The 285620-nt window shown below is 39.7% G+C and overlaps 30 protein-coding genes and 1 long non-coding RNA gene across 35 annotated transcripts; 9 read left to right on the top strand and 22 right to left on the bottom strand.

Moving 5' to 3' along the window:
- Positions 1–5440: 5440 nt before the first annotated feature.
- On the bottom strand, positions 5441–7018 carry LOC102707964 (indole-2-monooxygenase-like). The gene has a single exon (XM_006654911.2). The coding sequence runs from the start codon at positions 7016–7018 to the stop codon at positions 5441–5443; it is 1578 nt and encodes a 525-aa protein (XP_006654974.2).
- Positions 7019–12693: 5675 nt separating this feature from the next.
- Positions 12694–14888, bottom strand: LOC107304251 (transcription factor APG-like). Its single transcript, XM_015837481.2, has 5 exons — positions 14745–14888; positions 13740–14649; positions 13554–13649; positions 12952–13461; positions 12694–12869 (listed from the first exon to the last, which is right to left on the bottom strand). Coding segments are annotated over exons 1-5 (1551 nt in total). The 5' UTR covers positions 14747–14888; the 3' UTR covers positions 12694–12836.
- A 17337-nt stretch (positions 14889–32225) lies between these two features.
- Positions 32226–33888, top strand: LOC102710784 (auxin-responsive protein IAA8-like). 2 transcript variants are annotated; one of them, XM_006653961.3, is made up of 4 exons: positions 32226–32644; positions 32852–33033; positions 33136–33259; positions 33608–33888. In XM_006653961.3, the coding sequence occupies exons 1-4, from the start codon at positions 32427–32429 to the stop codon at positions 33666–33668; spliced, it is 585 nt and encodes a 194-aa protein (XP_006654024.2). In that variant the 5' UTR covers positions 32226–32426; the 3' UTR covers positions 33669–33888. The 2 variants fall into 2 exon arrangements, with proteins under 2 accessions (XP_006654024.2, XP_015693150.1); XM_015837664.2 differs by having other exon boundaries at positions 33136–33264; positions 33608–33691.
- Positions 33889–34407: 519 nt separating this feature from the next.
- Positions 34408–39220, bottom strand: LOC102710493 (DNA-directed RNA polymerases I and III subunit rpac1). Its single transcript, XM_006653960.3, has 9 exons — positions 38970–39220; positions 38099–38284; positions 37857–37986; positions 37686–37766; positions 36485–36666; positions 36032–36127; positions 35846–35939; positions 34913–35026; positions 34408–34783 (listed from the first exon to the last, which is right to left on the bottom strand). The coding sequence occupies exons 1-9, from the start codon at positions 39105–39107 to the stop codon at positions 34680–34682; spliced, it is 1125 nt and encodes a 374-aa protein (XP_006654023.1). The 5' UTR covers positions 39108–39220; the 3' UTR covers positions 34408–34679.
- A 165-nt stretch (positions 39221–39385) lies between these two features.
- Positions 39386–43869, top strand: LOC102707678 (chromatin structure-remodeling complex protein BSH). Its single transcript, XM_015837663.2, has 11 exons — positions 39386–39522; positions 39646–39734; positions 39860–39954; positions 40246–40317; positions 40413–40460; positions 40686–40769; positions 42600–42638; positions 42773–42855; positions 42972–43034; positions 43236–43331; positions 43418–43869. The coding sequence occupies exons 1-11, from the start codon at positions 39470–39472 to the stop codon at positions 43425–43427; spliced, it is 732 nt and encodes a 243-aa protein (XP_015693149.1). The 5' UTR covers positions 39386–39469; the 3' UTR covers positions 43428–43869.
- A 3305-nt stretch (positions 43870–47174) lies between these two features.
- On the top strand, positions 47175–48621 carry LOC121054505. The gene is made up of 2 exons (XR_005811895.1): positions 47175–47678; positions 48261–48621. It is a non-coding gene; the product is annotated as an uncharacterized LOC121054505 (long non-coding RNA).
- A 908-nt stretch (positions 48622–49529) lies between these two features.
- LOC102707401 (chitinase 10-like) lies at positions 49530–50644 on the bottom strand. Its single transcript, XM_040524468.1, has one exon. The coding sequence runs from the start codon at positions 50598–50600 to the stop codon at positions 49734–49736; it is 867 nt and encodes a 288-aa protein (XP_040380402.1). The 5' UTR covers positions 50601–50644; the 3' UTR covers positions 49530–49733.
- A 3434-nt stretch (positions 50645–54078) lies between these two features.
- On the bottom strand, positions 54079–54950 carry LOC121054551. Its single transcript, XM_040524599.1, has one exon. It carries the CDS (start codon positions 54854–54856, stop codon positions 54506–54508), a length of 351 nt encoding a protein of 116 aa, XP_040380533.1. The 5' UTR covers positions 54857–54950; the 3' UTR covers positions 54079–54505.
- A 22018-nt stretch (positions 54951–76968) lies between these two features.
- LOC102706844 (WRKY transcription factor 6-like) lies at positions 76969–83400 on the top strand. Its single transcript, XM_040524235.1, is given in 7 exon segments — positions 76969–77220; positions 77374–77457; positions 77667–77807; positions 79613–79921; positions 80435–80548; positions 82295–82681; positions 82684–83400. Coding segments are annotated over 7 exon segments (1491 nt in total). The 5' UTR covers positions 76969–77043; the 3' UTR covers positions 82963–83400.
- Positions 83401–83546: 146 nt separating this feature from the next.
- LOC102710204 (aspartic proteinase) lies at positions 83547–87484 on the bottom strand. Its single transcript, XM_006653959.3, has 12 exons — positions 87370–87484; positions 86484–86838; positions 86345–86405; positions 86153–86247; positions 85938–86050; positions 85577–85850; positions 85235–85348; positions 85032–85096; positions 84801–84942; positions 84602–84721; positions 84030–84118; positions 83547–83927 (listed from the first exon to the last, which is right to left on the bottom strand). Exons 2-12 carry the CDS (start codon positions 86814–86816, stop codon positions 83843–83845), a joined length of 1491 nt encoding a protein of 496 aa, XP_006654022.1. The 5' UTR covers positions 86817–86838; positions 87370–87484; the 3' UTR covers positions 83547–83842.
- A 1248-nt stretch (positions 87485–88732) lies between these two features.
- Positions 88733–90652, bottom strand: LOC102709924 (diacylglycerol O-acyltransferase 3). The gene is made up of 2 exons (XM_006653958.3): positions 90319–90652; positions 88733–89899 (listed from the first exon to the last, which is right to left on the bottom strand). Exons 1-2 carry the CDS (start codon positions 90568–90570, stop codon positions 88988–88990), a joined length of 1164 nt encoding a protein of 387 aa, XP_006654021.1. The 5' UTR covers positions 90571–90652; the 3' UTR covers positions 88733–88987.
- Positions 90653–91402: 750 nt separating this feature from the next.
- LOC102706565 (ABC transporter B family member 21-like) lies at positions 91403–97931 on the bottom strand. 2 transcript variants are annotated; one of them, XM_040523861.1, is made up of 10 exons: positions 97148–97931; positions 96663–97060; positions 96335–96573; positions 95023–95548; positions 94592–94865; positions 93622–94484; positions 93211–93477; positions 92699–92962; positions 92296–92589; positions 91403–92091 (listed from the first exon to the last, which is right to left on the bottom strand). In XM_040523861.1, the coding sequence occupies exons 1-10, from the start codon at positions 97536–97538 to the stop codon at positions 91738–91740; spliced, it is 3870 nt and encodes a 1289-aa protein (XP_040379795.1). In that variant the 5' UTR covers positions 97539–97931; the 3' UTR covers positions 91403–91737. The 2 variants fall into 2 exon arrangements, with proteins under 2 accessions (XP_040379795.1, XP_040379796.1); XM_040523862.1 differs by having other exon boundaries at positions 96663–97065; positions 97148–97194.
- Positions 97932–110533: 12602 nt separating this feature from the next.
- On the bottom strand, positions 110534–116778 carry LOC102706286 (acyl transferase 4-like). Its single transcript, XM_040524327.1, has 2 exons — positions 116305–116778; positions 110534–111602 (listed from the first exon to the last, which is right to left on the bottom strand). The coding sequence occupies exons 1-2, from the start codon at positions 116728–116730 to the stop codon at positions 110736–110738; spliced, it is 1293 nt and encodes a 430-aa protein (XP_040380261.1). The 5' UTR covers positions 116731–116778; the 3' UTR covers positions 110534–110735.
- Positions 116779–135921: 19143 nt separating this feature from the next.
- Positions 135922–139883, top strand: LOC102706007 (CBL-interacting protein kinase 17). Its single transcript, XM_006654904.3, has 12 exons — positions 135922–136498; positions 137356–137427; positions 137556–137663; positions 137803–137883; positions 137967–138020; positions 138097–138222; positions 138311–138520; positions 138641–138745; positions 138997–139113; positions 139228–139290; positions 139383–139457; positions 139549–139883. The coding sequence occupies exons 1-12, from the start codon at positions 136244–136246 to the stop codon at positions 139666–139668; spliced, it is 1386 nt and encodes a 461-aa protein (XP_006654967.1). The 5' UTR covers positions 135922–136243; the 3' UTR covers positions 139669–139883.
- A 1185-nt stretch (positions 139884–141068) lies between these two features.
- Positions 141069–142682, bottom strand: LOC121054535 (Holliday junction resolvase MOC1, chloroplastic-like). Of its 2 annotated transcripts, none has more exons than XM_040524548.1 (2): positions 141761–142682; positions 141069–141669 (listed from the first exon to the last, which is right to left on the bottom strand). In XM_040524548.1, exons 1-2 carry the CDS (start codon positions 142626–142628, stop codon positions 141617–141619), a joined length of 921 nt encoding a protein of 306 aa, XP_040380482.1. In that variant the 5' UTR covers positions 142629–142682; the 3' UTR covers positions 141069–141616. The 2 variants fall into 2 exon arrangements, with proteins under 2 accessions (XP_040380482.1, XP_040380481.1); XM_040524547.1 differs by having other exon boundaries at positions 141071–141678.
- Positions 142683–150014: 7332 nt separating this feature from the next.
- Positions 150015–155094, top strand: LOC102709644 (nuclear envelope-associated protein 2-like). 2 transcript variants are annotated; one of them, XM_006653957.3, is made up of 6 exons: positions 150015–150256; positions 151364–151795; positions 151873–151980; positions 152425–152886; positions 152991–153092; positions 154441–155094. In XM_006653957.3, the coding sequence occupies exons 2-6, from the start codon at positions 151601–151603 to the stop codon at positions 154606–154608; spliced, it is 1035 nt and encodes a 344-aa protein (XP_006654020.1). In that variant the 5' UTR covers positions 150015–150256; positions 151364–151600; the 3' UTR covers positions 154609–155094. The 2 variants fall into 2 exon arrangements, with proteins under 2 accessions (XP_006654020.1, XP_015693136.1); XM_015837650.2 differs by lacking the exon at positions 150015–150256 and having other exon boundaries at positions 151092–151795.
- Positions 155095–155226: 132 nt separating this feature from the next.
- On the bottom strand, positions 155227–157812 carry LOC102709364 (pto-interacting protein 1-like). Its single transcript, XM_006653956.3, has 8 exons — positions 157629–157812; positions 157331–157442; positions 156986–157233; positions 156771–156897; positions 156369–156642; positions 156156–156288; positions 155996–156082; positions 155227–155524 (listed from the first exon to the last, which is right to left on the bottom strand). Exons 2-8 carry the CDS (start codon positions 157416–157418, stop codon positions 155393–155395), a joined length of 1089 nt encoding a protein of 362 aa, XP_006654019.1. The 5' UTR covers positions 157419–157442; positions 157629–157812; the 3' UTR covers positions 155227–155392.
- Positions 157813–161749: 3937 nt separating this feature from the next.
- LOC102709077 (S-adenosylmethionine synthase 1) lies at positions 161750–164779 on the bottom strand. Its single transcript, XM_006653955.3, has 2 exons — positions 164660–164779; positions 161750–163231 (listed from the first exon to the last, which is right to left on the bottom strand). The coding sequence occupies exon 2, from the start codon at positions 163219–163221 to the stop codon at positions 162031–162033; it is 1191 nt and encodes a 396-aa protein (XP_006654018.1). The 5' UTR covers positions 163222–163231; positions 164660–164779; the 3' UTR covers positions 161750–162030.
- An 8980-nt stretch (positions 164780–173759) lies between these two features.
- Positions 173760–175484, bottom strand: LOC102705721 (peroxidase 5-like). Its single transcript, XM_006654903.3, has 3 exons — positions 175170–175484; positions 174662–174986; positions 173760–174484 (listed from the first exon to the last, which is right to left on the bottom strand). Exons 1-3 carry the CDS (start codon positions 175389–175391, stop codon positions 174033–174035), a joined length of 999 nt encoding a protein of 332 aa, XP_006654966.1. The 5' UTR covers positions 175392–175484; the 3' UTR covers positions 173760–174032.
- Positions 175485–180694: 5210 nt separating this feature from the next.
- On the bottom strand, positions 180695–182140 carry LOC102705434 (peroxidase 5-like). The gene is made up of 2 exons (XM_006654902.2): positions 181840–182140; positions 180695–181764 (listed from the first exon to the last, which is right to left on the bottom strand). Exons 1-2 carry the CDS (start codon positions 182062–182064, stop codon positions 180976–180978), a joined length of 1014 nt encoding a protein of 337 aa, XP_006654965.1. The 5' UTR covers positions 182065–182140; the 3' UTR covers positions 180695–180975.
- Positions 182141–188525: 6385 nt separating this feature from the next.
- Positions 188526–189875, bottom strand: LOC102708798 (peroxidase 5-like). The gene is made up of 2 exons (XM_006653954.2): positions 189629–189875; positions 188526–189533 (listed from the first exon to the last, which is right to left on the bottom strand). The coding sequence occupies exons 1-2, from the start codon at positions 189872–189874 to the stop codon at positions 188775–188777; spliced, it is 1005 nt and encodes a 334-aa protein (XP_006654017.1). The 5' UTR covers position 189875; the 3' UTR covers positions 188526–188774.
- A 3019-nt stretch (positions 189876–192894) lies between these two features.
- On the bottom strand, positions 192895–194907 carry LOC102708521 (peroxidase 2-like). The gene is made up of 2 exons (XM_006653953.1): positions 194554–194907; positions 192895–193710 (listed from the first exon to the last, which is right to left on the bottom strand). Exons 1-2 carry the CDS (start codon positions 194800–194802, stop codon positions 192952–192954), a joined length of 1008 nt encoding a protein of 335 aa, XP_006654016.1. The 5' UTR covers positions 194803–194907; the 3' UTR covers positions 192895–192951.
- A 5873-nt stretch (positions 194908–200780) lies between these two features.
- On the bottom strand, positions 200781–201938 carry LOC102708242 (peroxidase 2-like). Its single transcript, XM_006653952.2, has 2 exons — positions 201729–201938; positions 200781–201611 (listed from the first exon to the last, which is right to left on the bottom strand). The coding sequence occupies exons 1-2, from the start codon at positions 201936–201938 to the stop codon at positions 200781–200783; spliced, it is 1041 nt and encodes a 346-aa protein (XP_006654015.2).
- Positions 201939–206952: 5014 nt separating this feature from the next.
- On the bottom strand, positions 206953–208991 carry LOC102705160 (peroxidase 2-like). Its single transcript, XM_006654901.2, has 2 exons — positions 208682–208991; positions 206953–208009 (listed from the first exon to the last, which is right to left on the bottom strand). The coding sequence occupies exons 1-2, from the start codon at positions 208907–208909 to the stop codon at positions 207185–207187; spliced, it is 1053 nt and encodes a 350-aa protein (XP_006654964.1). The 5' UTR covers positions 208910–208991; the 3' UTR covers positions 206953–207184.
- An 8565-nt stretch (positions 208992–217556) lies between these two features.
- On the bottom strand, positions 217557–222756 carry LOC102707960 (peroxidase 2-like). Its single transcript, XM_006653951.2, has 2 exons — positions 222327–222756; positions 217557–218811 (listed from the first exon to the last, which is right to left on the bottom strand). The coding sequence occupies exons 1-2, from the start codon at positions 222537–222539 to the stop codon at positions 218002–218004; spliced, it is 1023 nt and encodes a 340-aa protein (XP_006654014.1). The 5' UTR covers positions 222540–222756; the 3' UTR covers positions 217557–218001.
- An 8754-nt stretch (positions 222757–231510) lies between these two features.
- Positions 231511–237930, top strand: LOC102707675 (putative RNA polymerase II subunit B1 CTD phosphatase RPAP2 homolog). Its single transcript, XM_006653950.3, has 6 exons — positions 231511–232180; positions 234357–235244; positions 235325–235539; positions 235620–235883; positions 236442–236597; positions 236693–237930. Exons 1-6 carry the CDS (start codon positions 231550–231552, stop codon positions 236795–236797), a joined length of 2259 nt encoding a protein of 752 aa, XP_006654013.2. The 5' UTR covers positions 231511–231549; the 3' UTR covers positions 236798–237930.
- A 354-nt stretch (positions 237931–238284) lies between these two features.
- On the bottom strand, positions 238285–240945 carry LOC102707399 (probable protein phosphatase 2C 47). The gene is made up of 4 exons (XM_006653949.3): positions 240538–240945; positions 239578–239769; positions 239241–239476; positions 238285–239151 (listed from the first exon to the last, which is right to left on the bottom strand). Exons 1-4 carry the CDS (start codon positions 240718–240720, stop codon positions 238575–238577), a joined length of 1188 nt encoding a protein of 395 aa, XP_006654012.2. The 5' UTR covers positions 240721–240945; the 3' UTR covers positions 238285–238574.
- Positions 240946–255481: 14536 nt separating this feature from the next.
- Positions 255482–259321, top strand: LOC102706939 (shaggy-related protein kinase alpha). Its single transcript, XM_015837613.2, has 13 exons — positions 255482–255600; positions 256349–256531; positions 256682–256774; positions 257060–257119; positions 257233–257505; positions 257580–257654; positions 257764–257820; positions 257892–258032; positions 258126–258176; positions 258249–258344; positions 258428–258511; positions 258670–258772; positions 258857–259321. The coding sequence occupies exons 2-13, from the start codon at positions 256415–256417 to the stop codon at positions 258937–258939; spliced, it is 1233 nt and encodes a 410-aa protein (XP_015693099.1). The 5' UTR covers positions 255482–255600; positions 256349–256414; the 3' UTR covers positions 258940–259321.
- A 1967-nt stretch (positions 259322–261288) lies between these two features.
- LOC102706655 (probable inactive DNA (cytosine-5)-methyltransferase DRM3) lies at positions 261289–269998 on the bottom strand. The gene is made up of 11 exons (XM_006653946.3): positions 269558–269998; positions 268685–268728; positions 268480–268593; positions 266904–267000; positions 266725–266771; positions 266210–266326; positions 266038–266131; positions 265724–265821; positions 264941–265040; positions 263632–263708; positions 261289–263008 (listed from the first exon to the last, which is right to left on the bottom strand). The coding sequence occupies exons 2-11, from the start codon at positions 268685–268687 to the stop codon at positions 261758–261760; spliced, it is 1998 nt and encodes a 665-aa protein (XP_006654009.1). The 5' UTR covers positions 268688–268728; positions 269558–269998; the 3' UTR covers positions 261289–261757.
- Positions 269999–272877: 2879 nt separating this feature from the next.
- Positions 272878–274175, bottom strand: LOC102704889 (GDSL esterase/lipase At1g09390-like; the record flags this gene model as incomplete). Its single annotated transcript, XM_006654900.3, has 2 exons — positions 272878–273888; positions 273950–274175. Coding segments are annotated over 2 exons (1071 nt in total), but the record flags the coding sequence as incomplete, so codon positions are not given.
- Positions 274176–277266: 3091 nt separating this feature from the next.
- Positions 277267–280144, top strand: LOC102704614 (nitrogen regulatory protein P-II homolog). Its single transcript, XM_015836985.2, has 7 exons — positions 277267–277539; positions 277642–277687; positions 277802–277829; positions 277931–278018; positions 279102–279169; positions 279385–279454; positions 279836–280144. Exons 1-7 carry the CDS (start codon positions 277341–277343, stop codon positions 279946–279948), a joined length of 612 nt encoding a protein of 203 aa, XP_015692471.2. The 5' UTR covers positions 277267–277340; the 3' UTR covers positions 279949–280144.
- The last annotated feature ends 5476 nt before the right edge of the window (positions 280145–285620 follow it).

Here is a 285620-nt window from a genome sequence, read left to right as displayed (position 1 = left end):
TTTGAATGCACCAATGTTCATATATACTAACGAACTCAAGCTAGAACAATCAAAACATGTGTGTGTGGTTGCTTATTTAAATAATTAATTCACTACAAAATTATGCAAATTGCAATTCCAACACTGAATTTTGTACTGGTACTAACTACTAATTAAATGATTGATCTTCTTGCGCAGAAGATATGTGCTGGCGCACACACGCATGAAGGGGTCTAAGAACACTTCAATTAATTAATTTCCAGTTTCCTGCCGGCACAATAATCATCTCTCCATTATCCATCTAAACTTGGGCACTTTAATTGCGTGCATTGCACTGCCCTATCTGCTTGCACTTACTACTAAACATGACAAGACAGGCATTTGCAATCCCAATGGAGGATGATATATATGCATGCAAATTTTGATGACTAACAACAGTACTGTACTACTACTCAACCCAAAAAGAAAAGAAATTAAAAACATACATCTTTTTCTTTCTTGCAAGCTGCTAGCTAGCCCATAAAGAAAAAAAAACTAAAGTTAGGATGATGGAAGGCATGCAATACATGCAATGCAATGAAATGGTCCCTGATCATACTGCATATATAGTGCCCTTCAATGGATGGAATTGATCAAAGGCATTTGCATGCGTGTAGCCTCCAGACAAGGAAGAATTCCATGGTGTCCCTACTCTCTCTCTCTCTCCTCTCACAAATACACATTAACAACATGCTTGCACAGCTAGCTAAGCCAAGCTTTTAGCTAGCTAGCTGCATGTATATAAGCCCTTAAGAACCATCCATCCATCTATATATCCTGCAGTCCAGTCCAATCCAATCCAATCCAAAATCCAATCCATCCATTCTTTGCTGCTGTTGCTGCTGATGAGATTAGATGCTATAGTAGGGGTGGACAAAAACCTCGTGGCTCGTTAGCTCGTTCGACTCGTGACAAACTCGACTCGACTCGGCTCGGGTCGTTTCATTTTTCTAACGAGCCGAGCTGGCGTTTTAGCTCGTTAGAGATAACGAGCCAGCTTGAGCTGGCTCATGAGCTGCTCGCGAGCCTAACGAGCTAGACTAAAGACACATGATTCGTCGGCGTTCATTGTTTCTACCCCAAAATGCATGTGTTCAATACTTCATAGGTTCACTATGTGATTTATTGGTTCAAACTTTAATATTTAGATACAATTTCATATGATTTGCATGTTTAAAATAAAATTGTGTTTGTATAATCTATTGAAAAATTATTTGGATTAACTTTTCATACATGGCTCACGAGCCTAACGAGCCAGCTAGAGCTTTATAAAGAACTGAACCAGCTCGTTATCTTAACGAGCTAGACCGAGCCAAGCCGAGCCGAGCTGGCTCGTTATCCAGCCCTATGCTATAGGGTGCCTGCCCCTTGTTGTGCACATTGGTCCTGCTCATCAGTCATCACCACTACTGCTACTCATGCATCTCTATTCTTGCATTATATTGAGATCACCCTTAGCATGTTTGCTTTCCAGCTCAGCTACTCATTTGCTTTGTTGAAAACCCCATCCTTTCATGAGAATCTTCAACAGTGGCATAACAATACTAATGGCCAATTAGTCGCCGTCATCATCAACCAAAACCATGGATTAGCATCGGACAAGAAAGGCATGGTCAGGTCACCGAATCAAATAATTGATTCCATCCCCTCTCTCGCATATCACTAGCTCCGGCCATTGAATTGTGTAATTTTCACCACAAGATAATTACTTAAAAGGGAATTGTTTTTACTTTTGAGATTCGTTATGCAAGCTAGGATTGATCAGTTAAGCCCTATTTCTTTCACATCAGAAGACATTTATATATGTAGCCTTCACTGGGAAAAAAGTTACTTCCTTCGCTTCACATCGTAAGACGTTTTGATTATCCCTATGAATCTAGATAATGATAGAAAGTTTTACCTTATGAAACGGAGGTAGCAGTAGATTGTAGCAAGTATTAATTAAGTCGTAGTGCTATTTGCAGTCAATCCAATATATTTCTCTAACTTTGATACTAGATTGGATCACACACACACATAATAGTTCAACAACACGTGTGATTTAGAAATGGTCATGATTTTGAGAAATATAAAACTGTATGTTGATGAGGCCATAGAATTAGGAGCATTGAAAAATAATGCACCAGAGGCACTCAATTTGAGATGATATTAGCCACATGCATTATGAATCACACATTAGTATTAGCTAGCATTACTGGATAATTGCTGCCTCCATGGTCCGTCTCCTTCATCGGTTCGTTCTCACATCGATGTTCCACCTAGAGCTAGAAAGGCCCACGGCATTAATCACATGGCGCCAACCCCTAAAGCAATGGATATCACTTCAGAGATGCCCCTAATTATGCCCTATATATGATACCTGCAAAAGCCCAATATATATATCCACACAAATCAAAACCTACCCTTGAGAGGTGCATGCTGTGTCATCAAATCAACTGTACATGTGATCAAGTGATCGATTAATTTCACAAGAAATCAGACTTCAGAGAAAAACAAAAACAAAAACTACCTACCTGTGGCTGACAGAAATATGCATGGCCGGACTAATTGTTATCATGCAATTAGCTGAATCTGATGATCATGATTCTGAGTCCTGAAGACATGTTAGAGACAGGAATGCATGACAGTTGTCAGCAGGGTGAGCTAATTAAGCTGGGATTAGTTAGAGTGATACAGTGTGTAGCTAGGCAGGCATGAACACACACACACTCACATATATATGGACCCTGCAGGGGTTGCTTTGATAGCTGTCGACAAAGATAAGAGGGGATATGAAATGTCGGCAAGAGAGGAAAGAGACAAGTCTAGTCATTCCAGAATGAATCACCAATTATTAATCCTTCTAATGACACACACACACACACAAGAAAAAAAGAGAGCTAGCTAGTACGAGCAGCTAAAGCTTGAAGAAGATGCACTCCATCAGCTCAGCTGGCCCCTAAAGTGTGGCTACTTTATTTGCACAAATGCACACTCATTTCAGATCTTGGCACAGCACTTGCTAATTAAGTTGGTGTCGTCTCCAAACTCATTGCTGGATTGAACTGATAGTCACTAACATGTAACTTGATGTCTCTTAATTTCAGAATCAATTTGACCCTGCCTAGCTTAGCTAGTATATATGGAGATTGCTTTCAAGAAAAAAGAAGAGCACCAAGTCCCCCCAAAAAAGATAGAAAATTCACAGGCCTGGTTGTACCTTCAATATATAATTTGGATAAAAGTCTTCATAAAAAAGCTACAATTTTCATGATGAAACTGCAGATATCGTATGAATAACAAGGTCCAATACAGGCCCAAGTTTGTCCATAGAAACCACAGGCCTACTATTATATGCTCTTATTGGGGCAGAAGCCCAACAATTCAAAAGGCCTAAAACATCGCACATGCCGTGTAAATAAAGCCCAAAAAGGCCCATTAAGGCCCAAATTGAGATCCAGGGTGAAGGCCCAACTACGGTTCATGTCAGCCCACGATCACCGCTCGCACTTCCGGGGCAGCGGTTCGCTCGCCGCCGGTGATTGCGCTCCGCCCTACTCCGGTGAGCTGCTGCGCCTGTAACAAGTCTGCGTTCTTTTCTCGGACTTTTTCTTGCATGGTTCCCAAATTACTATCTGTATGTATTTTAAAATATTTTATATAAAACTTCATCGTCTCGCCTATTTGAAGAAGGTTTTTTAAACTTTTTAGTAATTAATTGTATTGTTTATATAATTAAATATTTATAAAAAATAAAAAAAGAGCAATTTTACCGTACTTTAGTAGATACCGAGAGATACTAAAATTTTAGTATAAAATTTGGTAGCTTCTAGTTCCTAAGGTACCAAGAGATACCAAATTTTACACTAAAATTTTAGTACCTTCTGATACATTCTCAAGGACCGTAAAATTGCTCAAATAAAAAACTTTCATAGTTCATCTTTCAGCATGAAAGTAAATATCCCTAGTTCATTCCACCTTCCTCGACTCCGGATCTCTCTGTCCCTGATCTTTTATCACAGCAGTTGACATGGAGGGGAAGAAGTGGAAAACTTCCTTTTCTTGAAGAAATAACTTGCCAGTGCTTCTGGAATGGAAATATTGCTTTCATAGGTCACATAGTGGGCGTTTTATATTTTCTACCTACTAATTGAGTGTTGGGGGTGTAGATTTTGCTATGTTTTGAAAAAAAATCTGCTTTTAATTTTAATAAAAATAAAAAAATTCACTGATAGCTGCTGATTTACCTGGATGGACCTAAAGTTTATGGTCTGAAACATCTTAGACCTTAGAGCATCTATAAGAAAATGGTCATCTCACTTTTCATACTTAAATTTGGCAATTTTGTATAAGAAAATATTCTCCAAGAGAGTGGCTATTTGACTTGCTATGTCATTTGAATGGCTAAAGTTGAGTCCTTAATAGTCAAACCTGGCAACTCATTTCTTCACTAGTAAAATTGCTATTCGTGGGTCCCACACGGGTGGGACCTCCTTGTCATACTTCCCTTGCCAAAATTTGGAGAGTAGGGATGGAGAGTCTCTTGGAGATGCTCAGAATTTGAGTTGCCAAAATTAAAATGAATAACTAAATTTCAATTTGAAGAGTCAAAATTTAGCCATTCTCTGGAAGGTATCCTTTCCAAACTCATAGGCCCACCTAGGCCTAAGTGCAACCAAATTACAGTGACCACAATCAACAATAGAGAATATAACATATAACAATATAACATCTATATGAATGGAGGGGCAAATGTACGACAAACTAAAACGAAAGAGTATGACAAAAAGGTACTACCTCCGTTTCATATTGTAAGACTTTTTAGTCTTGCCTGAATTCATTCATTGATGAATGTATATAATTTATATATGTGTCTATATTCATTAGCATCCATATGAATCTCGACAATACTAAAAAATCTTATATTGCCAAACGGAGGGAATAAAGATTAAAAAAACAAAATATAGTAATAAAAGTTCCATGTAATAGATGTAAGTGGGAATATCTAACATATAACGACACTAACAGTATGTGCTTGCAAGATTGATGTACAATTCTATTATGGTTGAAAACAAATAAAGATAAAATTTTGTAAGTACGATTAGAGGTGTAGGGAACATCTACCATTATTATTTACACTGATAGTACGTGCTTGCAAGATTGATGGTAAAAGGATGAGGGAACGGCAATATTTTCTTGATCTATCCAAATATGTGCGCAGTTTCTTGTGAACCTCGTGTGTACGCTAGGTAAGGAACAAATGTTAATAGTACTCTTTTGAGCTGAATTCATATGTTTATTACAAGTTACAATAAGAAGACCCACCAGATCAGTCCTTATAAAAGACATCGCTCGTATAAGTTGACAAAGACAATCACCATACAACATCAGGTTGTTCATTAACTGATAAGGCAATGTGTACTGGATGGATTGACTAATTGTCTCAAAGGAGACGTGGAACAAGGAGGAGCTTCTCCTTGCGGTGCACAGACACCCCAAAAGTCTCGGTCATGTCAATCCCTCCTTGATCTCCCGGTAACTCCCAATCGAAACGGTACACAAGGCTTGCTAGCATGATCTCAATGGCAGCGATTCCAAAGTTTATACCTGGACACATCCTCCGCCCACTTCCGAACATTAAGAAATTGAAATTGTTTCCATTGTAGTCAATTGTTGTGTTGTTGATGAATCGCTCTGGCATGAATTCCTCGGCATTCTCCCAGTAGCTAGGGTCCCTGGCGAGAGCCCATGCATTGATGATGATACGAGTGTCAGAGGGTATTGTGTAGCCATCAACCCTACAGTCAGCCATGGAAAAGTGGGGCACTAGAAGCGGCGCTGAAGGGTGTAGCCGAAGCGTCTCCTTGATCACTGCCTTCAAGTAGGGCATATTACCCAACTGCTTTTCTGTAACTATTTTCTGCCCCTTCGGTACCACACTCCTCACTTCGGCTTGTAGCTTGGCCATTACCCAAGGCTTCTGCATTAGCTTAGACATAGCATATTCTAGCTCTATGAATGATGTCTCTGTGCCAGCCTCAAACATGACCACTAAAAGTGCTTTGATATTATCTCTAGTAAGGTTGTATTCATGCTGAATAGAGAGCAAGACGTCGATGAAATCACTTTCCTCATCATTGTGGTTAACTAACGAGGAGGATCTTTGCTTGTTGGCATGGTCATCAATGAGCTTTTCAAGTACCTGGTCCCATCTCCGATTGACCTTATGGGCCTTGGCACAAAGTATCTTCCTAATGATTTCTATCCTCGCTAGGCTAGGAAAGTAATCTATGATGTTGAAACCACCAAGGAGTAATGAGTTGGCTTCAACCAACTCTTGAAATAGCTGATTCCGGCCTTCTTCTCGAAAGAACTTGCCTGACACCGCATGACACACCATGTCATTGGAGTAGCAACAGAGCAGCTTAGTCAGATCCACCTCCATATGCAAAGTTGCTGCCTCAGCAATCCTATCCATCACCAACCGCACCTCTTGTTGGCGTGCTTGGCCAAAGGATCGGACCTTCTTCATGGTCAAGAGATGTGTGGTGGCAATCTTCTTCACCTGCCGCCAGTATTCACCATAGGGGCAGAAGACGATGTCAGATGAGCCATAAAACAGGATGTCAGCTATGACGGAGTAAGGTCGAGACGCGAACACATGGTCATGTGTGCGTAGGATCGCCTGTGCCACACTAGATGAGGACACAACGATGGTTGGCACCGCACCAAGGCGGAGGAGCATGAGGTTAGGACCATGCTTGGCAGCAAGGTCACGAAGGGATATGTGCGGGAGGGAGCCGACGAGGTGCAGGTGGCCGATGACTGGAAGCCTACTCGGTGGCGAGGGGAGCTTGCTGAGTAGGTCTCCTTCCCTTCTTACATAGCAGCGGATAATTAGTTGGACAAGGAGAGAACACAGAAGGATGACGAGAAGGGGAGAATACGATGTCATGGTGCCGGCTAGCCGCCGCCATGGGTGCTCATGGCTGAGGCTGTAATGTAGCAACGTAACTAGCATTTGGGAACTGCCTTTTGAAGAAGATTGAGTTCACTAGCTAGCTAGGTTGATGAACTCATGAATGAACTGATATGATCGACCAGAGAAGGGCTTTCCTTGCTGCATTTATAATGCCATAAGTTGATCATGTTGTCTAGAGGAAGAAGACGAGCCGGATCGACGTCCTCGTCGGTTAAAGTATGGATTTGTGTGGAAGATGCGTACGATGTACACATCATCTTTTTTTCTCGTACTGCAGGGTGACACACTGAAACTGACACCAACATGGCATGTGCATGCTCTTTCTCCTGATCAACCAATATTAATTATTCAATCACCATTCAACATTTCAATTCATGGTGCAAATTAAAATGTAAGTATCAATTCTTGTAGTTGATTATTGACATATGCACTGTCTGCATGTCAGAGAGGACTGATTGTATAATTATATGCATGTGTTGCGTACTCAATAATGCTGCAAAGTAAGACTTTGATTTTATAGTCCGGCGTTTGTAAGAAGTTCAATAATAGATTCATCAGTCAACTAGCATTAGTAAATTAAGAACTTGTTGCCATTTGTTAAAACAAGCAAGCGTGAATGTGATGCCATTTGGTGTGATATATATAATACAACCTCATCTTATGTTTATAAACTAAAATTTTAAACTTAAATTTGGAGTTGAATTTGAGGTTTTTTTTCAGCCTTTGCCTTTAAATAAAACTTAAATTTAGAGTTGATTTTAAAGTTTCTTTATTATATATAGTTTATTTTTTAACCTTTGTCTTTAAATTACTAATAACACGTATATAAAAATTGTACCCATAAATTATTTTTTAGTTGTCAATAAATCGTTTCGCTCATGCTTAATATATAAGCCTAAAGATGAGGGTGGTGTACTATCATGCTATAAATACCATTCAAATTGTTAATTATGCGAGAAAGTACGTACGTATCAGGTGAAAACGACCCAAATTTTGGAAACTTGAAATTAAACTGGCCATAATTTGATCATCGCCGTTCATTCCAAGGGATATGAGATCAAAGCTTACCCGTCTCCGTCCCAGAACATTTTGTGTTTACCACATCTCCCAAAAATTACCCTTGAGTACTTGTTTTATCATGTCTAATTTGAGTTCCAAAATTCGGAACACCATTCTGTTTCTCAGGTCTTTGTTTATGCATCCCCAAAGCAAAGAAGACAGTGAACACGTCTTAATATAAAGCCAACTGAAACTTCAATTTAATTTTATCCTCCAACTGTACCAGTTGTGTGTCATTAACAACTGCAAGAAACATAAGAGGATCGAGTTAACATAAATTAGCCCATCTTCTAGAAGTGCAGAACACAATATATTTTCATACCTCTTCTCTGCAATAATAAGAGCCACTAGCCAGTCAAAATAATAATAATAAGAGCCACTGACATACTCCCTCTATATTTTTTTATATGACGCCGTTGACTTTTAGGTCCACGTTTGATCATTCGTCTTATTCATAAAAATATATAATTGTTAATTATTTTGTTATAATATGATTTATTATTATAGAAACTTTAATTAGGCATTATAATTTATATATTTGAATATAAATTTTGAATAAGACGAATGGCCAAACATGATTCTAAAAGTCAACGGTATCATACATAAAAATATAGAGGGAGTAATATATATTGTGCCTCAGACTAAGCGAGGGCTAATGTCAGTGTGCAGCATCATAGGGGATCTTATTTGTTTTCCAAGCTTTATCCCCTTCTCTTTGGTTGAATATTTCACTGGCTAATGTCAGATCTCACCATCCATCTCTTTGGCCCAGTTTGGAGAGTTTCTGATAGCTATATCTTCTCACAAAATCTCAAGAAATCAAAAGCTCTCCTAAACTGGAAGCCAGAAGCTGAGAAACCCGGCTTTTCTAAATTCTGAACAGTTGGCTTCTCACCAACTGCTTCTCAAAATCTTAAGCTCATCTAAACAAGTATTTTACTTGACGAGACTAGTTGCAAGCATGCAAGGTGATAGAGGGAAAGAGCAGAGTGACCAAAGATGAATATAGACTAGTGCATTTGTTTTAAGACGAGGACTACACAACAGTATACCGTTCCAAAATAGTATAGGCTTAGATATCTAGATATCAAATCTGATGTGCATGCATGTTAAATATGTTTGATACGTAGATATTGAGTCTGTTTGGGGAGCTTTAGATTCTGAGAAGCAGCTGCTTGGTAGCCAGTTTATGAGAATATGGAAAAGCTACTGAACCCAGCTTCTCCAGCTTCTGGACTCTTGGTTCATTTTCCAGAATCTGTAACTACAGATTCTCAGAAACTGTGAATCGTTTAGGACAGTTTCTAACAGAAGCAGCTTTTGGGAAAAGCTGCAGCGGGAAGAAGCTCCCTAAACAGGCCCATTATGCTATACCGCTCCTAACGGTATATTGTGTTGTAGTATTTCTGTAGTTTTAAATGTACGTATGACGTTGTTTCATTTTGAAACTATAAATGCCATTTTAAGTGGTTGATTGTAGGTACACACCATGCGTGACTGCTGTACCGTCAAACACACGTACAATAAAATGCAAATTATTCTATTCTATGGAACAATCGTCTTGTATACGTATATAATTTATGACTACATCACCAGATAAACGAAGCAATGAAATTGGTCATGGATAATAAAGATCTGAATATATAACCCATGTTGTTCCTGCATGATATTTAATCTATGGATGATAAAATAGGCATGCCAGATAAAAGCTAGGTGAGGTAATTAAGCACAAATATTGCACATATAAATTACCTATTTCCAGACCAAATAATGGGTCAATGAAAAATTGGTCCAGGGAACGAATCTATGCCCATGGGGTGATGGCCCAGAAAAAGGCCCACTGCAATGCGGCCCAATTATGCAAGAAGTTTATCAAAAGGTTGGCCCAAGTAGGTCCAGGGGTGGCCCAAATTTGATTACACTAAATCTTATGGCCTACTTATGTGGGCTTGATTAGGGAGCCCACTTAAGATGAGTTGGACCAAAATTGTTTTGCAGTCGCATCATCAAACGGGAGTGTATCTGTTTCACTCCTCCCTTCCAAAATATAATTATTTCTAGATTCTTTAGCATAGACTAAAAGATGTTTCAGTCACTTTACTAGTTATTTTTTGAATTTTGAATTGATTATATTCCTATCCTAAGCATACGATGTCTCTAAAATCATTGGTATAATAGAAATCATAAAAATCAGTACATGAATGCTTATATTCTGGTACAAAATTTAAATACTAAAAATGCTTATAATTGAAAACAAATTGATTAGCTGATAGCAAGCATTTTTTGGATAGCGGTACATGTCCCCCGTTTATTGCGCATATCACCTAGATAATCATAAATAATAAAAGAAAGTAACAAGATAAAATAATATGAGATATACCACTTCTCAAGCATATAAGTTCAAACATGACTTTACAAGTTTTAATAAAAAAAAATTTAATTGAATCTAGTATACACACATTCACAATTTTATTTGTTATTTTTTTTAACCTATCGAAGTTGAATTTATACTTATATGTTTACAGCGTGATATATCTCATACTAATTTATCTTTATATATTCTTTTTAAAAATTTAAATTAACTATTTAGATAAAAGCACGCAGACATCTATCAATGGGCTAAAAACGCTTTTGAGTAGCTGATACTACTACCGAATTGACGACTGAACGAACAGAAGAATCATGTCCCTAGTCCCAACAATGTTCAGGTTTCAGAAACAATCGCTTGACCTGATGAACCAATCCTGTCACAAAACCTTGCAGATTCTGCACCCCAGTACTGCAACATCAAGCACAAGAATCTTTTTTCCAATTTGTTAAAAAAAGAGAATCCTTTTCCTTTTTCTTCCCTACAATATCTTTGTTCGGCAAGCCTCTCCTTTCCAAACACACATTTGATGCACAGTCAATATTTTTCCCTCTGATGCAGAAGAAGATGCATCAGACAATGCAATGCTGCATGCATCCTGGTCTGATGGTACACGAAGAAAGAGATATGGCATAATTGATACTAGTCCGTAAAAAAAAAACTAGATTTAACGTTTGACCATCTGTTTTATTTAAAAATTTATAAAAAAGTTAAAAAAATAGTCACACATAAAGTACTAGTTATGTTTTATCATGTGATAACAATAAAAATATTAGTCTTAAAAAATTTTAAATAAGACGAATAATCAAAAATTCTATAAAAAAAACTTACAAATTATTTTGGGATCGGAGGTTGTACTTAAAAAAACCTGAATTATTGCAGACAAGATGCAACGCGTGAGTGAGTGACTGTCAGTCAGTGCAGCACAGAATTCAGATTGACAGCGGCAATCACTCATCACTCAGCTTTTGGAAAGGTAGTGAGTTCTTGGTTGCGACGGATCTAATCTGGTGTTTCGGACAGCAGACTTAGGGGCTGTTTAGTTTTTAAAAATTTTCACCCAAAAATATTACATCGAATCTTTGGATACCTAAATAAAGTATTAAATATAGATAAAATAAAAAACTAATTGCACAGTTATATGTGAAATCGTGAGACGAAGCTTTTGAGCTTAATTAGTACGTGATTAGCCATAAGTGCTACAGTAACCCATATGCGCTAATGGCGGACTAATTAGGTTCAAAAGATTCGTCTCGCGGTTTCCACACCAGCCATAAAATTCATTTTTTCATTCATGTCCGAAAACCCGTTCCGACATCCGGTCAAACGTCTAATTTGACATGCAAAAAATTTTTAGTCCCTTATCCCATCGAATGTTTAGACAATTATTATAAATAGTAAAAATAGATTATTAATAAAACTTATCTATAATCTTAATCTTAGACTAATTTACGATACGAATCTATTAAGCCTAATTAATCCATAATTAGCCTATATGATGCTACAGTAAACATGCTCTAATTATGGATTAATTAGGCTTAAAAAATCCGTCGCACGGATTACCACTCATTTATAAAATTAGTTTTTTATTAGTCTATGTTTAATACTTAAATTAGTTTTAAACATCCAATGTGACATGGGGCTAAAAAGTTTAGCACCATCTAAACAACTCCTAATAGTCCTAGGGTGATTGTATAATTTTTTAAGAAAAAAGTAAAACCACCTATTTACACTGAAAATAATTAATGAATAGAAATTTTATATGCACGTTATCAACTATCTAAAAAGACGGCTGAAAAATAAGTTTTAATAATAGAACTCTAAAATTAATTTTAAATTTAAATTTTAGGTTATAAATATAATCAGAAGTGAAATAATAGTACAGTAGCTTCTCTCCTCATGGGTGCGAGAAAATGGTCTGAATCTAAACTTCGCTGGATGGGAAAATACAAAATAATATATATATATATATATATATATATATATTTGTATTTTAGCGATATAAGACCGAAAATATTATTTTGTCAAAAAACCATAAAATTAATTTTAAATTTAATTTTGAAATATAAGCATAGTCAGAAGTGCAGATCGTCTCCAGCCAGCAGCAGCAGACACTGTGCAACGGCTTATCCTCTGACGCAGATAACTGTGCAGAATTACTTTTGTGTTCTCGGATTCAGAAAGAGACGAGACGACGAACGTTGTGCGAGTTGCAATGAACAGAACATGATTGATTCCGATTTCGAAACAAAAAAAGGAACTACCCTGCTCTCATCTCATGCGTATGTACAATTTGTTCTCAATTTTGCTACAATTTGTACCGCAAGAAGGGGAAAAAAAAATTTGTTCAGACCAAAGCCTGCCAAGGTCGGAGATGGCAGCAATGGCGATTGCGAAATGCAGAGAGGCTAGAGCTGCCTCTGATGGCCGTCACGTCTGCTTCGTTTGCTGCCTCTCTTGTCCCTGCAAGGATGGCGGCAATGGCGTCTTGGTCAGTGACATGGAGACCAAGAAAAGAATGGCGTATGAGTGAGTGAGTACCTACCTGTGGGACGACGGGGACGTCGCCGGTGTCTGTTCCTCCCGGCGGCGTCGGCTCGGCGGCGCCTGTGGCCGCGTAAGGGAATAGCGGCGGCGGCGGCGGCGAGGGCATGGGCAGGCCGAACATGGGCATGGGCATGTGCGGCGCGGCGGGGAACATCGGGCAAGGGAACTGCGTGGCGGCGGCGGCGGCGGCGGCGAGGCGGGGCATCGGGACCATGTCGAACGCGGCGGCGGGCATGCCGAAGCCGAAGCCCATGGTGGCGGCGGCGGCGCCGAGGCGGGGGAAATGCGCCATGGGGCCGGCCATCTGCATGTGGTGCTGCATTGCCGGCAGCATCATCGGCGGCACGCACAGCCCCGTCGTCCCCATGGACATCATCTGCACCTGCAGCTGCAGCGTCTTGAGGTACTCGATGGCCTCCTCCAGCATCGACGCCTTGTCTATCTTGTTGCAGTTCGGGATCAGCTCTTGCAGCGCCCGCATCTTCTCGTTGATCCTGTCTCTTCTCCTCTGCCACCATTTCATTCGAATTCAATGGCGATATCACAATGGGATTGCCGGATTGGGATGGCACGGCGCAGTGGTGGCGGTATGGTTCTTACCCGCTCTGACAGGTTGTGCACTTCGGCGGTGCGGCTGCGCTTCGAGCTCCTCGCCGCCGACTTCCCGTGGGCGCCGTCGTCGTCGTCGAGGTCGAGCTGCAGAGCGGGGGACGTATGTTTGCGTCAGGAATCGCGCGCAATAATGGTGGCGCCGGCGGTGGCGTGGTTGTTCACTTGTTTGCTTACCTCGTCTTGGCTGGCGGACCACTCGGCGGAGGCGGAGTGGTTGTCCCTCCTCTTGAGCTGGCTCCGGCCGCCGTTGCCGGAGCAGACGGACGAGGTCGTTGCCGTCGCAGCTGTCGGAGGCGCGTCGGGGGCCCTTGCTTCCGATGGCGGCAACCTCTGTTTCACCGTCGCGGTGGTGTCCCGCTGCCGGGTGGGTGGGACCAGAGGCGACGGCGCGGGCGGCGGCTGAGGAGGAGCGGCTGCCGCGGCGGCGCGTACAGACGACGGCTTGGGCGGCTGCAGCCACGCCATCCTCTGGTCGGAGAACAGCGGGGTGCTTCTTAGCCGGTTCGTGTTCGTCGCGGCCTGCAACACCGTCGATTCGACGGGGACGACGCTGGAGGTGCCCGCGGCGGACGCGGACGCGCTGTCGCCGCCGGACGGCCGCTGCAGGGGCCTCGAGAAGAAGGTGAAGTTCATGACGCCGCCATCCCCGCCGCTCGTGCGGGCCTGCTTCGCGACAGCCTCCGGCGCCGCCGCAGCCGCCGCCGCGGCAGGCGGGGTCGGCACGACCGCGCCATGCGACGACGAGCAGTGCTGCCTGCTCCCCGCCGCCGCGGCGGTGGCAGCGGCAGGTGTTGTGAGGCCATCAGAGAAGCCGGAGAGCAAGGCGGAGCAGTACTCAGGAGGCAGCGGCGCCGCGTCGGCGTCGGCGTCGGGGTAATGCAACCACGGCACGGCGTCCTCGTCGTCGCCGGCCGCATGGTCCTCCATCACCGGCAGGTCAGGATGATTCTTGAAGAGGCCGTGCCCGTGCGGCGGCGGCGTGGTGGCGGTGGCGCAGGCGAAGGGCGGGAACGGGTGCGGCGGCCTCCTGAGCGCAGGGCCGTTGTCCCAGAGCAGCTCCGCCAGCTCGTTCGCCGTCTCGCTCCTACACACACACACGCACAAGCACACGTCCGTCAGTGCCAGAGCGCACGGAGGCAGCAGCAAGAAGGAAGAAGACGAGGCCGGCCGGTCACTGACATCCGCGCATGCAGGGTCGCCGGCGGCGGGCAGAGGTTGGAAGCTGCGGCGATAGATGGATGGAGATGTGGAAGAGGAAGAGTAACTAGTTAAGGAAGAGCGACGCGGCAGCTAACGAGGTTGTTCTCCATTGATGGGTGGAGATGGGAGAGGAGGAGGATGGGCGGACGATGGAGCCAATATATAGACGAAGACGACGACGACGACGACTTCTTGTGGTAACCACTGTCAGACGCCGCCATTGTCATTGTGTGCTACCTTGAGACGACAACGTACACGTTTTGGTATAGAGTTAAGAGTTATGTATTCTTAACCAACCGTCATCTTGTACCCTTTCTGTTTCATATTACGAGATTTTTTAAATTTATTTAAATTTATTCATATATTAATATATATGTTTTGTATATGTGTCTAGATTTATTATCATATAAATAAATCTAGATAAAATCAGAAAATCTGTATAATGTGAAACAAAGATAATAGGATTTTGTTATCAACATCGGTGAGAAGAATTAGCACCGTGAAATCAATAACTATAGATGGTGGCTATACACAATCAGAAATAACATTCACATACTACATTTTTAGGATTTTATAATTATCTTACTATATTTCTCTGTATATACTATTGTACTATTAAATAATGTAATTAAACGTCGGTGACACGAAGTAGGACAATAGAGGAGATAAACAGTAAGGATTAAAATAAGAAACATGTAGCCAGTGACAATTAATTTTCCATTACGCTTTCATATAGTTTCCATGATACACATACCAACAAATTTTAGAAACTCACAAGACAAACCAAGAGCTACCTCTACAGCTACATGGGAGTAGGATACGTGCATAGGTAGATAAATCTACCATTACTATATCTTAGTAAAATTTTGTGATGTGAGATCGTACGTGTTCATATGTATTCTGAGTTGTATCATTGTATGAAAAAGATAGTATATCTACAAACTCATTAAATTTCTATGAAGAGCTCACTTTAACTTACGTGGGTATATTGTGTAAGTACCAGGATGTGAATAATGACAGTTTCACAGTTGACTCTACCACTTACACAACCGATGCTTCTTCTTCTCAATCGAATTATTGAACACGCAATTAATTAACAGCTTAGAAAGGAATGTCCTCGTCATGTTCAAGTAGTTTTGCCTGTAGAAATTAAATAATTAAGTCAAACGAACTAAAATCGAGGGAGAGGAGGTGTTATCTATCTTTAAAAGAAATTAATTTATTGTATCGTTTTTGAATAGTGTTATGGAGAGGGAGGAGCTCCCATGTGCCATTCGTTACTCCCTCCGTCCCAAAATAAATTAATTTTTCGGTTTTAGATATAATATTTAACTCTTCGTTTTATTATAAACAGTACTTTATGCGTGACTAATTTTTTAAAATTTTTTAAAAAAATTAAAATAAGACGGATCATCAAATGCTCGACAAATGGTGGGACGGTGGGAGTATGTCTTAACTGATCACCTCTGCAGGACAAGAACTGATCCGTCTGGTGGATGCAGGGCCCACAACTTGCATCCATCAATTCATTGTCTTTGTTTCTTGCTAGTACTACGTATGTGGCAATTACTACTATTCATTCCATCAAAAATACTTTATTTTTAACGTACCTCACGTATATCTATATAAATTAAGCTATATAAGATTATAATGTTCGTTTCACATTTTAGAACGGCAATGCGCGCATTTGATTTCTACCTTTTCAAATCCTAATGTTTTTTCACCACTTTAATTATCAAGCTTCAAACAATAATTACTTAAAAACAAAATATTTATGAAACAAATAACATGAGCTAAATATGAAATCTTTTTAGAATGAAGATAGCTAAATATGAAATTCCTATGAATACCTCTTCTCATACAAGTTTTAGAGAAAATTTAGCAAGAGGTAGAATCTCATTGAGAAAATCCTTTGAGTCTTTTATCTCTTCTTAAATTCCTGTGATCCAATCAAACGGTTATTTCTATATGTTTTTTATGTTTAGTGATACTCTTACATTTCTATCAGAATCCTATGTTTTTTCTAATCCTCCGTTTTTTATTCATATGATTCAAAGGAGCCCTTAATCTACTACCAAATAGCGCACTATCAAAGAATAATTCATGGATTTTAATGATTCTAATTAGATGTTGTTTATTAATTAATATCTTTTATAAAAGCATTGGTCAAAGTTAGAGAAGTTTAACATAGGACAAAACATAAAAACTTTATAAAGGAATTATTTTGGATCGATCTCCTATTGCTTGCTGAAGTTTCTTGGAAATTTAAATAATTTAAGCCTAAGTAGGGAGATCGATATAAATCTCAGTTGATCCATCGGTCACATGCAACACTCATGTATGTACTGTATATATGTATTTATTTATTTGCATATGTTGGCCTGTGGAGTGGCAAGAGTGTAGGGTAGGACACCTCAATTAAAGATCTTGATCCTTAATTATCGTATATACTGTGTTTCTTGGAACTGAATGGCATGCATGGAGAGATCTGTGAGTGGGTACACAGTAGGAACACAACAGAGACTAAGGAAGCTGCAAGTGCAGTGCCCTGCCCTGCAGAAAGCTAGCTAGCATGCAGCTGCTTCTTTTTTCCCGCGTCACATGTAATGTCTTATCTCCATATTAATTATACTAATACTCAATTAAGCGTCCCAAACCAGCTAATTAATTAATTAATAGAAGTGCCTTTAGATGTTTGATACGGTATGTAAGATGCTACTTTAACTAATGATATTTATAGAGGAACATGCATGTTGTTTTAAATAAAAAGGTTACATATTATATATGATGGTTTGTGGAACGATAATCTAGTCACATCATTCTTATGTGATGTTTTTCTGACTTGGTATTATTTTAAAGATAGCCATATTTTAGAATGAAGATAGTTACTAAGTTTATATACATGCACCGATCGATGTGGATTTGTGAACAAATTGATATTTTGTTTTTTGGTTGTGTCTCCAATCATTGGTACAGCCTGCGGCCTTGTCTTGCTAATTAATATATATTGGCGTCGTCTTTAATTAGTACTAACTGGTAGTCATGCACACAAGATCTTTTTAATATGGTTTCTTTAGTTTCTTGCAATGGTGAAGGCATGGTTCATGCATGCATGGGTAGCAATTAGCTGGATGCGCTAGTGTTATTTTCTTGAAGCCTCGAAGACATGTTTCTGTTATATATATATATATATATATATATATATATATATATATATATATATATATATATATATATATATATATATATATATATATATATATATATATATATATATATATATATATATCGGTGGCTTAATTATAAGTCAAAATCATGTGACTGAGATAATAAAAAACAATTGTAGGCTAAAATTTTGACGGTTTTATTATGATAATCCAAAAATAAGCAAACCGATGAAACCAACGATAAAGCCTATAAATTATTTAATTCCGAGATTTAAAATATGTCAGAGGTTAAACAAGCAGACTCATCTTTTCACTTATGTTTTCTTATAGACCAAAATTTGAATTTTCAATCTTATTTATATAAAATTTTTATTTAAAAATTATTTTTTATTTGTAAATATGTCTCTCTGGATCAGCAAGTTGGGGGATAGGGGATGCATGTGGTTGGCCGTCGTCTGTCACGGTGTGGTGCCTTTTTGTCAGCTATCTTTTGTTCCCCATTTGGAGATACTATGATCGACAGCGTGCGTCGGAGGGAACGTAGCTATATATGAATGTCTGGTGATGATCAAACGACAATAAGGTTGTTTTGTGCAAGAGATCGAGCAAGACGTTTCTAATTAATAATTGGTGAAGGATATATCCAGCTATTAGTTGGTACCGATCGAATCGATATATCGTTCACTTTTGCAGCCAGGGAGGTAAATTATTACATATAAATAGCATTATGATGATATGATATATGCGAGATGCAAGAACGAGCATATATAGTACGCTAGGGATGATGAGAAAAAAGGGAAGAGACAGAGAGATAGTATCATATGAGATTTATTATGGTCTAATAAAAATTATCTTAAGATACTGATACCTCATGGTATTAAATCTTTTATGATCGTAGATCTAACAATGTTCATTCTGCTCGATCAGCTATATACAATGATGAAAAACGATTTAATACCGCGATGTACCGGTATCTTGAGATACTTTTTTGGACCAGAACAAATCTCGTGTGTGTGTGTGTGTGTGTGTGTGTGTGTGTGTGTGTGTGTGTGTGTGTGTGTGTGTGTGTGTGTGTGTGTGTGTGTGTGTGTATATATATATATATATATATATATATATATATATATATATATATATATATATATATATATATATATATATATATGAATGAGATCGGGATGGACATGGAGGTAGCCAATCGGAAGCAGCTGGCGGCCGGGAGAGGTGCAAATCCAACGTGTACATATATACTCTCATCGATCGATATATCGATCCGGTTTGCTGCCATCCACACGTACGTTGGTTGGTACAGATAGGACACTAATTGGCGAATTCTTGGGAGAAGAAAAAAAGGCAAGGAGAGAGAGCAACGGGAGCTCGGCAGCCATTTAGCGATGTCAATGGAATTCATTCTCAGAGATCACCACCGCGTCCCTGTCTTCACAGTGATAAAAATTCCTCGATCACGTCCCCATCAACCTCCATGGGGGCTATAATTAACCCATCCCCGATTACCGCGGGAAAAAATTCCCCGTGGTTTCCCCGGCCCCTCGGTCGGCGGTCGGGCGCAGGTAACGGTGGCCAGGCATCGGAGAGGGATGGCGCGTGTCAGTGAGCGGAGGAGAGGTCGAAGCGCGAGGCGGACGACGAAGTGGGCGGCACCAGCGGGTGGCGGAGTGGCCGACACGCGTCGGGGGCGGTGGAGAGGCGGCACCGACACGCGGAGGTGGGCGGCGAAGAGGGTGGCACCGACGGGCGAAGGCAGGTAGCACCGGCGCGCGCTGGCAAGCGACAGAGAGGGTGGCGTGGCCAGCCCCGACATGCAGAGGCGGTCGATGGAGAGCGCGGTGCCGATGCATGGAGACAGGCGATGGAGAGGGGTGGCGAGCGGTGTTAGCTGGAGAGGTGGAGATAGATTTGACTAGGGCTTTACTTTATATAGCATTGTTATTGGGCTTTATTTTTTTTGCCAAATCATATATAAAATATATATTTGGTCTCTTTACAGGGTAAACGGGTCACCACGGGGAACGAGGGACCGTCCCCGTCCTGCCATCCCGACGGGGATAATCTTTGTACCATTTGATTCTCTATGAATGCTAGATATCAACCATCCCTGTCAGTTAATAGGTTAATTCATTACGGAAAATCGAGGATCGGGTCCTTGTTGCCATCTCTACTGCCATTGGAGCAGGCATGAAGAGACGCTGCTTGCAGCTACGCGTCTCCTCCTTCTCCAACCTCTCCTCTCGATCGCGAATATATATATCTATATGCATGCGCATATATATGGAGATCGATAGATCATATATCATATCTATCAGTCTCAGCTGATGGATGGTTTGATCGATTCATGGCTCCGCATGCACGCGCGGCGCATGCGACTTCACGTGCCATGGCGATCCGACTAGGAGAGAGAAAGAGAGAGACAGAGACAGAGAGAGGTTGGAGCAGACTATAGCTTGGCTTGGCTGGTAGAGGTCGCCATCGACGAGCTCGATCGACGGCAAGCAAGCTAGCTAGCTAGCAGCAGAGACTGTAGCTGTAAATGCGAGGAGGACGCAAACGAGTGATGTTGATGGCCGCCGGTGGCGCCTGCGTTGCGTACGTGTGGACGAAGGAGGCGTGCGATTGTTTCCAAGATATCATACGACGTATTTGCAACTAAAAAAATAAAAAATAGTTTGTAAATAATATGGGTCCATTTAGTGATGAAATGTTTAAAAATTTTAATTATATCAATCAAATCTTGAAGACGTGCACGCAATTTAAAAAGCTCATACACGTCCTCCCTCAACCTCCATATATTGAGCTTTTTTTCTATCTTTGAGAAGGTATCCTGAGATATTATTATTTTTTATATAAAATTTGGTATCTCTTAATATCTTAGATACTAAAAAAATATTAAATTTTATATAGAAAACAGTGTACTTCATGGGATCAAAAAATATTAAATTTTATATAGAAAACAGTGTACTTCATGGTATCTCGATCCTTAAGGATGGGAAAAAAGCTCTCGTGCATTACACGCGTGTTTGACATAAGAACAAGAGATCAAACATTTAATCAATAACAAGAGTAGAATAACATTTATATATAAGTATTCTTAGTGATCTAAAATAATATTAGAAAAATAAATTTTAGTGAAAAAACTCTAAGTACCGTAAGGCTTAAATTTTGGCTTATACCAGCAGAAACGAAAAGAGGGATTCGCAAGTGGCGGGAGCATGTACACGTGCGTGCGGTGCGTTGGGCGACGAGGATCGATGGCGACTAACGAATAATCTGTTCGATCGATCAGAGGCAGAACTCCTATAGGTAGAGGGATCAGTGGATGAGCTAGGCTGCAACGGAAGCGGAGCTGGAGGTGGGAGACGACGGTACGTGGCCGGCGCCACCGCCGCGAGATGCGTAGCTTTCTCTCTAGCTCCCCGTACGCATGATCCATCGACGGCGACGCCGGCCGGCGCTCCCTTCTTCAGGTCTTCTAACTTCCCTGCATGCCACGGCTGGTCGGTCGGCCCATTGATATATTTATATTTGATTTTTTTCTTCTGTCAAACACCCAATGTACGGGGAGCTGGAGAGAAGGACGTGTATAGTTTTTTGTGTCTTCAGATTATCATTCAACAACAATAACCAGATTAGATTGATAAAATTAAAATTTTCAAAGATTTGATCTCTAGACGGATACATTTTTATTTAAAGAAATCATCCAAATATACGGATATATATGACATTCCTACCATATATTTGATAAGAAATCTTAGTACAACGAAACAAATGATAATCATGTGAGCTTTTTAAATAAGACAAATAATCCAACACGTGCCAAAAAGTTTAGAGTTATCTATTAAAATACGGAGAGTTACATGTGACCAAATCTCGATCGGTTTTATCCATACCATCTCTTAATTAAATTCCCTTCAAATTCAAACCGTTTCTTTCATATGTCGCTTTCCAAAAGCTACCTTCCACGCTAGTTTAGTTCTATACTACTATTCCTGTGTGTTTTTAGCTACTCAGATAGAAAGACGTGGTACAGTACTTGTCACAGGAAAAGTTTAACCAAAGATAACCTTTCAAGAGCTTCATCCTGTTGCGTATTTTTCTTTGGAATTAATTGGCCACAGGAAGCTGTCCTATGAAAAATTTCTTATCTTCTTTCTACAAATCAAATTTGTTTCTATAATGCAATATTCCTATGAAATTATTCCTTTGGAATTAATTGGCCATAGGGAATACTCCAAAGGAAATTGAATACCCCAAAAACCATTTCCCAGTCCTCCATTTCATATGGGTCCTTAACGTTTCAATTCAGCTGATCACGGGCTGTTTTTTTTTTGATAAAATATAAAAGATCATCTGATTTTTTTTATGGCTATGTAATGGTATAAGTAGATACAAAGTTCAAAAATATACTCTAGAAAAATAAGATGATTAATTTCTATATAGAATTTGTTTTTTAAAAAATACATTAATTGTTTAGTAATTCGAGAAGCATATATATAAATGCCGAGGAAAAATATGAGAATAATTAAGATGTGTAAACTTGCACGCATGATTCCGGAATAGCTAAATGGTGCATTTTGTGTAAACATTTTCTATATAGAAGTTTATTATCTCAACTTTAAAAAATAGAATTTTCAGGTTTGTACCATTAAATAGTTATCAAAAAATCAGATCATTTTTCATCTTTTGCTATAAAAGAACCTAGCCAAAATATATGTTTTACTGCAGAATAGATAATTTTACTGTAATATAGTTTTCTTGTGATAATTACCTAAGAAATCAAGGCGGGACCGTGCATCTGTTTGGCAATAAGCTGTATACTACGTTGTGTTCTTTGGTGATGAATGTCGAAAGATTATCTGATTTTTTATAAATATTAAATGATGTAAACTATAAAATCTACGCAACGTACAAATACACATGTAAGAAAACGATCGATCGACAGCCCATGTGAAAAAATGTTGAGTTATGATCCAAATCTATAGTATAAGAGGCTAACTTTGATGCAGCGAAGTGGAGACCCGTCGCCAGGAGGCTTGGGTTGGATTTCAAGGTTTCGCCTTATATATACCTCTTGTAAATCGCCGTGCGGTGTTGTAATCTCATCTCGAAATGGTGAAGATATTTTGTTGGCTGGCGTCCGTGGTTTTTCTCTTCTACTTTGGAAGGGTTTTCCACGTTAAATCTCGTGTTTTTTGTGATTGATCTATTGTGTTCATCGTTTATTTGACTGTCGTTTTCTTAAAAAAAAAAGGCAGGCAGGCAGGATATGCAAATCTTTCATGTGACTCACTTTCTACCATATATGCATGACACAAACAAAAGATTCACATGCGCAACGGTTGGTTCCTGCATTTGTGGATGTAGGATCGAATAAGATCAAACAAACCTACCGGAGGGGGGTGAATGGTAGAGAAAAACAAAACCCAAAAATCTTTTACGGAATAAAGGATTAACTCTGTCGAAAAAATTGACGCAGGCTTGCTACCTTGATCGCATCGCTCCTGTGTCGCCGCTATCTTGATCGCGCCGCTCATGTGCCGCCAAACAAACCATCGAATCAAGCCACTCCTATGACGTCGATCGGATAGTCGGAATCCAAAAAAATCACCAGTAGATGAAAGCCGAAAACGTAGATTGAATGATCTTGACTTTATTGCATCAACTGGTATTTACAAAGTGCACCAACAGCACTCCTATCAAAATCGTCGATCTAGAATCAACAACTAAGTCTCACAAAAAGCACACCGGGGGCATACCCCTCGGTCTCTATTTATATCGAAAAGTCTATCACCAAATAGGAGTAGGACTCCTTATACTAATATGCCTCATCTCTTAGTTTTCCTAATCAAATCCAACATACCAAAATCAGACACAGCCGCAGAAGTCTAAACGTGCTACAGTAGTCCGACTGCTACAGTACCCGCCGCGCTACAGTAGTCCATCCCACACGGTGTTGCTCCACCATGTGCCAACTCGTATTCAATATTGTCACCTGGCATCCTCGATCGTCCGGACCTCAGCTCCTCCCCGAGCTTAGTCACGATCCCACCGCCATTGACCGATATTGACCTCAAGTCACCTGCACAACTAGAGACAAACCAACCGTTTCCGAGCACAGATATCGCAACCTGACTCACATTAGTTACACACACTCGCACCAACACCTTAATTGTTTCCAAACCAAATTCAATTTATAAACCAAATCGCAAACCAATTGTTCATCAGAAAATATTAATCATGCTTATTATCTTACGGTGGAGAGGAGTTAGCAGAAGATCGATGCAGCCGATGGATCGGTCGAGGAGGTAGATTTAGATTCGTCGGCGAGCAGCAGCAGAGAGAGAGAGGCCCAATCGTCAGGCAGCAGCTCATCACTACCATCGTCACACGGCCGGCGGGCCTTGCACGCATGCAATCACAAGCTCGTTTCTGATACGCATCTATCTATCTCTCCGGCAGCGCTCAGGCGGCGTGGCGCGACGACGGCCGGTCGTTGGCGGCGAGCCCACGTGGGTCGCCGGACCACCGACCGTCCGGCCGGTCGTCTTGTTCCGTCGACGGGAATGCACGCAACTGCTGCTTCTCGTCGCCATCCTCGTCGTCGGCCCACAACTGCTTGTCCGTCAGCTAGCTAAGCTACTATAGTGTAGTACTGCGTGCTAATAATAATCTGGATCTTGCCCATCTCTGATTGCAACCACGACATCCATCTGGTCCCTACTCGTCACCTGTCCTGTCCATCCATCCATCTGCTAGCTGGTCCATGCCTTGTACTCGTTCATGTTTCGCGTGCATGTTATTATTGTTATTGAGACTTGGTAATTAATCAACAGAAAAATATTAATTTAGCCCTAAATCTTGCAGATTTTGGGTCACCGGCTATGTTTTGCGATTTGTGCTCCGTGCTCTCTCGTTTACCTCCAGTGACCTTCTCCGGTGTCGGTGACACTTCAAATTAACTTTGTTAGAGAATTGAACCTACGTACGTACATATTAGGGCTGGGGTCGTTGGAACTTGGAACTTGGAACTTGGAAGGGGGCTTGTGGTGGGGAAGAGGGCGTTTCTCTAAGATTAATAGGGTGACCGTAGACAGAGGACATCACCAGTAGATCTACTGGGGGAGCTGCCAAAGAACGGGTCTAACTATTTTGCCTATAAAATTTAAGGGCCGGGTTTAAAACTGGTTGAAAATAAAATTATATAAAGTTTTGAGCTAAAAAATTTTAAGAATTAAATAGGGTTATGAAATAACCCACGGGACTTAGACCATTCCCACCCCTATCTATACGGAGAGTAGAGAGGAGAGGATAGCTAAGGATGGTAGCAGAGGCTGATCCAGTCCATTGAAGGAGGAAGGCTGATTGTTTTCATTCTCCTTCAGCCCCTCTACTCTTCTTATTTTTTCTTTTTATTTTATATCTCCCTCTTGTTTTCATAGGGATCCAACGAGCAGGGAGCTAAGTCCTCTAGGCATCCACGTTAGATCTGCCCCTGGATGGTAGCGACAATGAATTGATGGAGGAGGGAAATCGGTAGCACGGTGCATGCAAATTAGGGAGGATGGGGGTTAGGGTTAGGAGGGGTGCACGATCTCAAAGCAGATCCAACATTTTAAAATTCACATGATATAGGTGAAATTTTCTATCACATGTTGTATAGGCAGTTCATTGAATAGCAATAGTCAAAATTATGTTGTTACATTCTCCAAGATCAATGTCATTTCGGAATTGATGCAGAAATATCGTATTGGCAATAATTTCACGTGAAAGGAGAAAAAGAAAATCCTGCAACCTCTCTACACAAATGGGATAAAGAAATGGAGCAGCTCAAGTCTTGGAGATTTACAAGGCTGTGGGCCTGTGGCATGTGGAGCTTTTGTTTTCTTATTATTATCTAGGATTTTGGGCCATCCAGAAATGCTGGGCTGGGCCATTCAAGGAGAAAGAGCCATGGAACGGAATTAATGGCCCAGGACTGGTCACAGTTAAGGCCCAGATTTAACACTAACAAACCAAGCCTATGAAGTGACAATTTTGATAACCTTTAGGCCCAGGAACTATAGTATAGTTATACACTGTATTCGAGTTTCAGACATATTTTTGTCTCTCTTAATGTATCCTACTTCAGGGTTCAGATTAAGGCCACTTTAATTCAAAGGAAATTTATAGGAATTCTAGAGGATTTTATTTCTATAAGAATTTTTCCTACAAAGCCATTTGAATCAAAGAAATGAATCCTATGAAATTCCTATGGAATTTCTCTTCCTATACAAGTTTTGGAGGAAATTTAGCAAGATTTCCCATACAAGTTTTTGAGGAAATTTAGCAAGATGTAAAACCTCATGGAAAAAATACTTGTGTCTTATCTCTCCTCAAATTCCTGTGTTTTTCCTGTGGTCCAATCAAATGGTCATTTATATGTTTTTCTGTGTTTTGCAATCCTTTGTCAGAATCCTATGTTTTTTCTATTTCTCTATTTTTCATTCTAGTGATTCAAAGGGGCCTAACAACAGAACGTACAGAAGCCATGTATAGTGATTTTTCTGCTGCAAATTTACCAAGATTAGCCACTCGTAATTAATTAAGGAAATGCCAATCATGATCATGACATCGACTGATGAATATATGCATGAAATTAAGCATATATGCATGCAGGTGGCCAATCCCTTTGGCTGCCTCCCTTGTAGCTAGCTAGTCTTCTTCGTCACTCTAGATCTAATGTTGTATCCCCACCGGACAAGTGAAGAACATGGATAAATATATATAGACAATTGTAGCCAATTATTAACGACATCATCATTACCATCATGGCTTGAGCAGAGTCATCGTCTGATTAATAAATGTTAGCTCACTCCATATGCATTGGAGGTGTGATTGTTTGGCTGGAAAAAAAACCAAACAACATATTTATAAAGAAAAATAATTTATAAATAAAACTTTTATGTACGTGTTTCTGATGATTTAAAAGTAAAAGATGAAAAATAAACTATATAGGATAAAAAAATCCTTAAATCAACTCCTAATTTAATGTTAAAAATTTAATTTTAACTTATAAATATAAACATAAGGAAAAAGACGAGAGCAATCGATTCCATCTCGATCTTGATCATATTCTCAAATACTGTCGTCTTCAGTTCAGAGCTGGACCCTGAATGGGGATCGATCCATGGATCAGAAATTCACATCCCCTGCAGCTCTTGCAGACGACGACTATGGTTCACCAATGTAAAATATGCAATTAATGTTGATTAATTACATTGTCTTCGATCGTTCAAGACGACATGAAAAGAGAAGGATCGATATGATGCAGAGAGTGGCATATCTACATATATGCATGGCTTTGGGAGGGCACGCTTGCATTGCACATAAAGTGCTGGACACCATCGATGGCAATCAGTTTCTTGAATTCTCCTCTCGATCACCTCTCCTCTCAGCACATTGCCTCTGCAAAACATTGTCTTCCAGATGCTCTGCATTTCTTCAGGAGCAAGACAAGCAAGCATGCACTATAATTTCTACTCCCTTCATTATAAATTATTAAGATGGTATGAGATTGACGTACTAATTTAATTTTTTTAAGTTTAATCAAATTTACAGAAAAAATATATAGCATCATCTAATATAATATTCTCTTATAGTATTACACATGGAGATCATAAGTACAACTGTCTATGCAATATGTTGCAGATGGCAACACATCATAGACCACCTACGGTAAGTGTTTTACGTATGGTCGCCTTAACTTAACCGCCTATTGAATGTGTTATTTATATAGGCTGTTGGTTTGGAAGACAGTACTAGAGATTATTGCTTAAAACAACAACCTATATAAATGAGTGTATTTTCATAGAACTTGATACAACCGCATGTGGAAACACCTTTTCACAAGCAGTTCGTGCAATTAACTGCCCATGTCTTCATAATTTTTCATCTTCTTGTGACTCATTATCTTTCTATGTCACTTCAGTAATTGCGCACTGCTTCCAAAGTTGAGACGCTAGGCAGCCACCTCCCCAACTTTAAATATTGTGCCTTGTGCTCTCCACCTCCCATTTACTCGCCTCTCCATCCAACCATTTCTCTTTTCTTGTCCACTCTCACCGGCTATGGAGTATATGATAATTAACTATCATTGAAGGGTGCAACACCATATATCTTTTGACCAGCACTCCTCTATCCCCTGGTATTGTTGGGAATGTTCAGGACTCAAATAACAAGCGGTTCTTCAATGGACCACTACCATTGAGGGACTATGATAATGAGGATGAGAATGATCACGTACAAGATGCACGAGGACAAGTAATACAAGAATAACACGGTAGTTAGGAGTACCAACTTGGTATTAGATGCAATTATGTTACCTTCATCAAACTTAAAAAAATTAACTTATGACAAACGCCTTATAATATACAACAGTCTTATAATATAGAATATAGGGGATATCAATATAATACTTAAAGTGTTACAACTAGGTATGTTAAACAAAATTTATAAGAATTTGATCTAGTATTTGTCTCACGATCGTTAGGATCGATGTACGCACACTCATAACTGATTAGACAATATGAATATATGAGTTCTGTGGTAACAGTGCTATATATGCCTTGAAATGTGGACAAAGCGAAGCTTTTTCTGCAGTTTCTCACCAACTGCTTTTCTCTTTTCGTTTTCATCTTGATGAGTTTGTTAGACATTCCTTTCTTTCTTCTCTGTCCTGCACAGGATCAATTAAAAGACTCCCATCACTGGCACGCCTTTTGTGCTTTACTTGCATTGCCTTCATTATTGGAGCATCAAGCATAATTAATATAATCATGGAAGACATACCTCCTTTGTCACCGGCTCACCTCAGGTTCAGGAACTTGTCCTTCACAAAACACATGCTATTTCCGTCTCGTAACATTACTCTCTTGCTAATTCAAATTTGAAAGAGCAAGATATATAGTAATATTATGGAACGAAGGTAGTAGTAGCAAGCTAGATCTTTCACCTTCTTTACATGTTAGCTAGTCATAGGCTTTTGACAAATTGCATGTGTATGAAATACCATGTCATCAGATGGGCCTCTACTATATACGTTAATGACATGAATAAATAAATAAATATATATATATATATATATTCAATAATAGACTTCTCATAAATTTATACATGTATATGAGATATCGTGTCATTATCTTTGTTAATTCATTTTTGTCCATAATGGAAATCAATCCAGATTAATGAGTATAGAAATGGACGTAATCGTGATTAATTAATTGCATGTGCTGCGTGTTGGAGGACAGTGTGCAGTCCTCTGTACTATAGCAGCGGTTTGACATGAGATCGAAGTAATGGCGTGCTTGCAGTTGCAGTTGAGGCGTCGACGTCGATCGTCGCGGCGATGTAATTGATTATGATCCTCTTAATTCTTAACTTCCACTGTTCTTGCCACGGAAACGGGCAGATTCAATTCATTTATATATGGCTTAATATACTGATATATGTGTGATCATTATGTACGTTTCAGGATGGATGAATGGTTATAAAAGCTATGGGAGTACATTGATTATTTACTGACTCACTATAATTTCAGAGCTGTATAGCTAAGAGGTACGTACTGAAGTTTATCCATGGTGTCTAAGAAAAATAGCTGGTGTGTACTTGGACATCTTTTTCATGCAGCTCGCTATCCCAATTAATTAAGTTGACTTTTATCATTTGAAGTTCCTGTTGTAAATTTATCAGATAGTAGTCCTTCCATTCCACGAGATTGAATAATAGTCTGGCCGCTTTAACGCTAATAAATCTAAACACATATATAAAACATATACATTGATCATTAGATAATCTAGATAACATTAAAAAATCTTAAAATATAAAACAAAGTGAGTATTACATATTGGTATAATGTCGATCGATATACATGGTATGTTTATATATATATAGGGATAAATCTATATCGTTGGATCTAGATCTCCACGAAAAAAGAGAAAGGTTAGGGACAAGAAGAAGAGAAAAAAAAAAGTTGAGGGACCGGAGGAAGAAGAAGGCAAGGAGTCTCCCTCCCCACTCGTCTCGATCTATCACACAATATATATATACTTTTTGTTGAAAGAGAGAAAAAATATGTTTAAAGATGTTTCTATACCTTAGACATAAAGGGAGTAGCTATACCTGGTAGTAGAATAGAAATTTCATATATATATATATATATATATATATATATATATATATATGAGAAGCTCTTATCCAATGATTTATATAAACGGGTCGATCGATCTAACAATAATAAATATATAGATTATTACTCAGAGATCGATAATCTGGATTTTATCTAAGGATCGATTACTCTATTGTTGCATGTGTACGCACGTACGGATACGTAAGTTCTACTTGATTGTATGCGTTTTATGATTGATATGAGTTAAAGAGAGTTGATTTCAGGAATGGATTGGAAGGCTAGCTTGTACTACATGTGAAGAAGTTGGTGAAAAGGCATGCAATGCAGGAAGCAATGTGTGTGTGTGTTTGGTTGGTGTTGGCAGGTGCGTGCTGTGCAGTGTGTATATATCGCAGTGGATCACAGCAAACAGATATCACATGAGATCGATGGATGCTGGTTTTGATGGCGATTCCAAGCTAATAATGCAGTGCTGCTAGCTAGCTAGCTCTTACAGTGCGCACACACACACGAGATACGTACCAACGGTGCATGGCCACATTGCCGGCCTGCGTTCTCTCACAGGAGCTATGTCGTCTTTCTTAATTACTCGACAAGTTGATGGATTATATATGTAACTTGTGTTGGTGGAAAATATTGAAAAATGTTTTGCGTTCTGCCGATAACTGCTTTTATATATAAAAACGAACCATGGGCTTGTTGAAAAAGCTTCAAACCACTGCAACTTTTTCGAAAACCTCTAGCTCTTAAAATCATCCAAATTCTCTCTCTTTTTAATAATGAAATTCATTCTTCCGGTCTTTTACTTTAGGTACAACCAATTTTTACAGAATTTACAAGAGAAATAAATACGAATTACAATTTACAGCTTGAATAAAAATAAAAAAAACTACTGGTTTAGAGACCTTCATCAGAGTATACGAACATTCAAAACAAGGTTTTCACTGGAGAATCCATCTCCTGGCATGGTGATGGAAGAGGCATCATGACATTGCCTATATGAAGGTGTGTGGTGTCCTCTATCATTACCGATTTGGTCTTCATATGCTCATGACTATAATAAATGAGTTAGACAAGCGATAACTAGCGAACATGCATGCCAGTTGACAACTAGCACAACCAACTTGCTAGGGTTGGATCTAGAGACCTTAAGCCGCCAATCGCACCCTTGAGTAACTGCAACTAGTCTATCATCGACAAAGGAGTCCAACATTACTGCATCTCTACACGACTATCTCCCCATCGTGTAGCCCTATCTCCTACGTTGGCTCGACAACTCGCCTCGTCATCACGATTTTGTGCCCAACATCTACATTCCGCGCGTGGCCACATTAACCACAAAAGCCCATTGTTGCTGCATCCGTCAGACCATCTCCACCACACCGCCTGCCCAACCCACATCAACATCGCGCCATCGTCCATGTGCCACCTTGCTGTTGTGTCAAGATTTAGGTGTTGTAGCTCTCTGCCGCTGCCACACGCTATCCTTCATCCATCCCCACACCTCACCGCAGCCAATACTGTCGTGGGAAACTAGATCCCGCATCCATCTTCCTTAAGGATCTCCTGATCGGCGCTTCCCTCTAGCGGGGCAAGGAGGGCACCTCTTTTTCTATTCTTGTTGGAGCGATTCACTAAGCACTGAGCGCATCACCACTATCTAAATTAATCCAAAGTATGTCCCACTCCATAGTCTGACATAGAAGCCGGAAAATAACTAGAAACCAGAACTGAGAAATCAACCTTTCCTAGATTCTCATTAGCTACCTTCTCAGATCCTTAAGCTCCCTAAATAGATCCATAATATTTAGAAACCGCTTGATTACTCAACCAAGATCAAAATAATAGTGGGGGGAATCAAAACTCCTTGAAACTAGCTAGATTGCTGCCTATCACCCATCTTAATTTTTCTTCAAAACTGAAATTAATCTACATTTACAAGTTGATGAGCAGTAAGTAGCTCGATCAGTACTACTAGCTAGGCTACTTGCAACGTACAATATGGCGGTGGAACCTCCAAAAACACCGTACCCTCTCTCTCTCTCTCTAGATTTAACAAGTTGATGGTATATATACGTACGTAGGCGTAGCTGCAGGTAGGTGTATAGTATACGTAGCAATGGATCGATGAGCAGATCATAGCACAATAAAGAGGGGTCTCGTACCAGTTTAATTTGGGTTCTTCTCATTTCTCTTCCTTTTTCTTTCTCTCTTCTCTTCTCGATCTTCTTTTCTGTTTCTATAGCTAACGAGTTCTTGTGCCCCACTGATCGATCGATCCAGAGATTCGAGCATTGCTTGATTTATTTGTGTTTGATGGAGAGTGATGATGAAGAGTCTCCGGCTACTTCTTCTTCCATGGATAGTTGCAGTGGCGGCGAACAACAACGGTCTGATCCGCCGCAGTATTCCACGGCGTCCTCCGGCTGCTGTCGTCGGCCGGCTGCGACGACGAGGCAGCGAGGCGTCGTCAGCACGGAGCTTCACCTCGGCCTCACCTACGGCAACCCTTCCAGTTCTACTTCTACCCCGAGGCAAGGCTTCGTCGATCTCTCGATTTGGTATTGGTGTTCATCGCTTTTTGACAAAAAAATTGCACTTGCTACTCGTCAGATCGATCTTCTTGTTCAGTTCGTCTGGCAAAATTCGATCTTTTTTATTAGCCCAGTGCTAGCCGATCAGTTCTCAATCCGATACGGACTCATCTCGCCGGGAAAAATTAATCATCTGATTTGTATCAGGAGTTCGCTCACGACGGCGACGGCGGCGGGTGATCACCATGGCCGGCGGCGGCGGTCGCTGTTCGTGAAGGTGTACATGGAGGGCGTCCCCGTCGGCAGGAAGCTGGATCTGATGCTGCTGGACGGCTACGCCGGCCTCGCCGCCCAGCTCGCCGCCATGTTCACAGCATCCACCATCACCTGTACGTGCTAGCTAGCTAGTCCAGGCAGCATTAATTGTTCATCGATTTACTGAAATCGCTGGTGTTAATTCGATTTGCTGTTCATTTGATCGATCATGCAAGATCCACATGCCATGGATCTCCATCAACAATTCGCCGTCGGCGGGAGGACGAAGGAGGATCATCATGTCCTGACGTATGAAGACCAGGAGGGAGACTGGATGATGGCCGGAGACGTTCCCTGGGAGTATGGCAAGCTCACCAAATTTTCAATCCCCATTGTTTTGCAAAACGGCTTATAAAAAAATTAAAGTTTAAAATTTTAATTTTGGTGTTGATTTGGAGGGTTTTTTTTATCGAAGGTTACTATATCATTTGTGTTTATATTACTGAGGATGGGTATTTAAAAATTTTTAACCATAAGTTATTTTTTAATTACTAATAAGTTGTTTTACTTATAATAAGTATAAGCCAGAGAACGAGGATGTTAACCTGATAATCTGAGATGCATAGTTTCAGATCATTCTTGTTTATTGTCAAATTAATTACATCCTTGAACTAATTGTGGTTTCTCTTTAATCCTTTTTGTGGGCAGGTTGTTCCTGGCAAGTGTAAAGAGATTGAGAATTGCAAGAGCAGACAGCAAGTATCAATGATTATTATACGTTCAGGATTGTCAATTAATTCTTTGTGGTGTTCATGGATTTATTCTTTCTTCTTTTTTTTTTTAGTTTGCTCATTTTGGTGGAGCAAAATTGAGATGATTGTTTTCGGCAGGTGAAAAAAAATAGCGAAATTGAGCATAGCAGAGTATACCAAATATATGTACCCATTAATTATAGTAGAGAAATATACAAAAATACTAAGCATTTTCAAGATTTAAATCTCATACCAAAATATAAATATTTTTAACACTATTGAAGATATTTATCTCCACCGACCGTCTCATTACATGATTCCCATCCATTTCCAGGATATTAATTTGTTCTTCTCAACCTTAACTCCTGCTAAACAATCCAAACAACCTAAAAATACTTACAACCTAAAAATACTTACATTTTAGAAACAGAGGTAGTTCTTATTAAATGTAGAATAATTTATTTTATACACCTGCAGTTTTATTGTATGGAAGATAACTTTTTTTTTTTTCCTCCAGTTGCGTGTTTTCCACTCACGGTGAATGCCTCCATCAAGGAAGTCGCTAGAATCTCAAACATGCACACCTTGTGCAAAAGTAGCTAGAATTTTCATTGTATTTGAGTTTTCGAATGAAAATTGAAATGCATGTAGAGTTCGAGGGCCAGAAATGGGTTTGCTACTTCCTTAGAAAGAACTAGCAAGTATTAAATTTTTCTAAGTGGACACTAAATCCAATTAGTACTAAATGCAGAACTATTCGTGCAATAACTATAAAAAGAATACCAGGTATATAAGGCTCTATCGTGAGCCTTCAGCTTAAAAACATAAGCTAAAAATTTAAATTTTAAAACTAATTTTGTGTTACAGCAGCCTGATGTAGACAAGAGATTTCAAGAAACATACTCAAGTCACCTAGCAAGAGTATGTTACCATTACTAACTCAGATTTTTCATCTGAGAGAAAAATCTCCTCACAACACGTCCCCAGCAAAAAATATAACCATGAAAAACTAGAGTGATCACTGGAGCTCATGACAGTTCAGATATCACTCTCTCGCACTTCTCCTCCAGGATCCTTACGGCCTCTGTGAAAAGCGTCTCTGGCGGTAGAGCTCCAGTAGACTCGATCGTAACTAGCCAGGGGAAAACAATTGCCAAGATTACAGTGAGTTGAGCAGGATTAACTAGGCTGATACAGCTACAAATTCTGTAAACGGTGTAGTATGATGACAGATGATTTAGGTTGTTTGTCCACTACTTACAGATGAAGTGGTCTCTGACGCGCCGTAGGTGTACATGTTCCCCAGAAGGTCCCGTAACACATTGCCTACAAAGGGTGCATGCTCTTGGCTTAGCAACAAATGCTCTCTTTTCCCCTGCATATACAAAGAGAAGGGTCTTATGGACAGGTAGAAATCATAGCTTGAGTTATGACCTGGAAAGGTTGAGCCATAGGAATGTACACCAGTGATGGTTCAATTATTGACTTTATTTGCCTAGTGCTTTTGATCTTTTCGCCCTTAGTTCCTTCTAGTTTTATCGGAGTTTCATTCAAAAAAAAAAAGATCTGAGCACCTATAATTATCTAGATTTTCATCGGCAGATGTTTGTTTCCTTGGTTTATGGTTTGAACTCTGAATCAATTTAAACTCAAACAACTATCTTTCATATTCACTTCTACTAATTGGAAATGACCAAGGAAGGCCTAAGCCAACAAACCATCATCTTGCTTAAGAACATTGTCCGGAATCGGGGTCTACAAGGTGTTCACTATGTAAGAGCTTGTCACATATTGATTTTATCATATGCTCCCAACATGTATAACTTGAAACAATTTGAGCGTCCATCATACACATTAAAGCAACTATGAAGATGGAAAAGTTAGTAAAAATAAATGCCAATATGAAGTGGCAAGCGTCAAATGGTAAAGACTGGGAAGACATCACAAGGTTTATTATTGTGAAAATCTTCGCATCCTCTCCCAATCTTCCTATGAACACCTTTATTATATTCAGATTCATTAGCATCCATATGAATCTAGGTGGGCCAACACATCTTATAATGTGAAATGGAGATAATATAAAAGCAAGAGAAGCACACCCATTCAGCTAAGATTAGTAACCACTCACTTACTGTCCCAAGAGGCCAAGATTAGTAAAATAGGTACACCAACAATTAATGGAAAATGAAGTTACCATTTCCCAGGTCTTCAATGTCAAAAACATTGACTGGGCACTTTTTCACTAGCTCCTCTGCATCATCGCCTTTGAATTCTTCAGAAAGAACAACCTACATGACAATACAACACTAAGCCATGAAGACAAAAGCTATGCAGTAACTCCTGATTTTTCATATTAGAGTTTCAAGAGAAAGAACTTTACCTCAGGGAGCATTCTGTACCAGGCTGTAGCAACCGGAGACCACTTAGCATGAACTTTCCCTATTCCCTTAACAGCATGTACCTCGAGTTCAATAGCCTAAAATAGAACCGACGGTATTAGAAAGAACAATCGTTTGCAGAGAATCACCCCATGAAAAGTAAGAGGAACAATTTCACCATAGCAAGTTTCCATGAGAAAATATCTTAACAAAAGTTTCTACTAGCATGCACATGAACTCCGGCTTGATGAGAAAAAGAAAAAAGATTAATCATAGAAGTAATGGTAAAGCTACATATTGCAGTACTCCATGAATTGACTGGATTGAAGAAAAAAGATTAATCACTGAAGCACCTTAATCCAATATATATTAAGTCTAAAGTGACAAGAGATATAGCTATGAGGTACTCCTATCATAATAGTAGCACAGAGAAATAACCACAATAACAAAGTTACCTGGCCTGGCCCAAGCCTCGCAATAGTTATGTCCTTTAATTTCACACCAAGAGGCTTTTCTAAGATATCCTTCTGGCTTTGACTGAAGGAAGTGTACGTCTTTTTTTTGTCCCTAGATTGAGCAGGAGATGCCAAAGGTAGTTGACTACCTTCTGGCAACCACTCTAAATCACCAGACTTCACTGTGCAGTAAAAAACTATGTGAATGCTTCATACAGTAGAAAATATAAACCAACCTTCTAGGAAATACAGCAGGCATGTGCCGCTGATGATTATATACAAGTACAGCAAGAGAAAATAATTAATATATCATCAACATACATTTTTAGGCTTCAGCAAAGTAATTTCTTAGATGATTGATTAAGCATAAGAGGCGACAAGATAGACTATCAATGCTTTCTAAGCTGAGCAATGATAACAGAATGGGCATGAATTAGATGAAGTACCAATAACTAAGGATCCACTATTTGATTATGTGATATGTGTATGAACGATGAGTCGTACAGAGTATCAGCAAAGGAACTCCTTTTGTACACAATAATGTATGTGTTACACATACTTTTCTGCGGCGAGGATTTCTCCCTCACGATTTTCTTTCTAAATAATTCTGACCATGGAAAGTCTGAAGAATGTAGCATCAAAGTAGTTTGAAACAATTTAGTTGCAATTTTTATTAAGCAAAACTTTGGATGAAAAATAAGGTTGGTAGCTATACCAAGATCATTTATACTGCATATCAGATGATTAAGGACGATTTAAGAAACAGAATCCAGTTGTCTTGATCGGTAAGTTTCACAGCATATTGTGTGATGTTTCAAGTGGTTACCACATTACAAAATTAGATAGTCCATTTATAAGATATAGTTCTTTGAAGGTTACTAGCGGGATAAAATAAGGTTACTAAAAATTAATATATCTGATTGCAGCTCACACGTGCAGGGGTCTCCCATAAACTTGTAAACATGATGGTACTAGCTTATTCAGTAAAGATAGGCAAAATATGACATTTAATCTTGAAAAGCAATGAACAAAAATGGCTCAGAAAAATAAGCTGGAACAGAATATTTAGAAATAAACCATTCAGAAATAAACCACTTCTGCATGACTATGACACACAGGAGGGGCAAAAATCCACATGGAAAATTTAGTAAGATGATTGAAAACTGTAAAAGAGTCTTGGTTGCAGGTTAGTAAGATATACCTGTAAGCCGTGGGGAACCCTTTTTACATGAAACATGGAGTTTGTACACAATAGTGTTTCTTTCATTTGGGGCATCATTTTCTACAAAATGCAACAGAAGAATAAGAAAACGGTTATTCGTGTATAACAAAAACTTATGAATAGCAAATTAGAACAATTTAAGTTACTGACCTGAAATATATTCAAAAAGCCTTGGATCTGCATCAAGTGGAATAAGGCCAAGTCTATGTGCAAGAACTTCATCTGCTATAACTGAGCTGTTGTCAGCAATAAGGACTTTCTCAATTGCCATTGTAGGAACCTGAAAATTTAAAATAATGAAGTACATATATTGAAATGAAACCCCAAATACATGGCACATTTGATAACAGATAGCAGCTTCCAAGATTGTCATGATGACAATATGTGCATACCTCTGCTATGAGTATTCTTCGAAAAGCATTAGCTACCGACGCATCAATACCAATCATATCAAATTCCACATCATCTTCCGTAAGTCGTTTTATCTCGACTTTGAAGTCTTTGCAAAATTTATCCACTGACACGCTGTTATCAATTCCCATAGCAGAAAAAGCACCACCATATTGAAAACCTTCAGTCTTTAAACATATACACAACAGATTAGGCATATTGTACACACACTAAAACTGTAATAAAAAACAGCTATTTAAGAGCCTATTTGTTAAGGAGGAATTTAAACCCATAAGACTAGAAAATGTGAAGTAATATAAATGTACGGCCACATCAATCCATAGGAATTTTTACAAGAGGTTTGAGTAGATGGAAATTTTCCTAGAATTTTTTTCTTTCACTTTCCTGTACTTCATTCTACAAAGCGAATAACTTTCATATGAATTAATCCTTAAGGAATTCGAGTGCTTTGTTTTTCCTCCCAACCAAATAGACCCTTAAAACAGAACGATACAAAAAAACATAAACTTTAACTAGACTAGCAAAAGAGATTCAACGGAGCATGTTAAATCCTTCATCATCAGAAGAAGAAAAACAGCAAAACAAAACTGAAAAATGGAAATCGCTTCTTCCCAATATATATTCTGAGAACCAACCCATTAGATAGATGCAGTACTATTAAAGAGTAATGCTTTACCAGAAAAAACACAAACTATCAGAATATAAGAACGCACGATTTCTTCAAACGATAGAATAAATCAAGCAAGCAAGCAATTGTAACATCAGAAACATGCACACAGGCAGGCGTACAAACAATCACAAAAAAAAAAAAAAAAACTAAGCGGAAGCAGCAAGCGAAGAGAAACGGATTACGTTGACGGGGCCGTCGAACTTGCAGACGACGCGCGTGCGCTGGAGCTCGAGGTGCTCCGGAAGCTTCTTCTGCCTCCGCTCCTGCTCCTTGGGCTCGCTGCCCGTGCCCTTGCTCGACTTCGTCCCCTTCTTCGGCATCCTCTCCCTTTCCCCCCCTTCCTGCTCTCTCTCCCCTTCCACTCAAGAGCTCGAGGACACGCGCACGCGTCACCAAACAAGGAGAAGAAGGAGGAGGAGGAGGGGGAGGAAATCAGCCGGCGATGCGTCGACGGCGAGGAGGTGGCGCGGGCACGAGCTAGGGCAACGCGCGCGGCGGCGGGGGCGGCCGACGAATTGGCGCCCTGATGATGGAGGTCAATTTGGGCTTTTGCTGGGCCTTATACGAGGCACTTTGGGCCTTTTATGGGCCTTCTCGCTCTAGTAAACCTCTTCTCGAAAAAAAAAAAAGAAAGAAATCGGAGCAGCAACGTCGCCGGCGAAAGCGACCGGCGGCGAGGGAGATGAAGACGGTGAGCCTCGGCGCCGCCAGGCCCACGGCGGTGAAGTTCCGGATGTACGCCGTCGTACCCCACCCCCCTCCACTCCCCCAATCCCTCTCTCGAGATACGGAGGAGGATGTTTGCGTGCGTCTTCTCACCTTGCGCCGCCGCCGCGGCCGCCGTGCTGCTGCTTGCAGGCCGACGAGAGACAACCTGGTGCCGATACGCGTCGACGTCGAGGTGGACGGGCAGCGCTACAGGGACGCCTTCACCTGGAACCCGCGCGGTGAGTATCGCCTCCTCCTTCCTCCTCTCGCGTTGCTTGCTTTGCCGTGCTCTCTCTCACTCTCGTCTCGTCCTACTCCGACGACCCAAAATCTCTCTCCCTTCCTCCGCTGCGCCGCCTCGCAGACCCCGACTCGGAGATCATCAGCTTCGCCAAGAGGACGGCCAAGGACCTCAAGCTGCCCGCCAGCTTCGTCCCCCAGATGCTCCACTCCATCCAGGTACCGCCCCAATTCGGATCCCCATCCTTCTTCTTTCTACGGTATATCTCGCAATCTTTGAAGCTTTACTACTCCATCCATTCCATATTATAAGACATTCAAAACCTAATTCATTCGTGTATCATATTATAAGACATTCAAAACCTAATTCATTCGTGTATCAATGTATATGTTTTGTATATGTGTCTAGATTTATGAGCACACATACAAATCTAGATAGGGCCAGAAAATCTTATAATATAGAACAAAGTAATTATTTACTAGGACTCCTTTTTTGTGTGTTTCTAATAGGGGCAATTGGCCGAGTTCCGGTCCTATGAGGGAGAGGAGATGCAGATCAGGGAGAAGATTGTGCCCCTGAAGGTTTTGTTTGCTTTCTTTTGCTAACTGCAGATTGTGTTTGTACATTTTTTTTTGTTTCACTGTATGAATGTAGTGGTGATGAATTTAATTTGCAGATTGACCTCAGGATAAACAATACTGTGGTTAGAGATCAGTTTTTGTGGGTAAGTGCAAATATGTAGATTTCAGGATTCTCATGTAGAGGTGGATTTGCTTCCTTTATCAAATATTCAAATTGTTCGAGTGTGTTATTTGCTTGCCTTGACATCAATTCTTGTGGGTACATGTGCATTTGTAGATTTGAGGGTTCTCTACTGTTTTCTTCATCGAGTTGATTGGATGTGCTGTTTACTCAGTTTTATGTCTTCACATCCATTTTTGAATTCCAGGATATAGGCAACCTGGACAGTGATCCTGAGGAATTTGCAAGGACACTATGCGAAGATTTGAACATTACAGATCCTGAAGTTGGGGTATGCCTTGAAATCTGAAATTCCTGATGAGCTTAATACATTCCCATTTCTTTTCTGAAGTAGTTTACCGTTTAAAGCATCATGTCAAGAAGTAATTTATTCCTTCAAAAGAATCATCTCTGGGAAGGTTGGTTCCTTGTCATATGGTCCCTGTTTCTTTACCTGTTATAAAAATTGAAGGTGTTTCCGCTAAAACTTTGGTATGTCATATGACTTCTAATCAGAGTGTGCACACACACGCCACAATTTTATATCTCTACCCCTATTCTCTACTTCTCTACTATTTTGTTATTAAAACCAATAGTGTTTCTGCCCGAATTTTCTCCGTCACCAACGTTTCCGATTCTGTTCGGGCCTGTGAGCGTGACACAAAGATAAATGGCTTTCCTATTGTTGTTTCTACTAGATGGGTCCACGTAACATAATGCTCGGTAAGTTTTGATGAAGATCCAGCCAGCCCATTAACAACACAACCATTACTTTCTCTATGTCGTCCCGCTAGTCAATGAAATTGCAGAAATTTCATGCCGGAGCTAGGATTTGAATACATATTGGCCTACCCAGTGCATGGACAAACCTTTCTGTGCTCTTCCGGTCCAAGTCATATTTTCAATTTTGGTGCCTACATTGATTAGTTATAGCTAAACAGCGATAGTAGTGTCCTGCTACCGTTATGTCATTGCACCACTAAAATAGCACAGGGAACATGTTAGAGCTAGTGGATAAAGAAGGAAAAAAGTCCATTTTACTCCCCTGGACTATTTCTTAGAGCACTTACCCCTCTAAACTATTTTTTGGCTCATTTTTACGCTCCGAACTATTGAAAACGGTTCACTTTACTCTCTAACGCTACTTCTATTTTTTTATTCTCTCTATATTAATTCTCGCCGATATTTTAGGATTTTTCAAACTGTTTACGTAGGTTGGAAGCACCTTAGATTGATTTAAACCAATATTTTAAAGTTCATGCAAATAGTCATGAAAAAAATTGAAAATATTTTTAAACTTTGATAATGGTGTCATCTATGGCTCTAAAAAAGTTCAGCTTAAAATACGACTTGTATTAACAATAGCAACAAAGAGAAATGTTATGAAGTAGTGAAGTGAACTATTTTCAATAGTTTAGGGGTAAAATGAGCCAAAAATAGTTTAAGGGGTTAAGTGGTCCTGTCAATTAGTTTGGGGAGTAAAATAAGATTTTTTTTTCTTAAAGAAGTACCACTATTTTGAATATGCACACGTGAAGAATTGTTTTTCTTAAAGGGTGGAATATAAAAATTAAACCATAATCATCAAATTAAATATATTTATCGTAATTTTAGTTTTCCTGTTGCAACACACGGGCAATTTTTCTAGTACATGCTAAAGAAACCTAATCTGTAATTGAGTTTGAATGAGAGAACTGTCACATTTTGTTGAGCATGTGTGTGTGTGAGACCAGCTCCCCAGCTCCCCTGTTGGCCTATCCTCTTCCATTTTGAATCACTGGGGTTATGTTGTTGTCCTCTTAGTGATATTTTTCTGCAATATACATGCCATCTTGCCTGTGTCTTTATGCTACTCGGTCCAATTTTACCATTCTATTTTTGTAAGTATTGGGTAAAAATGTCTACTATCAACTTCATCAACTACCATTATATTCCATTGAATTTTAAAGTTCTGTTGAATTCACTATTATTCGCATTTTTTTCAGCGCTGACATAATTTTGAATAATTTGATGTGATTCTTTGCATAGTTTCTTACTGGTGCTGTTTTTCCTGTAAACACCTAATTTGTATTATTTTCTGCAACATTTTTGCACTGACAAAGTGTTGATGATTGACGTGCAGCCTGCAATAGCTGTCTCCATCCGCGAGCAGCTTTATGAGGTTAGCTATGCTTGCCCTTGTTATTTGAGTTTGCTAAAAACTGGTTTTAATTGCTTTACACGTACATGGTTACCCTTTTATTTGGTAAGATAGCTGTTTGACACAAACAAGAAAAATATCGCTTGTCTTTGCAGATTGCTAGTCAGAGTGTTTCTGCTATGAGGGAAGCTAAAGTTTCAAAGAAGGGAAGGCGAGCACCAGAGTTTGCTTCAAATAGGTTTGTGCAAGTAGTGTTATTTAAGTTTTAGGGCAACTTTACAAAAAATGAATATTCAAGGTACATCCTATGTCTTTTGGTATATATATCATATTGCTGTGACCATGTTTCTGCAGTAAAGCCATGAACAATTCGCTGGACCTATTCAAGTATTTTGGCAGCAAAGGAAGTGTTGTTCGGTAAGCTCTTATGCTAAAAAACCTTGATATGTTGTTAATTAACGGTGGTTTCTATGTTTGTCTGTGTAAGAGATCTGGTCGATCATTCCCCGTTCGTAAGCGAGAAAGCAGAGAATTTTTGCAGCTTAAAATATTTCAATTTTTTATGATTACTACATTTAGTCTTGAACTTGAGTTGATCTTATAATTCCTCTGTAACAGGAAAAGGAAGGAATGGTACCTGTACGAGCCAGTTGTAGAGGCCATAGCTAACGAGGAAGTTGGAGGAAATGATGCAACAGAGGAGATTAACTCGAGGTGAGAAATGATCATATGATCAGAGGACTCCATTTACTGTTCTAGATGCGAGTCCAAGTCTGCAACTGAAAAACAACTGTGCCTAGGAATGCATGACTTGAAAGCTGTAAGCACTACTACTACTACTGCATCCGATGATCCTGACACGTTGAAGAGGAAGAAGAGGCTAGGAGAGAAGGATGAGAGCCTTCATTCCTTCATCCACTGTAACTCCAATGCTGTCTGTAAAGCTTTCAGCTGGTTGTGATGTGAGCTGTGACTGGAGGAAGCCACTGTTTATGCAGGGAGAGGGAGGATTAGGTAGGTTTATTTTCTAGGTTTGCTCTGTAGGTGTGCAATTTGTTCTGCTCATCAAAAGAGAAATGGATTGTGACCTGGTTGTATGAAGCTTGCTCTTCACTTTGGATGCTAGTAGTCTTGACTCTTGACCATGAATTGGGCTTGTGATGTTGTTTGGAAGGTTTGCTTTGTGGGCCGTCAGTCAGTGTTTAGGCCTACTAATTAAGCCATTGGGCTTTAGCTGCCTCTCATTGATTCATTATGGGATTATTAATTGTTGAATACTCCTTTCGTCAACGTGAAAAAAAAAACCTGTCAATCAATTCGGATCAGTATGTGTTGTATGAAACGTGAAAAAAAACTGTCAATCAATTCGAAACGTGGCTATCGAATTGGTTGGAAGATTGTGCCGGTGATGACAGGGCATATGAGAAGAGAAGCTTCCTTGCCACTAGTATCGTGGCAGAAGCAGAAGCAGATCGTCGTGTGGCGGCGACGTGTTTGACGATGACACCACGTACGCTGCATATCCAGATGCCTCGTTTGGTCCTCAGGATGAAACAAACTTTGACCCACTGACTGAGGCGTTAATTAAATAGCTTTGGCAATTAGGGTGTTTATTTTTTGGAACTTATTTTTAAGTCTCTAGTCACATTAGATGGTTGAACACTAATTTAAAGTATTAAATATAGACTAATAAAAAAACTAATTTTATAAATAAGAGCTAATTTGCAAGACGAATTTTTTAAGCCTAATTAATCTATAATTAGCAAATGTTTACACATAGGCTAATCATGGATTAATTAGGTTCATTAGATTCGTCTCGCGAATTAGTACAAGATTACGGATGAATTTTATTTATAATTTATGTTTAATACTTCAAATTAATATCCAAACATCCGATGTGATATGAGACTAAAAAGTTTAGCCCCATCTAAATTCGGTCTTTTGTAAATGAAACATAAATGGTTCTATAATTATTTATATAATAATGAAAATAATAAATTTAACTATTACAGAGTTAAAGAACATATTCCTCCAGGAAAAAAATGTTCTTTTAGTTTGACTTATAAATCCAGCGTAGTATGATTTCAAGGGGGTAACGTATGGGCATACGTACAGATAAAAAATATTTTTGTAAATAAAACTTTTATATACATATTCTTAACGATCTAAAGCTAATGTTGTGAAAAAAAACCTCAAATCAAGTTGAAATTCTAATTTTGGCTTATAACCATAAAGTCAGTCTGTTTATGCTTTAAATAAAAAATATATTCCTCTAGGAAAAAGAAAAGTATGTTCCTTTAAGATCGAGGAGAATCAGCCCATTGCTTAGCTGGGGTCTCCAGCTAGCTGTGATGATATGAACGCGCAAGTGCTAAGAAAAAGACAGATATTGCCAATAATTTTCCACCCACCCATAAATCGATAGTTTCATCCTTTATATATAGAGAATAAAATAACGACGACGATGTTTGCGATGAAACGGTGTCTCAACGGCAGCTGGAGCTATGTACGTAGCGTAGCACACAAAACCAAAAAATGGATGCAATTAAGTGTGAGCGTGTTATTAGCGAAAACGTATTGTCCTGTGTATCCATAGTACTACTAGGTGCTTAGCAGCTAAGAAATTAACGAGAATTTAATTTAGGGGGAAAAAACAAAAATAGAAAGGTAGGAGGCGAGTAAGTAACGCGTCAGTACCGTGTGCATGATTCCGAAGCACATACGTTTGATTTGGCCGGTCGGTGAGTGAAATTAAGCAGTCAGTCACACGTGGCATCGTCATCCTTGCCATCTCCTCCTCCTCCTCCTCCAAGCTAGTATAAATAAGATCAAATCCAATTAGCCGCCTTAGCTAGGTACACTCAGTCAGTTGCAGTTCCAAGTTAGCTGCTGCTTCTTTGTTGCTGCTGTTGGGGGTGGGGAGATAGATGGCCGGAACGGCGAACTGCATCGACATCCTGATCGCCATCATCCTCCCTCCCCTCGGCGTCTTCCTCAAGTTCGGCTGCGGCCACGAGTTCTGGATCTGCCTCCTCCTCACCTTCCTCGGCTACATCCCCGGCATCATCTACGCCATCTACGCCATCACCAAGCAATAAGCTCAGCTGCATCAGTATACATGTACATCCCCATCTCATCAAATCAATTACTACTATTCAGTTTTCATACAACCTACTGCAATTAATATGCATTTCCATGGCAATATGATCCATGCATGTTACTGACAAGTTCCTTCAATTTCTGGATATATGTATCAGCAGGGACAACATACAAATCAAACCGCTTCATCGATCTTGCCGGCACCTTCGCTGATGAGCTGCCGCCGTGTGATAGATAGCTTGGAGATGATTGCTATGTGCGTGGAATTAATCATTTCTAGTTCTTGATTCGTGTGTGTGTGAGTGTGTGTGTTCATCTCGTAGCTTCCAGTGTCCCCCGGCCCCTCTCATCCTGTCCTCTTCTGATCGATGTTTCTGATAGCAACTCTTTGTTGTTCATCAGTTGCTTTCGTGTGTGAATAATTAAGCTGCGATGTATGTATGTTTCTTTGTATCTATGATTACCTGTTACTACTAGTGAAGTTGGATTATTGAGATTTGGGAGCTTGAGATCATCTTGTTGCTTGTATATACATCTTGTTCAAAAACCGAGGGCTTCTTCAGAATACAGAGGATTTTACATGATTCCATAGGAAACGGTTCAATTTCTTGAATTTTCCTTTAAAAACTGTCCAAACAAATTTTCTTTCGGAACCCATCAAAGTATCAAACAAAAGAGGCCATGAAATGATTATGTTTGCCTGCACTGCTGCGCAGTGCTATGTATGTAGTCATAGTGGCAGCTAATTAACTATCATTAATATCTCAAATCCCTTTAGTAAAGGAGCATCATCAACTTGGAGTATAAAGTTGCATTCACCCATCGATTTCCTTGTCCTTTATCCCAAAAAGAAGTGTTTTTTTTTCTTTTTGGAATTTGGGTCGCGTCACTGGAATAGCCAAATTATTGTAGGCTGGTTAGTTTTGTTCATCAAAGTGGCTTTAGGCAGAACCAAGTGGGCCCTCTCCCTTAGATGGGCTGGCATAATTACTTTTCGGAAATGGGCCAAAACTGTCTCCTCATCAGCTTGAAATGGACGGCCCAGCTTAGCTCACAATATGCCTCTATTGTCTGATTTAGCTGAAATTTCTTCGTTTTTTTTAGCCCGGAATAGGCTCCTGTACATTGTTGCTGAATTTGCACCTAATTTGAATTTGTGTTTTTGAAGAATGTGGCTGTCGAAACCGATTTAATATGAAGCAGTGTGTGTGTTTGTGAATCGAACAGTAAAGGACGTCGTAATGTGGATTATCATCTCACATTTTTTTTTCATGTTAGCCGTAGTATTTAGAGTCTTTTACCCGTATGTCATTAAAAAAGTTAATAGTTTTTTTTGTGTCACAAAAAATTTTATAGACACCTATGCACCATGATACAAACTTTCTTTTCACCTACGTGTCATTCCACCCACGAATAACCTCTTACATGTAGGACCCACCTAGGAAATTACTACCCTGCCCAGCAACTTCTCCGTCCTCTTTCCCGTGCGCCGCCTCCCCGTAAAACCTTAGCCGCCGCCGTCGCCGGACCGGTCAGATCCGGCGGACCCCCGCCTCGCCGGACCGCTGCCAAATCCTCCTCCCTCTCTCCCGTGCGCCACCCGGCGGGCCAGCGCGCTCGTGCGGCCAGTCGGCGGTCAGGCCGGCGCGCGCGTGCGGCCACCCGGCAGGCCGGCGCGCGCAGCCCAGGGCGGCCTCCTCTCCCGTGCGGACCGGGGCGCCCGTGCGCCAGCGCTCCTCCTCCCGTGGAGCCAGGGCGCTGGTGGTGGGATGGCCTCCCGTGCGGAACTACCGGAAGAACACGCTGGCGGCGAGCGTCTCCAAGGGCAAGGAGGAAGATAAGGGCACGGCTGAAGGGGGCCCTCTCTATGTCAAAGGTGAGCACGGATGGCGCCCCGTACCTCATGAAGGTCGACCTCAAGATGTATTCCTCTCGAGAAGATGTTCAGCTGCTTCATCACTGGTCAGTATCTGGATCAAATGTTCTTTTATGATCTTTCTTGTAAAATGCAACATTTAGTTGGTGGGAGTACACTTTAGCATGCCACTGACATTTTGAGAAACTTGCCGGCACGGATCCAATGCCTGAATTTTGCAAGTATTGCAGATTTAGTGGTGAACTCTGAAGGAAAACATATAAACCTTTACTGTCATGTTGCTGCTACTTCAGAAAAGATTCATTGTTCATGATCGCACCATCTAAGTACCAATCCGTTTGGCTAATTTGCTAAATTACTAATCAACCTTTCTTTTGGAAGTTGGAACTACTGGATTTAGACAAATGCTAAAAGTTATACGGGTTTAAACATGAAAACGTGTTGTGCAAATTAAATCGTACAATTTCTTTGAGCTGTTCTTTACATATTGCTTAATAGTTCTAACCGTTCACTGTGTTTGATAAGAACAACATTTTGGCTTGTATCACTCTCTCTTGCTTGTTAGCTTTTGATTTTGTGAGGTTGTTTTTTCACCCCGTTTTCACCCCCTTTGTTTTTTCACCCCGTTTTACTAATTTATATGACCATGTATGGGTGGCTCTCTACAGACCGTGCAGACACCAAGAGAAGCAAGCTGTTATAAAGAAGTGTACACTAAGGAGGGTTCCAGATGAAGTGGCTAATCTATCCAGTCCAGCTTCTAATACCAGAAGCAACAAGAAACTCCTGCTTGAAAATTATGTGGAGGAACTAATACTTTTGATGCAATTTAAGATATGTGTGGTTTGGTGTGATGAAAACTAGTGAAATACTACTTTTTTACGTGTGGACTTAGTGTGGTGAGCTACTATCATAAATGTTGGTGATCTTGTTATGTGTGGACTTAGTGTGCTGATATACTATTTTAAATGTTGCTCATACGAACTTGTTGCTACGGATGCAATGGTCATGCACCTACTTGAAGGTTGATGATATGACCTAAGTAATTTAGTACTAATGTTATTGATTTTATCTATTGTTTTCCATATTTTATTTATTTATTCTGATCTTTTCGAATATTTTGGATTTATTACGAATTTTCCTTTATATCTTACAATTTTCCGGAATTAAGAGCCAATTTTCCTGAATTTTCTTGAATTTCTAGACATTTTATAATTTAATTACGAATTTTCTAACTTATTTTCTGATTTAAAATTAATTCTGTCATTTTCTAATTTTTTTACTGATTTTCCATATTTATTTACTGTTAATTTGGGCATTTTTCTGATTCTTTTGAATTATCCTGATTTTTTGCGAATTTCTTGGATTTATTTACGAATTTTCCTTTATTATTTACAATTTTATGGATTTATGAACCAATTTTCCTGAATTTTCGTGAATTTCTGAACATTTTATAAATTGATTACGAATTTTCTTACTTATTTCTTAATTTCAAATTAATTCCGTCATTTTCCAAATTTTTTACTGATTTTTTATATTTATTTACTGTTCTAAATTTATTTTGACCATTCATTTACTAACAAAGACAAAATCGTCTTTTTACACCTTCATTTAACATTCTTCCATCCAAAATGGCATATAGGTAAACGAAAATTTGTGTCAGGGTATAGAGATGTCTCCGAAGTTTTTTATAGCACAGAGGTAACCATCAACTTTTTTTAATGGCATAGAGGTATTTAATCGGTCTCTTGAAGACCAGCCATAAGAAAAATTTGAAGGTATTTCGTGTAACTCCTACATATTGTGTTGGATAGCACAGTGATCCATGATAAGTCAACATTTGATATAAAAATCGTGTCCATCCTAGCTATATAAAAAGGTTGAGAGTGATCTAAAATAATTAAAATCTTCATGCGTGAAAATAAATCGTACGCTCTGTTTTGATACTGTGATTTCCTGATCAATCAAGCTTCAACACTCATCACATTGTTTCAATTCGCTGATTTGTCCATCCATCCAATTAGCAAACAAACAAAAAGTAATTGAGCAAATTTTGCATTATTATTGGAAGAGATATAATTGAGTAAACAAAATATTAAGAAATAAAACCAGTAGAATTAATTAGAGTAGTGTAGTAGTGATTAGGAGGAGTAGGGAAGCTGGTGGGCGCAGTCCAAGTTGTCGCCGGCGGCGACGGCGAGGATGCCGCAGTATCGCCGGAAGAAGCCGATCCGGTCCTTCACCCGCGGGTCGTCGGTGCGGTTGCACTCCAGGCCGCCGTTGATGATGTTGGTCGTCAGCCCGAACCCGGCCGTCCGGTTCGCCGCCGCGTCGGCCGGCGACGGCCGGTACCCGCCCGTCATCACGTCGTGGCACGACGGCTTGGGCGGCCGCGGCGTCATCCAGAACCACAGCGCCGTCTCGAACGCCACCACGGCGTCGGCGGCCACCACCTCCGGCGACCCCAGGCCGTCGAACCCCAGCGCCTCGCCGGCCGGCCCGTAGTTGAAGTTCCACGACAGCTGGATGGGGCCGCGGCCGTGGTAGGACCTGCCGGGCGCGCACGGCCACCGCGCGGCGACGGCGGCGGAGGTGTTGTCGCAGTAGCTGCTCGCCGGCTTGACCTCCTCCTTGAAGCAGAGGCCCCAGGAGTAGGGCCCGTCCGGCGCGGCGGCCCACCCGCCGGTCGTCTCGTGGGAGACCTGCGCCAGGAAGGCGGCCACCTCCCGCCTCCGGGTGCCGCGGCCGCCGGCGCCGCCGAAGCGCGGGAACCGCTCGGCGGCGCGGACGAAGGCGGAGTAGGCGTAGAAGTTCCTCGCCGGGCAGGCCGCGTCGTCCTTGTGGATGAAGAACGACGCGTTGTACATCTCCTCCGTCACGATCGACGCCACGTGGCTGCGTGCACGGCGGCCGGCGGCCGAGACGAACGTCGACGGCGACGACGCCGCGAGCCACAGGGCCATGAAACTGCACATCGCCGCGGCGAATGGGCGTCCTGCTCCCGCCATCGTCGACTGCTGTCGAGCAATGCGAAGGGAGATCAACGACGGGAGAGACGCTCTTTAAAACCTTCGTGTGGACATGATCTAATCGTTTCTTACATTCATATTATAAAAAATTAAAAATTTTAACGAGAAAGATTAATGTGTGATATACCGCTATACAAGCATTCGAGATTAAAATTAACTTCTCTAAGTTGCAAAAGAAATTCAAGTAGAGCTCTGACTAAATATAGTTTAATTTACTATTTCTTATAATTTATTGTAGTCGAATTTAGACATACATGTTTAAGTAAGTGCATCATATGTTAATATTTTTTGTAAAATTTTTAGATCTATTTAAATGATTTGAAAAATAAAAAGTTATTCACTTAGATGTGTTTGTTTTCAAGGATGTGATAGTTTGGGATAGAGCCAATCTATCCTTGACCACGTTTGGTTGGTGCAGGGTGGGATGGGTTAGACAAAAAGAGAAATATTCTTTTTAGATCCAGGTCCAACCTATCCCACCAAAACGGTGGAACGGATTCATCTCAGGATGATTATGACGCACGGAGGGTGTCCATTTTATTTATTAAATTTATTTAAAATATATTACATGTATAAATATACATCTAATTACTTTAGATTATTCATATATTAATCCTAGTATTTAATAATTTATTTTGGATATTAGAGGTAACCTCTGCCCTGTCTCATCTCTTCCATCAAATAAAAAACAGATCCAATCCATCACATCCTATCTCATCCCTCTCACCAAACAAAAAACAAACTCTAACCAATTCATCCAACCAAACATAAAAATAAAATCAATGGATTAAAATCTATTTCCACAGACTATGGAGATCTGTAGTTTTCTACAAGCAGATCATACGGAGTACAGAACGTGGCCGCATGTGCATGGCGGCGATTGAGTACATATAGATTAGTACAAATCTTCCACAGTTTGACTTTGATGATTTCATCTACCAATGCCTTGCTATTACTAATTTCTTGAGTTAAACTCACTCCGATAAAAAATACATACATGTTGTTCAACGTAAATGCATATATGCGGGTTAATTAGCGGTCGATCGATTGTTAAAATATGCATATCTCCAAATATATGGATATGATGTGTGTAGAATCATTGGAATTAATTTATGATGGTCTCTAGGTGTTTTTTTATTCAAACGTTACAAACTAATTGGGTTTTATTTATATCTCAGGTTCGAAAGTTATGTTGATGAGATGGATGTCAATGCATGGTCAGAATCTAGTGACAAAAATTATAACAATCAACTGATAAGTCAATAGCTAGAGAGAATAAAGAGAATTCTGGGTTTTTTCAGCTTTTACCTTTTACTTTGTTTTCTGAATTTAACTATGTAAATCCATATTCTTATAATATGAATAAGAATCTAAACTATTTTGAGAGGCTGAAGATCGTGCAATAAGATGGTTGCTAGAAGCTCTTCGAACAGGACCAACCAAAATTTTTTTTCTTATTGCAGGAAAGATAATATTACTTAGATAGTACTCGAGAATCAGGCTAGGTCAATGGCTCATGCAGGAGATCACTTGGACAGAGCATCTATCTATGTAGGTAGAAAATTAAAGCATGGATCTTGGAAAGATGCATCTGGCCCCGACCGTATATGGGTTGAGTCGCATATACTGATATACATGGACCACACCGGCCGCGGTGCGGAAAATGCAATAACAGATTAATATGTTATTGATTAATTAGTAGTTATAATAAATTTAAAAACAGAGTGTTGTGATTTTTAAATCAAACTTTTTTATATAGAGTTTTTATAAATAAAACGCACTGTTTAATAGGTTAGAAAGTATGTGCGCAGAGACGATCTGGGTTAATTAACGCCATCATCGGTTTCACTCTCACCTGAGCTCCGCTGACTCCATCAGTCCATCAATGTTAGCTGCATATAACTAGTATATATACTTTGAGTTTACTTGGCCAGCTTTTTTGGAAACCGGGGACTTTGATCTTTTCAATATTATTCTATGATCTTCTTTTTACTACTATGTTTTTTTTACACATGTAATAGCATACAAAGGCTCGTTCGCGAGTCACTGTTGAGTTCAACTTCCTTTTTCTTTCCGTGGGCACGTTTCTGTATTTTTTGCTAAAAAGGTTTATACGAAAGTTGTTGTAAATAATCCATTTTTTAAGTTTTTAATAGCTAATACTTAATTAATCATATACTAATAGTTTTTCTTAATTTGCGTGCACTGATTACCCTCCCTCGTACCCCCTCCTGAGAACGAGCCCAAAGTTCTGAAGATTAATTTTTAAGTAGGCTGATCATATAGCAGTACTATACAGTTTATTATCAACAATTTTCAGCATCTAGTTTGTTACCGATTGTGTGCAGAGTTGCACATACATATTTGTTGATTTGGCTATTGGCAGCATTGGTTTATTCACAAAGCAGTGCTACTTTCAATCTTAGGTTGGGGCCTTAATTGTCATAAGGTGAATTGTACGTATCACATCCTAGCCCACTTAAGAGTAGGCCCAACGTGTGTGTCCAAATGCAAATGCATACCTGCCAAGGTTGGGCACATGCCAACATAGAAGGCCAAACCAGTGATCATTTCATATCACTTGGCTAGTGGTTTGTTGTGTTGTGTGCAAAATATGTGTATATCTGACCCTAGTTTTCTATCAAATGTGATTTAGTAATTGTGTATAAAAAGGATTACTATACAATATTATTTTTAAAAAATATCATGTATCCATTATTTTTCTTAAAAAGAGATAAACCCTCATCTTTTGGCTTTTTGGCTGAAAAAAATCAAACAACATATTTGTAGAAAAAATTAATCTGTGAATAAAACTTTTATATAAAAGTTCTTCACTATCTTAAAGAAAATGCTTAAAAATAAACTACGATGAAAAATCCTCAAAATCAACTCTAAATTTAAAGTTAAAAATTTAAATTTTATTTTATAAGTATAAACAGAAGCGTAAAGACGAGACGATATATATTTATAAAACATTACTACGTTATCTCATTACTACGTTATCTTGGAGACTAGTAATGAAGATGCCCCCTCATCTGGTAAATGTGTGCCATCATCCTGTAGTTGATTAGTGCCACACAAAAGATGCAAGTGACAGAAGCTATGTATATATAGCACGGATGAGAGATTAAGTACAGCAAAACAAAAAAAACAACGATTTTCACATGAGATTGAATAAAAAAAGAACTTGATAAAGTCGGATGGGGCAGGCAAACCAAGTGACGGAAGCACAGAACTTGATAAGATCGGGAGTTACTTTCATTATATTTTTTAATTAAAAAAACTGTCGAGAACAGAAGAAGAGGGCAAAGAAAGCAGAGTCGGTGCAGGCTCCGACCGACCAACTGAATCTTCAAAGAAATAAATTTACAATTATTTTTTCGATGGATCGGATGATGCAGTAATTAATTAATACGCATATATCTATCTCTGACACCGAAAGAGGAGAGATGACTGCAAGAGAACATGGCTGCCTCGAAAGCAATAATAAAGAACATGCGGGTGCAGTTGGAACTGAAGAAGTTGCCGATTAAATTGATTAAATCTCTCCATTAATCACAGCTTAAGCAGGGGCACATATCAGAGTGTGCAGTGCTTGCTTTGCCTGTAATAATGGGGATTTGAAAGACTCGACCGTAGTGGAGTACGTGATCTGATCGAGCAGTAACATGCTTGTGTCGATCGATCGATCACAAAAATGAAAATGGAGATTGATTAGAACAACAATAATCAAATGGGGACTAGTGGTGCTAGTGCTAATGCTGCATTAATTTTCGCTGCAAATTGCAAATGATATGTACTCGATCCCATCTCGATCTCCATGCCAATGCAAAGGGCGGATGGATCGTGTCGGCCGTGCGTTGTTCATGCTACGGCGGCCGGCGTCAGGAGGCGGCGGCGGCGGCGGTGGTGCAGAGCCTGGCCTTGTTGTCGAGCATGGACCACATGACCTGGACGTCCTCGTAGGCGCAGGCCATGACGTCGCCGTAGAGCTGCGACGACCGGGCGACCTCCACCACCTCCACGTCGCCGCTGCCTGCCGCCGTAGCTGACGGCGTGCCGGAGGATGACAAGGAGGAGGAGTGGCGGCGCTGCTTCTTGGGGCGGTGGTGGCGATGCTCGTCGCTGCCGCCGGCGGTGATGCTGCCGCTGTTGCCGCCGCCGCCGCCCTGCTGGTTGAGGATGGTGCGCGCCTTCCTGAACGGCGACGTGATGGTGCGCACCCAAGAACCCATCGGCTAGCTAGTTGAAAATGGCGAGCGAGAGAGCGAGCTACGTACTTAGCTAGATCGAATGGAGATGTGAAGAAGTAGTAGCAATTGAATCGAGGAAGATGCAAAGGCGTTGCTGCGGCTGGTGGCGGAGGCCAATATATAGCGTGGCTGGCCGGAGGGAGAGACGAAGGTGGGAGGCAAGATCCGATCCGGAAGACAAGATTGGTGGGGCTGCACGTTTAACGTTTGTTTCTTGATGCCCACCGCGGATCAAAATCATATCAATCGCTCTCTAATAAATTAAGAAACAAATACTAGTATGTATTACATTAAGGGTCTGTTTGTTTACTGCTGATTTCTTTTTAGTTTATATCATATCGAAGGTTTAGATATTAATTAGAAATATTAAATATAAACTATTAATAAAATCCACCTCATACTCTGGAGTATTTCGTGAGACAAATCTATTGAGCATAATTAGTCCATGATTATCGAATGTGATGCTTAGTAAACATGTGCTAATTGTGGCTTAATTAGGCTTAAAAAATTTATCTAATGAAATAGCCTTTATTTATACAATTAGTTTTGTTATCGGTTTATATTTAATACTCTTAACTAATGTCCAAACATTCGATGTGACAAGAGACTAAGAAAATCACTGGATCCAAGCAGCCACTAAGAAGTGAAGTGAGAATAAAAGTTTATAATTATTACTATTTTTTTAACACAGTAAAAACGAGTTAGTAAAGTCATCGACGGTACGTTCCCTGGAACTGAAAGAATAATTAGTTATAAGTACGAGCACTGATGTTAAATGTACACCCTAGGTTCCACCATACAAAATATACCTACGGGGTGATTGTTTGGCTTATTAAGAAAAAAACAAAATGATACATTTACAAATAAAAAATAATTTATGAATGAAATTTTTATATATGTATTCTTAGCGATCTAAAAGCTAGACTAAAAAATAAACTATGATAAAATACCTAAATTCTACTTTAAATTTAAGATTGATCGAATTTTTTTAAAATTTTAGCTTATAAATAGAAATAGAAGCGAAAAGATAAGACTAGCAAAATTTAAAATAAAAGCAGGATACTAATTCAGTTTAGCAAACTCTAATATATATATATATATATAACTGTTCTCCCATTTAGTAAACTCCAATATATTTTTGCAAAGCCTAATTCATTTGTTGTCATTTTTATAAACTCCAATATATATATAATAAATCGAATAAAAATAAATTATTATTTTTTCGGCGAAGGAAGCATCCACTGCCGCGTGGATGGAGGAGGGGTACCACTAGTGTGAAAGGCAAAGGTGGGAGGGAGCGTGCATGTGGAGGAGTCAAGGTTGGGTTTTTGGAACGGAGGAGGAGGAGACGTTCGTCCGTCGTGTGGCACACGCATGCATATGTGGAAATGTGCGGCAAAGGAAGGAAGCAGCTAGCGTCGCGTGATCCATGTGCCGCACTGCACCGCCTCCTCCTCGATCCCTGCTTCATCCAAACGACCAACCGTTTCATCACTGGTCACTCCGTCTTAAATTATAAAATAATATTTTGGTTTTTCTCGAGCTTAATTTAATCATGTACCACTGTTTTCTACGTAAAATTTTGTATTACCAAATTTTACATGCAAAACAGTATTACCTACCTTCTTAAGAATGAAAAAAATGCTCTTTTCTCGATATTCATCTCTATGAAATCTGAACCGATATATATAGTTTATACGCGTGTCTTAATTTATTTGTGTTTGTATGAATCTAAATAAGGTCAAAACATCTCTTATAACCTGACATTAATTTATTTGTGTTTCATAAGCCATTAGTCAGATATGAGAAATCTAGATACACAAATATTTAAACCATTCTAAATTTCTATTACCTCCGTCCCGATATAAGTTTATTTTTCAGTTTTTAGATACAACATTTTGACTCTTCATCTTATTCAAATTTTTTTGTGATTAATATTTTTATTGTACTACATGATAAAACATGAATATTACTTTATGTGTGTCTATTTTTTTTAAAGTTTTTGCATAATTTTTTTAGATGAGACGAATGGTCTAACGTTGGACAAAGAAAATTAAAAAAAATTATTATGGGACATAGGTAGTAGTAATTAATAAATTTATCGTGTGAATAGGGGTGGTAATGGGCCTAACCATTTTGCCTATAAAATTTATGGGCCGGATTCAAAACGGGTTAAAAATAAAATTATATAGAGTTTTGAGCTAAAAATTATTTAAAAATTAAATAGGGTTGAGAAAAAACCCACGGGCCTTAACCCATTCCCACCCCTATGTGTGAATTGTCCCCCTTTAAATTAGCCATATTAGACTACCACGATAACGACCAACGCCTTTACACACCACAGAAATCTAGTTATGAGGAGGCAGTTATAGGCAGATTTCCCTAACATAAGCATCCGACATTTTCTCATCAGGGTGATGCTTCTTCAGAATTCAGATAGGATCATCTATGTAAAGTTAGGTGGTTTTGTGTCACTAGCATGCGGATTCATCTCTCTATGAGTATGGGCTCATACGTAGGGGTGAAACCAGGTTGGGTATGGTCAGATAGGAGCCTTTCTGTATCCTAACCCATATTTTCTTTTCAGGATCGGGTCGAATACGGATATTGTCGAATACGAATATGAAGACGGATAATATCGGGCACATATACGGAACAGATACGTGCTAAGACGGATACGAATGATCTCGGTTACGAATACTTATTCGGATATCAAATCAAAACAACAACTATATATATCACATATATAATAGCTATTCAACTATTCCATAAATCTTAAATACAACTATATCATGGAAGTAACAACTAGCATTAGCAAAGCTTGTAAGGAAATATAATTGATTCATTAAATTATATCATTAGTATGTTAGTATATATGAACAAGAAGTATAAATAAAGTTAACATACATGTATATGGAACACTTAGAATAATGTTTTTTGTTACTGGGCTTTAATTGTATGTGAATAATATGGGCTTTTGATGGGCTATAACTATCCAAGTCATATCCGGATATTTAACCGGGTAGTACCCGTTCTTTTTGCCGGGTAACCCGTATCCGTCGGATACTACGTTCCCGAACCCGTATTTGTATCTGAGAAAAATACCCGAACCCGACCTGAAATCCGTATTATCCTCCGGATACCCGATTTGGTGACCCGAATTTGTCCCGAATTAATTCGGACGTGCGGGCGGACGGGTAATATCCGTTCCGTTTTCACCCCTACTCATATGTAACTGACAACGTCGAATATGCTTCTCCTCTCGTAGCAATATTTAAGTGTTTAATACCATTTCAACCCTTATATTTGACACGGCGAACAACTTATTTAATACTCTCCCCGTTTTACATTATAATGCATTTTAGTTACACCTATATTTATCTATTGATCGGTGTATATTATATATATATATATATATATATATATAAATCTAGGTAATGCTAAAAGTCTTAATTTGTTAAACGAAGTTAGTAACAGAAAATAAAATGCAGTTATCTCTAAAAACAATTATCAGTTTGAAAATTGAGAGATATAGTAAATACTAAAAACAACTATCAGTTTCTGTGTTATACAAACATTAAAATTGAGAGATACAGTAGATACTAAAAACAATGATCAGTTTGAAAACCGGTCTCCATGGCGGCCGGCCACTAACGGTTTTTCAGAGGTATGGGCTAGCTGACCATCAACAATAATGTTACTACTCATATATATCTTATACTACATGATTTATAGTATATATCTCTTCTGACAGGGTGCCTAATTACGCACGCTATCAGAGGCCGGGAAAAAGCTATTTAAAATGAAACGGTTGATTAAGGAAGGGAGAACCACATAAATGTCGGCATGTACTTAATCATGCATATGCATGCATGGCTCAACCAACAAACAAGTCACTTCGTCCACGTGATGGCCGGTTTATTTTCTGTACTTTGAAGTAACATGCAGTACATGTTATCATGTTTTATATCCAAGCTACCTTAAAGAAGAACACACCTAATGATATAACACACGCTATCACATGGCTTAATTAATCTTATAGGGTTGATTATGGAGGGGAAATTAAAACTCTGGTGTATGGTGCACGCAGATATACCTTGATCACCTACACAAGGATAACATCGGAGAAAGCAAACTTAATTTTCTAAAATAAATGGGATCAATGTAGATGATACTACTGGGGCAGTTAATACTGCAGCACTAATTAATAGTTGTTCGAGTCCCTCTCTTTCTGGTTACTGAGGGCACTCACGCTGCAGGCGCAATGGTAGTTTCTATCTATATGCCACGATAAGTAATTTATTGAAGAGACAAAAATAAAGAAACTGGTTCTTGATTAAGACCTAGTGTTTCTATGTAAAACAAGACTGTCTGTGAGAGACGAATGCATCATGTGATAATAAGATTTAAAAAATATATTATGAAAGATAATTTCTTGACACGATATCCTACTTTCTAGCACCGTAAGTGCCATGATGAACCAAGTAAAAAGAAACTCATCCACGTGATTGGCGGGTTAATTACTGCCGGTTTCTCAAACTGACATCCACTGATATCCATGCAATGCAAGCATGTGTATGTAATAATGCAGGTTTGCCAGTAACATGATCTATCATCTAGCTCCGGTGATAAAAAAAACTTAGATATTAGAAAAGTACCTAATATCAATTAAATAAGTAGAAATAATGTTTCAAATTCAGACCGGCTAGCACATTACCTCGTGGAGCTAGCCAGAAGACCCCTGGATGTTTTTCGCTCCTGTGATCAAACATATATGCATGAAGCACACATTCAAATGCATATGTTATTTTAAATAACGATTGGAATCACAACAGTTGAAAGTTAACAAACATCTCTGATTAGCTATACTATTACACTAGCTCCCATTGGGCAGAGTAATTAAATCAAGCACTTCTATTTTGTTTAAACCAGCTTCAAGCATGGACCAATCACCATTCAAGAACAGAAAAAAATATTTCGTACTGCAACACAGCCACAGCCACCCAATTCAGTTAGCCTGAAACAAAACAAAAAATGTTTGAATCACATATGAGTTCACGTGAGGGCGTGACAGTAAGGCTCAGAGTGTTGAAACAATGAGACGATGGAAGCAAAAGGTGATTAGGCACTGTCGTTACCGCCGGCCACCGTATGTCCATGTGATGCACCGGCCGGCCGGCCGGCAGCATCCATGGCCGATCCGTCGACGTCGAAACGACCCCGGCCAGATTCATGTACATGTGCTGCTTTTACTACTGTTGTTGTCGATCTACTTGTAGATTGGTCATTCTTGTGGTCTCAGAGTGCTCCAGTAGCTTATTAATAAATTCTCAAAGCTTTAATATAGCACCGGTGCCTAACTCCGATATATATTATAATGCATATGGATTTTGTTACTGCAAACATTTTTTTCATCTACGAATTTTCAGAAGGGCACATGCATATGTATTGGATCGTATTTTATATGCTTCGGACAGCCTAGTCTGAACATCTCATGTACTCTCAAGACTCAAGTGTCTGCATGAAACCATATGGTGTGTTTGCTCATCTAAAGCCCCCTCAGTCAACAGGAAAAAACAGGAAGTTTCAGAGTCTGCACCTGTGGGTTTTCAGTGCTGTTTTCAGGACACTGTTATTAGGTCCCTTTCTATCTCACAGATTCATGTTCACTCTGAGTATTCTTCTAATCACGCCGAGAAAGATGTGCCCTACTGACAGATCATACCAAAGCTTCTTTGAATATACGTTCTGGTGTATGTGACATGAGAGTATTTCCATCATCTATTTTATTTCTCATGATCTGTTGGAGGCAAATAACGTTGTGCAGATGTCATGAGAAAGAAAAGGATGTAGCTAGCTGCTTCAACTCTTGCAGAAGTAGATCAGAGGAAGAGAAAGCCCAGGACACATAATAAAAATAAATAAATGAATAGAACACTTCATCTAGTCCTATCTTTTCGCTTATACTTATGCTTATAAGGCAAAATTTAAATTTTAAAAATTTAGATTTGATTTTGTGGTTTTTAATTCTAGTTTATTTTTCAACCATTTCTTTTATATCACTAAGAACACGCATATAAAAGTTTTATTCACGAATAATTTTTAATCGTTAATAAGCGATTTTACTTATGCTTCTAAACTGCCAAAAGAAGGGGTTGATGATTTTAAATGTGGTAGTACTGAGAAGCAGTTTGATATATGTCAACTATTTCCATTTTCCCTTTTTCATATGAAGCACAGAGATGTTGCTTCATCTATTCATCATTCCCATTTGGTACTGAAAATTAGTTCAGTGTTGGTAAGTGTCAATTTCTCTGAATGCAGTTTCAGTTAGCAAGTTTGAATGAAACTCATCAGGAAAAATGCTTCTGACAGTGGCCAACGACACAGTCGAATACTCACATCGACGAGCGCGAATCTATAACCATTCCCAGATTGAGTAACAAATCTAGGAGAAATGCAGTGCTGTTTCCCCCAATTAATATTCTGTTCAGGTCAGACGCTGTTGATCACTAATCACCAGTAATTAAACACTCAGATTTGCAAGGGAGGGATCCACACATTGACACACATGCACGCATTCGGTTTCAGGATCGGTTTACGAAACCATGACAAGATTGGGTCTCGTGCACTGACCTCGTTGGTGGGGGAGGACACCGGCATGGATTGCGGCGGCGCAGAGGGACGGGGATTGATCCGATTTCTCCGCCCGCCGTGTGGCCGTGGCTCAGATGGCGGAAATCACAGCAACCGAATGGGACGGCGAATCCGGTGTAGGGGGGGAGTAGGGGGGTAGGATCTGAGCATGGCCCGCCTCCAGCGATGGCGAAGCAGGAGGCCGGCGCCGGAGAAGGAGGGCGCGGCGGCGGCGAGACCGCGAGAGGGACCAAAGTGCAAAATTCAGTAACGCTGTTTGAACCAAGGACCTAAATGTAAAAAATGTTCACCCTCAAGCTAAATCTTAACATACACAGGGATAGGTTTGCAAACTGTTTTGAGAGCCCACTCAAGTCCACCGCCGGGTTGGGCTTGGGCCGTTTCAGTGCATATACAAGGCCCACCTTTTTAACCGCATTGCATTGCATGGTACACTTGTAGCAAATCGTCAACCATGGATCGAATTTTACTGGTATCTCTTAACCCTAAAATCGGATATAAAGCATTCTAAATTTCTATATCACTAGTATAAATTGGGTCCATCGGTAGTATTAAGAATGATTTTGACTGACATGACACCCACATGATAAATTGACTTCTATCTTTGTACTACTAGGCGTTCACATGATGTTTATATGGCATTTCATGCACTAAAAAATCAAAAAATAAAAAATAGTTAGACCCACATGTAAGCCTCTAAGAAAAAAACCAATAGAGCCCACATGTAGAATAACCCCACCTCTCTCTTCCTCGTCTTGCTTCCTATAAGGAGAGATGACCCAATAGCGGTAGAGCACCTTACTTGACGTCACTTATCCATTGAGCAGTGGTAGTAGGGTAAAGCTTGCGTACCCTGGTTGATAGCTGTGGTGCTTGGCCTCCCTCTTTTCTCTCTCCATCTACCACACCACCATCACTCCTTCCCCATTCTCAACCACATGGTCCATGTCAAAATTGAGTATGAGGTAGCAACAAACCCCACCTCTTCCCGGGCCCTAGTGGTGGATGCGAATGAGCCAAAGCCAGAGTCCTGTCTCTCTCCACTGACAGCGTCGATTTGGTCAATCATAGGAAGGAAAGGCGGAAAGCATGATGAGGAGGGAGTTAATAAACACCTTGAAATTGTTAGGCTCCTATCTCGATCGGGTAACGTCCACCTAGATCCATTCTTGCCTTCTCTTTATGGAGATCACTATTCACCTCCCAGCCTCGACAGGCCTCTCGTACCCGGCACACCCCGTGGTTGTCCTCTGCCCCTCTCCACCTCCACCCTTCGCCATATGGCTCCCATGCCTCCTCTATGCTGGCCACTGGCTAGGTCTATGTGGGTCTCCTTCATTTGGGTGGCATTGATGGAGAGAAAGGGGGAGAGAAGATGGTGGACAAATAGAGGAAGACATATAAGAGAGGTAGGTTCATTGCTTTTAATTTTTAATTTAATTTTCTCAAATTAAAATGTTATTTACGTGTCAAACGTAGATACTATATCTCATAAAAATTAGGTCAGAGTGCCATGTAGAAGCCCCATCATCTGAAACCAGATTCATAAACACAAAAAAAAGTAAATTGACCTGGTTTTAACGGTTAGGGTATACTCCCTCCATGTTTAAATATATGACGTTGGTTAGTTCAATTTTGAACTAACCAATGTCATATACAAAAATGGGAGGGAGTACTATATAACTGATTTTGTAGTTAGGGACGTGAATCAAAATCGGCCACAGGAGTCATGATTGGATAAACTAATAAAGTAGCTGAAGAAATTAAATAAGGTATGTTGTGATAATTGAGATAAGGAGTGTGAAGAAATACTTGTCTTTTGAGATAATTTTGAACTTTAGAAGTAACTATATTTTGAGATGAAGTGAATATCTATCCTGAGATACGGTTAAGAGCAAGTATAATAAGCAAATATAAGCTAGCTTAATTCCTAGCACATGTCGATAATAGGAGAATAAGAGCCTGCTCTTACTCAAAAATGAATTTATTAAATACGTAAGTGAGAATATGAGGGTAAAAATGAAAACAACCTTATCACTGAACTATTGCACATGTGAACTCTAATCTATTAATGTGGCTCATTGTAATTTATTATGCTCCGTTTGTCACTGGTGTGAGAAACGTAAGATTAACTTTATTATCTTTTCTAACTTATATATTTGCAAATAATATCAAAGATGTATATCTGTTATGATAAATCTATTAGTACCATTCTAACATCATCTATTTGAGCATGGGCAGTTGTGTTCTTTTTTATAAAGGATGGAAAATGGAAAATTATTTGATTTTTTAAATATCTATTTAATACTATAAACGATACAATTAACTACTATAAAGTTAAAAATCCACTTGAGAAATATGAGATGATTTATAAACTTTTTGCAAAACGCACCGAGTAATTTAATTAGGCAGTCGGTGATCACGGCACGTTGTTACCTAACTTAATTCCAGGGCAACGTTTTTTTCACTAATTCCAAACGATCAGCAGCAGATAAACGTACGCATTTACACAGTTGCAACTCATGCAAAATTGACTATATATTTGTACGTGTGGCCGGCCACGAATTTATACGATTCCCGGCCCGGCTGTAAATTGGATCGCGACCTGTTGCGTACAATATGTTGTTGATAGAGTTTATCATATTGCTTAATGATGCATAATTAATTATGTAATGAGGACAAAAGAAATCGCGGATGATCTATGCTACGAACTTGCGACAACTCCTAAGAAATACAGAGAGTACGTTGTTCGTTGTCCATTTGTTTGGTGTGGATTACATGTGTGTCATTGGTTGTAGCAATGTATGTGTGTTGTCTATGTAACTTTTAATTATCTATATATGAACAATTAATTAGTGATAACTTAGGTAGCGTCGATATTGGATTTGACGTATGGAAATGCCAAAACTTTGGAGGATCGATATATGCTTAGCATTCATTTAGTGCTCCATCCGTTTCAATGCGTAAATTGTTTTGGTTTTGTTGTAAGTCAAATATTTTAAGTTTGTTCGAATTTGTAAAGAAGCATTGTAACATTTTCAACAACAAACAAGCAGCTACAAAATTATATTCAACGGTGGATTTATCACAATTAATATATTGGTGTATGTTACCATATTTTTTCTATAAACTCCTTAAATGCATTCCATAAAAAGAGAAGTAGGAGGTTCCTAGTAGTACTCAGCATTACCCCCTTCATTTCATATTTTAAAATGCTTTTGTCATATTTAAGATTTATCCCTTATATATTTTATACGTGTTGAATCTATTAATACACGTATAAATCTAGAAAATAAAGTAATTCATGGGTTAAGATATATAGAGTATTTCCTCCATTACATATTATAAGATTTTTCAGTCTTGCTTAGATTTATATGTGCTACTAAAGTTTTATATATATATATATATATATATATATTTTGATATATAGATAATTAAAGTCTTAAAATGTCATTATGGAACGAAGTGAGTACTATATATATGCAAGCATTTCCTTTGAGAAAGCCGCCTCGTATCCGCAGCTGCAGCAGCCTCTCCGACTATTCTTGACTCTATCTCAACTCACCTCGCCGGAGGGAGCGGATCAAGATCAATGGCCGGCGGGAAGAGTAACTGGCCATGGCCGACCGGAGGCGGAGGGAGTGGAGCATTAATGGCCGGCGGCAAGGACGGAAAGAGTAGCTGGCCATGGCCGCCGGACGGCCCACCGGACAACGCACTGCACTCCCTGGGAATGGAGTTCACCACCATCACCGCCGGCGAGGTCGTCGGCCGCCTCCTCGTCACCGCCACCTGCTGCCAGGTAGAGTGATCGCCGCCGGCGGTCGTCTTCCGGTCGTACGACCTTGTTGGCTAGCTTGTAATTGAAAAGCCTGGACGGACGTGCAGCCGTTCAAGGTGCTCGGAGGCGGCGTGTCGGCGCTGATGGCGGAGGCGTCGGCGAGCATCGGCGGGTACATCGCGTCGGGATACCGGAGGGTCGCCGGAGTGCAGATGTCCATCAACCACATGAGGTCGGCTCACCTCGGCGAGACCGTCCAGGCCCAGGCCAAACCCATCCACCTCGGCCGCACCCTCCAGGTAACAAAAGGCCCATTTTTTTTTCTTTTTCCGTAAATCCAAACGGTATAGTTATAAATATATATTTTCATTAGCTATCTAAAAGCAAAGACTAAAAAATAATTTATAAATAAAACTACGATGATAAAACTTTAAAATCAAATCCAAATTTAATGTCATTTAAATTTTGACTTATAAACACAAGCAAGCGTGAAAAGATTATGGTGTTACCTACTATACTAATATCTGTCCTTCTAAATTCCAATCAGCTAGGATTAATTCATCGCACAACCAACTTGCTACTATAGGGGATGACCGTTTGGGTGATTTATAGAAAAAACCAAATGATACATTTGTAAACAAAAATAATTTGAGAATAAACATATTATTAACGATCTAAAAGACAAGACTAAAAAATAAACTATAATAAAAACCCCAAACCAACTCTAGATTTAAGGCTAGAAATTAAAATTTTGGCTTATAAACATAAAAAAACAAAAAGATGAGGCTGGTAGTTTATGTCAATAAAACATGCCCAGTACTCCAGCTGATCAGACATCTGGAACAATAGATCACAATTACACCAATTAATTATTGGCAAGTTCATCATTTGGAAGGGAAGATCAAGATTCCTTGTCAATTGGGTTAAGGAGAGTAAAAGATCAGACTAGCAACAGAAATTAGCTAGTTGGAGTGTTTCCATTGTTATATATGGACCTGCACAAGTTTGACACTTCTGCCGAGCAGTCTTCTCTGACTGAACCACTGAGGCACTAAGAAGAAGACGACTTGTTCACATAGTGCATGCAAAACAAGTTCATCTCTTGCAGCCGACAACTCTTAGTGTTAACACATCATGCTGACACTTTGGATGGGTTTAATATAGCGAGTAGTGCATAAATGCAAACACTGTGGAGTACTATTTTCATGTCAGTATAAGGCTACAGAGCACACTCTTTACATACTCAATCCGTCTCAAAATATAGAAAATTATGGCTTTTTTTGGAGGAATTCATGTTAAGGTTAGAAATGGTTGTGATTGGTTGAGATGGTAAAGTATGTGAAGAAATTAAATGGGGAAAATGTTATGATTGGTTAAGACAAGAACATAGGTGGAGCACTGGAGCAGCAGCTATATGTTGAGAGAGTACAAGTTATAATTCTACAAGATAGCAACAGTAAGCTGCACAATTGTTTTACCTAAAGTTCATGCAGGGTACAGCAGTTTAGTCTTCCACAAAGATGCAAAAATCCTGCAAGGCACTTCTGGTTTCCCGTTAACATGGCTTACATCATTACATATAGGCTTCAACGTCCCTTCGACTTGCTGGGGTATTCACCTTTGGTCATGAGAATTAATCATGGAACAATGGAAGGCAACGCACATTCAGATTTAATACCAGCCAGTGCGTGCCACTTCTTCTACTTGCCTTTAAACCTTCAGTCCTACAAACAGAAGTTACAGTCAGCAAAACAGATACCAAGTACTCTTAGCTGCTTAATGAAGCAGCTCTATAGACCTAAACTCTCAGTTTTCGTAAATTATGTGGTCTTCAGAAGCATCGATGTGGACATATGTCTTGTCTCTTCTATGCTCTTCTGTTCACTTTAAGCATTTTGATTATTTTCTTGCACAACTTCATTAAAGACATCTAAAGATTTTGTATTTTTCTGATTCTAACAGGTTTGGGAGGTCGAGATATGGCGGATAGATCCTTCCACATCAGAGTGCAAAGATCTGGTGTCAACAGCAAGGGTTACCCTGTTATGCAACCTGCCAACACCAGAGGATTTGAAGCACTATGAACAAGATTTTATCAAGAAACATGCAAAGCTGTAGGGAGCATGATGTATTACAAACACAGAAAATAAAAAGGTATAGCTTTTAAAATGTAACTGTACAAGAAGACATCTCATATCAATAATGCCAGTTTTCTGTGGAAGGTTTCGGCTCAAGGCACAGTTTGGTACTTGCATTACATCATATTTGATGAGTCCGTGAATTGTCACGAGCTACCTTGACATGCATGGATCCACTTGATAGTTGATAATGCATTTCAAAGAAAGTAATAAGCTAAGAATTAGCATACAACTTTCAGGTTAAATAATTCATATATTTACCTGTTTCGGCCTTCCAGTCTGTGATCTGGCATCAACACTAGTTCTGTTCAAATATACTTTCATGAGCCTTTGTCTGCATAATATCGAAAGAAAAAGAAAAATACATATCATTTTCCTTCAGATAAATTTCTAATGCTTATAAAATGCCCGACAAAAAAAGGTGTATTACCTGAAGTTCTTTAGCTGGCTAGTTAAATCATTGATCTCCAGGCAGGATAGCTTTAGTGAAGACAAAGTTCCCTGTACCTCTTCTGCAACTACTTTCGACAGCTCATGCCCGACAATTTCCAACCGCTTCAGAGCCTAATTCACACACACATAAACGCACAAAAAGAAGAGGATACGTTTCATATTGCATAGAGAAGAGGAACTACTGTGGAAAAGGCAGTGTTTGTTTAGATTATTTACTCACTCTCCATGTTGGAAATGAGAGGATGGCCAGTGACAGAAACGAGCTCATCACCTGAAATTAGGATCCATAAAGTTAAAACTCCATCCATTTATCAGGACGTGCGAGAATTCGGATAGCTTTAACCAACTTCAACCATAAGAAACGAAGTAACCTCTTACAGTAGCTAAGAAGTCCTAGGCCGCGTTCGGCATGGATGGTGGTAAGTTAACTTATCCGGCGCTTAAAACGTAGCACTAGATTAGTATATGATTAATTAATTATGAATTATAAAAAATATAAAATAGACTAATATGATTTTTTAAATCAACTTTCCTATAGAAAATTTTCGCAAAAAATACACCGATTAGCAGTTTAGGAAGCATGCGTGCGGAAAATGGGAGAATCTGGAAGAACGCGACCCTAATATACATTGAGAATTTCCGGTGAATTGAAACTGACCGCAACCGCTAACAGCGCACAGAAGCTAATGTGACAAAAGAAATTTAGCAGAATTTACACGTATTTCTCAGTATACTAAGTGAAAAGTACCATTTTGCAAGTGAAGAGCACAGATGAATCGGTGGCAACACTTATCAAACATTGAACACATCGCTCACTTCAGTTTAGTCACTGCTCCTATCAACCAATGAAATTGAACGACAAGGCCAATAAGGGGAGGCAAATCCAGCGGAGGCATAGCATACCACAGCGAGAACGAGGAGGAGGAAGGCGAGCCCCATCACGGCGTCTCCCCGGACCGCGCCGGCGGCAAGCGGAGGAGGCTGCGACCGCGCCGGCGCCGCCACGAGGGTCGGCTGCGGCTGCGGCAGGGGGCGACGCGTAGCAGCACCGGCTCCTCCATGGGACAGGACGCGGGAGGAGGAGGAGGAGGTCGAAGCGCGTGAGGTGGCCTTGAGGTAGAGGAGGCGGCGGCGAGGGGGTGGCCTCGCCGTCGGCGAGGAGACGAGCGCGAGCGGCGGCGAGGCCATGAGGCGAGGATGGGCTGGATAGAGCAGGTTCAAGAAAGGCCGACAAACATGGGCTGGGCCAACCAGGCCCATCATCATCTCATCTCATGTCTACTCCAACATAATTCTACTGATTTTCTTAATTTTGTTTTTACTATTTACATTAAAAAAAAATTTTGTTTCGCATATTAACGCTCTATATACCAACGTCCACTAGAAGTTTTTTTAAAAAATAAAAATTTAAACACCCTCCAAAGGTTTTTTTTTTTAACATGGTAGACGTTTGTTGGAAGAGATGTACAGGGATGGTGAATTTTGCAGGCGACCATCTTGATGTCCTATCTGGTGTTTTTGTTTAGCCAAGCGGTCACCTGTAAAATTTGTAGGCATGAATTTTAGAAAACCACTTGAAAAATTCACATAGTATAGTTTGCTCCCTATTAAGTTACACAAATGAACATCTACCACATTAAAAAAAACATCCTCTAGAGGTCGTTTTTCCGGAGGAATTTTTTTTAGAAAAGAAAGAAAATTCTCAGAGAGATTGTGAGTATAGATACGTAAATATACGAAACAAAAACATATATTTTTGTAAATGTTAAAATGCAAAATATAAAAATCCCATTCCACTACTATCTAAAGGCCCATGTAAAAGCCCAACTTGACAGATTTTAAGGCCTTCTTGTTGGTCCATTTCGTATAATATTGTTTCAAAGAGAATTTGATAAATCCAAGATGTACTACCTCCGTTTCACAATGTAAGATTTTCTAGCATTATCTAGATTTATATTAATGCTAATGAATCGAGACATATATATAAATTATATACATTTATCAATTGATAAATTTAGTTAAGCCTTGAAAGTCTTACATTATGAAATGTTCTTCGTCACTTCATGTCTTAGATCATTTGTGCAAGACATTGTTTCTCCTTCACAAATGGGGTGATTGTTTGGCATATCGAGCGAAAAAGCCAACCAACATATTTGTAAATAAAAGCTAATTTGTGAAAAAAAACTTTTACATATATGTTCTTAGCGATTTAAAAGTTAAGATTAAAAAATAAATTATGGTTAAAAAAACCCCAAAATCTACTCTAAATTTAAGATAAAAAAATTTAAATTTGAACTTATAGCATAGGCAGAAACAATAAAATGGGGTCGATAGTTTCTTGTGTTACTTTAGATTCCATCCTACACATGCCACACATCATTATTAATTAATCATCATGAACACTACCAGGCATTCAATAACCCAAGAAAAAGAACAAGGCTTCAATTAGACTATAGCTTTGAAAAGTTTATGTCACCATCGGTCAGTACCCAATGGTTGTCAAATGCCGTGATGTTTGAGCAGGCATGACTTTGGACTAGCTAGCCACATACCAACATGCACTAATACACAAACTCGATCAATTCCATTGGTCAAACACATTTCATGCAAGCATTCATGAACAAATTGATTTTTGAGTGAGAGATACTCTAGACAAGTAGAAGCAGCTAGCTAGCTAGCTGCTTCTTTCTTTGAACCCATATATACGACTTGATTTGCCGTTAATTGTTACATTGCTTAATTAGTCTCCAAATTAATTAATACTACGTACATCTTTCCATCAATTGAGGACTTTTGGGTACGTACCTAGCTAGTTCGCTAGCGATTGAATTGATGCATGCCATCTTTATTTTGCTTGCTGTTCATCAGTCGACTGCGATTCTCTCAAGTCTTGATCGACGGATGATAGCCATTGGATCTTGAAGGACTTCCATGGATGGCGAGATGAGTGCAGACGACTGGAGTCCGCCTCGTTTTTTTTAATAAGCATAAGCAAAACACTTATTAACGGTTAAAAATTAATTTATTGGTAAAATTTCTATATACATGTTCTTAGCAATCTACGAGCCAACGTTCGTTGAAAAATAAAGTAGGTTAAAAAGGCCCCAAGATCGACCATCTTCAAATTTAAGTTTTATTCAATACACGTTAGTCACAATTATATGATTCAACATATGGGTAGCCGTTTGGCTTTTTAAGGGGAAAAAGCAACATATTTATAAATAAAAAATATTTTGTAAATAAAACTATTATTATATACATGTTCTGAGCGATTAAAAGCAAATGTTGAAAAGTAAGCTGAGATAAAAAATATATATATATATATCCCAGAAAATCACATTTATTTTTCAGCTTCTCATGATTAATTTACAAAACTATTAGTTCTTCCTCGTTAATTGAATCTTCCATGCATATGAACGGGTTGATGCATGCATGCGACTATGGAGATCAAGGCTATTATGTTCATTAGACTTGAAACTAACTAGTACTATCAAATGCCATACCTATGTTGGGTTGTCAACCCGATTTTGTAGCAGTGAGTGAGAAAGAATCTACACGAGTATAAGAATTGATAACCGTTCAAGTATAAAAGTTATCCATCTCCTCTATTGTCTAACCTAATATGTGTATAATTAACTGAACTGTGAACAAGACCTTTCGTCTTTCATATCGGACTTGTTCATATAGAACTATCGAAAGCGAATTCAAGGACTCATGCATGTGGAATTCCCTAAAAGATATCATTCCATTTCTTCATGTTCTAGGATGAATTCGTCCTCCTAGATAGTTATCTATCTATAGTCTATAGTGATCATGCATTCTGGTCTCCAACCCTTCAAAGGAGCTGACTAATTCAAGACAAGTAGACGATTGACAGATCAAGCAGACATGCACGACCGCTATATCCATCCATCCATGCATCTCCAAAACGATCGAATTGAATTGACGAGTAACCTCTGAACTTTTGGCAGCTAATTCCGGCCGCCGGCGTCTTCACGATGTCGCCTTCTAATTGGAAATTTTGGTGTAAGAACTGAAGACATGTTTGCATGCATTGATCATCTTCTTCTTAATTCAGGCCTGTGAGCTAGCTAGCATGATACGACCATGGACATCAACTACCTATAGGCCTAGGGGTGGATAACGAGCCAGCTCGGCTCGGCTCGGCTCGGTCTGGCTCGTTAAGATAACAAGCTGGCTCGGCTCGGCTCGTTATCGTAACGAGCTAAAAAACTAGCTCGGCTCGGCTCGGCTCGTTACAAAGCTTGAGCTGGCTCGTTAGGCTCGCGAGCCATACATGAAAAACTAATTTAAATAATTTTTTAATAGATTATATAAGCAAATTTTCAGTTCAAACATATAAATCATATGAAATTGTATCTAAATATTAAAATTTGAACCAACAAATCACATGGTGAACCTATAAAGTATTGAACACATGTTTTCTGGGATGGAATCAATGAATGCGGACGAATCGCGTATCTTTGGTCTAGCTCGTTAGGCTCGCGAGCAGCTCACGAGTCAGCTCGAGCTGGCTCGTTATCTCTAACGAGCTAAAATGCTTCGTTAGAAAAATAAAACGAGCCGAGCCGAGTTTGTCACGAGTCGAGCGAGCTAATGAGTCACGAGGCCTAGCTAGCTAGTTAGCTTGGTCCAAAGTAATTAAGATATGATACGGATATATCTCTGTGTTCTCTGAATTAATCTCTTTCTCAAAGCTGAAATTCTTAACATATTCAAGGTGTATATATACTTTGTCCAATAAACAGAGATAGCTTATTTCGATTAGCCAGATATATATACCTACACAAACATACAGTGAGCCCTGCTTAACGTCCGGTATAACTCATCACCCAGACTAGCTAATTATAATTACTTATCTGAATATATATAAGCCATTCAATTTATCTCCAAAGTCCAATCTAATTAATCTCTCCCATGACCAGATTTCTGAAATTATATCGCTAATATAATAGTGCTTGTACGTGGCAGTCTCTGAAGTTAATTACAGAGAGGTAGTATATATAAAGCAAAATCTGAAGTTAATTATATTATCCTCTGAAGTTTGAATTCAGAATTGAAATCATCCATCCGTGTGTGTGTGTGTGCGTGTGTGTGTGTATATATATATATATATATATGCTCTAAGTTGTGTGCTCAGAGGAAGTCTCTGATGTCTGTATCACATAACTAACTAGGACACAATACATTCTATAATTAATCATGCATATCAATCTGCTTAACTTTCCTCTGCAAATTGAAGTCCAATTGGTTGGAGTGTCGTTGGCTAGATCAAATACCTTTACTATCATCAACTGCTACTAATGTTTGCAGTAGCTATAGCTTATATAGTCTGGTCCAGAGAAGACTGATCAGTGCAAGCTAATTAAGCTATTGACGTTTGCAGCCGCTTTCTTTTACCAGCAGCAGCAGCTAAAGCTATAGCTAGCAGCAAATATTCCATCTGTTTATTTGTTAATTTTGTGGTCAGCTCTGTCAATAATATCCTTGTCGATCTGCATACACGTCAACGAGAGTCATTCTCATGCAGCATCGATCCGGCCTCTCCTCATGAATTTTCCTCGCCTCTTGCTTTCAGCTTTACCTCACTTATTACAGATTTTACTTACGATCTTTATGCGTGCCTTTCTCTTTCCCTCGCCGTCGGTGATTGACCTCAACAATGTCGCATATGTCACCTTGTGGCGACCCAATTAACTAATTAAGTAGTGATTGTTAATTAATTCATTAATAAGTAGGGCCTCGATCTCTTTGCTTGCATGTATGTTTATATCATAGATTCATAGTTATTGGAATAAATTACACTTTTGAGTTATCTTTTATCATCTAAGTTTCACTTTAGATCACCCTAAATCAATCAGTTTACTTTGGTTAGGTAAGTTTGTGATTGTTACAGTTTGAACCATTCCGCATCTGTGGTCATATCTGACCTCTATTGCAGAAAACTTATGGTATGTATATTGATTACAAATTTTGTTGGAGTTTCGGCCGACTCAAAGGGAGGGTGAAATGAATTATTTTGTATAGTTAACCAACCACCAACTTCTTTATTTCTCACTTGGTTTAATTTTGTACGCGCTTTAAATTAAATTACTCTTAAGTTAAATTAAAACAATAGTACATCAATTCTTCGTCACGAGATGCATATGTAGAAATTAAGTTCATGCAGAGAAGGATACAGCTGCAAGCAACTTTACACACATCAATTCTCCTCCTTGCAAATCCAATTGGACGTGTGTGTATATATATATAAATAATAATTTGTCTAAGGTCTTCGGAAAGAGACGTGTGTAATTAATGGTCGGTACATAAGACAGTAACTCAGTGTTCTTGTTAATTTGTTTTATTCATCACCTTTGCTAATACATATATTTGCCGATCGTAGCATAGTACTTAATTTTGTTTCATTTCTTAATTTTGTTAAGACCTGCACGTTGAACACAACACATGTGAACTTATCGACTTGATTAATATTTGATTGGATATGCCTAATTAGGGTTCCATGTCCATCATATATTTCTGTGTCACGGTGATATGTTTATGATATCCAACTGTACGACGTACGTAGTACACAATTGGTCACATTGTTTTCTGCTAGTATTTTATTGGCTAGTGTGTTCCCTGATTTCTTTATTTAACATTAAAGCTGGACCAGATGGTCATTGGCCTAAAAGTTTCATTGGCCACTTATGAACATAAACATCAAATTAAGACCTCGATCGGACTATATATCTCAGCCGGAAATTTAATTAGATCATATATAGCTAATCTACTTTTTATCTTTTGTTGGTTAGCTGCCAATAATTGGCTTGAGAAATATATATATATACAAGATGACTAAAGTGTGAATATATATAACTCAAAATCGGACACGCAAGCTAGCGCAAACTACATATATTTCAAATAGTGAATTAAGTAAATATATATTGTTCATTTGTGCTTCATGTTGTAGTTACATATATAACCATTGAACTTCACTGAAAATAAATAAATATTTAATGATTGTGCAGCAAAGATATACTCACTTTATTAAAATATTTTTACTGAATAACATCGTTGATTTTTAGCATGATATCAATGACATCATCCGTAAAAAAAATGGATGAGAGCATGTATATGTGATTATTGCCTGGTTCAATATTGTCGTCTTTAATCGTAAAAAAAATGATATATACTGTCCATCGATCGATCGAAGAAGGGAATAATAATATCCTAGCACTATTTGTCTTTAATTCGTTGCAGTTTAATTTTCTAGCCGTCAAAGAAGACCCAGGCTATATATAAACAGTGGCATAGACAAGTACGTAGAGTCTCCGGCAGGCTAATATTGTCAATGCATGTGTCAGGGGAGAATGTACGTACAAACAAACAAAAGCTAGTGCTTCATCATTAGCTGATAATCTTAGTGTTCACATACACACAGATCAGATCATGGCAACAACTAATTAATTAACTCGTAGAAGCAACCTACCCTAGCTGGTTATTGCACTCACTGAAACGGTCTTCAGTTCTGGATACATATATGCAGATTGTCAACTACTCGCTGATGAAGGCCTTGACTCTAGCTAAATACTAATTAAGCCTAATGTCAATTTCTTATTCTTCATGATTTCTTCACCCATACTGCAGCTAGATAATGTATATGTATGGTGTGTGTGGATGTGCAACAACAGAGCCAACACAACAGATAAGTTATTTTTGAGACCAAGCAAGGACATGTCCGTTCGTTGCAACGAAAAGGGGAGCTAGGGGGGAGGGGGCAAATTATTTCACATGGTTCAATTTCAGGTTTTCTCAGTATGTGGTCCGATGAGTTGGGATTTTAGTTTTGTTTTTGGTGCAGCAGTTTTTTTTTTATACGTGGGATGAATTACTTACTTCATGTCTGACTAACTGAATATAGAGGGAGGGGAAGAATGCCTATGCTGAAAATGTGGTTGGCAATTTAAAAGTTTAACTGGACTTTGTCTTGCATCAAATGTTTATGATTGGAAAGAGTAGAGAATCCGAGTCTAGCCATATTCCTCTACGACACTAACGATTTTTTATTACTCCTTCCGGTTAAAAATATTTGTTTTTGGGATCATAGTTGATCAAACTTTTAAAATTCTGACCATAAATTATTTCTTAAATTATTAGTTTAAATATAAATAAATGATATATTGAAGGTGTTATCATAATATCATAAACTTATTTTCTTTTAGAAATTTTTTCTATAAAAAATGGTTCTCAAAATTTTAAAAATTTGATTAAATTTTGTTCTAAATGAGAAATATTTTTATGGAAGAGTACATTACAATATATAAATCAAGTAAATAGCATTATCTTTGTTGGTGATATTAAGAGAAGGGAGCTAATTAAGCCCAACTTGGTGGAAGCTAACACCAACATCTTTTTGTTTCTGCATGTACATCCAAAATTTAAATTTTTAATCTTAAATTTAAAGTTAATTTAGAGTTTTTTCATCATATTTTGTTTTTCAGTCTTAACTTTTAGCTTAAAAAACATGTATATAAAATTTTTATTATAAATTATTTTTAGTTTACAAATATGCCGCAACCTCACCCCTACATACTGCACCACGTTGACTCCGTTGACCAAGGCCCATGCATCACCATCTACAGCCCACAGTACACGTGGATCGCGAGTGCCTCATCCACCTGTCACGCTGACGTACGCACGCCACCTTCTGACATGGCTGGCCCACCTCTCCTACTTCTGCTCGACCTCTCGCATGCATTGGGTCCAAGTCCAAGTCTTATTCCTGCTGTTTCACGCTACTCTTTTTCTCCCTTGTAAATATATTTTAATAAAATCGAAGATGAGAGAGAAGAGCAGTGGACTATAAATTGGTAGTTAGCTGTAGCACTGACTTCAAAATACAGTATGTACGTGTATGACAAATGGGACATAATAGTCGTATGAATTAGCTATTAAATTAGGTATAGATGAATTGTAGCCAGTGGCTAGCTATACTATTGAACTTACTCTATACTAGCTTGTTCCTCTTTTGGACCCTAGCAAGGAGCATATATTATATAAACCTACGTCTAGCTTAATTCCATCTCGATCTCCACTCTCCTTCACTCTACTGATCGATCGATCGGCTGACCATATCCATGGACATGATGGTGCAGCTCAAGCAAAGCGAGGAGGAAGAAGAGCGGGGCTTCTTCGGCCGCGAGATCAAGGAGCTCGACTTCTTCTCGGCCGCCGGCCGCCGGAGGGTCGACGACCGCGACGGCGGCGGCGACCGTGCGGATGGGGTCAGCAACCACGCCGGATCTATGGTCAGCGTAAGTCGTCGATCGCCGATCAAGATCTAGCTAGCTAGGCGATCGAGCTTTATTTGCCTTCGATGTGCATCTGTGATGATCTGATTATCGATGGAAGATTAACGGATCTTGATTTCGATCTGATGTGTGATGAACTGATGATTATTCGAGCAGACTGCGCTTGACTTGCTGACGGCGGTCAACGACGACGGTGGTGAGGAGAAGAAAGGGGAGTCAAACAATGATCATCAAACCAAGGTACACACGTATCTTAGTCGATCGATCGTCTTCATCTCTATTTACGGGGGAATTAATCCACACATGTACATATACTGTTCGAGACTGATAATTCATGTATTTTTTGGGGGGAAATTAATTCATGTATATATTTAATTTTAATTAATTAATACGTTGTAGTAAACTAGTAACTCAAAGCGTATATGTAATATATATTATATATGCGGCAGATGGATTCGGCGGCGACGGTGGAGGGGGAGCTCCGGCAAGCCGGAGAAGAGAACCGGCGGCTGCGGCGGCGGCTGGAGGAGCTCACCACCAGCTATGGCGCGCTCTACCACCAGCTTGTCGAGGCACAGCAGCACAAGCAGGTCTGCATGTAATTTAATTAGCCTTTCAAATTAATTTGGTTAATTAATTTCTTCAATTTCCTGGTGTTTATTTGATCAACCAATTAATATATACGTCTTTGATTCTTTCTCACACTATATACTCTTGTTTGCCATCAGTAACCCTAGCTAGCTAGCTAATAATCTCGATCGATCGGTCATTCTGTATTTCTTCTTAAAATTTCAAAAGGATTGATATATCTAGTCAACGCTGTACTTTCATGTGCAGCAAATTATATATCTTTTTTATTTGATCTTTCCATTTTACAAAAATATTTTAATTAATTAAATCTTGATCACATATAGAATATATGCGCGCTCCTTTAAATCCGTATATATAGCTGACTTCAACTGCCCATTTTAATTTGGGTTTCAAAGTTAACGGCTTAATAATATATGGGAAATTATATATATTAATCTCTCCTCACTCTTCAAAAAAAATATTAATCTCTCCTCTCCTGATTTCTTGTTCCATATGCATTCTATATACGTGATCGGTGATTAAGAAATTTGGAATTTTTGGATCAAAGACATCATGGTTCTATATTAACTAATTCACGATCGATGCGACTCGTACGCCGGCCTCTGCCGAATCGTGCCAGCACGCATTGCCGGACCAAATATGTAGTTAGTTCAGATCTTAATTAATCAATTTGTTTACGTATGTGAAGTATTTATGTCAACGATCTACTGTTATAAAAGAGAGCAATTTTACGGTCTTTTAGTAGGTACGAAAAGATACCAAAATTTTATACCTTCTCAAGAGAAGGACCGTAAAATTACTCTATAAAAGAACATTTTGATCGACTGATACGTGGATGAACCTAATTAATTGACTACAAAATTATTGATTGACACTCTCGATTATCATAGAGATGTGCCATTAAGTTTGTGCAAGCAGTTTCTTGCATATCTGTTTTCTTACTTATATATATAGTACACTACTTTTCTTCCAAAATATAAGAGATTTTAGCTATACAAATTCTTTAACTTTGTGATGGATGTAGTAGCATCCTTCCCCACCGTACCCCACATACCAAAATATAAGCAATTCTACAGTACTACCTATTTTATCCAATCACTTCTTATTAAAAATTCTTCCTAGCTATTTTATCCCCCAACCTATCCTCTTACCCATATCCATTTCTCATTTATTAATTACTGCTAAACAATCTATAAATACTTATATTTCTTGGGCGGATATTGTATATGATATGTATAATTCTGTCAATTAGCTGCTTTTGATGCATCCCGGCATGTATCTAACTAATCCACATATACATATTCATATATACTCGTCGATATATCATATATCTATAATGACCGAGAAAGAAATACATACCAAGACAAAATTTTGCACGTAACTCTTCTGTGAATCTAGTGCAATTTAAGGTGTATGTGCCTAAAGCATCACTCTTTGAATTTTGTGATCGAAAGGAATCGTACGTGCATACGGTACGTGTCGATCAGCTACCAATACTCACATGAACAAAAAAAAAATCTAATTCAACCCCACATGAATTATTTAGCTAGGTCGGTAATCAAATCCATCACTCTTGAGCAAATTAATTGCAAGAGATCGACACCAGTGTGTGCAGTGTTTGCAGCCACAGAATCAAACGATCACGCATGAAATGCTGTAAGCAACCAAACAAAAAAACTTGGAACTGAAGCTACATTTACTCACAATTTAGTAGTTGGCACATGCTAATCTCTCCTTGATTTTTCGCTTTTAGTCCTTGTCGTGTACACACTCACAGTGTCAAGTTACTGTTCGATCGATGCAGGCGGTGGTGGCCGGAGTGCAGCTACTGGACGCGCTGGCGGCGGCGTCGTCATCTCCGGCCAGCCCCCTGCGGCGACGAGCGGCGGCGGTCGACGGCGACAGGACGGACTCTGATGGTGGCGAGGCTGGCGTCGAGAACGTCGACTCGGCTCCTCCTTGTCTCGGCAGCAAGAGGCCGGCGACGTTAACGCGCCTGACGCCGGAGCGCGGCGGCGCGGAGAATAACGCCGGCGAGCAGCAGGCGGCGGCGGAGATGGCACCGTGCAGGAAGGCCAGGGTGTCGGTGCGAGCACGATCCGAGGCTCCAATGGTATAACAAAATTAATTTAATTTGATTCAGATAATATTTTGAAATAATTAACTGAACTGCAAACTAAACTTGCATGCATTAGTATGAGCCAGCACAAATATAGTACTTCTTTATAATTATAATCTACAAAATGATATTGATAAATCTCTAAGTCTAAGAAATGTCATTGATAAATACGAGTTCTAAGAAATGTCATCTTACAAACGAATTTGTCTAGAAAATGTCATCGTCATTAGGGTTCCGTCCGTTTCTACCGTTAAATACACTGTTCATACTACAACATTTAATGAAAAATATTGATGTAACCCAAACGGTGATGGCATTTCTCAGACAAATTCGTTTATATGATGACATTTCTTAGAACTCGCATTCGTCGATGGTATTTCTTATAATTAAGCGTTTGTCATTAATGGTGTTTGTTAGATTTTTCTCGTATAAAATACTTGAACATATATACAAATTTGATCAATAATTAGATTAACATTATGCACATGTTTATGTATGTAAATGTAGATCAGCGATGGATGCCAATGGAGGAAATACGGGCAGAAGATGGCGAAGGGTAACCCTTGCCCTAGGGCCTACTATCGATGCACCATGGCTTCGCAATGCCCTGTCAGAAAACAGGTACTGCATATATAGCTACTCTTCTGTTTTTCTGAAGATTATTATTATTACATTGCTGATTAAATAATTAATTGTGTACCGTAGAATGTATATCACATGTATTTTTATCGTTCTCTCATATAGCGTTGCCTAACCTGAGCTCTGAACAATCTAGCTAGTTACTAAGTCCATCTCCATAATTAATACCAGGGGCTTTGGCTTAGCTAGGATTGTGGTAGTACTTATTACTCTAGTTAGGTGTCAATAGTTGAGAACACGAATAAATTGAGAGATTTTCTGTATGATCAACAAACATAAAATGTCAAGGGAAAGCAATTAATTAGTGGTTCATGACAGAAGTACACTTTGTTTATTTCTTTCAATGGCTAGCTAATAATTCACATAGAGATGGGACAACACATTATTAATTCCTGGGCAGCCTACAATCGATCAAAGAATGTATACACAAGTTTGCTTGCTTACTGCGCTTTTAACATAAAAATGCAACATATGCACTACAAAATTAAATTAATTATAATTCTTAGGAGTACTATGTAGTAACCATGATGGCTACTTTTACATTTGTTGGACTATGGCCGCGTTCGCTAAAGGGGTGGTAAGTTAACTTACCCCGGCATGAAAAACGTAGTAATAGATTAGTACATAATTAATTAATTATTAATTATTAAAAAATAAAATATATTAATTTTTTATAGAAATTTTCTTTAAAAAACAACTTTCTTATAGAATTTTTTTTAAAAAAAATGCTGTGAGTAATCGTCAAATATTTGTACCTACAACCTGTTTGGCTTAATTATACGAGCATCCAAGAAAACAAACAAAAAAAAGAACTCCGGTATAAATATTTGAGGTCTGAGATAACATTTCCTTAAACTTTCCTATAAAACCAAGTACATTAGTACTTCCTCAATTTTTTTATTATAGTTGTTGTCATTAATTTTTAGTATTACTTTTGATCAATAGTTTTAATAAAAAGTTTAGTTCAAATATTAAAAAAGATAAAAGCCATGCTTTAAATTTATTTAATGATAAAACAAGTGATAACAAAATAATTAATATTACATAATCTTTATTTAATAAAATGAATAGCGAAATATCGTATCCAAAGTAGACTTCATCATTTATTAATAACAAATATAGTACTTTCTAAGATAGATCTATACATAACATTTTTTTTAGAAAAAGCAAAATCCTAAGTACTTGAAAACTTTTAATAACTAAAGTTGTTTCAAAAGGAGTGATAAATCTTTTTCTTAAACATCAATTTAATTATGACCAAAGGTACTGCTACCTCCACCCAAAAATAAGTGAACATTTTGGCCAAAGGCCAAAAAATATGTCCCAAAGTAAGTAATTACATTAGGGTTTACAAGAAAAGAAGAAATCAGATTAAATAAGGGCACACACAATTATTGCACATACTTCCATCACAAAAATGATTAATAGATAGTGGCGTCAAGGTTATTTTACTTGAGTAATTTATCTAAAATTAGCTAGAATAGTCACTTATTTTGGCACGAAAAAATTACTAACTAATACAGAAAATATAGAAGAAAAGTGAGTAAGGTCGCGTTCGGCACCCCGCTTAGTTATCTAAACCGTCTCGTTTTCCATGCACACGTTTTCCAAACTGTTAAACGGTGTATTTTTTAAAAAAATTTCTATAGGAAAGTTGTCTTAAAAAAATATATTTTATATTTTTAATAATTAATAATTAATTAATCATCAACTAATCGATTACTACAGGTGCAACGATGCGCTGAGGACAAGACGATCCTCGTCACCACGTACGAGGGCACCCACAGCCACCCGCTCCCGCCGGCCGCCGCCGCCATGGCCAAGACCACCTCCGCCGCCGCCGCCATGCTCCTCTCCGGCCCGGCCGTCAGCCGCGACGCGCTCTTCGCCCACCACGGCGCCGTCGTCGCCGCGCCCTTCTTCCACCACCCCTACGGCTCCGCGGCCACCACCATGGCCACGCTCTCCGCCTCCGCGCCCTTCCCGACCATCACGCTCGACCTCACCCAGCCGCCGCCGACCACCGCCGCCGCCTCCGCGGGCCTTCAGCTCCACCGCCCGCAGCAGCAGGCCTTCCACTCATTGCCGTTCGGCGCCGGCGCCGGCTTCCCAGCTCGTACCACCGGCCTGTTCTGCCCCCGGCGGCGTCGCCGTCGCCAGGGACGATGGGCGCCAGGGAGAGGTCAGCTCTGGAGACGATGACCGCCGCGATCGCCAGGGACCCCAACTTCACCACCGCGCTGGCCGCCGCGCTCTCCTCGATCATGGCGGGAGGCGCTCAAGCTCGACCCCCACGCAGCGCCGACGCTGACGCCGGCGCCGGAGACATCAACGGCGGCGCCGGCGACTACGCCGCTGCCGGAGCGTGCGCGGCGGTGACAACCTCTCCCACCTGACGCCGCGGCAGCAGCCATTGCCACCGGATATACACATACGCATACGTACGTGTATCAGTGTATGCAGCACGTACCTGTACATCTTGTACGCGTATTGCGTATACAGCACAGTAGAAAATACGTACACATCGGTTTGTCGTATTACTGTTTTGGTTGATATTGCTGTACATGAATTGCTCTTCGTATTCATAATTTTGTAGAGTTTTATAGAGAAGGTTAATTTTTTTTTTCTTTTGAAATTTAAAGCGTTCCAAATTATTTAATTTCATGCTCATTTCGGCAGCAAAGGCCGAGCATAGTTCAATCCATGTACATATTTGGTTTGGGCCAGATCTCACAGAATTTGGGCCTGAATTGGATTTACAACTAAAATATAGGCCAAATTTGATTCTCTATTGTAGTGGCCCAGTTTGTGCCGAATTTGAGATCAATACAATACAAATCTCTCTTGGCGACTTGGTCGGCGAAGCATACAGAAAATTAACAATTCATCATTAGACGCACCAGAAATAAATGAGCAAAATTCACAATTCATCTTCAGAATACAAACATATATTCATCTATTGAAAAAAAAACATATATACTTTCAGAATCCATAAGATGAGCAGGATTATTATTCAGTAATGCTCCATCATTCGGTATATATACATATACAAAGCATATAAGGATTATTCAAGCATAGCACTGCTTTAAACAATCCTTCCATCTTCACCTTTTTGTTTTCCAGAAACAAAAAACCAAAGTGGTTTTTCCGTGTACTAGCTAATGATCTGAAACCATACATATTTGGCTTCAGCTTATGAGAGTAGACAGCCAAATTATCCCTAATATATATATAGGCTATCTTTGTGATAAACAAGACTGATTTTTTACAGACTCTTCATGCAGATACCGCGAACCCGATCCTGTCATTGCCGAAGTCGAAAACCGTATGATATGCACCCATGAAAACATCTCCAAGAATCCTGTTGGGGAAGTTCATGCAAAATTTGAGAATTAGAAGATGGAAAGATCATGAGGAAGCAGTGGTTGCAATCTTGGCATAAGGTTATTCATCCTTCACATACCAAAGAGGACCGCGTGGTGGCGGTATGTCGAACGCCATGAACCCGCTGATGCAGACAGTTTGCCCTCCTTGCTCCAGCTTCACAATGTACTGCAGTGCAAGTTTCAAAGAATTTAAGAATGATGCGATGGCTATGGACAACTAAGGAGCTTGAGGTAATTTTTTCATCTCAATCCAGTTAGAACTGAAGAGAGCAAAGAAACAAGAATCCTCTATAGATCAGCTCACTTGATTATCATTGGTCAAAATGGTTTACTATTCCCTATTAATCAGAAAAGGATATTCATGATTCCTTAGCTCTGGTCTGAAGTTGGGTTCCAAGTATCAACCGTTTAATATTTAACTCGATATGGTTTAAATATTTAAAAATGCCTGTACTTCAAAATCAAATGCATCAAGGGTCCAACAGGAGATATATGGTAAACAACTAGTACTAGATGTTTGAGCTCTGACAAGCCCATAATTCAAATGGTATATGGTATAATAATTTGATCATTTACCTAAAACAATACTATGCCGAACAAAAATGCCGACTAATGTTGGCAAAATGAACTAGGAGAAACTATCACGCACCTGCTCTGGCGTAAGAACAAATGTCTTGTTTGCAATGGTGAATGCAAGATCTGGCATTTTCGATATTTGATGGCAGCTGACTGTTGATTCTCCATTGGGGCTTGGTAGACGCTCGCATAACTGGAATGCAAAGCAGAACCTTGTCACCAATTAAATAATTTCAGAATCATGAAAAGTAGCGTGGCAAGGTGATAATAACCTGATTAGCATAATTCAATATCAGTTCCTTTGTTTTATTTTCACGCAGCTGGTTCTCTATCCACACAACAGCCATCTCACAAACTGAACACAAAGCATCAGAGCCCAGGTTTTCTTTCTCGACAACCGATTGAATCCCATTGCTGCAGATTTTTTTGCCAAACAAGAATATATCACATCTTCAAAAGAGTAGCTCCATGTGTATTGCAACAGTAATAGATAATGAACTAACCTTACAGAGTGTGTACCGTCAAACATACACAGACCAACCTGGCTGCATACTTTCTGCGGATCTGTCTGCTCAGACAAAAAAACGTTACAAAATTACTAGAATTCAAGAATAATTCACAGATCACAATTATGATGCAGCATCTCTTCCATACTTGGAAGGTCTCACAGAAGTTTGTAAAATACAGCAAAGGACAATTAGCAAACCTGTGCTATGAGCAAGTCAAGGATCATCTCTCCGTACTCAGTAACCACTTCTTTGCATTCCATGCTGATAATTCCTTCAGCTCCGATAGCATGGTTCACCTGAGCAACTATTGTCTGAAAATAACAGAAGGTATAAAGGTTTATAAGTCAAGCCATATTGCCAAAAATTGCAGTCGCACTCAGCATCTAGCAACTTTTTCCACATTTCTATAGTCACTGAGCACTATCTACCTTGACCAATCACTATTTCATCTTAGTATTTAAACCTTGAGCTCAGTAACCATGATCGAACAAGTATGTACGCGATATGGATCCTTCTTTTGAAGATATTAAAATACATACCGTTGGACCAGCAAGCAAGGAAGTTCCAGAGTCCACAATAGCAGCACAGCCTTTTGCACAGAAGCCAGTGGAGTGGCCATCAATAAGGAGATCCCCCATGTTAAACTGCCAGTATCCTTTGCGAGAAACAGGGACATAGGTATGATCCCCTTTATAATGCTTCGGATCCGAGCCACCAAAGACAAGCTCACCACCAGAGGATGCATCCGGGTCTCGGTTCAGCCAAAATGAGAAGACGTCATCTGCAAGCAGTTCCTGCTCCTGCATGCTCTGCCTATTGTTGCACACAGAAGAGAGTTACAGGTGACAATGGAATGCCGCTGTGGCTATGGTGATGACTTAAAATTGCTTGAAAACATACCAGATTGGAGGAGCTTTCCCAACAGAGATATCAGGGTAGCCAAGACCAAGAATTCCATCAAACTTTCCAACGATAAAGGTAACACTTGCCTCGCGCGTAACCTCGATGAACTTCTGAAATAGCCAGATGGGAGGAAAAAAACTGCAGCATTAGGAACACAACAGACGAATGCTAAAAAGAGGAACTACTAATCTTGTTACCCCCATTCAATTTACCTGGTTTTTCACAACAAGGTCTCCAACCAACACATTATCCTTGCTAAAAAATCCAGAAATTGACCCAGAACCGTATGTAATTTTGCAAGTCTCTCCTGAACAGTTAGTTGATGAGAAAATGGGCAGTTTTTCAGTAATCATCTCTTGAGTGGTGCACAAATGAGGGCCATAGTTAGAAAAGAAAAGGCGTACCATCTGCTTTGTAAGTGCTCGACTTTTTGGACTTGTATCTGTTGTGGAGGTAGCATGCTATCTGCAGCGCAGAGCACTCAAATCAGACATCAAGGTTCCACTAGCTCAACATAGATCAATCTGTAACACATGAACTCACCGAAAAATAGCATTTTGCTGAAGGAACCCACAGGTTGGAGCTTCCAGTATCAAATATGACCGTGAAGTTCTGTGGTGGTGTGCCAAGGCCAATCACCCCGAAGTACTGAGTGTTGAGGTAGTCCACCAGAGGAACAATATCACTGTCTGAACCGCCCGTCTTCAGAAGCTGGTTTCCCTGCCTCGCCAACTTGGCGGCAGTGAGATCCTCCTTGTCCAATCTCTTCTTGTTGAGGTTGACTCTCAGGAACCCATCAGAGGAGGCATGAAGCAGCAAGGCACATGACAGAGCCCACAAACAAGTGGTTACCACCAAGAGATGCCTCCTGGCCATGATCTCAAGAACTCAAAAGCACCTACAGAAATACATGCCACAGGATCAATAAAGAAAACTACTAATAGACAATTATCTTAATTATGATCAATTTATCGAATTTAATTAATAATAGCCGGTTAACTAAACTAGAAATTGTGAACAGATTAAGGATGCTCAGCAAACAGAGATTAAAAGGTAACTGGACCTCAGAGAGAAAAAGAAGGAAATTTACAACTTCGGCAGCACTTCTAACCGGCTGAAACAGTTACTGGTCTGTATCAGAGAAGGGGAAAACACAACCGCACATAGGGTTACATGTTCATATACTCTCCACTCCAATTAACCGGGAGAAGGATATAGCCAACACACTAAATTCACAGTAAGGTACCAAGCACATATCTTTTCTTTTCCACTCAAAAAAGAACACAGAAAGAATCCTCAAAACAGCATGCATAAACAGACAGGTGATTAGATGAGAACATGAGATGCAATCAACAGATTAAGACAAAGCAGTTGTCAGCTGTAGCTGCTCCTAGTACTAGCCAAGCAGCAGGTAATCATCTCATCTCACCTTGGTTTCTTGCTGTGCTGTGCTGTGCTACCTTCCAGTCCTCCCAGCCTCCGTTGAAGAAGAAGAGTTGGGGGAGGTGAAGTCAAGGTGAGGAAGATGAGGACAAGACGATAAATGCTCCTCTTTGGAGTTGAGACAGGTGAGAGAAATCCATTGGAAGCTCAGAGGTGGGCCCACCGACCATGGCGGTAACCGGGCCCCACGTGTCAGTGAGCACGGCACGGGGAGCTCCGGATGGATATTCCCAAGAAATGCAGGAGCGTGCAACGCAGAGAGATTATTAAAAAGGAAAATGAGAAGGAAAAAAAGAGAGCGTAGAACGCAAGAAATAAATGGAGAAAATTGAAGGCGAAAGCAACAGGTTGGTGTGCGGCTATGGCTACCGGATATTTCTCTCCTCTTCTTGCGGGCTTTCTTTTACTTATAATTTTAAATTTTTAATCATAAATTTAGAATTAATTTTAGTATTTTTTACTAAAATAAAAATTTTCAACTTTATTTTTAGATCGTTAAAAATATACTCTCTCCCAATATTTTTGTGGGACGAGTTCATTTTTCAACTAACCAACGTCAAACGTTTGCATACAAAGAGAGTATTTTTATTTACAAATAATTTTTTATTTATAAATATGCCGCTAACCTCGCACAAATTATTTACAAATATTAGCTCACAGTCGCAGCTACTGTAGCCAGCTACCCTCGCACCATGTTCCATACTTCCGTGTCCTTTTATCATTATAGTACCATTAAAAACCGACATGTGAGTTCAAATAAAGTAAGGTCCCGTTTTGATGATAATTTTTTTTAAGAAGGTGTGTTACGTTGGATGTTTAACCGGACGTCGAAACGAGTTATAGATATGAATGAAAAAACAAATTTTACGGCTAGCCTAGAAACCGCAAACCGCAACACTTATAGCTAATCATGGACTAATTAGGTTAAAAAAAATCCATCTCAAGATCTCTTCCCTAACTGTACAATTAGTTTTTTGTTTTATCTATGTTTAATGTTTTATTTAGGTGTCTAAAGATTTAATGTGATATTTTTAGTAACTAAAAGGGCGCTAAGATCCACGTATGGTAGTGAGTATAATGAAATACTGTCATAAATCATAATAATGATAGAATACCCACCCCGTATGCATGGACATGGTGACGTGGACCAATGGCGGAGGACTCATGGATTTCATGGCCATGTCTTTGTTCAGGAATCAAGGCCCAGCACATACCGTACAGAGCCCATTTGTGCGAGGAGCCCAACCCTACCCCTTTCTTCCTCGCCGCCACGACGATCGCCGACGGTCAGCCTCCGCCGTCGACAGCCACGAAAGATGCTGTCGAAAGAATCACACAGGTACAACTGCTGTTTTCCATTGATCTTCAAGTGCAAACTTGATGATCCAGTATCCAGTATCATCCGTCTGTCTTGCTCCAGACAACAAAGATGAAACCATAACAGATTGCATTTTCCATCATGAAACATGAGCTCTTGATCAACATAAACACGATCCATATCTTGCATCGACTTAGCAGAGCCGTGATTATACTATACTTCTTCTCTGTATTAGTATTACTACTGCTCAGTACACATTATAAGTAAGAAGAAGACACAGGTTGGACTAGTTGTTCACCATGCCCAGGTCATCGTCTCCAGACAAGCCTGCCACTATGGTGCCAACATCTTCTAGCCCTACTCCGATGAAGAGGGGATTCTTCTTGACAGAGCCTTCGCTCTGAACCCGCACGTTCGGGCCTAGCCCGCACTTCCCCAGGCATTTGCAGCCGACGACAGCGCCTTCGGTGCCAACATTCTTCTCGAATTCCTGCAGAACTGCGAGGGAGCCCGATTTCTTGCATTTGCCTCCCATACAGACCTCAATTCTGTTCGTCATCGTCGGCTTCTCAACTACTGTGATGATGCTGGTGGTGGACTGAACTGTGTTTGCAGGTGATGGAGAGATCTCAGCATCTTGGCATGGCTTCAGTGTCACTGATTCTGGAATCTGGGGGAGTATTATAGGAAAAACCGTGCTCGAGGGTTGCGTTTGTGGCGTGGTTATGGTAGCACAGCGGCTCATTCTGACGGCCTCCTCGCATTCACTGTCGCTGGATTCAGAGGAGCTGTCTTCATCCTTGCAGCGAGTCATCGTTGACATCTTCATTTCCTTCTTCTTCATCTTCTTGGCCATCTTTGCGGCTTTCTTCTGTTCCTTTTCTCTCTTCTTCATGGCCTTGATCGCAGCCTTGTCACACTCCATCGCAGGGGCTGCTGCGATGCCGGATGCAGCAAATTGCTGTGTGGTTGCGGTGGCAACGCAGCTCATTTCCATGATCTGCTCATCACACTCACTCTCACTTGATTCAGATGAACAGTCTTCATCACAGTTCATCGCCGTGGCAACCTTCATGGCCTCCTTCTGCTGCTTCTTTAGTGCTTTCATCGCATCCTTCTCCTCCTCCATCTTCTTCTTCAGTTCGTCCTCCTCATCCCTCATCCGATCCAATTCCTCCATCAGCAGCTCTGTGGCTTCCTGCATCAAACGTTTGCAGCAATTCATAGTTTTCGTCAGAGCTCACACAAATGGCACACTACAAAACAATCATCTAACTAATTTCTAGTTTTCTACCATGGAGAGGAAGTTCAACCAATCCTTTATACATTGTTAATCTTCACAAAATTGTTACCGAAACCTACCAACATAATCAGAACCATGGCAACCTTCAAAAGAGGCTGAAACAAAGGAGTAATCCTTATGATAATTGTGAGACCAATTCAAACATACCACCACCATCATCAAAACTAACCCTCTAAATTTTGCGAAGCAATCAACAACTATAACAAAATGTTCAACTTCTTGCTTTACTCATCATTCCCTCATCCTAACCCTAATTGCAATTAAACGGGAAGGGGAAATCCAAGAAACGAGGAGAGAGAGAGAGAGGGCCTCACCGAGAGCACCTTCTCCTTGGCCGCGTCCCCGGCGACGAGCCCCATGGCGCGGAGCTTGGCCAGGTCCCTCGCAACCGCCTCCACCGCCTTCCGCGGCGGCGCCTCGTAGTACGTGAGGTGCCCCTCGTCGGCGAATCCCCCTCCGCGGCCGGCGCAGGACACCCTGGCCGGGCTCCTCCTCCTCCCCCTCAGGAAAGTGGCGCAAGGCGTCGCCGGCGATCCCCGGAGCGTGGTCGCGCCGGTGAGCTCCATGGCGGCGGTTTCCCGGCGATGAGACCTGCGACGCTATCCTTCCGCGCGTTTTAACTTTTTTTCTCCTTTTATTTTATTTATTTATTATTATTTTCTCGCTCTTTTTTTTCTGGTCGCGACGAGTCGACGCGTCTCGCTGCTTGGTATTTACGACTATGCCCTCGGGTGAATACGTGGCGCGTTGTGGTTGGCTGGCCAATGGGACACTGCATACGTGGACCAATCGGGGAGGCGCCGTGCCCGCGTGGGGCGGTGGCTGCTGCCTCGCGCGTGCGCGCCGCGTGCTCGGGATAAATCTGGGCCGTTGGTGATCGATAGGCGAGGTTGGACGGCTGAGATGTGTTCCACGTCAGCAGCAGGTCGGTTTGACCGGTCGTCGAGGTTGCTCGCTTTCGGTGGACCGTGCCTACCGTGCACCGAGAGGAAGAAAATTTGAGCCCTGCACGTTTTTCTGACCAAAACAAAAAATGAAATGAAGATAACTCAACTAAGTCAATGTTCATGATGCTGACAAACATGTAGGGAATTACTGTTTAATCTGTTGATTTGTGATTCATTTGGGAGAGTTTATCTTCATCCTAATCAAGCTGGCAGGTCTCCTTGTGAATTTTGTTCTGAAGTTGAGATCAATCTGAGGAGATGTCTTCAAGACATGAGGTTAGCTCCTTGCATGGAGATTCACTGATTAATCCAGTCTCATGTGTTTTACTGCCCACAAAAATTGTCGTTGAAACATTCATGTTCTCAGCCGATTCTTGTTTCTAGGCAAACCCAAATCATTGGGCACCTTTTCTTCTTGTTAAATGAGGAGATTTCGGACGCAAGAACAAGATATCACAAATCACAATTATGATCTACTTCATTTCTATGGTATACACTTGTGACAGTGAATATCCATACCATATCCTTGGTATGAACATTCATAGTTTCACACAAACTCTTCGCATTTACATTTCATTTTCATATCTTGTATGATCTTCCTGGTGAATATTCTTCGGAGGAGCTATCTTATCTATCTATGTATATAGATATATCTGTTGTGTTCATCAGAGTCTGCAGCTGCTGGACGACAAGAACTGGAGCCTGGACATGCTACAGTTACACCAGTGTCTTGCTCAGCTCTCGCAGATTCAGCTAGCAGAAGCAGCAAGCCATGATCTTTGCTAGCTACGACCTGGCAGCTGAATGGAGGGCGACGAGGGACGCGTAGGCGCCATCCCTGACTCCGATCAGGGCCTCGTGCTTCCCCTTCTCGATGATCATGCCGTTCTTGACCACGGCGATCATGTCGGCGCCCTGGATGGTGGACAGCCGGTGCGCGACGATCACGGTGGTCCTGCTCATCATCACCCGGTCCAGCGCGCCCTGGACGACGCGCTCCGACTCGGCGTCGAGCGCGCTCGTGGCTTCGTCGAGCAGGAGGATCTTGGGGTCCTTGACAATGGCGCGGGCGATGGCGACGCGCTGCTTCTGCCCTCCAGACAGCTGAGCTCCTCGCTCCCCGACCAAGGTATCATATCCCTGCATTTTTCAGGCAAACACGTTTTCTGTCAGAAACCTGAACAACACTGTCTGAAGGAAAAAAATTCAGAAACCTGAACAACACATTTTCATATAGATACTAATGAATCTAAACATATATAAACAGTATACATTGATCAACTGATGAATGTAAACGTCTTACAATATAAAACGGAGGGAGTAGCTGGGATGAGAAATTTTCACCTGATGCAATGAACTGATGAACTTATGCGCGTTTGCCAATTGCGCAGCGGATACGATGTCTGATTCGGTTGCTTCCCCTTCCTTTCCGTAGGCGATGTTCGCGCGGATTGTGTCATTGAACAGGGCTGGTTCTTGGCTCACCAGACCCATCTGTTGCCTTAGCCACCTTAGCTGGAACTTCTGTATGTCCACTCCATCAAGAAGTATATGGCCTGCATCTGGATCATAGAACCTCTGGAGCAATGCTATAGCTGTCGATTTCCCGCTGCCGCTCTCTCCGACAAGCGCAACCGTCTGACAGATAAAAGCACAGTGAATTATAGTTTACTTAGGTTCAGTTTTCAGAGACCTTTTTAGTGTTTGATGATAGGACAACAGTGTGAAAAATTATGGAGGTTAGTACCTTTCCAGATTGAATTGCTAAGCACAGGTCTTCAAAGATCTGAACATCTGGCCGTGTAGGATATCTGAAGCTCACATGGTGGAACTCGATATCACCCCTTAGTGGTTCTAGACTCACTCCAGCATCATCACTTGGATCTATCCTAGATTTACGGTCTATGATGGCAAATATGGAAGATACAGCTGATTTCGCTTTCGAAGAATCTGATGTGAGGTTACTCGTGTGTGAGACCCCAATTGCTGCCATTGTGAGAGCAAGAAACACCTGCAATAAGGTGCCCAAGATATAAGATTTTAAACTCTTTATATTAACTAAAGCCTAGGCACTGTATCAATTATCATTAATTAAGCTATATTGAAGTTTATATCTCACTGCCACTTTGAAAAATCTATGATTCTTTTTAATTTTTTGTTTTGGAAGATTAGAAATATCTATGATTCAACCAGAACATTGACATGTAAGTGCCTAGTACTAAACTGAAAGAGAATATGCAAATATAACAATGCACATACCCTGAAAACGTTGGGAAAAGTTGTTTTCTTGTCCTCGACAAGCCGAGCACCGGCATAGAAGCTGGCTGCATAGACTCCAAACAGCAGGAAGATGGAAACACCAAAACCGATACCACTTATTATCGCTGTCCTGATTCCTGTTCTTAGTGGTCCTTCGCATTTTGTCTTGTACAAATCCATTACCTTTTCTTCAGCTGAAAATGAGGCTACCGTCCTTATGCTGCTTACTGCATCATTTGCTACTTGACTTGCCTCTTCATACATCATCTACAGTAATAATTGATAATCAGTGTCATTGTTGATAAACTACTAGAAAATATTTAGTTCTGAGAATTACAAGATTCTTCTGATAAAAAGATTGACTGAAAGAAAAGAATTCGGTGTTTCAACATTTTATGATTTCCAGCATACCTTTGCATCCGCACTGAATCCCTGAATAAACTTCATCTGGATCCATCCGTTGACACCGATGAGTGGTATCAATGCCAGAATGATCAGAGATAGCTCCCAGTTTGAAATAAAAGCAATCAACAAGCCAGCAACCAATGTTGCTAAATTCTGCACAACCAGTTGAAGTGCATCACCCACAAGTCCCCTAACTTTTGCTGCATCGGCCGATAGCCTTGCTCCAATTGATCCACTTGAGTTTTCTGGGTGATCAAACCATTCAATCTCCATATTTACGACCTTTTCAAAAGTCATCAATCTGATCCTTCTGATCAACTTGCACCCTGCCACTGAAAAAAGGTATGAGCCAATAGGAAGTGACAAGAAGTACACTGCTCCAAACACTAGGAACATAGATGACCAAAACTCGGCATCCTTTTTCAGCACATGTGGAGGCTCATAGAATGCTTTTATCACATTGGACAGAAGTATTGCAAAGATTGGGAAAATCACTCCACTGACAACAGAAGCAACAGAACCAAGTAGAAGAACTGGGATCTCAGGTTTGTTAAGCGATGCGAGGCGATTGAGAGGCACTTCCTGTGGTATTTCTTCAGCTAGCTTCTTTGGTGAACCACCCTGGATGTCAATTTCAAGAGCAGCTGCCAATGATAGTGAGAATGAGTGATTGCTACTCTTGTCCCTAGATGACCTCTGGGGAGTCGACTGGTATGAAAACACCTGCTTGCCTGAGCGAATAGCAGAATCACTCTTCTTGCCTGATTTATACTGGTAATTTGCATCCTCAGAATCATGACTGTTTTCCTGTAAGCGTATCAATTGGCTATATGCTCCATCTGGATCCCTTATGAGCTCATGGTGTGAACCTAGTGAATGTGCAAATGTTTGAGGCACTGAGAATTTGATGCAGATAAAATATGAAAGAGGATGAACGTTTACTTTGATTAGAAGTTATCAATGCTTGAGAAGGTACCTTTTTCAACTATTGATCCTTGATGAATGACAGCAATAGTATCAGCATTCCTGACAGTGGTCAAACGGTGAGCAACTATGACAGTGGTTCGGTTTGTCATGACCCTGTCGAGAGCCTCCTGCACAATCCTTTCAGATTCGGTGTCCAAAGCGCTGGTTGCTTCATCCAGTAGTAGAATCCTTGGATCTTTGAGAATTGCTCTGGCAATGGCGATTCTCTGCTTCTGCCCACCAGATAATTGTGTCCCATGTTCACCAACCAAAGTAGCAAAACCCTGAGAAATGTTGTGACCTACAGCTAGTCAATATATGATACAGAATAGTTCAAGCTTAATCTTACAAGCCATTTCTAGTTTTCAACATTATTTATCGTATTGCAGTTATTGATCACTAATGTATTTACAAGGTTCACGGGTTAAGCAGTCCACTGACCTGGGGCATTTTATCAATGAATTTGGAGGCATTAGCAAGCTCAGCAGCAGCTCTAATTTCCTGATTTGTAGCATTGTCCCTGCCATAAGCTATGTTATCTCTGATGCTAGCAGCAAACAAGACCGGTTCCTGGCTCACAAGTCCTATTTTACTTCTGATCCACCTTAGCTGGAACTCCTTGAGATTCACTCCATCTATCAGAACTTCACCAAGCTGAGGATCATAAAACCGCTCGATTAAGCTGATAACAGTTGATTTTCCACTCCCACTCTGTCCAACCAATGCAACAGTAGCACCATTCTGTATGGCAAGGGAGAACCCTCTGAATATTTGTTCATCGGGCCTTGTCGGGTAAGAGAAGTAAACGTTCCTGAACTCAATATCCCCCTGAATGTCATCTAGCTTCCTACCTGTGGCGCTGTATGCATCGATCTCAGGCTCCCTGTTGATTGTTTCAAACATCTTGTATGCTGCAGCCTGCCCTCCTGCAAATGCTTTCATGCTTGGTGATGCCTGACCTAGAGCTCTGGTCAATGCAATAGTAAAGTCTCAGCTTATGGAACTACTAGTATATAGTTATGCTTGTTAGTTTAATTGAAAAAAATCTATATAATCATGGGAAAATTTATTGGAATAAGATAATTGACTGACCATTGCAAACTCAAAATGAAGAAATTAGCTGAATGAGGTTCTTTTAGAAGGAAAAATGAGATCTGAAGAAGCATCCTTTTTTTTAATATAAAAGAGGACACTAAAAAAGTACAATTAGTGTAAATCCAAAACGTCTCTAGCCTATTTTACTTTGGTTTACTTTGGTCGAATGAGATAATTCAACTTTTTTGACAGTGAATTGGTATAATGTTGACACCAAAAGACAAAGCGGATATGCTTAGTTTGCTGCTGCTATAACTGAAACAGACCATACGTGCACAGTTGGTTTAGCAGCTTGCTCACGAAACAGAAGTGCTTATCACTGTCAAACAGTAGCTTATTTAGCTTCTTTGCCCGGCCTAAAATGTCTAAATCACCACAAAATCCAAATACTCCAATGTGTAAGATCACTTTTTCAGGCACCAAATAACTATTATTTTTTCTTACAATCCTAAAAACTTTCATGCTCTTAATCTTTCTGACCACACTATTTATCAATCACATACTTCTTGTTTTTTTATCAATCATATACTTCTGTGATGATATGCTTTTTTCAATCCTAAAAACTTCCATGCTCTTAATCTTTCTGAAGACTATATGTCAATCAATCATGACACAGAGATTGATTACTGCAATTGAATTGATCGCCGGAGAAACTTACAGCGAGCCGGTGAGCACGGCGAAGATCACATTCATGACTTGAGCTCCGGTGTATCCTTTCTCCAGGATCAGCTTGGCACCGTACCAAACCCCCAACGAGTAGCCGCAGAAGAGGAGCACCATGACCGTGCCCATGCCGACGCCGGCGGCGAGGCCCTCCCGGACGCCGGAGCTGTACGCGCTCTGCAGTGACCTGCCGTACTTGGCCACCGCCTGCTTCTCGCCGGTGAACGACGCGACCTGCATTAGTCCATGGACAGGAATGCTCAGAGCCATGGGGGACATGGACAGCAGCTGATCTGAGCTGAGTTGCTCGTCTGGATTTGTACTGTTCTGATGGAGCCGATGGTCTGCTCGACGACGACGGCGGCCTCGGCGTAGGCGGCCTGGCCGAGCGAAGCCATCTTGGCGACGACATTGGACATGACGGCGCCGGCGAGGACGAGCGGCGGGATGGTGGCGAGCATGACGAGGGTGAGGAGCCACCCCTGCGCGAAGGCGACGGCGAAGCCGCCGAGGAACGTGACGAGCAGCTGGACGAACTTGCCGACCTTCTCGCCCATGGCGTCCTGGATGAGCACCGTGTCGCCGGACATCCTCCCGACGACCTCGCCGGTGTTGGTGTGCTTGTCGAAGAAGGCGATCTCCTGCCGGAGTATCGTCTTCAGGTACAGGTTCCGTATCCGCGCCGCCTGCCGCTCGCCGGTGATCATCCAGCACGCCACCTCTGCTCTGACCGATCACGGTGAGTTGAGTTCAGAAAGCTTGCGGCGGCGGTGAGTCAGTCAGTCATTCAGTCAGCGGGGCCACTTACGGATGAACGACGCGGCGGCCGAGGCGATCGCGAGGTAGATGAACTGCAGCGACACCTCGGAGACGCGCGCCACGACGTCACGGGCGCTGGCCGCGCCGCCGAACGCGTCCACGAGGCCGCCGAACAGCACCGTCATGAACGGCAGCGCGGCGCCGTTGGCCACCGCGCCCAGCGTGCCCAGCAGCATCAGCGCCGCGTCCGTGCCGTCGGCGAACGCGAACAGCCGGTGGAACGCCACGCTCCCACCTGCGCCACTCCCGCCATCGTCGTCGCCACCCCTCTTCCCCCGCCCACGCCCACCACCCGCTCTCGCCGCCGCCTCGTCTCCGTCGGCCACGGACGACGACGACGCCGCCGCATTCACCCCGAACGCCCTACTCGACTCCGACATACTCCTCCTCCTCCTCCTCCGCCCAAGATTCGCACACTTACAACAAGAAGAACAAGAAGCCCATATCCATCTCAAAGACACAGAAAGCACGGTTCTTGATCGATCTCCACCAATGCTTCTCCTTCACCCGATCGATGAGACAAAGAAACAACGAGAGCGAGGTGGAGAGATGGATCGACCAAGAAAATAAAGCAAGCGCAGGGGAAGGAGACGACGACGACGACGAAGGAGGAGAGGGAGATCGATGGAGATGGCGATTTTGCGAGGACGAGAAGATAAAGAAAAAGGTGCAGCGGCAAAGCAGGCAGCTTTAGCTACCTCGACACTCTCCGAATTTCTTGTTCATAATAAATTCAGCTTTTTTTTACTCTGCAAAGTAGTAGTGATAATTGATAAATAAATAAGTAAATAAAAGGGAAAATCCAGGACATTTCACATGGTTTTTCGGCTGCCATCACATTATTGTCACATTCCTGGTTTGCTTGCCGTCTGCTTCTGTATAGTTTTATTATAAAGTTTGATCTGCCGTTTTGTATAATTGTAAAAAAAGGCATTTTACAGTTTTGTTTTTGTTGCCATTGTCGGCCGTTTAGATCTAGTTCATTGGATGTATAATCACATTATTTCGACAGGTATAATCAGAATAAAAAATGATAATAATGTGTTGCATCCCACGGTTATTTGTAAGCACTTCCAGAACAGAAGAGAATTGTGAATTGTTTATCCTTCTTCACATGATAGTATTTCTCTGGTTTCCGAATTTTTCGTGTAACTCATTGTAACGCCGAATATTTCGACTTCGAGTTATCCTCGTGGTAGTCTTCACATACTTCTATTGGGCTCCTATCCGAAAGTGACGAAGATTTTGACTTTTTGGATTATTTGGTTTGTGATATATAGCTAATTTACGGTATAAAAACTAAATTAACAAAATACTATAAAAATATTGGATGAAAACTTTTGCGTAGGAATGTTTTACACGAAATACACCATTTACAAGTTTTTGAAAAGTATGCAGACAAACATCATAGCCCAACATCAATCTCAAACACATCCTAGGTTTCATTATTTTTAGCTTATTTTTTTCTCAGCTGTGAGTTTTACAAAAAAAAAGAAGAAGAAAACAATCTATCAACATTTCTTAGAGAACTTTTTTCAGCTTTGTGAATGTATTACTCGTCCACTTACCTCCTTGAGTAATTATCGAAAGCATAGTTTGATCCATCCATCTAGTGGCGTCGGAGCCAGAATTTTTTCAAACACGAGATTCAATTAGTTGAATTTATATAATTTTTATCTTTAACTTTTAGTTTCTGAAGTTTTAAAATAGAATTTTAATACATATTTAGGATTAAGGCTACAGCCCTAGCTGCCCATACTCCTGTATCCACTTGATCCATCGACCATTAAACATCAGCAATTAAAAAACAAATATGCCTATGAAATACACTAGTAGTAGATGACTAATGTTTGACAGCTCGAGGGTCTCGTGGATCGCCTTTGTTTGTTTGCTTGCTTGTGGTCAGGGTCAAGAACCCGTGGACCCCTACAGACCTCTGTCGTCTCAGCCTCATGTCCATCGATCGCCAGTTCGCCACACACTGGTCAAACCGGCATCTATCCCTGCATACACTTGCTGTAGTAGTATTCATCAAGCACAAATCACAGCAGAATTGTATTAAACCCTAACCTAATCATCGCATGAACAATTAATGTATAGATCATGTCATCATCCAGAGGTCGACCTCCTCCTCACTATTGTATTGATTATCCACTAACTACCACGAGTACGACTGCTTGTTGCCGTCTTCCGCTCAGTCCATTTCAAAATATAATCATCTCTTAGTTCTTTAGCAGTGATTAAGATTTTAAAAAAAACTATGGTACATCATAATAATAAAAAATAAATAGAACAATGGTAAAATAAAAAATTAGATAAGAAATAGTTGATGAAACAAATAGTAGCCTGAATATCGCTAGGAATGCTTCCAAGATTCAAATCTCATAAACATATGTATTTTGGAACCCTTGTTAGCATAGAACTGTGCTTCATTCTACACATCAACAGCCGGCAAAGCCACCTCACATAGTACTGTCCCAAGCATGTGAAGCAGTGGTGAAATTAAATTGATTGGAGAACACCAAGGGTAGAGGTAGTACTAGTAATGTGATTGCAGTAAAGACCCTGTGTTGAAATGTTGGGTTTGTAGTACAGTGATTTATTAGTTTTCTCTGGACATGGATGGCATGTCCCCTATGGTTCTCTTGTTCAGCATGCTGGTGACTTCTTGTTCATACATATGCCTATCACCACAGTTATGGTTGGATGGATGGATGTGCCCTGTTCATCATGGCATTGCTTTCACTCATTTGTCCTTGTAGCTAGCTACCATTTCCCTCTAAAATCCTCCAACCTAGCTGCCACTTGTATTTATTAATATTCTTTATTCCCTAGCATAGTGTTGATGTCAAATTTGTCCGATCTTCACGTGTTAAATACACCGTGAAGGCTTGAGAGTATCCGCGTCACTCTAGTAATTGACCTAAATTTTTAGAAGGTGCGGGCAAGATAAAAAATAAAACAAGTCGATCGGCTATTGAGCCGATGGATAACTAAGAACACAACCGGCAGCGCTTAGCCGATAGATTGAACAATCGGCTGTTGAAAGCTTGGATCGGCTGAGAATCTGATATGTATAAACTCAAACAATTAAATAAACACTAAATTCTTTGCTATGATCGGCTAAAACCAACTAGCATGTAATCCTCATAAGTCGATGCAACACAAATAACTACTGATTTAAATAAATTCGATTGGTGTAAAGGTAATGCAGTAAGTAATTAGCTACTCTATTGTTATAAATACAACGAGTATGCATGCTGGCAAGGATCATCGACTGTAACCGACTAACGATCAACCATGATCTATAAAACATCTAGCCTAGCTTACTAGGAATAATCTTAGAAGATCGGACCGAACTGAGACAGTTCAAGACTACACCTAGCAATGCTAGGTTAGATACTAAATACATATAGATCGCTATCAAGCCAATGAGACGATGACTGATAACTTATTGGTTGGAACTCTGATAAAACAATGAACAAAATACATTGATCTAATAAAAACTATTTGATAAACGTAATCTAACAGATCTGGTCAAACCGAGACAATATTAGATTAAAGATGCCAAACAACAAACATCAAATCAACGTAAATCAAGTGATCGACCAGATCAATCTTAAGCTGAAATTGATACGATAACTAGTAATCGTACGACCAGATCATAAGATCAGAGTGAACCGAGATAGTTCTGATCTAGTCGATACGATCGTCAGGGCCGGCGAAACGTAGGACTTACTCCTTTGCCAGAGATCGAAATGATATAGCCCCGCGTCAGGTGCCAAGTTCCGCCGGTGATGAAACCTCGATGAGGAGGGTGTCAATATCTTGTATGTAGATATTGATGTTTTTACAGACCCCGGGTGTATATATTTATACTCATGGGTGAATTCTAGTCCATATTAAACACGACACATGTTTTCTAATAGATAAAGGAAATAACAAGTCCTATTTGAACTCTAATTATAGTTCCTATTAGATCCTAAACACAAAAGGAAACCTAGTTCTAATCAGACATAAAACTCTTAGAGATAAAGCAAAATTTATAAACTGGGCCTAATCAATAGATAAAATTAAATTGTCATGCCTTGGTTTTCACGATTATTGAACTCGGCCTCTTCCGAATAAGCTTTTAATTGGCTGATCAAGCTCTTTTCATTACTGAATCCATTAAGAAATCTTACTCAATTTTGGTGTTAACACATATGTAATGTATCATTACATTACATAAATGCAAGACTTTTTGAAACTTCATAAATGCAATATTGAAATATGGTATATATATGTTGTTGCCATTATATATTAATTATTCATGTTGCAAAACAAAAAGGCAGGCCGGCTTCATTTCTATAAATACCCCAACCCATTTTAAGCTTATAGTAGATGTGGTTATTCCATATGATGTAATCATGGGTGTTTGATATATACGGCAGATATTTTAATTGGACTTTAGAAGTTATGTAAGTAAGGCCCGGTCTATAAATCTTGTGCTCTAATCATCATAAGTCGGATTAATCCCTTTACATGAATCAAGGATAAAGATGTAACCAAGTCATGTGCAAATATGGTCTTGTCTCAACATGTGGAATGGACTAATATGAACAGTAATACCCTTGTATGCACTTTGGAGAGAGCTTTGCTCTGATGAGGCCAAACAAAAGATCTGGCCTATGGGAATGGTCCCTATTCTTCTCTTTTTAGGGAAGAAATGTCTTGTTCCTTTGAAGTGTGCCCTACAAAAAAGTTCTTATTGTTTAAGAGGACCAGTATTTCATTTGTGTGCACCATCTCTGCCTCTTCTCTATTAATTCCATGCATGGACATACTCATGAGCTGTGTGGTCAATGTTCAGACAGAATAACACCCCCATATTTTGGCTTTGAGTTATGCTTATATCCCAAATTTTTGAGTTATGCTTATATCCCAAATTTTGAATATTCAATCTTAAATTTAGAGTTGATTTTGATATTTTTTTCTCAAACATTATTTTCCAATTTTAGCTTTTAAATCACTATGAACACGTATAAAAAATTTTTATTTGTAAATAATTTTCCGGTTGTAAATATACTGTTTGGTCTTTTCTTTTTATAACCCTAAAGATGACCTTATTATCCCTTTCTGCAATCTAAAACACTTAATTCATCCATGATAAATGTACGAAAGTGAAAGGATTAGTTAAAGTACTTGATACTAGTTGGAGAAAAAAATAATCACATCTTTCACATATATGCAATGATGTCTATTTTAATATACACCGTCATTGACTTTTTCTCACATATTTAACCATTCATCTTATTAAAAAATTATATAAATATGTAAAAACTTAATTTATAATTAAAACATATTTTGTAATAAATCCAATCACCACAAAATAAATGATAACTACATAATCTTTTTATAAGATAAATGATCAAACGTGTGCTAAAAACAACAATATAATATATTAAATACAGAGGCAATACTAAATAAATCTGGGCCCCTTTTTTTTCCATGTCTTTATATATACGAAGAGCGATCATCTCCGGGTTTTACTCGTCAAAGACTTTATCATTTTGCTACACTTTAATTTAACAATTACATTAGGGGAACTAGTTCCATTCTTTTTCATTATCACTGTTCTTCTTTTGAGGAAGAGATGAGAGAGGTGATTAGTTATATAGGGTGTTAGTACTTAACCACTCTTAATTAACATAGGTTTTTGCTTTCGGCTGTAGTTAATTTATAGTACTAACTAGTCTACTAACGATAGTGCAGTGTCTTTTCTCCTTGAAAGGTGACACATATATATATATAATGTAAGTGTATAAATTATATACTGTAGTCTGTATATACCAGTTATTAATTTAGGCCTTGTTTAGTCACTAAAAACTTTTCTAAAAAACATCACATCGAATCTTTAAACACCTAAATAAAACATTAAATATACATAAACATTAAAACTAGTTACATGGTTACGGAGAAATCGTGAGACGAATCTTTTGAGCCTTATTAGTATATGATTAGTCATAAGTGCTACAATAATCAACATGTGCTAATGATTGATTAATTAGACTCAAAAGATTTGTATCGCGGTTTTCAGGTGGAATCTAAAATATGTTTTATAATTAGACTACGTTTAATATTTCAAGTGTACGACCGTACGCGTCAATGTCAAAATTTTTTAGGAAATGAACAGGGCCTTAGCTATATATCCGGCCGTGTTCTGTCGTGCAATAATTCGAGCCAGCTCGATGAGGAACTGCATGCTGCAGGGACCATTGTCCATGCATTGATGCAAGCTGCCCCCAACTATTCATTATTTATGTTGGATCAAATCTACTATAGAGATTGATTAGCTAACTTCGTAATGACGCCCTAGATAGACACTACATATATAGATAGCAGTTGCATGCAAGGAAAGCTAACCCTGCAATATTACCAAAAAAAAAGAAGCAATTTTGTATGATGATGTGCCGTATATTATATGTTTGTGCATATCCATGCTGAATTGATAAATGCAATTAAGTTTTGAATTGGGTCCCTCATAACTGATGACTTCTTGTTGGATATGGTTTATATATCTGATAGAACACACAAGGAGAGATAAGTGATCCTTAATCTCTTAAGTTTAATTAGTTTGTCATGAACATGCATGCAGCATTGCTGTGCAGAGAAAAATCATGATATAGCTTCTGAAATTTTGGATAATGATTGATTTTAGCTCTTTTTTTTTTGGATAATGAGAGGGAGGGGGTTGAATTTGTTGCAGAGAAGTAGTATTCGGTAGACAAATGACCATATAGGATAGCTTAATTGAACACTCGTAGTGATGTCATAATTGAGGCAAACTTCTCCTTAATTAATTCTCGAACAAGAGTAGAGGACAGTATTCCATTCTATAACTATCAAGTCTGATACATATGAATATCAATATGATATTTACAATTATCTAGCCTAATGCTTAGGTACCAGATCTGATATCTAAGACATCAAACCTATACCGTTGGAACGGAATATATAGCATTTGATTCTATGGTATTTCTATTATTTTTTAATAGCAATTTGGGAAACCGACTATCTAAATGCCATATTAAGTTTTTAGACTCATAAGACAATTTGTTGCAATACACTTCTTGTAATTCACCTTGGTTTTGGATTTCCCTCAATTGCATCTCCTCAGGTATTTCTCGCCCTTGGTCACATGTTTCTATATGATCTAGCGTATATCTTGATCGACATGACCCCAAAACACATCTTTTTTCTCAGCAACACAATATTACAACAAGCCCATCTTCTCCATCTTTCTCAGCATCGCATCTTTTGACAACCTCATGAGTAAGGATGCCATGTGTTTGTTGTTGGTGCATTAGCTGACATGAGCAGTAGCCATGCTCCTCTCGTACGTTCTATTAGTACTCATAGCGACGATTAGAGCTAATTGGGAGACCTCTTAAGGCAAGGTGAATTACATTGGAATCATTAAATTTTTGTCGACAAAAGATAAGGAAAAAATCTTCAATTTCTCGCTCGCCCGATATGTTTTGAGATTTGTGCTAGAGTGAAAGGGGAAAAATTCCATGTCATCCAACCCACAAAAGCTGGTAATTACGTTATAATTGTACTATACTAATTGCATTTAAAAGATCTTTTAAAAAAATTTTATTGAAAGTTGTACAGATAGTTTCAATTAGAAAAGGGTATTTGCAACAATTACTTTATAGAAAAACCTCAAATAAACTATAAATTTAGAGTTGAAATTTTAAATTTTGGTTTATAAGTATAAGAAGAAGCGAAAAAATAGAGTTTGTTTTGCTGCTCGATCGAAGGTCCAACGGCTGTTTCATCAGCATGCATAATTGCACCTGCGTACTAGTCTATCTAAATCTCCATTTTATGGCAAGAGACCTTCTTTCATAGATTATGTAAATATTAATGAATCAAACCATATCAACTTAAGATCAGAAAGACAAGGTAAAAACGAAGGGAATAACTATTGCTGTTTTATTACTAACCTGCTCCACTAATAATGCCGTGTTCGGCTGCCCACTTTTCTTATCCAGATTCTATCATTTTTCGTGTGCATGTTTTTCGAACTAATAAACGTATATTTGTTATGAAAACTTTAACATGAAAGTTAATTTAAAAAGTCATATTAGTCTATATTATATATTTTTATAATTAATAATCAATTAATTATGTACTAATCTATTAACTAAACCTCATCTGTGGATTATAGTACTACTTCCTCCAGTTTTCTTTTATTTGACGCAATTAACTTTTGAATATATGTTTGATCATTTATTTTATTTAAATTTTTTGAAAATATATAAAATTATAAATCATGCTTCCTTTAGTAATAAATTAATAAAAAAAATAAAAAAAACGTAGATCTAAAAGATAACAGCGTAAAAAAATAGATGAGTACTTAAGAGTGGTTTCCTGTATGTGGGTAATTTAGTTAACTGTTAATTTTTCGTTTCTGTTTATGCTTATAAAGTTATAGTTCAAAATTTAAATTTTTAAACTTAAATTTAGAGTTGATTTTGAGATTTTTTTCATCGAAATTTATATTTTAGTCAAAAATTTTTAGATCACCGAGAATATGTATTACAAGTTATTTTTCGTGTGCAACAATCACCCCCTCCCCCCTGTTCATAACGACTGACCCGGTATACTGTACTGCTTTCGTGTTATGACTGACAACTAGGTAGGCTAGCTCTAATGATCATCTTGATTATTGATTAATTAGTTGAGAGCATGGAAATTTATTTTGCTGCGTCGGCATCAGCACGCATGCATGCATATGCGGCCGAATTGATAAGTAGAGGCAGCCTGCACGTAACCGTATGCCCCTTCGACAAATTTCTGACTTGATTTGTGATCGTCATCAGTCATCGCCTCCAATGATTGATGCATCTGTGTCCATGTTATTAATAATCTTGACTTCTGTCAATGTATGTCATCTTCGTCTCCATCATATCAGACTAGTCTGAGAGTCCAACGAACAATTAGATGGAATTAACCCTTCGAGCTACTCCCTTCGTACCGTGTCCGTTCCTAAATAAATCAATATTTCGTTTAAAATAGAATATATGGATCCAAAATAAACAATCAAAAAGTTAAGGTTGAAAAATAAATTTCAGTGAAAAAACCTCAAAATCAAAAATCAACTTTTGGCTTATTAGCATAAGCAGAAGTGAAAAAAATAAAGTGAAAGTTGTATAAAAATTTGAAATTTTTTTAGTATCATTACACGCCGTAAAGTCTTTTTTTACCACACTACTCAGATTTTGGATGCTTAGCTAATCATACACCTAGTCTTTTATTGCTAATCTCCAATACTAGTGACTGTCGGTCAAAGTGACGTAGTATATTTGTAAATGAAAAGTAATTTGTAAATAAACATTTTATAGAGGTATTCGCAGCGATCTAAATTTCAAGAATAAAAAAATAAACAACAATAAAAAAATCCCAAATTCTACTCCAAATTTAAATTTAAAAAATCAAACTTTTACTTATAAGCTAAAGTAAAAGAGAAAATATGAGGCTCAAGTTGTTCGGAACCAAATCATTCTGGATCAAGTTGATGTTGGTAAAATTCCATGGCCTGCAAAATTTAGTGAAAACTGAGAAGCAAAATGCATGGTTGACGTGGGCAACAACTTTTATCTTTGCTCGTGTGCATTACTATTCAGGTCGTTTTCTCAGATAATGGATAATGCGACTTTGACTTAAAAAACTACAATTACTTATTACAACAGTCCGAGATTCACACATAAGAGCAACATCAGAATGACCAAATATCTAGACAATGGACTTTAAACATAAACAAACCAGAGAATAACAAATCAGGAAGAAATCATGTTGCTAAATCTCGAACCGAATTCAGGTCGTTCCAGGCAAAGCTATATGTATACAGAGCAGCAAGCTTGCAACTATCTTATCACTTCCGCTTAAGTTTACAAGTTAAAGTTTAAATTTTCTACTTTAAATTTAGAATTAAGTCTTTTCATCGTAATTTATTTTTCAGTATTGACTTTTAAGTCGTTAAGAATATATATATATATATATATATGAAGCATCTATCATACTACCAGGTGTAGCTACTCCCTTCACGTCTAAGGTACAGAAACACCTCTATACATATTTTTTCTCTCTTCCAACAGAAAGTACAAACTCTATTTATATCATTCACATGGGATTTAATAGTGCCCATACTTTCTGTTGGGTGTGAGCAGAAATAGTTATGAAAATGTTTTTCATCATAAACGTGCAGGTAGTAGCTACACCTGGTAGTAGGATCTAATTTTCATATATATATATATATATATATATATATATATATATACGTATAAAAGTTTTATTTACAAATTATTTTTCGTTTGGACATACGCCGTTTAACAACCACCCTGGCTTATTACCAAAGCAGAGGTGATCATCCGAATGAGATCGATTTTGATTGCCAATAAAACAAGCGAATAAAGAAGCATGTGATGTGATGATAATCTTTTAATTCAATCGAGCTTTCAGCTTTTTTTTTAGCAAAGAACCATGCGTTCCATCGGACAGTCTTGATCATCGTCGTCAGAGGCTGGAATCTTACAGTTCCATTATTTTTATACGAAAAACAAATTGTCCTGAAAATCAGCCAAAGCAAGAGTTGTAAAAATGGTACAGAAGCCAAGCTTTGGGCCCAGATCAAGAACATCAGGCCTGTTTTCAGCCCGATTTCATTTCTATTGGGCCTAGATTATAAGATGGGTTGGATGATGAAAAGATAGAAGGCCCAAAACCATAAAACTGCGAAAGAATTTGTGCTTTTCAAATATTGTCAGGCCATATTAAATCTCCATATTTTAATTAATGACGTTGTGATCTTTTTGTTGTATGTTTAATCGTTCATCTTATTCATAAAATTTATATTATTATGATTTATTTTATTGTGATTAAATTTGAAACTAAATATATTTAAATGTAACTTACAATTTTACATATTTTCGTAACTTTTTAAATAAGACGAACGGTCAAACATGTAATAAAATGTTGATGTAGTGTGCAACCGTAGTCAAAGGTCTCAGTTAATCTTAATTTCTTAAATCTTTAAATCCCTTATACTCCCTCCGTTTTCTTATTTGATGTTATTAACTTTTGGATATACATTTGACTATTTATCTTATTTAAAAAATTTGTACAAATATACAAAATTAGAAGTTATTTTTAAAGTCCATTTAGTAATAAGCCAAATCATATCAAAATAATAATAAAATTTTTAAAAAGACGAATGGTCGAATCTATACCCAAAAGACAACGGTGTCAACTAAGAAATGAAAAAAAATAATACCTTAGATAAAAGAATATTTTAATACCATTAATAAGTGAAAATATCTAGCGCCTTGGCAATACAAATCCATAAAAAAAGAGAAAAGAGAGAAAGAGAGAGAGAGATTGAGAGATTAGTATTAGTAATTGATCTCAGTCAGAGAGCAGTTGTTTTGAGCAACAAGTAAATCCAATCGATGTAGTAGGAGTAGCCCATTCCTTCACCAACATTCTGACCAACGTTAGGACTTGTTTAGTTTCTAAATTTTTTTCCAAAAATATCACATTAAATTTTTGAACATCTAAATAAAGCATTAAACATAGATGAACCAAAAAAACTAATTACACAGTTATGAAAGAAATCTTGAGACGAATCTTTTGAGCCTAATTAGCCCATATTAGCCATATGTGCTACAGTAACCAACATGTGCTAATGACGAATTAATTAGGCTCAAAAGATTCGTCTCGCGGTTTCTAGGCTAGCCATGAAATTCGTTTTTTCATTTGTGTCCGAAAACCCCTTCCGACATCTGATCAAACATTTGACGTGACATTTCTCCTAAAAATTTTCTCAATCTAAACACCACCTTAACTGAGGCCTTGTTTAGTTCCCAAAATTTTTTTTCCAAAAACATCACATCAAATTTTTGGACACCTAAATAAAGCATTAAACATAGATGAACCGAAAAACTAATTGCACAGCTTTGTAAGAAATCTTGAGACGAATCTTTTGGGCCTAATTAGTCCATGATTAGCTATAAGTGCTTCAGTAACCAACATGTGCTAATGACGGATTAATTAGGCTCAAAAGATTTGTCTCGTGGTTTCTAGGCTAGCCCTGAGATTCATTTTTTCATTCGTGTCCGAAACCACTTCCGACATCCGGTCAAACATTTAACGTGACACTTCTCCCAAAAATTTTCTTAATCTAAACACCACCTTAGAATATATAGACCGATAACAAAACTAATTATAGAAATAAAGGCTATTTCATTTTTTAAAGCCTAATTAAGTCACAATTAGCAAATGTTTACTGTAGCATCACATTCGTTAATCATGAGCTAATTAGGCTCAATAGATTCGTCTTGCAAAATAATCCAGAGCATGGTGTGGATTTTATTAATGGCCTATATTTAATATTTTTAATTAGTATCAAATATTCGATGTGATACGAACTTTAAAAAAAGTTGGGAGGATCCCACCACCCCCAGTATATGGTCGACAGATCGATCGACATGGTGATGAACAAGTCACTCGAGCATACAGGGGTTTAATTACTGATGTAAAAACCAGACGATGTGATCGATCTGGAGGACGACGTCCAGGTACAGTGATAGTACTATTTAAGGTGGACAAAGTAACGGTTAAAATTAAGTTAAAATTAAGAGTAATTTTATCGTTCCGAAGGATGCACCAAGAGATACTCAGTATCTTAGATAAAGAACAGTGATACATGTTAGTGTCTGCTCAAGTGCTCAAGGGTGAGAAAAATACCATACATTTGTCGGGGAAACAAGTATTCAATAGCAAAGGAAGAATCTTTTGCAGACACAAGATCATAGGGCAGGGCAATGGTCTCCTTGAAAAGCAGATTTAGTTATTGAGGCATATTTTCTTTACATGCTATATCTAAATATTTATAAAACATACTTTTAAATATATTTATAAAATGACATATCACATATTGCCACATATTCTCAATTTAATTTTTAACTATTCAAACGGCATGTAAGAAATAAGGACATTCTTCGCGTATATAAAACCTAATTAGTACCAGAGGGAGCTAAGGTACAAGTACAAATCACAATCCACATAAAACTTAATTAGTTAGCAACACTTCCATTAACAGTCTCATCTTTATGTTTTCACTCATACTTATAAGCTAAACATTAAATTTTCAACCTTAAATATAAAATTAATTTTGGGTTTTATCGTCGTATTTATCTTCATTCTTTGCTTTTAAATTGCATAGAACACGTGTATAAAATATTTATTCATAAATTATTTTAGTTTACAAATTTATCATTTCGCCTTTTCCTCTATCACCAACATGACCACTAAATCTGAGGCACCTGAATGCAGATGAACTTGTCGGTAGATTAATTGAAGTACAAAGCTTGCTGTGTGACAAATCCTTTATTGACCAACCAAATTACACACACGCCGATCGATCGATCAGAGTTGAGACATGCTTAATTAGTTGCATAATCTCTTGATTAATAAGAAGCACACTCGTAATTACTTACTAAATATGATTTAATTAATAGTAACTAGGGTAATTAGTTGGCGGCGGCGAAGGCGTTCATCTGGTCCCGGAACTCCGGCAGGTGCTTCTCCTCGACGCACATGGTCATGACGCGCGCGCCGAGCTTGGGCGCCGGCGGCGCGCCGATGACGGCGACGGCCATGAAGGGGTGGTAGGAGAAGGGGATGACGTGCGACGGCGTGCCCCAGCCGTAGTCGGCGTCGAGGAAGCCGAGGCGCGTCCAGTCGGAGACGAAGAGGGAGTCGTAGGTGAAGGTCAGCTCGTAGGGGTCCTCCTCGAACCCGCCCACCGCCCATCGCGCCACGTCGGCGGCGAGCCGCGCCTTCGCTTCGCGGATGATGCGCACCACGTCCACGATGTCGGCGCCGGCCACCTCGCCGCGCCCGCCCGACGCCGCCACCGGGTAGAAGCAGTTGCCGTAGAACCCCGGCGCCGCGTCGCCCTTGAGCATGAGGTGGCGCGTGTTGGCGAAGAAGCAGACGCGCACGGCGCGCTCCTCCTCCGCCGCCGCGTCGCCGCCGCCGGCGGCGACGAGCGCGCGGGTGCGGGCCTGCCACGTCTTGGCGACGCAGACGTCGAAGGCGGAGCAGCGCTGCCCGGTAGACTCGAAGAAGGCGGACTTGACCTTGGCGACGTGCTCCGGGCTGAGGTCGACGGTGAAGTAGCGGAGGTCGAGCAGCTCCAGCCGCGGCGGCGGCGCCGGCATCCTGGGTGGGTCGGGGACGACGTCGCGCGCCCACACCGGCGACACCCGCGGCTTGGGCAGCCCGCGCGCGTAGTCCGCCACCGCGTTGATGAACTGCCCGGCGCCGAGGCCGTCGGCGATGGTGTGCACCGAGATGAGCCCCACCACGAACCCGCCGCACGTGAACTCCGTCACCTGCAGCGTCCATGGATACACACGCCATCCTTGATTAGAACACACGATTTTTTATTGTAATTTTGCGCATTTGTTTACACACATCGATCCAATTTTCGAAGAATTCGGAAACAAATAATTCACATCAGTTGGTAAATGTTAAACAGTAAAAGAGGCGTTTTACACCGTTATTTTTTCTAATATCTAATCCGATAAAACGTATTTATTTATGCTATCATAAAACTAAATAGTTGAGTATTTTTCCTATTAATAAACATGAACCGATATTTCAGATCTTTCATTTGTAATAATGTTGGCAATTGAATATTATCAATCTGGATTCTTTTAACTTTCTTCACAAAAGTCACGGAAGTGAACTAAAATGAGTTTTAATCTACGGTAGGAAACATAAAACTTTACTATGCATATTTACTATTTATCACTATTACAGCGATCAATCTTAAACGTTCATTAGAGATCGGATGGCTGAAAATACCTTAAAAATTGTCGTACTGTTTATCCGTGGCTTTTTTAAGCAAGTCAGAGAATTCCACTACAATTAAAATGAGGGCAATTAAGCTACTAGCTAGCTAGCTAATAGCAAGCAAAAAAGCAAAGCTGGTTCATTCGTCACTAACTAGCTATTATTACCGTTTCATATCGCAAGATTTTCTGTCATGTCTAAATTCATTACATTGATGAGTGTATATAATTTATAAATATATCTAGATTTATTAACATCCATATGAATCTAAATAAATCTTATATATATTGTGAAACGGAGAGAGAGTAGAATAGTAGATAGTACTGGAGGTCACTGATCGTGAGTGAGATTTATATATACATGAGATTGTGAAAGTGGTAGCATCCAATATCATATCGATCATGTAGGCCGTAGCAAATAAGGTGTTTAGTTTGTGACGTTTACCCAACAATGGTCACGACGACGCAGCAACCACCGGCGTTCGTTATCATGCTAGCTGCATCACATCGCCAACGACCGTTCGATCGATCGATCGCGTAGGTAGCTAGGCCCCCCACCCAATCGATCATCATCAACTCAGCAAGTTAACTGCACATGCGTGTGGTTAAACCGTCCTTTTTACCGACCCAACAACTTAAGCACTAATTAACAGTAAGCACTTCATCCTAAAATATAGCTAGTTTAACCTTAGCTTTGCAGATTGATTTGTAGTCAAAACTAGCTCCATTTTATGATGGAGTAGTTATTAGTTTTTTTTTTTGAATTTCATAAAAGACATAAAACTCGTGCTCACCACATATATACATCCCGTGAGTAGAGCGGCGAAACCAATGGTAGGACAATTAGGACTTAAGCCTTACTCTTAGCCATGTAATCTCACTTCTATCTTATCAATTCACCTTAAAAATTTTATAAATAATAAAGTACATGTTAACTTAGCCCTATACTTAATTAGTTCTCGGTTCCTTCCCTACGTGAGTATGCTATACGTGTGTATATTTAGCACGTACATGACATGCTAAAAGGAAAGATGAAGACATTGTTAAATCTATCTTTTTAAGTGCAATCACGTATGTAATATTTATGGGTATAAAAGGATTTAATTAAATCCTAGTGGCTAGTGGCTGGAGCAATCCATCCACGACTCCTCACCGTAGTACCAGCGCTCTCTGACAAGTTTTGTTTAATTTAATGTGAAACTACTAAGAAATATTATAATTTTATAGCTATATTTAGTTAATAATACTTAAAAAAATACGATGCAAAGTTGTATATCAAAGATAGTGAAATTAAGTAGGGAACACCTAGTAACAATGAGAGAGATGTAGTAACAAATAAGTGTTACGTAGTATTACTTTTGCCCAAATGCCCATTGTGTGGCTAGATCGACCAATTGATGAAAGATCTACCTTTTCAACAACAAAGCTTTCCACACAATTAACTCATCTCATAATATTCATAAAAGCTTTTCCACAACCACTAGTATTAATTGGTTAGTCAAGACAGCTCAAGATTCAGTGGGCGAGAACTATTTACGATTTTCTACTTTGACATGAAGTGAAATCCAAATTAATTAGAAAGGCTCAGGCAGAATATAAAACAATTCAAATTGGTCAAAAACTGCACGAGTATATATACCAGCAGCGCCCACCATAAATCAGGTGCCAGTTAATTTCGCATTTCCACGTGGCATGAATTATCCACTAGCTATAAGTTTTTTTTTCCAATCTTAGTGCTCTCCATGCATGCATCTCTATCTTGGTTAAAAATTGGTCGAAGTAAGCAAATCATGGTTCATGATTAATCCTACGCTAGGAGGAAAAAGGTCTTTGAGGCTATTTCCAACTCAAAAGCTATCAAGTAGTTTACATATTTGTCATGTTATATAGACATTATATATAGAAACTATGTATTCAATGGATGGTATCTTTATATTAAATTCTCATTCAATTATATCTCCTCTCTTCTTTTATCTGCATATCACGTTGTTTTTGTTCTTTGTTCTTGTGTCGAGATGGTTTCTTACGTGACAATGGTTTCTTCATTTTTTTCTCTCCTCATTAACTCTCTTGCCACATAAGTTTTTTTGCTTAATTATATGACAGTGTATTTAATGCTATGAAAACTAGATGACATAGAGAGTTGGGGATGGCCTGATCGTACTTAAAAGTGGTCGCTTTTGTGTGCTAAAGAAAAGTGGGCACAAAAATATTTGGTTACAATTAAGCTTGTGGAAGTATTAATCATTATATCCATTTTAGTCACGAATTGAAAGACTTCCGGACCACACTCTCTCAATCCACAAAGACTTTTTTTTGACCTTTTTTGTCTCTCTACTTTTAATTTGTCCCAAAAAAAACTCCTTTTTAAACAATTAATGTATTAGATTTTGGTACACTGATTAATTAGAGTTTGAAAAAGTACGAATAAACAAATACATTGGGATTATCTAAAGTGAATGACACTATTTTCTCTTTTTCTAAAAGCTCTATATTGATATTTGTGAGATGATTCAATAATAGACTCTACAATTGCAGGATGGAAGAATAATTGTACAATTAACATGCCACAGACATAAGATTTATTCTGGTCCAATAAAAAGTATGTCGAGGTACTGATACCTTACGGTAATAAACTGTTTTACACTATTGGATATAACTGGGCAGGGTGAACATTGTTAGATCCACTATATAATTAGAAATAATTTGGAACCGTGAGGTATCGATATCTGAAGATACTTTTTATTATAATGTATCAAATCTCCACGGACATTACTAGTGCAAGGATGTGTCGACATACCTACTGAACACGTACAAGGACGGCATAGGCTAAGATGAAGGTAATGCGGTAGGTGATCCATCTAATTTCATTTCGCACTTGGTGAATGGAGTTGCGAGAAAAGAGAGATTAGATCGATCGGGAGGAGGAGATGGCTGAGCTGCTTACATGCATATATACATGCTAAGCTGTTGCTTTCCTGACAAAAAGACATGGTGCAGCAGAGCATATATCTGCAGTGGCCGGCATGGGCATATATACCTAACTTGTTCCGGTACAGTAGTGTTCACCAGACATGGGGTGATTGATTACTAAACAAGACAATTACTGTACTTAAGCTAACTTTTCCTTTCCACCAAGAAAAAAGACACACATATGTACGGGTCATTTTGTTAATCTCGTATCAAATTATCAATTAATATGTGGTTCATATATGAGGAGAGTTAGTAGTATATGTTGGGGGTGACCGTTTGACTTATTTAAACAAAAAACAAACGATATATTTTATAAAAAATAATTTGTAAGTAGAACTTTTATATGCATGCTCTTAGTGGTCTTTAAAGTCAAGATTAAAAATAGACTATGATAAAAATCTTAAAATCTACTCTAAATTTAAGATTAAAAATTCAAATTTTGGCTTATAAAAATAAGTAGATACGAAAAGATATGGCTCATTACCTTTTGTTATGGAAGAAATTAATTTGCTAAAAAAAATGGGACCCTGACGCGTATCTTCGTGGATCACTTTTGTTGTTGGATATATATGACCAACTTGTGGCTGTCTGAGGCCAAGCCTGTTTTTTTGTTTCATATTTTACTTGGAAAAGCATATGCATGTCAACAAAATTTAGTGGGCAATCTTTTCGAACGAACAAATTTAGTGGGTACTCATCGTCGTTAAAATTCTCCACAATTTTATATATATATATATATATATATATATATATATATATATATATATATATATATATATATATATATATATATATATATTCTAAAAGTAAAGATAAGGTGCATGACTTAATTTATCGACCCGAGTTATAATTTTGGTAAGTTAGGTATCTAGATGTGTTCTGTTATACACCGAAAAATATGTGTACATTTTGATAATTTCTCAAATTTGATAAAATTGTTCGTAGCTCGTATGATGATTTGTATAAACTTATTTATAGTTAGGGATAAAACATGAAGATCAATTGCAAAATGGAGCTAGCTTCTTTGTGGATCACGATGGATCGATGCTGATGATATCGACGATCGATCATGCCACGTGTAAGCACGCACGCCCAAAGAAAGAGCTCATGCATGGCCCATGCATCCAACGCGCCGAACCATGCCACGCCATATATTGTATTAATTTTCGTACTACCAATTTGTTTCAGAATGCAAGTTCATAGGAAATTCATTTGAATTTTCATGCGTTTTTATGTTTGCGTATGGATTTTTATATGTATAATATACCTGCATCATGAGGGGAACGTCGAGCGGGTCGACGCCGGGCGCCGGCTCCGGCAGCAGCTCCTCCTTGGGGATCGCCATCGGGTGGTCGAGCAGCCTCACCTCCTCCAGGCTGCACGCCGCCGCCGCCTCCACGAACCACGCCCCCTCGCCGGTGCACGCCACCCACGCCTCGCCGCCGCCGCCGTTCACGAACCTCCCGGCGAACGGGTGGTACTCCACCAGCGCCTTCCCCAGCGCCTCCCGGATCACCACCCTCGCCGCCGGCTCACGACAATCGCGGCCCCCGGCCTCGAACACGTGCAGCGACCGCACCAGGTGGCGCAGCCCGGCGACGCGGTCGATCACCGACAGCGGCAGCGCCTCCGTCGGCGTCGGCGACGCCGGCGCCACCAGCGAGCGGCTCGTCCTCGTCACCGTGAATCCCATCGACGCGAGCCGCCGTGGATCGCTCGCTCGCTTAGCTAGCTAGCTTGCTTTGTGTGAGATGCAAAGTTAACCGGTTTCACGTCTGTATATATAGACTCCAACTCCACATTAATTATATTAGTTTTAATTAATTGCTCATTTAGTAATTAATCACTCCGGTGAAATGGAATAATAATATATATAGATGTGATATGATATGATGCACATGTATATATATATAATTAATTAATCGGTAATAATATATTGTAGATAGTTGGCTTGCGAAGTGTATACTCGAACGAACTGAAAGAGACTATCCTAGCTTGTTTGGCGGTGGTAGTAGGTGAGCGATGCAGATTGGTCGGCTTCAAGCACTTAATTTTGTTTATTATGAGAATATATATTATCATGACTAGCTCCTTCACTCATCTCGACCGTCCATTCCGGCGATATTATCTCAGATGAAGTCATAGTAAAAGCATACATATAGTAACCTCTCTGTTGCTGTTGTCATACTACCGATATGACTGTTAGTAGAACCGATGTTAACGGCTGATTTAAGAATTCTAACACCGGTAGAAAAAAATATTCTATTTCTAGTAGTAATTTATGTAATAGTATAGGTACATATGAATTAATCATTGGATTAACAAAAATAAATGGTTGAGATTGATTCTATTGTGAAGAGAACGTTACATAACATGCACCTCGTATAAATGACTCGGATTACTCCACAAGTACTTCATCCTTTTTATTTGACACTATTGGTTTTTTTATGGTTGGTCGTTCGTTTATTAAAAAAAAGGTAATTATTAATTATGTTATTATGATTTTACTTAATTATTACTAACTGAACTTGTGACTTATAACTTCCATCCGAATTGAGATCCACTAGTAGTAGAGATAGCTAGTGCCAGTATCTGGTGAGCTGCTGAGATCTGCAATCGTGTTAGAACGAGCGAGCTACATACTGCGTTTTCGCGCGTGTTTAATTTCTTAGCCTCTTGTCTATCTATGTCCATATACAATTATCATCCATTCTATTTGTTCAAATTAATTAAAAGAGATTTAATTACAGGATCAAGCGGCCGATTTATACGTGGGAAAGAGCGAGCCACGGAGAAAAGGCGGGTAACAAAAGAAATAAAAGCATAGACAATCAGGAGAGCATATATAGCAGAAGCAAATGATATATTTGCAAAAAAAATAGTTTATAAATAAATTTTATATATGTGTTCTTAACAATATAAAAGCAAAGGCTAAAAAATAAGCTATGATGAAAAAACTCTTGAATCAATCCCAAATTTAAAATAGAAATTTTAAATGGTAGTTTATAAGCAGAAGCAGAAGGAAAAGATAAGAATGTAAATGTATCACCATTAACACAACCCAAGTTATCTAATTGTAGAATGGTGATATATAGAAGTTGCGTTTGTGATTGTATTTATTGGAATACGACACTTGTTCATAGCATTTCTTGGATATTTCCCATTTTAAATTTTGATTTTAATTAGTTCAGTGAGCAGAGCGTATGGTATACTCAGAATCCATCTGTCAATGCTACGCACGACCTTGTGTTGTGTGAAAAGTCAAAGGCAGCACTATCCATTTATCCAATGGCCATTGTTCACTGCGTACTTTTCCATCTTCACAGCTGTGTAACTTTGAAGGCAACTCAACCAAGTTATTGCGATCCAAACAATTAATTTAACCATTTTGATTGCTACATTTCAAGCTACGCATGACATGCCTTGAAGAAATTAATTGGAAAAGACGACGCTTATCCTGAATATCTTGAACATCGATCAGCTATAATTAGGGTAGAATTTTCCAAGTCTTCTGGTCCACTCCCCCAATGGAATTCTCCTCTCTCTCTCGGATAACAGAATGGTTGTCTTCTTGCTTAGTGATGGTGTAGTAGGTTGTCTCCTATACCCAGTGAGTAGTGCGTATATATATGACCATGACTTTATTTTGCTTCCCCCACTTTCATATTGTATAAATAAACACAGCTAGTACATATACTTCCTCCATGTTCGTTTGTCTTATTTAAATTTTTGTGTAAACATAAAAAGTTACAAGTCTGGTTTAAAGTTATTTTAGTAATAAATCAAATCATAGAAAAATAATTCATAATTGTATAATTTTTTAAATAAAATAAATAATAAAACATATATGCAAAAGTCAATGAATATACTGCGTTTTATCAGCAGTAAAAGCATGGACATTTAACTGGTAAAAAAATTGAAAAACCCTCCCTTCCTGGGTATAACATGCATGGCATGCGTCACAGAATATTCTTACAATTTTGTCATATTTAGGTAGGTAAGGATGTCGTGTATATGAGTTTAAGGAAGTTTTTTCAATATAAATTCCATGAGATTTCTTGAAGAGGATAAGAACAAATTGACCACGCTACATACCAATGATTTCATAATCGAATAACCACAATCGATCAATTTCAATGGAAGTTGGTAGGGAAAAATATAGAGCACACAAGAGGACGAGTGAAGACAAGAGTACAACGACTTGGGGCTTTCACAGTGGAATTATTCTTAATTATACTACTGTCCATTTTATATATGGCTGTTCTGTCGGTAGGTAAATACTGTTTCTTCTAGTCAAAACAGGTCGTTTAATTTAGACATGTTTCAAATCAAACATTTAAAGAAATGCGTGAAAAAATATCTCTCTAGATGATTTACCTCGGAAGGCCGTACTTCTGTAATAAAATATTTTTATAGTATTTTTAGGCCTTGTTTAGTTCCTAAAATTTTTCTCCAAAAACATCACATTGAATTTTTTGACACCTAAATAAAGCATTAAACATAGATGAACCAAAAAACTAATTGCACAGTTACGAAATAAATCTTAAGACAAATCTTTTGAGCCTAATTAGCTCATAATTAGTCATAAGTGCTACAGTAACCAACATGTGCTAATGACAGATTAATTAGGCTCAAAAGATTCGTCTCGCGGTTTCCAGGTTAGCCGTGAAATTTGTTTTTTCATTCGTATCCGAAAACTCCTTTCGACATCCAGTCAAACATTTGATGTGACACTTCTCTCAAAAATTTTCTCAATCTAAACAACACCTCAGATGTTTTGCATGATTTTAAGTGCTTTCTCCTTAATTTCTGTGCTAAATTATAAGACGTCTTTTCTAAATAAAATTATCAACTAGAACTATTTATAGTAATAATAAACTAATGTTATGGATGTGATAATATTATAAAAATAACGGTCAAATTATAAGGTTGGCGACTATATAAAAAAAATTTGCTATGGTCAAAAAAATATCTCGAGGTATCGATATCTTATGGTACTAAATCGTTTCCTACCATTAAATTTAGTTAAGCAGGATGGATATGATTAGATCCAACGGTCATAAATAATTTGGTACAGTGAAGTATCGAGTACTTTTTGTTGAACTGAAACAAATCTCACATAAAAAACTAATATACATTATATTTTGATGGACACAAAGGGAGTAGTATGCAGCTAAAGTTCTAATATACCTTATATATATATATGATGCACAGCCAGATTTCACAAATATGTGTGGTGCGTACGATCTTGTACATATATCGCTCTGTGGCTACATTTGGGTTAAGTATCTGATTTGTAATTCTATTACTCTCTGACGGACGGTATCTTCTGCGTTTGTTTATATATGTAAGAGTTCTTACGGCAGAAAGAACCTAGCACTAATTTTTAGGAGTATTTTTATGGTTTTAAGAGGACAAGGATTACATACAACTTGTAGGATTATCACCAACCAATGATAGTTTATTTGCCTTTTGGATCATTGGATGGTGTTGTGTTTCAATTAGTTTTGTTGTTATTCATCAAGTTGTGATATGTAATGTACATGCACTTGTTTGAATTCAAACTCTGCAACAATTGATTGTAGCTTAATTATTTGAAGCAAAAGCCAAAATGAATTCCATTGTCTAAACATCACAATCCATTAATTGATTCAAAGGTAACAAATAAACTGAAGTCTTAAAAGTACAACCAACTTGAGCCCATGACTAGATTTAATTTGCAGATTTGTATGAAGTCTTAAACACTCTGCTAGTGCAACCTTCTCTGGTCCCAACTCCAAAAGAAAATGAGGTATATGCACTAGTGTTTTATAAGTCAAAAAGTTGCTGGAGTAAAAATGAAACACACTGAAAACCCCACTATAATTCTATGGGCTGATGAATTTCTTACCAGTCACCATCACAAGCTACATATGCAAGTGCTCACAGCCTGCAAGTCAATGGAGAAAGTTTGGCGCAATATATATATATATATATATATATGGAGAAATAGATCATATTACCAAGTGTAGCTACTCTCTGCACATCCATGATGAAAAACATATTCATAACTATTTCTGCTTTCATCTAACAGAAAGTGTATATATATATATATATACACACACACACACATTCAACAATAGTTTACTAAACAATTACATATTTGCATAACCTCCTAATATTAATTTATTACCCACCTACTTTTAATATTTTTCTAGTTGTCGATCAATTAATGTCCGCTGCAGACTTAAGTTGAACGTGCTACGAATCCATCGTAAAGTGGAATATAGTTATATTGACGGTTTAAAAATTATTGAATCGGTTGTACGCGTAAATATTAATTGCTCGGGTGGAATAATTTTTATCCTAGATTGCCTTGCCTAAGATCTCTCAAGCACATTTTTGGTTGTTGCTGGGTTGATATGGACATGGATGATGATTTGTTTGACTAAGAGCAGGCTGGCTTGGTCCTTGGTAGCTTGCACTTCTCAAGCACTTGTGTACCTGCTGGACACGGCCGTCAGCTGACCTACTACATGCTCAGAATTCCACACAGCGGTGGTCGAAAAAGAGAGGACAAAATTATACCAGAAGGATGGTGCTCCTCGCTTTTTATTTTTTATTTAATATCATTGACTTTTAATTATTTATTTATTTTAAATATATATATATATATTAATTATTTTGTTGTGATTTGCTGTATTACTAAAAGCAATGTAAGTATGATTTGTAATTCTGTATATTTATATAAAAAATTTAAAAAAAAATATCAAAAGTTGATAAAAACAAATACTTTAAACAAAAAGTATTAAATTAAAAAACCGCAGGGAGGGAGTAGCATCTGTTAAAATAGTCAATTTCTGAACAGTGCTTGGAAAATCTGACAATTTTGTCACCTAATTCCGGACAGCTGGAAAGCAAATAAAGCCCCCATCATTGAAGCTAGTCACTGACAGTTTCACAGTTTCTTGTTATTATTTCTAGAAAAACTTTTTTCTGTGTATAGCAGCATTCCTTTTCTTTTTTTTTAAGTAGTATAGCAGCACTCCTCTTTTTATTAAGAAAACGTGCCGTAATTTTATAGTTTACTTATTAACTTTAAGGTCTTCATTATTGTGGAATAGTTCTGCTATTACCGTTTCGTAGCAGTAAAATGGATGGTTATCGCAAAGACCGGGTTAAATTCACATATAAAATATCTGAACTTAATTTTATTGTTTTACGCCGTAACCCAAACTAACCGTACGGTTTGGTACATTAACCACGTGGTGGTACGCTTTGAAAGCCATGGTTCGTTGGAACTAAAGAAAATTGTGAAAAATTGTAAAGTGCAGTAAAAAATTCTAGAAAATTCATAACAATGTAGATACCTCTAGAGAAACAGTGGAACATTGAATGAACTTGTTGACATAACCCTTAGTATATTTTTTTATTAAGTAGAAATCATATTCCAACCTATGTGTTATTTTCAAAGTTTTTTTTCTAGTTTCAGTTAGAGACTGTCAGTTTTACTTTGGTCAGCCATAGAAATTAAGTTCTACCTATAGAAGTTTATTTTACTTTGTAGTATTTTTCTAAAAATAAATTTTGACAAAATTCATTACACCATACCGTCGTTCCGTTACCCAGCCCACGCACGGTATGGCGTGTTAACCCTGACTTATTAACCACAGCCAAAATTTAAATTTCGAAAGTTAACTTTGAGTTAATTTTGTGTTTTTTTCAAAAAGATCTAGTGAGTATAATTTAATGGGATTTTGTCTTTCAAAATCCTACGAGTAACATGTATTTAACTATATATATAATAAAAATGTATCTGCACAAATTAAAGGTTGCACCATATGCATCATCAAATCTCTTTCTTCCTACGGACCACATATTGTCGATCTCATCTATCCCAAGCTAGCCGAACAAATTAATCCGTGCTACTCACTTCATCCCTAATTTTGTACTCCCTCCATATTTATGACGCCCGTTAACTTTTCGGTCCACGTTTGACCATTCATCTTATTCAAAAAAAATTATATAATTATTAATTATTTTGTTATAATATGATTTATTATTATAGGAACTTTTAAGTATGCATTACATTTTGCATATTTGGATATAAATTTTGAATAAGACGAATGGTCAAATATAATCCTAAAAGTTAACGGTGTCATGTGTATATAGAGAGTACATGTTTGACTCTTCGTCTTATTCAAAAAATTACATGATTATTAGTTATTTTTATATTATTGTATTTATTGTTAAATATACTTTTATGGACATATATAGCTTTACATATTTGAAAAAAATAATAAGACGGATAGTCAATGGCGTCAAATATTTAGGGATGGAGGCAGTATTTAATATCTATTGAGACTTGAGAGTTAGAAAGAAACAAATAGTATCTTGTTTGTTACTATACCCCAATCCATTGATCATCAGTCCCCACATATATATATGCATATTAAAGATGTGACTGGTAGATCATATCTTTCAGAAGAAAAAGAAATGCCTAATCGATGCATATGGTTTATAAGATATCGCTTTTAATCAAACCACAAAAAAAATTATATATAGTTTGGAATGTAGCATATAACTGTTCAACCTCATGTGCATCATCAGTCACCGATGGATCAGCATTGCTCATTGTTTTCAGGGATATGGGCTGAGTTTTTCTAATAGATGAAGATAAAGATGATTTATTTTCTGACTTTTATGATACCTATTTATTATATAAATAATAAAATTAATTGCTATAAAGTTAAAATTTTATTTTTAAAATATAAGATAAGATGATATTTTTATATTTTTTTTAAAAAATACATTGTTTTAGTAATTCGAAAACGTGTGTAAAAGCAAGGCAAAAATATTATTTTAAAAAAATTATTAAAAAATTTTTATTTTTAAAAATATGTGTAAAGAAATGCAGCCATGGATGTGTAATTAATGGTCTCGCAGCATGACAGAAAGAAGAATGAACAAGGAGAGATCGATCGAGATGTGTAGTTGGTAAGTGATGGTGGATAGATATATAATAGATTCTGGTCTCGTCCTCACCTACTTTTATGTTTTATATATAATTTACTAGCTCCATTATTTCTAGCTAGCTGGTCTAATTAATTAATTAACTTCTCATTGGCTTAACCTCTGGCTAGTTTAATTTGCAACCGATCAATTATTATTAAAGGAATTAATTGGTAAGGCAAAAGCATATAATCTTCTCTCATACTAGTCTCACATCGATTGCTACAGTGGTTAGTTTCGTAAGTTGTAATCACTCGCTAATGATGCCATGATTATCGATGATAATCACATAAAAACCACGTGAATTTGAATTCAATTTTTTTTATATAAAATCACCGTAGTTTTGGAGATCAAACTGTCAGTAGCGAACGATTATCATGTAATATGTATTGCATAGGTAGTGATTATTACCGTAGTTTTGGTGCAAACGATAATCACGATATCTATATCTACTACGATAATCATAATTTTTATGTGAAAACTACACAATACATCTCATGATTATCATGATATATATCACTATCATCGTGATATATACACGATGTTTTTTAGATTTTTCTTTCATTATTTTTCAAGTTATTTGAATTCTTATGATATTTAACGAACTAAACCACGGTTTCTCGTTATCGTGTTATGACAGGATGGCTGAATATCGTGATATTGGCATATTGCAAACCGGCCCTGATTGATACTGACCCGCTTATTCGTGACAAGACGCACAATTAGTCACTGATCAGATTAAACACCCTACCTATTGACAACGACGAGATCAACACTGACCAACGTCTGAACAGTAATTTAAACAAACACAGTGTTGGCGTGTTTGTCGATCTGTATGTTGACTATGTGAAAATTACGAAATTTTCAATCCTGTTGTCATGGATTAAGGATGATGTGATTGATTTCGCAGTAACAGTGCCCTGGCATTATGCCAACAGCAACGTCCACCAAGTACGTTTAGTAGCGGTCAAATATTTGCTATGAAAATATAAGAGGCAAGTTGCCAGTTTTTTCCGCTTTTGCTTATGTTTATAAGTCAAATTTTAAATTTTAATCTTAAATTTAAAGTAGATTTTAGGATTCTTTTTATTGTTAGTCTTGACTTTTGAATTACCGTGAACCCGTATATAAAATTATGCATATAGTAAGGAGGACTAAGCAGTGGCAGAACATGACCTCTCCCAATAAAAAAATTCTTTTCTATATGTAGGTTAGATTCGCCATGTTCTTGCTTTACCGGTTTCGATTGCAACTATACAGCGAGCATTTCTATAATGAAATTTGTTAAGATTAGACTATGAAACAAAATTAAAGATGGATTTTTAAGAGATTATTTGGTAATCGGAGATTGCAATGAAGATGACGATAGATTTGATTATCAATGATTTCCGTACGATGAAGAATTGTGCAGTGAAATTTCAACGAACATGTAAAATATATTGACCACTTTTGAAAACTATTCACTTTTATCTGTTGCCACTGCATAAAAAATTAGGATAAACCGTTAAAATTTTGAACTGTCAAATATTTGTCTGATCGGCTAGCGCCCATGATTTTCTGTCCAGCTCCACCACAGAAGACTATATACCTATGACTTGGTGAATTTTTTTTCACTAAAATCACATGACGTTAACTATACTATAAATATGGTATAATTATAATATAAGTAAAGTCTTGCAGAGTTGAAAAAGCTTGAGTGCACAATGCAAGGTCGAGTTCTCGTCGAGAATAGCACGAATCTTAATGTGCGCTTATCAAACGGCCAATACAAATCCAAGAGAAAGAAAAAAACACACGGGATCAAACGTTATGTGAGACCATAAATGGGCCCGTTGGCCCATATTGCTGACAGCTCATTCTGAGGGGAGTGGCCCACGCCAGTTCGTAAAATGGGCCGACAAGGCCTGTATTTTTGCAGCCTACAATGGATAATTTGGGCCCAGTCCAGGTTGAATTTCAGCTATTGATCATTAACGAAATTTCGGCCCAGCCAATGTTGGATCATATCATGGAACAAGTTCACCAGTGGTCCCTCAACTTAATATCGAGTCTATGTGAGGTCTCCTAACTACAAACCATAAATATGTACAACTAAGCTCATATAAACCGCTCAGAAAAGGTCTCTCGATAATATCGGTTTATTTTTTTATCTAGTTTTATACACATGGCGTACAGTGAGTCCCACGTATCATGTATTTGTTTTTTTCCTCGTTTCTTCGTTTCTCATACTTCTCTCCCTTGCTCTCCTCTCTCTTCTTCCTTCTCTAGTAACAACGCCTGGGGGCGCGGAGGCTGGCCGGGCTGGGCGTCGGTCTCCGTCCTCATCTGTGAGCTCGCCCGCTGCCCTGTTAGGGATGGCAATTTCCCCGGTGGGAGTGGGGGCAATTTAGCCCTGCGGAGAATCATGGTCGACGGGGACGGTGGAGAAATTATTTTTTAATAGTTAATGTATGGATCATTCGTTGTGCGTACATGTCATAGCCATCAGCATCTCTCACGCACTCATGTCTCCCTTCTTGCCAAGTCATTCATCTTTGATCCAATTGTCCATATGCATCGACTAAGATTTGGGGAAATTTGAGTCGACTAATGAATCGCAAAGGCAAAATTAAAGACTAAGTTAACAGCTAGATCATGCGTAGAAAACCCCAGAATTGCTTAATTAGAATTAGAAGATGAGCAATATATACAACTTGTCGAAGACCCGTCACAATTATTTCTTTCTTATTATTATTTGAAGCACCTAGAACAATTCATAATTTCACACACTGTAAGGCTTCTGAATCATAGCAAAGGCAGCATCGCGATCATGATTTCGTCCACAAATGCTCTCATCAGATGATGTTTACACGCCCAAATGTGAAGTTAAATTAAGAGAGGAACGTCCTTTAATAAGCACGATGTGTTTAACTCCGACATCTTAATCAGAATTAAATCAGAATGTGATGGAAGTCAGGGGTTCAAACCACATAATTAATCCGGTTTTTTTTTGTGTGGGCATCTGGCCCGGCCAATTGATTATATATATTGTCTGTCTGATTGATACGTACTTTATTGATTTTTTTATACATGTTTGATCGTTTGTTATATTCAAAAAATTTTGTGTAAACATATAAAAATATAAGTTATAATCAAAATAAATTTAATAAATAAATCCAATCATAATAAAAATAAGTGATAATTATGTAAGATTTTTAATAAGAAGAATGATCAAACATGTGCTAAAAAATTAACAGTATCATCTATTAAAATGTATACAGTATTAGGGTTAATTTGCATGATCAAAAACCAGTAAGACCGGTAGGTGCGTACGTCTGCGTCTGATCCACGTGCAGCACATCTAAGGTGTGGATGATATATATGCAATTCTCCTACTTTCCAATCACGTATTCTTCACCTTTTAAATATATTTATTTCAATTTTTTGAATGTGAATCGTCATTATGCTTGCAAATGTTTAGCTAGCACAGTTAAGTACATGATTTCATTCACTAGATACAAATTTAATTTGGTGCCCGAAAACCACATGGATATATTTTTAGTAGGATTTAACGAAGGATCGATACTTATGGATGTACAAGTATATATAGTGTGTAGCAATACGTGTACATATACGTCTACCGTATAATGAAAAAAAATTAATCAGTGTCACTTGTATTGTGTTGCATCACACTCTTCTAGCTTCTTGTGTTAGTAGGCAATTGGTTGTTACATAGTACAACAACATTTGTAAGATAAAAACTATATAAAATACGAATCACCATCGTGCCATATGCTCACTCCTTTATATAAATTAATGAATAAGAGCTAATTTTGATATGTCCAAAACCAGAGAGGTACATATACGAGACAGAATGGGATTAGGTAGCAAGCTAATTGAATTAATTAATTGTAGTGATGTGTGGATTAGTTTTGGTGCACGTCGCTAGCTAGCTACTGCCGTGACACCTCCTCTATGTCGTAGTTAATTATCCATAGTTCACAGATCCTCGCCGACAATGGCAGATTCAGTAGTACTGTTGCATGTAATTTTCACCATAATTTTCACAATAATATCTGAACCAGTATGGTGGTAAGTACTACAATTGTATCTTGATCGAAATATTATATATTAATTAATTCAGCTTAAATATTTTTAATTCCTCTATGCCTGGATTTTTTATTTTATTTTTTGCTTTTCAGTCTTACAAAATGGATAAGCTAAACTAACTTTCGCAACATAAAAGATGCAACTTTAATTTAGTTTACCTTTTGTTTTATGTCTTAGCCTAGATGTGTATCCATGTTTATCTAATCATAATTTTCTTATTCATATAAAAAAATAATCCACAACAAACCACTGTTTATTCAATTCAATATAAGGTATATTTATATTACCATCTTTTTTTTTACCTGGTGGAAAGAAAAATAACATAAGTATCAAAGGATATTATACGAGAGAATTATCTATTTGCCCTTTGAAGTTGATCTATTCCCTGATTTTCCACGTACAATATTGGCTCTTTCCTTAATGCACTTCATTCTCAATTTTTTTTACATTTATTTGCTCATTCCCGTGTATTGGCGTTCCATCAGTAGGTGACTGAAAAGACAGTTTTGCTCTTAGCTTGTTGTATACTCGGCTAGCAATTTTACTTTTTAAGAGGCGATTTTTATACTAGCAAGTTTTTAACATTTGAACTTCTCAAATGCTTAATAATAAAAAAAAGAAAATTTTATGTGCATATTTTTGTTGAAAAAGTACTATGTTTATATCATAGATTCAATTTTTTTTTGTTCTAATATAAAACAGATGATCAAAATTTCAAATGTTCAACCAAATCTTATCATGAAAAATTAAATTGCGTCGGTGCGTGGAGTGCATTTCACACATAATATCTAGGGCCAGGTAGTGAAGTGCACCTATTCTGTTTTTATATCAAGTTTATCCATGAACAATGATGCTCATCCACGTCGAGCCTAAATAACCGTCCACATAGTTTATGAGTCATGGGTATGTGGATTCACTAGTAGGGTTTAAAGTTTGGTACAGGGTGAATAACAATTATTGATAGAGAAGCATCCCTAATACTTCCTCCCAACTCAAACAGGTTTACTTTTTTATTTATTTATGTATTCAGCTTTTGACCATTCGTCATATTTAAAAAATAAAAATAGTCACTTACAAAGTATTATTCATCTTTTACCATTTAATAATAATATCGTAATTTTTTTGATAAGACTACAATCAAATATTATATCTAAAAACTAAAATATAACCTATTTTATAACGGGGAGAGTATATCATAGTAATTATTATACGGGAGTTATTTATTCTGAGTTCTCTCCCTACCGATCTCTTGTCTTGTCAATCAACGGCAGCTATGATTTGGATCCAAGACAAACCAAGGTATGTGGCTTATGTATGTATAGTATGTATGGGCTAAGAGGGGAATCAGTTGAGTCATCAAAGCAGTTGGCCTCGGAGATCAACTCTCATCCAGCCAAATCTGAGAAACAACAAAGGGCATGGCTCTTCCAAATGCAAAATTGCTAATGTATTCAGCTACCAAGTGCCATTTCCTTCTGCCTGCCATCTTTCCCTCTATTTCTTCTTTAATTGCCCACCAAATCATAAGAAATCGGTATTTTTAGCTACACACGTACACACCAACTAACAGTTGTTATATAAAGTTCTAGAAAAACTTGTGCATATTCTTCCAATAGAATTACACAAATGTTGAAAGACTCGTCTTCTAATTTATTATTTTAGCATCAACAAAAAATGAATTTTTTAATAATAGATATATATCAAAATTTTGTCCTTCTTTTTTCCTCTATAACTCTTTTAATTGCTCGCCAAATCGTAAGAAATCGGTATTTTAGCCCCCACACACCATGCACACAAACTAACAAATATCACCTAAAATTCTAAAAAAAACGTGTGCATATTCTTCCAATAGTATATATTATACAAATGTACAAAGACTCGTCTTCAGATTCATTATTTTAGTCGTAACAAAAAATTGACACTTTTAATAGTAGAAATATATCAAAATATTTTCTTTCTTGTTTCCTCCGTATGTATAACGAATTTAAAGATAAGACTTTGTACATAGGTCTAAAACTATTAGAAGTGCATTCAAAAAATTTCTAGAACTTTTAGTTGATGAGCATGGTGTGTGCACACAGGGGCAGATGCAGCATATTAGCAATGGGGGTCTGGGACCACAGTCAAAATTTGTACTCTTTAGGTATACTAGCAAATCGCCCCTGCTTTGTAATGGGATTTTATATTTTTAAAATATCATTAAGTGAGAGTAGTTGACATATTTAATCATTAGTTATTTTTTCTTAAAAAACATAATACAAATAAAAAAGAAGAGGCATATAAACTTTAAAAGCCCAGTAAAAATAAAAGCCCACAAAGCCTATTTAAAAACCCTAACCCTACTATCACTCTCTCTCCCCTCACTCACTCCCTCCCTCCCTCCCTCTCTGTCCTAGCGGCGGCGGCTGCGCGGCAGGCATGCGCGGGAGAGGGGCGACAGCAAGGAGGGAGGTCGGCAGTGGCAGGGGCGGAGACCCACGCGACGGATGGGCGGCGCGGCACGAGGGCGACCCGCGCGGCGGCGCACTGGCGGTGGCGGCTGTGCGGGGGGCATGGGACGGGGTGGTGGCAGCGGAGACCCACGCGGCGGCGGGGCGACACGGCACGAGGGCGCTCCGCGCGGCGACGGTGACCCGTGCAGCGACAGCATCCTCGCCGCTCCCTCTCCAAGCGCAATCGGCAGTCAGTCCTCCTCCCGACCTTTTCCGGGCCCACGTATCATCCATTCTATTGGTGGTCCACTACCACTAGGTTCTTTTATATATGGTATAGATTCATAATAGTATGACCTATGAGCTCCCATTTCAATAGAAAAAAATAATATCTCAGAGTTATTTTAAGTTATAATAAAATAACTTGACTTTCTAACAGTTCTGTGAGTCATATACGCAGGCCCAGTCAAATTATATCCTACGTGCGTCCCTGTGTGCACATGAAGCTTGCGTGTACAAAACACGTTCCACGATTAATTAATCAACCTTAGCGATGCACATGGACACCCAAATCAAGCATTTCCATAGTATATCAGAGGAACCAATGCCACCAACATCTTTATCATGAAAAGAAGACAAACATAAATTATACGAAATTTATGGACCTCAACTCCCTCAAATCTTGCCGTACGGTGGATAAAGGGACATAATGACACTTTCTATTGATTCTCCTCCATTTGAAAACTCCTGTTTGCGCGTACTTGAAGTGAACTCGGTATATCCGTCAAATTTAATTAAAATCTGTATTTGTTTGGAATCTGTTTTAAAAAATACAAATTACCGTACTCGCATTGTGGATCAAAAGTTGGTGGAGCTAGCTAGCGTATAAGTCACCAAACGTCAAGATTGCCTGTTATTTTTAAATCTCTGCATTGGATGATCATGATAAATAATTATGAATGATTAATTTGTTGGATTTATATAATTATATATAGAATAATCAATACTGGAGCCAGCATATGTGTGATCGATCTCGTGGTGAATTAATATATTCTGTATGTGTACGTCGCAGGATCAATTTCGTTGGATTGTCAAATTGCATGTACAGTACTATACCTAGCTCTCTTTTCGTTCTTAAGTACTATATTATTTTTCTTAAGAAGAACCAATTAATGCCTTTTATGCTCTCGTGTACTAAGTTTTAATTATTGGCTGTTAAATGATATTCCAAATGTTCATGCGTCTAAAAGAAGGGAAAGAACTGAATTAATATATGGTGGATGCAATGCATGTGGACGTCCTATCAAACCCAATGGACAACAGCATGGGGGTACTATTGAATTAATGTTATTTTCTCCAACCATGAAATATGATGCTTTGAGTAGTAACTTTTATTGCGAAATATTTGAAAATCCTAATAATAAATTAATATACCGGAAAATAATTTCCCAAGCAGACGACCTATACACAAATTGTTTCGTACACTCAATCTGAATAATATCGATGTTCATAGTTAACTTTTTCTTCCTATGATCAGCGTGGGGGTACTTTATCTCCATGAACATGATACAATATTGAAATAGAGGTATAGACATAGCAATGTCGATATATAGTAGCAAAATACTCATGCGTCGCAACAGGTTATTGAAAATAGTAAAATTAAGACTTTTGAAAAAAAATTCTTTTAATTGGTTGAAACATTATCATGTGTGGCAGACTATGTTCAAAAAATACCCAAAAAATTCATCTGAAAAACAAAACAACCATGTGTAGAAAATTAAGTTATAGAGTTACGCAAGTACAAAGAACACTTAGAGCATTCACACATATTGCGCTAACATAATGGCTTAATTAACAGAGATGGTGGTGGTGGTGATCACTATAGTACTCCCTCCATTTTTTTAATTGGTGGCATTGACTTTTAGATCTACGATTGACCATTTGTCTTATTCAAAAAATTGTATAATTATTAACTGTTTTGTTATGATTTAATTATTATTATTAAAGTAACTTTAAATATGATTTATAATTTTGCATATTTAAATAGAAAATTTAAATAAGTCGAAGAGTCAAACATAAATCTAAAAAGTCAACGGCTACAACTAAAAAATCAGAGGGAGTATAGTATAGATCATAGCATACCACAGTACCTACCTGGCTACACAGAATAGGGGAAAATACAAACTCAAAGCTCACTGTTCATCTTAGCGGGGAAAAGAGATGTGTATTCACAAATTAATTTTGTACCGACAAGCAGACAGACAGGTATATAAACACATCTTGATTGAACAGAAGTGTCATGCAGTCATACTCATAAAGTCATTTTTGTTCACTCAATTGAATCAATTGGATTGTCATCAAGCCGCTAGCTAGGCATACGCTGATTATATGGCTATGAATTAATTGTCCCCAAACGTGATGCATGCATCATGTCTTTTGAATTGTCCCTTTCCAGACACTTGGGTCACGTTCTACGTAGTTTTTGAATTAGCCAATTAGAGAGAAATTTAATTAGCATTTAATTAATTGAGTATTAGTTGCTTAAAATCCTTAAAAATAGATTATTTGATTTTTACGATAACATATATATATACAAGAATATTCGGATAAAACGCAGTATTTAATGGTTTAAAAAGCATGCAAACAGCTGAAAAGAACATGCCCTTCGATTCCGTCCTACGTGGCCTCAAATGAGTAATGAACCATCCCAAGCATTGACTTAGTGAACTAATCCGCCACGTGGAACCGCCAAGTGGCGGGATTAAGAATGGGTGCAAGGAATCAAATGGGATCCCATGGTGATGGCGGTGGCATATGGAGCATGGATCCCAAACCCCTCAACACAAGCAACCTGTGGCCCCCACCAAATCAGAAGACAGAAGCAACAAAGCTTTCTTATTATGTTAATTTATGCTTGCTCCAATAATCAGCTACAGTTTAAATTAATCAACTGTATATACAACAATAATAATAATACAATGCCCTCTTGTAGGTGCTTGTGCATGTCCATGCAAGCATTCTTATCCTATTTCTCCACTTCAATCTCAACTAATTATCCCCAGCCACACCATTTTAAGGCATATTACCCATTTTCCAAAATTACCCTCCAAAAAAGGTCTCACCTTGCTAGCTTCTGCTAAGAGCAAGTTCAATAGTATAGTCGACTAGTAGCTCCAATTCATTTACAATCAATCTAATAGCTAATTCATACAATAGTTACCTATAAAATATTATTACATGGTCCCACACATGTCACACACACTGTATCTTGGAGTCCGTGTGCAGCTGGCTACAAATTAGTAGCTCACATCACTTCTCTCCCATTTTATCTCTTTAAAATATGCTAGTTGGCTTATAGCCTGCTATTGTACCTGCTGTTAATTGTCCACAGCCACATCATTTTCAGGGCTATGATTCCCCAAATCACCCTGCAAAAAGCTCTCAAAGTTGTGCTTAGTACCAGTGAGCAAGCATCTTAAGGTGACACTTGGGGTTATATTAGTCATTTTTAAAGAGATTTCAGCCCACAAGATTCATGCTTAGCGTGGGTTTGATTGAGATTGACACGGCCGGAAAAGTTACCCTTCTATTTTGTCCAGTTGGGTTGGGGCAGCTTGATTGGGCCACGTGGCACTTAGGCCCCATGTGGGCCAGCCCCTGTCGGTGACGTCAGCATTGATGGGTTAACAGCTGTGGCTACACAAATACTCCTGCTGATTACCGTGATATATTAAAACTTTCTAATCTTGTCTAAGTTCATATCCGTGCTAATGTAAACACATATATAAAAGATATACATTAGTATATAAATAAATCTAGTTAAACTTAGAAAGTCTTATAATATGAAACGAAGTAAATAGTACATTGACTTAATTATCCAGGTGTGGGTTTTCTTTTAGCAAAGCATGTATTTTTTATATATTTTCTAGGAAAATTTGTGTTGTGAAAATAGTTTAGAAGTATAAATGTTTACACCCAGTCATTATTATTGAAGTTGGGGTGGATTTAGAGATAGAGCGTCGCAGAAAAAAAGAACTACGCCGGTTAACACAATCCTAGACGTTAGCAAGTTTAAAAACCGAAATAGAACTAGTTTAACCATTTGTTTATCAGGTACATCCAGTAATAAAGACTCGTGCTCCACAAATACAAGGCTACTGCAACTTAAATTGGTGTACATTTACTGTTACAACTATGTGATGCGGCAGGTTACATTTCATTTCATATCCATAATAAAAAAGATTGTAAATTCCACATATATCTAGAATTACAAATATAACTATAGATAAACAAGGAAACCATGAGAATATTTTTTGGCTTTTATATGGAAAAAGAGTTCTTACCATTCTTTTAAAAAGTATATCGACACTTTTCAGTATAAAAATTTAGTAACAGTACTATAATTTTGCACTAAAATCTTTATAGCACTTCAATATACTTCTCAAAGATTTAAAAATATCCATAAAAAGTCAAACGAAATATTTTCAAACGAAAAATATAAAATTTTTATATATGTGTTTTTAACGATTTAAAAGCAACGGCTACAAAATAAACTTTAATAAGGAAACTGAAAAATCAACTATTCAGATTTGGGTTATAAGTACTGAATAAAAGTGAAAAAGAAAAATGAGGTTGCTACGTTTACACCGGGTGACGTGAACTTACATTAAATTATCCACCTCTTTCCAAGGTAAAAAAAAAAAAACTGTGGCATAGAAATAACACGGTGACACCTCGGCAAGAGCTCTAGAAACGTCTGCTTTTACCCAGCTGCAACGGGTATAATGTTCTCGTTTCTTTTATATCTTTCGTGGAATATTAAAATCGATTATTTGCCTTATGCTTTAAAAATATGTCTCTTTAATAAACTTTTATAAGTGTATTTTTCAAAAAGAAAAATTCAGTTGTGTTTTGTACGAAACCTGTTCCAAACTATTCATTGAGTGCAAATATTTAGTTTATTGGAGAAGCATATATGTAGTATGATGGTGAGTCATATCCATCGTGACTCAAATCCTGATACCAATAAATATTATTCACATATAAATTGGTTTTCTACGTAAATATAATGAGATCAGGGATACGTTTTTCATCCCTTAAACATGGGTCAGATGTCAGAGGGGGCACATTGCTAGTGTGGTATTAACGTGTTACATGTGTAGTGGTGTGTATGCGCAAAATGCATTTATCATATAATTGAAAAATAATATTTCATCCAAATCAGAACGTGCTTTATCTGGGGAGACCTAGCAGATCAGATAGGCAAGACAGCAAACCCTGTGGTTGTGGTCTGCAGAGCCTTCTTTTCAACGTGTGCAGTAAACCTGCTGCCCACTTGGCTGTCATTTAGGGAAGGCACCTTCCCTGCTATAAGTTAATCCAAATCAAGACCACACAAAACTCAGCACAGATCAGACATGAAAAGCAGCAGCCGAGTAGACAAGATGACAATCACAACTCACACAAGACAGCAAGATGGATCATCATAAATCCATTAGCCAGAGGTAGAAGAAGCAAAGCTCATATAGATAGGGAAAGAGTTATAAATACCCTCCATTTTTTTGTTCATCTGTCATCCCTTCTCCCCCCAAATCCACCCATCAGAGGAGGAAGAAGAAGTAGAAGAAGAGGGAGGAAGAGTATTTTTTTGAAAAAAGCTTTGATCTTGGGTTGAGTTTGGGGGGCGGGTGATCAATGGTGAAGGGCGGCGTCAGTGGCGGCGGCGGCAGGCGAGAGGTGCTGCTAGGCGGGTACGAGATGGGGCGGACGCTCGGGGAGGGGAACTTCGGGAAGGTGAAGTACGCGCGGCACCTCGCGACGGGCGGCCACTTCGCCGTCAAGATCCTGGACCGCGGCAGGGTCGTCTCCCTCCGCGCCGGCGACCAGATTAGGCGGGAGATCGCCACGCTGAAGCTGCTCAAGCACCCCAACGTCGTCCGCCTCCACGAGGTGATCACCGTCTCCGCCCACTTTGCGCTTCGAAGCTAATAAAGCCCTCTTCTTCTTTGGCCGAAATCTGTTGCATTTCCATCGACGAAGAGCCGAAGAGGGAGATTCGATCGAAAAGACGGTTTTTTTTTTCTCTTTTTTACGGCGGATTCGGCCGATTTAGCGATAAACCACTGGATAAATCCGCTAATGCCATTTCCACCGCCACGGCCGCCGGTTTCTCTGGCGCCGCCATGTCGCCGGCGCCGGCGCCGCCGCCGCCGCCATGTCGCCTGCCCCGTGGAGCAGTTGATTCCGCGGGCGCGGACGCACGTAGACTAGGCTCGAGCCACGTGGCGTTGGTCCACCTGGCAGGTAAGTGGCGGGTGGGTGGGCCACCCACGCGGAGCCGCTCGACGCCACGCTGGTTGGACCTGGACCGGCGGGAGCCACCGCCACCACCGGCAATGGCACCATGGCCATGCGCGTCGCTTTCCGGCGGAGCAAGGCGACGTGGTAGACTCGGCGCACCGCGTCTTCGTTTTGGTGGGTCCCCTAATTATTACCCTGCAGGACCACGGCTCACTCGAGAACCGGATGCCTCTCGCCGGAATAGTTCGCCGGCCCCGCGCCTCGCCGTCACATCATCGTCGTCTTCACCTCCGGCGGGTTCCTTTTTTGCGTGCGTGTGTGATCCCGACTGTGGCCACGCATGGCCATTGCCGAATGCCAACTAGCAATAGTTTTTGTCCTTGTCGAATTTATGGCATGTTCTTTTCACCTTTAAAATGAGAAACACAAAATCTGTAGTTTGGTTTCATGGCACTGTCAGTGTCAGATAATCAGATCTTAATCTTGTAGTTCAACCATTGATCCAGGTTGCTGCTAGCAAAACAAAGATTTACATGGTGCTCGAGTTTGTCAATGGAGGCGAACTGTTTGAGAGAATTGTAAGCCCATGTCACCCTTATTTCATTGATCTTTTGAGTTCTTTCCAAGCTGCAAAAATATCATGTCAGCTGGAATTATTAATTCTAAGTTCTAACACTTGAATCTGTTTTAACAATGAAAAAAATAGGCAATAAAGGGAAAACTCTCTGAGAAAGAAGGAAGGAGGCTTTTTCAGCAATTAATTGATGGTGTGAGCTACTGCCATGATAAGGGCGTCTACCACAGAGACCTCAAGGTAACGAACGATTTGTTTTTAGGGAAAAACTTGTAATTATCTATCTATGGATTTTCGTCTTTCATGCAAATTACCAACTTGGTCAATGTGGATTCGTGACTTTGTAACATAATTCTTGTGAATCATTCCACTGTTACAGCCTGAAAACGTTCTTGTGGACAAAAAGGGCAACATCAAGATCTCTGATTTTGGTCTCAGTGCTTTACCTCAACATCTCGGGGTATGATTTCACAAATTCAGCTGTATTAAAAATGTTTTGCTTAGATGAATCTTTCATTGAACTGTAAATTCGGTACTTCTCAGAATGACGGATTACTGCATACTACTTGTGGTAGCCCCAACTATATTGCCCCTGAGGTAAGTGAAAGTTCTTCTCAGACCAACCGAATTATTCTCTTGTAAAGCTTCTCATCCTTGTGCTAAATGCTTCCAGGTTCTGCAGAATAAAGGATATAATGGATCCTTGTCAGACATCTGGTCTTGTGGAGTTATCCTTTACGTAATGCTTGTAGGATATCTTCCATTTGATGACCGAAATATTGTTGTTCTTTATCAGAAGGTAGTGGTTATCTCAAGCTGAAATAATATAATCCTGATATGGTATTCTCCAGCCATTTTTAATGACTACGTTTATTCGTTTTGGTTAGATTTTCAAGGGTGACACTCAGATCCCAACGTGGCTTTCGCCTAGTGCACAAAATCTTCTTCGGAGGATTCTTGAACCCAATCCGATGAAGAGGATCGACATGGCAGGGATCAAATCACACGAATGGTTTCAGGAGGACTATGTTCCTGTTGTTCCATATGATGATGACGATGACGATGTACAGCTTGGTGCACGCCTTCCTGTCAAAGAGGTAGAAGAGATTAATAGACTTCATAAATCTATTGGCGATTATCTATGTCCTGACAGTAAATTTCTTTTTGGTGTTTGCAATTTCTGATTGGCATTTTTTGGTCTCTTTTCTTTTCTGAAGCAAATCAACGATGAGCCTGGAGATAAGAATTCTCATCAGATCAATGCTTTCCAGTTGATTGGAATGGCATCATCCCTTGATCTTTCAGGGTTTTTTGAGGATGAGGTTTGTGCAGTGCCTTTTCAGAAATTGTCTTCCAGCATTTCCATTTCCTTAACAAGGCTGAAATAATCTGAAATAGAAATTAACTACCACTGCATGTTTTAAGCTTCTCTAACTATCATATGCATTTGCTGTGAAATAACTTATTTCCCAGGAAACTGTTGATTAACACATGAAATGAACTTGTCTTGCACCACTTGCCATTACATTTTAACAGGAAATGGAATGAATAATCACTGCCTGACTTGTTACAGGAAGTATCCCAAAGGAGGATTAGATTCGCATCAATGCATACACCCAACGAAGTGTTCGACAAGATTGAAAGCTCTGCAACAGAGTTGGGATTCCAAGTTCAGAGGGGGCGCAGCAAGGTCTGTAGTGCACAATCCTCCCATCATCATCATATTATTATTACCTTGCAGGACATACTGACACTACCTTACACTCTCGAATGAACTGAAAATGGTTTGCATCTGATTTTACAGCTCAAAGTAATGCGCAATTGCAATGGATCAAAGAACCCCGTGTCATTTATGGTGTCCGCAGAGGTAAAATGCGACGAACCAGACATTTTTTATGCAAAAGCACGACGCAAATGCAAGCCGGCTAATAGAATCGGGGTTGCTATTTTGTATGCCAGGTTTTTGAGCTTGGCCCTGCTATAAATGTTGTAGAACTTAGGAAGTCCCATGGAGATCCTGCCTTGTATAGACAGGTAACAGCAGCTAAAGTAAGAATTGAATTTTAGTTGCCACTGTGACTGAAACTAGAGGATCTCACCATTCTCTCTTTGAAATGTTCTGCAGCTCTGTGAAAGGATCTCCAGTGACCTGGGGGTGTGCAAGACGGAGCAGATCTTCAGAACTGCGTCGGTTGACGATGATCTTCAGAACAGCAATGCAGGGACGCCACTGGTCGCGTTGTGACGAATGCTGAGCCCTGCAAATGTTGTAGCCAGGATGCTGTTTAGGCAAAGAGGATGTGTAGGAACATATTTGGAGGAGAGACAAAAGATGGTAGTATCAGAGTATGTGATACAGTGTACAGATATCCAACTGAGTGGTGACAAAAAAGCAAGCCACCGTTGTAAAACGAAAGGAAGGAAGATGAAATAAAAGAAATAAAATTGCCTTGTTCTAAAGGTGTGCTCCTGTGTATACGTACTGCAAGAAGAAATAATTCACTTGTGGATTCCAAAGCTTGCATTATTATAGAATTCAAGTCAATAAAATTTCTGAGAAAATGGACGCTAAATGTGAAGCAAATTACGTGGCGTAAAAGGCAGCTTCCAAAGAACCGCCACCGAAGGCGTACTTTTGGAACTACGTAAACTTGGTCCAGAGACGAAAGCAGTATATGCCGCTAGCTTATAAGCTAAACACCCCTTTTATATATGATATGTCTAGACAATGCTAAAAAGTTTTGCACTGTGAAACAGTTTATTTGGAAACGACCCTCGCTAGGTCAGAAATGTATATACCTTGCAACTTAACCATTTAGTGACGACCACAGTACAAAGTTTTATATACAAGTAAAATCAGAAATGGCCGGAAGTGGTGCCAATTTAACCAAACGACTCTCGGTCGATCAGGAATTTCCATCACTGCATTCGTCCCTACCAGCTACCCGAATCTCGTGGTTGGGAAGGGAGATGGTGCAGAGAAGAGAATTCCAGCGGGGTGTGTACCTCCAGGAGCAGATCATCCTCTGTTTCCTTTCCTACATTGCTGCTATTTTGTTCTTGTTGCCGTGCATAACTTCAAGAATTTATCTACGAAATCAAAAATCTCCGTGCCTCCTGGCGTCAAGTATTTCTAACCGGATGACTGCGTTCTATATAGATTCTTTTTCAGCTTTTGCGCGTAAGCTTCCCAAAATCCTAAACAGTACGTTTCTTTTCAAAGAAAAAGAAAATGTATATAAAAGCTTATCATCTCGCATTTCTAAAGTAACTTTTTAACTTTATAGTAGTTTAGTCTATCACTTATACTATTAAATAGTTATCATAAAAATCAAAAAGTCTTTCGTCAAGAAAGTACGGGGCCTAAGGAAACTCCGTTCAAGAGAAGCACCTGAGAATCTACTGCAGCGCCTGCAGTTATCATAAAAGATTGCAAGGTCACTGCTACGAAGTAGTATTTGGACTATCCATCCATGTTCTAAATAATCAATAATCATTCAAGAACATAGCCAAGATCACAAAGAAGGGGAAGCTCAAACTATTAAATCTACAGTGAACAAAGAAGAAATAACATGACGGAGAGCAGTAAGAGTTTCTAGGACATGCACAACCCTGACAACAGATATCTGCTGAAAATGGTTGAGACATTACCAAATGCATCGCTGCAATTCTCCAATCCCTTTTTATAACAGAATGCATTTCACCAATCTTGTTAACCTAACCATCAATTTCGAACTCACACTTCCATGCCATGGCAGACAATAAGAATGGAAGGACACAGAAAGATCATGCTCCGATTCGCAACAGGTTTCAGAAACAGGAAAGATACTATGCCATCATGATTTCTCAATCTAGTTAATTTCATCCAAAAAAAAGAAGAAGAAAACGAAGATGAAGCTATCAGCAACACAACATTTTAGTTGTGCAATATGCATCCACAAGCAACATATTTTGCTATACTACAAATAACAAACAGGGTATATGAGATGCAACCAAGCTACAGTTGATGGTGATGACGATGATGATGAACGGATCATGTACCAAGTCAAGACTAGGATTTACAGAGAGCACACTCCAAAATGGGGATTCAATCACATTGCAATCCTTCAAACTTGAGCGACCTTCTATGATTCACATGGCTACACTGAGGCATAATTCCATGGAAGAAGAAGCGGAATAAGGCGCAACGAATATCACGGCTGCAAGCTCCCGAACAGCGGGCCACGATCATCTCCAAACGATCTGTCTGCTGAACCTGCAAGAATTACATTATCAATCATTATACAGAACAATTTAGCTCCCCATTTTGATGTGGTGGTGGCTCAATGTGTGCTCACCTTGCGCCTCATTGCCATCGACATCCATGGGTGACGGCATTGGCAATGGCATCGAGCTGGCTGCGGCGGCCGCCGCCGCGGCGAGCGCGAGCGCCGGCTGCTGCGTGGCGTTGAGCTTGAGCGGCTTGTCTCTGTCTCCTCTGCTCGCCTCGCTGGCCTTCGGGGTCGTCTTCTTCTTGGGCGGCGCCGCGGGCGTGGGCGTGGCCACGGCCGCGGCGGGCGTGGCGGCAGCGGCGGCGGCGGCCTTCTTGGCTTCCCTGGCCTCCGCCTCCGCCGCGAGGAACGCGGTGTCGAGCATCTCGCGCGCCTGCTTCCGCGCCACGGCCGCCTCCAGGACGCGGCGGTCGGCCTCCTCGCGGGCGGCGGCGGCGGCGCGGGAGATGGAGTCGTGCGCCAGGCGCGCGGCCACGAGGAGGACCCGCGCGGCGCGCTCGTCCATCGTGCGGGCGGCGCCTCCCCCCGCGGCGGGCGCGGGGGTGTAGGAGAAGACCCTCCCCTCGGCGGCGGCGGCGCACGTGGGGCAGACGAAGGAGACAGGGTCCGGGACGCAGGAGTGGTGCGCGACGAAGAGGCCGCAGGCGGAGCAGGCGGCGGTGGGCCCCGGCGGCGCAGCGACGGGATCCCGAGCAGCGGCGCCGGCGCCGGCGGCGGGGTTGAAGGCGGGGACCGGAGGGAGGAGGAGGAGGCAGGCGGAGCAGAAGGCGGCGGGGTGGTAGAGGAGGACGCAGGAGGAGCAGAGGCGGCAGTACACGCCCTGGTGGCGGACGTTGTGGAGGGGCCAGGCGTCGCGGCCGGACCCGCAGCGGTCGCCGCCGCAGCCGCGCGGGATCGGGGGCCTCGCGGCGGAGCTGGCGGCGGAGGACATCATCGCGGCGAGGCGAGGCGAGGAGAGGAGAGGGATTAGGGTTTCCGAGAGACACCAAACGGCTCACTCGGTGAGGGATTTTCCAATTTTCTCCTCCTCTTGGGCGAAATGGGAGAATAAAAACTGGGGAAAAAAATAAATTATAGCTTTGCGTTTTTTTAGATAAAAAGTGATTCTAAAATATTGCGGTAGTAATGTTTATTGGGTAAGAATAATGAAACCTAGATTAATTAAGTGCGTGTGAAAATTTTATGTCTAATCGTAAAAGGCGCGAAAACTATTGACTTTACATGCTTGATCATGACGTTATCTATATCGTATGTTGCAGCAAAACTTATTATGGAAAGTAAAAAAAAGGTCATGTTAGTCGGTTTATTCGTTTCACATCTTATATTGAGATGAGCATGGGAGAGACCGAAGTGGTCAACAATTAATTTGTTATCAAGTGACCTCTAAAAGAAAGAGACGTATGATGAAGATCAAAAGAAAGGATGATGGTCAAACTGTAGCTTGAGTGTTTGGACTTACAGTTCCTAATCGGTGGATATGACATTTATTTGATCATTATACTTCTCAGTGAATAAGATTGAGCCTTATACGTAACTCTCAGTGAATAAGATTGAGCCCGATGCTTACACATCATAATATTAGATTGATAATACGACACGAACAACAAAACATGCTCAACTGTTACCAATGGTTATAGTCATTAGTGAGCTACCCATGAACAAGTGTCGGTATGATGTCAAGTTACGTAACGTAGAAATTCGGTTAATAACTTATAAATCTCTAATCTGACATATATAAAATTAAATATGACAACCATTGTGCTACTTATGACACCCGTACAAGTACAAAAGGTTTTCAAGGGCCATAGATGAACTCAACATTTAGGTCCTCGGGGCTACTTTTACTTATAATATATAGTTATATAAGTCATACGACACCATTAAAAAAACATTACTAATATAATATAGAACTTACAAAACTTAAAGTATAAAAAATTAAAGTATTAAAATAGTATGAATACCTTAAATTGTTAATGAAAAATACTTATTATGCTTTATAGAAATGAACTTTTACGAGTATTTCTTAAAGTAAAATTGCCAATGATTTTTTTTTGTGATCAATGTTGTCTAAGACATTCTTCTCGATGATTTGCCGGAGAGGGGAGAGGAGGGTAATGGGCTTCCTTCTGGCGTAGGAGGGTAATGGGCTTCCTTCTGGCGTTGGCCCTAGGCCGTCGGCCCTACCGCCAATGGGTCAGAGCCGGGCTTGCAAATGCATTTATATAATGATAGCACTTTTTAAAAATTGATACTCCTAGAAATATAGCCTCTACATCCATAGATGGACATACACCGCCAAAGTTAAAAACATGAATGCTTAAACTCCACGCCTCACAACCGAAGAGCACAAGAAACAAGCTAGAAGGCAAGCTTCAAATCTTCTCTGTCATAGCTTCAAATTTGCTCTATCATTGTGTAGCAACAATGTGTCATATTGCTCGTCTGCTTAGAATCTTTGATCTTAAGCTGCAACTATATGGCATTACTTTTTTTTTCTGAAGACTGAAGACCTGTGTTATTAGTTTGCCATGCAGTTGTTCTGAAGAAAGGCTCATCCCCGAAGAAAGTTGCAGGATGGATTCTTCAGAGAAGACATTCTTCAAAAGAAGCGAGGCTGAGATATATGCAGAAAATCAAAGAAAAGATCAGCTGGGCAACTGCTAGCTGAGAGCTTTCATAGCAGCAAATTAGCACCCTGAAACTTTGATCCCTTTCCTCACTTGTTTCTGGGCAATAGGAACAGAACCACAAGGCAGATGATTTCAGACAAAAATGTATAAGATTTGTACATAACTATTTTGGTACCCTCACAGTGTCCTGAGAGTAAAATTCAAGTTGATATACAGCTTCTTGTTGAAACATCTGAAATATGCAAGCCCTCCTACTGAAGGTGCCATTGGGCCACTCAAATGCAGACTTGCAGTTCATGTCCACGATCTACAGTGGTGATCTTGAATTCTTCTAGCTTCGCTACCGGTGTTACTCTGGATTGTGAGATGGTAGTATATAAGAATATAGAATTTAGATCAAATGAAATAAGCACTGAATTAATTGTTTATGGCTTCATAAAAAACACAGGAAACAATTAATTCTACTTTATAAAAAAGCAGCCATAACGGTTCACTCAATGAGGGATGGGGACGGAGAGGGATTAGGGTTTGCAAGGAGAGACACCAAACGGCTCACTCAGTGAGGGATTTTTTTTTTTGATTTTTCTTCTCTTCTATGGGAAATGGGGGAATAAAAACTGGAAAAATCAATTTTGGCTTTGTGTTTTACATATAAAGTGCTTCTAAACTATTATGGTAGTTTTGTTTATCGGGTAAGAATAATGAAACCTATATTAACTAACCGCGTGTGAAAATTTTACGTCCAATCGTAAAAGGCGCGAAAACTATTGAGTTTAAATGCTTGACCATGACGTCATCTATATTGTACGTTGTGCAAAAAATATTAAGTAAGAAAAGGTCACGTCAGTCGTTGTATTTGTTTCTCATCCTATATTGAGCTAAGCATAGGTGAGCTAGAAGTGTTCGACGATTAATTTATCATCAATTGACCTTGAAAGAAGAAAGGGAGGTCTGATGATTAGAAGAAAGGGAGATGGTCAAAATGCAGCTTTAGTGTAATTCTGAGCCACGGTTCCTAGTTGATCGATATGACATTTATTTGATCTTTATGTAAGAATTCATAGTGTATAAGATTGAGCTCGATGCTTACACACCCCAACGTAGTTATGTATGATAGAGAATATGACATCATCAACGAAACATTCTCAACTGCTGCTGACGGTTACAACGGTTGATGTGCTACTTACGTAGACTAAGCCATGTTGCTTACTAGATGAAGTGTAGCTTCAAGTTATGCAGTGTGCACATTGAACCAATAACCTGTATATTACATGGATAAAATTAGACATAACAACCATTTGTGCTACTTACGATACGTGTATACACGTGTTTATATAATGATAGCACTGTTTAGGTATTTGATAGAAATCCGGCTTCGACATCCATACATGGATATACACGACCAAAGTTAAAAACATGAGTAGTTAAACTCCACACTCCATACTCCATGCCTCACAACCAAAGAACACACACAAAAGAATGCTACAAAATTAACAACCTTATATTTTTGCTTATACTTATAAGCTAAATTTAAGATTTTAAACTTAAACTTAGAGTTAATTTTAGAATTTATTTCATCGTATTTTATTTTACAACCTTATTTTTATATCACTAACAACACATATATCGAAGTTTTATTCCTAAAATTATTTTTTAATCATTAATAAGTTATTCCGCTAATGCTGGACATAAGCAAAAAGATGATTCTATAATGGAAAAAAAGGGTACAAGACTATGGGGTTGTTTAGATGGGGCTAAACTTTTTAGCCCCATATCACATCGGATGTTTAGACACTAATTTAAAGTATTAAATATAGACTAATAAAAAAACTAATTTCATAAATGAGTGGTAATCCACGAGACAATTTTTTTAAGCCTAATTAATCCATAATTAGAGCATGTTTACTATAGCATCACAAAGGCTAATCGTGGATTAATTAGGCTCAACAGATTCGTCTCGCGAATTAACCCAAGATTATAAATGAGTTTTATTAATAGTCAACGTTTACTATTTATAATAAGCGTCCAAATATTTGATTAGACAAGGGACTAAAATAAGTCACTTGTTCCAAACACCACCCAGGATGTTTCAAATCTTCTTCGCTATCCTATCTTCAAATTTGCTCTATCTCCGTGCAGCAACAATCTGTCATATCACTTGTCTTCTTATAAACTTTGATATCAAAATCATCCCCCTAGAAAAGGCCTCGTTAAATTTCTACTTGTGCCCCGCCACTTCCCATTACCTTTCCTCGCCGCCTCCTTCTCCGTTCACATACTCTGACTGTGCTGCCGTTGTTCCGCATCCTCCAGAAGTGGGTAACAACCAAAGGGCTCGTTCACTAGACACTGTTGAGTATAACTTTTTTTTTCGTACGCACGTTTCCCGAACTGCTAAATGGTATACTTTTTGCTAAAAAAAGTTTACACGAAAGTTATTTTAAAAAACCATATTAATTCATTTTTCAAGTTTTTAATAGCTAATACTTAATTAATCATATACTAATGACTTTTCTTGGTTGGTGTGCACTTATTAGACCGCTTAAGCGCTCTCTCTTGCGAACGAGCCCAAAGAGGTCAAGGGAAAAGGGGCCGACTCATGCAAGGTGGAGTTGAACGCGTCCGTCCCTAGCTAGCTTTGATATGGCGAATTGAAGGAGGTTCAGTCATTTTTCCAAAAACATCGCATCGATTTTTTTACACCTAAATAAAGCATTAAACATAGATGAACCAAAAAACTAATTGCACAGTTATAGAAGAAATCTTGAGATGAATCTTTTAAACCTAATTAGTCCATGATTAGACATAAGTGCTACAGTGACCAACATGTGCTAATGACGGATTAATTAGGCTCAAAAGATTTGTCTCGTGGTTTCTAGGCTAGCCGTGAAATTCGTTTTTTCTTTGTGTCTAAAAATCCCTTCCAATATCCGGTCAAACATTCGATATGATGTTTTTACCAAAAAAGTTTTGGCAACTAAACACCACCTCAATTCATGGATACGGGGGCTGACTTGGGGACAGAGCGTGGGGGAGGAGGCAACCAATCTTGTTTTTAGGGTGTTCAGTGGCTAAGCACATTAGGTCTGAGGTGGATAAATTGCTCGGTGTTACAGTTGGTAATGATTTTTTTTTTTGTTGTTGTTGTCAAGTTACTCCGTTTGGCACTAATAGTTGGTTGGCTACTTCAGCTGGTATTTGGAACATATCGAGGTGCAGCAATTGCACGAGCCCTTTGGCTATACTGTCTCATTGTCACACTGGGTGAGCCTCATCAAAGAACAACATAATTACTAAAGCTGCGTTACAAGGAGAAACCCCGAACATGTGAACATGGGATAGAGGGGTGATCAGCACGTGCAAATGAAAAATAATTTATGAAATAAAAACTTATATAACGATCTTAAAAAAATATGGTAAAGAAAATCCTAAAATCAAGTTTAAATTTAAAATTTAAATTTAGTTTATAGACATAAACATAAATAAAAAGATAGGGTAAGACCGTGAGAGTGAGTTCGTAGATCACCGCTGCTTTCCGAACGAACCACCAAAGTCGTATAAATAAAAATATAATATACTTACTACCTCCCATATTAAAGTCATTTTTAAGTCTTTAGATACAATATTTTAACTCTTCATCATATTTAAAAATTATTTTGTGATTAATATTTTTATTGTTACTGGATAATAAAATATGAATAGTATTTTATGTATGACTAATTTTTTTTATGTTTTTATACAAAATTTTCAATAAAACGAGTGGTCAAACTTTGGACACAGAAATATGGAAATGAAGTTATTAGGCCATTTTTAATGTAAGTTTTATGGACACGATTACCTAGAGTGACATGTCATCTAGAAAGTTTGAACCTAGGATAAAACACTCATATCTCAATGCATAGTTTCATCTATTATTGTTTTTTAGGTTACATGCAAGACATAAGTTGTCTAAGTAACAGTGTATAGAAGGTTTCATCTCTATGAAACTCATTTTATCTCTCTCTTCATGAATATTTTGCCACATCATAGGGGTTATTTAGATGGGGCTAAACTTTTTAGCCCCATATCACATCGGATGTTTGAACACTAATTTAAAGTATTAAACATAGACTAATAAAAAAAACTAATTTCATGAATGAGAGCTAATCCGCGAGACAAATTTTTTGAGACTAATTAATTCATAATTAGCAAATGTTTACTTTAGCATCGCGGAGGCTAATTATGGATTAATTAGGCTCATTAGATTCGTCTCGCAAATAAGTCAAAGATTATAAATGTGTTTTATTAATAGACTATATTTACTATTTATAATAAGTGTCCAAACATCCGATGTGACTATGAGCTAAAGTTTAACCACTAAAAACAAACACCCCCATAAAAATGTCTATATCAGGGTTTCACTTACTGCGCAAACCGTCAAAACCATGGTACCGTGCTCCCGCGGATCCCGCACGATAAACGCAAAAACCGTGATAAATTTGAATCTAAAAAATTTGAATTTAAACTCGCGCGGTTTTCGCGGCTTACCATGCGGTTTTGCACGGTTACCGCGCGGTAACCGCGGTAAGCACTTGATAAAACAGCTCATGAAAACTGCAGTAACCGTGGTTTCCCACGTGGTTATTGTGGCCGAAACCACGGTAACCGCGAGGAGACCACGAGTGTGATATCAAATGCAAAAATAACTTTATAAAAAAATACATAAAAAACAGAAAAAATTTTGTGACTATATTTATGACATAGGAAAAATAGGACATGTTATAGGGAAAACAAAAAAAATTTCACATGACCTTTACTAAATTCTTGATATTGCGACATCAAACATACATCGTCATATCACCCTTCACCAATAACAAGTAACAACAACTACATTTACATTTTGACTTTACGTCACAAGTCACAACTATACCTACTACCAATTATTACTAATGTGCACGTATAATTTTTCTCCATATATATTTTTTATATATCTATTGTTGTATATTTGTATTTCAACATTATATACCCTAGTGTCTAGTGTAAATTAATAATGACTTAACAACAAAATATTCTCAACCATCTTCCTATGAAATATTATTTGCAATAGGCTATTTTAATTTTGTTTTCCGAAATTTTCGTTTATGATTTTTAATTCCACTGAAAATACTTTTTTTCATAAATTTCTTTGACAAAACTACACTATATATCAATAAATACAACATATATTTTTCTCATTAAATTTTCTTAAATTTTTAAAATTCTCCTTAAATTTAAACTCGGTTACTGCGGCTATGAGACGGGGGTAGTAGTACATGCAATAGATTCTGAAATTTATTACTAGTACGTACTACCCAGCGTTGTGAAATGAAATGCATGCAGACAAATGAAATACAGGTAGTAGGTGGTACACAAAAACACAAGCCTCGTGACCGTCCGTGGAGATCACATGATCCATCTCTACGGGTGACATCACCATCGTACAATACAACACATTTATATGTATACACCCGCAAAATAAATACTACCACATAAATACTCCGTGATACAGGACAACCTACGCGTACACCCCTCCACGTGGCGCACACCACCCCACGAAAATTTTTGGAACTTGCCGCGCGCTGGCCACGTGGGCCCCGCATGTCAGCCCCCCGGTTTTGAATCCCATCTCACCCCTTCCTTTCCTCGTCGTCGTCTCCACTTCCCAATCTCGCCTGCGTCGCCACCGCCGCCGCGTCATCCGCTCCACCTCGCCGCCTCCCGCGGTGCAAAGCTGCATCCTTTCTGCAGCCTAGCACACCCGCCCGCTCGCGCGCCCTTCTCCGTCGCGGCTTCCGGAATCCGGAGCCGACTCATAAAGTGGCTACATGAGAGGATGGAGGAGATATGAATATCTGAGGCGGAGGAGAAAAGGAAGGATTTTTTTCTTCATTTTTAGTTGCATCGTCGGCTGGAGGTAGGGATCGCCTGTGCTTTCGGTTTCTCTCCGGTTCCAAATGTGCTTGCTACGATTCGGTTCACGCCAACTTTTTTGGCTGATTTTTGGGACGAGATCGAGAGCTCCGAGATACGGGTGGTGATTTTACACTTTGCGATGCTCTCTGTAATGTTTATGTGTTTTTGGCCCTAAAAACTACAAGGAATCTCGGGCGTTTTTCAGTTTTGGTGCTCCCCTGTTTGAAATTGTTTAAACTTGTTCGTACTTGAAGGAAAATTCCGACTTTTTTTTGTTGGCTTCACTCTCTTCTTAACAAATATGAGGTGTTCGCACAGTTTAATTAACAGATTAATGCTCCAACTATTTTATGAGGAGGAATCCAGACTCCAGAGTGGAAAATTCTTGACATTTGTGCAGCATAGTTTTTATTTCTCTCGGTTTCTTTTCTTGACATTTGTGCTGCATAGTTTTTATTTCTCTCGGTTTCTTCCCCAAAATTTGAACTTGTTTGAAAATTTTCGAAATGGACAGCCTCCTTTTTGTCCTCATCTCTTTGTAACCCGAGTGAAGCAAACCTTTTCTTTTCGTCCCAATCCTTTTTTTCTCCAGTGTTTTCTTTACTTTGCAGAGCATTCCGGAACAAAGTCTTTAGTATTCCACAAAGTATGTTTTTTTTGGTTGATTCAACACAAGAACACCAAAAGAACATTTTTTACCTACTTTGTTCTACCAAACCCGTCGTTTTTATTGTTGCACCATACTTAATCTATACTGTTAAACAAGTTGACTTGAAGGACCAAGAACATGCAAAATTTGCCGCCTAGTGCGTGCAGTTGACTAATTAGATGCTTGATTTGGTCGACATGAGCCAGTCACGTAGCCTACACAATATTTTGTATACTTTGCTTTGTCGTTCCTCATTACCAATACAATAAATATGATGAGTACTGAAAGCTACACTTCTGTCACTTAGTTGCTAAATGTCTAGGCTCCACTCAATCTCGTACCCTTGATCCGAATAAAACGGATGCTTTCAGATCAGTAATTTAAGTGGAACACGTTGCATGTAGCAAGCATCATTATATGTTTTTATTTCCTCTCAAATTTGTTTATTGTTTTCTGCAGCGAAAGCTACCTGCTGGTCAGTACTGGCCTGTGCTAGGAGGCTTCTTGTGAGGCAACCAGAGGTGTTTTGTTTGGTCAAAGAAGAGCTCAGCTCTCTTCTTTGTCTTCTTCATGAGGTGCTTGCTGTGAGGCCTGAGCCGTCCTGCTTGTTCTTGGAGAGAATATAACAGTATTCCAGAAGCAGTGTTTTTGTTGCTATTGAAACTTGGAAGAGAAACTGTGTTTTGAGGCTTGGCTATGTCAGTTTCAGAGAAGGTGGTGCCACCATCTTCTCTGTCTTCGGCAGATTTGGATCCGCTGTTGAAGGATCTCACAGAGAAGAAGTTAAGTTTTCGGAGAAACGTGGTGTCCTTGGCGGCTGAGCTCAAGGATGTGAGGAACAAACTTGCTTCACAGGAGCAGTTGTTTGCCCGGGAATCCCAAACCAGAAAGGTTTGTTTCTCCTTTTGTAGCTGGTCCCTTCCAGATTGTTGTTGGATTTTGTTTTGACAAGGGGAAACTTATCACAGTTTGCTGAGACAAAGGCAAGGAGCATGGAGGAGGAAATAAGTAAGCTGCAGAAATGCTTACATGATAAAGATGAGCAACTACGTTCTTCCACAGGTTGCACGGAACAGGTCTTAACTTGAACCAATTCCCTTATGTGCCAATGCCAAAAGGCCTTTTTTCCCCCTTAAACCATGTTGGGAGTCATGGGGTCATGTACTGATGGTTGGGTATGTGACATTGTTTTGAATTGATTGTGCATTTACATGCTAGTGATTTTGTTTGTGACATGTATTGTAACGCTATGCTCTAGACTATGAGCATCGATCTATTGCTCATGAAACTAATTCTAACTTGACCTCTTGACATAGCAAGTTCATAATCGATGTGTTGTGGATGCATGGTGACGAAGGAAATTACTCTTACCTTTTTATATCTTTCAGACTCCAGTCACTCCACTTTATATTGTTTCTGTATGGCAAATTACTGATGTTGGTGCTGGTTTTGAGGCTCTAATAAGTCGTGTTTATTCAACTCAAATGCACTTCCTCAATAACTGTTCTAATTATGTGTAGTACCTTCATGAGTTGGATGATCTTAGATCGAAACTGTCAGTTACCCAAGCTACAGCAGAAGCAAGTGCAGCATCAGCCAAATCAGCTCAGTCGCAATGCCTGTCGTTATTGAAAGAACTGAATGAGAAGGACAGCTCGCTGAAAGAACACGAGCTTCGAGTCAACAAGCTAGGTGAGCAGCTGGATCTTCTCCAGAAGGACCTTGAAGCAAGGGAGTACTCACAGAGGCAACTCAAAGATGAAGTTCTGAGGATTGAAACAGATATCATGGATGCAGTTGCCAAAGCTGGGTCCAACAAAGATAATGAGCTTCTAAAGATTTTATCTGACGTATCTCCAAGGAACATTGATAATCTCAACAAGCTTTTGAACGCTAAGGATGTAGAGATTGCCAGATTGAGAGATGAAATTAGGATATTATCTGCTCACTGGACGAACAAGACAAAGGAACTAGAGTCACAAGTATGTTCTCTTTCTTTCATCTATAGAACATGCTGAATTCCATTACAAAATAACTTTATATTGTGCTAAAATGTTGTACTTGAAATTTCTTATTTGTTGAACAGTTGGAGAAACAAAAGAGAACCGACCAAGAACTGAAAAAAAGAATTCTAAAGCTTGAGTTCTGCCTTCAAGAATCACGGTCTCAGATAAGAAAACTTCAGAGGGTATGTTCATACTTATCCTTGTTCCTTGACACACCAAACGTGTTTTCTCTTGTAGCATCGTTGTCCATGCTCATTAATCTGGTTATTATCTCATTTGGGGTTGAGGTACTTGAGATTGAATACGCTGCATTATCCCCGGGCATCAAACAAGTTTTCTGACAATTCAAACTAACAAATCTAGACCACGTGAATGAAGCATCTGTGCTACGGCAGTTGTGCCATAATTATCTGTGAACAATGTACAGGTCAAACTGATAACAGATACACGTGTTCTGCGAAGCCCCATTTTTTTTTAATCACTCGTCTCTAGTACCAGTTAAAATAACTGTAACATCCCAGGTTTTCACAAACCTAGTGTGCTACAGTTGGCCGGGTCGGTGAAAACCTAGAGTGTTACAATAACCGTGCCTAATATCAATTTTTTAAAAAAGATGGAAGGGGTTCATGTTTGACTTTTTTATGAAAAAAAATCAAATAGTATATTTACAAACAAAAAATAATTTATAAACAAAACTTTTAAAACGTATGCGATCTACTCCCTCTGTCCCATAAAAACTAAGTCTAGGAGGGGATGTGTCCTCTCTTAGTATAATGAATATGAACACATCCCCTCCTAAATTTGGTTTTTATGGGACAGGGAGTAAAAGCCAATGCTAGAAAATAAATTTCGGTAAAAAAACTCCAAAATTTAAGTTTTGGCTTATAACCATAAGCAAAAACGAAAAGATGAGGGTAGTAATGTCTTAGGCATGTCTTTGCTCCAAACTTGTTTAGAACTTTTGATAGTGATCATTTGGTTCGTGAACTTCTGTGACAACTTTCCTAGAGCAAATTATGGTAGATTAATTTAGCATACTTAGGCCTTTTTGGGAGCTTTGAGCGTATATTCATCCTATTCTCTATCCTGAAAATAGAGGATGGAAGGTAAAAATTGAGTTCTAGTAGAATATTTATCACATCCTCTATTTTTTGGATGTCATTCATATTAGGAGAGAGAAACTCTATGTTTAGATATTTTTTCTCCATATGGAGAATGTTATATATGGATGATCTGCTGGTGTATAAAGATATATGAAGTATAAAACTATTTTAGATGATCATTCAAACGAAGATATGGATGACTAAATTTAGATGAGTCGCTGGAGATGCTCTTAAATTTCTGTTAAATTTCTGATAAATTGGTGAGATGTCATATTTTTCGAATCTGAAAAGGCTAGTTTTTTCATCTTGTGACTTTTAATTCATTTTCTAGATTCTATCATTATTAATTCCCAGAATCTCAATGAGAATCTTGACTATAAGCTCTCCAAATAGATCTGGACTGAACGATTGCTTCTTGCTTCTTCAGGCTGGTGAGAAAAGAGACAAGCAACTCAAGGAGTTGAAGGATCAGGTGGCCATGAAGCAGCCCAGTGTCCCATACCGCGACGACAAGCACAACTTCTGGGAGAACCAGAGCTTCAAGTTCATAGCCTCCATGTCAATGCTCGCACTGGTCATCCTCACAAAACGATGAAACAGCATCCCCAACTCCATCATCCTGTGTAAAGATGCTACTAGTAGATTCCAGTTTTAGGTGAGCAGCTTGCTCATAGTCTATAGTCATGTAGGGCATGCTGCATGATCAGTCATCAGATGCCCACACTTAAATTTGCCGACATCCAAGATTAGCTTGTACTAGTATTGTAGTAATACTGTAGTACTCTAGTGCAGTTGCTGCTAGCTCATGTTAGCTCTCATAAGCAGTATTGTAGTTACAGCAACTACCTAAATTTAAGTCTAGCTGCCGCAGCTGTAGTTGCGGTTGTATTAATGCTGATATGGTTCCCTTGTTCCAAACTTCACTGTCTAGCTAATTAAGCTAGTTCTTGCTTCTGAACTCTGAATTTCTGGAGTTCAGTATGCAAACAGAACGCACTGGTTGTGAACAACCGTGCCAAGGTCCAAATCAGCAATGGTATGAGGTGATGAGAAGCAAATCTGGTCCAAATTTGGATGGCATTTCTTCTCCACAAAGAAAAATCAAATGCAGAACAAGAGAAGGCAACTAGGCAAGTTCAGTTCCAGACTCATTTTGCTTTCCCTCTTGAGGAGATTGTTCTAGTAGATAATATGCAAGTTACCTTCAGACAAGTTGTCTCACCCAATGGGAAGAATCAAATATTTTGGTTGCTAGAATCTTGGTGATTACAACGTGGGAAAAATAATCAGAAATGTACACACTTCCAGCCAGCCATATCTGCAGGAACAATATCCATGTTTTGTACTTCTTATCTATCATACAAAAGGTAGATCAAAGCTTATGAGCCGGCATGTTCTCCAGGGTTATTTGCTCGAGCATTCAGCAGGGGTTGAAGCGCCTTGACAACAATGCTCATGTTTGGTCGAAAGTCTGCTTCATATTGAACGCATAATGCGGCTACAGCTGCAAACTGTTTGAAATATACAGAAGAACGATTCAGAAACCGAGTCTACAAAGAAAAGTGCTGCAGACAATAAAACTCGGACAAATTTAATGTTGGATTCAGGCATGCTTGATGCTTCAAGAATGATGTTGATTGGGCATATATATAATCCTAATCTTAGCTGGCACCAACAAAGCTTCTGGCTAGAAGATAGGGGTGATTGTTTGGCCTTTTTATGGAAAAATCAAACCGTATATATACGTATTCTTAGCGACCTAAAAGCCAAGGCTGAGTAATAAACTTTGGTAAAAGAACTCCTAAAATAAACTCCAAATTTATGGTTGAAAATTCAAATAACTCAATAAGTTCAGGTGAAATCAGCAGTTTAATCTTTAGCCATCAGTTTCCTTTTGCACATTGTCAAAATTATTTCTGGAGCAATGCTACTTAAATGAACTATGGCAACCAACAGGAAAGAGGTCTCTGAATATCTGATACCTTTGCAACAGCTTTAGGAGGAAAATCCCCTCCAAGTCTTGAGTCAACACATTGCCTAACCTTGTCTTCACTAAGCCTTGGGGTGGCCTGCCAATGTTGAATAAACCATTAATCCGATCCACCAAATAGAATGCAAACAGCATGTGCAAATGGAACTTACCCATGTCACAAGACTCTGCTGTCCCCTTGGTAATGTATGGTCGACAGGTTTCCTTCCGGTCAATAGCTCAAGAAGAACAACTCCAAAACTATACACATCACTTTTGGAGCTAAGCTGTCCAGTCATTGCATATCTGACCACAAAATTGTAACCAAACATTAGTCGAGATAATTCCAAAGGTTTATTATAGGATTGAAGAAAACCACAACATACTCTGGTGCATGATATCCGAAGGTTCCAAGAACCCTAGTCGAGTGAAGCCGAGCTGCCATGTCAGGAGCTTGGTTTGACAGATCAAAGTCAGCTATTTTGGCAACATCATCATCAAAAAGAAGAACATTGCTGGACTTGATGTCCCTGTGTATGATATGAGGCTGTGCTTTCTCATGAAGATACTCCAGGCCTTTTGCTGCACCAACAGCTATCTTCACCCTTTGTGACCATGATAAGACTGGACCAGGTTGAGCTCCTTTAACACCTTTCCTCCCTGTAAACAGATAATTTCCACATTTGGTGGTATTCAATGTTAAAAACAACACCATAATTAACTCTATGAAGAGATGAATAAATTATAGAAGGAGAGAAAAAAAAAAGCATGGCTGCACAAGACCATACCATGAAGCATATCATGAAGAGAACCCATAGTAGCAAACTCATAAGCAAGAACACGGAGGTTCCCATCAACACAATAACCAAGCAACTCGACAACATGTTCATGCTTAAGCCTTGACACCATAGACACCTGTGGATGCATTTTGAAATGAGTTGCAATACAAAAGAAACTAAAAAATAATAATCTGCAGGATTCGTAAGCAGAGATGAACACAGACCTGTGCCAGAAGTTCTTGGTCTGGCTGCTTACTTGAGTCTAGCTTTTTGACCGCTGCACTCCTACCATTTCTTAGAACACCAAAATAAACTCTGCCAAAGGATCCTTCACCAATCAAAGCTTCATCACCAAAATTCTTTGTCACTTCCCTGATTTCATCAACAGGGATGGTGGGGACTGCAATTGGCTGCACTTTCACAGGCTGTGGACCTCTAGGAGTTGGATCAGATGGCCGATATGCATCGCTCCCTGCAGACCGATTGCATCAAAAACACTGAGGCACCATCTGCAAACTGCAGTATGGATCATAAACAAAAAAAAAAGAAAAGGGCCCAAATGCTATTACTTGTTTGATAATGGTTCCCTGGGTATGGATTCCTGTTGTCTGGTACTCCTTGAGTATCTTCATCACCACAGCATGCAAGGCACGACATGTTCTTCTACCCAAGAAACAAATCCTGGAAGTGGAACCACGCATATTTCTATCAGAATTAGAAGCAGCAACATCCATTTTTGTTTGCAGAAAGATAGCATCAGGATTCAGGCAGTCAGTCAACCAATCAAGAAAAGAAAGAAAGAGAGCACTCAATTGAAGAAACGAGCAGAAGCGCAAGCACAGATGCATTGCAGCAGCAAGTATGCACCTTTCGCGTTGCCCCGGCGGGAGGCGGCGGCGGAGGAGGAGCAGCAGGTCGCTAGCCGACGGGGGGAGGAGGAGGAGGAAGCAGCAGCAGCACAGCGTCTCTGAGCTGTGCGGTGACCTGCCGGTGAAGTTAAATACGCGCGCACAAACTGGTCGTCGCAGAGGCAGCTTCCTCAGCTCCTCCGTGTGTTCGTCAGAACGCGTGTGTTGGAAGAGGAGAGGAAAAGGCGTATGCTTTTGTTCTCCTTCTTTTCTTTTTCTCTTTAAGCTATTGACAGAGGAGCAAAAGCCATGTGCCATGTGTGTCATTGTTAGGCTATGTTCGATACACAGAGGAAAGGAGGAACACCCGTCTTTTCGCTTCTAATTACGATTACATGTCAGAATTTGAATTTTATATTTAAAGTTGTTTTTAAGATTTTTTTCACCGTAGTCTATTTTAGGACTTTAAATTATTTTTCGTTTACAATATACCATTTGTTTTTTTATATAAAAATGCTAAACAATCATCCCTAAAAAGATATGTAAAACGAGGTGAGTAGTTAACGTATGATTAATGTGTAATGATTATTTTAATTTGAAAAATAGATTGTATGATTTTCCAAAGTAACTTTTTTTCTATGTTGTATCATCTTTTACGGCATGGTTTATAGTTGTGGTACTTGTAAAATTCAATGCACTTGATTGATTCATCAAACTGTTGACTTAGCTTCTGCCAAGATAACAATATTGAATTGGTCAAATTATAGGAGATTGGGGCCACTAGGGATCAATGTTGACTGGCAAGGCTTAGACCAATATCCCCAAGAGAGCATATTGGTGATTAAAGATAGATCATTTATGCATTTCTACAGCCTTTCTTATATGGATAGGTCAATATCGAACATTTAGATGATAAAGTATTGGTGTGGGCACCACCATATGTTAGATTGAGAAGGAAAGAAGTTTAACAAAAATTGGGGTCATATTTGAAGTTAAATTGGGTTAGTTTTAGCATTGACCATGTTTTCTTCATGCATTTTTAACGGTTCATATGATATTTTATTTCATGCACTTAAATAAAGTAAGAAGAGATTGGTAATGTTTTGACAATGTTTTATTTTAAGATATAGGGAGTTCCTATAAACCATAACATATTATAATTACTATATAACATGTCACTGCAATGGTTGCGTTCGTTTCATCGGATTATCGTCAGATTTTACACAATTTTTACGTGTATATTTTTCAAACGGCTAAATAGTGTGTTTTTTGAAAAAGTTTCTACATGAAAACTCATGATCCTATTTTTTAAAGTAGATTTTAACTTTATAATAGTTGATTCTATCATTTATACTATTAAATAGCTATAAAAAATAGATAAGTTTTTATCCTTAATCTTTCATCCTCAAAGGACCGCAACCATTAACTTCAAAATTTCTATTAGTGCTATGTATTGATACAATAAAACCTAAGAACTTACACATGGGAATTAATAAAAGAATAATATATGTTTTGCTCTGGATGATTGTGGGGCTGGTATCCCCTGCAATACTGCCTCGCCTCTACGGTACCGTAGAGAGAACTGACTTAGATCGTGTTTGACAGCGCCCACAAATTAACTTAAAATTTTTGTTTTTCGCGTACATATTTCTCGAACGGTTAAACATGTATTTTTAAAAAAATTTCTATAGAAAAGTTGTTTTAAAAAATAATATTAATCTATTTTATATTTTTTAATAATTAATTAATCATATACTAATCTATTATTATGTTTTTCGTGCTAAATAAGTTAACTTATCACCACATCAATGGAACGTAGCCTTATATAGCATATAGGACCTACAGGTCAGTGAGAAAAATAATACTCTATGCATTAATTTTTGAGATATAAGTAGGAGAGAGAGGGGGAGGGAAATTGGTTGGTGTGGGTGAGGTGGCAGGCTGAGCCGTTGAGGTAACCACACCGGTGCTGGCACCCGGTTTTATTTGACTGACCAAACGCGCCGTCGGCTTTGGTTGGTTCACATGCCACTGCTCTGCTCTGCTCTGCTGTCGCTGCCCCCTCCATTTCTCTCCTCTTTTCTTTCCCCTTTTGAGTTTGGGCACAATCAAAGCGAAAAGTTCTTGAAATTCTTTATTTTCAGTGCTCAGTTGTGCTGGACAAACAAAAATATATATTAGACCTTCTTAGTTATTGCTATAGTTAGTGTCTGAACTTCGGTTTAGAGTCTGTAAATGACTGCATTTTTCTTCAGACTGAATTTGGCAGATTTGATGTTTTTCTCCATTAGTTCTTCCAGTCCTGCCAGCTCTATTTTTTTAGGAGGAAATAAATATATATGTTTGGTTCGTTTAGTTAGTTGCATGCTTGGATGGTAGAACAAACAGACACCCCATACGATGAAACTGTCCTGAAATGATCATAATAGGAATGAAAGATAAGAATAGACAGCCATGAGTTGGAGATGGCACATCCAATCCAATCATGGTTTGCATGTGGGTTAGCTCTCCTGGTTCTGACTTTTTTTTAAGTTCATTCTAACTCTGCAACAAGCTTCAAGAGAATGTCTTGTGTTCAGTTCAGATTCTGTTTAAGCTGACGGCGATTATTGTAATTGAATCTTTTCCATGCATTATTATTCAGAAAATCCAAATCTCTCGTTGGTTGTCAGCCCCTTGTAGATTGTTGGAATTTTGGCTTATGCAGATGTTTCCTGGGAACAAAATCAAGTGTTTGATACTACAAGCTCCAAACGAATGCGACCGACAAGTGAGAATGTACTATCTCTTTGTGTGGTTCTGAATCACACTGACAGGGTAAGAGTGTACTTCTACACTATATATTGACATATTGGTGATGACACATGCTCTACCATATGTGATAACTCTCATATCAGAGCATTTCTTGATGATATATCTAATGAAAAACAGAAAACTGCGTACTCATAATATAAAACTTTCTAGCATTTGTCTATATTCATATGAATGATAATAAATCTTGGCATATAGATAAACAATATATAATGATCAATAGAAGAATCGACATAGCTAAAAAGACTTGCAATATGAACGGGGAGAGTAATATTTTAGTTGTTTCTGGATCTCCTGTTCTTGATAATCTTTTCCTCTATATTGTCCTTGCACCTTTTGTATTTGCAAGTATGGATATTAAGCTCTACTTAATTTTTTTCACCCAATGCTTGCTTGCACATACATAAAGCTAATTCCTCTTTTGCCTTTTGTGGTAGTACATCAGTGCTAGTAAAGTCATAATTGTTTAACTTCATGGTATTCTTGTGAGACCAGCAAAACTTGTCATGTCCTCACATGGGCATTTTAGGAACCAAAATACCACCAGATTAATTCACTCAGATGGAGAGCTTGCTATATACCAAGTTACAGGTGTCAATCTGGGATGTGTTTAGATCATTTTTAACATCTGCAAGTTCATCTTATTGTGCAAGCACTAGCATGTAGTGCTGGATTTCAATCTGAAACTAAATTGCATCTGCTGCGGCCCAAAGACAGCCTTATGCTTCGTATGGCCTATGAACATGAATTAGGCTATGTCCAACATGAGCAGCATCAGCAGCAGTCTGATGAAATCTTTTGCAAATCACCATGCAGTGTCACCCCTAAGGCAGTCTTAGTTGTCATAGATATACCAGATATTTGAACAAAGATTAGAAGCGACAAGTGACAGACCCAAAGCAGACCTAACAAGGTTCAGATAGCTCAGCATGGTTGGTAAACCAAAAGCATCTTCTTAATACTCAGAACTATAACAAGTTGGATTGCCAGTGACTTGGACAACCGATTTTATGGGGATGCAGCATGAGCTGTCGATGAAATGGACAGCTGACCTTGTTAAGCATTCTGAGCTGCTAGTGACATCTGAACCCTTATTAAGTTGATCACCAACCACCACCAGACGTCTAACATCTAACATGTGTACAGCATCAATCTACAAGTCAGCGGGGGCAGTCACAGCAAGAGTCCTGAAGGGTGTGCAATACAACATCATGAAAGAGTTTCAGCCAACATGTTGTATTCACAAGGCACATGATAGGTCACTTCCAGCCTCAGCAAACACATGCACTAAGCACTGATAGATCATAAAGGGATCACATAACATAGGACAGGATAACCAAAACATAGGAGGTTTTCATTTCTTCTCGAAGTAGCTGTAGCATATTTCCTTCTTTGACCATTACAAAGCATCAAACAGTGAATAACAGATCATAAATCCTCCTCCTCTAGGTAAATATCCAAACACAATACCCTTACAAGTACTTATTATTAGGAGAGTAACGTGCATGGGTATAAATGGTAGCAAGGGGCAAGGTTAAGAATCACAATGCTGTGCGGAGAGGAAACAAAACATCATAATGGGATAGGGCAAAAGCTTCCGGAAGGGAGCTTTAGGCAGAGGGCTTCTCCCACTTGAGGGGCTTCACCACCTCCCAGGTGAAGTCTGGGTCGTCCCTTCCGAAGTGACCGTAAGCCGCCGTCTTGAGGTAGCGTCCGTTGCCACCTTTCTTGAGGTCAAGGTTGATGATGATCATGCCAGGCCTGAAGTCGAAGTTCTCCTTCACAATCTTGAGGATCTCCTTGTCAGGGATCCTGCCAGTGCCGTATGTGTCGACAAACACGGACAGTGGCTCAGGGACACCAATGGCATATGAGACCTGGACGATGCAGCGGCGAGCAAGGCCATTAGCAACAATGCTCTTGGCAGCTTGTCTTGCAATATATGCTCCACTGCGGTCGACCTTGGTCGGATCCTTGCCAGAGAAAGCACCACCACCATGAGCTCCCCAACCACCGTAGGTGTCAATGATGATCTTCCGGCCAGTGAGACCAGCATCACCATGAGGTCCACCAATGACGAAGCGACCAGATGGGTTAAGGTGGAAGATTGTCTTCTCATCAAGGTACTGCTCGGGAATGACAGGCTTGATGACATGCTCCTTCAAGTCAGCGGCAATTTCATCATTGGTGACTGTCTCATCGTGCTGGGTGGAGATAAGAACGGTGTGGACACGGACAGGAACCATGGCACCACTCTCGTTGCGGTACTCAACAGTCACTTGGGTCTTTCCGTCAGGCCTGAGCCATGCGCAGGTCCCATTCTTGCGAACCTCTGTAAGACGAGCTCCGAGCTTGGTAGCAAGGACATGGCTGAGGGGCATCAACTCAGGGGTTTCATCAGTTGCATATCCAAACATGTGTCCCTGGTCACCAGCACCAATCTCCTCAGGACGTTTGGTGAAGTGGCCGTGCACACCCTGTGCAATGTCAGGGGACTGCTGCTCAATGTTCACAAGCACCTTGCAGTGGTCAGCATCAAGACCGACATCAGCTGACACGAAACCGATGTTGCGGCATGTCTCCCTGACAATCTTCTCATAGTCGACATTGGCCTTGGTGGTGATCTCACCAAAGACCATGACCATGTTAGTCTTGGTGCAGGTCTCACAGGCAACCTTGCTGTCAGGGTCCTCGGCGAGGCAGGCATCAAGCACAGCATCTGAGACTTGGTCACAGAGCTTGTCAGGGTGGCCCTCATTCACGGACTCCGAGGTAAAGAGGAAGGTATCAACTGCGGCCATCTTCTCCTATCTGCATGAAATAGCATTTCACATACTTTAGACAAGCGAATAATCATGGATACAATGGGTGAGTTGAGCCTATAATAAGAAAATGAATCAGTGAAAGTTAATGTGAAGTTACTCCAGGAAAGCCAATAACTACAAGTGATCCGTAGAAATGTTTTCATAACACACTGACAGCACAATGTGGAATCTCAGCAAAAATTGTATGCACAACATAATTCGTCCAATTCTTTTGATGCAGCTAACAGGAAATACAAAAGAATACAACAGCAGTAAGCAAGCAATCTCCTTTTAATCTTCTATAGCTCATGTGAACCAAGCTGTTGTTTCATTGGCACCTGACAAGAGCACAGTTTTGGACTAAAACATCTCCCTACAAAGAGTTGATTAATTTCCGAAGTTTATTGGCAATTGCTTGGTATTTATAATAACATTCTCTATAAGTGCAAGAACTAGGCATATAGCACAAGGAATCTTACCAAGTTTCTTTCTACAGGAATGAGCATAAATGCCTAATCAGTTCAGCTGCCACTACCAATTGTAACTATCACCTATACCACTTTTAGAGATAAAAGTATTCTGGAATGAAAAGAGTGAAATCACTGGCTAGCATTTAGCGTATCGAAAATACTCTTTACATATATTCTTTATTTAAAGACAGCATCATAAGTCGTAAATAGATGTGCGGCAACTATCAAGTGCATAAAATGAGCTCCACGTCCACAACTAGCACAGGACCGTATCGATCTTATTGGCACAATTAAATTGTTAACAAGTTTAAAATCTAACTTTTCCATTTTCGTTTCTTTTATGAGAACTCCAACTTCCATGACCAAGGGGGTGACTGGATTCTACTGCATAACAGTCAACACACCTGACAGCTAAAGATACATACAGTAGCACTAAAACACATCTCCAGCATGCTATTCATCAAAAGTAATTTGACAGTATGGAGGTAATAAAGATCTCAAGGAACTCATCGTAAACCAGCATCTCCATCCCATCTCTAAACAAACAGGGTGACTATTGAGTAACATACACGACAGACAGACAAGGGAAACCATCCACATCCAGCACGATATCATCATCAAGAAAAAAAAAACAGTAGCTTTACCATTCTACCCCGAGTAGCAAAACAAAACCCCTATAATTCCAAACGAGCAAAAACAAAACAAAACGAACAAATAAATCTACTTGCGAGCTTAGCATCGCAGCCAAAGGATCATCCTTCATCCACACGGGAGGCGCTCAGATCCCAGCCAGCAAGTGCAGCAGAGATCCTAGTAAAAGTGTAAAACCCTCCCCTTTCCAGCACCAAGAAATGAGAGAGAAAACCCTGCGGCGCAGACAGCAGCGAGGAAAGGGAAGGGGAGGGGAAGGGAAGGGAAGGCAGGGCGGGGGACGGGCGAGCGGGAGGAGGAGGGAGGCGGCTCACCTGCGGCGGCGGCGGCGGCGGAGGAGGAGGAGCCGGGCCGATCCGATCGGGGGGAGGAGGAGGAGGAGACGGCGAGGTGAGGTGAGGTGGTGTTAGTGAGATCCGACCCGGCACGGCGAGATGGGCCGTGGCACGCGGCGGCCCATTTATAGGCGAATGGGTGGGGTTCGGTCGGGTCGGAGTTTGGGTTGGGTGGCGGACAGCGACCCGCACCCACCACCACCACCACCACCAACGCGTAGTAGGGCCACTGACGAGGCGGGCCCAGTCCATCGGGGAGGCGTTACCCGGGGCCGCTGACGAGGTGGGCCCAGCGCCCCGGGGGCGGGGTGCTTCCGCTCGCCCGCCACCAACCCCCGTTGGGCCCCACCTCCCTCCCTGCATGGCTCAGTCCACGCGTGTTTCGGTCTGGGAAAATTAGTGATGATTTTTATTAAACGTGAATTTCACAAAACTCTAGATCAACCAATCGCAAAATTATATATTTTAAGGTTGTGTATAATTAAACTATGGTTTTAGCACCAGAACTAGAGATTTTAAGCTCACGACATAGTACATCGTATCACAGCAAATTTAACATCAGGTTATCATAAAACTACAGCTTTTTTAAAGTCTAAAACATGTAGTTCTACAATAAGTTCATCACTATAACTTAAATAATATAGTTTTGTGAAATAAATTGTTGCTACATAAGTACTTTTATGACACGTATCCTTAAATATGTAGTTTTACGATAATTTGATCGAAATATATGTAGCTTTATAAAAATTATTTTTATTTTGTTTCTGTTTGGTTTAATTAATTAATTTAATATGATTTTAGGTACTAAGCGAGAGTGCATCTCTACCGGTTAATTAAAAAAAACACAGAGACAAATGGGTGCTTCTCTACCGGTGCAGAAGAAAGAAAAGGGAGTGCACATGTACCGGCAAGTTTCGAAGTTACCACTGTATGTACTAATCTGGTTTTAGTCAGGGCAGAGAGTCAACTTCTCTCATAAACAGTGGGAGTATGACACGGTTCAAGTGGCATTACAACTTGCTCCTTGGTTTATCGCCTCATTGTCTTTACGGATTACATCGGTTACATGATTTTCCATGCAATAAATATATAGGTCGTACTATCTCTGTTTTTAAATATATGAGAATGCTGGTGTCGTTTGGATATAAATATTAACAATTTATTTTATATGTAACTATTATATTTTTTTTGTTATGGCTTGCTTTTGTAATTTGTCATTGAAGGTAGTTTGAGCGTGACTTATATTTCAGCATATTTGTATTAAATTTAGATGAATAGTCAAATGTTATATTAAAAAAGAAAATAATCTTTTAAAAAATAGGGAGGGTATTTACCTCCTATTATGTTCAAAGCAAAACTTTGACTATCCATATCATTGTCACCGTTTGGCTTACGCTGATTATAAGATGTACTACCTTACCTTCGTCTCATAGGAACTCTATTTTTCGATTTTTTCAACGTTTGACCATTCGTCTTATTTGAAAATTTTATAAAAAACTTAAAAAAGTTAGTCACATACAAAGTACTATTTATGTTTTATCATCTAGTAAGAATAAAAATATTAATCATAAAAAATTTTTAAATAAGACGAAGAGTCAAAACATTGTATCAAAAAACTGAAATTGATCTTATTTCGGGACGGAGGTAGTAATTATTTATTAATGGTCAAAATTTAATTTAAGGAAAATATTTTACATTTGTACTTAGCTATTTAAGAATATAAACTATGATAACAAACCCCATAATCATCTCCAAAATCAAAGTAAATTCAAAATTTGACTACAAATTCAGTAAAATGGCTTGTAAGCTAAGGGGCAAACTTTGGAGGTGATTATTGCTTTCAATAGTAATATAAGAAATTCTATTGCATATTTAAGCATCTTCAAGACATATTCAAACATTACCTACTCGATATTTCCAAATGGCCACACTCTTTTCTTCATGTTGCATGTATCCATGGCCAAAGTGCATGTCAGTGGGTTGACTGTACACATCATATGGTAAACTTATAGTTATAGGTCACTAATCGCCAAAGTAATAGCTCACTGATCACCATACTCAAACATTGCGATATGAGTTCCGTTACGGTACTAAGGCCGCGTTCGTTTGAGCGCCGGTTAACTTATCCCGGCGTGGAAAAGACGGTAATAAATTAGTACTTGATTAATTAATTCTTAATTATTTTAAAAATATAAAATAGATTAATATGATTTTTTAAAACAACTATTGTATAGAAAATTTTTACTAAAAATACACCGTTTAGCGGCTCGAGAAACGTGCAAGTGAAAAACGATAGAGATAAGGTAACTAACCGGGGGGTAAACGCAGCCTAAGTCATCTTTGTCATAATTTAGCTTGATAATACAGGCAGACGACACTGTGCCCATTTTAAGTGTTCAGAGGTCTCTATCTCTCCATTTAAATTGGAGATAGATACTTCTCATCAAATGAAACTTAGGCAACACTAAATATCGCATCTGTGAGTGTATCTCGTACTTGGTATAGATTGGTTGTACTAGCTTCTAGCACATGCATCAGATCCTATACTACATTCTAAATGACACCTTAATTGGTGACAAAAAATGCAAAATGCCAGCCTACCACAAATTGAACCGTCGTTCCGTCTATTTTCGCGATTATCTTGATGATCTGATATGAATCATACGTGTGACATAAGTAAAATTATTATAGACCTATAAAAATAGGGGCGGACTCCCGTGCATTTTACTAGTCATACTGTTAATATATTTTTATCGGACGACTGTAATTAAATTATAATAGTAGGTGTAGTAGTAGAAATTTAAAGAAGTAATATCGTTATTTTTATTGTGATCTTTATTGTAAAGAAAAACAAAATTACAAATACTGCTAATCAAGTAATTAATAAAGTACAAAAATACTCTTTTTAATCAGTAGCTAATATTAATTCTACTGATAGTATAATACTACCAATAAAATGCACCGAAGAGTTACCAAATAAAAATATGTTATCTCGACAAATTCTCAACTTTTAGTTTATTTGTGTTTACCTGCGCTGACCTTGTCTTTTTTGGCTAATCCAGAGTCTCAGGAGAAATAGTCTGCCTTTTCTACTCTACACATGCATATTTTGTTATTCATCCATTCCTGTCTAATTTGTCATGGATCAATCTGGATCATCACGTGTTTCACGCGGCATGAATTCCATCAAATCTCTTTTGATTGATCTTGGAATGCTGCAGCTAGCTGACGAGCAGTCTGGAAGTTCCATTGATTGCTCCATCAGGCTACTGATAGATTATCATAATCTGTTGCTAGTTTTACTCTAATTCAGAGAGAGTATTTTCAGTAGTCATGAATTCAGGAGGGCCAGCAACTGGAACTGATGCTGGTGGAAGATCCCGGAATCCACCAGATTATAGTCTGGAGTTTTGGAATCGTAATAATACTGGAAGTATCATATTACAGATGACATGATGCCACGTATGCAACCACCAGATTATGTGGAGTGAGTCATTGTGCATCTCAACGACCACCTCTCATCAATTTTGGCTGCAAATTGACCATTATATGAATGCATGATTTGACAAAAAAAAGTTGCAGGCGTCAGCCCAAGCTTCTCTGAACATTTGTTTTCTTTCCCTTTGTCCAATGATCCACATGTAAAATGGCTCAAAAGAATTAGCAAAAGCAGCTATTTGAACTTTTTGCTGTTCCTTCCGAGAAGATACAGAAGCTCCAGAGGCTCTGCATGTAAACATGTATGGAATCTACAATTGTATTTCAGAGTTCACTCTTGAAACTTTTTTTCAGAAGTCGTCTCCAAGCTAAGGTAATCAGTCTGGTGACTGGTGTTGCGTAGCTTTAGTTAGGTAGCATGAAAGAAAAGAAGAAAACCCTACTCATGAAAGTACACTTGTAACCAACAAACAGCAAGAAGTTCACCTACCAGGCTGGCTACCAAACCAAACCAAATCAGATATTCAGAGAAGCTGGCAATGGACCAGCAAGCAGTCAAAACCAATGTCAGCTTGACCACCCCTCCCAAAAAAAGAAAAGAAAAGAAAAGAGAGCCAAATGCTTTCCCTGCATGGGTGAATCAATTAGCAAGGTAACAACTAACAAGTGACCAGTGATGAAGATCACCAAAGAAAAGTATCAGCATCCATCACCATTCAGAAAATCCAGAGAAAAGATTTTGGCAGAGTTGGAGCAGGAGCTCCAAGAGATCCTACTCTAACCCACTCTCACCAACCGCATATTCATCAGCCCTGTCTTATTCAAACATCACCCAATGCTAATCAAGGAGGCTAATTAAGCATTTCTGTCTTAGTCATTGAAGCTGACATCTCACTCAAAACTGAACCACTTACTCCCCATTTGTCACTCGCATACAAGAAGCCCAAACAATGACTTCTTTCCTGGGCTGCTTCTTGATTTGAAATGGGCCAATCACCCTTCAGGGCCCAATTAAGTTTGGGCCTCATTTCTCATGGGCATTTATAGGCCCATCCACTTTTATGGGCCAGTATCTTAACTCAAAGCACCAGCCCATACACGATAATGGGCTGGATCTTGTCCATGCTAAACACACACCTAAAAGGAAAAAGTCTAACAAAGGTTCCTGAACTTGAACCCGAGTTTATTTTTCGTCCTTTAACCACAATAGTGTACCCCTAAACTTATAAAATTCATTCAAAAAAGTCCCTCGGCAGTATTGACGCATTTTATTGACCGGTTTTGCTGATGTGGCGTCCGGTGGGTCCCACGCGTCAGGTTATTTTAAAATTTTTTATCTCTTTCTCTCCGTTCCTCTCCTCTCTCATTTCTATCTACGGTGGGCGGCGCCGGGCGCGGATGGCGGGCGACGACCGGCGAGCTGGGTAGCGACGGGGCACGGATGGCGCGCGATGGTCTCGGGAGGTGGCGGCGACTAGTGAGCTGGGGTGGCGGCGAGCAACGGATGGCCGGCGACGGCGGCGGCGACGACCCGCGAGCTAGGGTGGTGGCGGGGCGCGGATGGCGCGCGGTGGCCTCGGGCGGCGGCGGCAGCCGGTGAACTGGGGTGGTGGCAGAGCTGGGGCGGGGCTCGGCCAGTCGTGGACGTCGTACCTCGCCGCGCTGCTGGGACGCGACACCGACGCGCTCCGCATCGCTGTGCCGGCGCTCGCGGAAGGGTTCAACCTGCTCGACCCCATCGCCATCGTCGTGTTAACTCCGCGGTGGCCATGTCCGGCGCACGCCTCACGTCCATGCTCAACACGCGTTCAGCCTGTTCGACAGCAGCGACATGCGCACGCATCCTCCTGCTCATCTCCGGCACCCACGTTGGCGGTGGCGTGGCATCAAGCCATCAACTGCAGAAATATCGTTGGCGCCGGAGTAGATGTTTGAGTGCAAGACCTGCAACAGGTAGTTCCCGTCCTTCCAGCCAGTGTGCAAGACCAACACCATTTTCAGTAGATAGGAGCATTGCAATTTTCACCATTATCATGCAAGGTGAAATGTGAGTAATACTAGTATGTACGTTCTTCGATTCATAGTCTCATCCAGCTCACAATGAATTCGAGAGCTAATACTGAGATGCAAAATTCCTCTCAGAATGCGTATTTACATTCAGAACTGCTAATCATTCAGAATTTTCAGAGCTTGAGCAGTTGATGCCCTCTTGCAGTCTGAGATCACTCCAAGAGAACCATGCTGACGCCGATGAGCTCCCTATGGAGCTCGCCGACCTTCTCGTCCAAGACAAACACCTTCTCCTACATCTCGTCGCACCGTCTCCTCGTGGAAATAACAGTGGAGCCTAGGCATTGGCGCCCCGCCGCCCCGGCACGCTGCATGGCTCGGCCGACGGCTGTGGCGACGTCAAGCTTGGACATGCACAGCATGCCCCTCCTTACACTACCGCTCGTACTCCTCCTTGACCTGCCTCTGCACCTCCTGGAGCGCGCACTCCCACAACGCGGTGCCGATTTTGCCGTACTGCCGGAGGCCGTCGGCGCGACGCCGACGGAAGCTGCGTGGCGCGCGTTAGCGGAACGCGAGAGCAGCGCCGAGGGCCCCGGTGGTGAGCATGCGTTAATACATGGAGTTCTGGCCGCGGGGTTCTCCTTCTCCCACTTCGACGCCGGTGGCGGCCGGCGAGCTACACGTGGATGGCGGGATGACGAGCGATACGGACTGCCGCGCGGCGGCGAGCACGCGGCTATGGGCTGTGAGCGACGGGAGAGAGAGAGGAGAGGAAGGGAGAGAAAGAGAGAGAAAATAAAATAACCTGACATGTGGGACCAATCGAACACCACGTCAGTAAAACCGGTTAGAAATGGATCAATACTGCCAAGGTACCTTTTTTAAATGGTTTCACAAGTTTAGGGGTATATATTTCTGATATTTCGGTTAAAGGATGAAAAATAAACTCGGCTTGAAGTTCAGGGACCTCTGGTAGACTTTTTCCCACCTAAAATGCTAGCAGTATATGGGCCAGCCCATTTGTGCCATTGTCTAGGCCCAACCAAGTTGCTGATGCATCTTCCATCTTTATTTTCAACAGAGTAAATTCCCTTTAATTTTGGGGGAACATTTAAGAATTCGCCACTATAACATGTGAGCCCTAATCTACATGCCATATACATATAAATCTTATACTATTTCAACTATTAGTGGGGTGTCAAATCCTCCCATTTTTTTCAATAAAAGTGAAGTACTAACAGTAGCAACAAAGTATTGAGCAGCTCACTCAAACTATAAATTATGATCGGCAATATTACGGTATCTTTTACTTGTAGCGGTAGTAGTGTAGTAAATTTTATGTCTAACTATGTATTTTTATTAGTATATTAAATATTTTTATTCTAAACTTTTGTAAGATATTTTTACCAATTTATCAATTTTAAAATGATATATGACACACAATTTTATCCTAATGTTATATATTTTAGTTCTAATTTTATCCTTATAGAATTTTTACTACGCTACTCATGGGTGTAGTATAACAAAATCAGATCCATTGGATCTAAAGTAATGGACGGCTTACAATAATTTATGGGTACCTTAAAAAATCCATTATGATACCTCCTGGTACTATAAATAATTCTCCCTCTCGATACTTATGGGTTGTTTAGATGGGGCTAAACTTTTTAGTCTTATGTCACATCGGATGTTTGGACACTAATTTGAAGTATTAAATATAAACTATTAATAAAACTCATCCATAATCTTGGACTAATTTGCGAGACGAATCTAATGAGCCTAATTAATCCATGATTAGCTTATGTGATGCTACAGTAAACATTTGCTAATTATGGATTAATTAGGCTTAAAAAATTCGTCTCGCGGATTAGCTCTCATTTATGAAAATAGTTTTTTATTAATCTATGTTTAATATTTTAAATTAGTGTCTAAACATCCGATATGACTAGAGACAAAAATAAGTCCCTACAAACAAATACCACCTTAGTCACACACACGAGTACAAGCTACAGAAAATAGTATAGTTCTTTAATTCTCTTAGGGAAATAATATAATCCATCTCTAATTTGTTAACAATACGACAGCGAATGCGATGCATCGAGATCAAGGAAAGAGTGTGCCTTCAGCCTTCACGGTGGTCTGAGCTTTTCAATGGCGATGTATCTGTGTCGGCTTCTGCAAATTTTAATGGATATTTCATCGGTGAAAGACTGAGGATCAAGCATAATTAGCATGGTTGGTGGCCAGGAGCTGTTGTGCTTTGCAGCAGTTCGTGCTCAAGGTTTTTCGTTGACAGCACAAATATTTTTTTTCATCTCTGTATCAAGATCGACACTGCAAGAAAAAGGGACACCCGACCTGTCCTAATTTCTAGGTCAATAATTAATCATCGATTAGATTGCATCGTCGATTCTTCTTTTCTTTGACACGTAGTCGCAGTTGTACCTTCTGATGGTAATTTGGCACACACACAAGCATGTATTTATGTCAAATCAGAGCTGAATTTACAGCTGATGAGGCAGTTCAGAAATGGTATTTGCAAGGAAGCTACTCTGTACTTACTGCAAATCAAGAGAGGTAGCTTGTTGCCATGCACACAAGGAGTCACATCTGAATGGTTAATTATGCTTCCAATCAGTGTCAAAGAGAGATGAAAATATCTTTTTATTCTTCTTATCCCTACAGAGATAATTAACCTTCGCAAGACTGATGAGAGTAGTACCGTTTCCTTTCAAATCTAATAACTATTTTCTCGAGTAAAATCTGCTGAAATGCGTGTAGGTTGTTGGATCAAAATCAGGCCATCCAAATCACTCACATCCTACTCGAAGTCGAAGACTAATGACCATTGGCTGGCCTCACTTATTCGTCATCCTATCTCTTAATTAAAAGAGAAAAAAATAGGAGGATTATATTAGCTGGTTTAATTTAGTTCTATATGAAGCAATTATATGCACCTGAATTCTAGCTGTATTTGTAGGAGAAAGACGGCGTAGGAGCTAAAATGTGGAGCATAGCAGCAAAGCAACTTTTAAATTTGCATCATTTTCGTAACGAAAAGAAGGGAGAACCACCATTAAATTGTTGGATAGGGGAATTAATTTGGTGGCTAGTGCTCTGTCACAAGTCGAAAATTTGATGAATTAGGTGAAAGGCAGCGTGTTCGGGCTTCCACATCCCTGGGTTACAAAATTCAAATGATTTGAAATTATCAATCAAATAATCAATGGATATCCGATCTGATATATGCTTAAAAACAGAAAATGTGGTAGATAGCAACTAAAAATTCACATCCAATCTTTACTCAAAGAACAGGAATAGCAGGGACGGGTCTACCACCCGGCTACATCAGGCGGTCACCAAGGCTTGTCGTGTGGATGTGCAATAGAATTTAAATGTTTTTGATGAACTAGAGGCAAAGAAATTAATTTTATAACAAAAATATCTATCGTATATTCTCTCTGTATTTTAATAACGTTGTTACTTTTAATACATGTTTGACCATTCATATTATTCAAAAATTTTGTACAAATATATACAAACGTGTATTTTATTAAATTCAATCCCAACGAAATAAACGATAATTACGTAAACTTTTTAAATAAGACTTAAAAATGTTACCTAGATCTATCAATGAGGAATATTTAGCACATATTTTTCCTCTTTGATTCACCATATGGTCAGAAGCACAATTTATTTTGCCCAATTGGCACACTCACCGTCAAAAGGACAAAAAATAAAACAGAAAAAAAAGGAAACAAAAGTAGTATACATCGAATCATGCACAAACTTATGAAAGAAAAATAAATCAATGAGCCTCGTATGCATGCATGGCAGCAGGGCAATTGTGTGTAGACCGACGTACTGATCGAGTATTATAATATAACGTAATTAAAACACATCACGAGTTCACCCTGGAGCAGTTGAGTCGGATCTGCCCCTCGCCGCCGGTGAGCACGTCGAGCTTGCTGACCTTCACCAGCGCGGCGGCGAAGCGGCCGAGCCACAGGGCGGAGTGGCCGGCGTAGAGCTCGACGAGCGCCGCCGTCTCCGGGGTGTCGAGGAGGGCGACGTCGGAGGCGAACGCGACGTGGCCGGCGAGCACGTTCTTGTAGTACTGGCTGTCCATCACGAACGGCGTCACGTCGTCGAGCTGCACCATCGTCGGGTCCTGCTGCGCCGCCGTCTCCGGCGGGCACTTCCTCATCATGTCCGCCGCGTACGCCGCCGGCATCGCCGGGTCCGTCCCGTACGTGCCGTAGTACTTGTACAGCCGGTTCGTGAACGACGAGCAGTGCGACGTGCCGATGGAGTGCGCCCCCGACAGCGTCACCATCTCCTCCGCAGTAAAACCTACACCACCACCGTCACGATTATTAACATAGCATTAGAGCTGCAGACATCAAATCTAAACATAAATCAATAAACATTAATAATCGTTTGGATGAAACGATTGATGTGATCTATGATTCAATAAGATCATTACAAACTCATCTACAACAAAACAGAATCGTGTATATATATATACACCTTTTGCGGTGAAGTTTTTGAGGAGGTCTTTGGCGCCGAAGTCCGGGTGGGGGACGTTCGGGAGGACCTCGTCCTCCTTGGAGACGAGGCCATCGCGGCGGCCGGTGGGGATGTCGAAGTCGAGTCCGCCGGCGAGATAGGCGCTGTCGCGGGCGGCGAGGGCGAGGATGTCGGAGCAGGAGACGGTCTGCGGGCATGCCTTCTCGAGAAGGTCCTTGGCGTCGTCGACGACGTCGAAGCCATCCAGGCTAGGGTTGTTCGGCTTGGAGTCCCTCTCCGCCTTGCTCCCCGCCGTCGACTCCAGTAGCACCGACGCGTCACACCCCTAATCAATCAAAGAGTCACACACACGTAGCTGCCTGTGAGAACACGTGGCACGGCAAAGGCATCCACGCAGGCACATAGCTGACTAGTATGCCACATGGCATGCATCGCCGACGCCGACTAGAGAGAGCACGTGGCTCGATAGGGTACGTCCATATATGTATCAGCGGGATACTGTACGCACGCGGACGAAGCAGTCGTGGAAGAAGAGGCGGATGAGGTCGGCCGGCGTGCCGGGCCCCTTCTTGAACGCCTTGCTCACCGTCTCCCGGACGATCGCCTCGGCCTTGGGGCACGACTCGGCGTAGAACCCGACGGACAACCCGTCCGCCTGGACCACCTCCGGCGACGACGACATCACCAGCAGCAGAGCTAACAGCGCGGCGGCCGGCGGCAAGGGTGCCATTGGTGCAGAGATCGAACTCACTTAATCTCAGCTAGCTAATTAAGCTGTCTAAAACTGAAATGGCCGTGATCGAGACACAGACACTGGGAAGGACAAAGAGGTGTATATATATATGTACAGACGATGGTTCATGGCGATCTATCGCCATTGATTGGTAGCTGCCACGTGAACAATTCATTCCTTGTGCGAGATGGATCGCAGTGTCATCGAGTTGTTGGAGAAGGCCGGCAGTTGTGCTGGGCATATCGGCGAAACAGACACCCCTGAGCTAGCTGAACTCTCAAGCTATCAATTTTGTAGGAAACTTGTTCTGAATTCTCAAACTTGTAATTAATTGTTCGAAGGGATCGATAGGCAACTGAAATCTATTCATATTCGATCTCTCCAGAAAAATTAAAGCAACTATAGAGAAGAGGACTACTCTATCTATACAGTTAGCTTTTATATACAATGGCTTAATTTTCGCGCTATTAATTAAAGTGCGAAGTTGGACAATCGAAACTACTTTCCTAACCAGGCATGAGCTGATAAGAGCAGGTTCAATAGGATAGCTAACTACTGGCTCTAATTTAGCTATAGTCAATTTAATAGCTAATTCATATAATAGTCACCTATAAAACATATACTACTATATCCCACCTGTCATACACATATTATATCTTGGAGTCTATGTTTCAGTTAGCTACAAATCTCGATAGCCCGTTGCTCTTCTCTCTACTCACTTATCTTCTTAAAATATGTTTACAGCTGGCTTATAGCCTGCTATTGTACTGCTCTAAGAGGTTTCTAAAATATAAAATATAAAAATCTTTAGAGTTAGCCTGGCTATGCATATGTTAAGAAAATAGGGAAAATTAAATATGAGAAGATTGTAATGGGTTGATTGAAGAAAATATGCGTAGAATTTAATCGGGAGGATGACGTGAAATTAATTGGGAAAATTGAGAACTTGTTACTATATTTTAGGGTGGACTTAATAGATTGTTTTGAGAGAAAAAAATTAAAATGTATGAATTAGAGCAATGCTAAAGAATGTCACCAAGATGATGGATATAGTGCAGGTGTCAGTACACACCAACTTGTCGATTGAACCCTACCACGCAGCGAGAATTATATTGCCCGGGAAATCTCTAGCTTTAATTTTTTTTAATTCGTTTTCGTAACAAGTAGCTAGCCAGCACGGCACTTGCTTTGATCATTTACTTAATCAAATTGACACCTTGATCATCAATCTATATATTTTCTGGCCTGCTGGTTGGTGCTCCATGTCCGTCGTATCTTTGCTTTAATTTATGCTTGCGTACGAACAACATGTGTATATATGAACGTAGCTTGCTCGTAAGTAATAATGTATTTTCTTCGGTTCCATAATTCTTGGTGTTTTTAATAACGATACCATCTCTCCAGAAGATATTTTTAACTATATTTTTCTACTTTAACATATAAATATAAATAGATATTTAATTTTAAGTTACTAATAGAAATCTAATGGTTTGACTTTCATACTATCGAAAACATCAAAAATTATGGAACAAAAGGGTAGTTAAATTGTATTTTCTTCTATTTTCTTTGGTCATAAGAATGTTGTGTTTTGGATAATATTTAGACAAACTTTTGAACCTTTAGCCATTTATAATTTTTGAAATGCTTAATTGGCTTATAAGTACTGTAAAGTTGGAAGAGCTAAGCCATCTGTGAACAGACAACATGTTCGATCTTGTGATCGTCTCGTGTTAGCTTTGAATTTGATCTATATATAATGCTACCCATCCGTTTAATTGACACACCCAAAAACAATGTTTCTGGAGGTGCTTTCTGCATTCGCATCGAGAGTAAAATTTTTCACCCATCATGTTTTCATATGGTAAAACTTTCTAGTCCTTACTAGATTTATCCATTGATGAATATATAATATATATATATATCTAGATTAATTAATATCTATATGGATATAGTGAATGCTAAAAAGTCTTATACCGTGAAACGGAATATTATATTAGCTGTAGGACCCAAATCATCCAACACTTTAGCTGCATTTATCAACTAATATGATGTAAAAACAGAACTCAACATCGACCCCTAATGATAACTTCTCCATTCCCCAACACGATGATTAGATCGATATGGCCTTGTACTTGTACCCTTTTACAATATGCATCTCCTTTATGGCGTCAATGTTGTGTCGCATTGCTAGTCTATACACATGATTCTTATCATCAAAACTAATATAACTAAATATAACTAAGAGCAATTTTACAGTTCTTGAGAAGATAACATGATGTACCAAAATTTTGGTGTAAAATTTTGATACCTCTTGGTACCTAGATACTATGAGGTATCAAATTTTATACTAAAATTTTGGTACCTCTCAGTACCTCCTCAAGAACTATAAAATTCTCCATAACTAAATACCACTACTCCATTTTATACAGACATCAGTAGTGTACAATTGGTTCAATTATTGTATCTTCTCAATATAATTGGCTAAGTTTAATAAAAGCTTTATGTTTAAAAACATCCTCGCCCGGTTACCCTATTACAAGCCATGCCCATGGTCACTTCCCATGGCAACAACTCGAACACCTATAACATAAAATCTGTTTTATTTTTGGATTCTGAAAAATCGTTATATGGTTTGTGCAATTAGAGTTTTTTTACTATTTTTGATCAAAAAATACCCTAAGGTACCACACTTTTTAGTAAAAAGTGTGGTACCTTGAGATACATGGTACCTTAAGTTACTAAAAATTTGTACTAAAATTTTTGGTATTTTGAGGTATTTTGTTAAGAATGTTAAAAAAGCCTGTGCAATTATGTTACCAATTGGTGACATATATGCTGCACTACTGCACAAAGCACCATGCCTCTAGTGATGTGGTCTTTTCCTATATGAAAGCTTAGAACACAATAAAACCTTATGGAAAAAAAACAATAGATCACACATTCACACCTGAAATAGAGGTGACACATCAGGGGTGTCGACCACGCTAGGAAGCTAGCAACAGGGAAAAGAGAAAAAAAAATGTCTCTATCTCATCTTGTATGTATTACTTGTGTACTACCTGCTGCTAAAATGACCTTTTTTATGATAATATAAAAATGAGTGCCCCTTTTGTAAACTTTCTTATCGGGAAAGGAGAGCGAGAAAATGACATCAAGTTAGAGATCTACTGACATGGCAACGAAAACCAACGGTTCAGATTGACCCTAGCCGCAAACCGATGGCAGCCGATTAATCGAATTAGAGCAATTTTAAATCATTGAATACTGCGGAGAGGTACCAAAATTTAATGTAAAATATGATATCTGCTAGTACCTAGATACCAAGAGATATAAAAATTTCAGTGTAAAATTTTGATACCTCATGTATTTTCTCAATGACCATAAAATTGCTCATCGAATTAAAACCGATTATCACGAGCACCACCAGGGTCAATACATTTGCGCTGGCGAGTTCCTTTCCAGGAGGATGCCGTCTGACCGAATTTGCCATGTGATTGCTGCCACAAAAATCAAGATCTATCTAGTGTAATTAGGGAGATATAAAGCTAACATCTCCTCCAAAAAAATGCAGCAATCATGTCACCAAACTCAGACTGCAGTTGATCGTGATGCAGCTCGTCAGTTGCACAAGAAATGGGTCTTGGTTCATCCGATCAGCCACGCATAAGATTATTACATCGATCTCAGATCATCGATCATTGTGTCTGTATGCAATGGTATGTTCTGTACTTTTTGGTCTGACATGACGGACAGGAACAGGACATGATTGTCGCGAGATTATTACTCCAAAACAAGTCATCAAGATTCTCGCGAGCCATAGGCATCCTTTAGAACGGAGGATTTTATGAATATTTTTCTGTCACAATTGAAGTAATTAATGTGAAATTGCTGAAATTTTTTTACGTTTTGAAGTGTTTTTTATTTACGTATTCCGATCCCATTCCAAAAAAATATAAACATTTTTTAAAGTTGGTTAGCAGATATTAAAACTAAGAGAAAATAATTTAGTGTCATCCATTAATAATGGATGAATATATGATATGACAAGTGGACGTAAGAGCATCTCTAAAAGAATGTTAATATTTTGCATTCTAAAATTTTGTATTAGGTTCATCTTAAAAAAATATTTGACATAAAAATTACACCACGTTACAGTAAAAATCTAAAAACGAATAACTTGTATTAGAAACAAGTATTCTTACTTCAAATTTAGAACACAAATGAGATAATTTTAGGCATGTGTAAATATTAGGAATGTATTTGGTAAACTGTTGGAGATATATTTTCTAGCTCAATTTCTAAATTTTAGTTTAAGGGTCAATTTTAGACATCTTTTGGAGATGCTATAAGGTGGGAAGAAATTTGGACGAGAAGGTGCTTGGTTAGACAAGTTATTGCTATGAATATTATATTGTGGAACAAATTATAAATGTTAAAAATATTTATATATTGAAATAGATAGAGTAAAATAAAAATATATCAACATTTTAATGATTTAACTAAAAATAGGTTCAAACTCGAGATCTCTACATGATATTATTCAGATTTACATGCACCGCCGGGTTGATGGAAAAGGGCGGCCAATACACTGAATTTCTCCGCTGAATTTGATTAAAAAATATCACTGAACATATTAACTATCAGACATAATTAGCTAAGCCTTAATGTTCAACAGCCCATAAACCATATATAGTCCGGCCTTGTTACAATTCATTGTGGCCAGATTAACTCAACATATGGGCTAGTCGTAACGTAAGATGGGCCAGAATATGTAGATATATCAATAGTCCTCAACCTTACAATAGAACCTTTTCTTCATTTTATTAACACAATGAAAACTATTCCATTCCTAATACTTAACAATAAACCGAAATCTTTTCTCCGTTTCTGATTTGAACAAATAAAATCTTTTTTTATCTTATCACAATATATAAATGCCAAAATTTGCTACAGGCATCGAAAAAACACGTAATTAGCCAATGGACACCGGAAGATCACGAATTTGCTACAGGGCACCATAAAAATGTGGTAATTAGCTACCGGGCACTCTGGCCAATTTTTTATTATTTTCGGAGTTCAAATTTTTAAAAATGACAAGATTGCCCTCGGTGGCCAAACCGTTATGCGCCTTCGTCGCCGCTGGGTCGCCGCCATCGCCGCCTGCTCACTCGCTCTGTAGGCTAGGGTTCGGGTGTGGCGCAGCGCCGAGACCAACTGGGTCTGGTTCGACTAGATCCAGTCGACATAACGGTTGGTCATCGAGGACAATCTCGTCATTTTTAGAATTTTTGACTCTAATAATAATAAAAAATCGGCTGAAGTGCCCTATAGCTAATTACCACACTTGCCTTGCAGCAAATTCATAATCTTACGATGTCCACCGGCTAATTACGTGTTTTTTTATGTCTTGTAGCAAATTTTGCCTATATAAATATTTCTTAATCACATCTTGACACACGAAATTTAATTTCAATTAACTACGTGGTACTAACCAATTGGAGTATATGACATAAGTATAAACCAGATGTGTTGTGTAGAGAAGAACTAACTATAGTACTATGAGCTTAAATGGAGTTGACTACTAGTAGGGTTTGTTGACCGCGAAGCACTTCTCCCTAATCTCTCCCTCGTCGCCGGTGAGCACCTCGACGTTGCCCATCTTGACCATGGCGGCGGCGAACTTGACCTTGAAGACCTTGTCGACGGCGGAGTGGAACTTGACGAGGCCGGCCGTCCAGGGGTTGTCGAGCAGCGTCTGGTCGGAGTGGAGCACCACCTTGTGCGCCAGCACGTTCTTGTAGTACTGGTTGTCGAACGCGGTCGGCGTCACCGGGTCGAGCGGCACGGTGGTGGGGTCGTTCTGGTCGTCGGTCGCCGGCGGGCAGCGGTACTTGAGCTGCTCGGCGTAGGCCGGGTCGATGGCCGGGTCCGTCCTGCCGGCCTCGCCGCTGAAGTTGTAGAGGCGCTGCGTGAAGGAGGAGCAGTGGGAGCGGCCGATGGTGTGGGCACCGGAGAGGGTGACCATGTCGTCGGCGGTGAGGCCCTTGCGCGCGAAGCTCTCGATGAGGTCGCTGACGTTGAAGGTCGGGCCGGGGACGTTGTTGACGAGCACCTCGTCGGAGAGGGAGACGCGGCCGTCCCGGCGGCCCGAGGGGACCGGGTACTCGATGCCGCCGGCGAGGTAGGCGGCGTCGCGCGCGGCGAAGGCCAGGACGTCGGCGCAGGAGACGGTGCGCGGGCAGTGCGCCTCGACAACGGCCTTGGCGTCGTCCACGACGTCGAAGCCACGCATGCTAGGGTTGTTCGCCACCGAATCCTTCTCCGCCTTGTTTCCCGGCGTCGAGTTGATCAGGATCGAGCCGTCACACCCCTGAACCGATTAATTTAGCAACTAATTAATCCGTGATTACTTAATTTGCTAATTAAGAGGTGGTTAAGTACGTACCCTGACGAAGCAGTCGTGGAAATGCATGCGGATGAGGCCGGCGGCGAGGCCGGCGTCCCGGGCGACGGCGCGGCGGACGGCGTTGCGGACGATCTCCTCCGCCTGCGGGCAGCTGTGCTGGTAGAACCCCACCTTCAGCTTCCCCGCCGGCGACGCCCCGACCACGGCGGCGGCCGCCACCACCACCACCCATGCAAACACCACCAACCACGGCGACTTCTTCATCTTCTTCTTCCTCTCTTCAGAGCAACACTGATCGATCGATCGATTGATGCTACTACCTACTGATGATCACTAGCTGAAATCGATGGATGGATGGATTTGGAGATGGAAGACGACGATATGGAGTGGACTGGTATATATAGGGAGGCTAAAGTACGTAGTGGTTGGGAGTTGGCGCGTGTGCATGCGTTCTTGAGCTGCACCCAGTCAAACAGCACGACTCAATCTTAATTTGCATCAGATCGAGCTACCAAATTAATTAATTAACCTCTCTCATGCATACTGATTACCGCCTCCGTTTCATAATATAAGATGTTTGATTTTTCTAGTTGCAACGTTTGACTATTTGTCTTATTTAAACATTTAGTACCAATATAAAAAATAACAGGTCATGCTTAAAGTTCCGTTGATGATAACAAAGTAAGTCACAAGCAAAATATATAATATTTCTATAATTTTTAAATAAGATAAATGATCAAACATTGTAAAAAAAAAATTAACATCTTATATTATGAAACGGAGGAAGTATTAGCAAAGGCCAAAAGCTAATCTGTAAAATTTGATTTGTTGTTAAGGAAGCGTGTTAGACGCGTGCTTGAACCTGTCCATGGACCTTGGGAGCAATATGTTCCAAGGTTTAGCGAATCTCGATGCGTGATGGACGGCTCGATCTTGATTGATGATCACGTGTTAATTCATATGTCCATCCATGTGTGGTCTAGGGACGAAGAAAACTTCCAACTTTGGGTCGGTTGCAATGGGAAAGGGATATAATATAATATAATATAATATAATATAATATAATATAATATAATATAATAAAGTATGCAAATTGTATTGATATATATATATATAAAATAAGTTTTATTATATATGCTTGGAAGGAAGAATTGGTAATAGATTAGCTAGCTAGCTGTACATCAATTTGGTAGGCCCACAAGAAGTGTAAATTAATTATACCGTACCACATGTGTGTCACCATCTACCTAATGTTGCTCAGACTTTGTAGTAACAAATCTGCAGCAGCACAATCATTTGCGTAAATAGGACATTAGAAATGGACAAAGACGTGTTTAGGTTACTTGTAAAACATTCCTAAACGACTAAAGATCACAGCCTTTTGGTTTGGATCAATATGATAAAATTTGACATGGTCGATGGGGTGACCGGGACAAAGTCGTGTGAGTTTAGAGCATGGATGATGGTACACATGTGCAGCAAGTGCTTGTATATTACGTTTTCCTATGTTTACCTTTTGGCCCTGAAGTTAATTACCTGGTCAAATTCGATCTCATGATAATGCTGCTTAATTAGTCTACCAAGTAGCTGCAGATACATACATTCATATGTAAGAAATGTATGGGACATGGTGTCATGCATCCATGAAAGTCTCCAAAGGCAGCTAGAAAAAGTATTAGTAGTATGTATGCTGTGCAAGATGCAATAGTTAATTAGTTAGTTCACTGTGTGAGATATCATATGTTGCACACTAATTTGATGAAGTTGTGAATTAATTGATTTGAGGCACCCCTTTGACTATATCTCTTAATTAGCAAAATATATATAAACACACATCAAGAGTCAATTTTAGAAATGGTCTGCTGCTAATTAAGGTAATCAAATTATATATATTTGTCCTGTAACCTATTTACATTTTCATTTCAAAACATAGGGAATGTATTTTTGGTTATTATCATGCATGAACATGTCTTGCAAAAGCTGCACGCCGTAGGTATGAAGATGCACAGATTTCAGTGAAATTTCATTGTCTGGTATGACAGATACAAATGCAAGGTAGTTAAGAGTAAATGCACAATTTACAGGGATAGAAGCGTTTACTTTTGTAGCTGTTGCAGCATTCGCATGGATTTCTTTTGGGTAGGTGCACACAAAGTCAAAACATATATATACACCATAAATTATGGATTCAAACTATCATTCATGCTATATATTATTCTCTCCCTTCTGCATGATGGATTTTTCTTAATTTGCTTGTGTTTTTTAGCGTGTTGAACTTTCATCCGTAGGGCATTACGTTTAATTATCCCCTGTTTCAACCTCAATAGCGATTTTATTCCTACCTTTTTAATAACTCTGTGATCTTGTCCCCGCTCTTGGGGCTGAACCTTGTCTTCACCCTTACTCCGTTAAGTGCTCTCAATGGATATGTCAAAACATGTCCAAAATTCATGTCAAGCTTTTGCTGACCCTTTTTGTAAAATGGATATGCCAAAAATCATATCAAAATAAATGCAAAATTAATATCAAATATTTAATGTCGAAACACGAGCAAGTTTACAAAGTTATTGAAAAGGTAGGGGACAAATCTACAAGTGGCAGACATGTCTCTTTAACACCGTTAAAAAGACTTAATAACCACTAGCTTTCATTAGAAAACGAAAACGATGATAATAAGAACACAAAGTTAAAAATGTAGTGACTAAATCACAACTAAATTTAAAAGATAGGAGAGAAGAGACGAAGGAGAGAGATAGGAGAGGAAAGGAATGGAGAGAGAATAGGAAAGGAGATAGGAAAAAAAAAAAGAAAATCTGACATTATACGGTACGTCAGCAAAAATCGGACAGCAAATAAGTCAATATTACTGATGGATCTTTTTTAAACGGTTTACGTAAGTTTAGAGTTACATATTTCTGATTTTAGGTTAAAGTACATTAGATAAACTCGAAGTTAAGTTAGTGAACTTATTCTAATTTAAAAAAAGGGACAAGGACACAATTCGGCCCCAATCTCTCATTTTCTGGGTGGGCCAAATTCTGTTGATGCGATTCTCACGGCGTAAACAACCGGGTAATTAGGGTGTTGGGCCAGAGCATTGACAAGTCCATTTGGGCCTAGCTGATCAGGGTTTTATTTATAATGGGCCTCAATTCTGGCCTTCGGAATTTTACAGGCTAGGAAATTGAAACAGGCCAGATCCTATCCAAACGAGGCCCTAACGGGCTGACGATTTTAGTGGGCCCAACAGGAGGGAGCTTAGTCTGAGCCCAACTAGGTAGGAATGTAGATCTTCTTGCTGAGTTGACTAGCAGTGATGGACTTTTGGGAGTGAAACTAAATATATGCGGTATGCTATCGTACTCAAGGTGTGTTCCTTTTCACCTGAAGATAAAAAATATTGTCTGATTTTTGTAATAGCCATTTAATTTAATGGTGTAAATGATAAAATTAGTGACTATAAAATTAAAACTTTATTTTAGAGATGATGATATCATTTAGTAGTTTGAAAAACGTGTATGCAAAAACCAATAAAAAATATGAGAATAATTAGGGAAAAGAACATAACATGAATATATCAATACATTTTTCGTATGAAGAACTCATAACTATTTGTATTACATTTATGAATTGTAAGCATATATATAGCAAACGCTCACTCCACTACTCAATGAATTAAATAATGTTTATTTCCACTTAAGATTATTGAGGTGTATTACTGTAAGCTAAATTATTATACTTATATGAGCTGTTTGTTTCTTTCTATTACTAGAGGCCTAAATTACTAGATTTGTTAGGCTAAAGTCGAAGATACCCTTAGAGCATCTCCAATAGTTTAGCCAACTTTGGCTCTCCATTTGTCCATTTGGCTAACTTGCTGGTTTGGCTGGTTTAAGATACCCTCAGAGCAAGTCTGGTTTGCCTGGCCAACTTTCTCAAGTGAGAAGACTCATTTGGTTGGCCAGACAGCTGGCAGGTTACCCAAGTGTACCCAGATTTTAGCTTGGAGAGCCAAATAGCCAGCATGTTGGAGATGTTCCCAGCTATTCTTAGGTAATGCATAGTAAGTTAGATAAGTACTCTAAAGTATTCAAGAGTAGTAAGTTTTTAGCCATCAATGATCTGAAAAAAATCATTTGACGAGCTTATTAGATTATAGTAATTTAGACTCTACATTATAATAAGTTGTTACAATAATCTAATTAATTATTTCAGATTACTCTAATAATCTACATTATGATAGTCCTAAGTAAAAACAAATTGTGCCTTAGCATCTATTTCCATTATGGGTGGCAATTCCTTCCGCAGGGGTGAGCAGGGTTAGTGGCCCGACATTTTTCAAGGCCGGGGACAATATGTCACGCGCAGGTTACCCAAGTGTACCCAGAATAGGCATTGTTGCTTAAGAAATAGTAAAAAACTATCCCAAAGTTAAGACCCAATTAGCCCATTAGGCCTTTAGTGAAGTAAACCATATAAAACCTAACCAACCCTAAACTTGGAAATATTTCCACCACCCCCACCCTAGCCCCCAATCATCGCCACCCTACTCAGGTGCGCTGGTCGACTTAGCTAGTCTTCGCTGCCACCTGACGAAACCGGTTGACATCGCCCACTCCGCCTGTTGCGGTAGATCACCGGGGGATGTGGGTCCCTGCTCACGCGCCAAGTCCCCTACGGGATCAGAGCCAAGGGCTTATTTTACCCCCAAATGGTCTGCGGAGCCGGCGGCGGGGCCGTTCCTGCCTAACCTACCCCATCGTGTCTGGTTGCCAACCTTAATTTTCATTGAGTTTATTCTGCTTTAATGTTTAATATTGGAGAAATTTTGTGGTCTTTGAAACAAATCAATTTTTTAAATATAAAATTTATTACGTCTTGGTGCATGAGATACCGAGAGCTAAGTAACAAATTTTAAATCAGAAACACCGTAAAATCACTGCTTACACAGTGTTTTAAGCCAGCTCATCTAACCACCTTGTGCAGTTCGAGGGTTTTGGCGCTAAACAGAGGCACACAAGGATTTGTCAGTCAAGTCTCCCACTGTCACTCGTCACGTTCCATCTTCACAGTTGCAATTATCAGTTGGTACTAGTACTACCAGATACAAAGAAAGCCCACAGATGGGTTCTCTTATCAAGACAAAGAACAGCCACAAGGAAGAAGAACACAGTCCATAGGAACGACATATATACACAGTGTAAAGCAGCCTCCATTATTCAGAAGAAAGTGAGGCAAAGTACTCAAGTACAGACTACAGAGAGATACACACAATACATACAGATATGCAGATACACAAATTAAAATATATGTAGACAGATTTAACATATAACATGGACATGAATGATTGAGCTGATGAGATGAGCGTGCTCTGTCGGGCCACAAGAATCCAAAGTGTCGTTACATTATTTGGCACTCAAACGCATGCTCCTCTGCAGCGATCAGTGGCTACAAAACAACACAAGAATCCAAAGATGGATGGCTTCACTGCATGCTGCTGCAGCTCTGACGATGCATTTCAGAAAGTTAACAGAAGAAGATTCCCAGGCCACCACAAGCAAGCATCCTTTTTGTTATCTGATCTCCTTGTAGCAGCAGCCCATCTCATTGTGAAGTTACTGTCAGAGAAGCTTCGCATGCTGTGATGCTGTCCTTTCACAAGAACAATAATCTAGTCAGAGTTTCTTCAGATCCTGTGTCCTTTTTCTCTTCTCAAGAACAGTAATGTGCAAGTCAGAGGGTTTGTTCCAATCAGAACATGCGTGGAGCTCAGCTGCCTGCATTTTAATACAGCAACCGATGATCACCTCTTGTGCATTTACTACTATATAATCTCACGTTCTAATTTGATCCATGGATCAACTTGGGGGTGAAAAGATGCCCAAGATACTGTGTAGAGCTGTGCTCGATCGATCGGGGCCGTCTTGCTTCAGACTTGCAGAGTTGAAAAACTAATCCATTGGAGGCTATGTGCGACTAAGTACTCCTAGTAGAGTAGTGGACTAGTAGATTAGTATTCTAATTGAGCTGGTCAATTGCACCCAGTGACACTAATTTTGTCTCTCTTTCTTGCTGCTTGCAGATCCCGATGCAATGCCATTAACTTGAGTGGTAGCTAGCTGCTCTTGCACTTGCAGTCTTGGGTGCAGACTGACTGCAGCTACAGTTTTTGTTACTGATCAGTAGAAGTTTCTGCAGCAATTAAAGACAGTCAGTTTGTCCTCCAAGCTGTAGCCCAATTTGCTGTCCCTGCTCTGAATGTATGAACTGAGCTGAACTGCACTTGTATTTTAAGCCAGAAATGGTGTTCAGCTGGTGGCCATATTATTGCACATGCAAGCATGTTATCCTCATCTTGATTCCATCCTTGATCGATATGTGTAAAGTGGAAAGAAATGTAGAGAGAGACAGAGAAGAAACAAAACATGCAACACGTTGGTTTGGGTTGCCGCTACATGCCACATGTGCATGCAGATACCATGTGTCGCCTCCATTGGGCAGCAGCTGGATTCACTTCAGCATGCGTGCTCGATTCATCTTCTTCCACAGGCAGGAAGGATCCCAGTGATCAATCGAATATTTGAGCTAGCACAAAATTCAGCAAAATATACTGAAAAAATCAGAGTTTATGGAGTAATTCAGTGAGAAGATTCAGAATTGGGTCATGAGTCATGAGCATGTTTCTAACTTGCAACTAGTTGAGTATTGAAATGAAAGCTGCAGAACTGACAAAAAAGAATTCAGAATTGGAGGAATCAAAAAACGATTCGATCAAACATCTGAACGAATGCCGAGTAATTTTCTACCCTCTCTTATGTTACAGCAATGACATCAAGTACATGATCACTGTGGTAAAGAAATTGATTAAGCTAGAGGAAGGCGACGCTGAATTTGGTGAATCGATGATCATGTCATGTACAGTAATCAATGCAGTGTTGAACGAAGTGCAGCCATGCTGGAATTGAATTTTATAATTAGTTCACTTTGTTGCAGTATTGCCGGATCTCGCCGGGTGGTCCGGTGAGCACGTCGAGGCCGCCCATCTTGACCATGGCGGCGGCGAACTTCTGCGACCACAGCTTGCGGTTGGCGGCGTACTGCGCGACGAGCGCCGCCGTGTCGGGGCGGTCGATGAGCGTCTGGTCCGACGTGAAGAGCACCTCGTGCGTCTGCACGTTCATGTAGTACTGGTTGTCCAGCTGCAGCGGCGTCTTGAAGTCGAGCTGCACCACGCGGTCATGGCGCCCCGTCGCCGCGGGGCACTTGGCGCGCTCCCGCAGGCCGAGCGTGACGTTCATGGTCGGGTCGATCTGCGGGTAGAGGCGGCTGGAGAAGGAGGAGCAGTGGGAGCGGCCGATGGAGTGGGCGCCGGAGAGGGTGACCATGTCGTCGGCGGTGAGGTTCTTGGTGGCGAAGCGGGTGACGAGCTGGGTGAGGTTGAAGGAGCCGGGGGGCAGGTTGGCGAGCGCCTCGGAGGCCCTCGAGACGCGGCCGTCGAGGCGGCCGGCGGGCATGGCGAACTTGATCCCGCCCATGATGCGCGACGCGTCGCGCGCGGCGAAGGCGACGATGTCGGCGCAGGAGACCACGCCGGGGCAGCGGCGCTCCACGACGCGCTTGGCGCGGTCGATGACGCCGAAGCCGCGGAGGCTGGGGAAGTTGGGCGGCGCCATCTTCTCCACCGTGCCGTTGCTCGCCGGGTCGGCGTCGAGCAGCACCGACGCGTCGCACCCCTGCACCCATTCGCACCCCCAACATTACTCCCCATCTCAAGAAACACCAATGGCACCACCACCATTTGCATCAAACACTTGCATCGCCTAATTACCCTGACGAAGCAGTCGTGGAAGAAGAGGCGGATGAGGCCCGGGCCATTGCCGGCGTCGTTGCGGATGGCGCCATGGACGATCGTCTGGATCAAGTCCTCCGCTCCAGGGCACGAATTGTTATAGTACCCAACCTGCAGCCCCGCCGCCGCCGTCGCCGCATGTCCAAAGAACACCGCCGCAGCGACGACGAGCATGCGATACCATCGGCGACGACGAGCACCGCCGTCCCTGCTACCGGACACCATCAAATCAAGCTAGCTAGCCGCTTATCCCAGTGAGCACTGAGCTAGTCGAGGTAGACGAGGAGTCTAACTGACCAACCAGCTAGCTAGTGCAGGAGGAAGAAGAAGAAGAAGGTCTTCCATTTATACGTAGCTGCAGCCATGAGCTCATGATCCAAGAGGGGATTAGAATAATTAAGCTAGTACTAGTAGCTAGTGACGACCTGCACTGGGTAAGCAAAGCAAGCAAGCTGCTGCTGCAGCTGCAGCTTGCAAGTGTCGATGGTATAGTGATCGAGCTAGCTAGGTAGATACTGAGCTGGGAACATGGCCAGTGTGTCATGAACATGGGGGGTCAGAAGTTGACTGGCGGGCCTCCCTCTGGCTGATCACACTCTGACACTGTCTGTTCAAGTTTAGGTAACCAATTAAGCTAATCAAATGCAGTTAAGTTTAGGAGCAGCGTGCGTGCATGTTAGTTATGGTAATTTGACGCTGACCTGCTGCAGTGTCGCCGTCGTCGTCGGCGGCGATGGGATGAATGGATTTGATGGATCTGCAGTTCTTCTGTACTGAACATCTCTGAACTTTGGTGTGCATTTCGGACTCCGGATGGGCGTCATCTCTGAAGTGCTGATCAATGAAATTAAGAACAGCACAGCATCTGACGAAAACGACGACGATGGATGCGTCAGTCGACTTTGGCAGGGCATGAATCGATTCATCAGCTTCTGCTTCGCTCATCACTTGTCTTTCACCTCAGATCCAACATAGCTTCTGCTCCGATTATAGTTTATATGAAATCATGCCGTTGTATGGTCGTGGCACGATCGAGATGTCACTGTTTTAGTCTGCTGAAGTCGAGATGGATCAAGCTGTTGCTAGCTCTGCAGTGACCAAGATGCTGGAACTGGAAGGGCTTCTTCCATCAAGACTCTCTTTTAGAATTGGGCTTTTGCTGGATCGACAGAAGAACGGCCCATTAAAGCCCAATAGGTTTGAGTCCAACAATTATTGGGCCATCTGACCAACGGTATATTTTGCTTTAGGAATTAGTTCATTTGAAGTTATTTAACTTGAGAACGAGTTTGATTTTCGTCCTTGAACCATAGTACCAGATACCAAAGGTTTCTCAAGTGTCAAAACTGGTACAAAATAAGTCCGAGTTTGGACAGCGGTTTCGGTCGACGTGGTGCTTATGTAGCTAGTTTGTTTTAACTTGACAGCGAGTTTGATTTTCGTCCTTAAACCATAATACTATATACAACAAGTCTCTCAACTGTTAAAACCGATGCAAAATAAGTCTTAAGGCGGTTTAGACGATGGTTTCAGCTAACGTAGTGCATATGTGGTTGGTTTGACTTAGTCCTCGTCCTATGTTGTAGTGATGTAGTACTGAAAGCAAAATGCAAAAATTAAAAAAAACGTGCATGCTCTGTAGCGATACCCTCCACCAGGTCGCCGACAAATTAGTGTGGACAAAGAATAGAGGGGATGAGGTGTAGAAAGTGGGGCCCACTGACATGTGAGTCTCACTATTTTTAATTTTATTATTTGACTGCTACTTAGGCCCACATATTTTGATTTATTTTTTAATTGTTATATTTTTCTTCACGTGCCCACGTAAGTGTAATTCCCCTTAAATAGCACACTTGTTAAGTGTGATGGTGTATTTGCAATTCCAACATAGTTAATTTCACAATGTGATTTGTGTACCAATGTATAATCCCCCTTGCATCTAATGTATAATTATGGTGAAAAAAAAGATAGTTTATAGTTTTCTACATTCTTCGTACCCCCATTACGAATGACTTGTACATGTGTAGGTTAGGGTCCTTGGAGAAATTCTAAAACATATATATACATATATAATCTTTGAATTGCTGATCCATTTTGAAGAACACGCAGCATCTGATGAAACGATGAGAAACCTGCACATTACTACGTAACTTGTGTACAATAATAAAATAGAAAACATTAGTTCTAAAATATATTTGATCGGTCGATATATTCAAGGGCACTATTGTAAATTTGTACATCACATTAGCCTTATATGGGATGACAACCTATAAACTAGAACAAACCTAGTTAAACTTTTCACGTGAGACTAATTAATCGAACACTTGGGCCTAACCGAACAGTCACAAACCGAAATGCTGGCCCTCAGTATATTTCAGCTTAAGACTGTCTTGTGATGCCTGCCCCAATGGTTGGCTGTCATTAGTTTGGAGATTTAAAACTAAATATGAGTTTTATTTGTTGTCAAGAAACAGTGGTAGGAAAAAGCAGTTCCAACTAATCATGACACTGTTTTTAAATAACTGATGTTTTCCAAAGCCCATTTCTTGTCAAGTCCACTTCTCCCACCATATACAATTTCTAGTGCTCCTAATTACTAAATAGCCTGGAAATAAGTTCAGATTAAACTATGTGCATGATCAAGGGTACTAGCACAATACTCCAAAACAGACAGCAAAATTCAGGTTATAATGAGCTAGTATTACAATGATAAACGTAAAAGTATGTTATAATTTAAACGATGATAACTGCACAATTATATTTATAGAGTATTTTAGAAAACAGTAGTACCTCATGGTATCTTCTCAATCTCAAGAATGAAAAAATTGGTCATATTTATATGCCAGTTTCATATAAATACAGTAACTTCGGTTGGCTTCTCAAAGGCCATAAGATTAATTGCACACTCGGTGGCCCACAACTCTTCCGTACAATTACGCTTCTCCTGCATCGATTGAACGGCCCACCAAAGCCCGAACTGAATAGAATCTAACAACTTTCGAATTATTCTGAACATTTCGGCCAATATATATCTCTCAAACTTGGCCCACAACTGCAGACTGCTTCACTTTAAATTTAGGCTGGGCTGTCTATAGAACCAGAAAAGTACCAAGCACTGTACTGATTACTGAACATATATTCGAAAAGTAAATTACAATTTAGTTACAACAGCAGGAGCTAACATTTCAAGCAATTAACAATTAAGAGAGCAAAATAACATGGAATAATACGTCATCCGTCCCAAGAGAAAATCAATTTCTAAATTGGTTTTTCTTTGAGACGAAGGTAGTAGGTCTAATTAATTAGCTCGCCGTGTTGGTGGCGGAGCAGACCTTCCTGACCTCGCCGGCGTTGCCGGTGAGCACCTCGATGCCTCCCATCTTCACCATCGCCGCCGCGAACCTCGCCATCCACGCCACCGGGTTGGCGGCGTTGTCGGCCACCATCGCCGCGGTGTCGCTGCGGCTCGTCAGCGTCTGGTCCGACGTGAACATCACCTGCCCGGTGGCCACGTTCTTGAAGAACTGGTTGCTCAGCGCGTTGGGGTCGGTCACCTGGTTGTTGCTCACCGCCTTGCCGCCGCCGCCCTTCGCCGGCGGCGGGCACACCTTCTTGAGCGCCGCGGCGAAGGTGGCGTTCATGGTCGGGTCCACCGTCGGGTAGAGCCTGCTGGTGACGAAGGAGCAGTGGGTGAGCCCGAAGGAGTGCGCGCCGGAGAGGATGACGAGGTCGCCGGCGGTCAGGCCCTTGGCGGCGAAGCTGTCGATCAGGTCCTGGAGCTGGAACGCCGGGGAAGGGATGCCCTGGATGACGTCGAGGGCCGAGGAGACGAGGCCGTCGCGGCGGCCGGATGGCATGGCGAAGGCGAAGTTGCCGGAGACGACGGCGGAGTCGCGCGCGGCGAAGGCGAGGATGTCGGAGCAGGAGACGACGCCGGGGCAGACGGCCTCGACGGCGGCCTTGATCTTGTTCACGGCGTCGTAGCCGCGCAGCGGGATCGCCGTCTTCTCCGTCTGCCTGTTGCTTCTCGTCGGGTCCAGCAGAATGGACGCGTCACAACCCTGAATATTTTTCACATAATGAAACTCACTCAATTTTTTTAGATGTAAAATAAAAGGAACATTAGTTAGTTAAACATGCATGCAAACTTATATTGTTAAGTTTATTTAAGAAATATATTAACCCAAATATATACGAGCAATTTTGTAGTCCAACAAAAACAAAAGCTACCTCAAGATACCGGTACCTAGCGGTACCAAATAGTTTCTGATCGTTGAATCTAACAGCGTGCATCCTACTCAGCTATATCTAATGATGAGAAATGATTTGATATCTCAAGAGTACCTCAAGGTACTTTTTGTTGAACCGGAACAAATCTCAATATATATATATGTCAAATTTGTTACTTCAAAAAATATAACGTAGGGACAATTAGACAAGTTTGAATGTAATTATATATTTCTGTTCCACCGTCAGATAATCACGACGAAAGATTGTACCGTTTCCAAATATTAAATGATCATCGATAAATATAAGCATTTCTACGAGTTTCAGCAGAGATTAAGCATTGAAAACATCACACTTGGCGATGTAACAATAAAAGATTAAGAGTAGTTGATTGAGAAATGGGGATGATTGTTTGAATTTTTTTCGTGAAAAAGCCAAACGGTAAATTTACAGATAAAAAATTTATAAATAAAATTTTTGTGTATGTATTCTTATTCTTAGCGATCTTAAAAGTTAGAGCTGGAAAATAAATTTTGGCAAAAAAACATCATAATCAACTCTAAAATTAAGTATAAAATTCAAATTTTGGCTTACAAGCACCAGCATAAAAAATATGGGTATAGTATTTAGAATTATTTACATTAATTATGAACAAATTATGACAGGAATGGACATACCCTGACGAAGCAGTCGTGGAAGAAGAGACGGACGAAGGCGGCGCCCATGGTGGGGTCGTTCATGATCATCCCCTCCACCACGTTCCTCACCGTCTCCTCGGCTTTCGGGCACGACGACCCGTAGAACCCGTACTGCAGCGTCGTCGTCGTCGTCCCCGACGCCGGCACGGTGCTCATCACCACTGCGGCGGCCATGGCGAGCGCCATGACCTGCACTGCCCTGCTGCATGCTGCCGTCGCCATCGCCATGTATGTATGTGGAATATGTTTTTAGCTTCTCTCTGACTAATAAGCTCGTTGATTAATTAAGCTAATCAAGTGAAAATTGATGTTTGATTGCGACTGTGGTGTCTGGATTGATCGTCTCTTCAGGTATTTATAGCAAGACATTGATCGGGAATTCAGTACGTGCTAACTACAATGCGATGAAATGATTAGGAGGTTTACAAAATAGAATAGAGTAATTGCAGAGATACGAGATACATAGTCAGATAGCTGCAACAATTATTGGCAGCTGCAGCTAATTAATTCAGCTTAGCTATAGCTGAGTTGACATTTTGCCACACACACAGGAGAGGAGAGGATGTTTAATTAATTAATTAATTAATTGATTATCTTGTTCCTATGGGATTAGACAAGAGTAATCTGGCCGGATATGTGCATGGATTGGTTGGTTAGTTCAGCATTTGACTCTTTGTGGGTATATATGAACACTAGCTACAACGTACTGCAACAGAAAATGTTATAAAGCTGGCTAGCTAATTAAGCTGATGACTTTGGGACCTCCTCTGGGCTCTAGCTAACTAGTAGCTACCGGCAGTTAAGGATAACAGAATGGAGAAAACAAATTAATTAACCAAATCTTCAGTTTAATTTCATCCTCAGCTGTGAACACTTATGATCAGTTCACAAACGAAGCATATAGGGAAAACTAATTTAACCACTTTTTTTTTGAGGAAATCGTGTAAAATTTATTAAGACCAATTATTTTTTGGTATTTGCTAGATTTTTTCGGAGCCAGAAAATTTGTAAATTTTCAATCACCTACTATTGCAATGGCTAATCATAAAGCTGCAGTGCTATGCAAGGTGAAATTTTAGTTCGTTTTGTCTGTAATTTCATTGTTATATATGTTTTTTCACTTTACTACCTAAGTTTGAATATTTTGCATGAAAATTGTAATTTTCTATATATTAATTATAGGTTTATTTCCTATTTAGGTTAGAATGACTAAATTTTTTTTCAAGTCTTTTAATTTTTTTAAAAAGGATTTTATTTAAATAAGTGAGCCGATTAATGAGAACCATTGGGTTTTCAGTGGATGAGAAACGTGACTGATTTTTTAAAATTTGGAAAAAACTAGGTTTATAGCTTCTTATTTCTATTTTATTGGATTATCTGTTTGGGTGAATTTATCACTTCTAAATATTCTGTGAGAAGTTGTAGCCGCCGAAAACTTCCTAAATAGAACCGTATATTTTATTTTTGTAATGAATGAACTTTGTTTATATAAATGACAGAGTTTATACATTTTCCCCAAACAGAACATCAAATTAAGCTTTTTACCCTTGGATGTAAACTATGCAAGCAGTGTGGTATTACTGTATTAGATGCATGATTAAATGGATTTCATGCAAGTCTTTCATTGAAGAGAACACGTCTTGTGGACATTCTCTGCACTAATTAAGGTGTCTGTTTGTCCACAAGAATGTCAACTTGAAGGGTACTTAATTAATGAGGTTGAGATATATATGTAGGCATATATAAATATATCTGCTTTTTTAATGTACTCCAAAGAGTATATCTAATATTTGTCCATCAATCTATCACGCACGTTGTGCGTACCCAACAGAAAAATTCTCTAGTTGCGAATATTGTGTCGACCTAACTGACAACAAACAAATCAAAGGAAAATATAGATAATTATATAAACATATATAACAGTGCTGCTCGCTCAGCTGGATATATATATGTTCTTGTCCCGGTGGCACATTTTTCACATACGAGGGGTTTTCTTAGGTCAATGTTTGTAGACTTCTGTTTCTTATGTGCTCGGTTTGTACAACAGTACCGGCAGGTATGAGCCTAAAACCAAGGATGATTTGTTTATATCTCACGTCCTATCTTTATGTTTATAACCTCAAATTTAAATTTTATCATTAAATTTGAAGTAGATTTTTGGGTTTTTTCATAGTAGTTTATTTTTTAATATTGATTTTTAGATCACTATTACACGCATATAAAAGTTTTATATATAAATTATTATTTTTATTTGTAAATATGCCGTTTGGCTTATTCGTCAATGTTAATTTGATGAAATTATCTTTGAGGAGATAGGGTTAGAAAACATAGCGACATATTAGCTCATGATTAATTAAGTGTTAAGCTAAAAGACTTGAATAATATATTAATATAATTTTTAAAACAATTTCATATAGATTTTGTTAAAAAAACACGTTGTTTAATGGTTTGTAAAGTGTATTCATGATAAACAAGAGTAGAAGTTGAGAAAAGGAAGATGAAAAAAGTGTTAAAAACAAATATGTATACACACATCAGAATCATATATCAAAGTAGACATGTTCATTCTTATACGTTATTCTCGTATCAGTGGTGGATCCGGGATCGAAAGTTAGGGGGGATGTTACCTTCTTCCTCCTTTAGCCTTTTTATTCTTCTTCGTCCCCTCCTCATCCCCTCCTCTCTCCTCTATTTTACACAGGGATCCGGCGTATAGGGGGGCTTGAGCTCCGCCAGCCCCTCCGATAGATCCGTCCCTGCTTGTACTATTACTCGTTTTTTGTGTGAATGCTTCTCAAATTGTATTTTTTAAAGTTTCTATACAGATTTTAAAAGCTTTCCAAACCTTTCAAAATTGTATTTTTAACTTTATTCTAGTTAACTTCATTGTTTATATCATTAAATAGCAATAAATAATCAAAAAAATTCATCTTTCAGCATTAAAAGAACAAAATACGTATATACACATTAGAATCATATATCAAAGTTTAAAAAGGAGATGAAAAATACACGTCGTTCGTTACCATGGAAAACCAGGACAAATTGGACAAAACATGTCCGTTGACCAGGACGACGAAGGAAAAAAAAATAAACAAATACGCCATCAGTATACACGCAAGTTTCCTGCTAGCCATGAATAACTACTGAATCTGATCATTAATTTGTTAATAAAACTTTTATACACATATTGTATAAGACTGGACAATAAACTTTGGTAAAAAAGCTCTCAAAGTTAATTTTAAATTTAAAATTGAAGGTTCAAATTTTTGGTTTATAGCATGAGTGAAAAGATGATGTTACTGTGTACGGCATGTTACTCCCTCTGTTAGCGCACATGATACGCTGACTTTTAAATATACGGTTAATAATTAATTTATATATATACATATATAATTTTGGTTGTGTTTATATTATTATTAAAAACACTTTAAATCTTACTTATATTTTTACTTATATATTTCTTAAAATAAAACGAGTGATCAACCGCATGACTTTGGCTACATAGCAAACAAAGGCCGCTGATTGATGGGCTGATCCCTAGGCTAAAGGTGGATGGACATACAAGCACCAGTCAGTGTATATTTGGGCCTTAATTCCCACAAATTTGTGTGGGCCAGGCCAAGTATATGGCCCACCTAGACAATCTTTCTAGGAAAAAGTTCACCCGAGGTCCCTAAAGTTTAAACCGTATACCCTTAAACTCGCATAATCGGTTCAAAAAAGATCCATCGATAGTATTGACTTAATTTTTATCCGATTTTGTTGACATGACGTCGGTAGGTCTTACATGTCAGATTATTTTAATTTTTTTTTCTCTTCCCTTCTTTTGCTTTTTCCTTCTCTCCTGTCACTCCCGTGCTTTCATATCTCTCTTCTCTCCCGGCGCACACGGCCACAGGCTAGAGGGGGCAGCTGGTGGTGGAGCCGGACTGGGGCGACGGCGGCCGCAGCTTGCGGCGGAGCCGGGCAGAGTCGGCGGTGGCTTCGTCTGGAGACCTTGTTTTATCCACTATAGTGATCATCCGCCACACTGAACCACGAACCGAATTGTCTGCGATTTTCTTTTTAAAAACAATGTAGTGCAGCCGTGGCGTTCGCCATCACAGGTCACAACCGGCCGCCGGTGGGGACCTCACGTCCTCGTTCTAGCTCGAGCACGCCACCTGCGTCACGCCCCAGACGCAAACGCCCGGAGATTCCTCTCGGACGACCCGCCGACGACGACCGCCTCCTCTGCGCGCTCCCTCCAGCACTCGGCCTGTGCCCCGGACACCGCCCGTCGTCGTCGCGGCGTCTCCATCCGCCATGACCAGCTTCACGCACCCTGTACGTGTAGCCATCCAGCCTCCGAGCATCTCGTGGATGCAGTTACACAAGATAAATTAAAATACATGCGATAAGCATGCTGCCTCTAGCTAACCAACTTGAGATAAACCGACTCAAACTAATCATTATCACATATAATCAATTGTTGTCGTGTGCCGTACTGCAGCTAAGTCTCCTCCCATCACTTGCGTTTATATTCTTAACAGTCAGCACCCACTCGATCAAACAAGATTTTTACTCACGCGAACTGGAAGCAGATGAATGAACACACGAGGACTTTGGTGCAGCGTACAGCGTCACTGCTTTTCTGCTTTCTTCATCCTTTTATTATGCAGGATTACAAACGTGGTTAGGGCCATGTCCCGACTTGTGTGCCATGACTTGGTTAAGGTGAGGAGGAAGTTTTTTAGCACATGAGTGTATTGCTTGCATGTCATCTAAATAGTTATTAAAAAATATGAAACAAATTGACAAGATAGTTTGATATGAGTTATATCTATCCACCAACATGCAAGTTTAAATTTAACATCTACAAGTTGTAGTAAAAATAACAAAAACAATTATGAATATGCTTATACTTAGTTTTAATTTTGTTTGTCTTTTTCTGCTACAACTTATGAAAGTTGAATTTAAATTTGCATGTTTGTGAAGTGATATAACTCATATTAATCTATCTTGTCAAATTATTTTATATTTTTTGATGACTATTTAGACAACATGCAAGCACACGGGTGTATATACACCCGTGTGCTAAAAACTGTTTCCCGTCAAGGTGATGAGTGTCATCCCAAACCCCCGCTTCCGGCGGCACGCAGCTCAACAGACCCAGAACAAAAACTACGGGAGAAACACAGGCAAACATGCACATGCCGAACTAACTAACCACTAAACTCCACGGATAAGCTTCAACAGAGAAGAGAAGAGAGCACGGGAGTGACCGCCCGTCGTCGTCGCGGCGTCTCCATCCGCCATGACCAGCTCCACGTACGCACCACTGCAGCTCGCCGCGCTCGACCACTCGGTCGCAGTCTAGCCGCGCGCGCACACCAGCTAGCGCCCATGCACGCCTCCGCCGCCTCTAGCCTGCGGCCGCGCGCGCTGGGAGAGAGGAGAGAAAGAAGAGAGAGATGATAGCACGGGAGTGAAGGGAGAGAAGGGAAAAAGAAAAAAGGGAAGAGAAAAAAAATTAAAATAATCTGACAAATGGGACCCACCGATGCCATGTTAGCAAAGCCCAGATAAAAATTGAGTCAATACTGCCGAGAGATTATTTTTGAACGGATTATTGGTATTTCGGTTGAGCAACGAAAAACAAACTCATCTTTAAGTTTAGGGACTTCCAATAGACTTTTTTTATCTTTCTATGCTACTAACTGGGGGCCCATATACCAACGTATCGGCAGCACGGACATATAGGACCATGATTTAAGTTGGTATTCAAAAGTAGGCCAATTTGGATTGCATGCAAAACCATGGAACAATTCATGCCAATTCCTGAACCATTTTGCATCTACAGATTTCAAAATGAGGTCTTTTTGGCGCCCAAGGCTAATCTATATTTTGATTTTCCACACAACTGATGTAAATATTTAATAAAAAAGATATTGGCATAGAATTTTTTTAAAAAAATTTGTCTTAGACCATGTCAAAAATGACATGCATGTTTTGCGACCAGAGACAGTAGCAGAGAGGAAGAGCGTCGTATGTGTGCAGATGCAAGTTGTAATATTAGAGTTCAAACTACTTGCATATATAATCACATCCAATTTGAAAAGTTTGCAGTACAACGAATCGAATTGAACACGAGTGGCCAAGCTAGGTTGAAATTCAGAAAAGAATAGAATGCAATAGAATTCCAAGATGAGTCGTCGTCGTCGTCGTCAGTGGTGGTAGTTGACGGCGCTGCACTTGGCCCTGATCTCCCCCTTGCTGCCCGCCGGCATGGGCAGCTTGCTCAGCTTCACCAGCGCGTCGGCGAAGTCCAGGTTCCACAGCGTGCCGTTCTTGGCGTACTCCACGACGTGGCCGCGCGCCTCCTTGCCGGTGAGCAGCGCCCAGTCGGCGTGGAAGGTGACGGCCTTGGCCAGGTTGTTGTGGTAGTAGCTGTTGTCCATGTAGTCCTTCGCCTTCCTCAGCCGCGGCACGAACGCCGGCAAGCTCCTCGCCACCGCCGCCGCGTCCTCGTCGCGCACGTTGTTCACCACGGTCGGGTTGCTGCTCGGGGTTGGCGACACGCCGCCGCACTTGGACACGAGCAGGCTGCGGTAGCCCGGGTTGATCTGGGAGGCGGGGGCGGTGAGGCGGCCGGAGAAGGAGGTGCAGTGGGTGACGCCGATGGAGTGCGCACCGGAGAGGATGACGAGCTCCTCCACGGTGAAGTTCTTGCGGCGGAAGTTGCGGACGAGGTCGGTAAGGTTGGACGCCGCGTCGGGGAGGTACGTGTCGGCGTCCCTGCTGCGGGAGACCACGCCGTCGAGGCGGCCGGCGGGGACGGCGAAGTCGACGCCGCCGCGGCTGAGGTACCTGGCCGCGTCGCGCGCCGCGTAGGCGATGATGTCGGCGCACGACACGGTGTTGGGGCACCGCTCCTCCAGCGCTGCCTTGATGGCGTCGATCACGTCCATGCCCCGTATCCCGATGTTGGCGCCGGAGTCCTTCTCCGGCCGGCGGTTCACCTCGCTCTTCTCCAGCAGCACGGAGGCGTCACACCCCTGCACACACGGCACGACGACAACGACGAACTCCATTAATCAACCACCAAAAACCCTAGCTACCCCAAGCTACGTGCATTATCGCATGCATGGCGATGGGTTGCTGCTGCCGGTTACCCTGACGAAGCAGTCGTGGAAGAGGAGGCGGACGAGGCCGGCGCCCTTGCCGCGGTTGCCCTTGACGGAGTCGACGACGATGGAGTTCACGACCTTCTCCACGTCCTTGCACGTCTTCTCGTAGTACCCAACCTTCAGCTCGCCGGCTCCCACCGTCGCCGCCGCCGCGAACACCACCACCACCAGCAAGCAAACAAGCTTCGTCGTCATCTCCGGCGGCCGATCCAGTCGAACGATCAAGTGTGCACCTGACCACCTACCTCTCTATCTATGCCGCAATCAGACAGGAAGATCTGAGAGAGATCGATCGATGAACTTGAACGTCGATGAGCATGCGTATATATACTGAAAATTTGCGAATTGTTTAGCATCAACTGGTTCGTGACCAACAGCTGATCAGTAGTGAGTGATCATGCAGCATCCGATTAGTTGAGGAGAACATGGAGATGAGCACACAGATGCAGTGTTCTCATCTGGAATGTCGATGGAAATTAATTAAATCAGTTAATTAAACACAAAGCAATTAATCATTCAAGTTAGGAGGTTGACTTCACTTCACCCTGTTGGCTGGAGCCTCTGGATGCAGCAGAGAGATGAGAGCTAGCAGAGATATACATATATACCAAAACTCTCTCTGGCTTCCTCCTAATTGGCCATCTACATTGGAAATTTCATAGTTAATTATTACACATCGGTTGAGCACTGCACTGATGTTTTGCTTAATTAATACCCAACATACAATCGCAGCTGGTACATTCTGCTTTGGTTTTATTATCATTTACAGTGTTTTTATACTACCACTTTGGTTTTGATTAGCTGAATTTCTCTCAGCTCTAGCTTCTTGGGGAAGTCTTTTAGATCCTTAATGGGCATGTGCTGGCCCTTCTCAATCGAGTAGTTAACAAAAAAAATGATTACAGATATATATGGCTCTAAAAATTACAAGTCTTGACTCAGTCTTCACATCATGGGGGGGGGGGGGGGGGGGGAATGCAGTCGATAGTGATATATGTATATGAAGGAAACTTCACAAGACTACCTATTTTGATCAAATTATTGAAAACTATATATGTTTTTAAGTCGACGTATCATAAAAGTATTTATCATTAAATTTATAACATAACTATATACTTAAAATAGAGTAATACAAAACTATGTGTTTAGTACTAAAATTACCACAAAACTACATGTTTAGCACTATACAGCGATTGTATATGGAGTAAACTTCATGACATATGAAAAAACTATAGATTTACCATTAATTTATCTCATAACTATAGATTTAAGATAGAGTCGCAAAACAATAGTTTTAGTAATAGAGTTATCACAAAACTAAATATTAAGCACAATTTAATTACATAACTACAATGTTTATGACTTGAATATAGCAGTAGTGTTAAGGATTTAAACTTCAAATTATGTATTTTTTGATAATTTTTTTATTACCAAATTTGCAATTTTCTGATACTATGGCCTTAATATGTGTTTTGTGATAAATTTGACGCTAACTCTATATTTTTATGATAATCGCTTTAAATATGTAGATTTGTGCGTTTGAGCCAACTACTTGTACTTTTATGAAAATAAACTCATGAATATGCATAGACCTGTTAAATTTATTTGTTTTAAGATGTCGCTTTAAATGTAATTCATGTTTATAGCATTTGAATCGAGGAATATGAAACATAGATATATACCAGCATGACACCCTCAAAGGGTTTAACGTTGCCACTGCTTTTTCTTGTAATTAATTTGTGTTTAAACTGGCAAAGTGACCCACTTTTTAACTGGCGTTCTTTTGTGCTCTCCTAAGTCGTCCAAGATCCTTTTGATGACCTATACTGTGTTAAATGGATATCTATACGATCGCATCGGTTGCATAACCCATTAATAGCAATAGCAAGGGAAAAGTATGAAAAAAGATAGTTCCTTTCAATTTTAATTATCTATATATTATTTTGTTTTTATTTTTAAATATTAGTATTAGTTAGTTATTCTACTAGTTAGCAATCCCGGCAACGTGAGTTCTTTTTTGGGTGATGAACTGTCGGCAACTTGGCACGGGTTTTTTTTTTTTTGGTCCAGCTGGAAATACGTACAGTAGAGATCAGAGAGCTGGTAGAGATCGATATACGTACCAACTCTCTTTCTCCACATTAATTGGCCATGTAGCTTGGAAATTTCAGAATTAATTACAGATCGATCTGTTGAGTAGTGTACTAATGCTTGCTTAATTAATCCAACATAGAATCGCTGGTACATTCCGCTTTGGTACATTATTGGCATTTCCCATGTTTTTATACTACCACTTTCGTTTTGATTAGCTGATTTATTTCTCTCTGATTTGCTTGGGAAGTCTTTTGGATGCTTACTCCTCAAATGTCAATGGAGTATCTAACATAAATGCAAAAAAAAATTGATAATACAAAAATTATCGTTCTAAGAATTAATGCACATCTTGACTCGGTCTACAAATTATGGGAAAAAGACATATATAGGACAGTGACGGCACCCAGAATTATACATGCTTGGTAGAACTATATATACCTACGTACCAAATTTATTCCAAAATTACATATTTAAGATGAAACATCACCGCAATACAACAGATTCAGTAATAAAGTTATCACTACGATGTTTTATAACTCCGGTACTCCTAAGGATTTATACTTTAAATTATATAGTTTTGTGATAACATTTTTTTATCAAATTTGCAGTTTTGTAGTATTGTCTTTGATTTGTGTTTCTATTATAAATTGTATGTCAGGATCACTAATTTTGTGATACTCCATCCTAGATTTATAGTTTTGCGCGCAGTAGTTTAGTCAAAATATCTATAGTTCATGAAATTCAATCATTTATATATGTGTGTGATTCATGCATGGCAGAATTTGTATAGGTCGTTATTTTTCTTGTCGTTAATTTGTCTTGAAAATGATAAAGGCACATGATGAAAATACCTACGGTTTTAATCCATGGCATATCTTAATTGGTGCCTTAGGCCATGCTTGTTTCTACGTAGGATTATTGTAATCTAATTATTAAGCCAGATTACTGTAAGCTAGATTATTATAAACTGAAATATGTGATGGATGGTAAGGTAGATAATTAATTTAAAGTAGTTGGGTTTTAGCCACTCAATAATCTAAAAAACATCTTTCAAGGAGCTTATTAGATTATTGTATATAATTAATTATTTTATATTATTTTTATAATCTAAATTACAATAATCCTTATCTCAAACAAACACATAATAGACTAGATTAATTTTCATCATCTAGACAAAAATCTTGGGTATCTTCTCGTAACGAACCTATGTGAGAAGGAAAAAAAAGAAAATGTTGTTTTTTAGGGATATATGAAGATCAACTTGTGGATTTGAGAGTGCTGTAGCAAAATTGAGAACATGGTTAAAGCATCATGCATGCATAATTATACTGCCAATACTTAATTTGGACGAGGTCCAGACGTGTGGCCGGCTGTCTAGCTAGCACTGTACCAATATGTTTGATGAAGATCGACTGTCATGGGCCACCAAACCAAACACGATGGATGCACATGGCAATTGGGATACTAATCATATACCTATGTATCTATCCATGTTTCAGCGGTTGGGCTTTGCAAATTATATATTTTGTTCCATGCATATCGATCAAATTCGTTGACAAGGAATGTATGCAATGAACAAGGAAGTTAATAATAGCAGAACATGATAATTTAATCAGGCCAGATTAATTATCATCCCTATTTTGGGGGTTGACCGAGCTTGGCTGGTTAGTCTTCTTGTGGTGAAATCTATTCACCTAGCGGCGATTGTTTGTCTTTTGAGAGAAAAACCAAACGTTATATTTGTAAATGAAAATAATTTGCTAATAAAATTTTTATATAAGGGTTCTTAGTAATCTAAAATCGAAGGCTAAAAATTAAACTACGATGAGATAATCACAAAATCAACTCTAAATTTAAGGTTAAAATTTTGAATCTTAACTTATAAGCATAAGCACAAACGGAAAGATAAGACCGTTAAGTACTAGAATAGTTACCACGGGTGCTCATATACACGGGTATTTATCCTATCAACCCCATCTTCTCGCTAATGCTAATAAAGTTATAAGCTAAAATTTGAATTTTTAATGATTTTGGGAAGTTTTTCATCAAAGTTTATTTTCTAGCATTGATTTTTAAATGGCTAAGAATACATAAATAAAAGTTTTATTTATAAACTATTTTTTATTTATAAATATGTTGTTTCAAAATAACCTACAAGTGACATGTTACGTACTGGTCAACAACGAGATAACCGTGGTAAGTGGGCCTATTCTCGGAGATGCTACTAGGAAATAGGATGTGTTCATAAGAATAAATGTGTAAGCATCCTGTGTTTGTACTATTTTTGTAAAAAAAACAAATTATGATCCCATTTCACAGAAGCTATCTTATGGTTAGATATGAATGATGTTGTGCGTAATTACACTTCACCCACAAAAGATTCCATTTTAGAGAGGGCTGTTGGCGTCGAATTAAGTTAAGTATTTTATTAGGCGAATACTTAAACTTAATTCAGAGTACACGTTAATTTAGTGGTTCCATCGAATCTTTGCTTCTTCCTTACTTTTTTTTTGTCATGTATATAAAGGCTCCAGTTTTGCCACTGATCAAATGTTTGATTTTTAGATCTTTTGTCAAACACACGCGCAATGCACAGGGGCTAGACGGGTAGGCGTGTATGGGCTACTGATCAAATGTCTGATTTTCGGATCTTTTGTCAAACACATGCGCAATATACAGGGGGCTGGACAGGTGGGCGTGTATGGGCTATTGATCAAATGTTTGACTTACTTGCACGTCTTCAGATCATCATCCAATGGCAATGATCGAATTTAATTGACAAAATCAAAATTTTCGAGCATTTAATCACTGTGCGGACCTTCTAGACTCACATGAATCTTACTGCATGGTCTGTATACGGGCTTACAGGCCGGCCCAAAAAAAGCCTATATGCGAGCCAAAGGCCCAGCTCTTTTCTCCCTATTTGTCACGTTAACCAAACCATCCTGTTGAGATATAGAAATATTACCATTATATTCATGTTTATTTACGATGGTTGCCACTGATGTCATATTATCAAAGTGTATTATATAGGAGTAGAAAGTTATCCGTGATCAAAGTTGTAACAGTATTGGCCAATAATAACAATTACAAAACAACAGATGGAGTAATTATTCGCATTACACATTACTCAACAAATTAAATAGTCTTAATTAAGATTAAGGATCCAGTAGTATTAATTTTAAACCAGCATGGTAGTATTACATTCGTAGGTACGTACAAGTAGATGGCATTGTGCCTCTACCGTATAGGTACAGTACACATATACGTATACTTATACACGTGGGAGCCGTATTTTTCCCGTTGACTCGTACGTTGACTTAATTAAGTAGAGTAGCACTACGTAGTTAGTAGTAGTTCTGGTTGGTGCATCTGCAGCTCTTCCGGATCTCGAAGTGGGTGCCCTCGGCGGGGAGCTTGCTGAGCTTGGACATGGCGGCGGAGAAGTCGACGTCCCACTTGGTGGCGTTGTCCCTGTACTCGGCGAGGTCGCTGGCGGCGTCGCCGTCGGTGCGCATCACCCAGTCGGACTTGAACAGCACCCGGTTCTGCAGGTTGTTGTGGTAGTAGCTGTTGTCCAGGGCGCCCACCGCCGACGTGTCCACGCCGGTGGCGTCGTAGCCGGCGGCCTGCTGGAACGCGGCGCCCATGTCGCGGATGTTGTTCTTCTCCGTCGGGTTCGGCGTGTTCTGGCTCATCTTCTGGCGGCCGACGTCGGCGGAGAGCGCCGCCCTGTACTGGTCGTCGATGGGCGTGGCGGTGGAGTCGTTGAGGCGGTCCTGGAAGGAGGAGAGGTGGGCGACGCCGATGGAGTGGGCGCCGGAGAGGATGACGAGCTCGCCCTGGGTGAAGCCCTTCCTGGCGAAGTTGTCCTTGAGCTGGGCGAACTCGAAGGTGGGCTCCGGGAGGACGGCGTCGGCGGCGGCGGCGGAGGAGACGACGCCGTCCTTGCGGCCCGTGGCGACGTCGTAGGTGACCCTGCCGCGGCTGAGGATGGCGGAGGCGTCGCGGCCGGCGAGGACGACGATGTCGGCGCAGGAGACGGCGGCGCCGAGCTTGGCCTTGATGGCGTCGATGACGTCGAAGCCGTCGAGGCCGATGTTGTTCACCGCCGCCTTCTCGGTGCTGCTGCTGTATGGCGTCTTCTCCAACAGCACCGATCCATCGCAACCCTGCATTTTATTTAATTTAATTTTATTAATTTACTTACCCAAATGCATTTTATAATATATTATTATGCACATGCAAAAGATAATTAATTAGTAACTTATCCACATCAAAATCATCCAACAATTTTGAAATGCACTCCATTTTGTTACCATTTTTCAACTGAAACAAAAAGTCTATATTTTTGGGTGGATCATGATAATTAGGACAAGCATGGCCAGTTATCTTATCTGAACCCAGTAAGAAAAAAACAAGGTAACTAAAATGCCACAAAGCTAATTTTCATTGCAACAGCTAATTAACCTACATTTTGGAATAATAATTCAAGCTTACATTATGCATTATGCAATTCCACATACTTAGGCGTTGTTTAGATTGCAAAAAGGTTTTACAACAACATCACATCAAGTTTTTTGACATATATTTGAAGTATTAACACACGTCAGTTACTGTAGCACTTATCACTAATTGCGTTCTAATTAGGCTCAAAAGATTCGTCCCACGATTTCCCCCATAACTGTGTAATTGGTTGTTAATGCTCATATATATTTAATGTTTCATTTATGTATCTAAAGATTAAAGATTCGATGTAATGTTTGTGAGAAAAAATTTGTGAACTAGACCCTCCCTTATAATTGTGAGACACACAAAAAAGTATAAACGGTGGTCAGACTTACGTTGACCCAGCAGTCATGGAAGACCAAGCGGACGAGGGCGGGGCCCACGGCGGGTCTGCGCTTGATGGCCTTCTCCACCACCTCCCTCACCGTCGCCTCGATGCTCTTCTTCCCGCCGTACCCATAGCCGCCGGCGTCGGCCGCCGCCGGCTGCACCCCGGCGGCGAGCAGCACGCACACGCACAGCGACAGCACGCCGGCCACCGCCGCCGTCGTCGTCTTCACCATCTCCTCCCAAGATCTCTTGGCTCTTGCTACCTTAATTAGCTAGAGCTTAATTAATTAGCAATACTAATACTAGCTAGTGCTTAAGTTGCTATGGATTGGTGGATTGGAAGGTGTGGAGTCCATGGGGTATATATACTGGCGATCACCTCGATCTCACTGTGTCACCATGAGCACCAAATAATTAATCAGGTTAATTTAGCTGCTTGTTGCTATGGTTCAACAAAGAGCAGTAGTATGACTATGACCATCTCTCATCATCGATCCATCGATCGAGTAGGCTAGCTTAGCTTGCATGCACACCGGATAATATGCGTTTAATTTATTAGTTTTTATATGCTTGTGGATGAATGATACGTGCGTGTCTGCATGCTTGCTTGTGGTTGTTAGATAAACGTCGCTGTCGATTATGCCTTGCATGTTGACCAAAACACTGCAGGAAAGGCCGACGACAACGTGCATGGATGTACGTATGGCGATTATATATTCTCTATTCGCTTTTTTATCTGACGCCGTACGGAGATTTTTATATTTATGTTTGATAATTTATTTTATTTAAAGAAATATATTAATTATTTTATTACGGTTTGATTTATTACTCTATGACCTTTAAAAATAATTTCTAGTTCTTTATATTTAGAAAAATCGGATAAGTCAACCGATCAAACGTGATCAAACGTAGATCTAAAAGTTAACTGTTTTAAATAAAAAACGGAGAGCCTAGAGAGCTAGTATATATGAATTTGATGATGCGTTGCAGTGTTAAGTCTCTTCGATCTTAAAATATTGTCAGTTGGGCGCCGGTGTCGCTCAAGCCTAGATTAATTAGTTGCTGGAGGTCAAAATGTCAAATGCATGCAACGTTTATATAATTGAGAACAAGTTGGGATCGACGAATTAGTTCCGTTCCTCGCCAACTATTGCTTGCTTTCCAATCCCTTTCGTTTGGATTTATATTATGCGATGATGATTCGTCTTGCTACTTCGATAGTCAGCTTTACAACTGTACGCGTTTGAATTTGTTGGCCACTACTTAATTAAGTTTGTAAATTTTATTTATTACCATGTTACAAGAGACGGTGAAAATAAACCCCACTAAATTCGCTTTGGTTGGAGGAGTGAAGTTACCGATTAATCGTGCTGCAGGTTCTATAACAATGTAGATATAGATGCATCGATGTAGTGCAGTATATTATATACAAAATATAATTACACTATTCACGAAAACTGAAACAAAGTCAATATGTTAAACTAAATCTTTTTTAAAATGCTAACTCAGTCTAAATAATTATGCGCTCAGATCCGTTAGCTTGTTAAATGTGAGCTGATCTTACAATAAAGTTATCTTTGTTTTGCATTCTATATCCACACTTACTGAGCTCCTAAATAATGTGTTTCACGTAAAAGTTTTCTATATAAAAGGTCATATGATATGATATTTGTAGAGCAACCTTTTAACTTTGTAGTCTAGTTAAATCATTCATTTATACTCTCAATTAAATGTAAAATCAAATAATCTTTTAATAATTTAACCTTAATCATCTTAAACACGGCCTAAGTATATATAATAATCAATGGACACATTGGATGATAACACATCCGACGTCTGTCGACGGTCAAAAATTAATTTTGCAAGAAAATGGAGTGGTAGTGGATATCCACGCAATGCAGCACCCTAACTATTGCTATCGGTGCTAACTATACATTATACAATTATAATTAGTTCATTCCATCTTTCACGGAGAGAAAACTGCTCTAGATCGACACAAATAGTCTAGCAGAAGTCATAATTGTTCGTCAGGCCGCTAGCTTCGATTGTTCGTCAGGCCAACTACCACTACCGATCGACGTTACGTTACTAAATTAATTTGGATTGGTACTTGGTAGTTCCGTACTAGGCACTAGCTATAGCGCGAGTAACTTTACCATTCCCTCTATTAATAACAGTACTCCACCGTTCCTACACGTTTGTCGTTTGTTAACCATTTTATACACGTTTAACTATTCGTTTTATTTGGAAAAAATTATATAATTATTTTTATATCATTTCAATTATTGTTAAATATATTTTTATGCATATATAGCTTTACATATTTCATAAAAAAATGAATAAAACGAACGGTTAAACTTGTGTAAAAAAATCAATGGTTTTAAACATTTAGAGATGGAGGGAGTATTCTGCTATCAGAATTATCGTCTTGAAATGATCTTAACTATTAATTTGATTTGTAAGTTCTACTTAGGGTTGATAATTTTGATCTCACTAAAAATTTCTCGGAATATTTTGGTCCAAAATTATTTCATTTTTTCAAGAAATTTTGACCAAATCTGATTTTTTTTTGTTAAATTTACAAAAATTTGTGAAAATTAATAAAAAAGAAACTTTGGACTCAAATGTTTTCAAAACAAAATATTCTTGTACCAATAATTATTAACGTAACAAGATAAACTTCTTATAATGGGTAAAACAGCTCGTAGCTATTGACTATTGTGGGAGCTTAATTAGCGCCTTAATTCTTCCTCATTCCTAATCTTAGAAAGAAAATGCGAGTACGTACATAGATACGAATTAATTAAAAGATGGATCAATTCCATGTAGATGGCATATCCAATCAAATTTTTGCTAGAATATATATAGTATTCCCTCCTCCGAATTAATGATCGGTTGGCCGAATGCTGGATGCATGTGCAAACGTTAGTTGCAACTGATGATGAACTAATCTATACTCCAGTTGGACATGAACTTGTCTACGATGTTCTTAATTAATTATGGAACTAGCGGTGGTCAGAGTCTGTAATATGGTTTAATTTCTGTCCGATATATTGTCTCCAAACGACATGGTACATATATATATATCTTAATTACTTTACTGCTAAGTACAAAATTCGAAGTAACTAACCTATAATGCTTAATATGAATTAATCATTCGGAAAACAGGGGCAATAATATATATATATATATATATATATATATATATATATATATATATATATATATATATATATATATATATATATATATATATATATATATATATAATGCATATCATGCTTCATAGTATTCTGCAGTTATCTCATAGACATATATATATATATATCATGCCAATATCCTCTAATTTAAACAAACATGTACAAGAACCGGATCTTCCGGCATGTTCTCTCACCAGCTAGAAGGAATTGTCCGGATTAACGTGCTAATACAATTATTTTATAGTTAACTACTGTTAAGAGGCCTACGTGCAAATTAAAATGCATGACAAGTCATTTCATTAATTGGAGCGACTTGAACATATATGGGAGTAGTAATTAGAGCTCTGGAGCTGAAATATGTGCTTGAGGGATATATCCACATCCATCCCAATCGATCATCTGATCAGTTGTCGAACGAAAAAGGATTGATGTGCATCTGTAGTGTCGGCAAGCTAGATAATCAAGAGGCAGATGCGTTAATTATTATTGGATCTTAATTACTGTTCAGTTCTATTACTGTTGCTACTTGGCTGAACCACAATGAAACTGATGTGCATATATAGGTGGTATTTGTTGTCCTTTGCAAAACAGATCAAAAGACTAAGTACGGAACCATTTCATCTTTTTTTTTCTCTCGAACGCGCAAAAAATTTACACATCAATATATTAAAAGAAAAAAATTGTTTTACACAACGTACAAAGGTTAGACTGGCCTTATGCAGAAACCCCTATGTATAAGCTTGGAACAGCTTCTAGCAAACAGACACGGACTAATTAAACGCCACATCCACGAGAAGAAAGGGGAGGAAGCAATACAACTAATCTCCCTTCCCAAAAGGCCGCTAAAGCTGTCCCTCCGAGCGGATGACTTAAGCACCACTTGTTTAATCGAATTTATGGACCTGCTTAAACGGAGAAAAGTTATACAGCTAGCTATCTCTAATAATGTGCATATATGTAGGAGTATTAATTTCAGACTTGAGTCTATAGGAAACTAATATAATGCATGTGAGATATGGATCATGCAGGCTATAGCACGTAGAGGCCAGTGCAGTCTGAACGAACTTGGCAAAAAAAAAATTCAGACAATGAGACAAGACCGTCGGTTTTCGCGGGAAGCAAGCGAAGCTAAAGGGTTGGAAAATTCATGGTCATCCAGCTAATATAAATAAATAACGATGATCGAGTTGGATGTTGGTCACTGCTCAGATCATCAGCAATCAATTCCGTGTGTCTCTCTCGAACTGGAGCTGCTCTACTGTACATATACTGGCCGGGAAGCACTATAAGCACGCACGTGCTAAATTAATCCTGCAGTTAATTAACTACGGTTGCATGTGCGTTAGGCCATCCCTAGCATGAGGTTCTATTTTCATTTTCCCGACAGTGAAACTGTTGAAATTAATGGTTGGGCGAAGGCTCATGTGTAGAATAATTTCTACAAAATCACAAAAGTCCATCTCATGAAACCATGCATATAAGCTTTTAGTATCATCTTGCTAGTTTTATGAGAGTAAGACCTTTTTAAATAGGAGAGTGCTATCTAGAATCTTAAGCAAGAAAGAAGTAGAGGAACGCGCGCGCTCGCTGGCCTCGGCTGGCTCGAGCCGAGTGGCACACACTTGTCATCGTGCACAGACGTGGCTTCCTTCTGCAGTTTTACTTATCGGATTCTTCCTTGCGCGAGATAGCGTAGAGTCCGGATAGGTTACGCGCACGGCCTATCTGGTCAAATCATCTATAGCTGCGTTCGGGAGGGATAGAGGTAAGTTAACTTACCTGACGCGGAAAACTTACTAATATATTACTAATATATTAATATATTAGTACATGATTAATTAATTATTAATTATTAAAAAACGTAAAATAGATTAATATAATTTTTTAAAATAATTTTTCTATAAATTTCTTTTTGCAAAAAATACACCGTTTAACAGTTTGGTAAACGTGCGCGTGAAAAACGAGGTGTCACCCCCGTCGTACGCGGCCTATGTCACATACCAAATACAATTAACGTAAAGTGCAATAGTATAATCTACCATATAAATATTGAACTTAGTACCATCTATCGTAGCATATACGTGAACAATATATGTCCGGATTGATTTGCCTTGAACTAAGCAAAGGGAAAAAAAAGAGGTTCTAGTCAATATATTCTTATGTTTTTCTTTGCATAAAATAACACGTATATATATAAGTTTTATTTATAGACTATTTTTCATTTGTAAATGTGTAGTTTGACTTTTTTTTAAAAAAGCCAAACAATCACCCCTATAGAGAATAGAAAAAAAGAGTCGTGTTGAAAACTAATGGAGCTTTGAAGAACAGGAAAGTAACTAAGGGAAAAATGTAAAGTGTACTCCTACCGTGCTAATCCCATTTTCATTTCCCCAAGTTCTGATACTGTGTACGCGCAGGAGGATGAATGGTGGAATCGGTAGCATTAGCAAACAAAATTTTCCTTCAGTTTTCCCAGGAGCACCGTTTAGACTTATAATTACATTTTCTTATAACTTAATGAAACAAATAAGGAACTGCATATTTGTTTAGACTTATAATTTTTAGCTTAAAAATAAAATCTTACAAATAGATAAGGGTGTAAATGGGCCGGTCCGTGAACTCGCTTATAGGCAAATTAAGCGGTCACTTAATTGACTTATAAACGGATTCGCGGGCCGGCCCACTTGCACTCCTACAAATAGGGCCTTGGTATGCGTTGGACTCCAGCTCAATCTGCAAAATGGGCCGTGAACTCGCTGCCCTATACATATGGCCCAAGTTTAGCAAGTACGAAAAACTAGGCCTAAATTGGATATCGATGGTTAATGGACCAGCCACAATTTGTTCTGGTGACTGATGTATGCTGGATGCTGAGCTTTTTTTTTTAAAAAAAAATGATAAACTATAATTTACCTCCCTCGACTATGACCGAAGTTTGATTGAGTGGTTGTTTGGATTCAGTGATTTTTTTTAAGTCTCTTGTCATATCGGATGTTTAGACGTTAATTAGGGGTATTAAATATAGACTGATAACAAAACTAATTACATCAATAAATGCTATTTCATTAGATAAAATTTTTAAGTCTAATTAAGCCATGATTAACAAATGTTTACTATAGCATCACATTCGTTAATCATAGACTAATTAGGCTCAATAGATTCGTTTCGCGAAATAATCCAGAGTATAGGGTGGGTTTTATTAATAGTCTATATTTAATACTTCTAATTAGTGTTCAAATATTTGATTTGACAGTGACTTAAAGAAAAGCTGGGAGGAACCAAATACCCCTAAAATGAAAACAAGGAGAGTATTTGATTTGTTTGGTTGGGAGGGAATAAGTCAAGTCAAGTGAATGGCAATTAATGGAGAACGACGAGAGAGGACAGGACTCGACAAGCCAAATGGGCCTAAGCTTTCACTCTTGAAGACATTTGGGCCCATTGAATCTTTCCTGTGGATTGATTCTAGAAATAAGTTCACTTGTCCTTCAACTTTATATCGAGTATGTTAAATATCCCTAAATGCTAATACCAAAAATATTAGCCCCTCAAGTGTTCAAAATCTTATAAATTATGTCCAAAGACAGTATGTATAAATGGTTTCGCTGATGTGGCATCGAATTAGCAAGGAGAAAATAAAAAATATAGGACTAAGTCACATCTCTTTTTTTTTTATTTCCTTCTTTTCTTTCATTTGATGGCCTCCCTCCGGAATCCGGCGACGGTTGGTTGTCTGGGCTGGGGCGGCGGCGCCGACGGCGTTGGTTGGACAGGACGATGACGGCGTTGGCGTTGGCCAGACGGGGCATGCTATCATCGGCGTCGTGGAGGACGAGGGAGGCGGCGGACGACGACGAGGAGGGCCGGCTCTCCCGCGAGGACAAGCTCCGCGTCACCAGCCCGCCCGGCTCCGCTACTCCTTCCAGCCCGCCTGGTCGCCGCCGCCCCCGCCCGCCCGGGCACCGCCGCCCTTGCCCGGCTCCGCTGCTCCTTCCAGACCCCTAGTGCCGCCGCTCGCCATCCTCACCCCTAGTGTCGCCGCCGACGCGCCCTAGTCCGCCACCGCCTGCGCGCCATCCCGCCGACCCCTACAGCGTCGTCGCCGGCCAGCGGGGAGAGCGACAGGGAGGCCCGCAACATCGTCGCCGGGTAGCGGCTGCCGGCCGGCTGCGTCTCTAGCAGCAGCAGCTTGAGGAGAAACGCCCTGGCCTCCTCCTCCTCCTTCTTGATCCTCCTCACTTGGTTGTGAATCAAGTACACGCCACCGGCACCTGCTGATCCAGCTGCTTGCACCTTCTCCTCCATTGGAGCAAACGGCGACCTCGCAATGCCATGGAACAATCGATCGATCACACATACAGGGAAGAGAAACACGATCTTGCTCAGCTTCGGTAACGAGTTGTTTCTTGCTGTTTATCCACAGGTACTGCTCTAATGGCATCGTCGATATATATAATACAGAGACTCAGAGAGAGATGATCATGGTTCGCTTTGCTTGTGAGACTGATTTTTGGCGGGAAGGCGACGAGCGATGTCCCGCGAGGGAGGAAACGTGGGGCGGTTTCCGAGCAGTCGTTTCCAGGAAGGCTGCCGCCCACCTTCTGCACCCCTAGACACACCCCAGTCCGCCACCGCCCACGCCCCATCCCGCCGGCCCCCACAGCGTTGTCGTCGGGCAGCGGAAAGAGCGACCGGGAGGCCCGCAGCGTGATCGCCGGGCAGTGGCCGCCGGCCCGCCGCGTCTCCCACCCCCCGCCCGCCGTCCGCCCCCGTCGCTGTGCGCCCCAGCCCCAGGACGGGAGAGAAGGTGAGAAAGAGAAAGAAGAGAGAGGAGAGAAGGGAAGAAAAATAAAAAAATCCTGACATATGGGATCCACCGGATGCCACATCAGTAAAAACCAGTCAATAGATGAGTGAGGGACCATTTTTAGATGGATTATGTGAGTTCAAGGATACACATTTATGGTATTTCGGTTAAGGGACGGAAAACAGACTCGTTTTCAAATTCAGGACTTTTGGTAAACTTTTTCCTTATTCTACCAAAACTAGCCACTTTCTACTTAAAAAAAAAGGACACTGCGGTATTAATCCAACAACACTTCACTCCATTTTTCCATTATGAAATGAGCAATTTTATCATTCTTGAGAAGGTACCAAGAGGTATCACTATTTTCTATGTAAAATTTGTATCTCTTAATATCTTAGATACTAGAAGACATCAAATTTTACATAGAAAAAAATGGTACCTCATGGTACCTGCTTAAGGATAGAAAAAAGCTCTTATGAAATACACTATGTTTTAGCATGTTGGAGTAGCATAATCCCCTTTTTGTACACAATTACCTAGAGTGACATGTCATTTAAAAAGTTTAAAACTAGGATAACACAGTCCTCTCTCATTGCATAATTTTATCTATTATTGTTTTCTAGGTTATATGCAAGACATAAGTTGTCTAGGTAACATTGGATATAAGGTTTTATCTCCATAAAACTCATTTCATCTCTCTCTTCATTAATGCAACATCATTTAAAAAGTCTGTATAACAACTTATTTATTGTCCATAAAACTTCCATTGAGATTGGCATAAGAAGAGAAATAATTTGACATCTATTGGAAAAAGGCAGAGGATCTGGACTGGCAGTGACAACAGGTCTGCTTATCACAATTAACTAGTAGAAATTTGGAACATAATTGAAGTGTGCCCAGTGCCATATATCGATCTTTTGTAATCCTTATTACATGAAAATGGAGAGGCTGGATGGATGAACACAAATCCAATCCAAACCAATAAAAAAAAACATATATGAAATTAATGAAACCCTCACAACTTTCTTTCTTTCTTTCGAAACCAGCATAGTAGTAGATAGATACACATACACTGAACGCAGCAACACGATCGAAGCTACTATACAGCATGAATTCCTGTACTGATGTGTTCTTGCATACGCGAAGAATCGAATTCAACACAGAATTAAACCAATTTAACACGGCATCACCAACAAATTTCACAGATCAACATAGACAGACAGACGACGACGACGATGCAAAATCAAAAAGAAACAAAGAATTATTGGAAGGACAATGCAGAGCTGAAGATGGATGGATGCAAGGATGCAAGAATTAATCAGTAGGCGTTGACGCGGCGGCAGTGGTGGCGGATCTCGCCCTTTGCCTTGGGCGGCAATGGTAGCTGGCTGAGCTTGACGAGGGAGGCGGAGAAGTCCTCGTCCCAGAGCGTGCCGTTGTCGGCGTACTCGTGGACCTTGCTGCGCGCCTCCTTCTCGGTGAGCAGCTGCCAGTCGGAGTTGAAGGTGACGATCCGGGCGAGGTTGTTGTGGTAGTAGGTGTTGTCCAAGAACTCGAACTTGCGCAGCTTCGGCAGGAACGACGGGATGGTGGCGGCCACGGCGGCGGGGTCCTCGTCGCGCACGTTGTTGGGCACGACGGGGTCCGGGGCGACGGCGCACTTGCCGGCGAGGAGGCTGCGGTAGGCGGGCAGGATCTGCTCCGGCGGCGCGGTGAGGCGGGCGCGCAGGGAGGAGCAGTGGCCGACGCCGACGGCGTGGGCGCCGGAGAGGATGACGAGCTCCTCGATGGTGAAGTTCTTGCGGCGGAAGTTGCGGATGAGCTCGGAGACGGTGAAGGTGGAGTCCGGGAGGTCGCGCTGGGCGTCGGAGGCGCGGGAGACGCGACCGTCAAGGCGGCCGGCGAGGACGTCGAAGTGGACGTGGCCGTTGCTGAGGAGGCTGGAGGCGTCGCGGGCGGCGTAGATGATGATGTCGGCGCAGGAGACGGTGCCCGGGCACCGCTCCTCCACCGCCGCCTTGATCTCGTCGATGAGCTCGAACGCCGCCAGCCCGATGTTGATCGGCGCTGTCTTCTCCGTCTCCGGGTTCTCCGGCGTCGGGTCCAGCAGCACCGACGCGTCACAACCCTGCACCACCATTAATTCCCGCGTTTTTTAAATAATGATTTTTTGAATTTACATAATTAATTACTGTATTAATCAATGGCTCAATTGGTTAAGCTATAGCGATTTGATTAAACTTGACTCAATGATTGACAATCTGGAACTGATTATGAAGAGACAGGGGCAGGCATTATTAGTACCAGTCCACAGCAATGGTACTCACTCTGTCTACTTTTATTTCGGAGCTTTACTCTACTCCTTTCTTTTCTACCACGAGATACTAGTACGTTAATCCTCACTCATGCTATCCACTTCACGATCAAGTTGGTACTAAAATCCCGACGGTTAGTGATGATAGATTGAACAGTCACGATGACATGTTACCTCGAGGTACTAGCTTGGTCATAGGGTGGATAACACGAGTGTGAATATAGTACCTCACGGTACTAGTACCTCGCAGTAAAAAAGAAGGGTGGGAGTAAAACTCTTATTTTCGTGATAAATTACTTAGGTCTTTAGGATGATTTTTTTCTCCGTTTACGCGTATGCTTCCCGAACTACTAAACAGTGTTTTTTGTAAAAAAAAATCTATAAAGAAGTTTATCATCTCACATTTCTAAAGAAATTTTCAACTTTATACTAGTTAATTATATTGTTTATATTATTAAATAGTTATCATAAAATCAACTAATCTTTCGTCAACAATCTTCAAAAGAAAACAACCTTATTATTGCAACTAACTGTAGCAATGTATAAATGATCTTTTTTTAAAAAAAAAACAAAGTTGAAGGGTTAGAAATAAATCCTGAAATTCTGGTACTTCCTGTCCTACCCTGCAGGAACAAACTAATTCGGCTGAAACTTTTTAAAAAATAATTTAGGCATCTTTTTGGTCCAGATATTCGAACACCCGTCCCTGACAGGCAGGATAAGCAGGAATGAGAATGATAAAACTGGATTAACTTTTTGTGAGGTATAATAATGGTAACAAACTTGTTGGTACAATTAGCATGTTTTGGGTTAGTGGGGGTAAGACCTACTATTTGAAAAAAGAAAATATCTAGGCATGCACAATTTGGTTAATTGATGATATATATAACTAAAATACATTATATACATAAACTTGATAATTAATGTGATCTCAACGAAATATAAACTTGATCGAATTTCGCACGTCCTTCCAAACAAACATCCCCACGGAATCCTTCAATCAATTCCACCTCATTTCATAAAAATCAGATCGCCCTATCATATGTACTCCTCCTAGTGTTCCACCGTGCAAACACGAGTAGTTAACAACCAGTGTTAATTAAAGTTTGTGTACGTGATCAAAAGTGTGCATGGCAAGTCATTTCGTCCCTGTACTTGAGCACACTAAATTATAATTAATTATATTTGATCCCCTTGAGAAAAATGTGTGATGGATCCATCGCTCGATCATTAGCTGATGAGTTGTCGGAAAATGATATATGCATATGCTAGTGTCGGTGAGGGCAAATGCATTATTGTCTCCGGATGGTTTCAGATCTTGATTACTTGAACAGTTCTGTTGCTGGTGATGCTTAAACCACAACGAAAAGTCCATGCATGCTGCAACTTGGTATATGTATACATGATCTCTGTATTATTTTTTTATTAAGAACAAAAGAAAAAGACCGATGCTGCCTGCCGACCATTTCGTCTAAAATGTAACCATAAAGAGTAAAGATTCCCAACTCCTATATTCTTGTATTTTAAAATATAATAGTTTGGGGTTACAGTTTTTGTTTAATATAAGAACAAAATGAATGGTTCAAAACAGCTAAATTTTTTGACCAACTTTTACTAATTTTTGGAGCTAATAAGGTTTACTCAGCTGAAAAAGGATATCAGAGCTGATCAAACTCTCTGTTACAAGCTTTAACTACTTGCTAATCAAAAGGGGATGCAAAGAAGGTCTAGTTAATTACCTTTTTTTTCCTATGGATGACTGAGGAGAACTACAACTAGCTAGTATAGTGGTACCAATTATTGATCTGGATATAGGTGTGCTTTCTCTTTCTCACTGTGTGACCTTTTCTCCCATGTGTCCTTATCCCCTCTCTCTCCTAGACAATCAGCACAAGAAAACAAAATGCCCATGGGAAGCAAAGAAGCTCTGGTCCATCACTAAGCATAAATCATATCCCACTAATTGGGCTCACCTAGAAACCAAACAGGATGAAAACCATGTTTAATTTGACACATGAGGCTAATTACTTTGTAGTACTAGTATACCGCTAGTTGTATAACTGAACCAAACCGAATGAAATTTATTTCAGTCCAACGAAAAGTATCTACCGGTATCTCGTGGTACTAAATCGTTTTTTATCGTTGGATCTAACCGTACACATCCTACTCAGCTAGATCCAATAGTAAGAAATAATTTGATATCTCGAGGTCCCGGTACCTCAAAGTATTTTTTGTTGCACGGAGCAAATCTCAATTGAACAGGTAGTTGCACGTTGCTTGTCAATCAGAGAGTAACATCAGCAGCAGCAGCTGGATGGCACACACCACTCAAATGCAGAAGAAAAGGAGAGAATAAACTGAAGACAAGGACACAGTGCTGACTAGCTAATAGATCCTGGGTCACTGGCTAGCTTAATACACTATTGTAGCTTATGTTTAGCCAGCTAAGCAGGCAGAAGGGAAAAAAAGGTGTTTGCATTGACAGTCGAAATGATGCAACGCAAGGAAAGTATCACATTCGATTCGATTCTATGCAGCATCAGCATGTTGCAAAATCGCTGGCTGCCAATCTCTCTCTCTCTCTCTCTAAGATTAGCTTCTCTCTCTTTGCCATGTTGGATTAAGTAGTAGGAGTCACCAAGTAGCTCACGAAACTTAGCTTAGCTTAGCTTAGATTAGCTTGCTCTCCATGGAACCTTTTGCTTTCTGTAAGAAAGAAACTGACTGTCTGATGATGGATGGAGTGATGACAGTGTCAAATGCAGTGGCGTGTGGTTGCTTGCTTGCTGTTGCTAACTGCTAGCTGTGTTGATCTTGACAACCATGTGGTGTATATATGCGAATGTGTAGAGACTTTACTGAGAAGTTGTGTGTATATGTATAGCTTAATTTGAATTTCTCATACACGTTAACTAATGCGGCGACGACGACGACGACGACGTTTTCGTAAGATAAACTAGGATCTATGCTGATTGAGTGGTTGCTTAATTAGTTGTTATAAATGTTGTTGCTGTCGCCTGAAGACAACAGTTCATTTCTTCTTAATCACTACACTAGAACGTGATAAGCTTTCTCGATCGATCTCCCAGAGTGATTATCTGAAGAAGACGATAAAAGAAGAAACCAAACCATCTAGTGTGGAGTAGTAACAACTAAACTCTGCACGCAAATCCTGTTTGGGTGCATGTAGTGATGCACAAAACTGGTAATAATTAAGCTACTCCAAATGTGGATTCGATGAATCATGAGGTGACCGAGGCAATGATTATCTGAATTATAAGTGGAAATTGAGTGAGAGGTTAGAGATGAAGTATTGGTTAGTTAGTTACCCTGACGAAGCAGTCGTGGAAGATGAGGCGGACGAGGGCGGCGCCGTCGCCGCGGTTGGCCTTGAGCGCCTTGGCCACATGGTACTTCACCACGTTCTCCACTCCCGGGCAGCTCTTCTTGTAGTAATCCACGCTCAGCTCCTTGCTCGCCTCCGCCGCCATCGCCGCCGCCATCGCTACCACCACCAGCACCGCCACCGCCTTCGTCGTCATCCTCTCCAACCACACACCCAAGAATTAAACAATATATATCTGTGTATATATACGCCCGCCTCCTCCTCCTCCTCCGCCGACGACGACAACTTCGTCTTCTTGCTCTCCGGCCGCCTAGCTAGCTGGAAGCTGTGCTAGTGGTAGGTGTGGAACAACGTACACTGTGCAAACGCTGGGGAAGTAGCAGGCCGGGAGGGTGCAGAGCAGAAGAAGGGGTTGCAAGTGGTATATATATCGAGCTCGATCGAATGCTCCAGTGCAAGCTAGGTGAGCTGCGTTTGTGTTAACGGTCAGCGATCAGTCATGACGACTTGCTGTGACAGTGAACGGCCAACGCAAATCCGTCCATCGTATGAGATGCAATGTGTAATGTAAAGCTTAATTTGGAGATCAGTTACAGAGAGAGCGATCGATGACTGGATGGATGGATGGGTCTTGTTCTGCATCTCGATCAGAAGAAAGATCAATGGACAGAATAAAAGGAGAAGGGATGATGGAATTGGATGTAGTGTGTATTTGCTTGTAACTATCGCGCCACCTAACTTTGCAGTTTGTGTTGGGTTGGCCGTGTGCGTGCGTGGGCATGGCGTGTGATGGAGCGAGCGATTTGCCGCTTCGAGCAACGCGCGCAGCCCACGCCATCGTCGCCGGCCGGAACCCTTTGCCGACCGTACTTGCACGCCGGCGCGTGCATCAACCTCTGTCACAGATAGATATTGTATGTATATATATTTACTTTTGCTATTGATCAAATGTTTAATTTTTTTCTTTCGTCATATATGTAGGTAATGCATGAGGCTAAGGAAGGGACGTGTATAATTTTTTGTCTTACGTTCACACCTTTAAATTATCATTAAACAGTAGTAACTGGATTTGATTGATGAAATTAAAATTTTTACACATATGATCACTAGATGGACCCATATATATTCTCTAATTCACATCTTTGATCTATGTACGAAACACAGAATTCGTACCAACACATCGAATACATGAGATGCACTCTTAACTCTAGCGTAGGTCCTAAAGTTTCGAGGTTTGAGCCGTGCCTACCAATTTAGCACTACAATTGACGAGAATGATAAAAAATATTTTTTTTGTTAGAATAACTACCTGATGGGCAAATAGAAATTATTGTGGCTAGCCTATTGATCTAAAAGCACGGTAATAGTCAATCGACCATATTATCAGTGTGAGAGCAATAAATACGTAAAATTTTATAAAAGAAACGGTGGGCGCAAATCAACTAATAATTAACTTTAATATGTAAAATGTCTAATTTATTTTATTAAGAATATAAAATTCTTCATATCGCATATAAAATTGTATTTGAAATCAAGAAAAATGATTTATAAAATTCATGAGTTTAATTAATAAGTTTTTTACCATCTTTGAAAAAGTACCTCAAGATACCATCTTTTTTAGTGTAAAAAGTATGTTAACTTGAGGTACCAAAATTTGTACTAAAATTCTAGTATCTTAAGATACTTTTAAGGATGAAAAAAACTCTTAATTAATTAAACTTATTTTGCACTGTTTTTTTTTTGAAAGAGAGGCAGGAGCGCTGCCGATCAATAAAAGGAGGAGGAGAAACGTTCAGTATGTCCCCCAGGAGAAGGTGGGGTCGTTTACGTTCTAGCTAAGTGTATTTTTGCACTGTTTTTGAATTTGAATGAACAAGTAAAACTTCATTTCATTCCTTATTAGAATCAATAATTGACTTCAATTTTCATTATGGTAACAAACTATTCTTACCACCCATGAGGTAATATAATTATTGGCCATTGGATCAATATTGAATGGGGTCCATTGTAATTTGGGTATACTGTAAAAAAATCATCTATCTATTGCTCACTAAGGCCTAAAAAATTACCACATTCAGAAAACATAAAATCGATGTTGTTAGATTATGATGGGACCAATTTACAATGTATATGTATATTGATAGCAATAGTTATATTCAAGGTGGAGCTACTTTACAATCGTCGGGGTCAGTCGACCCCGATGACCTCCAACGAAATTCATTGTTATACTATTTAGACAGCTAAAATAATACCAAAAATTAAGTAACATTAGTCTATTATGACCTTAATAAACTAATTTTCTAGCTCTGCCCCTGGTTATATTCAATGTATTTTCAATATATACTGTATATAAAATATAATCACTGGATATACGAGGTGCAAGTTATATATCACATCCAATTCAACTTAGCCCGTGCAAAATTGCGAGGAAAACTCGCTAGTAATGTATAACAAGTTGCATTGAGGCTGAAGTATAAGGAACATGATTTTCATCACTTAAGGGGATGTTCATTTATTTTTTGCATGATATGCAAATAGTTATGAAAAATATCCCACCGTTGATCCATGTGTAATATATTATACCACAAATATGTAAATCCAAATTTGATAATATGCCACTTAGAGTTAGAGACAATTGTTGATAATATTCTAAACAACGTATTAGTAATATATGGTCAATTTTTTTATATTTGTGTTCAGATAGACTTAAAAGCCAATGTTGACAAAGAAATTACGATAAAAAAGCAAAAAATTCCAAAATTAAGTTTTTGATTCAAATTTTGAAAGCAGCATATACGTTCTAGGGTAAACCATTGGGCTCTAAATTTCAACTTTAGCCATACAATTTTTTTTAAAAAAAACAAAGTACACATGTTTGTTTGGGAGCACATGTTTTTCTTTTCACAATCAATTGAACGACAGGTAAGAACGAAACACTAACTCCGTAGCAAATATAAGAGATTTTGGCAATATAAATACATACCCAAGATCAGTTTTATTTTGGAACAGAGTCATTGAGAAATAAGAGGATATGTCGGTTAAATGACTTCTAAAGTAAATGCAGATTACATAACAAAATATCGTTTCGGAACAGTATAGGTTTGATACCTAGGTATCAGATATGATATACATGTGTATCAAGTTTGATATGTCGATATCAACCTATCCTATTTTAGAGTAATTTTATAGTCCAATAAAAAGTAACAAAAAAAGTACCTTGAGATACTGGTAACAAAAAGTATCTTTTCAAGCTTTAATGAAAAAGTTGGGCCTTTGGCCTATTTCCAAAAAAAAAAAAATACCGGTACCTCGCGGTACCAAATCGTTTTTGATCGTTGGATCTAATAACGCACATCCTACTCAGCTAGATCCAATGGTGAGAAATGATTTGGTACCTCAAGGTACCTTTTGTTGGACCAGAGCAAATCTTCCTGTTTTTTTGAAAGGAAGAGTATAACTCGGGACGCACATGAACACACGCCATAACGCACGCACACATACGCGTGAGTGTCCCTAACACACGCTTAGGATTTTGGGGTACGCACGCGTGTTAGGAAAAAAAATCTCTCCGTTTTAACGTTATACCATTCTCTTGCGTTTCTGTTTTAGGTATAGGTGAAATTACCATCCTGGTGGCCGGCTAAGGGATGTAGCTTGACATCTGCTAGCTCATCAGCCTCCTCCTCCGGCTGGTTGTTGGCGAGGCGTTGTCGGTTGCGCAACAAAACCGTGCACACATCACGCATTTGATCGATACATTTACCGATCTTTTCTGCCTCCATTGGATTAAAACTATCCCAAGTCCCAACGCATGGTTGATCAAATTTGGATTCAACCTCAGTTACGAATTCAGATAGATGGATGCAATCGTGTTCGTCATATTTCGAATCATATCTCTGGTGGTTGCAGAGTTCCATTCCGCCCTATCGTTTTTCCTCTTTGTTGAGATCTCTTTAAACAACTTTTTCGGTTTTTTTCTCTTTTATTTTTTGAGACGCACAGAGATGATCGATCCGGACTCTTGTCTGTACGCATGCACAGTGTGATTTCGATGATCAGTCCGTGCCAACGTCCCTGCCGGCTCTTGCTCAAAGTCGCTGTCACGCAACCTCCTTGTACTGCCTTACAACGTATGCATCTGTCTCTTTGTCTCGGTCTCCGCGCTGTCATTTTTTAGTTTATTTTTATGTTTAATTATAAGTTAAATTTTAAATTTTTAACCTTAAATCTGAAGTTAGTTTTAGGTTTTTTTTATCGTAGTTTCTTTTTTAAGTCTTGTTTTCAGATCGATAAGAAAATATATATATAAATTTTATTGATAAATTGTTTTTCATTTGTAAATATGCCGTTTGGTTTTTTTCTTGAAAAAGTCACACAATCGTCCTATGGATACCTCTGTCTCTGTGTTAAATCTCCAAAGTATGAAATGTACTGCCCTTTCATAAATATACGTGTGTGTATATACTCCTTCGTGTTACAAATAAGTGATGTTTTGCGAATTGTGCAGTCAATGTGTTTAAACTCTGATCATAATTGGTGTCATCCACTCCTCCTCGTAATATTTCGATTCAACTTTCGAAAATTGTATGGCGGCAAGATTTTTCTTTAAGGGCTCATTCGATTCAGCCCCTGGCTGAAGCTTTTCTGCAACACATAAAACAAGAAATATTGTTAGTATATGTCTAATTAAGCATTAACTATTATAAACTTATAAATTGATTTATTTTGTTTTTTAAATAATTTCTAAATAAAAAGTTTGTACATGAAATACATTAATTAGTTAGTAGTTTGAAAAGTGCCCTATTTAGGCTGCGTAGAACGCAACATATATAAATACTTCTTCGATAATTTTGCTGTACTTTTTTTATAGATTTTGTACCTGATGAGTTGAGAATCAAACTAGTATATTGGTGGTCATGTCACTGTTTAAAATGTGGCTTATTGTGATTGGAGTCTGCAGGTAGAATATACTATATACAGACACTCTTCCAATCAAATTAATTTACCTACCTAATTTCCCTTGTCTGTATATGTATCCTGTCATGCAATTGTACAGAAATTAGGCAAACAGTAGCTGAAGCCATCCACAATGATGAATATACAATGTGGCAATTAGCCTTTTTTGGAGACATTACACAAAAATAATTTCAAACCCATTACCAATCAGCGTCTGGAAATGGTTTGGCACATTACATTGGCCGTGTCTTCTTGCTGTAAGCATAAACAACTAAAGCACACTAAATTACTGTTCATGATGCCAGGCACTTGCAGCCTGCAGGTGACATGTCAGTTTCAGACAAGTAGGAATATATAGCATCATGGAATTTTTTTTATTAAAAAACTTTTAAAACGATTTTTCAGTCAATATGAATATAGATAGAACTGACCTGTCATCTCTTCATGATCCCTCATCTTTAATTAATTTTCTCCCCCTTTTTTTTAGACCGACCTTTTGATTTGATTAATCTTTCTTGCATTTCTGCAATGCCGATGCAGACACGCAACTTGTTTAATTCGTGCCTGAATTGAAGCTGCAAGCAAGCTTCCAATTCAGAACAAGTCTTCAGAGTTTAACAACCACTTTGCTAGCTAGCTATATGCTATACATGCACATAAGACTTGGTCAGCAAATTAAAACTAATTCAATTAGTAATTTGGTCCATGAATAATAATTCCAAAGCTTTTATCAAGCACAAGCTCTCCATGCTAGCTTTGATTATTCCATGAAACTTTGCCTTGGAATACTGTTCACTTGCTTTTGCTTTCTTGCAATATGCTGCCATACTGCTACAGCTATACTTGCTCATTTTTAATTAAAGCTTTTGATGCATGCTGTCAAGCTAGCTTGGTGGGCCCACAAAGCTTGTTAATTAATTAGTAGTTACATGTGATCCCTACTTATGTGTAGATACTTAGATGGCCAGTATTAGATACTAATACTAATGTTGTGTACTTGAGTACCACATTGATTAGTTATTATTATTAGAGTGCAGACAGAATATTCATCATGGAAGTAGGTACATGGGGAAAAAAAAATCAAGGCACAACAGAGATTGCATATTTAGTAGAGTACTTGTTAGTTTCTTTTGAGAGTACTTAATTAGTTAAATTGTTTTATCATTCCTAAACTTGCACTATATGCACTACTTCCCTAAAAAAGCTTGCACCAATAACACTAGTAATATCTGATAAAGATACTCCAACCATGTAGCAGACCAAACCAACAGTTTTCTAGATCATGTACATCAATATAGCCATCTTCCTTTATGGGGGCATTACAACTTAATTATAATTAAATTTTGCAGTAATGATGGTGCCGTGTATACACACATCTCCTCATTTTAGTCAAAGTTTTGTACATGCCTCTGAGCTGTGTATGCATGCATGTATCTACATACATACTTCTCTGGCATGGTTGGTGCAGGATCATGTTTGACACTGATCAATGTTCCCTTGTTTTGCTTAGTTTAGTTCATATTCAAAGTTCCTTTCTCTCTTTGTCTTTCTAAGTCTTTTGTGTGTGTTTGTACATAATCAAGCAAAAGCTGATGATATGGACCAATCAAATCAATCAAGGAATTGGGATTAATTTGAGGGACAGATCATAGAATCCGGTCAGGTTGGTCCATTCATAGCTTTGGCCAATTTTCCTTTTGGTAAGCTAGAACATCACTGTTGGGACCATCTTGGGTTACTACTATGATAATTGTCAGAGCAAATAGTTGGCAAGCAAACTAGAATCCAATTTCTTCAATTAACTAATTAATTAACCAAAACACTTGGGGGTAGACGACTACTTAGTGTAGTGACAAAATTAATACCACTGATTAATTAATTAATGAGGAGTTGACAAGCTAAAGTAAGCTAGCTAGAGAGGCTGTTGCCAGTAGTGTAGGAAGTACTGAAGTGGCAGCTTGTGTAGAAACAACTGAAGTTGATGATTTTATATTTTGAGAGCTTCGGCCGACACACGGCAGAAAGGCAATTCGACGACTATAATTAAATTCTTAACTTATATCAAAATTTTATGCTAAAATTTATTGTCTAACCGTAAAAATTCTCGGAGTAATAATTAATTCATCCATCCATATAGCCGGTCACAGTGAGTGTTGAGTACCTAGTTTTGGGGGTGATTAAATGATGGACATGTTATGTGAGATGAGCTTAATTGTTGTGGCTAGTACACATGCATAAAGACACACATATGGTGCGTGAGACACGCGTGTCATGTGTACAATGAAATGAAAGGGCTAGCTAGCATCATGCATGTGCTTCTACATGTCCATTGTTTCTTGATTGGCCTGGCCCTGCCACCGCTGCTTGCACACTGGCATCATCATATATACAAGGACTTTTAACTTTAACTCTTTACCAGAAGAGTTTAATCCCTCTTGCGAAGGTTTATGCAGGGTGGTAAATTTATTATCACTAGTATATAAGAGTGTCAAAAGGTTAAAATTTCCATATGTATATGAGACATTCATGGTATATCTACTATTGCACTGGTTGAAGTTGAAGCAAGTTCTCTTGGTTAAAAATAGACGTGAACCAATTTACTCATGTAAAAATGAGGTAAGTAGCACATAATAAATAATGTTTTTTAAAAACGATCTGCAGAAAAGTTACTTCGCAACCACAAATAAATCTATTTTTAAGTTTAAAATAATTGATATGTAATTAATCATGTACTAATGTATTACGTGTGGGTGGGTAGATCATTTCTTTTACCCAAAAGAACTCGCCTTAATCTGTATTATATCAGTCCAGAAAATAATTTGGCGTACTTTATTACTCTCTTTCCATTCACGCTGGGTAACCGACCATTCATCGTTCATAAATGGGATAACAACTGTTTGAGTACAAGTGAATTGTCGCTTGTCGGTCCCCCTTGATTAACCGTCACATCCTATTTTAAAAAATAGATAACTTCGATAACTTTTATATATGTTTGATAATTTATTTTATTTAAAAAATTTACATGATTATAATTGTTCGTTGATTGGGTTTATTGCTATGTATATTTTAATTATAACTTGCATGTTTTTTCATATTTACATAAATGTTTTAAATAAGACAAGTAATCAAACACGTATAAAAAGTCAACAATAACATCTATTAAAATATGAAGGTAGTATTTATTAACCTAATACATCATATCGGGTTATATGTAAAGAAATCACGATGTTCATCTATTTACTGTTAACATAAAAAAAAGTATTGTCGCCTAGAATGTGTGCCAACAATTTTAACTCAAATGTATATAAAAAATTATAAGCTGACGCTATTTTGCAAAGAAGAAGAGAGATAATTAACTCTGAGAGATTCAGGCAGAGAGTTTAATTGCTGATTAATTCATTTTTGTTACTGCTATATATGTATCTCCACTTCGTTTCCGCCTCTCATCCAGACCACTTATGTACATGTGTGTCCGTAAATTTTCTACTAAAAAATCAAATGTAAATTTAATATTATTATTGTATAATTGTATTGCAAGTTCCATAAAAATACGATATAAGTTGTACTACCTCCGTCCGAAAAAACTTTATTTTTTGGTGTGTATCCAACATTTGACCATTCGTCATATTTAAAGATTTATAAAAAAAATTAAAAAAATTAATCACACGTAAAATACTATTCATATTTTATCATCTAATAATAATTAAAATATTCTGGTCGAGACGATTTGATCGTGCGAGTTCCGCTTCACGGAAGCAACAAACCACCATGGAGTTTTCTGAGAGTTACGTACAGTTTATATTCTAGTTCCAGTACAAATTACAACATAATTACACTGCATTTATATTTTTGATTAAATTTTAAGAGAAAATTTTCCGGCATGTGTTTGGCAAAATCGTCTCTGATTTGGGAAGAGAAAAGAGGCAAGAAGAGAGTTATCACGGTATCGCAGTATGGGCTCTTTGAAAGCTAGCCCAACAAATTCGGCCAGATTACACGTTTGAAGCCCAACTCATCACACATACATGGGCCAAAGCCCAAAGAGATGCCTAAACCATAAATGGGCCGCAGCCCAAAACACCAAGCCTGTCTCTTCCTCCTTCGTTGGGCCGGCCCACAGACACGGAACCGCCACACTAGTGCCCTCACCGCGCGGCCCATATACATCTCGCATCACACTTTCTTCTCTTCTTCCTCTTCCGTCTCTCGCATCGCATCGCCTCGCCGCGCCGCGCCGCGCCGACTTTGCCATGGGCCCCACCGCGGTCGCCGACGCCGGCGTGGCGCCTCCGTCGCCGGCGACGAGGAAGGCCGCGAAGACCGTGGCGTCGGCCGTGCACCGGGTCCAGATGGCGCTCTACGACGGCGCCGCGGCGTCCAGGGAGCCGCTCCTCCGCGCGGCGGCCGGGCTCCTCTCCGGCCCGGACTACGCCGACGTCGTCACCGAGCGCTCCATCGCCGAGGAGTGCGGGTACCCGGCCTGCCCCAACCCGCTCCCGCCCGCCGCCGCGGCGGGCGGGGCGCCGCGGTACCACATCTCGCTCCGGGAGCACCGGGTCTACGACCTCGAGGAGGCGCGCAAGTTCTGCTCCGAGCCGTGCCTCGTCGCGTCCGCCGCCTTCGGGGCCGCGCTCCCGCCCGAACGTCCCTACGGCGTCCCGCCTGACCGGCTCGATGCCCTCGTCGCGCTCTTCGAGGGTGGCGGTGGGTCGGCGCTAGGGTTTGGGGCGAGCGGCCATGGGGAGGAGGTGGACGAGGGGAGGAAGGTGGAGATCAGGGAGAACGAGGCGCCGGGGCCGGGGGAGGTGACGCTGCACGAGTGGATTGGGCCATCGGACGCCATCGAGGGCTATGTGCCTCGCCATGACCGCATCATTGGAGGTGACTACCTTAACCTGAGCTCTTTTTACTTGATTTGAGCATTCATTGTTTTTCATCTTCAATGCTTTAGTTGAATGTGCTGTCTTAGGTTAAGGGTAGGATCAGTACTATGTTGTTCTTTCTGCTCAATTTAGTTGGAGGAACTTTTGAAGATAGAAAAATGGAGGAATCTGTATTTTCTAGTGTACGGAGTGATTACTTTGTATATCAGTACTCCCTCTCTTACATATTATAAGATGTTTTAGCGCTACCTAGATTCATCCATGGATCAATGAATATGTTTTATATATGAAACTAGATTCATTAGCATCCATATGAACCTAAGGAGGGCTATAACATTTTATAATGTAAAATGGAAGTCATTTTGTTATTGATTGGTAGCAATTAGAAAAATGATGTCTGTCTATTTTGCTGTAACATGTACAAGTACAACTACATATTGTATTTCAGTGTATAATTCGGTATTTCACTCCATGGTTTGCTAAGTAATAATTGAGAGCTATCAAATATGACAAGGGTGCAACAGAAGAATGCGCAAGAGCGTGATGCCATATTTTGTGACTTTGGGCTTCTAGGCTTCAGGCGTTCAGATTATAAGAGGACAGCTAGAGTGTAATGCACTCAGTTTTTGTAGACCTGCATATTGTTGTTGACAAGGGATGATATAATGAAGATAAAAATTGAGACAGTAATCAATTAAGTCACAGATGTTATGGGAATGACTTCTTTTTGAGAGATTTAGAGGGGTGAGAGATGTGCAGCTTACATTGTCAATGAAACACACTTAGGGTAGTCGCAATGGTATATTAATGGTGGTTTCTATCCTCATTAAACAGCTTGCGACAAAAGGAAAATGATGGCATGACAATGTAATTAATGAAGAAAGAAATGAAAAAACATAGAAATGATTTCCTCATGAAGAAACCAAGACTTCTCTTTACCCAATGCACCAAGAAATCATGAATTCACCATTAGGGAGAAACCACTAGTTTCTAGGGGGCATGTGTCATGCTTACCATTAATAAAAGAATATAGAGTTAGGAGAGATAAAGAGAAAACAATTATTACTCGAAGACACCTCCACTGTAGAAAATGGTCAATTTATTATACTATGGCAACCGTGTCAGTTTCTTCCATTGGGACTGTCCTTAGGTTTTCTTGGAATATTTCCTCTAAGAAATACAAACAATAATTGAGACAATTTGATTATTAAATATGACAAGGGTGCAATGGTAGAATAGACACAACCATGATGCCATATTTTCTGGATGTGGGCACTGAATGATTGACTTGGTTTTTTTGTAGACCTACGTACTGTTGGATGACAAGAGAAGCTAGAACGAACGTAAAAGATTGAGAGATGAATTTACGTAGGAAGCCACTAGGAATTTATGTAGGAATTACGTCACATATGTATTGGGGGTGACTGCTTTTTGGAGAGATTAGAAGGGTGAGGAATGACCAGCTTACATTGTCAATGAAAAGCTCAGGTTTTCTTGAAATAATGTTCCCCCGAAGAAACACAAAAATCATGTTTTTTAAGTGGCATGTGTTCCTATGTTCTCAATTTTTGCTGAGGTGCCTAAACCACCGAATCTGGTGGAACACTGGTACCTAGCACCTCACAAGAAGTCGGTGTCTATTATGTGGGAGGGTGGCATTTAGCTCTTAGGAACTGTTGTGTTCAAATATGAGTAAATTTCAGAAAAAATAAAGATATGTTGACCAAACTATTGCAAACATACAGATTTAAAGTCGTTTATACTTTATAACAAAACTACAGATTTAAGGTAGAGTACCATAAGACTACATATTAGAGCTTAGATACCTAGCATTGCTGTTCTGCTGGAGTTATAAATGTTGTACTTTTATTGTAAAATTGGTGCTAAATCTATAATTTTGTGAAACTGTTCCTTAAATCTTCAGTTTTGTGATACATTTCATTTCCTTAAAATCTGTAGTTTTGCGATAGTTTGGTCAAAATATCTGTAGTTTCGTGAAATTTACTCTTCAACTTTGGTCTAGAACCAGATGTAGCAATGTTACAAGAGTAACAATAGTTTTACTTGCAGGCACATTTCTATATATGAAGGGATATGCTCATTCTTGCCCTTTGTTCGACCTGTCTTAGTTTCGAACAATTGAAGAAACAATGAGCGTGTGTTCTGTATTTCAGGGCCAAACAAAGAGGCTAAACAGAACAGTGCTTGTAGCGCTGAGCAGTTCAGACATTTTAATGTGGACTCTAGGAATGCTTCTTCAGGTGAATATGACACGGTGATCCCATCTTCTTCAGTTGACACACCAGTGAGGTCAGAAGTATTAGCTGATAAGATGGATGACATGGTTCTTACTGAGAATACAAAAGCAAAGAAAAAGGAAGTAACCAAAACCCCATTGAAGATGTTCAAGCAGGATGAAGATAATGATATGCTGTCGTCTTGCATATCAGATTCCATTGCGAAGCAGCTGGAGGATGTAGTTCTGGGAGAGAAAAAGGATAAGAGGACAAAGAAAGCAACTAAAGGAACATCAAAGACAGGCAAGAGTAAGTCTGCAAAAAGACCTGTTGGAAGTGATGGACATGAAGTGGACTTTACAAGTACAATTATTATGGGTGATCATGATTCAGGAAAGATGGATCATGGTTCTGTGGGTCAATATAATTTCTCAAGTTCTATACTAACAAATGAGCAGCCCTCATCATCCCAATATTCAGCGATAGATTTAGTGCAAGCTTACACTGAAGAACTACATGAAGTATTCAGTAATGCAGTTAACATTGCAAAAGATGAGACAGGTGATGATAGTGGTAGACTTGCAATAAAATCTTCATTGAAGACTGTTGGATCCAAGAATGCAAGGCATTCTGTGACATGGGCAGATGAGAAAGGAAGTGTGTTAGAGGCAAGCAGAGTTTTTGACAGCCATTCCAGTGATGATAAACAATCTCAAGAAGGCATGGACAGTTCAATAAGGCGTGCATCTGCAGAAGCGTGTGCAGCTGCACTTATCGAAGCGGCAGAAGCTATATCATCAGGCACATCGGAAGTAGACGATGCAGGTGCACTTATTCCTTACCATGTGCTCTGACACAGTTTTTAATTTTTTTAATATGTATTGACTCATGTCTTTTGGTGACAGTTTCTAAAGCAGGAATCATCATAGTACCTGACATGGTTAACCAGAAACAGTACAATAATGATTATGACAATGACAAAGATGCCGGGGAAAATGAAATATTTGAAATAGATAGGGGTGTTGTGAAGTGGCCAAAGAAGACTGTGCTTCTAGACACAGACATGTTTGATGTTGATGATTCTTGGCATGATACACCACCGGAAGGCTTTAGTCTAACTGTAAGCATTCTTGAGAGAATAAAATAACAGTTTTTCCTTTTCGTTAAATTTGGCATGTCATGCACTTTTTTTCTGTTCAGCTGTCCACCTTTGCAACAATGTGGGCTGCATTATTTGGATGGATATCCCGGTCATCTTTGGCCTATGTGTATGGGCTTGATGAAAGTTCTATGGAAGATTTGTTGGTTGCAAGTGGAAGAGAATGTCCTCGGAAAATGGTTTTAAATGATGGCCATTCATCTGAAATTAGAAGAGCTTTGGATACTTGTGTATGTAATGCCCTGCCAGTACTTGTATCAAACTGGAGGATGCAAATTCCAGTCTCGAAGTTGGAGATTACTCTGGTATGGATAAAGCTAGTTGAACATATCATCACCCTTATCAGTGAATAAATTAAAAGAAAAATGGTTACAAGCAACAGTCTATAACGCATTTCTATTTTATCACTTATATTTCTTTAAAAGGACTCCCTAGTTGGCTAGTTGAACGTGGATATGTCTTTACTGGCTAGTACATTTGTTTTTTGCACAAGTAATCTCAGTCTACTGTACCAGGAGGCTTCCTGTTGCATTTTATTCTGATATTTACACAACTCCAACTGAGATGAATCAAGCCACCAATATTTTGGTCTGTATAAAAATAATTTTCTAGTCGCAGATTTTTCTCTCACCCACAAATGCAGATAATAGGCTGTGCATCTTTGGAAACAGGGAATGTTTAGTGGAGGCCGTATGTGACAGTTTTGAACTAGGGTGAATATTTTTGTGTGCATGTGATTCTATTGAACTTAGCTGAGCTGCTAGTATATGTATCCACGAAACAATTTTGTTTGTTAGTTTGATCATGGTATCTGTAATTAGCATTGCTGTGCATCTAATATGATTTTTTTCCCTTCCTGCTAGGGATACTTGATCGACACAATGTCATTTGTTGATGCACTACCTTCGCTGAGATCAAGGCAGTGGCAAGTGATGGTTCTTGTGTTGCTTGATGCACTCTCAATCCATCAGCTTCCTGGTCTTGCTCAGACAATGTCAGATTCGAGGCTTCTGCATAAGGTGATGATGCCTTTCCCTCCCCTTCTGCTATGCAAGTAGGCGGATGCATATTCTTTTGAATAAATCTGATCTTTATTCCCTTTTGTGTGCTGCAGCTTTTAAACTCAGCTCAGGTTAGCAGAGAGGAGTATGACTCCATGATTGACCTCATCCTCCCTTTTGGAAGATCCACGCAGAGGCAGGCATCCCTGCCAAGTTAACCTCGAGCAATAAGTATTGCGATTTGGTTGGTCTTGAGGCCTTGAGGTCTGGTTCTGCCCAGTGCTCGACTTAGGATCCGAATACATATTTACACAACCAAGTAAAATAGAGGCTCTACATATCAGCATCAGCGTGACAGTTGATTCAGATATACCGTCAGAGCGATGCCTCTTGTGTCTGGTTCTCTGGGTTTTGGTTCGGAACACGTGTTTGCAAAATATCGGGTTGCTACCAGTTGCTTGCATTATTCCTTTTGCATTGGCTTCAGCCATACAAACGGGCACTGATTCCTGTCATTCTCAGGGAACTGTTAGCTTTAGTAAGGAGAGCAAAAGATAACTGCCTCCAGAACAATGTTTCATCAAGCCCACTATGGACTTTTATCTCTGATCGCTAGCGCAGTTCAGAATTAGTGCGTAGTACGTGGGGAGTTTACCTCTTTTTCTACTGTTCGTGTGTTTGTGCAGTTTTGTCAGGTTAGCCCAGCTGATTTTGACCAGCTAACAACCCACTGATGAGTCGTAATTGATCAGTGCTAGATATCAAGTGTTATATACAGTAGTAAAAAACCATCTGCTCAGCTCAAGACTGTCCCTGCGTTTACATCTATAATTCTGAATTATCTGTGTCAATCTAACATCCATGGTCAATTGCAGTCAGTGGCTGTTCCTTTCTACTACTACAAGACTACAAGTTGGCAGCTCATTTGAGAGAAGAAATACAGAAAAAGGTTGGCATCTCAAGTGCAAAAACATTGAAACCAAGATGGTGCCACTGCCGCTGATTTTTATGCCTGTGATGCTGCCTTATCGCGAAAAAAAACTAAAGGGGGTTGGATCATAACTAGCTGGTGTGAAGTGTGAACTGAGCAGCCTGAGATTGAGGATTAGTAGCGTACTGGCTTGCCCCTTATTTCCATGTCACAAAGTCGCTGATTTTGTTGGATTCATGTCCTGATTGGCTGCTTGTCTCGATCGGAATGGACAGCAGCCTCTGGGTCTCTCTTCTGACCGGTCGACTAGATTATCCACACTTTAAATGATACTATCGGCTACAACGCTCAACTACAAGTATCAAACTACTAGCATAAATGCCTTATCCCTCCCATCTCCAAAAAAGTTTTAATTTATAGAGATAAATCTGAACATAGTTGAAATTATATTTTTCGGGATGGACTAAACACTAGAATTTAGGTTCATGTTTTGGTTTTGAGAGCTGAAAATTTCTGACGACTAGAAGATCTCTTTCAAAATTATAATTTATATTGACTTTTAGAAAGCAACGCTTTGATCATAAACTTCTCTTAGACTATTTCGTTTACGGTTATCACTGGTATCTAGCCAGTGGAAATCTCTTGCAACTAAACATTTTAGATTCTTAAGTAGACGCGACATCTATAAACTCCGTCAGACTATCCTACTGGCTACTGCCCTCCCCAAGCATTGCCAATGTCAATTGTCAAACGGATCTCTTTCAAGAATTCCAAATCAATTTGGCATTTGACAGCGAGATAGTGGTGCTAAAAGTGAGCTTGTCCATCCATCATCCATGAACTCAACAGATATGTACAACAGCAATGGTGTGAACAATAGCAGTTACATGTCAACAAAACGCAGAAAAAAAAGGAATAATAATGAGAAAAATGGCCTACAAAACTGCCGGCTGCTCAACCTGCCTCCACAGCCTCTCAACAATGAAAAGAAGAGAAAAAAAAACATCTAATGTCAGCATATGTACACAAAGTGTGAAGTGTGGCCATCTTCATCAGCTCTCACCCTAGCGATCAGTCTCCAGCCAGCTCCTCAGGTTACACAGAGCCTCTGCTGAGAGGCTCTTGCAACTCCTTGGCCTCACCACCGCCTGCCCCACCTGCTCCCGCCGCGGCGACCCGAGCTCCGAGACGAAGCAGACGACGATCACCGTCAGGTTGTCCGCGGTCTCGAGCTGCTTCGCCTCCATGACGAGCTCCCTCGCGCATCTCTCAGGGTCGTCGTGCTGACGGAGCCCCCTGCGGACAATGCTCACCGCATGCTGGCTGGTCATCACATCCCATATCCCATCGCACCCCATGATGAGGAACTCGTCATCCTCGGTGAGCATGGCCTGCTGGAACTCTGGCTCAGCGATGAGAGGCGATGTCGAGCCATCCGGCATTTTCATGTCCCAGTCCCCTAGTGCCCGAGTCACGGATAGGACTCCATTGAGGTAGCCATCCTCAATGTATCCGCCGGATGCAGCGACCCTTTCACACTCCTCGGCATAGTTTGCTCTGTGATCTCGAGACATCTCCATCGCTACACCTCTGCGACAAAGGACTGCACGGCAATCCCCAGCATTTGCAACCAACAATTGCCTGCAAGGCAGTTCAGCAGAACCTTGAGCGAGCATGAACACCGGGGCACGAGACATGCAAATCGAAGTATTGGATATGTTTTTATTTACCTCCCAAAGACTAATGCGGTGAGTGCTGTAGTTCCAGATGAGCGGCTGATATCTAAATCAGCCGCTAAGGCAAGATCAGCCTGCAAGAAGGCCCTACGAACAGAGTTCTCAACAGACTGAACATATGTTTCATCTACTTGTGATGCTTGTGGGAACTCGCTGTCCTCAAATAGGAACTTCATTGCATGCCTTTTCATGTAAGCTGCAGCATCAGGACCTCCATGGCCATCGAATACCTAAAATGCAAAGGGAAGAAGCAAGACAATAAGTTCAACAATTGTTGCTGAGGATGTGACAGTCACAAATCAGCACAGGCATTCACATAGTAATCACTTACCCCATAGAAGGCACTAGGCAGCGGACACATCAAGAGCGATCCAAGATGGGCGGAAAGATCATCTATCCGGATGTGCTCATCTTCCATGTACCTCCTAGGTCCAATATCAGCAAAGCTACCAGACCGGATACTGGGAACAAACTGCAGTGCTTCGATTGATACGCTCGGTGCACCACCAGCACCTTCCAACCCCTATTTTAATAACAGACAAAAACATAATCATTACTAATCTTATATTTCATATACAAAACAAATAAAAATGTCCCATTCTTTTTTGTATTTGCTAAATTATATACCCAGCACTGAGAATGAGCTACTAGCGTAGCTCTGTTTCGAAGAAACATAAAACCAATCCTGCTGCTCACACAGTACTATTACTATGATTTGTTCCCTACTCACACTGAAATAAGTTACTGAACCACAGTTGAAAAGTCTCGGCCACAACTACACAAATAGACTACATTAACAATCCATCAAGACAAATTCGTATGAACTTGCAAGAAAACACAAAAATACATACTACAACCCAACAACCACTAGCACTAGCTCCACAATGGATCCAATAATTTCAGCACCCACCTTCTCAACCTTCTGGCCTACAACCACCACCCTATACTCCCTAAAAGGGACTACCTTTTTTCTTACAAAGTGTGTCAGCCTTTTGCACCCACAATCAGAAAAAAATTTCTTGTAACAAACACAAAAGCAGCAAACTCCCCAAACCTAAAATCAAATAACAGGATGACAGTAACAAATCTAAGATGATTATGGTAAGTGAAAGCACCTTTTCCTACGAGTATTAGCAAATAATCCTAAAAATACTTTTTTAAAAAAAAAGCAGGTAAACTGGGAGTAATCATTTGCTAGATTTCATGGTTAATCACGAATTTACGATCTCCCATCCAACTGAAATACTGAAAACATAGAACTCATCAAAGGCGCGAGCTTTAGCAAACTCACCATGTGAGGCACCTCGACGGCGACCTCGACCTCGACCCCCACGCCGACCTCCGGCGGGGCCACCGCCGCCGCCGCCGCGGCGGACATCCCGACCACCTCCTCGACACCCTTGGCGACGCACCGGTGGTACTGCACCTCCAACACCGGCACGGGCTGATGCATCACCTCCGCCTCCGCCACCATCTCCCCGCCGCCTCTCCGGCGACCGGAGAAAAATCAAGAAAAGAAAAAAAAAAGAACCGTAACCGAAAGAAGCGAGCACCGATCGATCCGCTGCGGCGAGGAGAGCGCGGAAGCCGGCGAGTTTCCGCGATCCGAGGGGAGGGGAGGGCGATCTCGATGGTTTCAAGGACACGGTTTCTTGATCTGAAGAGGAGGAGGAGGGGGGAAGAAATGGGCAAAGAGGAAGAGGGTGGTTGGTATTTATCCGGTGGTGGTGACCGGCGGCGACCGGCGCCGATGCGGACGGGTGACCGGGTGGTGGCGGTGGCCGCACGCACGCGGCTGGCTCGCCGGACACGTGGCGGTCTCACGCCCGTGTGATTGCCTGCCGACCTCTGCACTGCACTTGCACAGTAGTACCTCCCTTCTTTCTCGATAAAGATGTGTTTTTAAGAGTGCTAATCACATGGTTTTTACCGTGCTAATTACTGGATACCATGAAGAATGATAAAAGAATGGGTCTTTTTTGGAGTGGTAATCAAATGATTTATGGAAATGTTGTTTGTGATGCCATGAAGAACAGTCTATATATAAGGGAAATGTTTGGGATGCAAAAGGAAGAACAAGCTAAAAAGATGTAATTTTGCAAGAGTGGGATTTGGTTTGGAGGAATGGTGGTGTTTATATTTATACTTTGGTTTGTGGGACAGTGGGAGGTGTGATCAATGAGTGTTTTTTGTGTTGTTTGTTTTACACATGTTTCACATGCTTGTTATGGGTGGTTAATGTTGAGGATGGTTTTGCTACAATGCATTAATTAGCTGGTGTTTTTAGTGTTTAATCACTAATAACCCGTGGTAAATGCATAGCAGGTTACTATTTTTCCCTTCTTCACTAGGCAGCTCTGTTGGGAATAAAAAGGCAGGTTATTATTACTTTCTTGAAGGGCAAAAAATGACAATCACACATGCTAATAATATAAAGATTACTATTTTTTAGGGGAAAATGGGAATCACTTGCAGGAGTGACTGTTTCTTGCACGTCATCAGCTGAATGAATCTCTGCCCACGTGTTGGAACTTGCTGTTAACAACTGAACAATAGAGCAGCTTAGTAGTAAGAAGGAATCTTTATAACCTTTGTCATCTTATCTCTTGTGCAAGAATAAGATGGCAAATCAGATTGTTGTCTACTGCCTGTCAGTGGAATCACAATGGAAGATAACTACTGTACATGACTAAGAACAATCAACTTTTCGTTATGAAATTTCACCCACTGTTTCTTGCTGAATATGACATTATAAACATAGAGGATTATATATATATACATATATAAAGAAAATCGAGCTACCTAGGAGTTAATGTTTTATGGTCATGATTAGTTACTTAGTTTATTTAATACAACAGTGACTCCAACAGTGCACGATTATTCCAAAAAGGACGTAGCACATCCAATAATATAGACCGTAATAAAAATATTAGTCAATAAATTTATTACCTATATTCCAAATTGTAAGCATTTATATGTTATTTAGCTGAGATTAAGGTTAAAAATATTATTCCTTAAAAAAAAAAGAAGTGAATGGGGGTAGAAGGATATGTGGGGTGTGACAGATTTTGAATAAGGTATGCTTTATGGGATATGTAGTACGTGAATAGTAAAAATATATTTATATTTTGGTATAGAATTCAAATATCAGAAATACTTATATACTGTAACGAATAGATTTTGGTTGTATTAGTCCCACATGGAGAGTTTAAATATTTTTGAGCCAGTTTATATACCCAGTTCACCCTAAACATAATACATCCAGGTTAACTCTTTTACATGATATGAGAACATAAGTGTGAGTGTTGCGTAAACATGAGCCACTCAATGTGTAGAGCTCAACCCATGCTCCATGGGTGTGTATATGTGATGGCTTGTATAGTGTCACGCCCTGAGTTTTACCCTAGCCAAGAATTAATTAAATAATGCATTAAAAATAATTTGTTAATTAAATGTCAAGAGAAAACCCAGTGTAAATTAATTTAATTTAATTGGAAGCTTTTTGGGATATTCTAAAATGTCCCGAAAGCATTTTAAATTATTAACATGATTTATATTTGAATTGCAGTCAATAAAATTTGTTCAAATAAACCTAATAAAAATCGGCAAAATTGGAGGCAATTTATTTTTTTCCCTCCTTCCTTTTTTTTCTTTCCCTTCACCCGGTCATCCTTTCGTTCTTTGTTTAGCCGTAGGTTTTCATTTTCAAGTCAAAATCTGAATTTCACTCGTGTTTTGGGCCCAAAAGGCCACGGCCCATCTCATCTCTCCTCTCCCTGGCCGCACCCAGCAGTTCCCCCTCTCCCTAGCACGATCTCCTCCCCCCTGCCCCTGATCGCACTCCACCTTCACCTCTCCCCCTGTCGTAGTCCTCTCCCCTCCTCCCTGCGATCTCTCCCCTCCTCAACCCTAGCCGCACTCCACCTCCCCCCTGGCCGAACTCCCCCTTCCCCTGTGTACGATCTCCACCTCAACTCCTCTCCAGATCACACCCCTCCCCTATCCTCTACCATGGGCAGCCCCATCTCCACCTCTCTCTCACGGTAAAATCAATTCATAATCTATTAGGATTTAATTTTTATCCCTTTGAAACTTTATCTACTTCTTTTTTTAATAGGAGATGGATTCCTAGATTGATCTCTAGCTCTCTCCTATAAATAGACCCTCAAGCCCCCACCTTTATTCGTCTTTTTCAGTCGCGTTGCGCCGCGGTCGTGACTCGCCTCCCACGCTCGTGCCGCAAAGCCACGTCTGTGTCGTCGACGCGTCCGTCGGTCGTGCCGTCGCCGTGCGCCACTGCTCCGCTAGCGCCATCGCCGTGCACCGCCACTCCAATCGCACTCGCCAAGCTACGTCGCCGCTTCGCCGAGGCCACCGCCTTGCGCCTCGCTGCGTTGTGCCGCGCTGCCTCGCCTTACCGCGCCGTGTTCGCGCCGCCTAACTGTCGTGCGCACCAGCCGCCGCTCTTCCCGCGCCGCTAACCGTCACGCGCAATCGCCGGCCGCATCCGCGCACCGCCGTGCTAACCACCTCGCCGCCCTATGTGCTGCCGCCACTTCTAAATCGCCTCCCCGGCCGCCGCTGCTCCACCTACGCCTGTTTGAGCCGCCGCCGCTCTTCCCCTCACGCCGCCGCTGCCATCGCTCGTGTGCCGACGTCGCCGTCTCGATGCCGTCCCTCACACCGGGTCGTCGTCATCGGCGCCGGTGAGCCGATCTCCCCTTGCTCCCTCTGTTCTCTCTCACGCCGCCACCGCGTCGCCATCGGTCTTCGCCACCGATCTCCTCCACCGAGCGCCGATCGTCGCCGCCGGGCGTCGTCCCCTCCGTCGTCCCGAGTCGCATTGGCCGTCGTCGCCGCGCCACCCCGGTGAGCCCGCTCTCCTCCCTTCCTCTGTTTCCTCGTGCCACCGCGAGTGTGCCCTGCCGCTCACCATCGGCCGACATCCTCCACCTCCACCCGATCTCGCCGCTGCCCTTGCGCCCGCGAGTTCGTCCGCCGCGTCACCGACACGCTTCGCCTCTGCCTCACTACGCCACGCCACCGGCCTCCCTCTGTTGCTACCGCTGCATCCCGCCGCCCGCGTCGGTACAACGGCCGACGCCGATTTCCTCGCGCCGGTTGCTGCCGGATACGTTGCCCGGCGTAACCACCACCCCCGCTTCTCCCGGCGCCGCCCCCTTTCCCGCGCCCGCCGCCAACCGCCTCCCGCACTTCCCGGCGTCGCATCTCGGCCACCGCACTAACCGTCGGTCCGCCCTAAGCGTGACGCCGCCGCGCTAGCCTCCCCCTTTAAAACCCCGGGAGTGCCGCCGCTGCTCCCCCTTTGCGCCGCCGCCCTCTGCCTCTCTCCGCCGCCCCACCGATCTGTCGCCGCGTCGCCTCTCACGCTGGCACGTCGCCACTCCCGCCGCCACCTCCACCTCGCCGACGCACTAATGCCCTCTCCACCTTCGGTAAGTGCTCGCATCGCACTCCTCCTTCTTTCCCCTCCTTGCCGACGTCGCCACACCGCCGACATCGCCGTCGTGCGTTTGCACGCTCCGGTCGTCGTCGTCACCCCTCCGGCCGCCATCGCCCTCGCCTCGCCGTCCTCCACCGCCGGTGAGCGCCGCCCCCTTCATCTCCTCTCCGCTGCCGCCGCGAGCACGCCACACCGCTCGGCGTCGCCGCCGCATCGTGCCGCGCTGCCCGCCGTCGCCCGCACGGCCGAGCTCCTATCTCCTTTCCTTTGTTTTCCCTGGCCGGTTTGCTGCCACACGCAACGTGCACCGCTGTCGCCGTCGGGTCGCCGCCCGATGTCGTCGCTGTCACGCCATCGTGTTGCCGCCCTCGCCTTCCCGGCCACCGCTGTTGCCGCCTCCCACTCGCGCCGCTCAGCCGAGCCATCTCCTTCCCCCTCCTCTGTTCTCTCACTGCCTCGTCGGACCCACCCGTCACACTCCCTCTCCCTCACTGGACCGTGGGCCCCGCCCGACAGTCTCCCCTCTCACTCACTTTTTCTCTCTCCCCGTGGGCCCCCTTTGACAGTACCTCCTCTCTCCCTCATTTCTCTGCCTTGTGGGCTCCACTCTCCCAGCCGTCAGCCTCCTCTCTCTTCTGTGCTGACGTCATTCCTCCAATTAATTGTGTAATAAATCATTAAGATTTTCTGTTTAGTTTAAAAATACAGTTAATCTTCTAAAATCCATAAGTAATTCATCTAGTCTCCGTTTAAGTCCATTCAAGTTTCATTAAATCTAGAAAAATGCCAAGAATCCATTAAAAATAGTTTCTTTCTCTGTTTTAGTAGTTTTGTAGTCTGTTTTTGCTTGTTTTGCCTTGTTTGTCGTAGGTTTTGACCCTGTCGCAGCACCGTTCGTTCTCGAAGTCATCACCGAAGTTCCTCGTGGGTCTAAGCAAGGCAAGTGGCATCCTTTTTTGAACATATTGATCCTATGATTATAAAATCACCGCTTTACATTCAAACATGCATTGTATTCAAATGTATTTACTTTATTTATCTATTGGGCAATTACCCTTATATCCGTTGTTTCCCACTCATTATTATTGTCATCCCAGGGTTAATTTGACTAGACTTAGGGTTAGGCAATGCTTAGCCATGCTTAGTTCAACTAGCTTACCAATTATCATTTAATTATTGATTAGACTTTGATAGACCTTAATGGTTGTGATCATTATTCATTTTCCCGATGTGGATTTAATACAACTAAAATATTGCTTATGGTGGGCTGTGGGTGCATGGTTTTGAGAGTCGTGCACACGACAATTAAGGACCGGTTCTTGGGAAACCCTGAAAGTCTTACACGTACTAACCACAAGCCAGAATAGGGAACGGTAAGACTCATAATCTAGCTTGTCCCTATTCGACGTACCAAGACAAGGGTGAGCATGATAGAGTATGGACGGGCAATCGTGGTGTAACGAAAGCCTCTGCTGCTTCCGGATTCACCAAGGCACAAGAGGAGACTGTCCGATTTGGTGTAAAGGGAGGGTGAAACTTGAAGTGCGGTGCGATTGTCTAGGGTGGGTTAGGTGAAAGGTCTTATCATGGTTTCCGTACTGAGGTATCGTGGTGATTCGTTGGGGCATGGTAACATGCTTGGGAGCTATGTCTTGTGGGTAAAGTTGTACACCTCTGCAGAGTAAAACTATTCGAATAGTCTTGCCCGCGGTTATGGGATGAACTGACAGATTCGCTGGGATTAGTTGAACCTTATATAATTTGATTAATCTTGGAACTGGTTTGACCCTGCTCAACGTGGTGTAACGTTGGTAGTGGTTTGGGTCTGTCGCAACGTGGTGTAACGTTGGGCAGAGGGTTGACCCTGTCGCTACGTGGTGTAACGTTCGACAACGGTTTGGGCCTGTTACAACGTGGTGTAACGTTGGACAGTGGATGTTTATTTTTAAATGTTTACTTTACTTTTATTCAGTCTATTTTATTTATTGTTTTGCTAAATTACTGCAGCTTTTATGCAATTTAACCTTAGTCTATCTTTGTATCCTATTGCATGCATTATTCTCCTCTCTTGGGTGTTACTTGTTCAGTACGGTGGTTTGTACTCAGTCTTGCTTAATATTTTTTCCCCACCAGAGAAAGTGCCAGAGCCTAAGTCAGAAGTTAGAAGAAGGTTGTTCCCAAGGTTGAAGTGAGGTTCAGTCTGCCGTCGAGAATGCCTGTGGTGTGGAGCCGTCATCGCCAGCTGAAGCTGAAGATTAGATGGTTTAGTTTGTTTTCCTTTTCCGCTGCATTTCAATAGATAATTGTTTTTATTTATTTTTAAGTCGTGGAACTGTGTATTAATTTGTCATAGTGTATACTCGGGCTGATTCCTGGACCGAGATTAATGCATGCTATTGTTTAGAAATTGGTGTAAATTTCTAGGTGTGACATATAGGCAGTGTTGTGCCACCGAGGAGCACAAAGGGGAGATCCCCATCCGTTCGTAGTGTTTTTGGTCTATTCATGTGTTTTTGGCACCGCACTAAGAGGATATCTGCATCCAATCGTAGTGTTTTTGTTCCATTCATGTATTCCTAGTTCCAGTTTAGGCCCATTAGGCCTAACTGCTCATTTGGTGTGATTAGTCTGACACGGAGAGTTTAGATGGTACCTCTAGGTTAATTTTTTACACAAACTAATGACGAAAGTGTACGTTCAGTGCTATATGCATATAAGCTCACTTACATGAAACAATGTCGAAAATGTAAGTGAAGTATTATTTAAATGTGCACCAACTCAATGTGTGTAGAGTGGACTACTTTGTGAACATGGCCTGCTCAATATGTAGTGTGGACTATACCAAATTATGGGCTATAGTGTTACATAGACCATGTCATCGCATGGTATAAGAGAAACATATCATCTTTTAGGGTTTGAGGGAACGAGAGTGTAGAGAGATGGGTGGTTTTGGATGTATTTTGGGAACATGATTTTATCAATAAAGTTTAGAAAATTCATCTGCAGTTCAGTTTTTTCAATTTGGATTTGTCCTTTGATAGGTTTTTTTATAGTGTTATATTGCTTCTAGATTTTAAATATTCGTATTAAAGTTGAGTTTCCAAAATGCAAAGTTTGACATAATTTTTATTGGTTAGTTTTAATTAATCTAGTTTTTAGTGAACCTCTGTCAATTCTTGGTCAGATTAAAGTTTGCTTAAATCCTATTAATTTCTTCCATTGTTTTCCCTGCCTACTGTAAAAATAATATTAAACCTATACTTTGTCTATAACTTATGTCTTTAAGTTTCACATTAAATGGTTTTCAATTGCTTAATTTATAACCATTTCCGTTCAAATGGGTTGTAGTGTATATCGTGTGTCACCATAGCTTCCACTTTGAGTCCTTTGGTTGAATTCTTTTGTTAGATGAAAGATTATCTGATTTTTGTGATAGCTATTTTATGGTATAAATGATAGAATTAATTAGTATACAGTTAAAAGTCTACTTCAGAAACGTGAGATGATCAACTTGCATATAAAAACTTTTTATAAAAAAAATATCATTTAATAGATTGAAAAGCATGCACGTAAAAAAATAATCTAGCAAAAAAAAGAATGCAGTCTTTGCTGAGCTTTTTTTTTGTTTTTGGTATTGATTGATAAATTGCTTTAGCATAATTTTGTTACATATTTGTTCTTATTTTGAAAAGGAAACCAACGATCATTAATTTACACCCTCTGATCGACACTATCCAATTCTACATCCTCATACGTTTTTCACATCAATAATCTAAAGATTTGAATTGAAAAAATAATTTTGACTTTGTATTGTTTTATTAGCTTGACCACTCCTATTTTATAAAAAAAACTTATATGCATAGACAATACATTATATTGCTAAAATGTGTTAGAACAATGTCCCCTAATAAATAAAGAATGAATAGAGGTAGAGGATATGAGTGGATAAAATGCAAAGAATTTCAAATGAAAAATGATTCATGTGATAAGTAGAACCGCGAGTTCTTAAAATAGCAAAATTAACCCGTGTTTAAAAATATTTTGAATTGGTTGAAACAAGATTGCATGTGTATACTTCCTTTAAAAAATACACAAAAAAATCATTCATCTGAGGAAACAAAAACACCGTGCTTAAAATATTGAGTTGTACGAAGATTGGCTATAGTATTCACGCATGTTTTGTTGATATAGTGGCCCACTTGACCATTGACAATGATGGTTGGGTGGTAGACTCACAACATTGATGATTTTTATAGTAGCATAGACTATCTATTCCATATGTCCCAAAATATCGAAATTTCTAACATTACATACTGCAATACACATGCATTTAGTCCGTAAATATAAACATAGAGATTTCATTGATTATAATAAAAGATCTAAAACATACGAGAGATAAAACCACAACAATTTCTTGTTGAATCTAATAAATATTATGAAACAGTGAGAGTGCATAATGTGTCTTAACTTTTAAGTAGGGTACGTCATAATACCAATATAATGGTGGAGAATATTGCTTTCATTATGTATAAAATTGGAAGAGATTTGTAGATTGGTGAGGGAGAAGTTGTTCACCCTTTCATATATATGATTAAGTTATAAGCCTATTAAGAGGGTGTCTGGGATAGCTGAGATTTTAGGATTGAAAGATTATATGTTTTTTATAATTATTTGAGGGTACAAACGACTAAATTTACTATAAAGTAAAAATATTGTTTTAGAATGGTCATACGAGGGATTTTCTATTGAAAATATTTGCATGAAACATGCCGTTTATGAGCTTGAAAAACATGTGCATAAAAATCCAAAATCTATAATTGGATTAGAACAGTCTGATTGTGATAATGTGATGTCTATCCACATTGGTGGCTACTGTATATAGATTATGTTGTACACTAGTACTATTGAAAAATAAAATGAGAAAATTTTGCTTTCATATATAAACCACAGACACAAACAGTGTGCAAGATTATATATAATGTTGACAAAGCAATAGCACACCAGGATAACCCTGACGCAACCATGTTCTAAATCACATGATGAGGTAATCCGATCCGCTTCATGTTCACAAATGACACCAGCTTGCTTCATTTGGGGATAAACTAAATAATCAAAAGATATACGTCATGTCTTCTCGCTCTTGCTTATACTTCCTAAAGTTTAAATTTTCAACTTTAAATTTAAAGTTGATTTTAGGTTTTTTTATTGTATTTTTTTAGCATTTGCTTTTAAACAAATATATAAAAGTTTTGTCCATAAATTATTTTTTATTTGCAAATATGTCATCTGTTTTTTTAAAAAAATTTGAAAAGATGGCCCATAATTATAATTGCAATGCTATTGCTTGCAGCTTCATTTCTTTTTCATACCACTTTCTTCCTACAAGAAGCTAACTCTTGTGGCTTCTTTTGTTTCTGACGCATCTTCACTTTGGACAAGTTGACCAAAAAAATAGACAACTTTAGAAGATCTTTTTATAATTGGATGGTTGGTAATTTTAAGGAAATTTTTGTGGAGTACTCTAAGCTGTTTAGTCAGACCCCCCCCCCCTTTCTTTTGACAAAATTAATAGGATCTTTTTTTGTAAAATTACAGATTGTTTCTTCAGTCACAAGATTTAAAAAAAACTTGTGAGAAATGATTTGGGATAGTGAAATTAAAACCACCCATATATCAACCAACTTCATTAAAACTATTTTTTGCGAGGATTAAAACCATATATAGTACTGAGAAAACAAAATCTTGAAATCTCATCTAGGTCTTAATCTTGTACTATATGTATCTCAATTGAAACTCAGCCAGATGTAAGGTCAAGTGAGTTAGTTAATTTATTTTTCTTGAAGTTTCTTGAGCTTGAGCCAATGGGAGGACGACAGGTCATCTCCTAAGAACAGTGGTGACAAGGAAAGATGGCCCTTTCTTCTTCCCCTTGTGGAGCTCCCTTTCTTGTCTGCAGATGGTTGAGAAAATTGGCAAGCAAGACTGTCTTCTTGTTCCTTGTTGCCTCATCATCACCATCACCACCATTCATTTTGGTCACATTGCAATGCAAGAAATGAAAACAACTAAAAGCCAGGTGGCAGTGGCACTAGTAGTCACAAGACACTCTAGCTATATATTTGTGGATTGCAAGAAAAAGAGGAAGAAATGCAGCATGTATTCTGGATTTTTTTTTCTTTAGGGGACCCTTCATGTTGTTCAGCCACAAATTCATGAAACATCTAGACATTTGGTCTGGAGGAAGACAAAGAAAATCAAATGGATTGATGAGTTTCTGGTCAGGAGATCAAACCAGTTTTGTTTTCCACTGCATGATGCATGATTGAGTAGTTGGTTAGGGTGAGCACAGGCTGATGAAATTTGTTTTTGTTTTATGTTTGTTCAGCAGTATATACTTGTATACATATGTTCTTAATTAACTTATTGCAGTATACTACACAAGAATATGTAACAGTTAGGCATGATAATATTTCTTCTTCCCACTGCCTTAATATTATCACTTCTGTTCACTAATCAAAGATTTTTCTTTCTAGAGGTTGCTTAGTGGTTTGTTTCCATTTCCCTTTTAATTATTGTTGTAGGTATAGAGTTTCCTCCTTGTAATGTACAAGCTACACCTGAAAGCAACAGATGCAAAAATGTGCAGCTGATACAGGAGGACGTCATCGGATAACGCAATCTAACTACCATCCTGAAAAAGATACTTCAATGGGATTAGCAATAAATTAATGAACAAAATGCATCAACAGGTCAAGAATCATACGGAGTAAGTACCAGTGATCAGTACGCCAGGCCAAACACAGCCCAGCCGAGGCCAAAAGAAATTCATAACTGGCCCAAATTTTGGATCTCCTGGAATTATAATTAATTCAAAGATCATCCATAATCTGCAATATTTTTATACCTTTTATTTTTTGATATGCTAATAACTTTATAATTTCTATGGTGGCATCTAGTACTGTGATAGCATAAATAATGTATTTCATCCTATTTCCCCATCTAATAGATTTTATTTATGGATCAAATTAGTAATTACTACTTGTGGAGTTTGAAAGAGTAGAACTTAAAATTAATTAAACGACATTCTCATAAGCCATCCATGACTAAGATCATTTCTATTCGTAAAATGTCACCATTAGAGAATTAGATATCATTATTAATTTTCATATCAAGAAAATAAAACTATTAGTTAGAGCAAGGTAGCAAGGCCAAATCCATCACTTTCACATCAGACATTCTAACTCCTTAGCCATCTAATCCATTTAAGTGCCAACTTTGAGGGGAAACATCACACCAGATTAAAGTCCATCGCATGTTCTCCAATGTCAAAATTCATGTATTTTTGATGTGAGAGTCTAACCATCAAAGTGTACTTACAATCAGAAAAGGTACCCTTGAATAAAAATCCATCCAATTAAGCTGCCGTTCAACTATTCCATTCAACAAATTTGACGTTTAAAACCAGACCAACTCACACTGGTCCATATCCGTGCCGCATAATTAAATTTCACACCAATCAAAGGTCAAAAGTACTGCAATAGGTTTTGAAAATTTGAAACACAACCATGTACATACATTAATTTCATCCCCACATATTGATTACAGCTGACAAATTCATTGAGCTTTGCACCAACGAGTTGAAAATTTCAAATCCAAGGAACTTTTAGCTGCTTACTTACCACATGATGCAGACTTGATCAAATTAATATTGACTGAACATGAGAGTGCATGGCCAATCATATAGAGACAGTCAGACAGCCATAGTACATAGTAGAAGATAGCTTTTGTTTTCTAGGCAAACCATGGATTTTAAACTGCATGATTTGGTCTGAAATTTTGACCGAATTAAGCAACTACTACATCAATAAAGAATCACATAGATTTGAAGTAGACTGAACAATTAAATTAAATTAAGATGATGTTTTTGGTTTGATCTGATCGGTTGGACCGGTTGAGCCTGCAGTGTTCTTGCCGGCCGGCCGTCGAACAGCCTGTCATGTCGGGGCCATGGCTCCTGATTAATTTGTCTTAATATGGCTCTGCTTCAGTTAGATCATGTCAGGTTAATTATACTTAGGACTGGGTGATTAATTGGTTCGTTAGGATGGCATCTCAGGATTCCATCGGCTAATTAATCGAGATGATTAAAAGAGTAATGTTTGTCATCAATCAATTACGGACAGATCGATGACGGTGTATATCTCAAATTCGTAAAGCAGTGACAAAAGGGAGACAACACGGCAAACAAGGCTCTTAATTAATCATACAAAGTTCATTAGTTCCAACTGCTTGATATGATATGATTAAGAGCATGTTTATTACTTAAAACGTTTTAGGCATATAAGATAGTACTATGTTTTAGTTTAATTACACAGGAAGTTCTTGTCATAACTCAAACTTTTTAATTATGTGTATTCCAGATGCATGCAGATGGGGGAATATAAATAATGTAGTTATCTTTCAAATTAAAGCTTAACGAGAATATGGTGGATTTGGAAATTAAATTTGATCATGATGCAACTGGAAACATAATGTTAGAGTTCATCTATATGTCTTTGCACATTGAATAATTAAAATTAAGCGACAACTTGGACAACTTTTTCTTGTAAAGATGCCATGAAAGTTGTACAGTGATCTATAGTGCTACATCTTCTTTCTCGGACAGTCATGATCGCCAAACACCATCATATATAGGTAGGACGGCCAACTTTGCAAGATGGACACATAAAAAATAGTTTACAAATAATAAAATTGCAGGAAAAGGGGGAGACCCATAATGATATGAACTAGCTCAAAAAGATGTGTCCTTGGATTTCTAGAGTAGCATGCATACTAATCACTGAACCCTATTATATTTGCAGTTTGTTTTTCTTTTAAAAAAATGTAAGCTTTGAATGCGAATGTGATTGTTGTTTCCTCTATACCATCTGTTAATTTATAGGAGCTTTCACAAATTTACCATTATTTTATTTAAAATTGTAAGGAGGTCATGACAGTTCTAGTGGCATTTTTGTAATTTTTAGTGACTATTTTATAATAACGGTTTAAACCAGTGGTAAATTTATAATTGTCCCTAATATTTATGAGCAAATATATACGCACCTGTTTAATAATAGCCAGTTTTAACTTTTCGATTCCATCAATCAAGGCCAACAACATTTTCTTTTGAAAAACATAAATATATATGTAGCACAAAAGTGGTAGTTAGATTTGTAAGCAAAATTCCTACATTTGGCAGTGTGTGCTTTTGTATTGCTCAAAAGCAACAATCAAAATTAGATGAATCAAAGTCAAAATGCTAACTTGGGGAGTATACATCATTGGTAATCTCCCTCCATCAACCATTCTCTTAATCTCTTTGATCCCGACCAAATCTCGACTTAAGAAATGGAGGTGGTAGTAGTAGTAGATGGCCACCTAGAGCTAATTAAGCTAAAGTAGTAGCCTAATTAGACAGATGGTTATCATAATCTAATTAGGAGGAGGAGGTGTAGGAGTATTTGTTTTTATTGCCTGCTGGCAGTGAGGCAGAGTGGTGCCATGCTCCGACCATGACAGTCTGTCCCAGACCTTCAATCATTTGCTTTGATTTTGCCTTCTTCAAGGCCTCCAAATTTTGGCAGATTTTGTGTGCTCATCTTTGTGGATCATCCATGCAAATTTTTCCCTTGCCAAATCACCATATAGATTTTGATTTGGTTCTGTGACATTTGTGTGTGGATTTTGGCTTTTGGAGTGCATCCAAATAATTGTCATTTATCAATACAATGTGGTTTGGAACTAGTTTCATGTAATGGGACACGTGGTTAACAAGCTTTGGCGCTAGTTTCCAAATAATTGTCATGTAATGGGGCACTAGTTTGCAACTTAAATATGACGAATAATCCTATTATTGCAACCCATCCCCCAACACACAATGATATAACAATATAACAAGGGAGAGTATACACATAAATAAAATCACTGTTTCCAGGAGGGGGGGGGGGTGAGGATCAGTATATGAAATGCACTCTTTGGTAAGCTCTCGTTGATTGATCTTGATCTATGGTTGAGAGCCGAGCAATGACACAGTGTGTTCTACCTGAGGATTTTTCTCTCACACGCGTGCGTAATAAGTGTGGGATAGAGACGTGCATGTGTGTATGCGTATGTTGTGATGTGAGTGTGGTGTGTATTCGATGTATCCCGAGTTGCACCTTTTCAAAAAAAAAAAGATTGATCTAAGGTTGATAAGCCATAAAAAAAATAGAAGAAACTTTGTTTTTTGTTGTTCATTTTTCTAAATATCTATGCTGAAAAACATAGTGCAGAAAAATAAAAATCCTAAATTTTAGTTACGGTTGATAAGCCCAACTAACAGAGTTTAGCACCCATCTACGATAGGTGCTCCATAAAAGAAGTTACAAAGCAAACTCTACATATAACCAATGTATAATAGAGTTCTGTTATTTATTACCACCCTTAAAACTATACAGCCAACACAACAATCTTATTTCCAAAACTTTTTTTTTCACCACATAATAAATACATGTACTATAGAACGGTAAAAATGATCATGAAGCAAAAGAAAAAAAAATCAGAGAGATGGCCCCACATGAGATTGGCGCCACGGGACCGGAACCTTTCAACGGTCAAACAGACAAAGTTAATAAGTAATTAGTAGCACTAATTAATAAGAGTAAACACAAAATTTATTTTTTATAATAATAAAAAAATATTTTTTGCTGTCTGGCATGGCAATCTCTGGTGTGTTATAGGCAGGGGTGCACCCGTCTCCTTCCTCCTCCGATCGTCCCCCTCCCTCCCGCATTCCGCGCCGGAGTTGGGGACAGAGCGCCAGCGCCAGCGCCAGATTGGGCGCTGCCACCCCGCCGCCCCGTCCTCTCTCCGGTGAGCATCCGCCTGGTCCGGCGATCTTGCTGTAGCCCTCTGGGTTGTTCTTGGATCCGGTGACCTCCGATTCTGCTTTCTGCTTGGTTGGATTCTAGGGGTGGAAGGGAGGGGAAAGTTGCTTCCTTTTTTGGTTGATTTGTTCTTGTGATTTTCTGGGGGAGATGGTGGCTAGGAGTTGATCGTGCTGCCGATGTTGGGTGATTTTGATGGGTTGATTTTGCATGGATGGATGAGTGGAGGGAGGTGGCTTTGGTGAGGAAAGGTGCCGACTTTGGCCGGTGCAAATTTGGTGGTCTGGATCGGTGAAATGAAATGTTTGCGTTCATTGGCGGTTTCTCGTTGCGATGTTCAACAAGAATAAGTGGGTGAATTGGTTGATTCTTGATGCGGATAATATTGCCGTGATCAGAATTGAATTTCCCATAGGAAAAATGGGGGTAATCTGTGCAAGTAGGAAATACTGTATAATTCTACAGCTGTTGTGCTATTGTGCGTGTGTTGAGGTGTTAACAATCCAATTGAGTTGGAGTAGACACAGGTCCCCGATTTCGACAAGAACTCGGCATCGTGGACAAAGTTTTTTTTCTCTCTCTGTCTTTTTTTTCTGTACTTTCTAGCCTAGTTGCCAATAGCTACTACAAATTGTTTGCAAGTGAATGTGCTTGATTGGCAACTATCTGATCATGCCTTGAGGAAATCTCTGTGCTTGTGCCTTTTTGACTTACCATTATGCTGCTCTTCGCAGGCGAATCAAGTACAGCTCATCTTTAGAAGGAAGTATCTTAAACATTAGCCTCTGCTTCCTCAGAACATGGCATCGGTGGGTGTGGTGCGTTCTTCCTTGGGGTTTCAGAATGAAACAAGTACAAGTGGTGATGTTGACCGGCTTCCGAATGAGATGAGCACTATGAGTATAAGGGATGATAAGGTAATATGCCTGGAGTGCTGGATCATGGCTGCCTTCTGATGTGACCAAGCCTACCATTGATACAATCATTGCTCACATCAAGATCAAGTGGGTCTTCATCACCTTCTGATGTATTGTGTGAGTTACTAATTTGATTCGCAAACGTTGCAGGACATTGAAGATATAGTAGTCAATGGCAATGGGACAGAACCTGGTCATATTATAGTAACAAGCATTGATGGAAGAAATGGGCAGGCTAAACAGGTACTGTTCAGATAACAATCACAGGTGGTGTTAATGTTGAGGGTTTTTTACCATCCTTGAAAAGTACTTCAAGATACCAAAAATTTTAGGATAAATTTTTGATACCTCAAGGTACAATGTACCTTAAGGTACTATACTCTTTAGACTAAAAAATATGGTACTTTGGGGTACTTTTTCAAAGATGGTAAAAAACCTCTAATGTTGATCCTTGTATGTTCCATTTAGTGCTGCCCAGCAAGCACAATAAGTTTTTTCTGTACACTGAGTTATCTATCTACATTGCAGACCATTAGCTACATGGCCGAGCGTGTCGTAGGCCATGGGTCCTTTGGAACTGTTTTCCAGGTTTGTGCCTGGACAGATCAATGTTGTGTTGCACTTGTTCAGTGTGTTCATTTGTGTGTCATACAATTAATAACGACTGATAGGCCCTTCATTTCTTCAATGATCTTGTATAGGCCAAGTGTCTGGAAACCGGCGAGACTGTGGCTATAAAGAAAGTTCTTCAAGACAAGAGATATAAGAACCGTGAGCTGCAAACGATGCGAGTCCTTGACCACCCAAATGTTGTTTCCCTAAAGCATTGTTTTTTCTCGAAGACTGAGAAGGAGGAGCTTTACCTCAATTTGGTGCTTGAGTATGTGCCAGAGACTGCTCATCGTGTAATCAAACATTACAACAAGATGAACCAACGCATGCCATTGATATATGCAAAACTGTACACGTATCAGGTAATGCTACACACCTAGATCTCTAGCACAGTTATTCACTGAGTATAACACAGCAAACCTATTGTAATTGACAGATATGTAGAGCTTTGTCATACATTCACAACACCATTGGAGTGTGTCACAGGGATATCAAGCCTCAAAATCTTCTGGTATGCTACATACTTGCATATAGTTATAATCTGTTTGTAACATACTGAGTTTCTGGAAAGTACTATTGTTGATTAGTCAGATGTTTTGCTAAAAGATAATTATTGACAGGTGAATCCGCATACTCATCAGCTAAAACTGTGTGACTTTGGCAGCGCAAAAGTCTTGGTATGATCACTCATTACTAGATACTCACATGGATTTCCCACTGTACCTAATCCGTGTGCTATTATTTATAGGTAAAAGGAGAACCAAATATTTCTTACATCTGCTCAAGGTATTACAGAGCTCCAGAGCTCATATTTGGTGCTACTGAATACACAACGGCAATTGATGTTTGGTCTGCCGGTTGTGTCCTTGCTGAACTCCTTCTGGGGCAGGTAAGAGATCACATTATTTACATGAGGCTTTTGGATCATCCAGTTCATTGCAACTGCCTACCTAAGCTTCATCCTTTTTTTTTGTTTCAAAAGCCTCTATTTCCTGGAGACAGTGGTGTTGATCAGCTTGTTGAAATCATCAAGGTAAATTTTATCTTGTGCCCATCACACTCCCTGTTAGTTGTTTACCTCCTATTTAACATGCTATTCTCTCAGGTACTGGGTACTCCAACACGAGAAGAGATTAAGTGCATGAATCCAAATTATACTGAGTTTAAGTTCCCGCAAATCAAAGCTCACCCATGGCACAAGGTAGGAATTAATCTTATGCTGGACTAATTATTTTTTTTTAGGTTTAAACCTAATATAGCTTCCCTTTTTTTCCTCCCTACCAGATCTTCCATAAAAGAATGCCTGCTGAAGCAGTCGACCTCGTTTCCAGACTTCTGCAGTATTCACCATACCTCCGATCCACTGCTGTGAGTGTTACTGCATTATTTGAGTGAAACTATTTTGTGAAGTTTTAGTTTTGCCATCACTATTATGTTACTGTTTTCTAATCACTGCATCATGCAAACAAGCACTGCCTTGCAAAGTAGTAGTTACTGACTGCACATTGCTTGATTTATCATTATAGTTGGAAGCATTGATCCATCCATTCTTCGATGAACTCCGGGATCCAAACACACGCTTACCAAATGGTCGATTCCTTCCTCCTCTCTTCAACTTCAAGCCCCATGGTAAACTTGCAGAACTGACTGAAAACAATTTTCTGAACCTCTGATCAAATTATGGTTGTGTACTAATCTGGCGGATTTGAGCAGAATTGAAGGGTATGCCAATGGAATTCCTGGTGAAGCTTATCCCTGAACACGCACGGAAGCAATGCGCCTTCGTAGGATGGTGATTTGTGAGCACATCATGAAGACTAGTTCAGAATTTCTTCAGTCATGCTTGCCTGCAGCAATTTGGGATCAGCTGGTGCATGGAACTAAATTTTTTGTCCGAGATTCTAACGCGATGTATTCTTTCCCCCTCCCACTGTGCTGCCGATGTAACCAAAAATCATCCGCGGTTTCTGTAAAGTTGATGAGGAAGAGTGTAATCAGATTACACTGGATTCGATCGGTTTGTCAGATTGTAGCAACATGCGAGGAAGGATGTTGCACACTGTGTATGGGTCAAAATGTTCGTCTGGTCCAATGTTTGAACATGGATCAGGAGGCTGGCTATTCATTTAATTGTACTTGCCACACTCAATTTCTTACATATGAGTAAGATTCTAAGAAGCTCTGTGCTGCTATCTGTGCATCAGTATCAGCAAGGTATGATCTTTGAAACATTTACAAGCTGAAAATCTTTGAAACATTTCTTACATACTGTTCTTGTCAGGACTCAGGGCAAGCCAAGCGCAGGACGCGAACTGATCAATCTGTGACATGGTAAACATTTACAAGCTGAAAATCTTCAATAATTAGGTCAAAACCACCAAACTCTTTCACCATAACCTCAACCTAAGTAAATTTATCTTCAGCTTTGCGAAGGTCATATATCTGCCTCGACTCAAAGTTCTCCTGTTCTTGTCAGATTGTTCAACTATACATAATACATATACCATGGTCTTTAAAACTAAACTCCTCTCTCACTAAACTTATTTTTAAATCTATACCTTTTGCCAACGTCACCTTATCTGGCAGGACCAAATAACACCACAAGCTTGTCTAGATGACATACCATCGTTATTTGGCCAAAAGAATACCGTAACACCAACTTTCCATAGTATAATAGTATTATTTGATCATGTCAGACAGGACGACGTGATCAAAAGGTTCATATCTCAAAATAAATTTTGGGAAGGTTTGGTTTTAAAATTATAAATTAAATGAGTTTTAAAATTAATAACAATTCTAGGCCAACCATCCCGATACTACACACTACTCTAAAAGACGTTTTTCTCTTTAAAGGCATTTTTGAACGTATGCTTTCAGATGTGTGATTCCTCTGTTCCAGCACGTATTACACCCATAGTATAGAAAACTAGATGGGGGTTGACCCGCTCTGGCCATCGGGTTATCAGTCGAACTGCTGGTTTTCATTTATTGATGTTATATTTGATTTGTATTATTTTAAATATGCAACCATCATAAATTAGTAAGTACGTATACGTAAACTAATATATCTATTATTACATGGCTACAACAACAATAAAATTAATTATAGTGCAGTAACATAATAAATTCATAATGCTATATTGCCATAGGATAATTAAAAAATTAGTTCGATTCTAAAAACCATCGGTGGTTCGTCGGTTCAAAAAAACCGTCCAATTCATCATTTTTTTACCGATTCAATTGCGATGACGGTCTTTGCGCACAACAGAGCCACCAAGAGTCGTCGGTTCTGGTTTTTTCCGGTCCAACCATCAGTCCGTTCTAGTTTTTTACTATGTTTATGCCCCCGATTCAGGTGTAACATGGATGTATACTATACTCTTTTAAATTATTTTAGTAGATGATATTTAACTTTTTAACGTGCGTTTGACTGTTTATCTTATTTAAAAAATTATGCAATTATCATTTATTGTCGTGACTTGGTTTATAATTAAATATGACCTCCGTTTCATATTATAAGATTTCATAGTCCTCACTAGATTCATATGAATGCTAATAAATATAGATACATATATAAACCATATATATTAATCAATGAATGAATTTAAGTGCAGTAAGAGCATATTATAGTATGAAGGGGTAATTATAAACTTGCCACTTATTTGAATCATCATTGTAAAACTGATACTAAAAATAATGTCACTAAAACCATCATTTTAATGGTATTCTTGCAATATAAAAAAATCATGACAAATTTGCAAAAGCCCCTGATATGAAATGGAGGAAGTATATTATAACCATGACTTGTATTGCATATTCATACAAATTTTTAAATAAGATAAATGGTTAAACACAAATACAACTCTAAAAATCAACAACATCGTCTATTAAAAATTTATGTGCGAAATGTTGATATATATAGATATGAAGCGATGACAGTGGCGTGCAACTTTATCATAGATATCTCCGACTTTTACAAGCATGCTGATGCTGCTCTCCATGATGCTGCCCCGTGCATGCCCTAGCTTGCTAGGAAGCAACGCAAACTGCGCCTTTTGATTCTACCAACCATGAGCGGAATGTTACGAGTGTGATCGAGAAATATTGTAGTAACATGCGAGGAAGGATGTTGTTGCACACTTTGTATGAATGACGATGTTTCATCTTTGCTATGAACAAATTGTTCTTGTACAAGTGTGAGAAAAATATTGTATCAATCGGTGACATTGTAAAAAATGAAAGAGGTGTAATTTGGCGAGCTGGATACTTTGGTATCACAGTAATGACTCCTGCAAGGTGACCCGGCAAAATGATCGCTTAGTCCCAATCTACCAAGCGATTACAAACAGGCAAACAGAATAACTCTGGAAACATCATAGGAAGTAATTATAATCAAAGAATAGAACATAATACTAACAACACTAGGAATAAGAAAGGTAATTAATCCAATGTACGAATATTAACCGCCATCACAAAGTTCCCGTGGACCAAGATTCAAGTAGTCGAGAGCAACTGATCCATAACAGATAATCTACAGATCCACGTGGCGCTATGCTACACCGTCCCTACAAGACCACATACATCAATTTGATGGAGCGAGTTGTCGGATGTAGATCACTGGAGCCGGCCCATTATATGCTTCACTCTTTGAACAACACGAACAAACTCATAAAATTGGTTGGAATCCATACCCATTGTTGTATTTACCGTTGTGCCGCCCTTACAGGAACTGAAATTTCCACCAAAAATTAGGTCAAAACCACCAAACTCTTTCACCAGGTCCTCCAGTATATTTATCTTCAGCTTCCAAATGTTATTTATTTGCCTCAGTTCACCCTTCTGTTCAGTTTTCTGCCACCACCTTCTTAAAATTTTCCTGTTTATGTCATTTTGTTCCACAGAAACTACACACTGTAGTGGAATGCCAAGGCGATGGAGGGCGATTTCTGCACCTCCAATTCCACTGTAGATCGATAGCACCCTTAACCCATCTGGATACAGGTCCTTCAGGACTGACAAAAGATAGCAGAGTGTGTCAGTCTGAAAACTGTATCTCATGGCTGCAATCCTATCTTGTGGATTCAGACCAAACAGGTTTGTGTGGTTGCGTGGGTAACCAAGTACCCGTTCAATCTGCTGAGGCTCCAAAGGGGCCAACTTATCTGGACCAACCCAAATAAGGTTTGCTAACTTGCACTGGTGCATAATGTGAATTTTCTTTTCTTGTGAAAGAAAACCTCCTGAATCTTTTATCAACCTCCCCAGTTTCTCACATAACTGCTCAATTCCTGCCACTTCTCCAGTAACACTGTTGAATTGTTTCCTTGTGTCCCATGAGGGCCAGAACAGCCTTGTGAATGAGAATGCATCTTCAATAGTCAATGGTGACTTGGGAACCACACGACGCCTTCTCTCTGTTGGAAGGTTATGAATGTAACCCTCCTTTCGCAAGAGAGCTGAGAAAAATTGGCTATCTACAAACTCAGGCTCCACATTGTATAAGAACTCCGATAGTTGACGCCATGTACCTTTGGGAATTTCAACAACATTTCCGTAGAAGAAATATGGGGGATTGGCAATGTCACCACGGACCTTTGCACGGATGCCCGTTGTCGTTTCATCGAGTTCTTCCTTGACAAACCCATCACTTGCTCTGGAACTGTGATCCTTAAGCCATGGATTTAAGCTAGGTTGATTGCCAGAACGACTACTGGAACCCCCACTGTCATCTATAAACATATGCTTAGCTCTTTTAATCCTTGAATTGTCATAGTCATCATCATAGTATCTTAGACCTGAATTTGAGGGATGGTATTCTGTATAGTTGGTTTCTGCCTCATCTAGTAAGTCAGGTTCCACTTTGACCTGTGTACAAGAACGCATATGCAGATAAATTAGAAATAACAGTTTTGACTTGTGTGTAACAATATGTGTACAAGTGCACAGCCTTGAGCAGCCTTTAAAGAAAAAGGCTGGTTTGCTGAGAATGGGACGCATTTGGTTAGAGGGGTGAGGACGAACAGCAGTACATTACAGAATATACAACTTGATTGTTCAGTTTGCATGCAAGGTTAAAAGAACCAGGGGTAACCGGTTTGCAGCCAGGGATCAGTTAGGGTTGGTTATAGCTGGATATGAAAGTAACTTTCATATCAATGGAAGTCTTACTGGCTAGCACCACAAGTTGGTGGGCTAGCTAGGCTGGGTTCGAGACTCACCTTCTACTTAATTACATTGATATGAAAGTTAGGGTTGGTTATCAGCCAGAAGACTATGAATTCGAATTTCCAATTCTAAATCAAGTGAATGCGACCTAACCATAAGTGATCATAGAGGGGCATATTTTGTAGATCAAACAGATCGCGTATATAGAAAGGTTCCTAGTAATCTGCTGTATACTCCACACAGGTAAATTCTATCAAGCAGCAGATGACTGTAAATTCACAATACAAGCTTGTAGCTGTAAGAATAAAATGTTGATCAATTACCTCTTTCTGCTCGATGCTACTGGCAATTCTACTTGCAAAAATTGCATCTGCCAGCTCCAAAACTGGTGTTTCTAGACCTGAAAAGAGTAGGAATAAGTAATATGATCTTAAGTTTGCTGGAGGTAGGAAGTCATTAAAACAGTTGGTTCTAGTATATAAAACATAGATTGGAATATTGATACAGCAAAATATCAACAGTATTCTGAGAAAGGTTGAAATTTGTAACACCGCAAATTTGGGGGCTAAGACTGTGTTCAGTAGCTCTAGTTGGGAACTTCTCCCTTCAACACATAAAACAGAGCAGTGGATTAGCGCATGATTAATTAAGTATTAGCTAAAAAACTTTAAAATGGATTAATATTTTTAATGCAACTTTTCTATACATTTCTTAGTTAAAAAAACACCATTTAGTAGTGTAGAAAGCATGTGTGCGGAAAACAAGGGAGTGGAAGTTGGGAACCGGGAGATTCAAACAAAGCCTAAAATTATAGTTGCAATGTGAAATATGATAAACCCTTCTATTACCATGTTGCGTACAAGGTTTTATCACTGTGCATGAGTGGGGCACCTGTGGATGCCATATGTATATGAAGTCAGATGAAATGGATGAAATTGACTTACTGTCCTTTTAGCTTAAAATAGCATAATGTATCCATGGGGAGCCATATTATGTACAAAGCAGGCATGAATCATGAATGAACCATGCATAAAAAATGTTGAAAAGATTCATGCCTGATGGAATCTATGAGCAAAATCCTAAAATTATGACATGTCTGTTGTTAACACTCTTAACATGAATAAATACACCCTGTTACAAATAGTTGTCAACTTTATTTTTCTCAAAAAAATGATCACTTTATTCGTTCATATATTCTTGTCACTCATGCTTTACATGGCATATTTTCATTTTTTTTCCTTGGTAATTTCCTTTTCCATGTTCCACCATCATATATTTGATGACACCAAGTCACCAAGGTTTATTGATCTGGTCCAATTGGATAAATATAACTGATTGCTTGGGTAAGATTGCATTGGTAAAGGCTCAAGAGTGATAAGTGTTTGTTTAACAGGTTACAGGTATTGTATTATCAGAGATCAGATGGCAGTGTACTGGTGCTGTGGTATTAGATTTTAAGGATTTCACTATATGATACTCCCACTAGTCACATTTATTTGACACAGGGAATACGAAACTTACTACACCCAGCATCTATAAATTTGACCGGAGGGAGTATTAACTATATGCTGGGGACTGCGGTCATGAAGCTCACAGATCTGAGTATTTTTTTGAAGCGTTATTTTTACTCACCAAATTTTTCAATGACAGATGACACTTCTTCCTCAGTAAAACCCATCTGGAGCAAATGTAGTGTTTTGTCCATTACTCCAAATAGTGATTCAGCCTTTCCCTGAAACAAATGTGATTTTAAATTAAAAGTTCTGTTGTTGCTAACATTTTTAGCCAATTACAAATCCCATTTATCAAAATGAAGTCAAAAAAAAGAACGCAAAAATAAATTATAAACTTGACTGATAACCATAATACAAAATCCCATCTATCAAAATAGTGTCAAAGAAAGAACACAAACAATTATAAACATGACTGACAACCACAATGCATTGTTCCAGCCTACCCGAAATTCATGTCATTGTAGTATCAAAAGGATTGAAACATGTATACTGCACACTGTAAATAATAATGGTAGCATAAGTTTCTACTGTACACAATTGGAGAACTAAAAGGCATGGCTGAAAAAACAATGCAAATACCAACAATCACAAAGTAATGTGGTGCTGTGATTTACATGTTATTACATTATAGAGTACCAAGTCAAAATCCAGAATTAAAAGGAGAATTATGAAATTGTTATTGATTGGCTGTGATTTCATCACTGGGATAGAAAGAACTAGAATGTTCAAGTGACAATCTGGTATGAACAGTCTGGATGCAAAACATAATAAATTTGAGAATTGTGAGACACCAATTTTGGAGTTGGGATAGTACGAAGTAGACACTGGACAAACAAAATAAACTTAGATTGATATTCAGATGTAAGAAACAGTAACAAGTAAACAAGGAACTGGAGAATACCTCATTTGAAGCATCTCCATTTTCCTTTCCTCCAGAGAAACCTGCCACTTGACCAGTGACAATGCAATCTACAAGTTGTTCTAGTGATGCTTCCTCACCTGAAACCAAAGCATGTCTTGAAGTTTACAGTACATTGAATATGATGAAGTATAGAATGACTATCAAACAAATTCAAAACATGACAAATATTCTTGTTCAACGGTGTCTTAGGAAGAGTGCTACAATTGTTTGAACAGATTCCACCGCCAAAAAACAATACAAGATCTAGACAATAAAAAAGATAAAATGTTAATTGCACAAGCAGCATCACGTACCTAGTTGGTTGAGTGCCACATCAACTTCTCGCTGCGAGAAGTTCATTATACTCAGTAGATATGATCTCTTTTCTGAGAACGAATCAGCTTCGACCTGAAGATAGAAATGTTCTGCAGATTGGTCTAAGGAGTTCAAAATGGATAGCACTAACAGTTTGAGCCAGGGCATCACCTTAATGTCTTGGATAACTTCTTTCTTAGACTCTAAATGGGAAGTATTTTCTTCATTATCAGAATCAAAGAGATCTCCCAATGAACTCGATGATTCTGACCCAGATTTTTGAAGAGCCTATAACATATGAAAATTCAAAAGTAAATTCGAGTGTTGTGAATTCCACAACTAAATCTTTGTCAGTAAGTGACAACTATTGAGTAATGCGGCAATGTCAACAAAATTAGATGGAAAATAAAAAATATGATGCCAAATTGAACATCAGTTATCTAAGTAAACATCAATCCAGCTACGTGAAGGTGTACCTTAAGACAATTACAATACCAACAGTAAAATAAATGAAAGATCATAATGGGCAGTTTAATTGTAAACCATTTGAACCACGAAACAAGAACATAAAAAATAATAATAGGTGGCACCAGGGTTAGGAGAGGAAACCATTTCAACACAAAAGAAAGCCAGAACATTAAGATTAATGGGACAGATATTGAGAATGCAATTGGGGAATCACTTACAGACTGGGACAAAAGAGACTCTAATATAGCATCTGAATCCTTGTCACCTGCATGAGAGAGATAAATGCAATTAGTTTCTAAATTAGAAGGTAAGAGTTTTGGATTTAACTGTCTTTTTTATTGCTGCAAAAGTTTGATATCACTACATGCATTTGAGAAAGCATGTCATAGGATATTACCATGTTTCTGAAGCACCTTGTCGACCAACTTTGGTGAAAACCCCATACCAATAAATTGTGATCGTACATGACTGGAGGAAGAGCTTGCTTGTCCTTCCTACAGTATGAGTGAAGAACATTTTATTGGTATACCACAACTTTATTAAAAGGAATCATGGAAAATTAATGTGCCAAAATTGTACTACATTTTTTAAGTTGTGGTTGTCTGGTTTTTAGCAATATTCTATGGTTAGGGTGACAACTTCCAGTTACTTTCAAATATTCAACAGCATACGTCAACTGTATCTTAGATGTACTACTTTCAATAGCAACACAAATTCTTAAAAATGCAGAATACATCCAAAACAAACATCGAGTATGTTAAAATTGCTTGCATTTAAGTAGTCTTGGTTTGGTGCTTGGCAGATTTGTTCACTTCAAAGCATGCCACAGCAGATCAATAATGATATTAAAAATGGAGACTGACCCTAGAAGCTCAGTCAGTACATGTGATTGTGTGAAGAACATTTTGTTGGTATACCATAGCTTTAATAAAAGGAAGCAAGGAAAAGTTAATGTGCCAAAATTGTATTAATATTTTTTAAGTTGTGGTCGTCTGGTTGTTAGCAATGTACCTATGGTTAGTTGACGCCTTCCAGTTACTTCCAAATATCCAACAGCATAAGTCAACTGTACTTCGATGTACTACTTTCAATAGCAACACAAATTCTTAATAATGTAGATTACATCCAAAGCAAACGACAGATATATTAAAATTGCTCACATTTAAGTAGTCTTAGTTTGGTGCTTGGCTGGTGTGTTCACTTCAAAGCATGGCACAGCAGATCAATCGTGATATTAAAAACAGAGACCAACCCAGCTCAGTCAGTTTGTGTGAGGAACATTTTGTTGGTTTATGGTTTACCACAAGCCTATTAAAAGGGATCAAGGAAAAGTTAATTTGCTGAAGTTGTATTAGTATTTCTTAAGTTATGGTCGTCTGGTTGTTAGCAATGTACCTATGGTTAGGTCGACGAGTTCTAGTTACTTTCAAATATCCAACAGCTTAATGCAAACAACTCAAGCACACACAAAAAGTTTTGCAAAAAACTCAAGTACACACACATATATATAGCAATTAGCAAATGGAAGTCATGCACAAAATTATACCCTTGCTTCCACTTCAAGCACGGCATAACAGACAGCACATTGCCGCCATAACAAAACCAAACTCTACAAGTGGTAAATGCAAAGTGCTCACCCACCTAAGCCCTAGAATAATAACCAAATTTCCCGCATAATTCTAGTTCTTCATTATTGTATTTGACATGAAGCTTTGTTTTAATCCCAAAAGGAGTAATACGGACCCACATCACGGTCAACGGTGTAATCCTTTTTTTTCTCTGAACTACATGGTAATCTGTAGCCATGGAAAACAAATATGAAGGGTCCTTTTTCACCTTTAATGAAACATATCGATAGATATTCGACTTTTAGATTCATTCAAGTAGTTTAGTTTTTTAATTTTAGCAAGCAATGCAAAACAGCACTTGAAGCAAGATTAATACACCAGAAGGTTTGGAGGCAAAATCACCACCTCTTCCTTAACAGTAGCATGCAGCAGGGAAGGCTGTGGATTGACAGCAGCATCCCTGAGATCACCAACAGAAGCATTGATGCCACTGTCCTCCACATCAGCTTCTACTTTAACCTTTGTTTACCAAAGAAAAAAGTCAGCGAGTGAGACAGGAACCAAATCAAAGACACAAAATAATAGACCGAGCACAGATGCCCTCCATTACCATCTCGATCAAGTATCAACTCCACCTCCAAAATCGCATGCCCCCTGAAAGAAATAAAGACGACAGCACCATGAGTATCTTGTAGCAGAAATCACTTAAGTCAGATACGCCGCTCACATCTCTCTTTATAACCCCCAACCATTCCTTTCAATTTCAACATATAATGGAAGAACCCACCGTAAATTTGGATTTCCACACGACAGGTTTGGATCACCTCAAAGGGCCACTAAACCCACAGAAATGAAGACGAGAATACAACCAGAAAGAGGCGCAAACAAAGCACCACCCACATTGTGATTTGAGAGCACCGCACAATCCTATGTATCCAACACGATTTCAAGAGGGTTAAGGAGGCGTTAAATCATTGCAGCACGGCACAACCCTATTCCGCGATACTCGCCTGAGCTAACCATTGCAGCACCCAAAAAAAAACTAGCAAAAATCGCATCCCCCTGCAAGAAATGAAGGCGAAGGCCCGCCATGAGTGTAATAGATGCACCGGTTGCATATCTCGTTCTAACCTAATCATCCCTTTCAATCTCGACAAAGATCCCCTCCATGGGATTGGGTCACCTCCAAGGGCGATTAAACCCACAGAAATGGAGAAGTGCGCAAACAAAACCAAAACCCACATTGCGAGCACGCCACAATCCTATCCATCCAAAACGATTTCAAGAGGATTAACGACGACGCGTTCAACTAAACCCTATTGTGCGGTCCCTCGCCTGAGCCAACCATTCCAGCACCAGAAAAAACCTGCAAAAAATCAGGGGAAAACCCATGGGAGGAGCGGCGTAGGACGAGACACCGGCGCTCCTGGGAGGGGATCGACCAATCCAAGGGGGGCGGGACGAGGAGGAAAGGACGACGAACCTGGAGGAGGAGGAGGAGGAGACGGACGTGACGCGTCTCCCCGCTCGGCTCGAGATTGCGGGGGCGGAGCGGAATCGCAGCGCAGGTGATGGGCGGCCGCGTATTTAAGGAGGCAGCCGCGGGCAGGGCCAGGTGGGGTCCACGCCACGACGTCCGAGCCCTTCCCTCCCCTCGGCCTCCCGCCGGCGGCCGGCCAAAAACGGAAACAAACAGAGAAACACCCGTGGCTGGCGGTGGCGGGGGGACACTAATCCTTGCTCCCCCGCTGCAGCTGCCTGGCGCGGAGGAGGAGGAGGAGGAGAAGGGAGGTCAGGGGCGGCGGCGCTGCCCTCCCTCCCGCTCGAGGGGCGGTGGTTCCCACGGCGGCAGGCGGCGGGGGAGGGGAGGGGAGGGGAGGGGAGGCGCGCGCGGTTCGAAGTGGGGGACCGGAGATTCCAAAAGGGAAACAAGATGCGCCTGCGCTGCGCGGTGGGAACAGGGAAGAGGAAAATTGACTGGACGGTAATACTACTAGTATTTATGTGCAGGAGACACACGACTGGATTAACTGCGCCTTTGGTTTTTGTTGGAGAAATTATAAAAGTCATGGGTGAACTTGGTATGTAGAATGTGCTGACGTGACGAGGAGCCACAGGTTACCACGTCAGCGCAGCATTGCCAGCTAGCCATAGACCGCACCCTCACAGGGTTCTCGCGTCCTGCAGAGGAACGACGTCCTCATTAGTTTGCTAGGGAGAGCGGTAGAAAAAAGCACTAGTACCCGAGCCCGACGGCTGCCGCATGTACGGATTCATCGCCTCCGGCCACCAAGCTTCGACGGAAGCCTAGATCCATCACCCCCGACCGCCTGCCTCCGCCGCCCCCGAAGCGTCGCCGCCCAACTCGGCTAGTGCCGACCTCCGCTGCCGCTCGGACGCGACCCTCGACGTGTCGCCGTCGCGGTCGCTGCTGACCTCCGCCCCCAACACGCCGCTGCCACTCGGCCGTGGCCACCGCCAACCTTCGTCACCCCCAACGCGTTGCCGCCAGCGCCGACAACGCCCACCGCGGTGAAGACTAGAGAGGTGAGAGAGAGCCAGGAGAGGGGGAGGAGAGAAAGAGGGGAAAGATGAGAGAGCAGCAGTGGAGAGAAAGGGGAAAGTATGATTAAAAAATGTGAGATTCTTTTTTCATGGAACCCACTCGTGGCACCATGCATTGTGTGAGAAATATCTTATGTGTAGCTCTATCCTACGTGGTATGTTTGGGCTACTCAATCAGAACACTTGCACTGTGTATGCCCTAAGTGTAAAAATAGTGTCATTGATGAGTTTCTACGAAAGATCATCGTATAAATGACTTTATCTTATAAATGTCATTATCGTTAGAATCGTTAGAGTTCTATCCATTTCTATCGTTAAATATATTGTTTATACTATAATATTCAATGGAGAAATGTTGACGGAACCTAATGGTGATGGTATTTATTATACAAATTCATTTTTACGATTGTATTTCATAGAACTCACACCTGTCGATCATATTTCTTTAAAATTAATTGTTTGCCAATGTAATTTGTTAGATTTTATCCTTTTCTTTTATAGAAATGTTTCTTTTTATCGTGGATTTGATTGTCGGTTTTTTGAAAAAAAAAGTAATTTTTTACATGGGAGACTTAAAATGTGGGTTGGTTTTCTTTCTAGATGTGTTGGGCTATGACGAATTTTGTTACCATACAAATACTCTCTCCGTTTCATAACGTGAGACTTTCTAGTCTTGGCTAGATTCATATGATTGCTAATGTATATATATCGTATACATATATATATCATATACATTCATTAATTGATAAATTTAGGTAAGACTGGAAAGTCTTATAATATCAAACGGAGATAGTACTAATTTGTGAAATTACTACTTAATTTTATGATATAATGATTTCGTAAAAGGATCTTAGAACAGAGAGTGGTAGATTTTATTAATATTTTTGCGGCTTTGTTGGTTTTCTCCATCATCTGTCTTTCAACCTATCATTGCATCAGTGAGGGGGTGATTATTAGGGTTTTTTATATGGAAAATTAAACGGTATATTTATAAATAGAAAATAATTTGTGAATAAAATTTTTATATATGTATTTTAGCAATCTAAAATTTAATGCTGACAAATAAACTTATGTAAAAAACCTCAAAATAAACTCTAAATTTTAGGCCGAAAATTTAAATTTTGGCTTACAAGTGGAAGCAGAAACAAAGGATGGGGATGTGAGCATGCCTAATGTTAATATCAGCACGCCATAGTTATTTTCTTTCCTTTTCCAACTTAATATTCTCTCATTCTTTTACGCACTTTTCTAGCTATTAAATAGTGTTTTAACAATTTTCTATAGAAATTTGTTTAAAAAGATTATTAATATAACTTACAAGTTTTTAAGCTAATACTCAATTATTGTGTTAATCCTTCACCATGTTTTCCATGTCATGAGGAGAAGTTCCTAAGGGCACTCACAGTGCTAGAAACTAATATGGTTTCTATACTTTAGAACATCATAATTAAATTCTTGTTGTGTCATAAAAAATCTGATTTGTCACCTAATTAATATCAAATAAAAGCACACCAAGAATGGCCTTACGATGACTCGATGAGATTTTAGGATCAGATTTGCTATCATCGTGCGCAGTAGTTTTTTCTGCTTAGGCCTTGTTTAGTTGCCAAAAACTTTTGGCAAAATAGTCACATCGAACGTTTAATCCAATGTCGAAAGAGGTTTTGGACAGGAATGAAAAAATAAATTTCAGATTCCGACTGAAAACCACGAGACGAATCTTTTGATTTTAATTAATTCATCATTAGCACATGTTGGTTACTGTAGCACTTATGGCTAATCATGTCCTAATTGTGCTCAAAAGATTCATCTCATGATTTTCCCCATAACTGTGTAATTAGTTTTAATGTTTATATATATTTAATATTTTATTTAAGTGTTCAAAGATTCGATGTGATGTTTTTGAAGCGAATTGTGTAATTCAAGTTTTTACCCAGTTACATTGCACTTGCACTACGGTTTTAATTTATGTAAGGTCGTATAGCTAATTGACAATGCTTTGCCAGCAATATAAATGTTGTTGGCTTGGTTTTTTATGGAAAAAACTAAACATCATCTTTACAAATAAAAAATATTCTAAATAAAAATTTTTATATACGTGTATTCTTAGTGATCTCAGAGTTAGGATTAGAAAATAAATTTTGATAAAAAAAAAACTTAAAATCAGCTATAAATTAAAGATTAAAAAATCAGATATTAGCTTATAAATATTAGCATAAGCGAAAAGATCCAGCGGTATATCAAGCATGTAACTGTAGACACGTGCCGTTGTTTATTCTTAAGATGCACGGTAATTTGGAACGAGATTATTTGCATTTTATTGTGTTCAAAAGCAAATTCATATGCATTTTTCATCTACTTTGTGACGAATGACATGTGACATGCATATACAACCTCAGGTTTCTCAGTTGCAGAGCGCCTCGAGCTTGGTGCGCGGCGTGGAGAAGTCGCCGGAGAGTATCTTGGCGGCGACGATGGCGTTGGCGTCCTCCGTGTAGTGCACGCCGTCCCAGACGACGTGCCGCTCCCCCTCCGGGCACGCCGTCGCCGTCGGCTGCCCGCACGTCTTGAGGTTGGCGTAGTTGTACGGCGGCCCGCCGTGGCCGCAGCACGCCATGAGCGGCCGCTCGAAGCCGTACCTGCCGTGGTCCGCGAACAGCTCGTACTTGACGCCGTACATGTCGGTGCACACCACGGTGGCGCCGTCGTACTCCGCGCCGAGGCGGCGGCACACGGCGGCGAGCTCGGCGTTGAACGACCTCGCCGCGGCGTTGTAGACGGCGAGGCAGCCGGCGGCGTCGAGCTCGTCGCCGGGCCGCCACCGCAGCGCCAGCGTCTGCGGGAGGCAGCCGATGGGCCCGGTGTTGTACACCCAGAACTTGCGCGCCCCGCTCTCGTGCAGCGCCCGGACGGCGTCGCCGACCCTCGCCGCGGCGGCGGCGAGCTCCCGCTCGACGTCGGGCAGCGTGAGGTTGGCGAGGAAGGCGAGCGTGACGTCGTTCTGGCCGATGTCGATGGAGTAGACGGCGTCGCGGAAGTCGCGCTCGCGGATCATGGAGCCCGTCCCCCGCGGCCGGAGCTCCCTGGTGCGGTTCTTGAAGTGGAGGAACTGGTTGACCTGCGTGCCGAGAGGGATGGCGCTCTTCTCGCTCACCGCCGCTCCGGCCACTGCGAAGTTGGCGCTGGAGGTGAAGTTGGAGCCCGACGACTCCATGTACGGGCTCAGGTAGCTGATCTTGAGCTTCTCGGCTACACACATGCATTAATCATTCAGATGATCTAGCAGATCGATGCATGCCATGGCACGTACCGATGAAGTCGATGTATAGGCGGCCGGTCTGGCGGCGGAAGAAGCGGCGGCCGGCGGGAGGGCCGAGGTAGAAGCCGAAGGCGGCGGGGAGGGAGCCCGTGTCGGAGTTGGAGTCGCCGAAGTTGAAGACGACGCACCTGCCGCCGCCGGCGCCACCGGGCGAGCCCAAGCCACTGCACAGGATTAATCTTGTTATTTTAACATTATTGAGTTGTGTGAGTGTACGCGTGAGTTAGTGTGATTAGTGATAGCCATGAGCTGGGTGTATTTGTTAGTGATTGCATGCAGCCGGTGAGTGTTGGCTTGGAGGGGCAGCGAAGGAAGTCATGGCGTGAGTGGATCAGCTAGCTAGCATGCATGCATGTGTGTGTTAGTGCTCTACATGCAAGGAGTTGTGGCTGCATGTACGGAGACGTGATTAGTGGGTGAATTAGTCATGGAGTGAGTGGCTGGTTGTGCGGCCAACGTAGCTAGTGTGCTGCTGTGCGTGTGTGCTATTTAAAGCGTGTAATCAATGTGTGATTAACCCGTGGAGAATAGAAGGAGAAGTGCGTGGTGGTTCACTGGTGTGCAGTGACAAGAAAAATCTCTGATCTCATTGTTTCCTTATGTATTGCTTCCTCCTCCTCCATTAGTGTGTTTCTTTGTATGTGTTTCATCGAGTGAGAAAGAGAGAGTTGTATGCAAGTGAGTAGCTAGACCATCAAGCAGCAAGAGGCAGAGAAGCAGCGCGCCATTACTACCGCCTCTCATTCTCGTAACTAACGACGGCGATTCTGCTAGTTTTGCTGTCCCTGATTCTTGGAGCTAGCTGATCACCATGACCGATCGATTGGAGCTAGAGCTACCATTTTTATAACTCGAACAACTAAAGCATCGGAAGGGTGACGACGATCGAGCAAGCAATTGGATTGACTTAGCCATTTAGTTTACATGTAAGTCACACCAAGATCGATCGACAAGTAACTAGTAGATCGATGTTAATCCAATGGAGGAGTTGACATCTTACTGTTATTCAATGGAGAACGTGGGCGCGCATCTGAGAGCATGCATGTAGTCGTAGGGATGACTTACTATACGTATATGCTAGATTGTTAGTGTAGGACTGTAAAAATTAAACAATAACTAAACGACATAATAACTGCCAACTGTATTTTGTTTCGTATTGTAAGACTTTCTAGCCTACGTTTAAATTCACCAATTAATAAATATATATAATTTATATGTATGTCTAGATTCAGTAATATCCATATGAATCTAGACATGACTAGAAAGTCTTAGTGCCTATTTGAATCACAAGAATGAAAAACGGAGGAATAGGAAAAACATAGAATTCTAATAGAAATATAAGTGTAAAATAGAGGATTACAGAACAATGATCGTTTGATTGGACCACAGGAAAAATACAGAAATTTGAGGAGAGATAAAGGCTCAAAGGATTTTTTCCATGAGGTTCTACCTCTTGATAATTTTTCTCCAAAACTTGTATAGAAAGAGGCATTTCATATAGTTCATTCCTTTGATTCAAAGGTCTTTGTAGGAAAAATTTTCTATAGGATGCTCAAAAATTTTTATGAATTTCCCTTGAATCAAGGGTTAATTAGATCTATGACATTATAAATTCGCCAGTTTTGAAATATGATATTACTATTTGACTAATTATAAAGATGCCATTATAATTTCAGAGTTATTCGAAATATGGCACTCCGTACCTTTTCAGTGCATTTTTTAAAAAAACATTGGACCATATTGCCATATGCTATTCACTGCATCCTTTTGTAGGTGCAAAGGGCAATTTGGTTCAAATTTTTTTATAATGGCATATTTCAAATAGTTCTGAAATTATAATGATATCCTTATAATTAGTCAAGTAATTAGTTAAATAGTAATGGTATATTTCAAAACATGTAAAATTATAATGACATGGATCTAATTAACCCTTGAATCAAAGGGTCCCTGGCGAGCAGAAAAAACTAATAATTAGCACATGTTAGTTACTGTAGCACTTATGGCTAATCATAGACTAATTAGGCTCAACAGATTCGTCTTAAGATTTCTTCCATAACTGTGCAATTAGTTTTTTGGTTCATCTATGTTTAATGCTTTATTTAGGTGTCTAAAAATTCGATGTGATGTTTTTGGAAAACTAAATAAGGCCTAAGACCGTTTAGGTTACTTGCTATTGAACCATATATGATATACCTTTTCATTTGGATGCATACAAGATACCACCCATTCACGCCACACGTACACAGCGGTTGGTGTCCAGTCTATTTGGTTAATTTAGTTTGATCTTGTAGTTTTTAAGAAAATCTGGTTATCTAGAGCTGAAGACCGAATTATCTTGAGAAAAACTCTAGACTGGACAATTCGGCTTCGGTTAGTTTGGTTCGGTTTTTGGTCATGACCAGAATATGTGACAATTTGAGAAGATAAGAAAATCATGCAAATTACAATAAAATTTTGGTGGCATTTTCCCCTTTTATGATATGTTTGTAAAGCAAATAGCATATAATAATAACAAAGAATATATAGTATAATGATTTACCATGATCTGATAGCATTAGGCCTTGTTTCTTTCAGCTTAAGATTATTATAATCTAGATTATTGAGTCAGATTACTATAAGCTAGATTGTTATAATCTGTAGTAGAATAAGCTGTGAGTTATTTTTTTCTAGATTATTAGAGTCTGGATTATTGGGTTGTAAGTCTAAAGAGAGAGTGGAGTGACATATTGGATAATTTTTCACCCAATAATTTGAAAAAAACTCATCTAAATGAGCTTATCAGATTATAATAAACTGGGCTCGAGATTATAATAAGCTACTTCAATAAGTTGTCTGTTTCTTTCAGCTTACTCCCAATAATCTTGGTCTTGTCAATTTTGTTCCGGCCTCGGTTAGTTTAGTTCGGTTTCTCGCTTTTGGTTATGTTTGCCCACCCATACACGTACCGCACTCTCACTGTTCATACACACATAGATCAGAGAGCAGGTAAAGTAGACTATAAGCCAATTATAATCATATTTTAAAGAGATAAAAAAGAAAAGAGAGGGCAACGTGCTACTAATTTGTAACTAGTTACGATATGTGTATATATGATACGTGAGACCATGTATTAATGTTTTATAGATAAATATTATATGAATTGGTTATTAGATTGATTATAAATAAATTATAGCTGTAGTTGGTTATACTATTGAACCTGCTCTAAGTTTGCAGGAACACTTCATCATAAATCAAACTCCGCTTTCGAACCGCGTTAACGTAACCGACAAATACGTATTCGTACTGACTATTCATACCAGTCAACGCCCAGCCGACGCATCGCAAGTTCGCGCTAGTCCAGTCCTCGCCCTCCACATCCTCCGCCATCGCCGACGTCCCCACCATGTCGCCGGCGACCGCCGCCGCCTCCGTGTCCTGTGCCATCCTCCGACACCAGCCGCCGCCGGCTTCCCCGCGACCTCCTCCTTCCGTCAACGCCCACCTCCTCCCGTCGCGGCGGTGGTGGGGCCAGCGGCCGCTCCGAGCCACCGCGCCCCCTCGTCGCCTCCCGGTGGCCGTGCGCGGCGGCGCCGACGTCCCAGGTCAGAAGAATCCCTCTCCACGCTCTCGAATCGAGCTCGGGTTTGTTGGGTTGATAATCGCTGACCGCGTCGTCGTCGTCTCCCTGGGTTGAGCCCATCCAGAGTACCTGCCCAAGTCGGAGTTCTACAAGGTGGAGGCCATCCTGAGGTGAACCCTAATACCGCGAACAGATCGATTAGCTTCGTGAGGCGCTGTTGATTGCGATGGATTTTTGGTCTGGTCGCTGAAACAAGTGTGCGTGATGGGATTGATTTCGTGCAGGCCATGGAGGGTGCCCTATGTGTCATCGGTGAGTGGCTAGCGCCTGTGCTGCTGCTGCTGCTGATCGAGTTCCTAATGGGTGCGAGGTATTGGCTGCTGGGTCTGGCAATTGGGGTTTTTTTTCTGCAGGGTTTGCTGCAAATGGGGATCAGAGGCGTGACGGTGTCCGACGTGCGGGGATTCGGGGCGCAGGGCGGATCAACCGAGAGGCATGAAGGTATATGTGCATGCTGCCTCTGCTCATGGTTCTAACATTGAGTAATTTTTTTCTGTAGTGGTGCCGTGGTGTTTTGCAGTGTGTCGTTACTGCATCCTGTTTGGTTGCGGTACTTGATTCTGCGTTAGAAACCTATACTGGATGCTTGGATTTCTATTTTCTGTTCCCACCCGAAAAACATGATCGAATTGTTGATGCCATGTGTTCCATTTAGTATATTGTAGTGTCTATTCCCCCATGTTTGGAGTAAGATATTGTCATTTGTGTGGAATGGCAGCCGACTTCATTGTACTCGACTATTATTCTGTCCACGATGGAGATTGCTCAACTCAAGAATTTCCTTGCTTGGTTTGTAACCATTGTATGCTTCCAGTTGAAATGACAGGGTTGGAGTTTTCATGAACTGAGATCACCCTAGTCCCTAACTCCGTATGATTGTTTCCCAAAAAAAAAAAAAGAAAAAGAAAAGAGAATGATTAGTGAAGTTGCGCCTTGTAGCTCAATTTCGATGTTGTGTTGTACTCAACAATTTTCTCTTCTGTTTATCAAACTTGCATATAAATATTCAAGGGTGTCATTTGCAGTAAAGTAGTAAACTAGAACATGGTTGATGTATCCCAAGTTGAAGGCACAGGCAGACTGCATTTCAAGGTTGTCCTGGTTATGCCTTTCATATATAGTCTCACTCCTGACTCCTGAGAGCTTCAATGATGGATTACATCCAAAGATGGACACGCTCTTCATTATTTTTTATATGATTTAAATGCTACTGGTACAAGGATCAACTTGAATGAAATTTATGTGCACAGACTTGAATAAACTACTATTCACTATCTTCATTCAAAATAGTTTGCTATGGTCATATGATTGGGAAACAACATGAACTTGTGGAAATGTCGCGAATAAGAATATTACTAGAATAAGGGAGGGTAGCTTAATCATGCATATCAAGAACAACATTGGCATATTATGGTTCATGGAAGTTTTGCTTTCTGTGCAATTGAGCATGTATGGTAAGCTGATTATTGTGTGAAGGCTACTTTAATTTGTACTGATAGCGCTCGTTTTTTTGTTGGTGCACAGGGTCAGAATTTGCAGAAGATACCTTTATTGATAAAGTTAAGATGGAAATAGTGGTGACCAAGGATCAGGTGATTTCTTCATGCTATTTTGTAATGTTGAAAACATACCTACATTTTCCCAGTATCCAGCTGAGATCATTGACCTTAGTGTTTGGTTACAATCACTATCCTCCTTTTTAAATGTTTTTTCTGCCCTTGCTATTATATTGTTGAAAATTAGTAATGTCCATTCTGCATATTTTCCGAAGTTCCCTCTTGACTTTTCTTCTCTTTGCGTTCTCTAGGTTGAAGCTGTAGTTGACAAGATAATTGAAAAGGCAAGAACAGGAGAAATTGGCGATGGAAAAATATTTTGTAAGTGCATGGTGTTTCTAGTTACCCCCATTTTGCTACATTATCGTTGTACTCAATTGATTGTCCAATGTACAGCTTTGTATCAAGATGGGCTTTATTTCTCTGGGCACGCATTTAGGGAGTTATGTTGCTCTCGCTGTATTATCTATGACATATTGACATACATCTGAAAGTGTTGAGTATTTATTGCACCAGTAGCCTTTAATCAGGCTTTAACCATACCACTCTGAAAACATTCTATATATATGCATTTTAAATTCTGGTACATGCATGCATAATTGCATTCTGTTCTACTGCAAGTCATTGCATTCTTTCGCATATATAATGAATCATGAATTCATGATGTATGCAGTTAGCCTGATTTGGTGTTTCATTTCTCAGTAATACCCGTCTCGGACGTGATAAGAATACGCACTGGCGAGCGAGGGGAGCAAGCGGAGAGGATGTTGGGAGGGCTGGCAGATAAGCTGTCCTCAGCGATACCAATCTCATGACCTCCAACATGGACCTCAGACCCTGCAAGCTGTATAAACTCTGAAGGTACACTCCCCTTTTGATACACATTGTGCAAACCTGAGCAACAATAAGCTGTAATGCAATGCCCTCAGTCTCAGGAATTGTACACAACAAACTCATGAAACTGTGCAGCATTGTGTACTGGGTTGCAATATATATGTGGTGGTGAAGACAGTTGGAGGGTTTTGCTGGAGTTTCATGTGGATTCTGTCAGAATTTGGTGCCTGCTGTGCAAAGGGAACTGGACCATGAAGTGGGTCTAAACTGGGCTGGGAATTTGGGCTATGCATGGCCCAGTTCCACACGGCCCAAACCACAGGAATACTAGACCATAGTTACTGGAAGCATCGCGAAGCGTCCATCAAGGTTTGACCGTCTGACCCCTCTCTGAAAGGAAGGAAAGAAAATAAACATGTTTGACGGCATGAGCCGTACGTGACAGATACCCGTACGTTGCTGCTCCACGATGCCACTTGTGCTAGGACACCATTGACCGGCCAGAATTGATACCCCTTCTATCGATTTTCTCACCACCTCCATCTCATAATTACGTTATTTTTCGATTTCTATGTCTAATGCTATTCATCTTATTTAAAAATTTATAAAATACTTAAAAAATTAGTCACGTATAAAGTACTATTTATATTAACAATAAAAATATTAATCCTAAAAAAATTTCAAATAAGACAAAGAGTCAAAACATAGTATCTATTTCGGGACAGGACAGAGGTAGAAGCTTAAAAGCTAAAATTTAAACCATAAAACTTAACTTTGGATTTGATTTTATAGCGTATTCATCATAATTTATTTTATACCATTGCTTTTAAATTACTATGAACAAATATATATATAATTAATCTATAAATTATTTTTTATTAAAAATATGATTTTATATTTTCTCTGAAAAAACGAGACGATGGAAGCCTACCTCTTCCATCGATGAAGGTAAGTAGGTAGAGGTGCAATTTTAGCAAGCAGCTGGTATCGTATCGTACGTGTCGTCGTCACTAGTCACCACGCACTGCGATGGTCGATGGATGAACTAGGGTGATTGTTTTTTTTAAAAAAAGTCAAACGGTACACTGTAGATAAAAATAATTTATAAATAAAAATTTTATATACGTATTTCTATTGGTTTAAAAGCTAAAAATAAAATTTAAACTATGATAAAATTTAAAATCTTCTCTAAATTTAAAGTTTAATTTTTTTCATGTAAGTATAAGTAGGGACGAAAAGATACGGCTGTGTGGTGACGTGTCAACCTCCGTGCAGGATGGATGCTTGACGTGGCCACACACGGTTGGACTCGACTACTTGTCGGTTGTCGCATGCTAGTACGACTGTAGTGGATCATATTCGCTTCTCCTGTCGCTTTATTTGGATGACCCACAGCATAAGCATGCGAGAGATATATGGAATTCTTTTTTATCTTTAAAGTTTAATTTAGAACTATCTACGTAAAGATGAAAAATGAAATATATTTAATTTTTTTGATAACTATGTAATGGTATAAACGATCAAATTAGCTATTATAAAGTTAAACTATTTTTAAAAAAGTTAGATGACAGGTTTTTATATTTTTTTAAAATACACCGTTTAACAGTTGAAAAGTGTACTTGCAAAGCCAAGAGAAAATTTGAGAATAACCAGGAAAAAAGAACGTGACCATAGTATAAAGTATTTTTTTTCTATTCTACATAGTATATCACTCAAAATCAAAATGATTCAGCAAGATACACATATATGTCAATATGTCATTGATGTATTGTATAGGTAATAACAAGAACAAGATTGTACGCTGAAGCTAGAATTTTTTGAATTTTGAATTTTATTTATTAAATAATTTACAAATTTAATTTTACATTTCAAAAAATCATAAAACTAACCTCCTGCCGCCCTCTAAGAGGGCGGAAAGGTGATGTGGCAAACGGTCACTCGGTCGCGAGCAACGGTCGTAAACGGCGACATGGCAAATTTTGCATTTAAGCCCTTTTCGCCCTCTGTAAGGGCGGCAAGGGTCTAAATGTAAATTTGCCGCGCTGTCTAGAAATTCTATGATTAAATCAAGAATTTTTCGATTGAACCGCGGTTTGATACATATATGTATATCGTATGTAATTGTTTAATCACAAGAACCAGCTTAGCTCAGCTTAGAAAACTTCATACATCATAGATATATGTAACCATGGTTAAATCGTAAAATTTTCGGACGGCGCGACAAATTTTGCGCTTAGGTCCTTGCCGCCCTTACAGAGGGTGGAAAGGGCCTAAAAACAAAATTCGACGTGTCGCCGTTTAGGGCCATTGCTCGTGACCGAGTGGCCATTTGCCACGTCACCTTTTCGCCCTCCTAGAGAGTGGAAGGACGGAAGGAGGTTAGTTTTATGATTTCTTGAAATGCAAAATTAAATTTGTAAATTATTTAATAAATAAAATTAAAAATTCAAAAAAATTCCTGAAGCTAGAGCTAGATGGTTACTGAAGTATGATATACGGATTCGGCCCTCGATGAGAGGCAATACTCTAGTCCGTCCTATTTTAGTGGATTGCTTTTTTTGCTCGTTGGTGTTAAGTTATAATGACATACTTGCAATTTTTTCTTATTTATTTTTTTATTTGGAGACACCTAGGGCGGCCATCTTTCTTTTTTTAAAAAAACAAAGAATATATTTATAAACAAAAAATAATTTATGAAATAAAATTTTTATATATGTTGTCTTAGCGATTTAAAAATAAAGGCTAAAAAAATAAATTATAATAAAATAATTTCTAAATCAGCTCTAAATTTAAAGTTAAAAATTTAAATATTGGCTTATATATATAAGAAAAACGAAAATAGTACTGTAGTTCACTGTGATAAATTAACCGGCTAAAGATCATGGCTGATGTAAACACAACAAGTGGCTAGCTAGCTAGATTTGGACTAAGATCATAGCTAAGCTGAGCTGAGCTATCCCATCTACCTACCTAAGCTAAGCTAATCAAGCTACCTGCTAGCCAAACGGAGACTGAAGTCTAATGAAGTCCTCCAGTCAAGCAAGCAAATTCAGCAAAACTCACACATTTCCAATTGCATCCATCCATCCATCCATCCATGCGTGCATGCCTGCCTGCCTGACTTTAATTAGTCTTTTCAGTTGAAACAACTTTTTTCTTTGCAACGAGTCAACAACAATCTGCTCGATCTGCAAAAAACCAAGTTAAATCCATCATTGAAGAACTTTCAGATCGACATGTAGTTCGATTCGATCGTATATGTACACGAGTTCGATGGCGACATGCATGTGTAGGATAGGCTTGGCAGGCGAGATTGAGATCTTAATACGCGTTAGTAGGGCTTAATTAATCCAGTCAATTAACTATATAAAGCAGCTATGTATATGATCATATATAGCTAGGGTTGATCACAGGTTTCACAGCTATATGACCATGCACTAGGGTTGTGTATAATTTTATAGTGTTGTTTACTTAGGCCCTGTTTAGTTTCCAACAATTTTCCCTTCTAAAACGTCACATCAAATCTTTGGATACCTAAATTGAGTATTAAATATAGATAAAACGAAAAACTAATTACACAGTTATGCGAGAAATCGTGAGACGAATCTTTTAAACCTAATTAGTCCATGATTAGTCATAAGTGCTACAGTAATCCACATTCGTTAATGATGGATTAATTATGCTCAAAAGATTCGTCTCGTGGTTTCTAGACAAGCCATGAAATTCGTTTTTTCATTCATCTCCAAAAGTTCCTTCCGACATCCGGTCAAACGTCTGACATAATATTCGTGTCCCCAGCTAAACACCCCTCAGCAAAGCATCTCTGGTAATGACAAGAACACGGTTGAGTTGATTTGTTTCTAATAATGTAATAATCAATCTATGTTTTTCTTGTGTCTTTTCATCACCTTTCTATCCGCCACTGTGCATTTGACTTTTTGATAGTTTGACATTTGCTGGTCTGTGTTTTTGGGGCTGTTTAGTTTCTAAAAATTTTCACCCAAAAACATCACATTAAATCTTTAGACACGTAAATAAAATATTAAATATTGATAAAACGAAAAACTAATTACACAGTTACGTAAGAAATCGTGAGGCGAATTTTTCAGTCTAATTAGTACGTGATTAGTCATAAGTGCTACTGTAACCCACATATGCTAATGACGGCCTAATTAGGCTCAAAAGATTCGTCTCGCGGTTTTCACGCCAGCCGTGAAATTCATTTTTTCATTCATGTCCGAAAACCCCTTCCGACATCTAGTCAAACGTCTGACATGACATGCAAAAATTTTCATTTCACCAACTAAACACCCCCTTAGGGCATTCTCAACCCACAACACTGATATGGTTTCTATAAACTTTCTATCATCAAGAAACTAGTACTAGACACTACTCTTTCCATGCAAACACCACTATTCCACACTTAAATTTAATACTACTTATCTCACATGATATCTTGGATGTTGTGTAGAAACTATGTCTCATGCAAGATATGGTTTTATTGAATTTCCTCATTTATTCACTTGCCATATCATTTTTCGTCCTACGTGGCAACTTATTTAATGCTATAGACACTATAGCAGTCATTGGGTTGAGAATGCCCTTAGTCTTCTTGATCTAGTGATAGTGCTTTAATTTATACTCTGTCCGTTGATTTTTGTTAGGACCAGTTGAGTCAGTGTGATCTAAAAACTTCAATTTTAATTTTACACGAAAGTGAGTTATGGGCAGCACCCTTATTTATTGTGAGAGTGCACAACTCTCCGTGTAGTTAGCAGGGTTTAAATCCTGGTACCAACAGATGGTGTCTATCCGTAATTATTAAGCCATAAGTTACTCACGTTTCTTTAAAAAGAAGCAAATATTCTTTTAAAATATATGACATATTTTGTTTGGTTAGGATCAGAATTTCATTAGGACAAGCCATTACTCTACTGTAATATAATTATTATAACTTAATTCTTATGATTATACTTTGTGTGATATACTACGTATTAATCTTGGTCAAACTTTTATCCTGACAGGACAGATAAACTTATAGTTTGAAATGGAGGGACTACTAGTGAGTCCAGAATGGTCCCATTTACAAGTGTACAAACTGTTTACCAAAATAAAGTTTAAATCTTGAAATATATGTGTCATAAAAATCATCAGATAGGAGAGCAGTTCAGCTTCCAATGATATCTTGCCAAGTATAATTAACTGCGTTTCTGCGTCCGACTTATACTAAAAAGAAGATAGCATATATTAATTTAACATGTTTAGGTATTTAATATTTATAAATTTTTTAATGACGTTATTTAACTTTTAAATAGTATAACAACAAGCAACAGTGGCAGGAAAACAAAATTGGAGGGACAATATAGCAATACTTGTTGCTAGTGGAGCATGAGAGACTGATGGTTGAGTGATTGTTTGTCTTTTTGTCAAAAAAACCAAACGATATATTTAAAAATAAAAAATAGTTTATAAAATAACTTTTATACGTCTTCTAAGCGATTTAAAAGTAAATATTTAAAAAATAAATAACAATGAACAAATCTTGTAATTAACTTTAAATTTAAAATTCAAAATTCAAAATTTGACATATAAGTATAAGCAAAGGAAAAAAAAGCGAGGAGCTTCCTTTTTGCAACTCATTGGAGACAAAGAA

The sequence above is a fragment of the Oryza brachyantha genome, chromosome 5 (assembly GCF_000231095.2).
Source record: "Oryza brachyantha chromosome 5, ObraRS2, whole genome shotgun sequence".
Lineage (NCBI taxonomy): Eukaryota > Viridiplantae > Streptophyta > Magnoliopsida > Poales > Poaceae > Oryza > Oryza brachyantha.
This window is presented reverse-complemented; position numbering and strand designations above follow the sequence as displayed.

Coding starts and splice junctions, on each gene's coding strand:
- LOC102707964 (XM_006654911.2), bottom strand. CDS start 7,018: ATGCTAGTTACGTTGCTACATTACAGCCTCAGCCATGAGCACCCATGG.
- LOC107304251 (XM_015837481.2), bottom strand. Junction 13,650..13,739: donor GGTCCGCCAGCCAAGACGAG/GTAAGCAAACAA, acceptor CCCGCTCTGCAG/CTCGACCTCGACGACGACGA. Junction 13,462..13,553: donor TGCACAACCTGTCAGAGCGG/GTAAGAACCATA, acceptor AAATGGTGGCAG/AGGAGAAGAGACAGGATCAA.
- LOC102710784 (XM_006653961.3), top strand. CDS start 32,427: ATGGAGAGTGATGATGAAGAGTCTCCGGCTACTTCTTCTTCCATGGAT. Junction 32,645..32,851: donor AGTTCTACTTCTACCCCGAG/GCAAGGCTTCGT, acceptor GATTTGTATCAG/GAGTTCGCTCACGACGGCGA. Junction 33,034..33,135: donor CACAGCATCCACCATCACCT/GTACGTGCTAGC, acceptor CGATCATGCAAG/ATCCACATGCCATGGATCTC.
- LOC102710493 (XM_006653960.3), bottom strand. CDS start 39,107: ATGCCGAAGAAGGGGACGAAGTCGAGCAAGGGCACGGGCAGCGAGCCC. Junction 36,128..36,484: donor CGAGGCTTGGGCCAGGCCAG/GTAACTTTGTTA, acceptor GTTCTATTTTAG/GCTATTGAACTCGAGGTACA. Junction 35,027..35,845: donor CATTGAAGACCTGGGAAATG/GTAACTTCATTT, acceptor TTGTATATGCAG/GGGAAAAGAGAGCATTTGTT.
- LOC102707678 (XM_015837663.2), top strand. CDS start 39,470: ATGAAGACGGTGAGCCTCGGCGCCGCCAGGCCCACGGCGGTGAAGTTC. Junction 40,770..42,599: donor TTACAGATCCTGAAGTTGGG/GTATGCCTTGAA, acceptor ATTGACGTGCAG/CCTGCAATAGCTGTCTCCAT. Junction 42,639..42,772: donor TCCGCGAGCAGCTTTATGAG/GTTAGCTATGCT, acceptor TTGTCTTTGCAG/ATTGCTAGTCAGAGTGTTTC.
- LOC102707401 (XM_040524468.1), bottom strand. CDS start 50,600: ATGGCGGGAGCAGGACGCCCATTCGCCGCGGCGATGTGCAGTTTCATG.
- LOC121054551 (XM_040524599.1), bottom strand. CDS start 54,856: ATGGGTTCTTGGGTGCGCACCATCACGTCGCCGTTCAGGAAGGCGCGC.
- LOC102710204 (XM_006653959.3), bottom strand. CDS start 86,816: ATGGCCAGGAGGCATCTCTTGGTGGTAACCACTTGTTTGTGGGCTCTG. Junction 85,097..85,234: donor TTGACTTGCTCATAGCACAG/GTTTGCTAATTG, acceptor TTGTCTGAGCAG/ACAGATCCGCAGAAAGTATG. Junction 84,943..85,031: donor GACGGTACACACTCTGTAAG/GTTAGTTCATTA, acceptor AAAAATCTGCAG/CAATGGGATTCAATCGGTTG.
- LOC102709924 (XM_006653958.3), bottom strand. CDS start 90,570: ATGGAGCTCACCGGCGCGACCACGCTCCGGGGATCGCCGGCGACGCCT. Junction 89,900..90,318: donor CCAAGGAGAAGGTGCTCTCG/GTGAGGCCCTCT, acceptor CGTTTGATGCAG/GAAGCCACAGAGCTGCTGAT.
- LOC102706565 (XM_040523861.1), bottom strand. CDS start 97,538: ATGTCGGAGTCGAGTAGGGCGTTCGGGGTGAATGCGGCGGCGTCGTCG. Junction 97,061..97,147: donor GGCCGCCGCGTCGTTCATCC/GTAAGTGGCCCC, acceptor CGGTCAGAGCAG/AGGTGGCGTGCTGGATGATC. Junction 92,963..93,210: donor CTTTTCCCAACGTTTTCAGG/GTATGTGCATTG, acceptor ACCTTATTGCAG/GTGTTTCTTGCTCTCACAAT.
- LOC102706286 (XM_040524327.1), bottom strand. CDS start 116,730: ATGGGATTCACGGTGACGAGGACGAGCCGCTCGCTGGTGGCGCCGGCG. Junction 111,603..116,304: donor ACGTTCCCCTCATGATGCAG/GTATATTATACA, acceptor TGGACGCTGCAG/GTGACGGAGTTCACGTGCGG.
- LOC102706007 (XM_006654904.3), top strand. CDS start 136,244: ATGGTGAAGGGCGGCGTCAGTGGCGGCGGCGGCAGGCGAGAGGTGCTG. Junction 136,499..137,355: donor ACGTCGTCCGCCTCCACGAG/GTGATCACCGTC, acceptor CCATTGATCCAG/GTTGCTGCTAGCAAAACAAA. Junction 137,428..137,555: donor GCGAACTGTTTGAGAGAATT/GTAAGCCCATGT, acceptor TGAAAAAAATAG/GCAATAAAGGGAAAACTCTC.
- LOC121054535 (XM_040524547.1), bottom strand. CDS start 142,628: ATGATGTCCTCCGCCGCCAGCTCCGCCGCGAGGCCCCCGATCCCGCGC. Junction 141,679..141,760: donor CGATGGCAATGAGGCGCAAG/GTGAGCACACAT, acceptor TAATTCTTGCAG/GTTCAGCAGACAGATCGTTT.
- LOC102709644 (XM_006653957.3), top strand. CDS start 151,601: ATGTCAGTTTCAGAGAAGGTGGTGCCACCATCTTCTCTGTCTTCGGCA. Junction 151,796..151,872: donor GGGAATCCCAAACCAGAAAG/GTTTGTTTCTCC, acceptor AACTTATCACAG/TTTGCTGAGACAAAGGCAAG. Junction 151,981..152,424: donor CCACAGGTTGCACGGAACAG/GTCTTAACTTGA, acceptor AATTATGTGTAG/TACCTTCATGAGTTGGATGA.
- LOC102709364 (XM_006653956.3), bottom strand. CDS start 157,418: ATGTCGTGCCTTGCATGCTGTGGTGATGAAGATACTCAAGGAGTACCA. Junction 156,083..156,155: donor AGCAGAGTCTTGTGACATGG/GTAAGTTCCATT, acceptor CAACATTGGCAG/GCCACCCCAAGGCTTAGTGA. Junction 155,525..155,995: donor CTCCTAAAGCTGTTGCAAAG/GTATCAGATATT, acceptor TATTTCAAACAG/TTTGCAGCTGTAGCCGCATT.
- LOC102709077 (XM_006653955.3), bottom strand. CDS start 163,221: ATGGCCGCAGTTGATACCTTCCTCTTTACCTCGGAGTCCGTGAATGAG.
- LOC102705721 (XM_006654903.3), bottom strand. CDS start 175,391: ATGGCACCCTTGCCGCCGGCCGCCGCGCTGTTAGCTCTGCTGCTGGTG. Junction 174,987..175,169: donor TCCACGACTGCTTCGTCCGC/GTGCGTACAGTA, acceptor TTGATTGATTAG/GGGTGTGACGCGTCGGTGCT. Junction 174,485..174,661: donor CAAAAACTTCACCGCAAAAG/GTGTATATATAT, acceptor GTGGTGGTGTAG/GTTTTACTGCGGAGGAGATG.
- LOC102705434 (XM_006654902.2), bottom strand. CDS start 182,064: ATGAAGAAGTCGCCGTGGTTGGTGGTGTTTGCATGGGTGGTGGTGGTG. Junction 181,765..181,839: donor TCCACGACTGCTTCGTCAGG/GTACGTACTTAA, acceptor TAATCGGTTCAG/GGGTGTGACGGCTCGATCCT.
- LOC102708798 (XM_006653954.2), bottom strand. CDS start 189,874: ATGGTGTCCGGTAGCAGGGACGGCGGTGCTCGTCGTCGCCGATGGTAT. Junction 189,534..189,628: donor TCCACGACTGCTTCGTCAGG/GTAATTAGGCGA, acceptor GAATGGGTGCAG/GGGTGCGACGCGTCGGTGCT.
- LOC102708521 (XM_006653953.1), bottom strand. CDS start 194,802: ATGGCGATGGCGACGGCAGCATGCAGCAGGGCAGTGCAGGTCATGGCG. Junction 193,711..194,553: donor TCCACGACTGCTTCGTCAGG/GTATGTCCATTC, acceptor AAAAATATTCAG/GGTTGTGACGCGTCCATTCT.
- LOC102708242 (XM_006653952.2), bottom strand. CDS start 201,938: ATGACGACGAAGCTTGTTTGCTTGCTGGTGGTGGTGGTGTTCGCGGCG. Junction 201,612..201,728: donor TCCACGACTGCTTCGTCAGG/GTAACCGGCAGC, acceptor CCGTGTGTGCAG/GGGTGTGACGCCTCCGTGCT.
- LOC102705160 (XM_006654901.2), bottom strand. CDS start 208,909: ATGGTGAAGACGACGACGGCGGCGGTGGCCGGCGTGCTGTCGCTGTGC. Junction 208,010..208,681: donor TCCATGACTGCTGGGTCAAC/GTAAGTCTGACC, acceptor AATAAAATGCAG/GGTTGCGATGGATCGGTGCT.
- LOC102707960 (XM_006653951.2), bottom strand. CDS start 222,539: ATGACGACGAAGGCGGTGGCGGTGCTGGTGGTGGTAGCGATGGCGGCG. Junction 218,812..222,326: donor TCCACGACTGCTTCGTCAGG/GTAACTAACTAA, acceptor ATGGTGGTGCAG/GGTTGTGACGCGTCGGTGCT.
- LOC102707675 (XM_006653950.3), top strand. CDS start 231,550: ATGGGCCCCACCGCGGTCGCCGACGCCGGCGTGGCGCCTCCGTCGCCG. Junction 235,245..235,324: donor ATCGGAAGTAGACGATGCAG/GTGCACTTATTC, acceptor TTTTGGTGACAG/TTTCTAAAGCAGGAATCATC. Junction 236,598..236,692: donor ATTCGAGGCTTCTGCATAAG/GTGATGATGCCT, acceptor TGTGTGCTGCAG/CTTTTAAACTCAGCTCAGGT.
- LOC102707399 (XM_006653949.3), bottom strand. CDS start 240,720: ATGGTGGCGGAGGCGGAGGTGATGCATCAGCCCGTGCCGGTGTTGGAG. Junction 239,770..240,537: donor CCGTCGAGGTGCCTCACATG/GTGAGTTTGCTA, acceptor TTATTAAAATAG/GGGTTGGAAGGTGCTGGTGG. Junction 239,477..239,577: donor TGCCTAGTGCCTTCTATGGG/GTAAGTGATTAC, acceptor TTTGCATTTTAG/GTATTCGATGGCCATGGAGG.
- LOC102706939 (XM_015837613.2), top strand. CDS start 256,415: ATGGCATCGGTGGGTGTGGTGCGTTCTTCCTTGGGGTTTCAGAATGAA. Junction 257,655..257,763: donor TCAAGCCTCAAAATCTTCTG/GTATGCTACATA, acceptor AATTATTGACAG/GTGAATCCGCATACTCATCA. Junction 257,821..257,891: donor TTGGCAGCGCAAAAGTCTTG/GTATGATCACTC, acceptor TATTATTTATAG/GTAAAAGGAGAACCAAATAT.
- LOC102706655 (XM_006653946.3), bottom strand. Junction 266,327..266,724: donor AGTCTCTTTTGTCCCAGTCT/GTAAGTGATTCC, acceptor CATATGTTATAG/GCTCTTCAAAAATCTGGGTC. Junction 266,132..266,209: donor AAGTTATCCAAGACATTAAG/GTGATGCCCTGG, acceptor TTCTATCTTCAG/GTCGAAGCTGATTCGTTCTC.
- LOC102704614 (XM_015836985.2), top strand. CDS start 277,341: ATGTCGCCGGCGACCGCCGCCGCCTCCGTGTCCTGTGCCATCCTCCGA. Junction 277,540..277,641: donor CGGCGGCGCCGACGTCCCAG/GTCAGAAGAATC, acceptor GAGCCCATCCAG/AGTACCTGCCCAAGTCGGAG. Junction 279,455..279,835: donor TGGCGATGGAAAAATATTTT/GTAAGTGCATGG, acceptor TTCATTTCTCAG/TAATACCCGTCTCGGACGTG.